Genomic DNA, 288,358 nt, shown 5'->3' with positions numbered 1-288,358 from the left:
TTCCTCCAGCATTCTCCGGGCCACCTAGGGACTTCCGGCCCTTGTGTGAGGGCCTGCTCTGTGAGGACATCTTCAGCAGGCAGGAGTCATGCAGACATGGCTCGTCTGAAGGGCAAGACTGGCTGGTTCTCAAAGGTTGAAGAGGATGACTATCAGGTTCACCAAGAGGGCCCATCTTCCCTCGGCAGCCAGAGGGCACAACCTCCCTGGTATAAAGTGGGGTATGGATGGGTTAGCCGACTGCTTCAGAGGTGAAGAAGACCATTGCCCAGCTACTCCAGCCAACAACCCAAGCAGGATTCACAAAGTGGGAGAAGATCCTAGAGAGTTCTTGCCTAAAGATCCAAACATAATCTCATATTATGTTCACAGTCTGAATAATTGCTCTGCATTTTGCTTCATTTTGCCTGAGCAGGCTCATGAGGTACCCACGATATGGGGTGAAACTCCCACAGGGGCATAGTATACCAGCCACAAACAATACCTTTGCCAGCTCCAAAGTTTCTCATTTTCTTCAAGCTGTTTACACACACACACACAAATGCTTTATTAATTATTCTAACCATATGCCAATTACCTGGGTTTTAAGGAGGATTTTCTGTATTTTACAACCACATTTGGGTTAAATACCAACATAAATGAAGCACAGAAGTGTTGTGTAGGATCGTAGTCCAGGGAGATGGTAGTTCTTCCCCCATTTTAGCTATTTCTCTCTGAGGACGGTAAACTATTATCACAATCATCTTCCCTTCCAGGCCTCTAGGACAGATTCAATTTTGCACAAATTGAATGGATGGCTAATAGCAATAATGCTGAACACGAACATCTGGACTCGCGACGGGAAAGCGGTTCCCTCACTGCGAGAGCTGGGTGCAGACCTGAGCGAGGGGCCAGAAGACCTTCTGCATCTCAGCCACAGAGGGAGACACGAAATGGAGGGAGATTGACAAGATATGAAAACTGAACATCAGAGAACATTCTCCTGCCATCAAAGTGGTGGTCTACTTGGAATTTTATATCAAGAAAATGGCAGGGCAAGAGATATATAGAATACAGGGTGTTTTTTTGAAAGCAATTTGCAAACAATTTAGCTAAAAAGCATACACCGTACCCCTCAAAAGTTGGCAGAGTAAAGTGAAGGGGGAGATTTTTAAATAATTGTGTTAGAAACCTTTGTCCTGGCCTCAAAAATAAGGTTGATCCAAATTCCCTTGCTAGAGGTTGCGGAAATCCAATGTATTTCTAACAAATTGGGAAGGAGAGAGAGGACTTACAGTCACAGAATTCGTTTTTTTTGTTTGTTTTGTTTTGTTTTGTTTTTCAGCCTTCCAGCCTCTGTTCAATTGTTGTTCTCTGAGGTTTTCTGTGATCACACCACTATGTCAGTGACCCAAACATAAGACCCAAGTCCTTTTTGGTAACTTCACTTGTCACCTGACCCCCTCACCTCCACCACCAAAGCATCAGCAAATACGTAGCAGAACTTTCACTGGAAAAGTAGAAGCCACTCCATGGATACAAGGGGGAAGATGTTATGTAGGAGTCACATCTCACACTGTAAGAAACACGCTTGAAAACCCTATCAGTCATTTCAGCTACCCCACCTCCAGCAACTTCTTATGGGTTGTAGCCACCCTAACCATTTAACCTCCCTGATCCCTCTCACCTCCTTCCATTCACACTCATTATGGGTTGAAGTATGCCCCCCTAACCTCTAGCATCTGTGGAGTGACCTTGTTTAGAAATAGGATCTTCGCAGATATAATCAAGTTAAGATAAAGTCATTAGAGGCGGACCTGATCCAATACGACTGGTGTCCTTATAAGAAGAGAAGAGGCACAGGCAGAAACACCCAGGGAAAGTGTCATGACCACAGGGACAGAGCCTGGACTGGGGCACCTATAAACAAAAGAATACCAAGGACTGCCATGAAACTAGGAAGAAGCAAGGAAAGGTTCTACCCAGAGCCTCACAGCGAGACACCTTTATTTCGGACTTCTGGTCTCCAGAACTGTGAGAGAACCAGTGTTCTGTTATTTTACGCCCCTACTTTGTGGTACTTGGTTGGCAGCCCTCAGAAACTAACAAACACCCTCCTCCCTTCCTTCTTTCTCCTTCCTCTTACTTTCTTAGTAGAGGTATTAGCATTTCTTTTATTATCTTGATACCTACCCTCAGATCCTCAGATCCTGGATCCTTGACTTTGACCCTCAAGTGGCTGAAAAATGGATTTTCCTAGTCAAGGACAGTTCCCTCCCTAAGAGAAATTCTGGTGCAAGAGGTTAAGAAAATATTTCTTTTCTCAACTACCTAGAGTGTATTCAACTTGTAAAAATAATCCAAGTGCCCAAAGTAGATTTGGGGGTCAAAACTCCACAAATTAGCTGTTGCTCTTGATCAAATAAGAAGACCCTTCTGCCCTGGCCGGTTTGGCTCAGCGGTTAGAGCGTCGGCCTGTGGTCCGGAGAGACCCGGGTTCGGTTCCCACTAAGGGCACGTACCTCAGTTGCAGTTTGTTCCCGGCCCTGGCTGGGTTGTGCGGGTGGCAGCCACTGGATGTGTCCCTTTCACGTCGATGTTTCCCTCTCTCTCTCTCCCTCCCACTCTATCTGAACAAAAAATGCGAGAAAAAAAAAAAGAAGACCCTTTCTTCATAATCATTGACAGCTTCCCGTTGTCATTAGGGACAAAGACCTTCAGGGTTATCAGAGCCTACAGAGTTGGCACATAAACTCCAGATTCCTGCCCCAGCCCCTCTCCGAACACATGCCTACTCAGCTTCTGATCTCGGCTCAGCTGTCAAGTCCTCTGAGAGGCCTTTCCTGATGCCCCGGGACTGAGTCACATCCCCCTATTACAGACCTTTATGCCATCCACTGCCTTTCCTTAGAGATGTTTATTAGTTTTTAATTACAATAGAAACTTTTTTAATTGAGCTCCTTGAGGAACTAGCCGATGTTTTCAAAACCATTTGTAAAATGTATTGACTGATAGGTCAGAGCATAATAAATGCTTGTGGCTTCTGCCACCTAACATACCTTCATCACCAACTAAGCTCTACCCTTACTAAGAGGAAGTTGTTTTTGTTTCCAAACCTGTTTATGTCGGTTGTACTTGATTACCATAATTATGTAGTTTAACTATGATGTAAACTGATTAAACTTAAGCATAAAAAGAGAGTTGCTTATTTCTATGAAAGCTAAGTTAAATGCTTTGGAGAGACTTGAAAAACCTAGGGGGGAGGAATTGCTCTTAAATTAGGCAGAACAAGTGTGAAAGACTAGAAAAAAAAGATAATAAAAACTAAATAAATTCAAAAATGTCTTCAAGTTCTCCCTCCACTTTAAAGTGTCTGAAACTGGAAATAGCCAACGATACACATTTTTAGTGAGCTTTATGCAGGAAAGATGATATAAAACTTCAGTTACTGAACTGATCCTCAAAGAAAGCACCTTGGCCCTATCACATTCGGCAAATACATGTTTTTATATGTGTTTCAAATAAAAAAGAAAATTATATATACACACACACACACATACACACATACAATACATATTTTAATTTCCCACTTTAACTGCATTTTACAACTACCTACTCAGCTACTAGTCTTGCTTTTTATTGAAGAAGGGGTCTTCTATAGTAAAGATTTATTGATGTGATCATTTGATTGAGCTTCATCTCCTTCACTTGATTGTAAGTTTTATTACAACAAGGAGCATGTCTGGTTTAACCCCAGAGTCTAGTGCCCAGCAGTGACACATGGTAGGTACTCAGTAAGCATTATTCTGAATAAATGAATGAAAGATAATTTCCCTTCATTTTGTGTTGTGCAGACATAGCAGATAATATAGCAAAATATTCAACAATATTTCTTAAAATGCTCACAGCACTAAAAGAAATGATTTCTCAAAATTCTTCTGAGCAGTAAGCCTTAACTTCAACCCTGTGGCACTCTGGTCAGTGTTGGGACACGTTGGAGGACAGCAGTGTCTTTTCTTTCCATCTGATAAGCCAGTGCCCTGTTTTGTCCAAACAGGACTCCCTGGATGGGTGTGAATTTGAACCCGGGAACCAAGGAGCTACTCCTTGCCCTTCTCTCCCCTCTTTACGCTTTGAGAAATCTATCTTCCTCCATGATCTAGGCTTCCTGAACATAACAGAAGGTTTTAATCCATAAAAATAAAAATGTTTCCCATTCAACTCCATCTCCTTCTTCTCTAGGTAAAACAAAACTTTCCCCGAGGAAATGATGTAAATGTGCTCAAATGTTCTTAAAAGATCCCTCACAGCACAAACGTATTTACGAACTAAACCATGTTTCTTTTCATTTACACTTAAAAAGAAATATGTATGTGGTAGTGGGGAAAAAAATACAGGCAGGAGTTAGGAAATGTTTTCCAATCCCATTGTGACCTCCCTCCTTATGCTTTAATGTCCTTGTCTGTGAAATAAGGTTGGTAAAAATATGTCTTACCTGTCTTATAGAATTATTGTGAAGGATCAATTAAATAATATACATAAAAATCCTTGAAATACCACGAAAGTTGATGCAAATGTGTACTGTGGTTACTACAAGATCCCCACATTTCCTCCACAGCTTCAGTGCCTGCCGCTCTCGCCTCTGGCTGGCTGCACACCATCCATTTCCTTTGGCATGGACACAGCAATCTTCCCTTAGGTCACGCGAGATGTTGGAGGCTACTGATTTTGCAGTAGACAGTCCTGCTCCCACAGACCTCTGGGCAAGTCCACATCTCCTCCCATAGTCTTTTCAAGACAGATAGATGAAGGGAGTATCACTCAAGGCCCCCGTACAAACCTTAATTTCATTGCCAGTATGGGTTTAAACTTTAACAGCTTTGGTATCCATTTATAAAATGTCGTTTCTCTTGGTTCCTTCCTCGTAGCTCAAACAGTAGAAAACTGCAAATTCACTTCCTTTAATAAAATGTAAAAGTCTATATTCCCTGTATAATATATGTGTACTCAAGCTATACTAATTTATTCTACAATTACTTTTATTTTTTAGCAGTTTTATTTGGCCCTTATACTACATAAATAATGGTGTTTACATGGAAAGATTCTTTAACTAATATAAATGGTATAAGTGGATTACTGAGCAAGCCTTATTACTAATAAACATTTTTCTCCTTTGAAAATTTTCTTCAGTCTCCTCTGAGTATCTGGCACAAGAGCAGTTTTTTAAATGTCAAGGGGGATATAGAAATCAGGCTTCTGAAGTCCATTCTCCCCTGGTTAGACAGCCTTATAATTCTGTTTCCTATAATGGCTGGCCTGGGGGAGTCAACAGTGACCCTGCCGACCCAACACATCCAGACTCCGAAGCCTGACTTTTCTTTGGAAGGTTGCCACTGTTTTTCTCTATGACCTTAAACATAACACAATATCTGGCCCTTACAGATCATTTCCTGCAGTTTGCAGCACTGGAGATGAGATACTCATGAGATAAACAAATAAGCTCACCATAAGGACCGAGAATAAAACCTACCAGGTTCTAAATACCTCCATTATCATGATCACATCACCCAGTTAAGGCAGTTACCAGGACTGTCCCTCCTAGTCAAAGTTCAGAATGCATATATTTTGGGTGGTGTATGGAGCCAGGTTACTGTAAAATACAGAGGGCATGACAACAGTCACTGCCTGTCAGGACATACATCATTGTTCTAAGGTATTTTCAAGGGAAAGCATTAACATTTTTTTTAAAGCCATTGCTTTACTTCTGTTCTCCCAGAAGCAAAGCCAGGGGATGGGAGTGAAGATGCTTCCCTCTACACCATACATCCCACCGCTAGGAGAGGGAAGCCTGGCTCCAGGTCATCTCTGGAAGAACATGCCATGTGTCCTCGAAAGCACCCTTGGAGTTATCTCAGGAGCTCCAGACTAGACTATATTCCAGCAGGCTCTCTGTAGAACAGTCTTCAGTCTCAGAACTGACTATAGAGCTGGCAGGGTCTCGAGATCTAAGAGAAAAATTCAACCCAGGCGAGTTCTGAACTGACATTCCAAAACACAGAGATCCTTGCACGAGTCCTGTCCGGATTCCCAGGGTTGGCTTGGGACTGGAGTCCAGACCTAGAGGACTGCTCAAGTGCCTATGACACGCGTGTTTCAAGTGAACACAGCTGTGCAAGGCCCATCACTCTACCAAGGCCTTTACATCACGTGAAACATGTTAAAATGCGTTCATATCCAACCTTGAGTAATTCTGCTAATAAAGAACTTTATACTTTTGCTTTTGAAATTATTTGACTAAAGTAACCAATTTAAGATATACTGTGATTTCTCAACCCTCATCATGTACATTTAGGAACTCTCATTCAATAAGAGCATCTTATCTAAAAACAGTTTTCAAATGTAATAAAATTGTTATGAACACTAAATCCAGCAATTAAGGAAACTGACTCAGTATTTTATTTTGTGACCAACTAAATGTTCATTAAGTTTGCTTTGGCAGGTTTTTTTTTTCTTTTAGACAATAGTTTTTCCTGGTCAGGCTCTAGACATTTTCCAAAGGCACAGATCATATGCCCAGCATTGTGAGTCCTGTGCCTACAGACTGAACTGGTCCTCTGGGCTCCTGACACTCAGCCAAGCACTCCCAAAGTGACGGAACATTGACTACAGTGAGTTCTCAGGAATTTCTAGCCATTTCATGGTATTTCTGCCCTCAACTAAAACAACCATGTAGACTTACTAAGTCTTGTTTCATCACCAAACAACCCAAGAAATTCTTACTAATTAAACGCAAATTTTAAAAATTTGCCAATGTTTGGCTCCTTAGAAAATTTACCCATGAGTAATGCTGAAAGCCTTCACTGTGGGCCTTTGATGAAGTCATTCTTCTCCTTCAGTAGATGAAATCCCTGGTTTCACAATCCAATTTATTTTCAACAAGAAATTAGATTTGGATGCTGATATGGAGTTGCATTTCTAGGACGTTTTTCTATCCACAAAATGTGAGTTATGCATGCTTCACCAAGGTGTTTCTAGACCCAAGATAACTTCTATAAAAATATTATATCAGGAAGGCGGTGGGCAGGACCGGAGGGAGGGTGAGTGTGTGAGAGAGTGAGTGAGTGTGGGAGAGAGTGTGAGTGGACATGAAGGTGGACAACCAGACCTGAGCAGTGCAGAGACGTGGAGCAGAAAGTTCCTATGCTGTGGACGGGAGCAGCTGGCTACCTTGGTAAGCGGCTCTTCAGGGCGCTTCTCCCTGTGCTGCAGGGTGGTCCCACCATTTTGGAAGATCCCGAGTCTTCCCTGAGAGAAGGCAGTGGGAGCGGCTAGGGCCCAGCAACCTGAGCCCACCAGCACACCTGGCACCATCAGACCAGTGGACACTCTGTGTCAACACAGACCGGTGCACAGCAGTGAAGCTCCCAAGGTGGAAGCCACAGACAGCCCAGAGCCCAGCACCATCCCCCACAGTAGCAGCCCCATCAGAGTCAAGATATATCCCCAGCAACAGAGACAGACATCCATCCCCAGGCAAGAGAAGCACAGACCAGCAGCTGAGACCCATCCCCCAAAACTACAACAAAAACTGAGCAGGAGTTGAGCCCCACAGGGCAGCAGCACTCCCCAGCCACCAGAGGCAGGACCAGGGGCTCCACAGAGGCCTGTGCAGTCCAGTAGCTCACAAAAGCAGTGGGAAACCTCAGCCCCAGAGAGACTGGTGCAATCCAGCTGCCCGCCTGTGAAACCTGCAGGGTGCGGGGGCACCAGAGAGGCCTGTGCGACCCAGCAGGGACTGTACAATCCAGTTACCCATGGGATCTGCATGGTGCTGAAGCACCAGAGAGGCCTGTGTGACCCAGCAGGGACAGTGCCATCCAGTTACCCACAAGACCTGCGGGGTGCTGATGCACCCAAGAGGCCTGTGCGACCCAGCAGCCCATAACATGGGCATAGAGCCGGGTCCCCAAAGGGACTGTGCGATCAAGTTACCTGTGAGACCTGCAGGGTGCTGGGGCACCAGAAAGGCCTGTGCAACCCAGCTGTGCACAAGATAGGCATAGAGGATATGAAAAACAGAGGTGGAGTGAATAGCAGCTACGCAGACAATCTCCCAGGACCAAATGGGAATTACAACTAAAATAAAGACAAATCCTCAGAAAAAGCAACAGAAAAGCAGCAGGACAGGACCATATAACTGACATTGGTAGAATCTGCAGAGGCACGAGAGGGTGGTGGGCTGGGAGCCCAGGGACAGCAGCAATCTTAGCTGTGAGCAGCACCCTTGGGGAATAAAGATCAAGCCCACTCCACAAGGCAGAGAGCCAGGACAGAGTGCTAAAATAGCCACAGCCACTCACCTGGGGGCTACGGCAGAGGGAGGGCCGACTGGGCTGAAACTCTGTGGGGACACCCGGGATTTGGAGGGCACTCAGGGTTTTTGCTGAGTTGCGGCCACAAAGAACAGTGACCAGTGTGCTCCTTCCCCAAGCTGTGGGAAAAAGCAGCAGCCCCACGACTCAGAGATTCAGCCTTTTCCAGGTGAGGCAAAGAAATGCAAACTGAGGCTCATTAATGACCAGCATCTATCCCACCCTTTGGAAATTCTTTTATGCAGAACACCAGGGCTACATTCCAAGGCACTGAGTAACTGAGACTACTAGACACCAGGAAAAAGCTAGAGGATAACTGAACCTTTCCTGGGCTTGCAAATATACCCAGGAAAGTAAGACTTGACAGTGGTGTTTAATGTTGTGCCCACCCAGGCTCATCCAAACCCAGTAGAGGGAGGCACAAACAGCAGAACACCAACACTCACAGTGAAAATTTGGCATGCTCCCAAACCCACTGCGATAGCCAAAATGGTAAAACAAAGAAACAAATCCCAAATAAAAGAACAAGAGAACTCTATCAAAGATGAGATAAATGAAATGCAGCTAAGCAAATTATCAGAGGTAGAGTTCAGAGCCATGATCTTGAGGAAACTCAACAGTATGAGTAAGGACAGCAGCACCATGATTAAAGATATAGAAACACTGAAAACCAACCAAGTGGAAATAAAGAATGACATAGCAGAAATTAAGAACACATTGGAAGGACTAACAAGCAGAGTAGAGGAAGCTGAGGACTGAATCAGTGAATTAGAAGACAGGGTAGAAAAAATCAACCAATCAGAAAACCAAAAGGAAAAACAATTAAAAAAAAACAGGAAGACAGCTTAAGAGAACTGTGGGACAACTGGAAACATAATAACATTCGAATCATAGGAGTTCCCGAAAGTGGACAAGGGTTAGAGAATATATTTGAAGAAATAGTGGCAGAAAACTTACCTAACTTGGTGAAGGAAGAAGGCATTCAAGTTCAAGAAACACAGAGAGCCCTAAGTAAGAAGAAGCCAAACAGGCCCACACCAAGACACATAGTAATTAAAATGCCACAAATAAAAGACAAAGAGAGAATCCTAAAGGCAGCAAGAGATAAGCAACAGGTTATCTACAAAGGAAACCTCATAAGGCTCTCAGCTGACTTCTCAAGAGAAACACTATAGGCCAGAATGAAGTGGCATAAAGTAATCAAGGTCATGAAAAACAAGGATCTGAATCCAAGACTACTCTATCCAGCAAGGCTTTCATTCAAAATGGAAGGTCAAATAAAGAGCTTTCCTCACCAAAAAAGGCTAAGGGAATATATTAACACCAAACCAGCACTGCAAGATATGCTAAAAGGACTGCTGTAATTAGTAGAAGAAATAGGAAGAAAAATAGAACCACACTAAACAAAAATGGCAATAAATAAGTACATATCAATTATCACCTTAAATGTGAATGGTTTGAATGCTCCAATAAAAAGACACAGAGTACCTGACTGGATAAGAAAGCATGACTCACATATATGTTGTTTACAAGAAACCCACCTCACAACAAAAGACTCACATAGGTTGAAAGTGAATTGATGGGAAAAAATCTTTAAAGCAAATGAAAAGCAAAAAAAAAAAAAAGGTTGGGGTAGCAATACTCATATCTGATATCTGATAAAATAGATTTCAAAATGAAGGCCATAACTAGAGACAAAGAAGGCCACTACATAATATTGAAAGGATCTATCCAACAGGGAGACATAACGTTGATAAACACATATGCACCCAAAATATGAGCACCAAAGTATATTAAAAATCTTCTGGAGGACTTCAAAGGAGAAATTGACAACAATTCAATCATAGCAGAAGACTTCAACACCCCGCTGACATCACTGGATAGATCCTCTAGACAACAAATTAGCAAGGAAACACAGACTCTAAATGAAGCACTCAACCAAATGGATTTAATAGATATCTACAGAGAATTACACCCCAAAATTACAGAATTCACATTCTTCTCAAGTGCACATGAGACATTCTCAAAGATAGGCCACATGTTAGGACACAAACTAAATCTCTACAAATTCAAGAAGATTGAAATCATATCAAGCATCTTCTCAGATCACAATGGCATGAAACTAGAAATCAATTGCAACAAGAATATGCAAAGACATTTGAACACATGGAGGCTAAAGAGCATGTTATTAACAATGAATGAGTTACCAAGGAGATCAAGGAAGAAATTAAAACCTTCCTAGAAACCAATGAAAATGAACACACAACACAAAATCTATGAGATGCAGCGAAAACAGTTCTGAGAGGGAAGTTCATAGCACTACAGGCCTACCTCAAGAAACAAGAAAAATTTCTAATAAACTATCTAACCTCACAACTTAAAGAACTACAAAGCAAACAAAAAGAAAACCCCAGAGCAAGTAGAAGAAAGGAAATAGTAAAGATCAGAGCAGAAATAAACAACATAGAGTCAAAATAAAAAAAATAAAAAAAACTCAAAGGATCAATGAAAAAATAAGAGTTGGTTTTTTAAAGAGATCAACAAGATTGATGGACCCTTAGCTAACTCATCAAGAAACAAAAAGAGAGAGAACCCAAATACACAAAATCAGAAATGAAAGAGGAAAAGTCACAACTGACACCACAGAAATAGGAAAGATCATTAAGAGCTACTATGTACAATTATATGGCAACGCATTCGACAATTTATGAAAAATGGCAAATTTCTAAAAACACGTAGTCCACCAAAACTGGACCGGGTAGAGATAGAAAACTTGAACAGACCAATAACAACTAAGGAAATTGAAGAGGTAATCAAGACTCTCTCAGCAAACAAAAGCCCAGTATGGATGGCTTCATGGGGGAGTTTAACCGAACATTCAAAAAAGAACTAACACCCATTCTCCTCAAACTATTTCAAAAAATTCAAGAAGAAGGAATACTTCCAAACTCGTTTTATGAGGCCAGGATAATTCTAATTCCAAAACCAGAAAAAGACACTACAAAGAAAGAAAACTACAGACCCATATCCCTGATGAACATAGATGCCAAAATCCTGAACAAAATACTAGCAAATCAGATCCAACAATACATCAAAAAAATTATTCACCATGACCAAGAGGGATTTATCCCAGGGATGCAAGGCTGGTACAATATTCACAAATCAATAAATGTCATACACCACATACATAAAACAAAGAATAAAAACCACATGATCATATCAATAGATGCTGAAAAAGCATTCAACAAAATCCAGCACCCATTTCTAATAAAAATGCTTAGCAATGTGGGTATAGAGGGATCATATCTCGACATAATAAAGGCCATATATGAAAGACCTACAGCCAACATCATACTCAATGGGCAAAAATTAAAAGCATTTCCCTTAAGAACAGGAACAAGACAAGGATGCCCACTTTCTCCACTCTGATTTAACATTGTACTGGAAGTCTTAGCCACAGCAATCAGACAGGAAGAAAAAATAAAAGGGATCCAAATGGGATAGGAGGAAGTGAAACTGTCATTATTTGCAGATGACATGATACTATACGAGAAAACCCCAAAGACTCCATCAAAAATTTACTAGACTTAAATGAATTTGGCAAAGTAGCAGAATACAAAATTAACGTCAAGAAATCAATGGCATTCTTATACAACAATGATGAACTCACAGAAAGAGAAACTAAAAAAACAATACCATTTACCATCGCAGCAAAAAATTAAGATACCTAGGAATAAACTTAACCAAAGAAGTAAAGGACCTATTTGCAGAAAACTATAGGTCATTGAAAAAAGAAATAGAGGAAGCACATACCTTGTTCATGGATTGGAAGAATTAACATCATTAAAATGTCCATATTACCCAAAGCAATCTATAGATTCAATGCAATCCCCATCAAAATACCAATGACATACTTACACAGAACTAGAACAAATACTTCAAAAGTTCATATGGAACCAAAAAAGACCTCGAATAGCCAGAGCAATCTTGAAAAAGAAGAATAAATTTGGAGGGATCACATTACCAGATTTCAGGTTATACTACAAAGCCACTGTAATCAAAACAGCCTGGTACTGGCACAAGAACAGGCATATAGACCAGTGGAATAGAACAGAGAACCCAGAAATGGACCCAAGGCAATATGCTCAATTAATATTTGACAAAGGTGGCAAGAGCATACAGTGGAGTAAAGAAGCCTCTTAAATGGTGCTGGGAAAATTGGACAGCTACATGCAAAAAATAATGAAACTAGACCATCAACTTACACCATACACAAGAATAAAATCAAAATGGATAAAAGAGTTAAATGTGACTCCTAAATCTATAAAAAATCCTAGAAGAAACTGTAGGCAACAAAATTTCAGACATACGCAGCAGAATTTTCACTGATACATCACCTAAGGCAACAGAAACAAAGAAGAAAATGAACACATGGTACTACATCAAACTCAAAAGCTTCTGCACAGCAAAAGATACAATCATCAAAATGAAAAGGCAACCCACTGTATGGGAGAGCATAATTGCCAATGATATATCAGATAAGGGATTAATTTCCAATATATATAGAGTGCTCATACAACTCAACAAAAGGAAAACAAAGAACCCAATTAAAAAATGGACAGAGGGCCCTGGCCGGTTTTGCTCAGTGATTAGAGCATCAGCCTGTGGTCTGGAGAGACCCGGGTTCGGTTCCCACTAAGGGCACGTACCTCACTTGCAGTTTGTCGCCGGCCCTGGTTGGGTCGTGTGGGTGGCGACCACTCGATGTGTCCCTTTCACATCGATGTTTTTTTTTTTCTCTCTCTCTCTCTCCCCTTCCCTGTCCTCGGGTGAGGATTAAAAAAATAAAAAAAGGCAGAGGAACTAAATAAACACCTCTCCAAACAGGACATACAAATGGCCAAGAGACATATGAAGACATTTTCAACATCACTAGTCATCAGAGCGATGCAAATTAAAACAACAATGAGATATCACCTCACATCTGTCCGAATGGCTGCCATCAACAAATCATCAAACAAGTGTTGGCGAGGGTGTGGAGAAAAGGGGTCTCTAGTACACTGCTGGTGGGAATGCAGACTGGTGCAGCCACTATGGAAAACAATATGGTGTTACCTCAAAAAATTAAAAATTGAACTTCCATTTGACCCAGTGATCCCACTTCTAGGAATATACCCTAAGAAGCCTGAAACACCAATCACAAAGAATATGTGCACCCCCATGTTTGTAGCAGCACTATTTATAGTAGCTAAATTTGGAAACAGCCCAAATGTCCATCAGTAGATAATGGATAAAAAAGCCGTGGTACATATACACAATGGAGTACTATGCAGCTGTTAGAAAGAAAGATCTCTTATCCTTTGAGACGACATGGAGGGACCTGGAAAGTATTATCCTAAGTGAAACAAGCCAAACAGAGAAAGTCAAGTACCATATGATCTCACTTATTTGTGGAATATAATGAACATAACAGTCCGAGGAATGGGGTAGTCCCAGAGATGTGGAAGCGGAGTACAGACTGACAATCCCCAGAAGAGGTGGTGGTGGGGGAAGATAAACCACAGAACTTATATGCATGTATGCATAACAATGGACATGGACAACAAAACTGGGGACAGGGCAGGGAGGGAGAGAGAGGGGGGAATCAGTGGGGGGAAAGGGAGAAACATCTGTAACAATAATAAATTAATTAATTAATTAAAAATAAATTAAAAAGATATTATATCAGCAACTGTTAGGAGTGTACTTAGCTGACTTCTCCCTCCCCCCACCCCAGAAAGATTAGGTCTTATCAGAGCATATCAACTCAAAAATAATCACAGGTAGTCTGTTCAGTTATGAAATCCCCTCTTGCTATCAGCAAATGCTGAAGTGATAAAGTAAGAATGTGAAAACTCTACTTTTTAGATGTGTCCTCTAACAATGTCACATAAACAATGTGGTTTGTTTAGGGGATTCATTTCTGACCTTGGTTTGTTTTGTGTCCCTTTTTTAAAATCACTGAAAACATATTGAGTGCATAGTGGTCAACTCATGGACACTGGCATCAGACAGCATTGGATGGAATCCCAACTCTGGTATTTTCTAACTATGAGAACCAGGGCATTTCTTCATTTGTAAAATGGTACTAGGAATACTTACTAGGATTGTTCTCTGGATTAAACAAGTTCATGAGTGTAAAGCTGTTGGTGAGCAACCAGTAAATGTTTACTTTGATTACTTTTAGTTTTCATCATTGTCTCACTATTTATAATACCACCATTCAAGCCACCACACCTGGACTACTGAGCCATCTCCTGCCTTCCCTGCTTGTACTCTGCTCTCACCTACCCCAACACCTCATCTCCCTCTCGAAGTTGAGTGATCCCTTCAGAGTGGAAAGGCAATTAGTTCAACTCCCTTCCCACATACAAACATAAGCAGAATAAAACAAAAATGTCTCCAGCTACCTTTAGCAAAAACTTGAAAGGCCCTGTAAACCTGATTCCTTCCTACCCTCTTTAGCCTGTTTCCACTTCTTTTCCACTCTCTTTGTGCTGCTGCCATACTAGTAAGTCTTCTGTGGATGGCAGACTCCCTCCAGTTATAGCCTTTCCTATGCCCGGAGAGCTCTGGCCCTACCCAACTGGGCACAGAGCATCCTAGCCCAGAAGCTACCTCTTTACATCACATTCATATTCGTTCATAGGTCCGTATTCCTCCCCTTTCAAAGCACTAAGCTCAGTGAACACATGGCCTACTTAAAGGATTATTTTCTAAGGTCTGACTTGCCTACACAATTTTGAGTTTGCTGAAGATACACCTGCCAGTTTCATTCAAAACCGTGTTCCTCATAACATAGCTCAGCGGAGACCCAGAGGACAGTAAACATTGAAAGAGTGAATGAGTGAATGAATGAATGAATGTATGCATGCAGGACAGAGGATAAAATGGAATGGACTGCCCATTCTCAAAAAGTTGGCTAGCACACCTGAGGCTTGTTATTAAATAGTCCCCAAACACTGCGGGTCACTTTTTCATGCCTCCACCCACCCTGCCTTTTTTTAAAAAAACAGTTTGGCCTTGTTTTTTCTGTCTCTTTTCACGCGTAATGGCCCAGCAGCGTCCAGCCTTCCGAGTGGCGATCTGCTAAGATCTGAGATCCACTGGCACCTGCCCGAGGGACTGCGGGCCAGGCGGAAGTGCGGGGCACGGGGTCGGCGCTGCGAGGCCTCGGGCGGAAGTGCGGAGCGCAGGGCGGAAGCGGCGGCACACCAGGCGGGAGGCTCAGGTGGGTGTCAGTGACCCGGCACCGGCAGGTGGGCTCTCTCGGACCCCTGCACAGAGCCGGAAGGCGGGCGGAAGAGGGACGCAAAAAAGTTCCTGCTGTGCCGCACGCAGCCAATTTCCATTGTCGTAAGACGGACTTTAAATCGGGAGCCATAAATCCATGAACCTGCGGAGGGGTGAGGGGAGAGAGTGAGTGTGTGTGTGTGTGTGTGTGTGCTTGTGTGTGTGTGTGTGTGTGTGTGTGTGTGTGTGTGCGTGTGTGTGTGTGTGTGTGTGTGTGTGTGTGTGTGCGCGCGCGCGTGCGCGAAGGCGCTCTGGGAAGTGAACAAAGTAATGGGCGGGAAAGGCAGCTTTTAGACAGAAGCGGAAACATTTCAGCTACATACTAGTGATTCACAGATGCCCCGTCCTCAGTTTAATTAACGTCTATGAAGTGGGAGTATAATCTTAATGGGCAGGCCGCTGAGATGACTTTTCTTTTTTAATAAATATTTTTGAGAGGCCATGTTGACCTTTAATTGGAGGTAGGAAGGTTGAAAGATGCTGTAGGGAACAATGTGAGAACAATACTCTGGACCTCCTCTCTGCTTTATTGGGCAAAAGCAGCCTTCTGGGAGCCAAACAATGTGAGAATAAATTGGAGACTATAAAATTCTCAACACTTAGCCTTGTCAGCTACCCCTGACAATTATCAGCTCATACAATTTTTTAATAAGCCCTGACGTAGAAAAGTCCCAGCTACATTATTACTAAAATGGAAGGCAAATGCCTGTTTCTAAGGCTGTTTTTAACAAGGAGATTTTGGCCCGGGTGATCTTTATTCTCATTTCTTAATAGATGGCTCTGTGTAGTGCTTTATATTTTAGAGCACTTAAAAAAAAAAAAAATCCACAGCATGGCTCAGCTTGACCCCAAGATTTTCAGCTCCTCAGGGACAGGGATAGTGTCTAAGATGTGTTCTATCCCAATCCTTTCGAGTGCGTTTCCTCACCACATAAGCAGGGCTCCTATAAGTACACAGCCACTAGAGCCATGTCTCAGTGTGCATGGCACTGCATATGAGGGGCCTCTTAGCGCCCACATTCTTCTTGTTCAGTAATCATCTGAGGAATAGCTTATGGAAAGGCATATGAAGCTCTCTACCAATATTTGAAGCTGTATACATTGAAAAAAAAAAGAGGTATACCCTGGAAATAGTGAATGATTATAGTAATATTGGAGTAAGGTAGAATCATGGTTCTGTGTGAAGTGCCATAGCTTAATATCCTGGGTCCTTTTCTGCTCAGGAATCTCCTGGAATCTGTCATGAAAATTAAAATTGGTTCTGTCATGAAAATAAAGATTGGTGGGGCTGGTACTTTAGATAGGTAGGCACCCCAGATTTTCTTTCTTCATACTTGCTGTGGTTGGTAGTAGCCTCCTGCCAAGGAAGGATCAATATTTTTTGTCTCCTTCACCAGAGGAAAATGTGGCTATTTGGTTTTATTTAGATGGATTGATTGCAGGTAAGTCAATAGAAATGAGGCTTTTCCAGCTTGGGAATTTATTGGACTGTATTTTTATTTTATTCCAGATGCCTGGCTCTATAGTACTCTTATGTACCCAGAGGCAATGTGGAGATATGCCTTCAAAATAAGACTTTTTATTATTAAAGTTCTTGCATTTCATAATGTGTGTTTACTCCAACTGGCTTAAGCATTCAGTTACTCTAATGCTAGGGCTCCAGGTTTCTCATGTTAGCAGGGCCTTGAGGTGAGTTGGTACAAGTAGTAAGGTTTTTTACGTTCCTTACTGTAAATCTAATCTAGCCACTGCTTTATTCAAGGAGTGTACATCAGAGGAAGCCAAGGGCCAGCTGGAATAGTTCCTGCACACAGTTTTAATCTTGTTTGAAATTATTTTGAAGGGGAGAAACCATCTGGATCCAGAGACATGTAGCTATACACAGACAGCAGGGACTAGGTGAGCTTCCTTCACCCTTCCACTAGTTAGCATGTTCAAGGGACAAAATCATTTGAGGAAGAATGTGCAAAAAAAAAAAAAAAAAAGTTTGGGTTAAGTTTCTCATATCTCTAACTCCCCATCCCAGTTATAGCCATGTGGAACTGGAGGCATAAAAACATCACTTACTCTTTTTTATTTCAATCTTTACCCAAAATAAAGTTTTCAGAGATAAAGGCAAAACTCAAAATACCTTTTATTTTAAGACAGTAATCCATTTCCAAGGATTTCAGAGCATTTCCCCAGTAATATCTAGTAACAGCCATTTTGCTAATACAGGCTTCATCACTGTGATATTGTATTATTTGTTTGTAAGCCCTTTTCCTGCCCAAGGTGTGCGTTCCTTAAGGGTATGGAAAGTATCCTAATCATGTTTATATTTCTGGTACCTGGCACATTGCAGACACTCAGTATATGCTACTGAAATAAAAAGACAGTGTGAAAACATCATTGGGAATGCAGCAAGGTAGAGAAAAGAATATAAAACAATAAACAATAAACTTTGAAGGGGTTGCTAGGTGCAGTTATTAATGCTTTAGTGAACAGCCTGGAATGGGAAAGGCATATTTGAGAATCCATAGTTATGGTCACCAAACTGCCTTCCAGGGAGATCTTTTAGAACCTTTGTTGTTTTGAATGGAATATGCAAACTGAAAGGCTTCACCAGCCCTGTCTACCCACCCTCCAGTCCCACTATGCTCAACGCCTCACCCAAACGCCTGCTGAGTGAGTATTTTAATAGTATCTATTTGAAGATATACTGAATTATTAGCTTACCTAGGGCACTCATATCTTGGTTTGGTCCTGCCTTAAGGATAGAGGATCTATGTATGGTCACTATTTTAAGGCTGCTAGGTGGCCCAAATAATATTGAAGAAAAGCCACAATCATCTTTTGTACTTTGGTAACATTCCAAAGGAGTTCAAAGTCCACAGTTTTTGTGTTGTAATTGGGCAGGTATGTGGTATTTGCTGCTGCTTTTTTTGCCAGTGAAATTGCAGTAGAAATCAGAATGTTACTATTGGAAATAAATGAATTTCCTCTCATTGTTCCTGTACTTTTCGTATTAGTCATGAAATAATGGGGAAGTGGCTTCTAGTTTAGTCAGGAGGAAGAACATGAGGTTGAATTATTTGATTTTTAACTTTACTTCTTAAAACATGTAGTTCTTCCAGTCAACGAAGAGAAAGAATACTGTCGTTTAATAGAAATTCAGTAGGCAGCTTAGAATATAAGACTGAAAAAATAAATCTAAATTCAGCTTTGTTTCTCCAGGTTCAAAAATGAAGTTAATCTGAATTTTTTAGATGTAGAGATCAGAACCTTATTCTTTTTTTTTTTTTTTTCTTTATTGACTTTAGAGAGGAAGGGAGAGGGAAAGAGAGATAGAAACATCGATAAGAGAGAACATTGATTGGGTGCCTCCTGCATGCCCCCCACTGGGGATTTTACCCACAACCTGGGCATGTGCCCTGACCAGGAATCAAACTGGTGACCTCTTGGTGCATGGGTCAACAGTCAACCACACTGGCTGAGCCACACTGGCTGGGCAGAACCTTATTCTTATAGTAAAAGAATTTCACCATCCAAAGCTGAGATTTTCCTCATTCTCTCCATCATTAAATTAGGCCTAAATAAATGTAGTATCTGTTATTGGTATATTCTAAGGATTAGTGTCTAAAGTTGTTTGTTTGTTTGTTTTTAAAGAAGGGTTTGAACTTGAAGATCCCTTTTAAAATCCTAAAATTCTATGTTGGTCTTGTTATGCATAAAAACAGGCGATTGTTCAAGGAGAAAATATAGAGAAATTAACAAACCAATGCAGTATGGAAGGCTTTGGTTAAACATTAATTTCTTTATCCATAAAGCAAAGGGATCTCCAAAGTCATTTCCTAGTTCCAAAATATTTCATCAGTGTTAGTTGTTAAGTAACAGAATAGGATTCAGAAGATTGTATAATTCATGTAACAGGGTTGCTAGGGCCTGGCCTCAAGAATGGATGGTTTCCAACATCCAGATAGAGCACTGTACTTCATGGGCCTATGTACAGTTGGTATCACAAGTCCAAGGAAATGGTAGAGTTAGTTATTCAAATGTTCCAAAGTCACTTGCTACAAAATGGCTAAAAATGAATGGAACATCTTTCAGGTCTTCTGTGGTCATGAGGATAACTTCATCTCTTGGGCAAGATGATTCCGAAATGGAGTGTTAGTGATGAATGGAAGACTTTGACTTAATGGACAGATTCTGAATTACAAATAGTTGTTTTTGGAAATGGAATTGTGTGCTTTGTAAGTAGCAAGGAAACTGACATTACTAGCTGGGTACAAATAAGACTAAGATGTTTAAAGGGAATTGCCTTCTTTCCCAGGCAGTGTTAAGTAGCAAAGATATCTTCAAAGGGAATGGGCCATTTTTGGTTCAGAAGGGTAATACAGGAAGGAGTCTGCATAATTCCTTATGCACTTTGTTCTCATTCCTTGAACTAGAATGATTTTGCCCTCGTCTTAATGCTATTTTTATGGAATGAAGAAATTTTCAAATTGGTTTTTAAACTCTATTAAGCCCTCATGTATGATATAACCCAACCACATTATTCAGGTTTTCTTGGCTTTCAGGAACAGCTTTGCAGCCATTATGTCATAATTGCACTGAACAGTGTTGCACACTCTGAATTCAGAATATGCCTCTCTGGCTCCAGGCCAGATGCTGAGTCAGTGTCTTTGGGGTTGAGGATAAGGGGAAGGGTGTAATATGTGTAAGCCCTGTGTGTTAACAGGAATCAGTCCAGAATCCCCTTTTGACCCCTGGGTACTAGAGGGAGTGTACAGTAACAGTTTATTACTGTTCTTAATTAGTCCCTTTATTTTATTTTTCTCCGCTGAATTTTATCTCTGGAAGCCCTTCCCTGACATTGTAATGTACACCAACCCCATTACCGAGCAGACTCATCTGAAGCAATGATCTGGCAAGTGTGACTGCTAAGGTCTGAGACTATAAAACAAGCTCTTGCTCACACTGAAGATTCCATTCCCGTTCCACTTCGTAGATGTCAGCGTGCTCTAGGCCTAGGCAAGCACAGCACTGCATCTGGACGAGGAGGACAAGATGATGAGGGTCTGTCATTAAAAAACACTTTTAGCCCTGGCCGGTTTGGCTCAGCGGTTAGAGCATTGGCCTGCGGTCCTGAGAGACCGGGGTTCGGTTCCCACTAAGGGCATGTACCTCGGTTGCAGTTTGTCCCCTGCCCTGGTTGGTCGTGCGGGTGGCAGCCACTCGATGTGTCCCTTTCACATCGATGTTTCTCTCTCTCTCTTCCTCTTTCTCCCTCCTACTCTACCTGAACAAAAAAATGGAAAAAATGTCCTCGGGTGAGGATAAAAAAACAAACAAACAAACAAACAAAAACCACTTTTAGAATAAGTATAATTAATGAAGGGATGATACTGACACCTCTGGCTTTAGGAAAAGTTAATGCTTAATTCAAAAGGAATTATAATAAATAAAATTAAAACATTTTTAAAATCATTTTTAAATGTGTCTAATAGTAAGAAAGAATAGTACATCATTCTTCCTTTTCAGAGGTGCTTTTCCACCTCAGATGCTCAGGAAGGTTCAAGTGAACACTTAGTCACTCTAATGTCAGCCCCCCATTTCCCTCCTGTGTCCTTTTGGGTGCCAGGGCTTCCTTTCCAGTTATGATTAAGGAGCTAGAAAATGAGTTTGTGATGAGCAAGCGCCTTTACACTTCCAGCTGGGTCTGTGCCTGAATATTCTGGTCCTCTTTAAAAGGCCTAGCTCTTTAAAACCACTTCAGAGTCCTTGTTGGGGCCTTTTGAAGTCATGGGCTCTTGCCTTGGCATTCCTCTGTTTGTGATCTCCCCTTCTCTGACCAGTAGGACAGTTGATGCCCAAAGCCTATAGGCACCAGTTACTCCTGGTCTCTGTGAAATAAAAGAACAGGACAAGGCCCGGCATTTTCATTTTACAGGAAAGAGGAAACGGGCTTAAAGAGATGAGGAACTGCTCACATCTCTGAACTACTTTGTGGCAGTTGCCTGTCGTTTGGGCTTTGCCTTTAGGAAATCCTCACCTAAAAATGCACCCAGGGAATTTCAAACATGCTGAATTCCAACTGAAAAGCTATATGAAGGTAACTTTAAAACTGTAGATGAAGAATTATTCCATTTGTTGCATTGATCCCCTAACTGATGATTTAGTGGGAACTGTGTTCCTTTAACTTTACTTTAACATCTCTACGCTATTTATTGAAAACTACTGTAGAACAAGTTGATTTTTTTTCTTTATTGATTTTAGAGAGAGAGGAAAGGAGAAGTAAGGAGAGATAGAAACATCAATGAGAGAGAACATCAATTGGCCACCTCCTGCATGCCCCCCGCTGGGGATCTGGCCCACAAACTGGGCATGTGTCCTGACTGGGAATTGAACTGGCAACCACTGAGTCAATGGGCACGAGTTTTGTCTTTAAAGATGATTAATAAAATCCTGGGAAGCCTCTATTTTTATATACATGGGTTGAAGATATCATTGTTAATATAGTAGCAGTACAGAATCCTTCCATCTTTGAAAATATAAAGGCAAGGAACAACTTGAGGAAACTGGTCTATGTTCAAAAACCTCAACTCTTCACAAACTAATGGTCAGTATCCTGTGTCCTGTAACTCTGTGACACGTGAGTAAGCTGAACCAATATCTGGTGTGGGGCTAGACAGTCAGTCTTACCTAGACTTAGTGGCATCCTTAGTTGAAGATAAATATATTAGTTCTTTAATCAGTGATAGCCTATCTTAGAAATCTCTGTTTCAGTAATGTCCACAATCTGAAATTTTTAACTATTTCTGTTTAAAATATTTTTCACTTTTGCAATTCCCTATTTCTGAGACTGCTATACTTGGTATTTAAATCTTCCATTCCAAGCCAGTTAAAAGCACATTTCAGTCAATAGAACCATCATCATCATCATTAATACTAATAACAATACCTTACTTGTAGTATTACTTAGTAATAAACAATTAAGCCTTATTTCTCTATTCTGCTTTATAATGTATACAAAGATGTTTACACACTAGCTCCCTGAGTCCCTGCTTCCACTCCTGCTCCCCGACAATTTATTCTTCACACACCTGCTGAAGTGATCTTTTAAAAACGTATCTGAGATCATGTCACTTCCCTCCTCGCAAATTGTACTTAAAATGAAAGCTTGACTCCCTGACAGAGCCCACAGGCCTTAGGTGATGCAACCACCACAGACCATTTTCGAACCCTGCCTCCTGCTATTCTTCCCCTTGTTTATGTGCTTCAGCCACTCAGTCATTTTTGTTTTTTCTAATAAGTCAAGGTTGCACTCACCTTAGAGCCTCTGTACTTACTGTTCCCGCTCCCATAAACGCTCCCCCTTCAGATGTTCCTCATCCTTTAGTCTCAGCAAAAATGACACCTGCTCCGAGTACCTTATTAAAGGACCTGCCTTAGTCAATATCACATGTTTTACTCTCTCCCTTCTCTCTACTTATCACTGCCTGATGCTGACATTAAAGAGACTCTTTGGTGTCACTAGAATGTGGACCCAATGAGGGCAGATACCTTGCTGTCTTGTTCACCACTGGACCCAGCATCTATAATAGTATCTAATAATGGGAAACATCAGATAACTTGAATGAATAAATGAATGACTCTCATCCCACACCTGAATTGCCACAGTTGGCCCCTAACTCTGTCCTACCTCCATTCTCCCTTTCTCTGCAGCTGCATGCTGCTGCCAGATCGGTCTTCCAGGACTGACTTATCCCATCACCCCTTTGTCGAAAACCTCCAGTGCCCTTGTGTCTGATCCCAACTTTGGGTGCTTGCCCTTTGTTTTACATATCCAGATACCGGAGATCAGGGCCCTCCCCTTGTGAAAGCACCGCCCATCTCAGCCCGTCCTCTTCTCTTCCTTTCTCATAACATTCAGAGCGGTCCATTCAATGCCCCTGTTGTAATTCTCCTGTATTTATGTTGTTTCAGTGAAGACTTTACCCGTCACCCCAATAAATTTAATTTAAAAAAATTTTTTTTAATTTTTAATTTTTTAAATAACTCTTTTCTCCTGAATCCAATGAAGTACGTCTCTCCATTATTCCTGTTGCATGTGGCGTTGATTTTTTCATGTGAGAGTTTTATTTGGAGGGAAAGAAATGGACTAAGCACCAAGCAGGATGAAGAAAAGAAGGCTTCATCTTACTGAGAACTTGAAGGGTGTGGGATATGGGGTGGAGTGCATGTAGTAAGTGGTGGATATGTAAATGCTATATACATCAGTTACTCTATAATCTTACCAGATATGCAAGGCCCACACCTCAAATGGTTAAAGAATTTTTCACAGAGCAGTGTATTGAATGTAAATTAATGTAGCACCCGATGAGTGTAAACAGAGGAATAGAGACAATAAGATACTTGAAAATCCCACAGTCGTGGTAATAGTTCAGAGGGAAACACAAAGGGGAAGTCTCTAGGCACTTCTGTGACCAGTCCTTCCTTTCAGGACTGTTTCTCTATTGGCTTCTTTCTCTGGCCTGCTGTGTGGTGAACCTGCCGACCTACAGGGAGTGTGGTGTGGAAGGCTGCTTCTCACTCCCCAGGGCTGAGTGTTCATCTTGCAAAGTCAAATCATTCTGTTGTACAGCTGAAACTAATATGTTACATGTCAAGCATACCTCAATTTAAAAGAAAAAAAAAAAGAATGAAGCTGAACATGAGGCCAGGGACAAGTGGGTGGTTAGCTCGGGGTCTTTGTCACAGCATCATGTCTCAGTTGGCTCCACCTCCTAGGCAGTTCCCCTGGCCAGGCACTCTGGCTCCTGAGGCTGAGGTGCTGGAAACTACCTGAGATCACACTCATGCCAGGTTAGGCCTCCCATCCCCTGCCCCCTGTTTCTGTTCTATAGCCTCATTCTAGCCCTGCTTAGCCCCTTAGAATTGACATCTCAAAGCATCTGCTCAATTTTCAGCTTTGGCTGTATTCCTACATGCTGTCTCTCCCTGTCACTCTTGACTCCATACTTGCACCCAAGGTTCCTGGCTAGGCACCCACTTATTTGAGGAGAGGGATGTTTGGACACAGCTGACTGACCAAAAAGCACATAAGAGCATTTGTCCCACCCAGCCGGTATGGCTCTGGTTGAGCATCAACCCATGCACCAAGAGGTCACTGGTTCAATTCCTGGTCAGGACACATGCCCAGGTTATGGGCCAAACCCCCAATGTGGCATGCAGGAGGTGGCCAATCAATGTTCTCGCTCATTGATGTTTCTATCTCTCTCTTCCTCTCCCTTCCTCTCTCTCTAAAAATAAAAAAAAAATAAAATAAAATAAAAGGGCATCTGTCCCTGTTTCCCTGAATTAGGTAGAGCCCAATGACCCAGTTGAATCCCTAAGAGCAACCTTACCTCATTACATAAACTTTCGGTAATCTAAAATAATGGGTTTCCAATAGGTGTGTGTGCACATGTGTGTGTGCATGTTCGTGCATGTGTGTACACGTGTGTGTGCGTGTGTGTGTGTGTGTGTGTGTTTCTAGTCATTTGGGTAAAAACAGGAATGTTATACTTAGATGGTAATGAATGTGAAATGAGCACTTAACATCTCACATGGCACAAATGGCTAAATGGAAGACCTGCGCCTCGTTATGGAACAGGTTCAGTGAGAGCTACGGTAATAGTGTTTGGTTAATGTCAGCTCAGCATTAAATTTACATTATACTCTTGAGAAGTTCCATTTAATAACCAAGGTGGTATTGGCCTCAGATAGACTTTTTGATTTTGCACTTGAACTAACACTACAGCCTGCTGATGAGGGATTATGTGAGCTTGGAGATTTGGTGTGCCAAAGGATTCTTTGTGTGAATAACAATTCTGGTCAGTGAAGGTCAGTTTCTCTACTCAAGTGAGAACAATATTATTTCCCTTCTAATCAGACACACACGGTGTGGAAAGAATCCAAGAGCCCCACACAAGTGTTGTGCAACTATAGTCTGGTCAGCATCCTGTACAAGAAATGAATAACCCTTAATAAAGGCTCGAATGACCCTGGCTTTTTTCTGTCCTCTAATCAGTTGCTTTAATGGTATGCCTTCGGTGCTTCGCAGGGAAAATGCTATAGAGTTCTCTTCATCTTGCTTCAGGGAGGGCTGGACTGGTCCAATCAGCCCTCCCCGCATGTCATACTTGATTCTGCCATAAAGACCACTGAAGTCAGCCTCAGTTTTGTTGAAAAGCCAGCATTCCCTTTCTCTCTCAGGGCAATGTGCTTCTGAGTGGCAGTGGACTTGAAACAGCAGGAGTCCCCATCTTTATTGTTCGGCTGTGCAATTTGTTTTAGGCACATTCTAAATCCAGTCTTACGCCTTCTGCTTTTTTTTTTTTTTGTCTGTGACAAAGGTGACCCAATTGTGCTTCTTTGATATTATGAACACAGCCACAGCTCTTTTTGCTCATATCACAGAGGCATGTAACAAAATACAAAGGATAAAATTGTGTCTCTGTGTAGTAAGGACACATATTTCATGACTAAATTCAATGACATAATCAAAAAGGTGTTGTCCTCTCACAGTCATGAGCTAGCTGGCAGAGACCGCCTTTCGGAATACTTTTTATAGTGCTGAGATACTGTTCAAAAATAATAGAACTAATGAAAATGTCACATTGACAGAGTAGCCCATATTAAGATTTTACTTCAAGAAGGCACGGTTAGGTGAATGTGACTTTGACAGCAATGGTGTTAGGGTTTGCAGAGTTAATAAAATATTCTAAGGAGAATATTATAGAGTTCCAACTGAAGTGTATAGTTTCCTTCATTTTGCTTTTTATTTCTAGAACTAAGTGGACTCCAATGATCAAAATTTTAGCCTTAATGCCTTATTTCTGCCTAGGAGAGGTATACAGAGCTTTTCCTTTGTATCAGACCCTAGCATAGTTTTATTATATAAAGGAATAAGTTAATTTACCAATGCATGTGTGTTCGGGCATTTGAAAAATATGAAGGTAGTAAAATTATATAATGCTAATACATTTCTCAGTAAACAAATATGCAACGTTTAAGTGATTAAATACATACAGAAAAGTAGAAATGGAGACAGTGGGAAAAATAACTTATTTTAAACAGAATAGTTGTAGCATCACTGAAGACTTTACTTAGCTCTCTGGGTTGGTTGAACACATATTCCAACAAATCTGGAACAAATAGCAACTCTGTTTACTATGACAGGCTTTATTTTCTTAGGCGCAACCAAGACCACATGCTGTGTTTTGTCATGTTGGAAATGCTGAAGCAGATTTCCATTGTGAATGTGAATGTTTCTTTAAAGCCTTAACACCTCAGTCTCAACTCAGCTAGGTAAAAGCAATACATTTTCTTTTCCTTACCTGCTAGACTTCAATAAATCTTAAATCCCTCCACTAAAACCATGTCGCTGCAGTTTAATGTCCTGGTTGTAGTTTCACGTCACTGTCATAGATGGCCTGATCCTTCATATTTCCAAGGGTGGTTTTTCGGCCTTTACTCTAACAAAACTAATTTTTAATTGTCTTTATCCTCCAGATGTACAGCTTCCTTCACTCCATGCCCTACAAGGGGGTGCTACTGTTGGCTTAGAGCCTTCCCAAAACCAATGATGCAGAAATGTCTACCTAGTGTAAACATCTCCAACATTCTATTTTCCTCCTTATTTATATCCTGTGTGGACAAAGCCATGTTTAGCAGCTGTTGTCTATAACCACATTCACCTTTTGGAGTTGTTGATTCTGCTGAATTTGTGGAAAATGTGTATATCAGGGCTTAACACTTAGTTGAGAGTGGCACAGCATAGCGTGAAACTATTTATTTGTTTATTTATTTATTTATTTATTTATTATTATTTTTTATCCTCACCCAAGGACATTTTTCCATTTTTTGTTCAGATAGAGTGGGAGGGAGAGAGAGAAAGAGAAACATCGACGTCAGAGAGACACATCGAGTGGCTGCCATTCACACAACCCAACCAGGGCTGGGGACAAACTGCAACCAAGGTACGTGCCCTTAGCGGGTCTCTCTGGGCCGCAGGCCGACGCTCTAACCGCTGAGCCAAACCAGCCAGGGCAGCATGAAACTATTAAGATCCACTTTCCACCTTGGAGTAATGCTGGGTAGCAGATCCTTGCAAAACTCTCATCACATTCCTTTTTTATGCGTTATCATGATCATTTAGTTAGCAGGGAGATTTAGGGAAACGTAGAAGACTAAGGGTTTAAGAGTGAAGGAAAGATTATTGTTTTCACGGATTAGGATAAAATCTTTTTGTCCTATGGTCTTTATTCTAGTTTGATATGGATTGGTCTCTTTCTCTAAAGTCATAACATTCTGTCTGAAATGAGTTTAAGGCTAATCTTACACTGAGAAGCCTGGTCACCAGTAGGGATTAGCATGTCATTAATACGGTCCTGCTGTGAAGCCGAGCAGGGGGAGATTCATCCCAGGTGGTGGTGAGGGGGTTAGAACCAGCTGCAGCATCCTCACCTACAATTTTGTGGATACCCTGAGGAGCACTAACCTTTAGTAATGATATGAGATCTGCCCAAATAGTGACTGCTGTGCACACTGAATGTCTGATCAGGGTTAGAGGTGAGACTAAGGAGGAGGAGAAAAGCTCACTTCAATACTGTTCACATTCAAACAAGTATGTGAACACCTACTATGTGCCAGGTTAATTGTAGCTGCTTGGGGTTACTGGATGAACAAGTACCTGCTCTTATGGAACTCACATTATAGTGGAAGGGTCATATAGATAAAGAAATAATTTGAAGTATTGAAGGATAAAAGAAAACTATAACAAGGTATGAAGAAAGTGGTCGGCTGACCAATAGTAATTGTAAGATAGTCACTTAGGCATCTCTAAGGAGGTGACATGAGCCCAGGTCAAACGAGGAAAAGCTACGTAAGGGCCTTTCATATAGAGGGACAGTGAGTGTAGAGATCCTGGTGAAGAAATGATCTTTGGTTGTTCAAGGAACAGAAAGAGAATCTTTGTGGCTGCAACTTGCAAAGATATGGGAGGAGAAGGTGATAGATGAAGTTGGAGAGATAAAGTAAAGCGAAGTTACGAAAATTCCAGGAATGAATTCATCTTGGGAATATTGATAAATGATAAAGTCAACAGTTGCGTATGTCTTTTAAAAGTGAAATAACCATAGCCCTGTCCAGTTTGGCTCAGCAGTTAGAATGTTGGCCCACAGACCAATGAGTCACAGGTTCAATTCCAGTCAAGGGCACATATACTTGGTTGCAGTTTGTCCCCAGCCCTGGTTGGGGTTGTGCGGGAGGCAACCAGTGGATATGTCTCTCTCACATCAGTGTTTCTCTCTCTCTCCCTCCCTCCCACTCTATCTGAAGATAAATAGAAAAATATCCTCAGGTGAGGATTAAAAAAAAAGTGAAATGACCATATTTGTAGTTTTACAGACAAAGCTGGAGGCTCAGTAGATTAACTAGGAATAAGTAAAGTATCTTATATCAAACTAGCAGGATGAGGGAGCTTCAAAGCCTAGTGTTTTGCTGCTATTATCAAACTGTTCTTATTGAAATATCTCCAACAGAAACACTAGCACATTTGTGTATGTTTTCAAAAATGATGGCAATCTCCTTTTAAAATATTTCTTACGGAGTTGAGTAAATTTTTGTTTCTGACAAGTTAACTTGGTCTAATTCTCCCCTATAGTTCCTCTAAGTACAGCTCTGTGTTTCCCATATCTTGCAAGAGCGGGGCATAGATCTCATGAGTGATAGCCTTGACCTTCTGCTGGGGACCTGTGCTGCTTACTTATTATTTCCTTTATGTGATGGTGGTTGGGTATTAGCAAATGCTTGCTAATAAGATAAGCTATCTCAGAGAATAAAAGCCATCTCAGGAAACATCCACATTTTGGGGGATCATCAGGATGCTGGTGAAATTTAATTTTTAATTCAAATGAACAAACCCATGCAGTTTGCTTACAGAAACCAAGTGATTAGTTGCACAGCTAATCCACAAATATGGATTTTCCCCCCATTCTAAATTCAGTTTGTTTAGAATACAGTGAAGATGGAGGCATGGTGGAGACCTACCAAACATCTGGGCCTCTCTGACACTCCTGGACTTCCAAGAAGCAATTCTACGTCTTCAAATTACATCACAGTCTTGCAACTTACTGTTCCTATTATAAAGAGCAAAGTCTAGGGCACGTAAGTTTACTGGTCTGCTTTTCTTTTGGCAGGATTAAGATGCTCTGGTTTCAAGGAAATAGCATGCAACTTGCCAAGTACTCCTTTCAACTCTTCCTGAGAAATCTCTCGGCCTCTAAGACTGTTCTGCCTGTGCTGACCTTATTCACAAAGGTACAGAGTGAAAAAGTATTACTACTTAAAAACATAAAGTGTTGAAATTGTTGGGTGAAGAAAATAAGGAAGAAAAACATTGGAAGGAAAGAAAAGATATAAACATCTTCAGACCTGTTCCACAGTTCTTTAGTTTTAGTAACAACAGTAGTAACTTTGTTTCCTCCCAATACCTCATTGTCCCACAATTAGAGGGTAAATTAATATATTCAATAGTCATCTGACATCCCTACATTGAAAGAGAGAACTATCAGTTTATAATATGATGTTTATAAATGTATCACTTAGATACTTAATCAGTTCTTGTTCTTTGTGATAGTTATGTTCTATAAAGCCACCACAAACACTGAATTAACAAATACTGAACCATTGCTCCTAGGGAAAATATAGGGTTAGATTCCTATGAGTTTCTTTCTGGTAACCGTTTTTTCAGTCCATCAGTGCATAACCTTGTTTTATATGTGTTTCTGTTTGAAGACACCTTATTTAATATATGTTTCTGGTTCATTAATATTGAACTCACATCCAATAGCAGTATAACTATGTCTGAACTAAGCTCATCTACTACAATATTTTCTCCGTAAAGTACATCACAGCCTTCTTGTGCTTAGAAACATTAGACAGCACTTCAGCATTATCAACAACAGAAAGCACAAAAAAGCAAAAACAAACAAACAAAACAAAAAAAAACCCCATGGCACTAAACAGATCATGAGAGGGACACTTGTTTACAAGTCTGAGCTGAAACAAGGAGGCAGAGCATCATCTTGTCCCACCTCAGCTGGGAAAGTGCACTTTGGGTGACTGAACATTTTCTCTGTTCTGTGTACATGCATGTCTGTGAATAACTGCAAAAGGTCCACGGGTATTGATCTTGGGGTTACAAATATGTTTTAGTGAACAGGTAAACTTGCAAATCTAGAATCCACAAATAATGAGGATTGACTGTGTTTTCTAACCCTAACACTAGTATTAAGGTATAAAGTAGTTTACGTTTTTTAAGAACGTTTCCTCCTGACATTTATAATACAAGCATTACTGATTTTCTTTTGCTAGGTAACATTGCTTTGTGTGATTTATAATCAAAAAAAGAAAGTGCAGGATAGTAGAATTAACTTTAGTGAATAATACTGCAGTTCAAACACAAAAAGTCTTGTGTTTAATAGATTTTTCATATTTCAGGTATTTTAACTATTTAAAAATATCTGATGGTTATCTAACAACAAAGCTTTAAAAGTTTTAAAAATTATTTTCTCATTGAAAATACTCAGAACTACTTTTAATATCTATAAGTATATATTGTACTGTTGGAAATGATGGAACAAAACTATTTCATCATCTGTGTCTACATATGAGAAATGCATGTGAGAATTAACCACAAAAATAAAATAATCCCTTAAGGCAAATGGTGCTCACTCAGCCTAACAATTCTGCACTATTTTTCAGTTTGAGCAACAGCCAAGTTAGCTGAAAACATTTGCAAAAAACACACACACTAATCTTCTATTCAGTTTAAATTTTGTATTGAACCCTTTATATGAGTCATTAGATATATGATATCACTCCCACCTTCAGGACTTCACAGTCCAGAGAAAGAAAAAGCACAGTATTAGGTCTCTTTCAGTTATAAATAATAGAAAGTACTTCCCAGACTGGCTTAAACAAAATAACAAAAACAGGATTTTATGGCTTGGTCTGGTTTCAGGAATAGCTTCATTCTAAAACCAAGCATGTTGCCAAACTCTTCAGCTCCTCATCATTTGGGTTAAATATGTCTGCCTCTGCCTCTCCCCATGAATGACTACAGTCCAGATCTCACAGCTTGGGTATCCACAGAAACTCCAGCAGAAGCCTCATAGCTACCTATTGGCTCTGATCAGCCTGATCCCTGAGCCATTCCATTTAGCCAAAAGGATAGGACGTGCTGATTGTCTCAGGCTAAGTCAAGTGTTCACCCTTGTTCAGGGACGGAGTCAATCACATGCTAAGAGCAGTTCCTATGAGGCAAAATCCCAGCATTCTTGCTACAAGAAAGGGGAGTGGGTGGTAGACAACCAACCCAACAGTTGTTCACTGCCATTCAGGGCTGGAGTAAATAAGTGCTCTACTGGTGCCATGGCAAATCCTAGACAAGGATGTTTGAATGGTCCAGACCACTGGGTCTTACCCTTTTTCAGTTCATAGACCTCTTTAAAATTTAATGAACTTGCCCTGCCGATGTGGGCCAGTGGTTGAGCATCGACCCATGTAGGAAGAGGTCGCTGGTTTAATTTCAGGGCACATGTCTAGGTTATGGCCCCGATCCTCAGTGGGGGTCATGCAGGAGGCAGCCAATCGATGTTCTCTCTCATCGATGTTTCTATCTCTCCTTACTTCTCCTTTCATCTCTCTCTAAAATCAATAAGAAAAAAAATGTGATACACTTTTCCTCATGAACATACACACACACACACACACACGATAATTTGCACAGATTTCCATGGACACCAGCTTTTAAAAACAAAACGAGCCCTGGCCAGTTTGGTTCAGTGGTTAGAGTGTCGGCCTGCGGTCCAGAGAGACCCCGGTTCGGTTCCCGCTGGGGGCGCGTACCTCGGTTGCAATTTGTCCCAGGCCCTGGTTGTGTTATGCGGGTGGCAGCCACTCGATGTGTACCTTTCACATCAATGTTTCTCTCTCTCTCTCTCTTCCTCTCTCCCCCTCCCACTCTATCTGAACAAAAAATGGGAAAATGTCCTTCAGTGAGGATTAAAAAAAAAACGAAACAAAAAACGGGTCTAGGTTCTATTAAAATTTTTTATAATAAAAACAAAATGTTGGTAATTTGGTAGTTCTGCAACTTAGCTTGTTCTTGTTTTGATTTTAAGAATTTCAGCCCTGGCCAGTTTTGCTCAGTGGTTAGAGCATTGGCCTGCGGACTGGAGAGTCCTGGGTTCAGTTCCCACTAAGGGCATGTACCTCGGTGGTAGTTTGTCCCCTGCCCCAGTTGGGGTCGTGTGGGTGGCAACCACTCGATGTGTCTCTCTCACATTGATGTTTCTGTCCCTCTCTTCCTCCCACTGTATCTGAAGATAAATGCAAAAATGTCTTCACTCTATCTGAAGATAAATGCAAAAATGTCCTCGGGTGAGGATAAAAAAAAAAAAAAAAAAAAGAACTTCTGTTGACTTTTTGAAACTTTCTCAGAAAATGTCAACATGATTATCTCAACACATCACATACCATCCATAATCTGTTTATTGTTGATGCTAATAAGTAACAACATGACGCTAATTCTCTGAACCAGGAAATTAGGGCAAAAAAAAACCCTTCTGAGGAAAACCGACTTCAGCTGATGTGGGTTCTTATTTCAAAATAAGCTGTAAGTCTCAGGACCCCACCCTATTTGAAAAGACAAAAGTCTGCCTACATAGAAGACTTTTTTTATTTCAAAGTTATTGTCACTTATAGTGAGTTTGGGGGAAAATAAAATAAAAATAGCTTTCCTAGTCCTTGCATCAACAGCAGACCACATTTCATAACTATTTTCAATGATTAAGCAAAAAATACCAAAACCAAAAAACCCTGAAGGACAAAAAAGGTGGCTGCTGAAGTGTGTATGGTTTATTGTTGTACATTCACAATCTTGCAGGAGCTGAGAAGTTAACAAGTATAAAGAGACCCTGTTCACTGCTGAGGCCTGTACAGTAGAGTATAAATTTTTATGTACTGTACTATACACTTGATACTGTACACACACTATAATAATAATGTCTCAGTGGAAACAAGAGAAAAACCCTGGGTCAGCAGCAAGCTTTTTAAAATGTGGTTTGCTGTTTGTTTGTTTGTTGTTGTGGTACGTGCCCCTAGCAGGAATCAAACCCGGGACTCTCTGGTCCACAGGCCGACGCTCCAACCGCTAAGCCAAACTGTCCAGGGCTAAAATGTTTTTAATTAAATTTTAAGGAGGAAAAAAAACAGGCTTTTCCCCCAGAGGATCATGTATGAACCTACAACACCCTGACCTCTCTCTTATTCCTCCTTGGTTATATGAATAAACAACCCTGAGATCCCCGCTTAGAACTGGTTTTAACCTTTAGCTGCCGCGCTGCGCTGCCACGTGTGTATATATGACACTGTACATTGCACGTACCCTTGGACCCCACAGTTTGGTCCCCCTCCCAGCTACCCCTTCATAGTATGACAAGTTAACAAGTGGTAACCTGCACAAAGAGAGACACAGCTATTTAATCTCTCGCCAGACATCTCCCCTCTTGGTGCCATGCTATACAGGTCTCTGTAAGAAGTCTTTGCTATCTCAGCAGCCAGTCAACTTAAAATTTGGTAGGGTGGGGGTGGGGGGTGGGCGGGTTGTTTTCTTTCTAATGGAGGTATGAAAAAGTTCTAGGTTCCATTGAATTTCATGATGAAGAAGCACAATTGAAATTTTTTCAGTGATAAAATCTGCATATTTGTATTTCAAACAGTGTAGCCAGAACTTGATGTAAGTTCCTCCTTTTCGGCTTAATGAATATTATTTATTCAGTGTGAAATCTTTATATTATATGTTCCTCATGTTAAGAATAAATGTACATTAAATCTTAGTTAAAAAAAAAAAAAAAGCTGTGAGTTAAGCTGGAGGAAGGGCCTTTCTTTTACATAACAGCTCATTTCTCCCTGTCATGTTTATAAGCATTAGTAATGTTGAGTCTATTCTGAGCTCATGCAAGAGAACCTGTAGCTAGTTCCTGTTCATAGAATGAAGGCCCGAGGAGCCTTTAAAATCTGCCAATGATCCATAGCATTCTCGACAGATACACTACGTGGTTAGAGTACAAACAACAACAGGCACTAAAACATGCTTGCCTCTCAGGTGGAGAATTCTCTGGGAAACCTATTGCTGGCACTTGTAATGAGAAAGACAAGTCATTAAAGAGTTGGTACATTCATCATGTGAAATATTGTTCCCTTTTTTAAGATGGGGCCCTCACTATCTAACTCCATCCCAGTGAGTTTATTCCTCTGGATTGATTAGGGGAAATAGGCTGGCAAAGCTCAGTACTCCTCATTCAAAACAGACTTTTAGCCATTCTGGTGATGACAACCAGGCCAAGAAGGTGCTCCTTGGAGTATAGATCTGTAAAAAGAAATCTTCCCATCTGGCTGGTGTGGCTCAGTGGTTGAGCGTCGATCCATGCACCAAGAAGTCACCAGTTCAATTCCCAGTGAGGACACATGCCCAGGTTGTGGGCCTGATCCCCAGTGGGTGGCATGCAGGAAATGGCCAATTGATGTTCTCTCTCATTGATGTTTCTAGCTCTCTCTCCTTTTCACTTCCTCTCTATCAAAAATCAATAAAGGAAAAATAAAAATCTTCCCAGATACCATTTATATGAAGCCAATAACAAAAATGTAAGCATCTAAATGTGTATGTGTGCATGTACAAGTATATATCTATCTATAATACTTATATAATAAATTTAGATACATTTGTTATGTACAAATATGTGTGTGTGTGTGTATACACACGAATGTATAACAAATGTAAGCATCTACATTTATTAGATAGATTGATCTATGGAGACAAATCAAAACAAAACTTGAAAAATGCTGAGAGTCCATTTACCATGAAATAGTAGCTATTTATAAGATTCTATGACTGTGTTTTACTTTGGAAATACAAGTATAATTAACCTGGTAGAAAAAAAGTCCTTTAAAATAGTATAATCTGCTTCTGTGGTTTTTGTCAAGCTGTTGCCATTCTTGGGTTTAATAGCTTTATTTTTTTTTTTTCTGTAGGATCCATGTCCCCTTTGTGATGAAGCTAAGGAAGCACTGGAACCTTATAAAAACAGGGTAATATAGTGCAGTGTGGCTTTGCGTATATGGAATGGATAGTGTTATGTGTATAAGGTATCTGGATCCTTTCTTTAGGAAAAGAGAGTAAATGATTTTTCACTTACATTTTCTTTCTCATTTTCAGAGAGAGAGATTTTAGTGCTAATTTCCATAAAAACTCTTTACCCCTAAGTGTTTTTCTCTGAGCAGTACTGTTTTCCTTGCTCTTAATGTGAGTCCAAGTTAAATATCAGGTGCAGTATTGAAGCTTTTTCAAAACTTTTGTCTCTGTGCTTTTTCTCTTATTTTGTCATTTCCATGGAAGTGTTCTTTTGTAATAAACCATGACCCCTTTCCCATTTTTAAAACCAAAACATGTCTTTCCTGATTTTCAGGAAGCTTCCCAGTTGGGACCTGTTTTATTTCATTGGGAACTGAGCAGTGCCTGGACGCTGAATGTAATAGGTATAACAGAAAAGTAGCAAAATCAGAGTCAGGGAATATAATGAAATCAATCAAGTTGTGGAAATCAGGGACATTAGATTACTTTGGACCTCACACAAACAACAATACCAACAACCTCTCAGCATGAGAACCAGTCTGGGGATCCGTTTGTCACTGCAGTTATTGCACCATTTCGTGTTCCTTAACTATAGAGCTTTAGTCTGTCTCTGCTTCAGTTTATTTTACAGGAGGTGGACATCACACTTCCAGAAAACTCTGCTTGGTACGAGAGGTATAAATTTGACATCCCTGTCTTTCATTTGAATGGCACGTTTCTGATGATGCATCGAGTAAACATCTCAAAACTTGAAAAACAGCTCCAGAAACTTGAGCAGCAAGGTACTGGAGGCTGATGAAAGCCCTCGTGATTTTCCACCCTCGCTGTCCAAAAGGCATCTTCCTGAGGAAGTGACCTCGGCCTCATACTCCTTTTGTCACTGTCACACAGCCCTAACGAGGTTCTGAACTCAGTGGTGCCAAATAAATGTTGACATTTCTCTTCTGCTTGATGGAAGTACCAATGTGGGAACTGTTTACCTTTTGGCATTTTATAAAATAAGGGGAGTATATTGGCAGGGAGGGGATGGTGGAGGGTGGGAGAAATCTTTTGTATTAATGTGGAAACCTTTTACATTCTTTGGACAATGCGATTTATAGGAAGAAGGCTCTACATCCCGGCTGCTGCCCTGAGGGCTTAACTTTTTAATGAAAGAATAAACACTCTTCCTCTCAGTAGATAAAGTGAAATGTGAATTGTTAATAACTATGCACAGTCAATAAAGGGATGTTTTAACAAATACATCTGCATGAAGCCTATTTCGGTGGAATTTAATAATACCTGTTTAAAATTAGAGCTCATTTTTTTGGGTAGAAGAGAATAATTATCTCAGCCAAAGAGGCTTCACTTGAGAAAAACAAAAGGAAGATTTAAGCCTCCTAAAATGTATATAAGAATCTCAACATGCTTTGCACGTAGTCAGTGAATTGATTCGTAATGTTTGAGTACTGCCTTTGATAGTTTTTCAGTTATCATCCATGAGTTAATTAAGCTTATTATAAAACTGATTTTATTAGGTTTTAATGTCTTAGATAAATTTACTTCTGACTATAACGGGACAGATATGTCATCTAAAGACAAAATATTCTTTACCATTTTACATAGAGTATTAAAAATGTAGTTGTGGCCCTGGCCGGTTTGGCTCAGCGGTTAGGCTCTGGGCCTGCGGTCCAGAGAAAAATGTAGTTGTGTACTCTTATTTATATTTAGTCAGGTTCGGCCAATATAGAAGTGGGTTCATTTAAAAACAAAAATGCCATCCTGGCCAGTGTGGCTCAGTTGGTTGAGGGTAGTCCTGTGCACCCAAAGGTCACTGGTACCTGACCGGGTACATACCTAGGTTGCAGGTTCGATCAGTGTGTAGGAGGAGTGCAGGAGGCAGTCAATCAGTGTTTCTCTCTCCCTCCCTCTCCTTTCCTCTCTCTCTAAAATCAATAAAAATATATTTTGAAAAATAAAAATAATAAGCACAAAACTGCCTTTTCCTCTTAAAAATCACATCATTATAATGTCATCTATAATGAAATTCTTTTGTGAACTATTTTAATGAATTTGCACATTGTGAGTCCCATGGCTAGATTTAAATTTTATCTGTATGATTTAGTGTTAGAAATTATAGAATATTATCTAGTTGGCCAACCTTAGTCCCACCCCCCTCATCTTATATATCAGGAGGAGTCCGACATTCAGAGAGTTTCAGGGTCTTGGCCTGAGGCCACACAGTCAGCTGTCAGGCCGGGTCTTGCCACCCACTCTAAATTCCCAGCACTACCTGGGCTTGATTAGAGCATCCCCAACCATTCTGGATCCAACACAAATTAGGAAGTAACTTTATTATTATTTTTAAATTATTTTGCTTTTGCTCCCTTACCCGAGGATATTTTCTATTTATCATTAGATAGAGTGGGAGGGAGGGAGAGAGAGAGAGAGACAGACAGAAACATCAATGTGATAGAGCCATATCGACTGGTTGCCTCCCTCACGACCCAACCAAGGCCAGGGATGAACCGCAACTGAGGTACGTGCCCTTGACTGGAATCAAACCTGCGGCTCATTCGTCTGTGGGCCAATGCTCTAACCACTTCTATATTGACTGGCCAGGGCAGGAAGTAACTTTAAAAGCCTTCCAAGACAAGAGAAAAAAAAATCTTACAATTGAGTAGCAGTGTTTATAATTTCCATATTTCTGGGACATAGCTTATTTGATTCTACAAGTATTCATTGAGCTCTGTGGTGGCCAAAATTCACCTCAGTGAACCTCATCCTGTATTCCCTCCCCTTTGAGTGTGGGTGGAAGTCATGAATATGATGAAATATCACTGCTGTGATTATATTACACTGTGTGGCAAAAGTACATTATCCTAATTGGGCCTAACCTAATCAGGTGAGCCCTTTATTTATTATTATTTTTTTAATCCTCACCTGAGGATATTTTTTCATTTCATTTTCAGATAGAGTGAGAGGGAGAGAGAGAGAGAGAGAGAGAAACACTGACGTGAGAGGGACACATCAACTGGTTGCCTCCCATGACCCCGACCAGGGCCAGGGACTGAACTGCAACTGAGGTACATGCCCTTGACCGGAATTGAACTCGAGACTCTTTGGTCCATGGGCCAACGCTCTAATCACTGAGCCAAACTGGCCAGGGGTCAGGTGAGCCCTTTAAAAGCAGAGAAATCTCTCTGGCTTATCATAGATGAGGAAATAAAAGCAACATGTTCCAGCCTGCATGGAAGAAAGTAAACAGGAGTGTTGTGAACTGCCTCGTGGGGTCACATGGCAAGAGACTGTGGGCAGCCTCTAGCAGCTGAGAGCAGTTCTTGGCCAAAAGCTAGCAAGAAACTGGGGATATCAGTCCTACAGCTTCAAGAAATTAATTCTGTCAACAGTCAGGGAGTCAGGAAGAGGATCCCGAGCTCCATATGAGAATCATGGCTCTGGCCAACACCTTGATTTCAGCTCAGTGAGACTCTGATCAGAGAATCTAGTCACACCCCGCCTAGACTTCTGACCTTCAGAAACTGTGAAATAGTAAATGTGTGTTTCAAGCTGCTAAGTTTACGGTAACTTGTTACACAGCAATAGAAATCCCTATAACACTGAAGCACAATCGTAGGTGGCAGAAGTACAGGAATAAATAAGGTAATGTCCTTGTCTTAGAGACACTCACTGTCTCTTGGGGAGCAGGGAGAGGCAAGTTAATAAAGCACTACAAGTGTGCCATGAGGGCGGAATGGGACATGTAACAAGTGGTACAGCAGCCAGATGGCGAAAGTGGCAGGAAGGCTTCACAGAAAACTAGATTTAAACTAGGTCTTGATGGCCGAGGAGAAGCGGTGGGAGGGGGTTGAGAGAGGAGGGCATCCCGTCCTGAATGAGTAGCACGTGAAGAAGGAAAGCGTGTGCAGGGCAGGGCGCAGTAAGAAAACGGCAGGGGATTTTGTGTGGCTGTAGTGGGGAGAGGGGAGTGAATGAGATGGGACTGACAGGGTTGATGAGGGTCCACCTTGGAAGCACCTCAGGACAGGTGTGATGTTTTCCCCGTCGTGGTGTCCTCCCTGGTTTCCCGGCCTCATCCAGAGTCAGCCCTCTGGTTCTTGATTCCTCGGCCATATCTGGCCTCTCGGCTCCAGGCTTTCCCGGTCCCTCCTGGTGATGTCTCAGTAGCACGCTTAACTCAGTAGTCCCCTTGAGTAGCCCTGCAGGACATTCCCATTTTCAACACAGCTGCGGAGAGGCGGCCACAGAGATCGCCTGCCTGTGTGTCTGGGCACCCTGTGTTCCTTCCTCCTTACTCCAGGCAGTGCGAGGGCTATGTGGCCTGTGGCCTAGGGTGGCTCATCCTCCTGCGCCATCAGTTGGAAAAGTTCCAAGATTTTCAAGATCTGCTGGGCTAAGAGAGGGGATCCACTGATTACCTCCAGAAAGCTGGCTGGCCAGAGACCCTGAAGTTTGTTCTTTTGTAGTACTTGCCCAATTATAACCATGGTGTACAGGAAGTGTGAGGACTTAATCCAAACAACAAATTTCTGACCTTAGAATTTTAAACAAGTGAAAAAAACCCATTATACTTACAGGTATTAAAACTAAAGTGTTGCCTGAAGCACCAAAACAAAATAGGAGCTACATCCCAAAGGAAATACTAGATTACATAGGATTGCTGGAGATGGGAGAGAGTATATCTGAAGAATTTATAAATGTATGTTTGTTTGTTTATTTATTTTTATTGGAGAATTTTTTTTTTTTTTTAAGGAAAGTTGTGTTCTTAGTTCCTACCAAAGTAAATAGTTGGGGTCGCCTAATGTCAAGAGAAAGAGACAAAAGTAGGACCCATCAGACAGCTTAATATATGTCCCTGAGTAGGGAGAACACAGTGGTCCAGCTCCCTTCTGGGAAGTCATGTGAAAGATGAGCTAGCAAGACACTTTGGGTGCAGATGGAAGGGGAGCTACTGTTGCTCTGAGTGTGTCCTAGGGAAGGATGTGTGTGTGGATTTCTTTACAGATCAGATCTAGTTCAACCATGAGCAAGGGCTGGCGGGGGGGAACATTAGGTGCAGCCAGGCCTTAGAAGGGGGACGCAGAGGGAAAACACTAGGTTCCTAGGGGCCGGGGAAGTAAGTGGCTGTTCACATGGAGAACACATTTGCCTGAATCCAGGGACCTGCTGCTGAGACATCACCAGCTATGAGTTCAATCTCCCAAGAACCCACAAAAGCCCCTATGAAATCTGGTCTGCTTTAAATGTTTTTCAGGCCCAGAAAGCTGGAGGACATCTTAGCACCTTTCACCAGACAACATGCCTGCCTCTCCCCCTTCCCCGCCCTTCCCCCATCCCAACCCTAGAAGAATCAGAAGCTGCCAGGAGCAAGGACATAAAGACCTTTCCCTTCTAGACCTTCCCACCTGCACATGGCTTATCACGGGGATAAGAGTAAGACCTCGTTTTAAACCAAGTTCTAAGTTTTGACTATGACATAGGAAAAGACACAAAAACGCAACTTAAAGTGACCATGGGAGTTTCTATTGCTTGAAAATGCTCAAAAGAGTCCTGACACTACCTGGTTTTAATTTTATCCTAAAAAGAGTGGGAAATTCCCCACTGAATACATTTTATAAAGAGACATAAATAAAGATGCTGTCTGATTATATTCCATATTCAGAGTATTAATTACAAGTGCCTAATGTTTCTTACCTATAAATCTTTAATAAATTTCCTTATTAATTCTTATTTGAGAGAGTACTATGGGCATGTGACTAAGAGTCCTAGAGACCTTCAGCTGTCCCTCTGGTCCCAAGAGCTGGCAGATCAAGAGCCAGCTGTCTAGAAACAGCATCTAGAAGGTGGTTTGATCACACCACCATTGATAAGCATCAGACAATGTTTTGTCACTTATTATAGCCATTTTCATATGATATTTTTAGCAGCAATTACTTTTTATTTCTGAACTTAAGTGTGCAGCGATTGATCTGATTTTACATAAAGACTGGTTTTGACACAAAAGACTCATCATAATATTCTTCCGCTTCCAAAGGAAATATTGATATAACATTTCCTTCCCTTTTTTGCCTAAGCTGATTCTGTAAAAGGACTGGACTAAGCATTGAACTTGGGAGTGCACATTGCTGCTCCTGGTTTCAGGGCTGCTTTCTCCCAGATGTCTGATCAGAAGTCTAAGGACTTGGTGCAGCATGTAACTCTTCGGCCAGTTTATCGCAGGAAGCAGAGGTTTGCTCAGACTAGGGTTGTTTTGTTTGTTTATAATAATGCAGCAACTCATGGAAGTCTGACAGTAGGAATCACAGTAGGGCCAGGCCTCCAGAAGTATTCTTTTTTTTTTTTTATCCTCACCTGGGGACATTTTTTTTTTTTTTTTTGCATTTATCTTCAGATAAAGTGAGAGGGAGAAAGGGAGGGAGATGAGGTGGAAGAGAGGGAGAGAGAAATATCGATGTGAGAGAGACACATCGAGTGGTTGCCACCCACACGACCCCAACCGGGGCCAAAGACAAACTGCAAAGGACGTACATGCCCTTAGTGGGAACCGAACCTGGGTCTCTCTGGTCCGCAGGCCAACGCTCCAGCCGCTGAGCCAAACTGGCCAGGGCCGGAAGTATTCTTAAGGAACCACAGAAACTGAATCAGAACCCTTCTCCCTTTGCCTCAGCTTCTTTCCTTCCCTCTTCTCTCCTGGCTCACCGGCTCCCCTGCTCACTCACAGGATCTGCCTCCGAACCGCAGCGTGCCCTTGCCCATCGTCCCTGCTGACCCTTCCGTACGTGGATGGTCTGAGACTCTCAGCTTCTCTATTCTGAAATCCCAAAAGAGGAGTTTCCCTCAGCTAGTTTTTACAACCAGTCACACAAGCCTATGGGAAGGACCACCACTGGGTCAGGTGCTCATCCCTGGCCCAATCAACTATAGGGACCAAGATCATTTGGTATGCAAATCACAGTCACCGCCCACTCAGCAGAGACTGAAAGCATGCCTGGCAATAATCAGTAGCTCTGGCAAACATTCAAGAAATTTAACAGCATGTCATTCTACCATATTCAAAAGTTCATTTATATCCTACTCATGGGAGTGATGAGGACTTGAGCCAAGGAAATGGGAGTTAGAAAAAAATATTGGGAGATTTTTGGGAATAAGGTTGACAAAACTTCATGACTGACTGGAAGGGTTGAGGGAAGAGTGGGTAGAAAGAAAGCATGGAGTCTGAGATGACTCCGTCTTCTTGCTCTGGCTATGGGGTAAATCCTGGTACTTACTAATATTGAAACAGAGAGCATGGGAGGAAGGGAAGGTTAGCTTTTGGTAGTGTTTGGTGGATGGGAAAGATGGGACATGGGGAATCTGCCATGCTCATGGGACATCCAAGTAAAGATTAAAGTTGGAAGTTCAAATCAGAGGTCTGGGCATGAGGTGCGAATTTGAGAGCCCTCAGAATATGGCTGGGACTGCATCCATCTGGCATATGAAGAGAAAAGCAGGCTGGGACTAAGCCCTGGAAAATACCAATCTTGACCACATGAGTAGAGTAAGGACCAATGGAGGAAATGGGAGTGAAAGGTGGTAGAACTAGAAGTGGGAAAAGTTCATCCAATTTCTATTATTTGATACCTATTGTTATTTTATAGCACTAGGACTATTCTAAGCCCTGAGAATAAAGCAGTAAACAAGATAGCCAAGGTTTCTACTCAGGGGCTTGCCTTCTAGAAAGAGATAGACAGACAATAAAAATATTAATAGAAAATAACCTATATCTTGAAGTCAGAGGAGTTTTTCTCCAAGTAACTGACAGTATCAAATGTCAAGAGTTGGATGAGGACTAAAAAGAAGACATTGGATTGATCGATTGATTAATTGATTGGTTTGAGAGGCCATTTGATTTAAAAATCAGGATATCAATGCAGTGTTAGACTGAATCACAGTTCCTAAAGCTATCTAGTTTCTAATCCCTGGAACATGTGAATGTCACTTTACATGCCAAAGGGACTTTGCAGATGTAGTTAAGAATCTAGAGATGAAGAAATTATCATGAATTATCCAGGTATGTCCTAAATGTAACCACAAGTGTCCTTATAAGAGGGAAATTTGACTCCAGAAGAGAAAGCAGGAGATGTGACAATGGAAGCAAGGTTGTCACATCTCGCTTGATTGGAGTGATATATGAAAGGGGTTGTGGGCCAAGAAATGCAAGTGGCCTCCAGAAACCAGAAAATATATTTTTTAAAAAAGAGAGAGAGAGAGAGAGAGATTCCCTAGAGCTTCCGAAGGAATAAGACCTGCTGACATCTTGACTTCAGCCCAGTGAAACTAATTTCAGACTTCTGGCCTACAGAATTGTAAGAAATTAAACCTGTGTTGTTTTAAGCCACAAAGTTTGTACTAATTTGTTACAGTTTCAACAGAAAACTGATACAAATGGTAACTTGACCTTATTGAGGACAATTTTGGTAGGGAGAGGGAAGAAGATGCAGACTAAAAAATTCCACACACTTGGATAGCCTGGCCAGAATGGCTTAGTTGGTTAAGCATCATCCTATGGACTGAAAGGTTGCTGGTTTAATTCCTGGTCAGGGCACATACCTGGGTTGCAGATTTGATCCCCAGTCAGGGAGCATACAGGAGGAATTGATGTTTTTCTCTCTCTGGACCTCCCTCCCTCTCTCCCTTCCTCTCTCTAAGCATGTCCCTCTCTCTAAGCTTGTCCTCAGGTGAAGTTTTTTGTTTTTCTGTTTTTAATGCATAATATAGCCCTGGCTAGTTTGGCTCAGCAGTTAGAGTGTCAGCCCACGGACCAAAGAGTCACGGGTTTGATTCTGGTCAAGGGCACATACCTCTGTTGCTATTTGGTCCCCAGTCCTGTCTAGGGTCATACGGGAAGCAACCAGTTGATGTGTCTCTCTCACATTGATGGTTCTCTCTCTCTCTCTGTTCTCTCTCCCTCCCTATCTCTCCCTCTCCCACTCTATCTGAAGATAAATGGAAAAGTATCCTCAGGTGAGGATTTTAATTTTAAAATGCGTAATATAAAATATATAGAAATGCATTTGGATAATGAGAAGTTCAGAAGAGAGCAGGCTATCCACCTTGTTTAACCATCTAAGAAAAAACATCAGAGAGAAGAGCTGAAGACCTGATTAATCGACAGCTCAATACCCCCAAATGCAAGCAGTGTGGGAAATACCACAACCTTCAGCCTATCTTAGAAGAACTAAGCAACGGGGCTGCAGAATTCAGAAGAGTCCAGAGCAAGTCTGACACTGGAGAGTAAACCATGCCAACCCATTCTAGTCTACAGACACACACACCAGACCCCAAGCTCTTTCTCACCAGAGACTAGAATACTTTAATACTGTGGCCCCAAATCCTGCACCTGAAATAGATCTGATATCTCTTCATTCATGCCAACCATTGAGGGGGAGCCAACAGAGAATGGCTTTATTTGGCCAGTCTTTAATTTAGGCACTGTTGTTTTAAATTTTACCACCCTTCTCAAGTTCAAAAAGGATAACTACTGAAGCCCTGGCTAGATAGCTCAGTTGGTTAAAGCATCGTCCCAATACACCAAGGTTGTGGGTTTGATCCCTGGTCAGGGCACATACAAAAAGCAACCAATGAATGCATAAATGGGTGAAACAATGGATCTCTCTCCTCCTTCCCCTCCCCCTCCTCCTTCTCCTCTTCTCTCTCTCATGCTCTCTCTCTCAAATAAATAAATAAACAAACATTTTTTTAAATAAAAAAAATTTTTTTTTCAATCCTCACCCTAGGACATTTTTGCATTTATCTTCAGATAGAGCAGGAGGGAGAGGGGGAGAAAGAGAGAGAGAGAGACATCGATGTGAGAGAGACACATCGAGTGGTTGCCACCCACACGACCCAACCAGGGCCAGGGACAAACTGCAACCAAGGTATGTGCCCTTAGCGGGAACCAAACCTGGGACTCTCCGGTCCACAGGCCAACGCTCTAACCACTGAGCCAAACCGGCCAGGGCTAAATAAAAATTTTAAAAAAGGATAACTACCAAAGTTAAACTTTTTTTTTTTTTTTTTTTTTTTTTTTTTATCCTCACCCAAGGACATTTTTCCATTTTTTGTTCAGATAGAGCGGGAGGGAGAGAGAGGAAGAGAGAGAGAGCGAAACATCGATGTGAAGGGACACATCGAGTCGCTGCCACCCGCATGACCAACCAGGGCCGGGGACAAACTGCAACCAAGGTACGTGCCCTTAGCGGGAACCGAACCCGGGTCTCTCAGTACCACAGGCCGATGATCCAACCGCTGCGCCAAACCGGCCAGGGCCCAAAGTTAAACTATTGCTGAGTTCTAAAATCTAGAAGGGCATAAAGCTTTGGGGAAAGGGGGAAGTATTAAAATAATACAACAGCTCATAGGAGCAGTACCAGCCAATAGATTATACACAATTAAGAAGAATCAAGTCATAGGTCCACACTGAGCATCAAAGATGTCCCTTCCTCATGCCAAATGTTATATTTAAACCATTCTTGATGGAAAGTTTTCTACCTTTAGAAAGAGGGTGGGCCTAATATTAATTGGAACTTTTCTTAATGATTCAGAAACACCAAGAAGTAGAAAGAACACAAGTTGAAGGCAAGTTCAGCCTATGGCCTCATTGTGCTACTCACAATGCACCAAAATGACCCGACTCCCTTGAGAAACCCTGATGGCCTTACTGTAACAATGCATTGCACAGAAGACCCCAGCAATGACCCTGAGTCCTCCCAATAATGTCAACACATGCCTGCCCAAACTGCATTAAACTGTAGAAAACACTGCCCTCAAAACTGAGTCAAAGCATACAATTGTATCAAGTGGACTAGTTTAACTGTCAGCTGGGAAACTCCTTTATTCAGGACAACTTATTCCTTGACCAGGTAAGGAAGGTGTTGCTATATGTTCTTTCTTAGGAATTTAATGCTAACAAGAGAAAACGGGCATTTATTCATAATCTGGGAAATAAAGTGAGCATTAGAAGTCAGGAAAGAAGTGCCAGTGGAACTAAGTTACAGGATTCAACGCCACCTGCCCTTACATTTCCTTTGTGAAGTTATCCTGCAAGTCAGGCCAGCATCACTCCTTTAAGGTTGGAGGAGATTAAGACATGCAGAAACCAGATTGTGGGATTTATTCCCATTGTGATTGCTGACTTCTAGCATCAGACTTTGGTTCTACATGACAGCTCTCGTCTTGCAAACTAATAAGATTCCTGAATTTGGCAAGGATCCTGCTCTATGAAGCATTTTCAAGTTAGAGGGTTGTTGTTGTTTTTTAGCAATGTCACATTCCTCTAAGCCAGCAATACGAGGCAAACAAAGGATGCCACTGAGTTCTCACCTAACAGCACAAAACAACCTCCCAGCTGGCAGGTGCAGGCCAACACATTCAGAGTGATCGTGGCCTTTGAGTTACAAAAGTATTTTTTAAATTTTCTTTACTTTACCAAAGAACTTTAATAAATAAAACATAATATAGATATTTCCATTTTGCCGTATTCATTTAAAGAGGTGCTTTCTGTCCAGCTGGTGTGGTTCAGTGGACTGAGCGTCGTCCCATGGACTGAGAAGTCCCTGTTCAATTCCCGGTCAGGGCACATGCCTGGGTTGCGGGCTTGATCCCCAATAGTGAGCGTGCAGGAGGCAGCCGACTGATTGATGTTTCTATCTCTTTTCCTTCCTCTTTCTCTAAAAAATCATTAAAAACATAAAAGAAAAAAATCATAACACTATGAGCAACTTTACAAAACAAAAAAATAAATAAATAGTTTTGTATAACTGTATATGTGTGACTACAAGGAGACTACAGTGTTGCATTTCTTGATATGTTTTATAGCCTCTACACAAAGTGGGACCAAAGGATGCCTTCCAGAGAAACAAAGGACACTGCTGTCATTCTAAGTAAATTTTTCAGGAGGAGGAAGAGGGGAACAAATGATTATAAATGGTTAGGAAGAAGCATCATTTGCCATTGGTGCGGAGACTACAATTATGTGCAATTCCCTACTTAGACATTTTAGTTATGCTGAGTATTGAAAAAATCTAAATGATAGAGAGGAGAGAAGAAAAAAGGAGAGATTTAGGCATTCAATGTAAGGCACTCATTTAAATGAAGCCGTCACCTCCCCATAGGGGACTGTTAAGAGTTTGATAGTCCCACTGGCATCTTATTGTCAAGTCAATTTTTTAAAAACCATGGATTTGTAATACATATAAATCTTCCTTATTATTTTGAAGTCAAGAATCGTTCCTCCTGCTCACAAAACATGATCACTTTTTGCTGATATTTCTTAATGCTCTGACTGGTTTTGCATATCTGGAAAAGATAAATATTCAACCCTTGGAAATGAATCTTCTTTTTCCTCTCTGCCAAATGCATAACATGATCCTTTTCTATCACTAAAAGCACCATCAGATACATAGACAAGCCTTGCTTGGTTAGAAGTGAGTTGTGAGTTTTAGCAAGAGCAAGAATGTAGTTAGGGACCCACACTAAGATGTTCAGCACACATTATGAATTCTTGATTCTGTCCTGGAGATGTCCCATGAAGTCACAATTTGACTGTGGGATGCACTCAAGGCTGATATTCTCCCAAATCAAGTGTCCCAGGGAGGGGAGAGAGGAGGCCTTCAAGACCTGGGATGTAGCAGGGGATATAAAGATGCAAGACTAGATGGGTACAGGGCCCTCTTCAGATTCCTAGGGTCTTCTCCACCCCACCCTGGAGTTGAGTTTACACCAGAATTGGTGATCTGGGGAGGGGAGGCACATCTGAACACGAGCGAACCATAGAATCACTCAGAGGCATCAGAAAATGAAGTTTGAGATTTTACAATAACACAGATTTTTTTTTCTTGTTTCTTTTCATCATTTATAAGTAAAATGTAGAACAACAGAAAGGGAATAACAGTTAAACTACATGGAGTAATATAAAATTTTAGATTTCCCCCCCAACTTTTGTTTTTAAGTATATTATAGATAGATGGGTGGGTGGTGGGTGGGTGGATGGATGGATGGATGGATAGATAGATAGATAGATAGATAGATAGACAGATAGATACATACATAGATGAGATAGACAGATAGAACTTTATTCTTTTAGCAATCCCATGATATAAATAGGGCCAGTATTACAAGAGTGGGCAAAAGTAGGTTTATAATTATAATACAAATAATAATATAATAACTAATAAATAATAATACAAGATTAAACTCTGTGTTTTGTGTACTCACTATAAACCTATTTTGCCAACCCCCGTATTATCCTTATTTTTGAGACCAGGACAATGAGTCTCAGAAAGGGGAAATGACCTCCACGAGGTCATGCAGTGAGTCAAAGACAGCCCAAGAAATAATAACCAGTCCTGCTCTCACTTAACCCAGAACATTCACCCTACTGGCTTTAAGCATTCTTTTCCTCCTTCTCCCTTTGGTGGTTCTCTTTTGAATATGATCCCTCACCAACTGTGGAGTTAAGATGGATTCATGTTCAAAGTTGTAGAACCGTTGTATAAAGGTCCCCCAAAGGGCCTGTTTCCATTGCTTACCTGCAAAGCCAATGTTTGAACCTGTGACAGAAATCCCTTAGAGGCTTGTACTGGGATTCCTCCCACCTGAGACTGCTGTAATTAGCTCTGCTAACAACTGTGACTGAACATGGTTTGTTGTAGTCATTGTTCACTGACAGGCACAGATAAGAGCCACATCTCAGCAAGTGGTGTTCTAAATAGTGTTCCCTGCTTGGTTAAACATGTAAGGCACTTCTCAAGGACATTGTTCCCAAACTGCTAGCAGCAGGCAGTGTCATCGCGACACCTTCCAAAGCCCACAAAGGAGGCCATAACAGATCCCCAGCAAGTCATGCACTGGAGAAATAGTTTCTAGTTTAACCTTGCCCAGCATCTGGCTGCCCCTTCTTAAGGAAAACATAGGTGTGGCCTTACATGATTTAGAGAAAAGGCAGTCTTGGTTCTTAATCCTTAAGACTTCCACGGTTTCAGATCTTCCTCACAAGAACACTGGTAAATGAAAGTTAATAACGTGTGGTGCATTCATCCTACGCTTTTCAGACATGGTGCTCTTATTATCAAATAACTTTAATATTTATTACCAAATAACTTTAGAAGCTGCTTATGAATACCTGTCTGTGAGCACTGAGCCAAGAGGCAGCGTGGGTGTGAGATGGGAGGTGTTGCCCTAGCAGTAAATCCAAGTTGCTTACACCAAAGGAAGTGTTTCTAGGGAAGCTATCTGAGCCATTCCAACAGGCCATAAATGACTGCTTCATCTCCTACAAGGGAAGGTCTGATTCCAAAAAGCTCACAAAATGGTGGGATAACATTTCTCTTTTCAATCAACACTTTATTCACAATATACATTACTCTGTTAAATGTTAAGAGTTTCTGTAATCAAACCCTGTGAACAAGGTGTTAAAGAGCTACAATTCAGCTGCTTGGTGGTATTTCAACAATAGTTTTTGCATTATGATTCTGAATAACAACAACAAAACTCACACCCTTCTGTGGTCTGAAATACTGTGCTGCATATATCACATGCCTTCTCACCTCTCTCACTGCTGTTTGACAAGTGTACTTCAACATTTTCTCAAATCTGTCTCCTTGTTTCAGTGCACATGTTGTTGTTTAGGGCTTCATCATCTTTTGCCTACACACTGCAAAAGCCTAGCTTCCTAAATGGTTTTTCCTGCTCATCTACTGCATCACCACCTCCAGTTAGCCTTCCAAATCATGGGCCTGATCACGTCACTCATCAACCATCATGGCTCTCCATTGCCTACAGAAATGAAAACCAAACTATAGAACTTACCTGGCAGTAAAAGCCGTACATCTAGCCCCCATCTACTGTACCCTTCGTGTACCCTAAACTCCATCTATTCCAGATAACTTCCCCTTGCATGAACGCACCGTGACTTTGACTCTGTCTTTGAGCATGCTTTCCCTCTCTGCAAAAATCACCCTTTTTGACTCGGCTCAAATGCTATTTCCTCCAGGAAATTAATTAATCCTTCTTTGCTCCAAGTTCATATAGCACAATATATATACTTTAAGATATAATTTATATACCATACAATTCATCCCTTTAAAATGTATATATTTTTATCTTTATTTTTGAAAGTACTACAGATGTCCCCTCTTTCTTCCCCCACTGCCCCCTCCTCCCCATTCCCACTCCTCTCCTGCTTTCCACAAACTATTATTGTCTCTGTCCATTGGTTATGCATTGGCTATGCATACCTGCATATAAGCTCTTTGGTTTATCTCTTCCCAATCCCCCAACCCTCTTTCTTCTGAGGTTTGTCAGTCTGTTTCCTACTTCCAAGTCTCTGGATCTATTTTGATCAACAGCTTATTTTGTTCATGATATTTCATAAACAAGTGAGATCATGTGGCACTTGTCTTTCTCTGACTGGCTTATTTTGCTCAGCATAATACTCTCCAGGTCCCTCCATGTCATCTCAAAGAGTAAGAGCTCTTTCTTACACCTGTATAAGATTCTATTGTATAAATGCACCTCAGCTTTTATATCCACTCATCTACTGATGGACACTTGGGTTGTTTCCAGATCTTAGCTATTGTAAAATAGTCAGAGTTGTGTAACCATTACCAGAATTTTAGAATACTTTAATCATCCCCCCAAAAAACCTTATGCTCATTAATAGTCCCTCCCCACCCCCACCCCCAGACTTAGGCAACCACTAATCTATTTTCTATCTCTATAGATTTTCCTATTCAGGACATTTCACATAAGTGGAATCATATAATATGTGGTTCTTTGTGACTGGCTTCTTCCACTTAGCATAACTTTTCCAAAGTTCATCTATGTTGTAGCATGTATCAGTACCTGATTCTATTTCATGGTTGAATAATACTCCATTGTATGATTATACCACATTTTATTTACCCATTTATTGATTAGTTGATGGATTTTTAGGTTGTTTCAACTTTTTAGCAATTATGAATAATGCCTCATGTAAACTTTGATTATTATTTAATATGTATGGCTTAGAATTATAGGGTTTTTATTTGTTTGGCTTGTGTTTTTTTAATCACTTGATTATAACCTCTTTGTGGATAGAAACCATCACTTTCACTCTGTAATCTCCCATAACAAGTATTCAACAAGTGTTTTACAGATGAATGAATGGGCAGATATTATAGGTTCTTACTATATCAATTATCATACAAGTACTCAGAATAAAAACATTATAGTGGGCCCAGTAAATTTATCCAATTAATTATAACATTCAAACACTGGTGGTCCTTAAATAAACTTTAATCTCTGCACCAGTTTCAGGAACTCTTCACATGGATATTACATTTGATTACTTCATGGAGGCAGTTCCTTTGCTAATAATAACTGTGAAGTGAATGGACAGAAGCCCAGAAGACACCAGACTTTTTCCTCTTAGATTGACTCCACAGTGTCTTGTTCATGGCTTGACTGAGGCTATTATTCTGATCTACAGTGGTGATTCTCAAGCCTGGCTGAGCATCAGAATCCCCCATGGAACTTTTTCAAGATACTAAATGTCTAAGTCCCGCCTCTCGGATTATGATTCTGTATCTTGGGTAAGCGGCCAGGTGTTCACATGTTCTAAAAGCTATAAAGATGCATCTGATGCATAGCTAGGTTCAAGAATTCCTATTTCAAAAGTTGGCCTAAGGTTAAAAATAATTAATCTTATAGAGCATGTATGAGCACTTTACTCCTGGAGAGTATTTTACTTATCCTAGGCTCATGCCCATTAATACTACCTAACATTTATAAGGCACTTTTTTGTTTGGAAAGAGTTTTGCAATCATCTTTTAATATCTAGGCTTGCATGCTGGGTGACCTTGTACAAATCACATAATCCCTTCATGTCTCAAATTTCCTCAAATATAAACCATAGGCATAATACTGACCTACCCTCAAGGGGTAGCGTGAAGATTAACAGAAGACTGTAAGGCACTCAGCAAACACAAAAAAATGTATATGCATGCTTATTAGACATGTATGAAGTCCTAGTCACAGCCTTTTAAAATGAAACAAATACCAAAATAAACTCTAAAACAAGCCTTCCCACAACCTTCATTGTCATCTGAAAGATCCTTTCCCAGCTCCAAAGTATAGCAATTCCCCCTTTACACCAAGCCTATAAACAGACATATTCTGTAGTCACAAAGAAAACAAAGGTAATGGATGGCAGCAAATAATGTATAAAGCAGCCCTGAGATGGGGGTAGAAATAGGAAGGAGGGGGTCAATTGGGGGTAAAGGGGGGGCATCTGTAATACTTTCAACAATAAAATAAATAAATAAATAAATAAATAAATAATAAGGCAGCCCTGAAATATAGTTTAACCTCATTTATCACTCATAGTGAAATTAGACATTATATCTATAAATACACTCTGCTGAAAAATATTCCTGTAAAACATTTCTGCATGTTCACACAAGTCTTTAAGGTGATGCTACATGCTCACTGTTGATATTAAGCCTGAATTTGTTTTCTAGTTTGCTGACAGTTTTTATATGGCTATCTTAACCTCTTCTCATCTCCCCTACATGACTGAAAGAATGTATGGTCAAAATGAGACCTTGAGACCTATCGCAAGTCAGGGGTGCATGTGAATGGAAAGGCAGAGGAAGAGTCTCCAACCTTGACACCAGAAAGAGACAAGTCTTGTATGGATGATGGCCCGCAACTAAGGGCTCACTTTTTGCGCTATGTTTTCAGCTTCTGGAAAAAAAGAGTCAAAAAAGACATGGCTTTTCCTTTTTTTCATTTTGCTTTGAAAGAACTACAACATTTCAAGGGCCAGGTCCAATGACATATTTCAGTTCATTTACGATTGAATAATTTCTGTGACTCTGAAAGAGAATTTGTATCCTCACACCCACTCTAGCTGATTGGAGTCATGAATCCTAAGCAAGCATGACCTTTCTGCAGCTACTTGACCTTGACCATGCTCTTTCCCCCTTTGTGCTCCAGAGGGTTTGGATCGTATTCCCAAGGACAGTTTGCTTTAGTTAAGCTCAGGGCCTGCTAACAATTAAATACTATTAAACAAATATTTATTGAGTACATACATCTGTAAATAATACTGTAGTGCTTACTGTAGAGGCTACCAAAAATCCCTTGAGATGCTTATAGGATTGCTATAACTCAATGATCTTGGGTACTTGAGTCAGGTTAAGAACAACAATCTTCTTACGGGACTCCCAAGGTTTGCTCAGTTGACATGCTGCTTCCCTGGGGACTCCTAGACTGCCTTTCAGCAGAAACCAAATTGAAATGTCATTTAACTTCTCACACAGTGTTTTTCTACCTGCAATATCCCATTAGCCCTCTATCAGAATTCAGGAGCTCCTCTGAAAGGAGCCTCCGTGCAGGGAGCCTCATTGGCTGAGAAAATGATCTATTATGCATAGTTATTGTTTTTGAAATAAGGTTAATTTCAGCATGTTTCAACCTCAATAATCTTTGAGAGTCTCAGCATTTTTAGTGAACATCTGAAAGGAAGAAAGAGCAGCATTGGCTTCACTTCAACAGTAAGGAGAAATTAATGCTAATACATACCTTCAATGGATTCACTTAAGTTTCCCAAACATTTTCTTCCATCTGTATGGAAAATCCCCAGAAGTATGCATTGCAGATTTTTCCTCTATAAAGAAATACAGCCTAGCCGGTGTAGTTCAGTGGATTAAGCGACATCCCATGGACTGAGAGGTCCCCATTCGATTCCTGGTCAGGACACATGCCTGGATTGCAGGCTCGATCCCCAGTAGAGGATGTGCAGGAGGTAACCGATTGATGTGTTTCTCTCACATCGATGTTTCCATCTCTCTCTAAAAAATCAATAAAAACATATTTTTAAAAAAGAAAGACAAATGGTTACTAGAAGTTGTATGATTTCCTCTGAGTCTTTCAAAGTCCTATTTTCTCCATATCTCAAGGTAAGCATCCCCACTTTGTAGATCTAGAAGCCAAGATATCATGAATTAGTTTCATTGCTTTCTTCCGTGAAACACAGGCCTCCACTTCCCAGCCCATTGCTCTCCTTGAAATCAGATGGCATTTTAAGGGAGAGAAGAAATCAGGTACAATTTTCTGGTCTAGTGCTTGTTTTACATATCTTTCACAGGGGAGCTTAAGAACATTAGATGAAATGTAATCATCCTTAAATGTTAACTGTACTTTCTCTCTTTCAAATTATAAAACAAAACAAAACAAAACCCACCACATGAAGAAACACCCAACCACTTACTCTTGGATCTTTTTGACTTGGGATATAAAATACAGTCTGGGAAAAATCAAATATGGCACTTGAGGGTTGAGAGACAAGGAGAATGTTGCGTATTGGATTTAGGATAGTGAAATGCCCCACTTTGGTAGTTTTCTATTTGTCTTCATGCAGAAGGTCAATAGTGGTCTGTTCTTTGTGGTAGATATTTATTTGCTCTAGAGGAAGATTTCTCTGACTGATCATGGTTAGGCATTAAAACACACACACACACACACACACACACACACACACCTATTCTATAAAACCAGATCAATGAGAAGTACCCTATTTAACAGATGTTAAAATTTTTACTATTTCAATTTTTATGTCACCTAAGTATCCACCTACCTCCTTAGAGCATCTCCTTATTTGTTACAGGAAATTTTAAATAAAACTATTTGTTTCCTTCGTAAATATTTTTTGGGTTAACAATAATACTTCTCTTACTTGTATTTTAGTCCTGATGATTAAACAGTAAAAATGCTCTTTAGTAGTGTGTACTTGGGGATAAAAAGTTATTTCTTGAAGGGCAAAATTCAAACTGAGCTGGAGACCTTATAGGTCACTTAGATAAATGGGTTCGGTTTTATAATAAGGGGAATGGATTAGGAACTGAGTTGACCAACTCCAGAGAGATATTCTGGTTTAGTGAAAAAAAACAATCTGAGATCAGACCATATTAAAAATGCTTATATTGTTAAAATGTCCATACCACCCAAAACAATGTACCAATTTAGTGGAATCCCTATCAATACAGAAGTGGCTTTTTCTTTTCTTTTCTTTTTTTTTTACAGAACTAGAATAAATAATCCTAACATTTATATGGAACCACAAAAATCCTGAATAGCCACATCAATCTTAAGAAAAAAGAACAAAGTTGAGGTATCATACTACCTGATATCTACCTATACTACAAGGCTACAGTAATCAAAACAACATGGTACTGGCATAAAAACAGACACATAGATCAATGGAACAGAATAGAGAGCCCAGAAATAAATCCATATATGGTCAATTAATCTATGACAAAGGGGGTAAGAATATATAATGGGGTAAAGACAGTCTCTTCAATAAAGCATGTTAGGAAAGCTGGACAGACATGCAAAATAAGGAAACTAGATCATTTTCTTACATCATATACAAGAATAAACTCAAAATGGATTTAAAATTTTAATCTAAGACCCAAAGCCATAAAACTCCTAGAAGAAAACATAGGCAGTAAACTATTTGACATCACTCTTTTTTTTTTTTCTTTACTGATTTTAGAGAGATAGAAAGTGAGAGGAAGAGAGAGATAGAAACATCGATTGGCTACCTCCTGAATGCTCCCCACTGGGGACTGGGCCCACAACCCGGGTATGTGTCCTGACCGGGAATTGAACCAGCGACCTCTTGGTTCATGGGTCGACTCTCAGCCACTGGGCCACACCGGCTAGACTGACATCACTCTTTCTTTTTTTTCCAGTGCAATCAAATGCATTTATTTTTTAGCTTAAGCAAGACAGGTGGTGAACAGATCCATAATGAAAATGCCACCCAGAGATTACCAGCTGGCCATGCAGACAGCCTAGGTGTGCAAAACCAAGTCATTTCTGATACCAGTGAGCAGTTTGGCTGTGATGTACCAGGCCAACCTGACTCTCTGGTGGTGGGGTATTTACAACCCATTCACCATCTCAGCTCAAAGCCACATATTAGTCAGAGGACCATCACCCTCACATCTGTCAAGTAAGTAGACAGCATGGCAAATAGCACTTTCATGGTTTAGTGGCCAATGGCACAACAGTGTGACCAGACACACAGACCAACACAGACATACACAAACGTCATCTCCATCATGCAGCTGATGACCTCCCTTACATTTCCTGGGGACAGGAATACCATGAGATATACCATTGACTGATACTCATTCTAGGAGAGGAGAGGCAGGGCTGTTCCCAGGTTTGAGCATGAGTGGCTACAGGTCCTCAGAAGAGCTATTTCAGCACAACCAACAAAAACGGTGTCCACAGTGACATGCAAGACAAGCGTCCTGACATCCTGGTAGACATTCAGGCCCCTGATGAAAGCTGAGCTCAGTTAAGGGTTGGGTGGATGGTACAAATATTTGGGGGTGGGAGGACAGGGTCCTACAATACGAAATAGGATCCAGTGCCTTAACTTATATAGCTTTACATATACACCAGACTTGTCTGGATACAAGGTCAGAAAGTCACAAAATATTAGAGCCGGGATAGAGCATTCACTCCAGAGTCCTCACCTTACAGGGAAAAAAACATGGCAGCCCAGAGAGCTAAAGCATATTGCTAAAGGCAGAGCCTGGCTTTGGCAGGCCCATATAGGAACTCAGAATGATAGTCCATTCAAGAATACTGACACCGAGTATGTGGCCAAGTTTCCCAACAACAAAGAAGGTGAGACAGGGTAAATACTTTATTCCCCAAAAAGCTCCAAATGTGTTTAAAGGCATAAAAACAGTTTAATCAGCTCTCTTCTGACAGGGCTGTCTTCTGTCTCTTTTTCTTTCTGTGTTTCTCTCTCTCTCTCTCTCTCTCTCTCTCTCTCTCTCTCACACACACACACACACACACACACACACACACACACACACACAGTTCTGGTGAATGGAGATTTCTTGCTACACAAACACAGCCCAACATGTTCAGGAAGACATATTACAGAGCATGTTTCTCAGTCCAGGTCTTTGTGTGAGGTCTGGGAAACTGGCTTTGTTTCTGGAAAGACATTATCTAGAACAACAGGTGGTCCTGAAATCAAAAGATCGTCATCCCTGAAGGAGGTGTTCTGGTCTGTGTTCACAAAGTTGGGGATGTGAAATTTCATGAGCCTGTTCAGCTCTTCCTCTGGCTGCCCGCTGCTTCTGATGACTTCCTGGAGTTGAACATACTGTCAAGGGCTGCAGTCTGGTGACAACCTTGGCCTTTTCCAAGTGTCCCACTTCGTTGATGTAGCAGTGGAAGAGGGACCTGGACTCCTCATTGCCCTGCTGAGAAAACACCTTATCTGGCTCCAGCGGTTTTCCAAAGTCTGACATGAAGCTGTTCATTCTGTATCTCTTCTCTGAAGACTCTGCATTGTCTTGGTGTAGGGCTTCTGTCTTGGTCAGCAAAGTCAGCACAAAAAACATGAAAATCACAAAGACTGCAAGACCAACCCAAAATCCAATCACAATAGAATCTGGATTCCCTTCCCCAACGATGTGCTCTCTCTCTCCTCTGAACACCATGGCATTTCTGTCTGTGCTTCTCCACGTGGGCTCTTCCTTGATCCGGTCTTGAGTAATAGTCATAACTGTACTGATATCACTCTTAATACTATTTTATTATATGCCTCCTTGCGCAAGGGAAACAAACAAAAAAATAAACAAATGGGACCACGTCAAATTTTTTGCATAGTGAAGAAAACCATCAACAAAATAAAAGATAACATGCTGAGTGGGAGAAGATATTCACTAATGATACATCTGATAGTGGGTTAATATCCAAAATATATAAGAAATTCATACAACTTAATACCAAAAAACAAACAATCCAATTTAAAAATGTGCAGAGTACCTGAATAAACATTGCTCCAAAGAGGACAACAGAAAACTTGCTCAATATTACTAATAATCAGGAAAATGCAAATTAAACCACAATGAGATTACCACCTCACACCTGTCAGAATGGCTATCATCAATAAATCAACAAACAACAAGTATTGGTGAAGAGGCGGAGAAAAGGAACCCTCCTGCACTGTTAGTGGGAATGCAGAACGGTGAAGCCACTGTGAAAAATAGTATGGATCTTACTCAAAAAATTAAACAGAACTACCATTTGACCCATTAATCCCACTTTTGGGCATTTACCCAAAGAAATCCAAAACACTAATTCAAAAAGACATATGCACCCCTATGTTAATTAAAACATTATTTACAGTAGCCAAGATATGGATGCAATCTAAGTGTCCAATGACAAATGCATAAAGATGATGGTACATGTATACAATGAAATATTAGCCATAAAAAGGAAGATATCTTGCCCTTTTCAACATCATGGATGGACCCAGAGGGTGTTATGTTAAGTGAAATAAGTCAAACAAAGAGAGAAAAATACCATATAATTTCATTTATATGTGAAAGCTAAAATCAAAATAAACAAAACAGAAACAAACTCATAGATACAGAGAACAAAATGATGGTTCCAGATGGGAGGGGAAGGGTGAAAAAAGAGAAGGGATTAGGATGTACAAATTGCTAGTTATAAAAACAGTAATGGGGATACAAAGTACAACATAGGGAATATAGTCAATAACATTGCAATAACTTGTATGGTGTCAGATGGGTACTAGACTTATCAGGGTGATCACTTCATAACTTATATAAATGTGTAATCACTATGTTGTACACCTAAAACTAATATAATATTGTGTGCCAATTATAATTGAAAAGTGAAAAAAATTTAATACTCACAAAATTAAAGTTACCAAAATGCTCACATTTATTGTTAACTGTATAGAGGAAATGAAAAGATACCCTTTGTCTTTCTTTTTGACTTGGAGCTGACAACTTTAGACATAAAATAATTTCTATATTAATAAATTAATTTTATTTCTCTTTGATTTACTTTTTGTTTCTGGAAAGACATTAAGCTAGGGTGAGGAGCATTTATTAGATGGGCATCCTGAACACACTGTACAGAATCTGCATTCATTCTTCCCTTAACTTTCCATGAGCAAGTGAAGATTGCTCCTTCAAATTCCACACCTACCAGTTATTAGCTACATGATCATGGGCAAGTCTGAATCTCTAAATCCTTTAGTTTTTTCACTCATTTAAGGAGGGGTAATAATATGTATCTCTGGAATGATATGAAGTTTAGAAAACCGAATGTATGGGAAAACACCTAGAGACTAAGCATAGTCCTTGGTGCACGTTAGACTAATGAGTGAATGGGAGAAGTCAGAGATGAGTCCAGTCCCCATTGCCCACAGGTTAAAATCTGTATATTCAGCTGGGTATTCAGTGTTCTGGAAAATCTGCTCCTCTCCACGGTCTAGTCCTTTTTCCACAACTGCCCTGCTATAGTCATTGTCCAATACATCTTGAATTTGCCCAAGTTCATGTCTCTGTCTGTGCTATGCCCACCACCTTTCAGCTTCCATTTGCCAAAATTCTACCTGTCTCTCAAGGGCCTCAAATCCCACTGTCTCCACGAATCTTAGGAAACTCACCTTCTCCTCCTCTAATCTCTCGTCCTTGCTGTCTAGAGCACTCCTGGAAATGTAACCCATGAACCACTCATTGCCTCAACAGACTGCAAGCTCCTGCAAAGCAGAGGCCATGCATACAGTAGCCACCTCTGTGCACCACAGAACATGGTGCCTTGCCAAGAGTAGGTGCTGAATAGACTCCGGATTGACTGAATGCACAATTTCTCACCCTGACCCTGTTGTGCTCTTGGAAAAAAACACTTTGCCTCTTTCCGTCTCAGTTGACTCAACTGTGAACAGAGGATAACAGCACGGATGTACTCCACAGGTGTGCTGTGAAGAATAAACCAATGACTGAAAAACAATTTGAAAATGTAAAATGAAATGCTATATATAAATGATACATAATCAAAATCATTTCCCTGTGTTATGTTTTATATGCCTCTATATCTCATAATCCTTTGTAGTTGTCAGAATTTCACAGATGTAATAACAACCACATTAGCACCTAAATTCTCTTAGGTAATAAATGATTGTGTGTATTATAGCTTGTAGCTACTTTTCCCTGGCATGCTTACATGTGAATCTGTCATAATTTGGGCTATTCATAATAACTAGTGATACAATTCATTTCTAAGGGATAATCCTCTTTTCCCTCTTTTTTTAGCTAGCCAGTTATAATTCCCATATTGTTGCCTCAATGAAACTAACTTCCATTAAACCCCAAATCCAGATGTTATTTAGAAGGCCACATCAGAGTTTACAGTCTGAGACCTGGAAAGAGGTTTGAGGTATTGAAGCACTACCTGTTTTCTATGGCCCAAATTCTGAATCCCTCATTTACTTTGTTGTAATGTATGTGCTACCAAGTGCTGATTTCCTTGGTACCAGAAAAGATTAGATCTCCCCACATGAAAGCAAGGCAATCCTAGTTTAAAATGCTATTTTCTTGTCCTGGCCAGTGTGCTCAAAGTTTAGAGCTTTGGCCAATGTACCACACCCCAAAGGGTCACTGGTGTGATTCCTGGTCAAGGACATGTATCTGGGTTGCAGGTTCAATCCCTGGCTATGGTTGGGTCACTTATGGGAGGCAACCAATTGATGTATCTCTCTCACATTGATGTTTCTGTCTCTCTCTCTTTCTTTTTCCACTCAACTTCCTCCCTCCCACTATCTCTAAAACTCAATGAAAATATATCCGCGGGTGAGGGTTAGCAAAAAAAAAAAAAGCTATTTTCTTTCTTAATGTGTTCAAGAAAGTAGTTGACTATAAAAAAATTAAATTTCTTGAAATATCTCCAATACCAATAGAATAGTTCTTATACATAGACAGAAACTCTGAAGAGATAGCAGCAATATCATAGGATGGTCATGAGGATCAAGTGAGTCATTAGATGAACAGTGCACAGCACACAGTAAGTGTTCAATAACTGTTAGGGTTATTATTTTCAGCAGAAGGCCCACTATGAGCCAGATCCTGTACTAGGAGTTACATACAGCTTCTTGCTTGAGATTTATAACAAGCCAAGGAGGAAAACCTGATCACCTTCCACTTCCCACCCCATTTGGCTTGAAAAAGCTAAGCAACTTATCCAACTTAACTCACAGTTAGGGAGCATTGGAAGCAAAGTCTAATCCTCAGTCTATATTGTTTCTAGAGCCCATATTCTTTGTCCTGTTGCTTAGAACACCCTACTCTTTTTTAATTTATCTTTATTGTTGAATGTATTACAGATGTCCCTCTTTTTTCCCCCTTGACTCCCTTCCTCCACAATCACAGCCCCCTCTTGCTTTCCTCACACTATTGTCTGTGTCCATTGGTTATGCATATATGCATGTAAGCTCTTTGGTTTCTCTCTTCTCGCCCCACTTCCCCCCTTCCATCTGAAGTTCATCAGTCTAATAACCAATTTGTACTTCCTAATCATTTCATCTTTTTCAATCAACAAAAAGTTTGTTGTATCTATGAGTCTGTTTCTGTTCTGCTTGTTCATTTGTAGATTCAATTGTTGATAGATATGTACATATTGCCATTTTATTGTTCATGTTTTTTTATCTTCTTCTTCAAGAAGACCCATCAACATTTCATATAACAATGGTTTAGTGGTGATGAACTCCTTTAGCTTTTTCTAGTCTGGGAAACTCTTGATATGTCCATTGATTCTAAATGATAGCTTTGCAGGATAGAGTAATCTTGGTTGTAGGTCACTGCTTGTCATCGCTTTGAATATCTCTTGCCACTCCTTCCTGGCCTGCAAAGTTTCTTTTGAGAAATAGGCTGACAGCCTTATGGGAGCTCCATTGTAGGTAACTAACTGCTTTGCTCTTGCTGCTTTTAAGATTCTCTCTTTCTCTTTAATCTTTGACATTTTGATGATTACATGTCTTGGTGTGGACCTCTTTAGGTTCATCTTATTTGGGACTCTCTGCTTCCTGGACTTGTATGTCTGTTTCCTTCACAAAGTTAGGGAAATTTTCTTTCAATTATTTTTCTTTTTTCTTTTTTTCCTATTTATTTATTTATTTATTTATTTATTTATTTATTTATTTATTTTAAATCATTATTGTTGGATGTAAAATGTATTATAGATGTTCCACATTTTTCCCCCATTGACCCCCTCCTCCCCACTCCCGCCCCCTTCCCACCTTTTCCCACACTATTGTCTATGTCCATTGGTTATGCATATAAGTTCTTTGGTTTATTTCTTCCCCCCCCCTTTCCCTTTGAGGTTTGTCAGTCTAGCAATGAATTTCTACTTCTTAATCCCTTCACCTTTTTCACCCATTCTCCCAACCCCCCTCCCATCTGGCAACCAACAAAATGTTCTCTGTATCTATGAGAATGTTTCTGTTCTACCTGTTTGTTTGTAGATTCCATTGTTGATAGATATGTATTCATTGCCATTTTGTTTGTTCATATATTATCTTTTTCTTCAAAAAGACCCTTCATCATTTCATACAATAACGGTTTGGTGGTGATGAACTCTTTTAACTTTTTCTTGTCTGGGAAACTCTTTATATGGCCATCAATTCTGAATGACAGCTTTGTAGAATAGAGTAATCTTGGTTGTAGGTTCTTGCTTTTCATCACTCTGAATATTTCTTGCCACTCCCTTCTGGCCTGCAAAGTTTCTCTTGAGAAATCAGCTGACAGCCTAATGGGAACTCCCTTGTAGGTAACTAGCTGCCTTTCTCTTGCTGCTTTTAAGATTCTCTCTTTGTCTTGAACCTTTTGCATTTTGATGATGATGTGTCTTGGTGTGGGCCTCTTGGGGTTCATCTTGTTTGGGACTCTCTGTGCTTCCTGGACTTGTATGTCTGTTTCCTTCACCAAGTTAGGAAAGTTTTCTGCCATTATTGTTTCAAACAGGTTTTCGATTTCTTGTTCTCGCTCTTCTCCTTCTGGCACCCCCAAGATGCGAATGTTGGCACGTTGAAGTTGTCCCAGAGGCTCCTTACACTATCCTCATTTTTTTGGATTCTTTTTTCTTTTTGCTGTTCTGATTGGGCATTTTTTGCTTCCTTATATTCCAAATCGATGGTTTGCTCCTTGGATTTACGTACTCTACTATTGAATCTTTGTAAATTCTTCTTTATTTCAGTTAATGCCTCCTTCAATTCTAACTGTGTATCCATGATTTCTGACTGGTCCTTTTTTATGCTCTTGAGGCCCTCCCTAAGTTCACTGAGGTTCTCACTAAGTTCATTGAGCATCCTTATAAGCAGTATTTTGAACTCAGTATCTGTTAGGTTGCTTATCTCCATTTCACTTAGTTCTTTTATTGGGGTTTTGTTCTGTTCTTTCATTTGGGACCTGTTTCTTTGTCTTCTCATTTTGGCTGCCTCCCTCTGTTTGTTTCAGTGTATTACTTAATGAGAGGTATGGGGCTCACTGAAACCAGATGCTGCTCGTTTGAAAGAATTTAGGAAAAACCTGAAGCAGGATCCAAGACAGGCCAATCCTATGGTTAAGCAAGTGGCAACAGCTTGGGTGGGTTTGAAAGTTGGGTGGGTTTGAAAGTTGGGTGGGGTGGGGTGGGGCGGGGCCTCAGGGAGTCACCAGTGCCGGGCTACCAGTGTGAGCCAGGTTGCTGGAGTCCCAGATATGGCGACTGTCTGCCGCCCCCAGGAAGGGCTCACCAAAGGAACAAAGGCCTCTGAGAGCACGTTGGTCCCGGAGAAAGCCCCCTCTCCAGCCCTCGCTCTAGTGCCAAACAGCTCAGTTCTTCCCTGTATGACTCTGGTGCCTTTCAAGCTTAGAGGGAGAGAGTCCAGTAAGTTCGTGCGTGGGCCCTTTAGGGAGCTGCCTGGGGCTCCAGCCGTGTCAGCTTCCCTGAGCCTCAGTTCCCACTGGTTTTTCCAGCCAGAAGTGATGGGGACTTCTATTCCTGGCACTGGAACCCTGAGTGGGGCACCTCAGTCCTCAGGAAGGACCTTCCCAGCCGAGGTATCCTCCTGATTTTTATCCACCACACTTGGGTGTAGGACCAGCCTGTCACGCCGCCGCCCCTCCTACCAGTCTGGATGTGGCTGCTGCTTTAATTTCGTAGTTGTAGGACTTCCATTCAGCTTGATTTCGGGCGGTTTTGAATGATGGTTGTTCTGTAGTTTAGTTGTAACTTTGATGTGGTTGTGGGAGGACGCGATACTGCGTTTACCTATGCTGCCATCTTGACCAGAATTCCTCTCAATAATTTTTTCAGATAGGTTTTCAATTTCTTGCCTTCTCTCTTCTCCTTCTGGCACTCCTATGATGAGAATATTGGTACGCTTGAAGTTGTCCCACAGACTCCTTATACCACCCTCATTTTTTTATTCTTTTTTTGCTGTTCTGATTGGGTGTTTTTTGCTTCCTTATATTCCAAATTGATTGGTTGCTTCTTGGCTTCACCTACTCTACTATTGATTCCCTGTAAATTATTCTTTATTTCAATTAGTGTATTCTTTATTTCTGACTTGTTCTTTATGATGTTCTTGAGGCCCTCACTAAGTTCATCGAGCATCCTTATAAGCAGTATTTTGAACTCTGCATCTGTTAGATTGCTTATCTCCATTTCATTTAGTTCTTTTCCTGGAGTTTTGTTCTATTCTGTCATTTGGGACATGTTTCTTTGTCTCCTCATTTTGGCTGCCTCCCTGTGTTGGTTTCTATGTATTAGGTAGAGTTTCTATGTCTCCTAGGCTTCCTAGGGTGGCCTGTTGTAGTAAGTGCCCTGTCTAGTGGCATAGCCTCCCTGATCACCCAGCTAGACTCTTGAAGTGCATTCCTCATGCTTTACACCTTTCTGTTGTAATTGAGTCTTTATTGCCATTGGCACATCAGTGGGAGGGTTTTACTCAGGCTGATCAGCTGCAAGGACGGGCTGTGCCCACTAACCCAACCTCTGACTACCTTGGATGATCAGCTGTGCAGGAGCTCACCACACAGAGCAAGGCTTACTTCAGCAAGGCTCTGGTACCCCATGAGTCCAGTCCTTGAGTGTGTCACTTGTGGAGGTGGTTGGGTGGTAGTGCTTCAACGTGGTCTGAAGCTGTCCACTGGATGTGCTGGCTCTGGGGCAAGGTCAGCCACTGCCTGTGTTCTATCTGGGGCCACTAGGCATGAGCTACAAAGTGATCTGCAGATGGCTGCTTCTTGTGCTGGGCTTGGAGGTACCCAGGTGAAGCTAAGCTGTGAACCAAGGCAGGCTGATTCTATTGCCAGGGCTGGGGCCACTTAGCGAGAGGTATGAGGCTTTCTGTGGCCAGATGCTGCTTGTTTGAAAGAATTTAGGAAAATCTGAAGCAGGAGCCCAAACAGGCCAATCCTATGGTAAAGCTACTGGGAACAGCTTGGGTGGGCCTGAAAGTTGGGTGGGGCAGGGCCTCAGAGAATCATCAGGGCAGGGCAAACAGTGTGAGCCAGGTTGCTGGAGTGCCAGATACAGTGCATGTCTGCCTGCCCTTTGGGGGAAGAGCTCACCAAAGGAACAATGGCCTCCACCAGCATGTCTGTCCAGGAGTAAGCTGCCTCTCCAGTCCTCACCCCTATGCCAAACAACTCAGTTCTTCCCCGTATGTCTCTGGTGCCTTTCAAGCTGTCTCCCCAATGCTGGATCCCAGAAGGAGTGAGTCCGAGTAAGTTCATGCGCGGGTCCTTTAAGAGGAGCTTCCTGGGGCTCCAGAAGCCTCAGCCTCCCTCAGCCTCAGTTTCCACTAGTTTTTCTAGCCAGAAGTGATGGGGACTTCTCTTCCTGGCACTGGAACCCTGAGCTAGGTGCCTGCTGTGGGACGGGGACCCCTCACTCCTCAGGGAGGACCTTCCCAGCCAAGGTGTCCTCCTGATTTTTATCCGCCACACGTGGGTGTGGAACCAGGCTGTCCATGCCTCCACCCCTCCTACTAGTCTTGGTATGGCTGCTTCTTTAATTTCATAGTTGTAGGACTTCCATTCAGCTCAATGTCAGGTGGTTCTAAAGGATGTTTGTTCTATAGTTTAGTTGTAATTTTGATGTGGTTGTGGGAGGAGGCGATACCGCGTTTGCCTATGCCACCATCTCTACTGGAAGTCCCCTACTCTTATTTTTAACTTAAGTTGGAAGTCCATTTTCCACCCTGAGCACTTGATTGTCCTTTTTGTTATGAATTAAGAGTATTTTTTTTATCTCTTCTGGTGGACTTCTGACTAATTTGTCTAGTTTTATATCAGGCCATTTTCCCAAGATCATTCTAGACTTTCATCAGACTTGTTTTCACATAGTGGCATCCATTTTTAAGTTCAATGTACAGTAGTTTTTCTTCTGGGGCGTGTAGAAGAAAAATCCAACATTTTTGTGACATAGAAGCTTTCCTTCCCCATCCATTTTTTTTTTTTTTTTATCCTCACCCGAGGACATTTTTGCATTTATCTTCAGATAGAGCAGGAGGGAGAGAAGGGGGAAGAGAGAAAGAGAGAAACACCCATGTGAGAGAGACACATCGAGTGGTTGCCAACCACACGACCCCAACTGAGGCCTGGGACAAACTGCAACTGAGGTATGTGCCCTTAGCGAGAACCGAACCCAGGACTTTCTTGTCCACGGGCCGACACTCTAACAACTGAGCCAAACCGGCCAGGACCCCATCCATTTTTGTTATCATATTTTTATTTAGTTGAACTTGGGACAATATGACTCTCATATGGGGCAGTTGCATTGTCATCCGAATGCAATGAGATATCTGTTTTGTGAGTGGTATCACCCTGGTTGCAGATATTGTGCCAGAGTAATCTCTCCATTACAAAAATATTTTCTAGTTGTGGTGTAAACACCATATTTTAATTTGGCAAAAACACCTACCTGGTATTTTGTAACTTGAACAGCAATTAGTATTTCCAAGTACCTTATCATGAGTTATCTCTCCTACCTCTGTGAAGTTAATCAGAAATATCACTACAGTTTCACAGATGGAAAACTAAGGTAAGGGAAGGTTAATGGCTTGCTCAAGGTCTTAGAATGAACTCATAGCATAGCTGGTATTAGAATCTGCTGCTTCTGATTGCATTTCTTTCCTAAGATCTTTAGCTCAACCTGTTCAAATTCTGAATAATTTTCAAAGTGAATATATGTTGAGAAAGGTGGTAGAAATAGGAAAAGAAAAGCACTATTCAGTTAAGTAAAGCTTCCAAAACATTTGGAATCAAAGAATAAAAATTGTGAGGGCCCTTTTCTCCCATTTCCTTTATAGAATGAAAGGACAATAATCCAATGAGATTAAAATAAATAGAAATTGCAAGCATAAAGAGGGATTGTTCAGATCACACTATTTTCCAATTTCAACATAATTTTGTTCTCCTTTTCAGCAGTCAGTACAGCTATAAATGCCATGCCTTTGAAGTGCTTTGTAGCTATTATACTGTGTCCCCCTTAAACAGATAAACTCAGTGGACTTATTCTGCCATTGCTGTTTTATGGGTCAAAGACGCAAGGATATACAGAGGTTAAGTGACTGCTAGAAGCACTCACCATGGCTGCTACTCACATTAGAACCCAGGGCTCCTATCAGTCATGCCCTACTGAACTTTAGGTTTCAAAATTTTGTTTTCCTGTCAGAGATAGGTAAGAGTGCCTGAAGGCCAATTTGCTCACTATGTACAAAGGGACCAGCCCTGCTTTCATGGTCCCTCCTCGATGTTATTCCTAAGCCATTCCACAAAAATTGCTAATCCTTTAAGGGTAAAAAAATTCCTTTGGGATAACAGGTAAAACAAAACATGACTTTCACATCCAGATTCCCATAGTTTTTCCCTTTGTTTCACACAGATAGGACTATATTGAGCTCTTGGAGAAGCAACAGATCTCATTTTCCCTTGTAGAATATGGGGATGGCCCAAACTCAAGAGATTGTCAGGGGGACTGGCAACCAAAGGAATAAGTCTGTGTCCCAGTGATAAGCTCTTGTAAAACACCAATTACAACAGAAGATAGTGTGGAAATACGAACTCAATCTAGTCGTGCTCTGTCTTTTCCATGTCATCCACTTTATAAGAGACAATGAGACCAGTTACTTATCCAAGAGCCCATACACATTCATGTCTACAGTCGTCCCTTGCCGCTTTGTGCTTCGACTTTCCTCGGCTTCACTCTACCGCGGTTTTATCAAATATAGTATAGCATTTGAAAAACCGCCATAGAGTGAAGCCGTGAAAGTCGAAGCGCAAAGTGGCAAGGGACGACTGTATATAAATACGGAATCCTACTTGGCGGAATTTCATTTATTGCGGTAGAGTCTGGAACTGATTAACCATGATAAATGAGGGCTGACTGTATGTGAAACAAACAGAAAACTTTGGAAATTGAGGCATGAAAGTTACTTGTTTAGTTATAGCTTCTTTCATAAAAAGAAACTTCAGCCCTGGTTGGTTAGAGTGTTGTCCCAATACGCCAAAGTTGTCGGTTTGATTCCCAGTCAGGGCACATACAAGAATCAATGAATGCATAAATAAGTAGAACAACAAATTGCTGTTTTTCTCTCTCTCTCTCTCAATACATTTTTTTAAAGGTCCTATTTTTTTTTTCATAATCTCATAGAAATACTGTACTATAGCAAGTACATTGAACAGCCAGTGTTTGGGTCCTATTACCAAGGTGATTTTTAAAATAATCATTGGTATCTGTAAAAAACCTTCATAGAATATTAATATGATAAAAACGGATGGCAAACTTATTCTCTAGTTATATCCAGGAGTGGAAGAAAAAAGCCAAGAAATGTATTTTTCCCTTCACCCCCAAACCTGACCTGGGCAGAGACCTGGTATATATTTAATTCATGTGGTCTACATCTAATTTCTTGTTGACAAAGGCCATTCTCCCAGGCCACTCAGCACTAAGCAACTGTTGGAACTGAATGATCTACCTTGCCTGTACCAGTCATTTGATTCACTGGATGAGGGTTTAAATTTGCACAATTTCTGCATCACTAATCAAACTTCCAGGGCCTACTAAAAACTGTCCAGACTCTGATTTTTTTTTTCTTTCTTTATTGATGTTAGAGAGAGAGAGGAAGGGAGAGAGAGATAGAAACATAGATGAGAGAGAACATTGATTGGCCACCTCCTGCATGCTCCTCACTGATGATCAGACCCACAATCTGGGCATGTGCACTGACCAGGAATTGAACTGGTAACCTCTTGGTGCATGGGTCAATGCTCAACCACTGAGCCACACCAGCCGGGTGACTCTGATTTTCTTGACCTTTTGACAGCCTGCCCTATTTATGGACCTTTCCCCTATTGAGACAGGGAGCTGAGGAGACACAATTTGAAATACAATCCAAACCAGAGCTCACCTTCAGAGCTGCAGCCTTCCCTGTTGGAAGGGACCATTTCACTCCATTTTAGCCAGGTGCTGTTTGTCTTTTTTCTTGCCAATGACCCTCATCAGAACCTGCACATGAGAGGTGAGTTATAATGCAGGCAGGTCCTTATAGGGGCCAGGCAGCCACTGAAATAAATACCTGTGGAGATCCATATTCCCTCACACATATTTCCTGAATAGTTACCCACACTGAAGGTGTGTGTCAGGACACCAGGAAGCTGGCTTGACCCTTTTCCTGCCATGTATACCTTCATTTCACTAACATTGGTTGGGTGTCTACCTATGGAAGATGCGGTTCCAGGCACACCGAGGCCACTACCCATCCACAGCTTACAGTTCAGGGCTTACTAACAGCCTATGCTTCAGATTGGAAAGCAACAGCCAACCCTTTGCTTTTTTACTATACCCACAGCCCCGTTGGGTGCTGCAGCCACAAACTTTAAAACCAGCTCAAGGGCTGAACTCACAAGGCTTCTTCGGGGTTGCTCAGCGGCAACTGACCCGCGGAGCTCAGACGCCCCGCACACCCGCCACCACGGAGGTCTCTGAGTTAGGTGCGGGGACTCTCGAAGGGAAAGGGAGGCGAACGTGTAGAGTGGAACAGATGTGACGCTCGGAGGCGTTCCTGCCTTCGAAGATGGGCAGTTCTGGCCCCTCGGGTGGACCGAAGCAGTAGGAGCCACCCTGCGGATGCCAGTCCCGCAGGACCTCTGGACCCGAAGCAAGGTCTTGCGGGTGGAAGGAGGGTCTTGCGGGTGGCATCGAGTGCCCGAGCCTCCCTTTAGCCCCGAGGGACGAGAGTGCCGGGCGCCTTGTGTCGAGAAGGGAACCTGGGTGCCTGGTGAGGTCCCCGCTGCCGGCGGTGTGGCGGGCAGGCGTGTGGAGGGACGTGTAATGAACTTGAGGTGTCGGAGTTTTGTTTCGGGGATAACCACCAGACCTCAATGGGAATGTTTTCCGGGGAGCCCGCAGCTCCCAGTTCCGAGCCCAGGCCTTCACGGGTGGCTGGGTGACCCGGCCCGGGACTCACCCTCTTTGGGTGTTGGTTTCCCCGGACTGCTGGGGCTGCTTTGAAGCCGCCAAGTTCCGCGCCTCCTGCAGGCGCCAGGTGTGGGTGTTGTCTAGTCGGTCTGGGCCGCGCTGCGGTTGGGTTTCTCGCAACACAGCGAAAAGATTCACGGAGGCTCCGGGCCTTTCTCAACCTTCCGAGCCGCCACTGGCCTCCGGAGGGACCGGGGTCCAGCCACTTCCCTCAGAGGGACCTGGGTCCAGCCACAGCCGCACCCACCCCCACTACCCAGGCCCTTTACCACAACCAACTTGCCAGCCGCCCGGGGTCTGCCCTCCAGTCCTCGGCTGCGGCGATTGGGCCGTGGCGGCGGGGCGGAGTCCCGGGCTCAGCACCGCCCTCTGCCTCCCCTGGCCCTGGCGCCACTGCGATTGGCTGCGGGATCCACCAGTCTCGGGTTGGGGCGTCCCGCCCTGCGGGCCGACCCTAGGCTGGCCCCGCCCCCCGGCCGGTCCCGCCTCCCTCTGGAGCCGGGTCTCCTCAGCCCCCGCGGTCCGTCCGCCTCATTCGCTGAGCAGGTCCATGAATTGTCAGAGCGCTCTGGGGGCTGCTGAGCCGGGCGGCCGCCGGGCTTGTCTTCGTTCTGAGGTGCCTGCCTGAGCCGATCTGCCCCGGTCCGCTAGGGCGACAGCAGTCACTGTTTCGGGGCAACTTGGGAATCAAGACCCGCAGCAGAGGCGTTGGTTTTCGATCGGGACTCGGCGACCAGGGTGAGTGCTCGGCGCGCAGGCGAGCGGCTCCTCTCGGAGCTGTTCGCGAGCTGGGGACTGGACGCGTCCTGCGCGTTGGTCCGTCCGTCCGGGGGTGGCCGCTGTGGGCCGGTCGGGGCTGGGAGGGATTTACTGGGTGCCAGAATCCCGACTCCCGAACTTCTTGTTTTGGAGCGTCGCAACTCGCCCGGGACGCGACTCCGCGTTTCCGCGAACTTGGCGCGTTGTAATTGTCGCCGTGAGGTGGGCCCAGGGGCGCGTCCCTTGGCTCCCTGCGGCGGCGCGACACGCCGGCCTGGGTGGCCTCTGTGCCCAGGTGCCTAGGTGGCTTGCCGACGGGGTGGTGCGGCGTGACAAGCCCGCATCCGCTTCTGATCTGTAGCCCCAGCTGATCGTCGGGTTGCGGTGGGTCTCCAGCGGTCGGAGAACTTCAGCGACCGGCCCGGTTCTGTAGCTGGGGCTTCAGGGCTTTGCAGTGTTTGAAAGGAAAGGACAGTGCGGATATTAAACTTTGGGGAGTAATTACTTGCTACTGGCACTTGAATCCGCATCCCTCGCGAGGTGCTCAGACTCGACAGCACCTGCAAGGTGTGTCGGAAGACGTCGTTAGGACCAGGGGGCAGCTACTGTCTGCCCCGGTGCCCAGAGCCCCGAGAATACCAGACCAGATCGCGAAAAGAGCCACCAGGCTGGTCGGTGTTGGCTTGAGCACCTTGTGTTTAAGTGATGAAGTTGTGACAGGAACTGACAACAGGATTTAAGGTTAAACCTGACACTTGTGACTCAGTCGGGGACAGACTTTTTTTTTTTTTCTTTTTAAACCCTAATAAGGAGTAAAAGCAGCTAGTTTTTCTGAGGGCAGTTACATACATGTGTTTTATATTATGTGTGGACTAAACAGAATTGAATACAATATTTCCTTGCAATTCTTATGTGATGTGAAAAAGAGCTAATTGAGAGTACTTGGGTTGGAGACTCGGGTCTGGAATTTGGGGATATTTTGATCTTTGAAAATACATAAAAATGTTCAGATATATAGCTATCCATGTGTGTACATGCATATGTAGATGTGCATATGTGTGTATGTACATGCGTGTGTGTATAAAATAGATAGGTGAATGGAGTAGAAATATATGGAGAAGGAAGCAACCTTGAACTTCCCTTGGGTGGTGAGATGGACCCTCTGATCTGTGGGGTGTATAATGAGTGTGTGTAAGCATGTCTGGATCTGCCTGGTCTGTCTGGGTCAGTGTATGTCCATGAACTTTACAAGCATTCAGTTCAATATCACTTGGTGCAGATTCCACGTTCCTATTTTACAGCCCAGCAGCCGCCAGCTGGCCCATCTGTTAAAACATAACATGTACACTTCAGTGGGAGCCCTAGGATGGAGCGTGGGTAGGGGACAACCCTTAGTAGAGACAACGTGCTACAAATAAAGCCTGCCTCTCAAGTTCTATTTCCATTCAGTGTTCAGCCTCAACGAATATGTGATTTGGGCGAGGAAGAAAAAGAGTGTTTGACTCTTCAGAAACGGCAAACCACATTTTGCAAAATAATTATAGACGTGATTTGGGAAAGGGAAGTTTATGAGAGAAAAAATAAAATCCTTCTAGAAAAGAAATGTGACGCTTGTCACATCACCATGCAACATTGGTTTACGGCTTTGCAGTAGCATGTATTTCAGAAACTGTGTTTTTGTTTTGTGGTTTTTGCTTCTTAAGAGAATGCATTACAACTGAATTGTTTTGCACCCCCCCAAAAAAAATCCTTAATAGAAGTAAACAAAGCTTTATTGCAGAGGCTATTTAATCTATTAGAGTTAAAACTGCCTTACTAATTCTAATGAAACATGTTTTTAGGAATTTATAACTTTGATATAAATTCATAATCAGCCTAATCACTAGTTGCAATGGTTTACAATTTATAGTTTAAAAAATAATAAAAAATAAACCTTTATCACAGAAATTCTGATGAGTAAAAGGATAAGGGAGGGGTTTAACAGTTTAATAAGTTCCTGTAGCCAAATGACTGATATTTAAAAAAATTATAAATTCCTCTAATAGCATACTTATTTTTGGTGACAAAATAAAGGCAATATTTCTTTGTGAACCATAGTTGATATTTTCCCAATAGTGTTATACTCATAATTATATTTTAATAATGGTATCCATTATATGTTGCAGAATAAACTGAAATGTTTCTTAAGAACTCATCACAAGAAGTATTGTTTTCATTTTTATAGTACTTAAACATTTTAGCGAAAATATGCAAATCCCTAATCTGTGAGTGTCTTTAAATTTCTAATGGACTACATAGACATAATAATTCTCCTGCCTTAATATGGATCATCCAAGTCAACTGGGTTGCTCCTTAGAAATTCATTTCATGCGTTGGATTCCAGTCGTTGGGATTTGAGTTTGAGGTGGGGCTTAGGAATCTGCTTTTTAACAAGCACCCCCAAGTGATTCTTGATATAAAAGAACAATATAGTCTGTCAGTTGATTTAACAAAATTTTTTTCAGAATTTCCAGGTGGCATTTACTGGCCTTGTGAAATTTATAAGTAATGCTTTAATTCTCTGTCCTCAACAATGGCACCTTTTGTCCTGTGTTCAGAAGTGTTTTTGGAAGCCTCAGCTATTTCTATTCCAGGTTAACCCCAATCCTACAGAAATCTGCCGGGAAAGCAAGGTAATTTAAGACGCTTTTCCCCAGTCTTAGTCCCTCCATTCTCTACTCCAAGTCCAGTGGGTCCCTGGGATGCTCCAGGATGACTTTGCCAGTCCTAACTTACGTTGCTGAGAATTTTTCCTTGGAAGGTAGAAGAATCCTAGCCCTTGAGAGCCACCTTTGACATTTTAAAGCTGTTCCAGGCTAGGGGTAATACTGACTTATCTGAGATTGAGGATCTTCTTGGCAAGCTGTAGCTGGTTTGCCTCTTCATCAGGAGTGTCCCAAGCCAACAGCCCAGAGGCTCAGGGAGTCTTATTTTCTGAACGTCACCTTTAAAGTATTTTGAGCTGTCCAGTTAATTTTCTCAGCATCAGAGAGTGATGGATTGTAAATTGATTGCCATCTCTCCTTACAAATCAGTATAAATTTAGATTTATTAATTATTGCCAATTTGTTTTTTTATGTATAGTTCGATACTGATGTTTGCATTCAGTTCTCCCATTTCATACTGGCATAATTCTCAGTTTAAGACTCCTAGGTAAGGTTTAAAAGAGAAAGGCTCTATGAGAAGTTGTTGCCATTCCCTCTTTCTACCATCCAAGCACCTTAAAAACAAAATGACTTCTCAGAGGTCAGCAGTGTCCCGAATATTTACTTCCCTGATGACAAAAGGATGTGGGTAGGCTGGGAAACTGAACTTGGATTGTTCCAGGCCACTGAATCATTACAGGAACTTTTACAGAGCAATTTCTGTCTTAAGGAGCACTTGACAGGCATGTTTATAGGTTGCTTATCTTAACAATCCTTTGAGTCTGACGATTTTCTCCCCCACTTTGTTACAGATGAGCAAACAGCAACCACAAAAGGATAATAATATTTAGATCCTATCTTTCATACCAATAACTGAAAAGTTAGCCTTGTGTTTTGAATTATTGTTATTTAGCATCCTGGTGAGATGATAAAGTTCTGCTTAGTCATTTATATCATCTACAGGTTTTTCTCTTTGAAGTTTTTTTTTTTTATTTTTTTTTATTGACTATGACCTTGGTGGTTAGTATAAAGCTAACCACCATATATGATCATTGGCTCAATGACCCTGACCTTAACCAGCCAGCCTTGACCCACAATGGCAAATAATTGCTAAAGGTCACAGAGTACAATGGCAGTAAAGCCTATATGTAGAATGTTTTTGACTAATATTTTAGACCTGTATTATTTGCCTGTTGAGTCATGCTCCTAATCATGTTTTTAGGCTGGCAGAATAGAGTTGCTTATATTTCACTTGACCAGCTTCTGAGTGATTGGATGGACCTAGAAAATTTTAAAAACCTAAGATATCATTTCAGCCCCTGATTATACAGTGGGGCCGATTTGTACCTAGTTAAAAACAGTAGAATGCTACTTTTCTTGAAACTGGGTCATAGGTCATTGCTGCTTCTAAGCAACAATTCTACAATTCTAGTTTTGTTTTGTCTTTTTGTTTCTGTTTTGGGTGGGTTTTGTTTGTTTTGACCATAGCATACTTGTGGCAAAAAGAATTTGACAAATTCTTTTCAAGTTTTGACCCTTCTTTACATATCCTTATTCCCATGGGAAAAAAAAGCTATTCATGAAAAATTCACTTTTCAAGTCCATCTGCCTTTGTTTGTTGGTTTAAATATTTTTATTGATTTTTAGAGAGAGAGGAAGGGAGAAGGGCAGAAAGAGAGAGAGAAGCATCAATGCTAGAGCACTGGCTCCTGCACGCCCCCTACCAGGGATCGCACGCACAACCAGGGAAAGTGCCCTTCCGGGAATGGAACTGGTAACCTTTTGGTGCACAGGACAACACCCAACCAACTGAGCCACACAGGGCAGGGCAGACTGCCCTTGTAACAGCTCCTAATGCTAAAGTTTAGCCCTAATTCTTCTCTAAAATTCTTCTTAAACTCCTACCTTCACTTTGTGGGGTTTTTTTTCTTTTGCGTCCAATAACATCTAATATAGAACAGGTATTGAAATGTAGAAGTTTTACATTAGCTTTAACTTTGTGGATTTAACTATAACAACAGTAAGAAAAAGTAGAAAGAAGGATAATATTAAAGTCATGTTGATAAGTGTATCACATTAGAGAATCCCAGCTTATAGTTTCCATGGGAAATTTAAGATCCAGATGAATGAAGTGATGGATGCACTCATCTGTGGCCCTACAGACACCCTTCTGCTACAGCCTGCGAAATATAACTAAAGACAGCATCCTGAGTTACAGAAGAAAAACAAATGTTAAGCACTGAGAAAAGACTTGGCAAAAAGTGAAGGTCAGGGGTGGAATGGGATGGGGAGAGTGATGGGAAAAAAAAAATACCTCCAGTAAAATGCCAGACAGGGTGGTAAGAAATTTATAGAGGTGCTGATGGTTTGGGCTTTCTTGGGGGCATTGATTCTGTTTTATATTGTCTTCACAACCCGCTTACCCTGCTTGCTTTAAATAATTTATTATAGCAGCAGGCCTTCCTCTGGTTAGTTTCTTCTTTATAACTTTTCCTTCTCATCTCTGGGTCTAATCAGGGGCATATATAATAGTGTGGCTGTTCTAGAGTACTTAGAAAAACCCATGATCAATATTACTATGATACATTATAAACCCATGGCTGTTCCTTTCTATTTTGCAGTGTTTTCCTCCCTGTTGTATCAACACAGTATCTATGTTTTAAACAATATTTTATTAATCTTTGCACAATGAGACTTCTGGGCTTATTCTTCTTGGCTGGAACTATCTTTTGAGCAATCCATCATCAGACTACCATTAATCTAATGATGTATTTATTGCTCACTATTGCAGCACTGGCAAGAAACCCAGTATAGTTCTAAAAATTTGATTAAAAAGAAATCAAGTTTTTGCAAGGCATAGCCATCCAATTATGGTAGCAGCTGCCAAGTATAGTTTATACTAAAACACACACACATAGTTTAAGTGAACAAACTGTGATCTTTTCAAAAACTTAAAACTTTTTACTATGAAATTAGAAGAACAACAAGATGCCTCATAATTGCGCTCCCCAACTCATCCAAAGGTGAGGTTTTTTGTTTTGGTTTGGTTTTTGGTTTTCCCAGATTATACCCCTAGATACTAAAATGGATAGTCATCTTTTTAATTGATAAGGTAATTTTAGTGATAAGAACTAGCTCCTAGTCCTTGAACGATCTTCTAGGTAACCATTAAAAATCAGAATTAACTTAAATTAAATAATAAAAAGTAATAGAGTATCTATCATGAGTAGCACCTCTTCTCCGCTTAGTGAACTCAAAATACAGTTCAAGTATTAGCACCTATGGGAAGCTTTTCCATGTCCCTCTTTGGCCTGCAGAGCCCTTACCCCCTGTAATCATCCCCTCTGGATAGGGATCCCCTCGAGGGCAGGGACCACACCTTTTATTTTATAGCTTCTCAAGAAAGGGTAGTCAAGAAATAGTTGCTAGGTGCACTAGAGGCTACAAAGAATTTCAAATGAACACTTGCAAGGCCTTAAAAGGATGTGGCAAAGATATTCAACAAAAGTATGAATGTTAGCAATAAAAATCCTAGTGCCAGACTTTCGACTTTACCACCAGTCTCAGGACACTTCATATAAGTATCATCTATTCCTGCCCCCTCTACTTCATTCCTGTCTTGCCTCCTCCTCTCACCACCTGCCTGTTGTGTCTTCTTTAAGAATATTTCCGCCCTGGCCAGTTTGGCTCAGCGGTTAGAGCGTTGGCCTGCGGTCCGGAGAGACCCGGGTTCGGTTCCCGCTAAGGGCACGTACTTCGGTTGCAGTTTGTCCCCGGCCCTGGTTGGTCGTGCGGGTGGCAGCCACTCGATGTGTCCCTTCACGTCGATGTTTCTCTCTCTCTCTCCCTTCCTCTCTCTCCCTCCCACTCTATCTGTACAAAAAATGGAAAAATATCCTCGGGTGAGGATGATAAAAAAAAAAAAAGAATATTTCCAACTCTTCCCCCAGTCTAGGCCATCTTCCCTGGTTCCCTTTTGTTCCTATACCCCTTGTCATATCTTGAAAAAGCAGCTGAACTATAGGCCCTCCTTTGGGACTTGGGATATCCTCTTCACTCTCATATCTTGTTTGTTTATTTGTTTGTTTGTTTTTCTCACTCTTATATCTTTTAATGTCTCAGATGACTTGGTTCCCTTCACCACCTAGTGGAGTTGACTAGCTTTGGCCATGGGAGGTTCCGGGGGCCTTGGAGGAACAAGATGATGCTGGGCCTAGAGGCTGCTGATATCCAAAGCTCAGCATGACGGGGAAACTACACATTTGTTACATGAAGCTTTTTAAAAATAATGATAATAATTCCAGCAGATTTTTGTTTCAGAGACTAACCTTCATGATATTTTTCATTTATAAATCTTCTTTTGTTCAAAAAGTGCCCCCTACATAGTCATTTTTATGACATGGTCTGATGACTTAAGTAAGCACCAGTTTTTACCTCAGAGGTGGGTTACTGAGGTCCAGGTAGAGTTTATGGATCAGCTGAATCAAGCATAACTGCCTGAGGTCGGGGCCATTAGGATAGCCCTTTGTTGTTAGATCTTCACAAACTCTAAATGACTGTCTCATCTGAGAGATTAAACCGCACTTAATATAGGTGCTTTCTTCTCATACCTGCCAAGAAAATATCATTAGAAAATTGAGTGATTACATCTAAAGTTATGTAGATGTTCAAAGTAATAGAGAAGATGGGCAACTCTAGATTAGGTCATGGTCTCGTACACCGGTTTCTTTTGGATCTTGTAAGTCAGAAGCAGCTGTCCCTGCAAATCCCAGGGCTTCTGCCTCTATGTAGGGGCTGGGACCTGGGAGGACTTGAGGAAGGCTCAGGTGAGGCAAACGTCTGTGGAACACACTGCTCCTCCCCTTCCCCGCAACCAACCAATGGAGGTTCTCTCTGTGGTGCCTTGCTTTACAATTTCTCATGTCTGCTTTTAGGTGTCTCACATACCAAATCTTCCTATTCGACTTTGTGAATATGTTACACAAACAGGAATTCTCACAGAATGTTCTCATCCTTAACCTTCTAAGTTTCCCTAATTTCTACTTGTCTCCTTCATTTAGCCCTACCCTCCAATAATGCTTTCCTTTCTTTGAGATTTTCTTTCCCTTCTGTTCAGGGAAGAACTCTACTTTATAAAAGCTCTGTTATAATCAGTATTACCCATTAATCTTATCCCTGTGGGAGTAACTGTACTTTTTAACAGGCTCAAAGGACTTTTCTACAGCATTCCAGTGTATTTTTTCTGATGCTAAGAAAAATATCACAATAATGCAGCTTCTTCTCTCCGTGATGTCACATGTTCTGACAGCCTTACACAGTGCAAAAATAATTAGCCTCACAAAACCTCAGTTTTTACCAGCCTTACCCATGCTTGCCAGTGACGCTTGCCAGTGACACTCGCCCTTACTTTCCTAATCACTCTTACCACCTCCTGTGTACTTTTTAATCATTAAGAAACAAGATCGCAAGTCTCTACTGGCAAAACATATTCATTACAACCAAGGAGAGGAAGCTTTCTACAAAAACCAAAGCAAGTACTCACAGAATAGGGAAAAGAAGGCCGCTGGGGCTACCTTGATTTCTTTAGAAACAGAACATGTGGATTGGTGCACCTTTTCTTGAGAAGTTCTTACCTTGTTGTTGTAACTAATCATAAATTACCTATGTTTCTTGTGAGGCTAGGTTATTGCCTTGTAGCTATTGTTAATAGCTGTCAACTTTTTCTTTCCCTTAAGAATTATTTCCAGTGAGTGAGTTTTAGTTTTTTTATCTTTTTTTTTTTTCAGAGAGGTTTGCCTATTTTATTTATTTGTTTTTAAATCCTCACCTGAGGATATTTTTTTTGTTGATTTTTAGATAGAGTGGAAGGGAGGGAAGGAGGAAGAAAGAGAGAAAAACATCAATGTGAGAGAAGCACATAGATTGGCTGCCTCCTGCACAACTTCAACCCAGGGCTGGGGATCGAACCTGCAACCGAGGTACATGCCCTTGACTGGAAATCAAATCCATGAGCCTTGAGTCCATGGGCCAATGCTCTAACCACTGAGAAAACCAGCCATGGCTCCTTTCGTTATTTTATTTAATTTTCATTTGTGGTGGTTCAGGTTTCTTTTCCAGATCTATCTCCTTAAGTTGGGTTGTTTCTAACCTCCAGATATTCTCCTACCACTTTCCTGCCCCTGACAACATCTCACAGTTAGATACCATCCTCATATTGAATGAATTTCCATTTTTGCTACAGATTAGTAATTAAGACACTAAGTGGAATTCTGATAGTGACCCTTTCAAGAGCTAAGGCACCATTTATATCCTGTTTTAATTATAGTCTCTTAGAAAATTTTCCCCTGTTATAATGTTCACCCCATTTTCTAAGTAATGTTTTTCAAATACTGTACTAAATTATGAAATCTGTGTGCATTACATTTTCTGCTCTCAATTATGTGCTAAATTTATAATTCTATAATTTTCTTGTAGGAAAATGCTTATAAGACTGGAATGGTTAATTTGGTTACCAGCCATACTGCTTTTTTGCTTATTGTGAGCCATTAGACATTTAGGTAATCTTTTCTTTTACTTCATTTCCAGCCCCCACAGCAGCTCCCCAAGCAGTAATTCCACTCCATCCCTTCCTTCCATGTTGTTATTATCTATGCTTTTAAAAAATAAGATGGATTTTTTTTTTTTTTTTTACTGATCCCTAATATTTTCAAGTTAAAATAATCCTACATAGCTGAAAAAAGAAAAAACTGCCATTGTCCTTTGATGATCATGGTATTTCCCCCTTCCTTTTCAGACATGTCTGTCTCCTGACTACAAATCACAATACTGCACCTCTTCTCTGGAGTGCTTCTGCCCCTTAATCCTCTTGTCCCAGTGGAATGTGAAGCTGCTTCTGCTTCCTTAACATCTACCCTGTGCCTGGAATCTGTGCTAGTCCTACGTGGTCTCTATTGAAATTCTTGTAATTGAATAAGGGCTCACAATGGTAGCCTTATGTGCTTCATTTAGGTCTTAGGGGGAAAGCAGGTGTCCTAGGCAAGGGGGAGGTGAAAGTCAAAGTTTTTAAACAGATAGGGAAAGCCAAAGACAGACCATTCGGTACCAGCTACCCATGCCAAAGTACCATCTTCTTGTTGTGATTTCTAGGGTGCTTTTCCCTTAGGCTTTTCTGGGTGACTATTCCAGTGTTGTCAATTAAAATATGTGTCAGCCCATATTCTAGGTTTGTTGGAGTTCTCTGAGCTAGAATCAGAAGTCCTAGTTTTATTCCTAGACTATCCCAGAGACAAAGAAATGAGTGATGTTGCTGAATGGAAATGTCCTGCTAGGAGACCTTCTGCACAAAATGCAAGACCCCAACTCAAATTAACCTTAACAGTAAGGGAAGTATACTATCCATGTGAGAAGTTGGGACAGGTGGCAGGATGGGTCAGTACCAAGTGGCACAATGTTATCATCAAGAATACAAGTTCCTTTTTTATATCTTTGCCTTTGTTGTCCTCAGGGACAAGTTCACCCTAAGAATGGCTATAATCATTCATATGTCACTTGCAATCATGTCAATATCTAGAGCACAGAAAATGAATACCTTCTTCCAGGGTCTCTTTTTGAACAATATGAAAACATTACTAAGAAGAATCCTTGAAGACCTCTCTTCCCATCTCATTGATCAGAACAGGATCACATGCCCATCTCTAAATTGGTCACTAGTGAGAAGATCAATCATCATTGCCTAAGGGGGAAAGAAGATGAATTTGAACAAAATGTGGGACTAAGGGGGCAAACTTAGTGACTATAAAATTCCCCTTATGACTGCTGTATAGTTTGTTGGTAGGTACCACGAACTACACGAGCTGCACATTACTGGACACAAAATGGTAAGGCTTGGTTGACAGGGAGAAAAAGCCACAATGAAGACTAATTAAGGGCAGAGAAATGAGCCAAGATCAATAATTATTCTGATTAGAACCACAATAAGTCCTAATGAATTTGAATGTACTAATTTATGTGTATTTTTACTCTATAAGTAGATGATCTTTATTGAATATAAAAGATTAAAATAATTTGCTTATTTTTCAATAATTCTGTATTTGTGATATGTTATTTTGCAGTATAGATCTATTTGAATAAATTTTTATTAACTTTATTTACATATCATAGCATTAACAATAATGATAATTACTAATGATTGTAACTGGCCATTATTTACTGAGTACCCTTTTATAAAGTAAGAATTTAGCATCCAAGAGGAGCTAGTAATTTGCTTAGGTCACATAACTACTGAGTGCATAAGCTAGGATTTAGAATCAGGTTCATCTATTCATGTCCTTTTCTTCTCTCTGTGGTTTCCCTTTGCCTTGGAAGATAGTCCCATGACTACTGCAAGACCTCAGTGATTGAACCCTGCCCATCTCTGTGGCCTCATTACTTACCCTTTGCCTCATTTAGTTTTCCATTCACACTAGCTTCCTGCTGTTTGTCTGATAAGCCAGTCCCATTCCCGCTCTGACTCTGTTCCCTCTGCTTGAATCACACATCCTAGGTTTGTCTGGCTACATCCTTTCCATTAAAGGCTCCTCTTCACAGGCACCTTTCAGGACTGTCCCATCTAATCTATTTAGGAAGCCCCCACCCAACCCCCAATTCTCTGTTTCTTTCCTGTTTCTGTTTCTTTTATGGTACTTGCCACAATCTTGTTTTATCTGTCTCCACTAGAATATAAGTCCCATGAGGGCAGAGAGCCTGTAAAATGAATGAACAAGCAAGTGAGTAAGTTAATGAGGAAATGAATATTTAGACGTTTTGACATCTAATAATTCATGGCCAGTCTTTATCTTTTATAGTAGGAATAAAGTAGGATGCTGATTGTCATTTGAGCTGAGTATATGCACCTTAGCTTTTTTTCCTATAAAAATTGAAAACTAACAAAACCTGTTTGTCCTCTCCCTCTGAGGGTAAAATAAGATATAAATATCCAAGTTATTTAGAGAAAGCATAGACTTACTACAGTAGAATTATATGAGTTCAAGAAAGCTTGGTACAAGAGGGAAATTTGAGTAACAGTTTTAACTTTAGTTTTTATGTTGATTATAGTTTTAAGGATGCCAACTCCTTTAATTGGGTGTAAACCATTAAATATGAAGGTATACATATAAGGATAAATATAAATTGAGAGAATTACAATTGCATGATAATTTGAATGGCAAATTCACTTAAACAAAATAAAATTGTTTTCTCTGCTTCCACATGATTTTTCATTCGAATTCATGTATCTACTAAAATGATTTATTCTTAGAACTTGATTAGTCTAAAGAAATTATAAAGGTGCAAATTGAAAAATAGCTTTACCGCAAATATTTCTTTAGAAGGGATTGATGGAAACAAGGCTGAGTGCCCTCCTCTGAAGTCCCTTTGCTCTGGCATTCCGGTCAGGGCCTTCCCCGCTAAAGTACGTGCTTTCGTGTTATTTCTTTCCTTGTCATTCTGAGGTTTGCTTGGTCATTTGGTAAATATGTTGTAAGCCATTATTTTCTGAGGCTTGCTCTGTGACTTTACCATTCAATTAAATAAGTCGTCATTTCAACTTTGACAAGAACTTCATATTCTCCTCCTACCTGTTCATCTGTCCTGGATCTTTTCCCAGGTGACCTTGCAAGCTACAGGGTCTTTCTCTGTGCAGATTATCAATCTAAACTCAGTTGACACTGTTTTCTGCCTTCTTGGATTCCCACTATCACAAAAACCTGTTAGAGTCACTTACTATGAAATATACTTCTCAGCTAAATTCCCTGTTTCAGATTCCCAAAAGCAGATCAAAATTTTAAGTGAGTAGAATACATCCATATTTGACAGCAATTTTTAATCTGGTTCCTTCCAGATTGTTTTTATGTTTTGCATCAGCAACAAGTCAGAAAAGAACTGAAGGGGGAAGAAAGGGAAGAGGATGTTTTGATGTGGTTCACATTGTACTTTCTTCCTGAGTATCCCAGTGAGGATATCTTTCTTTCTCACTTTATGACCTGGGTAGAAATGGGTGCATGACTGGGTGAGAACCAAGATCCAGGTAACAATGAGATCAGTAATTAAAGAGCTGGGTCAGCATATCATTACTGTTTAAGTTAGGCAGTTGCATGGTCTATGTAAGCTCTTGAGAGCCTGTTTTTGACAGGGTAGTTTTCATATCCAGTGGATTGGCCCTTTTATGACTCAGAAAGTTTTTTTCCCTTTCTTGCTGTGTGGGTGGAAAACCATGAGGTTATAGAAAATGTATAGTAAATGCAGTAGCAATGAGAAAGAATCCATAATGGGTATACGCACGGCTGGAATATTTCCCAGGTTCTCGGGGTGAGGGGGTGGCAGTGAGGTTTCTTTGGCAGAGGCAAAGTAGAACATGTGCTTTTCCATGTGTGAACACGGTGCTTTGAAAGGTTTTTTATGATTCACAAAAGCAGCTGCTTTTGAGCTGGTGTAGCCACAGAATTTTGGAAATTCACTTATATAGGGGTATTACAGCTCCTAACATCTGTTTTGGAGACTTGGTTGAGTGATGGGAATTTGCTTATTCACAAATGACACGGAACAAGTATTCTTCATTAGAGTGTTAGATCCTTTAGGGTTTGTGGATCAAAGCTAACAAGAAAAGACAACATTTTGAATAGTCATTTGCTATGTTATATACATACATAAATTTGCAATAATGACTTTCTTCTTAATTTTAAAAACTATATATGACAGTTTTACTTTGCCTGGTAAATCAACTTTTCTGAGTTACTCTCAGATTTTTTTGTTGTATTGTAAGGTTTTCTTGCTAGGTATTCATAATCTTATTATGTGTTGTTCTTTGGTGAGTTTTAATTTTGCCCATAGTTTTACCTAATAAATCCTGTTGTTTTCTCTTTTTGTATACTTTTATTCCATTTCTGAGGGTTAGTTTTTGCCTACTCTTCTATCCTCATTAAGTTATTTTCACTTTTCTAAGGATTTCAAACCTAAGTAACACCAGCAGTGTTGTTTCTTATCACTTTCAACAAAAGTCATTTTTGTCCAGTTCTTCAAACAAGAAGTAACTAGGACATGATTATTTTGCTTTTTTCCAGTTAGTTTTCAATTTTTTAGATACTGACATAATGTAGCATTTTTCACAGATTGCTTTTTTTAATGAAAGCTTTGTTTTTAATGGGTCATAACTATTATGTTTCGAAACGACAAAGCAGAAAAAATACTACCACAAAATAAGACTAATGTGGATATCTTGAACTGGAAATCACTTGAAATGTTTCATGGCTACACTTTGTGCTAAATATAAAAATAATTGTGTTTCCCATGTGTGAGCATCAAAAGCCCCAGTTGGAAAGTCACATGGTATAGCAAGTAGGTCACTACTGATGGCAGAACAGGAGACAGGAAATGTTACAGCTAAGATCAGAGGCCTAAGCAATATGTTTTGCCATGTTTTCTGCATTGTTCATCCTAAGAAGTGGAAGGACTCAACAGGGTATAACTAACTGTTGCCCAATTTGAAAGTATTCGCAAAAATTGCCTTTTAATCTGTCATTCCCTTTTGTTTCTAGATAACTTACTTTCCCAGAGGGTAAATTAACTGAATTGCTTGGGTTTGCACATTGTAGACTTCTGAATACCAATAAAAATGGCAGCCTTTACATTTTAAACATATAAATGGGAAGCAGTCATCAGCTATATACAGTTATAACTATAGATTTATCTGGTGTTTGAAATCACTAATAAGGAATGAGGAACCAGTCAGAAATGAATTCTCTTAAAATCTCATTTATCTCAGAGAATAAACTGACAGCTATCAGAGAGAAGGAGGGTTGGCAGGCTGGGTGAAAAAAGTGAAGGAATTAAGAAAAGAAAAAAAAAAACTCATAGACACAGACAACAGTATGATGTTACCAGAGAGAAAGAGGGGTGGTAGGAAGTAGAAGAGGGTAAAGAGGGGATAAACAGTGATGGAAGGAGACCTGACTTTGGGTAGTGAACACACAATATAATATACAGATGATATATGGCAAAACTGTAACACTTTTTTAATCTCATTTATCTTCATAGTTGAAGGTGAGGTAATGTAAGGATATGGGAGGAAAGAATACTTATAAGGAATCCAGTTACCCTTTTCTTTTTGGGCAATATGAGGAAGATTTATTATTTACAAGTAGGACTTTTCTCCACAGAAGGTAACTAATTTTTACATACACTTGCATATTCTAATTTTTAAATAAAAGGCTGGAGGAAAAAGCAGCGCTCTCCTGTGTCTGCCCCAATGAGAGATAACAACTTATTAGGGGGACCAGACCAAGGTGGAGTCTTGGATTCTGAGAGAAGCCATCCCCTGCACACTAGAATAAGCAGTTGAACACAAGCCCAAAGAGCCAGCAGTTATTTGGATGAGTAGATGGAGGCATGCCGAGATGACCGAATTTGAATCTGTCATTAGGCTATCGAATATTCGTTCAGTTCCAGCACAGCGTCCTTCAGAAAAGTACCCTGGCTTATGGAACCCACATACTCTCATGGATGGATGGTTTTATTGCTTGAACCTCAGAGGCCTTTCTAGGCTCATATTTTCAGAGGTCATTAATGTAGATTAAAACACTCTACTTTGAACTCGGATTATTTCATACCGGTTATAACTTTCAAGAGAGTTGGTGATGTGGATGCTCAATGGAAAGAGTATTTTGACAGCGCTTTTAGTCTTTATTCCTTCTCCAGTTTAAACGGAACTTAGATCTTATGCCTGATCTAGGGATAGGGTGTTAGAAAGGGGGTTGGAAGCACAGCTCTCACAGATAATCCTCGGGAATGAAAATTCTGAGACTGGTTTCTTTTTTTTTTTTCCTCACCCAAGGACATTTTCCCATTTTTTTGTTCAGGTAGAGTGGGAGGGAGAGAGAGGAACAGAGGGAGAAAGAGAGAAACATCGACGTGAAAGGAACACATTGAGTGGCTGCCACCCGCACGACCAACCAGGGCCGGGGACAAACTGCAACCAAGGTATGAGCCCTTAGCGGGAACCGAACCCGGGTCTCTCAGGACCGCAGGTCGACGCTCTAACCACTGAGCCAAACCAGCCAGGGCAAGAGACTGGTTTCTAATAGGCAGTTAGAGGTCTGTTGGCCTCTGACTGGAGAAAATATAAGTGCTGTGGCAATTGGACCCCGTTGTACCATTGATTGTGCCTGGTTCTTGCCCATGATGAAGCAAGTTGGTTGACCTAGCTCATTTTTTAGGTCCCTGTCAAAAAATGCCAGTGGCAGAGGTTGGGGGGAACATCCTGGAAAATATTTAGGGGTGTCTGAAATAGATTTTTGCTTTGAAAATCTTTGAAAGATCCCTTTTCTAGTTAGTATGTATAACTAATAAATATTCAAAACTTTTTATGCCTTGTGGAATTCTTTACCACCTTATGAAATTGTTTATCTAATTTCAGTTACTGCTATGAATTTTCTCTCTGATGTCAATGTAAATGACCAGATGGCCAGGTCTCCCTTTCTGCTTCAACCCCAGTCAAACCCTGGGCTTGGGCCTGGCTCTGCCTCAGACTACAGGTGGAAGTGGAGTGAGTCACGAGGCTCTCTCTGGGTCTATGTTCCTCTTCTGGGAAAGGAACAGAAAACCGGATCCTTTTTATGGACTCATTCCAGTGTTAACACTATATGATTCTATTCATCTTTCAAGCCTGTTTGTTTATCTTTCCTTTTTGTAGAGAAAAAGATGTAAAATTTTCTAGTTGGTAATTTTTAATGGTTAGAGCAATACTCACCAGCTTACTAGTTGTCTGCTTAAGTTGCGATTTTGGCTGTTTCTTTTACCTGTGTGGTATGGAAGAGCTCAAATACAATTTGTCTAATCACAGATTCCAAGCAAGAGTAACCAGTAGGTTTTATGGAAGAAGAAGCAAGACTTTTGAAGGGCAAGGGGTGGGGTGGTTGGGATTGGTGGGGCATGAAGGATCTAGTTTTTATGGGAAAATAAAGAGAGGGGATGCAGTACACAAACATGTAACAGGAATCCAGTCAGGATTCACAGTTAATAACCTCTGTCCCTTCATATAGGAAATACAATACCAGTGCTTACAAGCCTGTGTACAAGGAAGTAGCACAAATAAAAACTTCATTTGTAAGGACAACCTTGTCACTTTCTAAAAGGCTTAATGAAAATGGTACTATAATTTTGACTGAGATACAAATAACCTCTTATTATCTTTAGTCTCTCTAATGACAGGTAATGTTGGTAGAATCTCTAAAATACAGAAGACAACCTAGATTGGATCATTTTTTGTTGTTGTTGTCTTTCTTTTTGTTGACAAAACTTTTTTTCCAGAGAAAGAAATATTGAATGGCATCTATATTCTGTATACCTCCCTTTCCTGAAACACAGTCATAACCAATCAGGTTGATTTCCTAAGAGTGAGTTATCCTTAGCTTTTGTGAAAGACTCTGGTTGTGACAATGGTTGACCTGTGAAAGGAAACAGAGGCTTCGAAATATCCTTTTTAGGAGTTCTCGAAGAACAGGAGAGAAGCTAGTTTTTTCATGGAAGCAATTTGACTGGACAGTTTCTGGAGACCATCTTTTTGCCCTCTTTCTTTTAAAAACTTACCTATTCGTTGTTATGAGTAACCAGATCTTGCTACAAATAACTTCCTAGAAGAAATTATTGCTTAGATGTTTATGACTGTCCTTTCAGACTCTTGAAATAGGCTTTGGTCACTGGACTGGGTTGTCTGGCCTACTGCCTGGCATGTGACTTTGTCACACTACACTTCCTGAGCCCCTGCCCCACAGCGTGGCAATTGTAGAGAACCATGTTCAAAGAAAATAATCCAGGTGATAAAAGACTCTAAATTTAGACAACTTTTCCCTTCCACATTGTTTCTTCTTCCCACACAAAATAGACCCGTCCAGAAGAACAGCCATGAAAACACATGACCCTGTCACTTCCCTCCCACTTCCAGCTGTCAAGACTTCCAAGTGAAATGAGTGTGTGCTGAATAATTTTGTAGCACCTTCCAGTCACGAATTTTGATGTCTGTTGAAGCTGAAAACTGCCAGTCCATTTGAGGGGTATGTGAACATAGCCTAACGTGGAGACAGAGACTTGCGAACCACACCCAACTCTTCAGGATGAAGTCCACCAAACTGCCTTCTAGCTGATGGCAGGAGAAAACTCGCCCAGGTGATCTGCCTTCAGTCCTCATTCAGTGAGCTTTTGGATGGAGGGTTTTCCCGGAGCTACCAGGAAACAGAAGTTTAGTGATTATCCAGGAGTTCTTTGAGCAGTCAAACAATGAGCGCCAATCCCCTTCTAGCAGAACATCCACTGGTTTATAATCTTTGAGTTGGAAAATGGCACTAGAGGTTATCCAGATTAGGGTTTCCAAAGTGGTGTTTGCAAGATAAACCACTGGAGTGTGGGGAGAAAATGCTAGAACTTCTAGTTATTTTTAATACCTCTAAAATAAGAAAAATGTAGTTTTATTAGTATATATGAGTTGACATTTGCACCCTTTCCTGTTCTTTAGGTCAGAAGGCCCTGTGTTCTGGGGGAGCAGTAGGTTTACCTCCAAAAGCAGAGGTTGACACTGGCCCCATCACTAGTCTATAGCATGTTGCATTGTATTTGTATGTGTCTAGTGAAGTTAATTTGCAGAAAATTTGTTTCTGTTAAACTAGCCCTCAACAACAACAAAATAAACAAGAGAAGTAGTTTTAAAAGATTCTGGCCCCAAAAAATGTGGATTGAAGATATCACTAATTGTGCAAGCAAGCCCACGGGAAGAGTATGAAATGGACAAGTTAGCACTTCAGGCTTTTTGTTAGTCAGTTTATGAGTCAAAAAGCAGTACTAATACAATCAGTTCTGACCAGAAGGTAGCCCCTGAATCTCAGAACTATCAAGAAGACTAACTGAAATAAGGTTTCACATCTACTGTCAGTAAGAATGCACACTGCCTGGCAGGTGTGGCTCAGTGGACCCCACATGGACTGAGAGGTCCCAGTTCAATTCCTGATTAGGGCACAGCTCTGGGTTTCGGGCTTGACCGCCAGTGGGGGGCATGCAGGAGGCAGGTGATCGATGTATCTCTCTCACATCAATGTTTCTATCTCTCTCTCTAAAAAAATCAATAAAAAAGAATGTACAATGAACAAAAGAGTATACTTTGCCTTGAAAAATTTCCTAATGAAGATATCATGATTGAAAAAACATGGAGAATAACCTCTGCAATTTTTTAAATCCAGTGTTTAAATTTACCTACTAATCCTTATAAAATTTCACTAAACTAGTGTTTTGAAGCTTCTTGAGAAGTTTTTTTTATTTGTATGCAAAAGTTAAAAAGCCACATATCTTTAGGAAACACTTGTTATATCACCTAATGCAAGACCAGATAAGATAAATATGTTGAAAACTATCTAAAATGAGTTTCTTTGTCAGAAAATACTGTTGAAAGTATTACTGAAGATATTACTGAAATCTTGAAGAGACAAATACTGTATTAAAACAGTAGTTTTTATGGAGGGCAAAAGACATGTTTTACATTTGTAAGTTGTCAGATCTAACCTATTATATTTGTTCATTTCTGTTTCACTAGTGAAATACACTAAGTGCTTCTTTTTGTTGAGCCATCACTGGATGAGATTTATTCACAATCTTTATGAAATGTTTTATGGAAAAAAAGAAAAGAGTAGTGTTTTCTCTTAAGAAGCAGCTGTTGGATTCTAGGGTAAGGTTAGAAGAAATAAATCCATTCACTAAATCATTCATAAACAAGCTAGTGCAGCCAAGATGTTGAAGACAGAGGTACACAAAATACTGGAAGATGTTACTTTATAGTTAATTTTATAAAAACAGGCATTTTATATACAGTGTAGTAGAAAACTCACTTAATACAACAGTTTGTATTAAATTGAGAAGGAACCATGACACCCTTTTGTAGCTCATGGAGGTTTGCTGTTTATCTGGTTGGAAATGATGTAATTGAGAGTTCTTAAACTTACAGATGTTATATTTATTTTTTTAATAAAGAGGAAAGGTTTCTATATTTTATTAACTTTCTGTGATAATAAGCAACTTCAGTAGTGTGCTACCTACAAGTTATTTAAAGGAAAGAAGGAAACATAATTTGTTCTTCCAAGAATAAGTAAGAAAACAACTGGATTTTAAAGAAACTTCTATTATAGAGACAACATTGTGAAAAAGTGTTTGGAAATTTTTAGACTGTATGTGATTTTATTGCTTAAAACTGTGACAGCCATTAAAACCCATCTATGTAAAATAAATTGAACTTGGAACCACACCTTAAAATTAACATATCACAAATAATATTAAAGACTACTGCCAGAGATTCTTAAACTTTTGGGGGCAGGGAATAGTTACAGATTCTTTGAGACAATAAAAAATATTATCCTCTTCTCAGAAAAATTATGAACACATTCCAGCAAATAAAATTTTGCCCAGAATTTCAGTGTGATCACATGCCTACTGATGGCTGTTGCCTGGACTCTATTAAACCACGAATGCCCTATGGAGTTATGCGACATACCCTGGGTCACACAGTGACATAATCTGATCTTTCAATCAAGACTTCCTAATCATCTGTTATTGCAAGCTTTGGTCTGGTTGCTGAGGATGCAAACATGAAGAAGGAACTCTATCTGGGCCCCCGAGGAATTCACAAGTTCATTGGGGACTCCAGTGTGCAACAAAATAATCACAGTACAATTTATGTTTAGGAGAAACTTGTTTATTTGACTGGCATTAAATTACACCAACTGTGAGAGCATTATGCTGAACTCCATAGGAAGCGCAGAGATGGGTAAAATAATCCTTGTAGAGAATCACATCCCAATTGCTTCAGCTTCCAGTGCTTTTTCTAATGCACCTTTTATGTTGCTGAAGATTGTGATGATCCTTGTTGGGGTTTGTAGCTTCGTTTCCTTCATGAGTTAAATGGTGATATACTACAAGTAAAGGGAGGTGAGGCAGGGGGTCATACTTTTTCCTATTTCTAAGCAACCCAAAGCTCTTTGTGTTTATGTGCACTAATATATACTTCTTTGCCTGTGGGATAGAGAACTGAACTCTTAGATAAATTGGCAAATGGAAGAAAACAGGGAGTAATAAAGAAGACATGGAATTTTATAAGCTCCATGATCTCCTTCCCCAAAGGCCTGAATCTATGTAATGAGGTAGTACAACAAATTTTTGCTGAGTCTGAATTTATTCCTATTAAAAAAAGAACTGATAAGAATAAAGTAAATGTAAATTTCTTTTCTACCTTGGTCATTAGTTGATAATATTCTTGAAGGCAATACAGGGTTTTTCTTACAGATATTGCGCTCTGTGTAGGGACTAAAAATAAACAGAACAGCACAGGGAGACGGGCAAGCATTATTGATCTGTGTCAGGGCCATTTCCACTTTAATGTTTGCAAAAGGCACAGCCCAGTTTTGAAAACCTATTTATAGAGTGCAGCTTGTTCATTGCTTTATATAGATGATGAAAACAAGGTGAATTGTCAGGTAAATGTTGGTTTATTAGGAAGTAGAACCAAACGAGATCTCCTTCAGAACTAGTAAAGAGGGCTCATCCCTTGTGTTCCATGGAGTCCAGTGTCTGTGGCTGCATTGCCCATGGGCATTCTTCCAGCTTGAGTGCCTCCTCCAGTTGGTGTTCATCCCCCCAGCCACCCCCAGCCTCCCTCAGCTGTCCCCTGTCCTGGGAGCAGGGGTTAAAACAAACAGGATGCATTCTCAGACCACTTCTGCCCTTCAGTTCCTCTAGTGAGTTCTAGCTCCCCACTGGTATTGACCATGCTCACGTGCCTGTGTGTTTGTGTGCACGTGTGCACATCTGTGTATGAATGGAATGTTTTGGTGGAATCCTCTTTTGACGTTTGGTTCTCCATTTATTTTTTTGTAAATTTTTGTCAATTTTTTTTCTCTCCATTCATTTCCTACCAGATACACCTCTGATACCCCCAAACTCTTATTTATTTATTTATTTATTTATTTGCTTCCTTTCCATCCCACTCACCAGGCTTCCACCCTAGGCTCTTTTTTTTTTTTTTTTTTTTTTTACAACTGTCAGTTCAATTCAACAAGCATTTATTGAGTTCTGGGCACCTGCGAGGTTCTGAAGCTAAAGAGAAATAAGAATCTCTGTCCTGAAGTTACTCAGTCCAATGGGACTTGCGGTCTATACTCTGCCCTCTTCTCTCTAGTCATCGATCGCTCCCTCCAGGCAGAGTTTCCTGCCAGCATACTCCACTGTAGTAATAGCTACGCATTGGTTCATTAGAAATTAACTTCATCTTAAACCCCCAGTAATGTCTGATTTATGAAAGGAACTGGGCTTATAGCAAGGGAATCACCCATCCTGAAATATGATATGAGAAGGATTGGATTCTGTTTGTGTTAAAAATACCAGAGGGATGCTAATGGGCCTAACCACCGCCCAAACATACTATAGTAATGTTGTTCCACCTGAGGGCTTAGTAGTCTAGTTTCTGGGAAATGGCCTGTTGACAGTTTCCACTCTGATGCGGTGGTCTTAGTGCCAATGCAGCATTGGAATGAAAATAACTTTTAAAATCAGTACAGAAATTAGACCAAAAAAAAAAAAACAACCCTGACTACACATAGTAACAGTTGCCTCCAGTTTGTGGTTAGTGAAACTGCTTTCCATCATCTCTGCACCCATCTCTTCCCTTTAGAGCTTTTATACCTATAAATCTCTCTGCCTATCCAAGTACATCATCAGTTTATTTTCAATGAAAGAGACACTAAGAATAGTGACAAGCAGTACATCTTTCACAGTCACACAACTATGTCAGTTTATAAGCCACACTTAAAACAAGAGATGGGGAAGGAACTTGAAAACTAATATACATTTTAAATATAACCCTTGTCTATTGCTCAGTCTTCTGATAATCACCAGACAGATGGTATCAGGGCTGAGCTAGCTTGTGGATGGAATTCTTAACTGGTTTCATCACTTGTGATAGGGTTAACGTCTTTCTGGTGGCTGGGTATCATCGGTTTTCCAGCTTCATTCTTTAAATCCTTTTGTGCCATGTCATTCTTCACTAAGTCTACTCAGTTCATCCTTCGTCTTCCTCTGTTTCTCATTCTATACCCTCTGGAATGTGTCACTATGTATAGTGTCCATTTTGTAGTGTGTCTCTAGGTGGCATGTATCCAAATGATTACAGCTGTCTTCCTTGAGCCTTATATAAAGTATTTCATTCTTGCCTCTTCAAAGAGGAGGGATGCTGTGAGGTCACTGGCATTGCCAAACACAAATTATTCCTCATCCTCCTGCAGGTATATCACTGCAAAGTGTTCTCGTTCTAATAAAAGTTGCTGGGACCTAATTCACCTTGACTTACTTCCATGCTATGGGCACCCTGATCACTGGCTATTGCGTGGAGAATAGATTGTACATGGACAAAAGTGGAGGCAAGGCAACCAATTAGGAGGTTACTGCAGTAATTCAGGTGAGTGCTGATGATGGCTTGGGTAAGGTGATGGCAGTGAGGATGGAGAGAAGTGTCAGACAAACAGAAGTTGATAATGAATTGAATGTGGGAAAAGGAATGGAATGGAAGCATGACACCTCCTAAGCTTTGGGGAGAGGGAGATTAATGAGGGGGTATGCTAAACAGGAGGGCACTAACACAAATAAAGTTGGCTAAATGATGTTAAGGATCACTTTCAGTTCACTAGTGAGAAATTAACTTAAGATCATTAACATTGAAATATATGTAATAGCTATTGGAAAACTATAAAGTTTAGAACTTTAAGCATTGTTTTTATTTTGCTTTGGTTTCATAATATGGCTTTGATGGAGGGGGCTGATTTCTATGCATTGTGGTCCATTACTAATGAGTTAGTTCTTTGAGGGTGAGGGCAATGCCTTATTTGTTGTACCTTCAACACTAACAGTCTTACGATAATAGGTATTTAGTATGTTTGTTGAACAAATAAATTAGATCATATATTTGATGTATAGATAAGTCAACATTTGGAAACAAATAGCATGTTTTGAAAATAAACCTCTCTTTAAAGGGGATGTTGTCTCCCTGAAGAGGCCAAGTGCTAGAGTACCAGGGGCTGAATCAGCCGGGAGACTTTACTGCAATGTGGTTGGATGGGCAGAAGCTGTAATGGCAGTGAGGTAAATTTATTACTGGGAATAGAACTGTGAGAATCAAATTGGAAAGTCAGTGATAGAGTAGCCTCTAAGAAATTTGGAGCCCTGGTCAGTTTGGCTCAGCGGTTAGAGCATTGGCCTGAAGAACAAAGAGTCATGGGTTTGATTCTGATCAAGGTTGTGGTTCCGTCTCCAGCCTTGGTCAGGGTTGTGTGGGAGGCAACCAGTCAGTGTGTCTCTCTAGCATTGATGTTTCTGTCAGTCTGTCTCTCTCTCTCTCCCACCACTCTAAAAATGGATGGAAAAATATCATCAGGTGAGGATTTAAAAAAAAAAATAGACGTTTGGAGCTTAGAGACCCAGGATTCAGGTCAACTCATCCAAGATTTTGCCCTGTAAATAGATTCCATGTCCCCAAGGTGCAGGATGACCAGGAGGTTAGGCCGGACTGTCTAATTCTGATGGGCTCATTGAATGTTGGTCTGGACATTAGTGCCCTAAAAATGGTCATTGTGTAAGTCTGCCATCTGAAAAAAAGGAAGAAAATGGACCCATTTTCTGCATCACCTACATTAGGTAAAAACTTCTTATCCTTACTGGCAATATTTTATATGTTTGCTCCAGCTGAGACCTTTATAGCTCACAGACCTGTCAGCATTATAGGATCAATATAAAAATTCCTCTTGTTTTGCTGACTTAGATATTCACCGAGGGATTATTTGGGAGACAGACCTGAAAAGCAATTATGTGGAAAGTTCGATATGCTAGTTCTCCTTGAGAAGTGTTGCTGAGAGGGAATTTCTGGGAGCCTCTTGTTTTTGCCATGTACACTTTCTTCCTGATGTCTATGGCATGTGGTAATATTTCTTCCAGTCCTTAGTTTTACTTCAGTCCATCACTTTGAGGCCCCTTTTAGGTAATATCCACAAATATTTTGGAGCTTGTTCTTTTAATCACAAATTTTTATAGCTTTTCAGTTTGTTTTGGCATAGCCTGGGGATTGGCAAGGAGAGAGTGGTACAGGGGAACAAATGAGACTTTTGTTTAAAAGATGGCTTTTCTCTGGTTGATATCCACAGCAATATCTATCTGTTAGTTGTAGTCCTGGCATGGATTTTAAAGCATTCATGAGGCTCCTTTATCCCCAGCCTGTTCTTAACCTTTCCTCTACCTCATCTTCCCACCTGTTTTCCCCAGTGTGAGAAAGTACATTTGTGGCCATCTCCAGCTGATAGCTTCTGTATGTGGCCTCAGCCATGGAACACTGAGTGTTTGCCCTGGGGTTGCTGAGAGCCAAGTCAAGAGACAAGCATATTGGTGAGAGGCCAAGTGCCTATCAAGTGTAGCTGCTCCAGTTTCACCCCGATCCAAGCTGGAGTACGTTCTCTAAGTTAAGGAAAGCCAAGGAGAGGCTTGAAAAAGGAGCAGGAACTTTGTGCTTTATTCTTAGCCACTAGAGCAGAATTCTGGTTCACCATAGTCAGCACCTTCTGTTTCTGATCAGCAGCCAGGCCTGGCTGACTTCTGGTTATACAGCTCACTGGCTGCCATGTGGGCCACTTGGAAGCTGCTGCTTTTGTATTTCCATGATCCTCCTTTCCCCTTGTACATGAAGTTTCCCAATTTGTTTTGTGACCTACACAAAATAAAAGAAAAAAAAATCTACCTAGACCTCAGATTTCTCATGTAATGAGATACTTCCTGCCAATGAAGAAATTGTTTTATGATTCTAGTCAGGAGAGTTTTAAGGAATAGGATAATATTCTTTTTTATTCTCTTAGTATTTCCTTAGTTGTTCTGAGATTACTAATAGTCTCCAGTGGGTTTCTGTAATAACAATACTTCAATATTTTTCCCTAGTAATAAACAATCAACAGATTATTGGTTATGATTATTTTCTAAAATAACAGGCTGTGTTCCTTTCTTATACTGATATTACAACACAAATGGTCAATTCCCTAAGAATGGTAGCAGGCAAGCCTAGGTTGACCAGATGTACTAAATGGACACAGAGAACTATTGCTGATCAAACATGTTTTCTCAAGAGAGAGGGGGAACAGGTATGAAAAAAGGATAATCTTACCAAAAAATAAGGTATCCAGTCATCTTGAGTAAACTGGTATTTAGAAAAATAAATTGAATGGCTTATTCTACTGTTGGTATTAGAAACAGGATCTGAATGAACAGGCAAGATTGCCCTGAGGCCCTTGGTGCTTTCATATTAGGTACCAGTGATGGCAAGAGATAGCAAGCGTATTGATTCAGGAGGAGAGTCTCCTCCTGTTACTCCCAACACTGTACTTGCAAAAAGAGGACAGTGTTTCTCCAGTAGGTTCGTAGGATAGAACACTAAGCAAATACATTAATAAACAACAATCCTTTAAAAGAGAGGCTGGTTGCTTTAATCAAATATTATTCAAATATGTGGCAACATTTTTTACCTCTGACAATGAAAAATATATCAGAATCTGTTTTAAAGTGCTTGTGTATACACTCAGGCATGCATGTGGGTTGGGGTGGAGGGATTCCTAGTGTTTTCTCATTATTCTTCAAGCATTGTAGACCTAGGTCCAGTTCATAGGTCTTGGTCTATGTGTCTTTAGTCTTAAAGTCTTCGATGGAAAGTCTTTGTGACTAAAAGGGGTTAGGATTTTCAGATTTGCAAATTCTTTCTTGCTTTCAGTACTAATTTGTTCTGAAACAGAATTGAGAGTGGCAAGTGTCTATCTGTCAAGTGAAGGGCCCACCATATTCTTTTCTCATTTTGTTGCCCTTTCTATGCTTCTCTCACTTCACCAATCCAAGCCCTAAGGCTTGACTCCACCAGGAAGTCTTCTCTGCCTAGCTTCCCGCTCCCTACCCCCACCCCTGCCCTCCACCCCACATTCACATCATGTCTGTTGTCTTTCCTTTTGTCTTAACTTGCTACTGTACTCCATTGTTAGCTGTTCAAGGATTGCAACAATAACATATCCAGTAACCACTTACTAAATTAAAATGTTTTATAGTTGTTAAATTAAATTTCTAGTATCTATTGGCCCTTTTACAGCATTAGCCATTGGTCCTCATAGTAAATTGCAGGTTAGCCCCACAAAGTATTCTAAGTATTCTTTAATACTTTATGTGATGATGATCATCATTATATGCACAAGTGGTTAAAAATAATCTGTTACAGGAGGGTATAAATTGAAAATAAAAATTTCCCTTTCTCCTCATTTTTCGCTCCTCTGATGTAACCCGTGCTAACAATTTTTATGTCCTAGAAATTTGTATGCATATGCAAACTTAAATGGGAACCTAGTATACATACTCTTCTGCACCTTGATTTTTAATTAACTTAAGCAAATTGTCCTAGAGACCTTTCTATTTCTTCACCCTTTTTTTTTCCTATTGGCTCTACAGTATCCCATTGTGTAAATAATCAATTACTGATTTAAGCAGTTCCCAGTTGAAGAATATTTAGATAATTTTCTGTTTTCTTTTTAGTAATGATAATGCTGCAATAAAGGTTCTCCTGCATTCATTATTCGTGTTGTTTGCTAATGCTACTTGCCAAGGGGACTAAAGATCCTGGATCCATACCCCACCAGAGAAGCGCAAAAGCCTGCAACCAGTGCACCCTCTTCTCCCTTTCCTGTTGTTATTTTTTTCAAACTTGACTCTTCATAACCTGATTCTCGACCACAGCAATGCACTTAAACCAGGGTCACCAGTGAAATGCCTTTATGGACAAGGTGGGTAACCTAAATATGTTAGAGCAGTGGTTCTCAACCTGTGGGTCATGACCCCTTTGGGGGTCGAACAATCCTTTTACAGGGGTCCCCTAAGACATAACAGTAGCAAAATTACAGTCATGAAGTAGCAACAAAAATAATTTTATGGTTGGGGGTCACCACAACATGAGGAACTGTATTAAAGGGTTGCAGCATTAGAAAGTTGAGAACCACTGTGTTAGAGTCTTGAAGACATTGAAATTTTTTTTTTTAAAGTTAAATACCCATGGTTTTTAGGCTCGAGGATGCCAGCCTATGATAACTGGTTTAAACAAATCTGCACTCACAAGATCCTTTATGTAAACTAGTTCCTCAGCCTGGAATAGCTGCAGTTTACCTCTTCATCCTTCAAAGGCCTCACTTCAATTCCACCTTCCCAGGTTGTTTCAATTTCCCTCCTCCTTGCTGCCTTAGCACTGTATTTATGCCTCTGTTTATCATGCAGCATGCTCTGCCTTCCACTGGAGGTATTTGAGTGGCTGTAGAAAGCTGCTGAAAGTCTGGGCCTCGGGTTTCTCATTCTGTTTGCCCTTAGCATTTATTTCCATATAGTGGAGTCTCAGTAAATGTTTTTATTGGGAGAAGGATATGGGGACATAAAGCCTAGCATCAAATCACAGCCAATCAAAATGGAGATGGTATATTATGGTCATGGCATCCAGTGGAAAATTAAACAACCATGGAATGTCCAGGACATGAATATTGCCAAAAATAATTCTGTACACATAATCTATAAAAAATATCACTGAATTAGGGAAGTTTCTTTTCTCCGTGTTATGTCCAGTTGGAGTAATAAAGATTAATTTGCTTCATTATAGAAAACATAAGCACAGGGTAGTCTTGAATTCTCAGTCTGAAATAATTTCTTAACTCCAATGATTGTGAAAGCAATGACATACAGACAGTTAGAACTCTATGCAAAGCAAGGTAAGAACACATACAGCCCCCTGCGGAATAAAGAGTGCCTTAATGCCAGAATGTCAGAAGCTCTCTCATGCAGTATAGGCTTGATGTTTTCAAGCCTATACTTGGTGCATTGGCTCTATTGATTTACATATTAGTTGCTTTATTTAACTATATGTCCAAGAGAAACTGAGTGCCTGGCCTCTGAGTGCTACCACACCCAGCTTGGGAGAAGGCCCGCAGATCTTGGTGTGAGTGGGAAGTTCATCAGCTGTTTTGAAGTCTGAAGTCTGCCTTTTTTTTTTTTTTACATTTATTGTTATTGTTGAGAATATTACAGATGCCCCCCCCCCTCTTTTTTCCACCACTGGCCACCCTCCACACAGTTCCCACCCCACCCCAGACCTTCACTGCCCTATTGTCTGTGTCCATGAGCAATGCATGTATGCATATAAGTTCTGTGATTAATCTCTTCCTCCCCTCCCCCTTCCCTCTGAGATTTATTAGTCTGTTCCATCTTTCTATGCCTCTGGTTCTATTTTATTCATTGTTTTTTATTATTATTATTATTAAATTCCACATATAAGTGAGATCATGTGATATTTGTCTTTCTCTGACAGGTTTATTTTGCTTAGCATAATAATCTCCAGGTCCCTCCATGCTGTCTCAAAGGGTAAGAGATCCTTCTTTTGTATAACTGCATAGTATTCCATTGTGTAAATGTACCACAGCTTTTTTTATCCACTCATCCATTGATGGGCACTTGGGCTGTTTCCAGATCTTAGCTATTGTAAACAATGCTGCTATTAACACTAGGGTGCATATATTCTTCCTGAATGGTGTTCTAGGATTCTTAGGATACATTCCTAGAAGTGGGATCACTGGATCAAATGGAAGTCTGCCTTTCTTAATACTGAGCATTTTACACTGAGATTTCATTCTCAAGTTGGGTTTATTGTTATAAAATTCACTTTTTTTTTTAGTATACAGTACCATGTGGTTTACCCAATGCATAGAGTTGTGTAACTACTACCACAATCAAGATACAGAATGGTGCTATCCCCCCAAAATTCTCTCATGCCCTTTTGAAGTCAACTTTTTCTTTCACCCCCACCCTCTGGCCACTACTGATCTTTTTCTTGGTCCTATTGTTTTGCCTTTTCCAGGATGTTATATATATAAATGGAATCATATGCTATGTACTTTTTTGAGTCTGGTTTCTTTCACATAGCATAATGCAGCTGAGATCCATCTGTGTTGTTGCATGTATCAGTAGTTAGTTCCTTTAATTGCTAAGTAGTATTCCATTATATAGATGCACCACAGTTTATGTCTTTACCAGTTAAAGCACATTTGTTTCTAGATTTGGGTCATCATGAATAAAGTCACTACTAACACTCACATACCATTTTTGTGAACGTGTTTTTATTTTTCTTATGTAAGTACCTAAGCGTAGGATTGCTGGGTTGAATGACAGTTTTGTGTTTAGTTCTTATAAGAAACTGCCAAATTATTTTCTAAAGTGGTTGTTTTGTTTTGCATTCCTATAATATTAACTGAGAAAGGTCTAAGATTAAAGTTACATCTACACCATTTCAATCATTTCAGTAGGCTGTGGGTGCATTAAGAGGAAGGGAAGGGTATGGAATAGGATGTAGACCCCATCTCAATGGGTTAAGCTCTTTGTTTATGTACAGAACTTTTCTTTTCCTGCCTGAAAATGATTCAAGTGAGTATTTAGCTGCTTGGAAAGACTCTGCCCTGATATTCAGGGAAGATTAGAGCAGTTTTGCAGATAAACTCAGAAAATCTACTGGGCCACGAAGTCATTTCCATGACCATTCAGGCAGTCACCAGTGTCACGGTGCTGATGGCATCTAATAATTGGGAACCTGAAGATGGCACATCTTTTAAGGGTGATAGTTCTAAGTTTTATTCATATTCTCAATTGCCCAATAACTGATTTCTTTTAGCTACTCACCTAAATGCTTTCAAATTCTGACCACTGGAGATACTTTGCTCATAAGGCCTCTTATCATCTAGATTCACTGTGGTTGAACTAGGGGATTATGGACTGGTCCTCTACACCTGGCTTTGGAACCTCAGCCCTAATTCGGGAGAGATGTGTCTGTGCCCTCTGATTACTGCTGTGGTCAGCACCTTTATACTCAACAGGAAGATGGGTTCAAAGGCTGTTTGGGTTGGAGGCTTCATCCTCCTATGGCTTGTGGGTCATGGCTGTCTGCTCTAGAATCACCTGGATAGCAAAAACAGGAAAGTAACCATCAGTAACATGTGGACCTCCGGTGCCCTTTTGTAACCTTCAGAGTTCTGTGGTAACCGTAGCTGCACCCTGACCTGGCAATTCGGCCAGTAACCTACAGGAACCGGTTACTCACAGTCTTCAAGTGGGAATTAACTGAATGATCCTGACTAAGGAAATCTTTAAGCCAAGGGCACTAAACTCAATGGGGTTTTTGTATTTTACTCACAATTCCACTTTAACAAAATAAAAAGGAAATGGGAAAGCAAATAGAAAATGATTATTTTCTGTCTGATTTTGCTTCAGGAAAATGTCCATTCAGTGCCTGCCTATCAGCCACAGAGCTACAAGCTCCCCTTCCTTCCTTCCTTCCTTCCTTCCTTCCTTCCTTCCTTCCTTCCTTCCTTCCTTCCTTCCTTCCTTCCTTCCTTCCCTGAGCTTGCGTCCTCAGAGGTGCTGTGGAAGACTGCGAAATATCATTAGGGAGGTCTTGTGTTTCAGGCTGATTTGACATTCTTCTTATGGATGCCACAGAGTAGTAAAGACCAATAAATATGATACCTGTGGTATCAAGAGGTTTGTTTTGTTTCCAGCTACAGACTTGACTGCAGGTGAACTTTTTAGAGTTTAGCTACCAGAATGTAAGAACATAAAAGAAGGTGTGGGGAGGAGTGGGGGGGCACAATCACAGGTTTTGATTGTACCATATACCCTGGGGCACCCAGCAATTTTGTGACTGTTCGCTCGGCATTCACTAAACCCACAGGATGGCTTTCCCTTTTATTGTCTGGTAAATTGTTTCCCCAAAGCTGCCAGCGCTTATAGCTCCAGTGAATTGCTCAACTTCATATATTTCATGTGGCCTGAGGAAGACCAGTTGGCAGACCTTGTACATCAATTCCTAGAAGCAGTGAGTGCGTGGAAATTTCTTTGGGACTCTTGCTTGCTGGGCGTATGGCAAATTCACAAAGCTAGACATTTGATCAGGCCAAGGAAAAGAATACAGTGAAAATGAACGTAGGAAGAAGAAAACGCAGTAATAGAAGTCGTCATGCTGCTAAATTTCATTCTTAAAAAGGCAAGTTGCTATTATTGCAGAAGACACTAAGGATCAGACCATAATATAATAGGAAGCTGCTCATAATGATCATTGTTGTGCTCTAAGTATTGTAATTAATGTATTCATATGGGTGCTATCAGTAAAACATTCCTTTCCTCTACATGTGTTACAATTTACAGTTTTCTAGCTCCCAGTAGTACTGAACACTCCACAAATCTCACTCCCCAGCCAAGAAAAGGCCCCAACTCATGAAGCATGTGGTCTATTTTTACACTTAGATTTACAGTGGACTGGCACTCAGATACTGACAAGATCCACAGTGTCTGAGGGAGAGGGAGGGGTTACTAAAGTGTTTTTTTAAAACTTTTTTTGCTTTCTGACAAAGAAAACAGTTCAGAAATGTTCAGATTGTCTTGCTGCTTGAGCCTCTAAATATGCATCTGAAATTGTTTCCCTTTACTCCTGGTATGACAGGCTTTTTTCTTCTTCAGCAAAGTGTTGGTGATGTCAGTGGGAGTTGCCCACTTTTTTTTTGTTTTGTTTTAATCTCATTTCTGGAAGAATATTTTTGACACTTTTTTTCAGCTTTTGAGAAAATGATACATGTATAAGTAAAAAAATAAAAATAAAAGAGCACACAAATGCCATGCTTCCCTCCCACCTCTCCATCGCCCTCCCAGGACAACACTTCTCAGGTGGTTCCTTGCTTGGTGTTTAAGAGTAATTTTACACTATTTTTTTATTCATTGTGTCAGTTAATCTGTTGACTCTGCTATTTGTGCACTTCAATTACCTTTTTCCCTTCCTAAATTGATGGTTATTTTTAATTATTCTATTGATAATCTTTATACCTTAAAATAATAGTTTTGAGCCTATATTTTTTGTTCCTTCTATTTATATAGTATATCTTGACTCTCCATTCTGTTAGTTGAAATATCAATAACTCCAGTGGAAACAGCTTGAGTTCTCCTTAAAATTTTCTTATGTTTTCTGAATGATTTGTTTCTTCCAGAGTCAGGCATCAATCGTGTTTAAATTACTTGGTTTTGTATTTGGGGCTTCTGATTTGTTTTTAAAAGGGAGTGGTGAGCTTTGGTTATCCACCAGTACTTAAGAACAAAGGGCTGAGCTGATTTTTCTTAATACTTGGTGTGGGTTTTCCATGTTGTTATACATGTAGGTCTGATGTCCTTTTCGGTGTTGTGCCTGAATTGGAAGTCCGCATGGGCCATTGATGCTGTGGGGGGCTTGTCTTCTGGTGCTTTTGCATTAGGATCAACACTGAGAAGGGGTTAGATTTTCATCAGCAGTTTCTGTGACTGTGGGGTGGGAGGAGGGGTACTCCAAATACCTAAGGGGAGGGATTTACTCTAGAGCATGGGCACATATTCTAGCCTTCCTGGTTCTTTCCAGACAATTGTTTGCTTTGGGGGTTTAGAGGGGTGGGTTAGGCTTTTTATTTTTAACTAATTTTAGACTTAGAGAGAAGTTACAAAAATAATAGAGAGTTTCCATATAACCCTTACCCAGTTTTCCCCAATGTTAATGTCTTACATATAGTACAATTTCCAGACAATTTAAAGTTTTCTTTATAGATAAAACGTCCTGAATTGTTTGCCCACAAATAAAATTTTGGCACAGTGCATGGATGTAAGGCAGGGGATGGGGAAAAGAATGAAGGGCATTCGCAGGCCCAGTATGCCCTAAGTAGACTTCAATGAACCTCTTTGTTTTTACCCCCCTTCAAAATCTGTCTCTGCTGAAGCTGCCCAGTTAGCCTGGGGTCTTTCTGGTTTACTGGGACATTGCTAGGCAGCTCATGTCCACCCTCCCTCTTTCCCAAAGTTTCTCCTACATTTTCTTCTCTGGGAAACCTCAGTTTTTGCTCTTAAAGCCTTCTACTAAGTAGATGAGCCTTCATACCCCCACCTACCTGAATTAAGGAGAGTAATCTTTTTTACTTAAAGTCAAAGATCTTAAATGTCAATCACATCTCCACAGCAACATCTAAACTAGTGTTTGCCCAAACAGCTGAGCACCATAGTCTACTCAAGTTGACATAAATTAATCATCTACTCTTTCTCTTTGCCATCCTGTCCTTGACCTCCAGAAATTTGTTGAAATTTGTCTTCTTCCCTCGATGTTCCTTTCCCATCATGTGGCTTCACTGTTAGGCCCCTCCCCATTTCAGTGTTATTTTATTAGGTTCTAGGGAGATAATTTCCTGTACTCACTCCATCATATTCTAATAGAGGAAACCACAGTTTATGTGTTAAAAAGAACCTGATTGCTCAAGCAAGTACCTCTCCTAAACACTGATGTGTCAGCAGTCATACTGAATTTTTTTTTTTTTTTTAAAGCATCATGTGCCCTGGCCGGTATGGCTCAGCAGTAAGAGTGTAGCTCTTGGACCAAAGAATCTTGGGTTCGATTCCAGCCAAGGGCACCTACCTCGGTTGCAGTTCGTCCTCGGCCCTGGTGGGATCGTGCAGGAGGCAATCAGTTGTGTCTCTCTCACATCGATGTTTCTCTTTCTCTCTCTCTTCCTCCCTCTCTCCCTCCAGCTCTATCTGAAGATAAATGTAAAAATACCCTTGAGTGAGGATTTTTAAAAAAAGCATTATGTGATTCAGCTCAAATTTATTTGCTTTATACATTATTCTAGACAGATTTATCAATGTTGATGCCTAGGTATCTATGGCATGATACTTATTTAGAATTTTTTAAATATTTGTTTTATTTAATCTGGCCTATCTAAATGAAGTTATTTTTTTATTTGTTTGGATGTAAATCCACTCAACTTTGGATTATTTGAAAAATCTTCAAAATATGAATTTTCAGCTTTGTCATCTGAACCTTAACTTTCTTATTTTAATTTTTTTAAAGATTTTTTAATGATTTTTAGAGAGAAAGGAAGGAAAAGGGGGAGAGAGAGAGAAACATCAATCTGAAAGCAAAACATCGATCAGCTGCCTCCTCTACACCCCCTACTGGAGATCAAGCCTACAACCCTGGCATGTACCCTGACCCGGAATTGAACCAGCAACCTTCTGGTGCATGGGACGATGCTCAACCAACTGAGCAACACTGGCCAGGGCCTTATTTTTATTTTTAAATCATAAACAAAGCTTTTTTAAGGGCTTATTCACCTTCGTAATTCACAATACCTAGCACAGTGTTTTGTCCAAAGTAGGCACTTGAAAAAGTTTTTAAAATATGCTTAAATTTTCCAAAAATTTTTTAGCTTTGTATAATAATGGTACTTTAGAGATTTCAAATGCTTTCATCTCTGATATTTCATTCACGGCTCACATTTGTTACTACTTGTGGGGTAGGTAGGTAGCAGGTATTTTTAGTTTTAGTTCACAGGTAGGACACTTGGGCTCTGTCTGTAATAGTAAATGATTTGCCAGTGTCATATACCTTAGGAGCTTCTGAATTTGCTTGATTCCAGGTCTTCTGACTCCTATTTCTGTGTTCTTCATTATGCTTATGTTTCCATATGCTGTACATAATCTTGGGGAACATTAGACAATGAGCACATTTCTAAAATCCCAGTACTGTTAGGCATGCTTGCGATGGACTCACACTCGGCATGTTGTGCTAATGATCTAAACTATCTCTTTCTTTTATGAGAAGGTAAGTTTCCGTGGACCATCAGTCCATCCTACTGTGCCCTTGCTTGTTCTGTACCCATGGAACAAACAGAGTCGTGCATGAACAATGCTCCCAAGGTAAGGCTTTCTCCTGGCAAAAGTGTGTGTACGAATCAGAAACCACTGTGTATTTTCAAAACCAGAGCCTCTTACCACCACCAAAAGCTCATCCATACAAAAACATCCAATTAAAACTATCACATATTTACTGATAGCAAACAGAGCTGCAATCCTTTCCCTCCCATATCTCCCAAGGCACATCTTGTCAAAAAATTAAGTTGTGGTTTAATTAAAGGAGTAAATGAAAAGTAATGATATCTTGTTTTTTTAAAAAAATAAGCATCATTTCAATTTAAGTACTGGCTCACTGTTTATATATATATAAATACCATGTGCCTTAATTTAGTATGAAACGCACATGTCAAAAAGCCAACAATAGTCCCCCAGAACAAGACCCTATGATTGTTGTGAATTAACTTTCTCTCACCACCTGGAAGTGAATAGGGGGACAGTTTCCTTGCCAAATACTTTTTACTTTTGCTTTCCCAATTTTTCATTATTCCTCTTTTTATTTCAGGCTGCCTCTAAGTCCTGCCCCCTGCCCTCCCAGTCCCTGCCTTTCCACTGGACTCATGCACACACTGTCAGCTTAAGTGCCTGACTAATCTTTGTTGCAAATTATGTATTATTCAGAACAGTTTCAGGCCAGGTCTCATATTGTTCCACTTTGGTTGCCAGAGGTTTAAAGGATTAAACAGTCCTTCAAGTACATATCTCCTGTTATCACTTCTCTTCTTTCAGAGTGGAGGAGCATCTTTGGGTCTGGGGTTCCTAACCTCGGGTCTGTGGCTTAGTTTTGGGACCTGTGAATGCCCAGAAGGGAAAGGTGGAATAATGTGAACACAAATGCATGTTCTCTGGAGCGGCTCTGTAGTTGTCCTCGGGTCCTAAAAGAGACCTGTGACCCAAGAATGTTCAAGAAGCACAGCTGGCTCTCAGAGGCTCTTCACTTCCACCACCTTCCTCTGTTTTCACTTGAGTGGCTGGGCTCTGGCAACTTGATCTGCAAACCCTGAGCAGCACCTGTTTCCTGTCTGGTTCCTCCATCTACCTCCCCTGATCTGTCCTGCATGCTCTCTCCACTGTGCTGCCCCTTGGCTGGACCTCACCTCTGCTTGGCTTTCCTCACTGCTTTCCACATCCCTGTCCTGCCATAGAAGGTGTTCCTGTCCCATTTACTTCCCAAGTACCTTTACTCCTGTTTGGATTATCTTTGCTGAATATAGAAAATCACCAGAAGTTTTCCTCAACCCTCTGCCCCTCTCATCAGTGCACCTGGCCCATCCCAGACACATTTCCTTCCCAGGGAATCGTATCATTCAAAGGACCAGCAGCATCCCTGAGGAATCATAGCATGGTCTTCCCTCCCAACCCCCTAAAACTGCCAGGCCCCACACTAACATTATAGAATATCCTCCCACCCCAGTCCTACCTATTACAGTCAGCTTCAGTTCATGAGCAAGTTTTACTTTGCTTCAACCTCACATTAATAACCTCTCTCTCTCGCTCTCTTAGTCTTATTATAGCAGTTTCTACATTTCTGGTTAATTTTTCAATTTTAGAATTGAATAAAAGTAGCCAGCCCTGGTTTAATATGAAAAACACAACGAAAACTGGACAAAGATGAAAGATAAAAGAACATGGACTTCAAGTGCTTTCTTTTGGTTTGGGTCTTTGCTTTGGTTTCAGTCTCATCTAAGAGAACCGGGTGCGTCCTGTGCTCCTTCTCACTTTCTGCCCATAAAGTTTCCACGGTGCAGAGGAGAAGTCAGCTGAGGCATCTGGCTTGTTGGCCATATGAGTCTCAGTAGACTGACTCCAGCATCATAAATCAAGTTGGAGTGAGGGTAAATTTGGGGCCCCGAGTCAACTGCTATTCCAATCCAAAGTTAGTTCCCCACGAGGTCTGCATTCTGAGCCTGCTGACACTTCTGATAGCCTTTGCTGGTACATAAATGAGAGAATTTAAGCCCTGCCATATTTAGATCCCTGCTCTGTATCAGTTCTGAACTGCTGCATTGCTGTTTCCGATATACAATCCAGAGCTGAAGAAGTGATCAACCTGTGGCCTCAGACTCACAGGAAAGCCTGGTCATGGGCAGCGGGCTAGTTCCTGTCCTCAGAGAGGATCTGGGATACCACAGCCCTGCTAGATTGCTTGTGCTCCCCTTTCTTCCTGTCCTGAGGCCAACTTGCAGAAGGGATCATCCGTCCCTTCGTTACTGAAAAATAAGCAGCTCTCTTGGGAAGCCAAAACCAACTCCCCTCTGGGAGGCCGCAGGGCAGTATATGCACCATCCAGCTACGTGATGCTTCCACGTGTTTGTTAATCTAGCGCTCCTCCTGCAGAGGGGAGATAATGAAGGTGTGCACTGCTGTCTCTACAAGCAGCCTTTTTCACAGTTAAGAATCATCACTGAGACTTTGCAAAGTATTTTAGGGCTCACTGCTTCCAGGTATCTCAGTTTAATCTATCTAAAGGGCCTGTGGAAGGAGAAAAAATTATGATTAGTTGGCTGTGTGAACAGAGTGTCAAGAACAACCGAAACCCATATGTAGATGATGAAAGTTTCCTACTGTCACATAGCACAGTGAGTTTCCTGACTTCTAAGCCAATGTCCCTCTGCACGCCACACTGCCTTCACACACAACCGTTCCTTCCCATATTTTAAGAGACTAAAACAGCACAAAATGTTGGGACCCGGCTGTGCACCTGTCAGGATTAGTTGTAAGGTTTATGGTACCCTCAGCCAGCTGAGCCATTTTGCCTTTCATCAAGAGTCACCCTAATGTGGGGCCTTGTGGGAAACAAACAAAATGGCTCTTAGTTGTCACTCAGTTGTATTAGCAGTGTGACAAAGACAATTCAGAACAAGGCTTATGTATCCCACTCCACCCCCCACTTTCTGAGGGCTTTCTCTGTGCCAGGCACTCTACTTTGCACTTCATGTCTGATTTAATCAATACTCAGAGCATTTCCATGCGGAAGGTATATTTAGTCCATGTGACAGAGGACAAAATCAGGGATAGAGAATTAAAATGTCCCAGGTATCACAGCTACCCTTTGGTAGCACAAGGTTGGCACCCAGGTTTTCTGACATGAGAGTTCTTGCTTATCCCACTAACACCAGTGGCATGCGGTGGTGGCAGCCTGTTAGACACCAGCACATTAGAGTCATCTGGGGACTTTGAAAATGAGTAACTCAGAACCTCTTCCAGTGGGGCGCAGGGTACCTAGGGAAGAGCTAACAAGCACTCAGTGTCCTCTCCAGCACTGAGAGGACAGCCTGCTTCACCGTCATCCCAAGGCCCAGCATGGGTCCGAACAAAATCGCCAGCTCCCCTGCTCTTCTCCTCATCCTTGCCCTCAAGATGGAGTTGTTCCCCGCTGTTCACTCAGCTTAGGGCTCAGCCTTGGTGCAGGAAAGATTGGAGCAGGAGGTGATCGCAGGCAGAGCTGAGCAGCAGGCTGTGATGTGGGTCTGGGCCAGGGAATGTCACTTGAGGGGCAGAGCAGGCAGGCAGGAGAAGCTGCAGGGCAGAATAAGGAGAACCTGTGTCTAGCACAGTGATGGATGAATGAGACTTTAATGAAGTGAAACTGACTAGGTTTTAAAGTTAGTGCGGGCAGAGATTTCATCGTTAACAAAAAGGAGTCAATGAAAAGGAACATCATGTTTGGAGAGGGAAGATGTACGCTCTGAGTTTGAGGTGTTATAAGAACTTGCCATGGAGATGTGTACTGGCAAGTGAAAATTTGTGATGAAAGACAACAGGACTTGCTCAGTTTCCCAGATGCATGGAGATGGGATGCAAACTCTCTGAAGAAGGTGAGAAAGTCAGTAGAAGGAACTGTGAACCCGTTCTTTTGGAGCATCCAGACAACACTCTTGTGTGTGTGTGTGTGTGTCTTGGAAACATATGCTAAGTGAAAAAAAACAGACCAAAGGCCACCTATTGTATGATACTGTTTATATGAACTGTCTACAATAGGCAAATCCATAGAGACAGAAAATAGATTGGTGGTTTCCAGGAGATGAAGAAGAGAGGAGTGGAGAGTGACTGCTGATAGGTATGGCATTTCTTTTAGGGACAATGAAAATGTTCTAAAATTGATTATGATGATGATTGCACAACTCTGTGAGTATACAAAAACTCACTTTAAATGGGTGAATTGTATGGCATGTGAATTATATCTCAATAAAAAGTAAGGCTATATATATATATATATTGTGTGTATATATATATATATATATATATATATATATACTGCCTTATTATATATATCCCATTCAAACTGTCATTATTTACTTGACTGAAAATAAAATCCAAACCAAAAACAAATTCCAAGTTATATCCAACCTTTAGCTCAACTATATGTAGGCACCTTGGCTCCTATGCAGAGAAAACACACCTCTTTATTCAGCTCCCTTTCGTAGTTTACCTCAATTGTCGGTGCAAGAAACAAAACCTATGAGTTAGGAGATGGACGAGCATTTTAACAAATAATTAAATTCTCGACTTAAAGAACCACATTTATTTGCAGGAGAGAAAAAGTCCTTGATCCTTTTCTGCCTGGTACATTCCCTGTGAGAACATTCTTTCTTGGCCTCTATTTAACATATAGGTAGGTTCTTATAATTTAGGAATTAAAAAAGTGGGTCGGGGGAGATGACATGCAGGTCATCTTTGGGATTTGCACTGAAATATAAACTTCATCTTGGGCCACAATTTTTGAACCTGAGAAGTACAAATATTTGGACAGTGATCATCGGGTCGCCTTAAAACACGCTGGAATTGGGTACTGAAAAATCCAAGATAACCTGAAACTTAGAAAAGCACAGTCTATCAAGTTGACTTAAAAGAAAAGGAAGGGATGAGCAAAAGTAGAAAGTGTTGTTTGGAAACAGACTTAAATACTTCATGAAAAACTTTGGGAATACTTCAGTATAGGGATTCTAAATACTCTAGTAGTCAAATAATGTGTTCTCCTTATAGAATTAAAACAAGCATGTCTGGCAGTTTATGAATAATTTAGCTTCACTCCAAACATATTTGGTATTGACCACACTTTAGTACTCTTTTACTGTTGGCTTTGGGATCTGATGTGATATTTTCTGTTGTTGAAAGAAAAAAGGTTGGAAAATTCTCAGTTTGCTAGTGTGGGAGGGAAATTCTGTGCATGCACAAATAGATCTCTCTTCAATCTAAACATGTATACAACACCTTCAGTTTAAAGAGAACACTCTAGCATTATTTCCCAAAGCCTTGCAAAGTACATTAATATTCTGTATCTGTTTCACTAATGTAGTTAAAGAAAAGAAGGCTTGAGGAAGTTTTCTCTAAATACTGTCCTTAGCTGAACCAGGAACTAACTCTTCAAGGTTCTCAGTCTTGATTCTAAGTTATGATTCCACATGGCTTCCTCCATCAAAGCCTCGGAAGGCAGTGCTGTCTAGAAAGCAGGCTGAGGGCCCAGGTGCTCGAGTGCCGGAATAGCTGATCCCTGAATGAAACCGGATTTATTTGGTGTTTTACATAGTCTTGACAGATAGCGTAAAAGGCAAACTAGGGTCCCCCTACTAGGAGTGGTTTTGTTCTGAGGAGCTTTTCTTCCTCACTGGACAGCGACTATCCAAAGACGTCCTAGAAACAGTCATTTGTTCACTGCTGGAGCTGATTTGCTGCCCTGCAGAAGCACGTGCATTGCAAGGAGACATGCGGGTTGTGGATTTTTTTCTGCCGATTCAGCAGAGCACTACCCGCTAACAACCAGCTTGAAGAATGCTGAAGTCATGTGTCAGTGCACACCAGAACAATTCTCTGTGCCACAGAAGGCTCGACTGGTAGCTTAAGGGAGAAAGTCATACACCACTGTTACCACCCACTCTTGATTTTCAGTTTCCAGTCGTGGATAGCTTATTTCAAATCCAGTGATAGTCTAAAAACAATTTTAGCCTCTCTTTCAACCCCTTCCCTCACCAAACCTTTCAGTAAAGATGCTAACAAGCAGCAAAACTGAAAATATTACTTTCCCCTCTCCTCCGTATGCTTTATCTGTCACACTAGGCCAGAAGATGATTCTGGGTGTTCTCCAGACAAAAACTGATGGCTCACAGGCCCACCCAGCCATATTGATGTGTTTTATTTGGCCTGTACTGTGTTTTATAAAAATATTTGAACGGGTGGTCAACATGTAAACCTCAGGAAATTCCACATAAAATCTAGGTTTCTGGTTTCTCTTAAAATTCTGAAAATCTGGTCATCCTGGGCCAACATTTTCAAGTGATCATGATGTGTTGAGGCCAAGGGGCAGATCTGCCCTCACACTGGACGTGGCTCCCTTCCTGGCTCCCCCTGTTCCCACCAGCCCACTTGTATCACTTTCACTACCTCCTAGCCCCCATGGGCATTTGGGCTTGGGATCCCCAACAAGAGAAGGAGCCCAAAGAGGAAAGATTTTGCTTTTTTCACAGACATCCACAGACTTATGGTGACATAGTCTCTGTTGGTATGAAATTTGATCTACCAAGGAATAATATTATATACCTGCCAGAGTCTTGAATGCAGAAGCAGGTGAAATGAGTTCAATTTAGGATACAGGATTTCACTTTCATGTCTAATACGGAATAAAGACTATTTCAAACAAAGTTGGAGAAGTATAAGGAAAAGTACACTTAAGTGGAAGATGGATAACCTGATTTTTTATGCAATTCCCCTCCTCCCATGATGACACTTTATTAAGTACCAAATGTTTGCCATGTTTTATGCTAGGCCTTGGAAATATGAGATTTTTTTCTTAGAATATTTTCTTACCAAGCTTCTGAATCAGAGGTCCTGGACATTAAAGGATCATCCCATTGATATCTGACTTAGAGCCATGACCTCCTTCCCAGAAAAATGTACCCACAGAAGTTTGCATAATATTCTAAGGATTTGGGAGCCCCTGACACGCATGCATGGGGCCTGCTCTGTTAGTTCCTCACTGGGTTGGTCACACGTGATGTGGAAACAGTGAATGTAGAGGAGGTGGTTCCGGAAGACACAGAGCCGCCCATGGGAACAGTCGGACAGGGCCGTTCTGTGTGAGAGCAAGGGGCTAAGTTGCACAGAGGTGAAGTGGGTGGTGAGGAGAATTTAATGAAGACAACACCTCTTTATTTTTCAGATAAAGGTGATATTCCTATAACCACTAATTTACTCAGAGCTAGCATTTTCTACATGTCATGTATATAATAATGGCTACTCTGACACATGTTAAGTTCTGGAATTACCTCTGTTCTGTGATCTTTTCCCCTTTTTTTCTCTAAATTTCTATTTGTCTTCCTGGATATGGAAATGAATCTTGGTGTTTATTAAGCCAGACCATTGCTTTTGCATAGGGTTGCTTTGGCTTATTGTGTTTTTCCCTGGATTCTAGTTTTTTCCTAGTCTCTTCCACCTGAAGTTCGCAATATACACAGAACTGAGTGCACGTGGGACCTGATTATCTGTCGGTGACTCAGCTAGGGCCCATCTCTGGGCCACCTCTGCCCTTGACCCTCCCAGACCTTTAGGTTGGATGCAACACTTTATTATGGTCCCTCCAAAACAAATCCAACTGCAAAGTATTGGGAAACAGGTAGGTTTTACTGAGGGTTTGGGAGGCAGAGTAAAAAGAAGATTCACTGCACTTCACATCAAAATTCCCATTGGAACACCCTCAACTGTCAAAGCTTTTCTCTTTCAAAGCCTAGCCCCCTCATCTTTCCTCTACTTTATCCCCCACCCCTTCTCACTCTCTAGCTTGTGCTAATTCAGAGAATGTAGCTCCCTAAGCTTCTGCAATTTTGCTTCCTCATTTCTGTTACTTAATACTGCCTTGAATTACAGAAAGCTTCTATCCTGAGGAGGAGGATTTTGTTTATATCAAGCAATAAGCAACAAGTTCGCCTTAGTATTCATACTATTTGTAGTGGGGTTGAAATTTAAGTAACAAATATATCTTTCTCTCCACCCCCGCACCAACCACAAATTTCTTTCTTCTTTACTTAATACATTGGAGGCATCCTTGATGTTAGAACATGTAAACTCATCCCTCATTTTGAATAGCTGTAACATGTGCCATTGTATACATGTGACATGATGTATTTAGCCATCCTTAGACATTTACTTTCTTTTCTTCTTATTACAATGCTACAGTCAAACAACTATTGCACACTTGTGTGACTGTGTCTGTAGGATAAATTCCTGAAACTGGTATTTCTGTGTCGTGAATATGTGCATTACAGTATTTAGTAGATATTGCTGGGAACTATAAATTAGAGGTATATAGGGAAGAAAAGCAGAAAACAGAGATGAAGACATAAAATGGACTGGTGAATAAGGTTTTAAAAACCAATGAAGATTCATTCTAGGCCCCAGGCAAACCTCAGGTTTGGCACTAAGCTTTCCAGCAGCCAGTGCAAAGAGGGGAAACTGATCCATTATGTGAGCCATGACTGAAAACAAAGCCATGGCTTGTTCTCATATACAGAACGTTGTACAGTGAGACAGTGTCCTCAGCAGTGTGACCTCAGGTGAGCCCCATAGCACCCCTGTATGTGCTTCCTTTGTATTCTTGGACCCAAAACATGTTGCCCAAGAGCAGGGCCCTATCTTTAGGTGCACACATGCTTATTGCGTCGGGTGGGGAGCAGCCTGGCCAAGACTGATAAATCAACACCCTGTCTCCGAATGTGGCCAATAGATAGCAGGGCATTCAGAGCAGGCACTGTCACTTGAACACACAGACCTTCCTTGCTCCTAAAAGCTTCTGGGAATTACCTTGGGGGATGAGATGAGGAGCAAGTCCAGGCCCATGTCTGTAAGCCAGGTCAGAAACACACTCCTGAAGGGGTGTTCCCAGGTAGGACACGTGGGCTGCCTACTGGCTGAGCAGGCAGAGGGCCAAATGGATATACTCTCTAGGCTGCCCAGAGCTGGGGACAAGGATCCCCAAAGGGAGCCAGGGACCAGGGGCCACCTGTGCAAACTACAGTTGCCAAAGAATGGTCTGGGGCTTGGAGAGAAAGAGAGGAGTGAGCTGAGCAAGCTGAGCTGGGTCAGGAGACTGGGCAAATCAGCCACCCCAGGTGTGAAGCTGGCAGAGAGCAGGTGGAGGATGTGGTGAGGTCTAGACAGAGAGAAAGGAGACTCAGCTTTGCATAAATTACCAAGGGGCTGAGTCCCACAGCAGAGGGTCAGATGATTCTGCAAAGAAGCCCTGACCCAAAGCAAACAGAGTAGAACTGGATGCCAAGCAGTGGAGGAGCTATAATAGAGAGCTGGACTTGGGCCTGCATTTGATAGCAGGGCAAAGGAGCAAGAAAGGGAAGGGACTGCAAGGGGCGGGGCAGGCAGAATATAAAACAAAAGTGATTGAGTCATATGAGATTTTGTCCCCAAGCCCCACTGAGTTGTGGGTAATTTTACCCACGAGGTACCCACACTGTGGTATGCACATCTAGACATGCCCTGTAGAGGACTTACTGAGAATGTATCATGAGCAGGGGAAGCAAAGTAAACAACCCCGTGAATATAGAAGAGGGAATATCTTCCTTTGTCATTCCCTGGATGGCAAAGTTGAAGACAGTAGGAGAAAGTTATCCAAGAGGAAGGGAAAAAAAAAAAAAAGACAGTGGAAACCTGATTGAAGGAGCTTTTTTAAAAAAAATATCAGCCTTGGGAGTCACAAAAGAGAGGGATGTAAGAACATCAGGTAGTTCCAAAGGGAATAAAAGAAACCAGAAGAGGCATTGGGACAGGCCTATTGGGATATCATATGGCACAGGGAGAAAAGGAGGTACATTTTCCAGTTAGAGAAACCTGGCCTATTCGAGGGGCATTAAATTCCCTTGATTCTTTGGTGCGTCCACGTGGAGGTTTGAGTTTTGAGTCATCATGAGTTTTAGCCATTACAGATATTCTGGGTTTTAACTTTACTCACCTAGACCCTGATCCACTATTTAAAAGCCTACTTGCCCTCCATATCAGTCTACTAACGGACTCTACTTTTTTTTTTTTTTATCCTCACCCGAGGACATTTTTCCATTTTTTGTTCAGGTAGAGTGGGAGGGAGAGAGAGGAACAGAGAGAGAGAGAGAAACATCGATGTGAAAGGAACACATCGAGTGGCTGCCACCCGCACAACCGACCAGGGCCGGGGACAGACTGCAACCGAGATACATGCCCTTAGCGGGAACCGAACCCGGGTCTCTCAGGACCGCAGGCCGACGCTCTAACCGCTAAGCCAAACCAGCCAGGGCATGGACTCTACTTTTGATACCTGGGAGAACAACTTCCTCAGCCCCACGTTCTGCATCCCTCCAGGCTGGTAATAAGAGCTTCCTAGGGGGGCTGGCTCATTGCATCGGGGAATGCACCTGATGAGGAAATAGACCCCAGCTTAGGTTCTGGTATAATTCTGATGCAAATTTACCTGAATATTATACAAGTGAAGACATAACTTACATATGGGGAAACACGAATATGTAATAGTAAACTTTCAGTATTAGATTCTAGAATAGATTTAAGAATGAATGTTAGCCAGATGACTTCGGCTGTCATGTATAACTTAAATAGCTTTTCATTAAGACTTTTAAGTCATAGACAAAAATTAATTTATTAGAATAAAGTAATGCTCAGATGTGATTGAATATGTGAAAGTTAATAAATGGAGCATAGGTTACACCAAGAGACCCATTTTCTTATTTTCTCAATAGCCATAGTTTCCATAAATTTAATGTGGTGATCTGAAATCTTGGTTTGATTAGAAAGGCACCACCTTTGATCAATGTAATGATTTTAATTTGAAAACCCCCATTTAAGTTTCTTAATCATTTCCTTGGTAACAGAGGTTTGAACAAAATACAAGGGCAAAAGTATTATAAAAAAGGTTACTTATTTTTCCCTCTGCTTCTGCTAATCCAAAGAATAACGATGCCAAAATATGGAGGGAAACAGGCACTCTTTGGGCCAAAAGAATAGTTCTGAAGTAGGACATGGTGGTGGGTGTTAGTCTCTGGGATTTTTCCCTCTGGATTGGGTGTAGCCTTGCAGAGGAAGGTGGGAGCCAGGGGCCTGGACCATTACTCCCAGCAGTCAGCCCTGCTAGGAGGAGGAGGGTTCTCATTCATCTTCTCTGCATTCTGGGCTCCCACTTTGAAAAATAGCTTTTGCTTAACATTATAGATACGAAATACATATTCCTCTAGACATCCTTCAGACTCCAAATTAAGGAATATTTTTAAATAATGCCCTTTTCTGCCATCACCTTAGGCAATTTTTGTATAGTGATGAACTACAAAGATGTATATGATGTGTTCTGACTAGTAGAGATAATTTACTGCTTTATAATTGCAACAGAAGCAATAATCCACACTCAAACTTTTTTCTTCTAGCACTACTGAACTGAGTGGAGTTATTACAATGTATTTTAAGCAAAGAGGATGTGAGAATTGAGAATCATTCCCCAGACTTTCTCTGCCACCTTCTGTACTCCTGAGATGTCTGCTTTAGCCTCTAACTAGATGAGGGTCTCAGGCACCACACGAATCAGGACAGCCAGGTGACCTCGGGCAGCATCCCCTGCAAGTACATCCCCTGCAGGTGGAAGCCTTGCTTCCTCTGGTTTCCTACACCTGGCAGGAGCGCCAGAGAGATGGTATCTCACTGGGTTGCATCCACTCAGGTCTCCACAAAGGACAAACGAATGCATAATTTGTTTACTCAGTTAATGCCACCTAGCACACAAACATGTGGACACAGGGTAATCACAACTCCCACGGCAACCCGAAGGAAATATGCAGGTCAGGTTGTGAAACAGCACCCAACGTTAGAAAGATGTTTAGAATTCATGGGGAGGTTAGTTTTGTTTTAAACTCAACTCATTGCACTAGGAGAAAACAATGAGTTTGATTGCTCTATTCTACCTAACGTCAGTACTTCCCAAGGGAGATATTTGCCATGTGATTCTCCAGGGAGATGTGGTGACATGGAATTAGATCTTGTAACCAGGTATATGGCAAAAATATCTAAGTAAAGAGCCTGTTCGTTTAGTATAAAAAATACTGAAATTATAAACAAAAGTAAAATATGCAAATAAGAGATTGCAAAATAGGTATCGTTTATATTCCATGTAAAAGGAGAGAAAATATTTTAAAACTGACATGATATCATGTGATGTAAAGAAATAGGTATATAGCCGGGCCGGTACGGTTCAGTGGACTGAGCATTGCCCCATGGGCTGCAAGGTCCCAGTCGATTCCAGTCAGGGCACATGCCGGGTTTCGGGCTCAATCCCCAGTAGGGCGCGTGCAGGAGGCAGCCGATTGCTGTTACTATCTCTCCCTTTTCCTTCCTCTCTAAAATCAATAAAAAGATATTTTTTAAAAAACAAAGGAATAGGTATATAATGTGTGCTGGATATGAGGGGAAATGCGGTATATAAATTATGCAGAAAACAAATTTTCTCCATTGCTGGAAGGTATTTGGAATTGGTATGTAAATCCTCTCGAATTTGCAGGGCTTTTTTCAGTGCTGTTTGTTATATCCTTTCCCCAAGATCTTTCTCTTTCAACAAGAGACCAGTGACAATAAATTTGAGAATACAGTTGTAAAAGCCGCTCTCCTCCTCCTCTTACATTTTGACAGCAGCCGCAGAAGATGAAACCTGCTGGGCATGTGTGTGGATGGTGGCAAGGTTGTACCAGGTGGGAGGAATATGCTGATGGAGGAATCTGGCCCTCAATTATTGAATGACGTCAACCCCTGTCATGCTGAATGGCAGGGCTCGGTGAGACAAGCTAAAAAGAAGAGAAAGATCATATCTTGTTAATTGACCTAATCTCACCTCCCCCAGAACTACTGATGATTTATAACACAGAACTTCCTTTAATTTCATTAGCTGCCTCGCCCAGAAACGATGCACAGCAGTGATTATGGAAGTGATTATGCGTGAGGACATACTTTGCCCCTATCTCTTGCCATTATTTCCTCTATGACCTTGTTTAGGAAAAGCTGCCATGAAACTTACTTCTTGGTTTGGAAGGGAGGGAGAGGTGCTTTTTTTTTTTTTTTTTTCGGTCCTTTAATGTTAAGCCATCACACCCCTGTCACAAACAGAGTGCAAATTGTTTTTCTAACTTTGTATTATAAACGCTGGACTCTGCTAAAGCAGCAACAGTAATAGTGGAACTGGTGTGGATAATGAAAGCATTTGGTCTTGGAAAGGGAAAAATGAAAAGAGCTGTTCAGAATGGCAGGGCCAGGGAGTCTGGCGTTTTCCCTCGTATTTCTAGGTGATAGACAAATTGTTAGTTACCACATGTATAATTTGTTAGTAATTGCTCTAAATTGCCTCCTAAGTTTCTAAGTTGCCAGTTCACTGAGATCAACTATTTTGTACCCATAAAATAGGAACCATGTGATAATTTAATGAAGTAGCTAGCCAGTTAGGGTGATTTCTGTGCATTTAATGTAATTAGAGAAGGGGGAGAGGAATTGCAGTCAAATTTCTTAGAAGCTTAATGACTAATATCACTCCCAGGAATTAAAATGCTACACGCACCTTTTCCTCTTGTGGACATATGGGTACTAAGATAATTGGCTTTCTTTTGGGTTGGATTGCCATCTACTTTTGATAAAAATACTTCCTTCCTCCTCGGAGCAGGGTAACGGCTGTCTAGGGACAGGATGAATCCCTCCTGTGGGTGGCCTGGGAGACTGAGGGCTGCAAGTGAAGGTGGAGCAGAGCTGGGCCTGTTGCAGGGATGTTCCGGACGGGGTCAGCATAGAACTTCTGTTTCTTCTTGTCAAAGCAAATGTGCTACTTCTCTCAAAAAATAATTAGCTGACTTCAGGTATTGCTGTAAGAACCTAAATGCAAAATGTCTTCTTGTGGCCAGCCTGTCACATTTCTCTGTGTTCCTGAATCTCCTCAATTTATCAACAGAAACATTTTCTATTTTTCTTCGCTACTGAATGGCCAAACAAGCTGAGGTCTCATTCTGTCCCTGTGCCATCAGCAAAACTGTAAACTGCCTTCTGCTCTTGGGCTCTGTTCTTGCTTATTTGTAAGAGGCAAGAACATAGCTGAACATTAGGTTCTCAGGTTTAAGCTTGTGGTCCTGGAAATGACAGGAAGTAGGAAAATCAAGTTTTGAGTTAACATTTGAGAAAATGAAGTAGAGGTGACAGAATAAATGTGGATTGCTCAGAACATTTTGGAATGTCACTCTTTTGCCCAACTCAGTTGGCAAACATCCTGGGAGTGATAAAATTCCTTTGCAGTTCATCAGAATTTAACTTTGGCTCAATCTGTCAAAGTCATAACCACTTCTCTAAAGAGTACCATTTTGGTACAGGTCAGATTTATTATCCCAAACACAGTAGATGTCCTGAATAGCATTCCTAACCACAGTGGATATCCACATGCATCAAATACCAAAAAATACCAGAAAAACAAGGCAATTTAGATAATCCCTGCTAATTTTATTAAAATCGAGATACTTCTTAAGTGATCAAATGGTGTTTGGACAAATGACCATACTCCTGGAATCTAATGTGAGACTGCACAGTGACTAAGAATTTTAACCAAATTTGAAAACTATACTTATGGCCTTGTGACTTCTTTAGTATACTCTGAGCACGTTCATGACCAAGGAGAAATACCAGATGAGTCTCCTGGCTTCAAGCTTGCTCAACCAATGTTCAGTAAGCAATAAGGCAGGATGGGCAGCCCCTTTATCCTCAAAGTGTGGTTTTAGGGCCAACATCATCAGCATAATCTGGTAGTATGTAAGAGAGGCAAATTCATGACCCCACCCCAGCCTACTGTAGCAACATTTCTGGGGATGGGGTCCAGGAATCTGGTTTTTACAAGCTCTTCTGGTGATTCTGATGTTCACTCAAGTTTGAGAACCACTAGCCTCAGGGTTTGTGGTGGTGCCTGGGTCTTTCTCTCTGCAAATGAAAGAAGTGTGGTCATCATGCTATGGTCTTTTGGTTGGAAGTCTCAGCTAACTGATTTTTTATTTTTTTCTCTACAATATTTCCCTATACCTGGATCAAAATTATGGGTTACACACAATGAAATTAATTTAAGATGACAGTTTCGTTTTTAAACTTGTAACTGTAAGGATCCTCCCAAACATGATTGAAGTGTGTTTGTTTATTGGTACCAAGAGCTGGCCACACACCAAAACAGTAACACATACTTTTCCTGAATCAGCTCTCTGAACATCTCAGCCATTTGCAATATAGGAAAAAAGCAGAAACTAGACAAAAAAGACCTGTCAACATTCAACATATACATTACAAAAACTGCACCAAAGCTTTTTTTTTTTTAAATTCTTGGAGACTACCAAAATCTACTCACTTTTTCTTTCCAAAACTAGTTGTGTCTCAGAATCACATGAGAAGCTTTTTGAAAATTCAGTTGTACAAGGCCTAAACATAAGAGCTAAAACTATAAAACTTTTAGGAAGAAACATAAGTATAAATCTTTGTGATCTCACATTAGGCAATGGTTTCTCAGCTATGACACCTAAAGCGCAGGTAACCAAAGCAAAAAATAGACAATTAAAATATAAATTTTTTGTGCTTCAAAGAACACTGGCAAGATACTAAAAAGGCAGCTTACAGAATGGTAGAAACTATTTGTAAATCATATATCTGAAAAATTTAGTATTTAGAATATATAATTTTTAGAACTTCTTACAACTCAACAGTAAAAATAACAAATAACCCAATTTAAAAGTAGGCAAAAGTTTTCGATAGATATTTCTTCAGATAAGATATACAATTGGCTGATAAACACAAAAATATACTTAACATCATTATGGAAATACAAATCAAAACCACAATGAGATACAACTTCATACTAGGATGGCTAGAATCAAATATATGGACAATAATGTATTCACAAGGATTTGGAAAAATTGGAACCCTTATACACTGCATGTGGGGATATAAAATGCTACAGCCACTTTGGAAAACAATCTGGTATTTCCTCAAAAAGTTAAAGGTAGAATTATTATATGACCTAGCAATTCCACTACTAGGTTTATACCCAATAGAATTGAAGACATAAAAACTTGTACATGAATGCTGATAACAGCCTGTTCATAATAACCAAAAAGTGGAAACCCAAATGCCCATCAACTGATGAATGGATAAATAAAATGTAGTATATTTATACATTAGGATAATATTCACTCAAAGAGAGGGATAAACTGTTGAATGCTACAATATGGATGAACCTTGAAAACATTAAGCTAAGTGAAAGAAGTCAAACACAAAAAAAGTACATATTGTAAGATTCCATTTATATAAATGTCCAGAATAGGCAACACCATCAAGATAGAAAGTAGATTAGTGATTGCAAAGAGCTGGAAGAATTGGAGAATGAGTTACCATTAATGGTTGTTGGGTTTCTATTGGGGTGATGATAATACTCTGGAATTAGACTGTGGTGATTGTTGCACAAGTTCATGAAATACAAAACTACTGAATTGTACACTTAAGAGGGTTATTTTATGGTATATGAATTATATCTGAATTTTTTAAAAACAGGCAACAAGTTGGATTTGGCCTGCAGAACTTCTAGTGTAAAAAGTGGGGAGGGGCAGCGACATGATAAAGATAGATTAAATGATGATAATTGTTGAAATGAATTATGGGTATTTGGTGGTCCATTACGATATTTTTTCCTGTATGTTCAAACATACACAAACCTACTTCCATAATAAAAAAAAATCATGTATGATATATACTGGATTTAGATATTAGAATCACCAAAGATGGAGCCTAGGCATCTGCAGTGACAAGTTTTCAGGTCATTCTTTTGAAACCAGTCCATTGCTGGTTTGCAAATCTATAGTTGGAGACCACTGCTCTGTGTAAGTTCTCTTCATTTAACTCAGTTAAAAGGTTGGGGGGGGGGGATTCCAAGGCCACTTAGCATAGAAGCAAACAGTCCTATGTGCTATTAGAAACTGAAATTGTCATTATGTTACAGAATAGCACAATTCTGATATTAATAATGAGGACGTGGAGGCAGTCAGAGAGGACTAACTTATGTTCAATACATGTTATTTAAGGCATGTAGAGGTAAATAGTCATTTTAGAAAACAGCATTTAAAGAATGGTCTGAGTAGTAAAACTGCAAATATTGAGGAAATCTGATTATCCAAGTAAGATAATTTAATAGCTTTATTTTAAAGTCTTCTAATTTTTTTTCCACTTGGGTTTTATAAACAAAAATCTATTTTGCAACTAAGGAAAAATAACAGGATATAAACTTTCTGAAACAAGCATCAGATAGAAAAAAACATTTTGGGGGATTGGGAAATAGAGATGGAGGAATTTTGCTTTTTAATGCATAATCTCTTCTAAGCCAATTGTATTTTTTAAGTCAACTTTTTTGAAGTAATATTTACATATAATAAATTAAGCCTATCAATTGAATTCTATTGACAAATGCATGCACCCACCTATATAACCATCATCCCAATCAATATAAATATGTTTTCACCTTCCCAGAATTCTGTACCCCTTTGCAGTCAGTCCCCACACCCCAACACCTACCTTGCTCCAGGAAACCATTGATGTGATTTCCATCACTATTGATTAGTTTTGCCTCTAGAATTTCATATAAACAGACTTACTGTGTGTATATTCTTGTGTCCAGTTTCTTTCTCTCAGCATGGTAACTGTAAGATACTTCTATGTTGCTGCATGTTATTAGTAGTTTATTTCATTTTGTTGCTGATGAGTATTCATTATATGACTACACCAAAAATTATTTATCTATTCACCTGTTGCTTTCTGTTTGAGGCTATTATGAATTAAACTGCACAAGTCTTTCTTTTTATTCTTTAAAATTGTTTTTTAGAGAGAAAGGAAGGGAGAGGGAGAAAGAGAGAAACATCAATGTGAGAGAGAAACATTGATTGGGTTACCTCCCATACATACACCCCGTACTGGGGATGCAGCCAGCAACCCAGGCATGTGCCCCCACCAGAAATGGAACCAGCAACCTTTTGGTGCATGAGACAATGCTCAACCAACTGAGCCACCCTGGTCAGGGCTGCCCCAGTCTATTTATGAACAAGTGTTTTCATTTCTCTTGGGTAAATACTCAGTGCTGGGCCATATGTTAAATATATGTTTAACTTTATAAGGAACTGCCAAACCCTTTTCCCAAGTAGTTTCACCATTTTATACCCCCACTAGCAATGCATGAGAATGCCAGTTAAAGCCCAAACCTTGACTTATTAATTAGTAAAGAGGAAATGCTCTCTCTTTCTCTGACTGGTTTCATCGTCTTGTCTACTACTTAAGGAGCTTCGCCTTGTATTTATGCAAACCTTTCCTAATATGGTTTCAAACCATTTTAGGCTTCAACTAGCATTAATATAAATGAATGTTAATATATTGTTAATTAATTCTATTTATATAAGTAACTATATAATTAATGTACTATGATTAAAACTAAAATTTTAAGCACAAAATATTTTCCCTTTCACCCCTAGCTATAAACTGTTTCTAGAACAGCATTTATTTATTTATGTTCCTTTCTAACAGGTAGGCAGTGACTGTTATTGAATCCTTGACTATTCAATGTTTTAGCAATGTTTGTGGTTTACCCTCTGGAAAGTAGCCTTTGTGTAGAAGCCGGTGCTTTTGTTCATGAAAGAGAAGAAGTACAGTCTAGTGATAAGAGGTGGTCAGACCATCAAGAGAATCTTGGCTTCTTTCCATGGGTCCATTTTTTAACAAATAAAGCCTTGGTTTCCTCATGTATACTCTTGCATGGTAGGAGTCATAATTATACATATCTTATATGATTGTTCTGAAAACAATGATCTCATGTATGTAAAGCCTTTGGCAATGTTCCTGGTTCATATTTATTACTCAATAAATGGAAGCTTTAAAAAGATGTGTCCCAATGTGATTGAAGAAAGAAGTCATCGTAAGAAAAATAGGGATGTGTTCTAGAATGTAAATTCCCTCTCCTACTCTCTTTGAGCAAGAGAGATACGTTAAGCCAGAAGTATCTCTCTCTGGCTTAAAGTCAGGGAGACTTCCATTTCATTAGCTTCCAATAAATCCCATCCTCCTCAAGGTCATTCCCTTCCCTCCCTTTGCTCCTACTGGGGCTGGCTAGAAGGTACTACCCTTCTCTCAACAGGTTCCAGTCCAGCTCACCTGCTCAGAATCCTCAGCTGTTTCAACTAATCTCATGCTGAAACATTCTGCTTCTGTCCAGAACTCAACCTGAACCTCCCACATGCTCAAGGAACTGACAAACCCAGGGGCTGAGGGATTAAGGTGCATTTGTAATGTGGATCCCAGCCTCAACCATAATAGGACAATAAGAAAAACTCACTAGACTCATTTCTGGAAAATTCCAGAAAAATCATTCTTTAAGTTTAATTTGGACATGAACAATAAGGAAGGTAAATTCCCCAGTCTCAGACTCTATTTAAAGACCATTTGGTAAATGTTTACTTTGCACCTACACTCAGAGCCTGTAGGGAGTAGCAGTATTCCATCTTCCCTAGCTCCTGAATCTGGAGAGAATGATGTCTGTCAGGAGGTGAATGAATCATACCAATAAATAAGTTAATTAAGAAATGTAATGTGATTATGTATAACTAGGAAATAGAGCAACCAGGGAAACTTAGGTTGAACTAGCATAATGACAGCAAGTGACTACTCATTGGAATACCACATAAAGGCAAATCTTGTTACCCTTGCCTTTATGTGTGTTGTGCCCTTTGCCCTGTGGCATTAGTTCCAACTTCAGGTCAAGGATGGATGAGGCATAACAGAGTGAATGAGGGGAGGAAGGTAGAGGTTATGTTTTGTTTTTAGATCCTCACTGGAGGACATGCTTATTGATTTTAGAGAGAGGGGAAGGGAGAGAGATAGAGAGAGAAATATTGATGTAAGAGAAACATCAATGGGTTGCCTTCCCATACACATCTGACCGGGAATCAAACCTGCAATCTCGGTATGTGCCCTGACTGGAATCGAACCCAAGACCTTTCAGTGCACAGAATAAGGCTCCAACCAACTGAGCTACACTGGCCAGGGCAGGAAGGTAGAGGTTATGACATGGCAGGATTGGGGTGAAATCATGCTAACCTTAGTTCAAGATCTTTCTGTCAAATACCCTACAAGGTATCAACTGAAGGATAGGCTGTCATCTCTGTCAGCTCACTCACTTCCCTGAGCGAGAACTGGTGAAGGTGGGAGACAGCAAGTTTTGCATTAAATATTGAAAATAGGACCCAAAGCAGGAGTGCTCTTTTAGGGAGACTCTTTAGGCCGCTGATGCTCTGCCCCTTAGGTCAGTTCTGTTACGTGGAGAAGAAAGAATAACCAAAATTTTTGGTAAATTATTTTGATGAGCTTTGAGAGTTTAAAATCAATACCTTTGACATTTTGATATCCTAGTCTATTTTTCTTTGGTTTTCCTGACAGAAATTATACAAGCAAATGAGGAAGAATCAAGATTCTTCTTCAACTGCTCTAAAACTCACTGGATTTTTTTCTTGAAATATTTACCAATTTAAAAACTAAATTTACATTTTTGTCAGCTCTGTTTCTAAAAATGTGTAGTGTCTTAGATCAAATTTCTCTTGTGCTCAAAATAATAAGTATATGTCTGCAGAAAACATATTTTATGCCATTTACTCAAGCAGAAAATGTGGGTGCTTGATTTTTCATTTTCTTTTTATATGTAGCATTTCCTCTTTTTTTCCAATAGTTAGCAATAGCATTCTAAGCATTTTCTTTCTTGGTAATTTTGACAAGTTACCTAAGGTTGGTCAAATTTTCTATCTTGGTTTACATGGATATTACAATTAATACTGTCTACATTTTTTCTTCCAAAATAGCCAATAGAGTATATAATTACTGTAGTTTAACTTTTAAAAGAGAATTGCATTATTTTAGAATTTTTCTTTCTGTTAAAAAATTTATTTCCAAGAAAAGCAGATGTTTCTTTTCTAAACAATTCTAATCATAAAAAAAAAAAATATTTTGTAACAATTCATAAAAATAGTTTCCAAATGGACAATCAAGAATTTTTATTCTTTGCTCACTTGTTTCATAAACGAAATAAAGAGGGTTAGAAGACAATAGAAATAATGTAAAAAATACCAACTATATGCCACACACATGACCAAACATTACATATATTAACTAGATAATGCTCACAACATGTTATAAACAATGATAAGTGCCATTATCTTAATTTAGTTTTAAGGAAACTAAAGCTTAGAAAATACAAATGTTCACAGTCACATGGACAAAAAGAAAATTTCTTATTAAAAAATAATAATAGCCTGGCCAGTTCGACTCATTGGTTGAGCGTCGACCCATGCACCAAGAGGTCGCCAGTTCAGGGCACATGCCCAGATTGTGGGCCAAATCCCCAGTAGGGGGCATGCAGGAGGCAGCCAATCAATGTTCTCTCTCATCAATGTTTCTATCTCTCCCTCTCCCTTCCTCTCTCTCTAAAATCAATAAAGAAAAAATATTTTTAAAAATAATAAAAAAATGGATTCAGTCACAACTTATAGAATCACACATTCATATTAAGTTTTATTATTTTTGCTATTATTGAAAGCATGTAGTTATATATATGACATAAATTATTATTGTTACACAACCTTAGACTGGAAGGAAATTACTGTGGAACATCTAATACCCTCATTTTCCAAATGAAGAAGTTAAGGTCTATGCAAGTGAAATGACTAGCCCACAGGGATTTAGCCAGTTAATTGAATTTGAGAATCAATCAGCAGTTGTACACTGTGTGCCTCCTGTGAACACAGGTTCCCCAAACATTGGCAAGTTAGCCCTGAATTCCTTCCCTGGGTTCAAATTGTAAAACTACCATGTTCATGGCATAGAACCATCCTTGTTTCTTCACGTGATGCTGCCTCCCTAGCTCTATAGGACCAAGAAATGGGATATTTCTCTTAAGTTTTGGAGATGCTTGTTTGTTTACATTGTGAAAGAGTAACCATGGCAGCTGTAATGCTGTCAGTATCGAGTCCATCAATGTTATTGTTTAGTGGTATCACTGAAGTTGTTAAACAATCATTAATATCCTTCCTTGTGTTTATATTTAGCAGTGACTGTTCAGGGTGTGATTATAGGATGTAAACAAGCTCCACCCAGAGTGACCATCAGTGACTGAATGATTGCCTGGGGACCTAGGTTACCCCATGCATATTGCACTCTGAAATGAAAATACCCAGCATAGACAACTTTATTATAACCATAAAATTGGCTTCCTACTATTACCACTTCAAGCCAAATTATATATGTTTGATGAGGCATAATTTCTTATTAGATCCAGAGAATACTAGGGTAGAATACATCATGATGAAATTATATTTGAATTTTAATTAAGTTTTATTCATTCCCCAATACTAGTTAATGAAATAAATTCAACTGTATTTATGTAAATGTATAGGGAACAATGTAGAACAAAAAAGAAACAAATTATACTGCTTACCAAAAATAATTTTTATAATAGAAAATATAACTTTTGGTATTATTTATTTTTACCTTTCTGTGAACCTTCTTTTACCAGCCTTATGGTGGTCACTTTTAAAAGACAGATGTCTGACTCTGAATCTTGGTATCTCTGACTAGACATTTAACATACTGAATTCAGCCCTTTCATAATCCTCTAAAATTTTATTTTGATAACCTCTATGCAAGCCCTGCATGTAGATCAGTATTCCTCATTTCTGGTAAATAAATAAATAAATGTATTGAAACCTTTCCAACAAAATATTTTGGTGAAGAGGAGAGGGAATTTAGTGTGAAGGACTTTGATTTGCTTCGTTCTGCTTACTGTATTTCTCCCTTTTCTTCATTCAGCACACCCAGAATTCAGGCATTTGGAATAAATGGTTATAACAAGAGATGTCATAGAATGTATGAAATCATAGCTAGAATTGCCTCTGACACATCATATTGTCTGTACTAACTATGCCATCAGCTACATGAGAATAATATAAATAGTAGAAAATTGAATTACCTGAATAATGAGCCATTTCTCCTGAATCCCAGCCACTTTTAATTCATTGTGGTGAGTACTTAACTTCTAACAGGAGTATTTATTGTCTGGTCATTTTTCTAAATCACAATTATGTTTTTGAGTACATAAACAATTAGGATTTCATGAAGAGTCAGGTAGAATAAACCAGTGGAAACAAGGTGATATAATTTTAAATATTAAAACCGGTATTTGCTACACTGACAGACAGTTCTCTCTTTTTTTAATGTACAAAAAAAAAGAAAAAAAAGCAGAATATCATTGCTGTAAATGGCTTGGGGGCCTGGTAATATATTGTTTTTCTAAGTATTTAAGTCATGAAAGCAGTAGCAGGAGGTCAGTGTCTAGTGTTGCTTTAATAGCTGGAGGCAGGTCAGGATGATCTTAGATTTGCTTTTCAAAACATTTTCACAGGGGAAAATATGAATAAAAAATTAAAAAGAAAAGTTTTAGAGTATGCATAAAATAAGCAGAAATAAGATTTATACTCTGACTCTGTAAGGATATTGAATATCATTTCAATTTTCAAATATTGATACAACTGTCATATTATTTTCACATTGTGACAATTTTGAGTTTTCTTCACTTGAAACATTGTCCCATGGGGCACTGTGACTGTTAAACTAATCTTTATTCATGATTTATGCTGCCTGAACTCAAATCTTTGGAACAAAATTAATAAATCATGTGTTGATGGAAAGAATGGCAGAGACTATAGACAATTTGATGAGCAAGTTCTGTGATTGTTACCATTTATTCCTACTTTTAGTTTATGGAAATTTTCTACTTAAGATACAAAAACTCTTAGGATCTTCTGGAAATTGTAGAAATTCATTTTCTTGCCTGAATTACTTCAAGATGGGCTGAAGCCAGGCTGGACCAAACTGATATATGGTCAGCAATATGATTAACAAGGAATATCACATAGCTTGACTTCACAGCACACCAAAACTCTAACTCAACACCCTCCCACTGCAGTTTATATTCATTTGTTCTTGCTATTTTCTCAGAGGAGCTTTAGAGTATAACTGAGTACCCTCTGTGGAGATCTATAAGTAAGCAATAACCTAGAAGACAAAGGTTCATTGGTAATTAGTTCAAGAAGTGGTGCTGATTAGAATACCAAGCAGGACTAGCTATCTGTTAATTACTGAGTTGTTTTCCGTGGTGGTTAGTAACTGCAGCTTTAAGAACACCTAGGAATTATTGTCTGTGTTTACATAAGGTGTGATTTTTTTTTTATCCTAATCCAAGGACATTTTTGCATTTATCTTCAGATAGAGAGGGATGAAGAGAGAGAGAAAGAAACATTAATGTGAGAGAGACATATCGAGTGGTTGCAACCGAGGTACGTGCCCTTAGTGGGATCCGAACCCAGGACTCTCTGATCTGTGGGCCAACATTCTAACCACTGAGCCAAAATGGCCAGGGCTGATTATTATTTTTAATAAACTTTATTTTTAAAATAGTTTATAATTACAGAAAATTTTCAAAGATAATACAGAAAGTTTCTATATACCTCCCACTTAGCTTCCCTTGTTAACATCTTAGCAAACTGGACAACCTAAAAGAAATGAATAAATTCCTAGGAATATACAACCTTCTAAGACTAAATCATGAAGAAATATAAAATCTCAATAAACTGATTGCTAGTAAGGAGATTGGACCAGTAATCAGAAACCTCCCAATAAACAAAAGTCCAGGGCCAGATGGCTTCACTGGTAAAGCCTACCAAACATTCAAAGAGGACTTAATAAGAAGCCTTCTTAAGTTCTTTCCAAAAATTGAAGAGGAGAGAATGCTTCCAAACTCATTTTACAAGGCCAGTATTACTCATGAAAACCAACCAAGGACACCACAAGGAAAGAAAATTACTGTCCAGTATCTCTGATGAACATACATGCAAAAATCTTTAATAACATATTAGCATCCCAAATTTAACAATACATTAAAAGGTTCATATACCATGATCAAGTGTCATTTAGTCCAGGGATGCAAGGATGATTCAACATTAACAAATTAATCAAAGTAATATACCACATTAACAAAATGAAGGATAAAAATTATATGATTGCCCAGCCAGTGTGGCTCAATGGATTAAACATCATCCCATGGACTGAGAGGTCCCAGTTCGATTCCTGTTCAGGGCACATGTGCAGGTGGCAGGCTCCATCCCCAGTAGGGGGCATACAGAAGGCAGCTGGTTGATGTTTCTCTCTCACATCAATGTTTCTATCTCTCTCTTCCTTCCTCTCTCTCTAAAAAATCAATAAAAACATTTTTAAGTCATATGATCATCTCAATAGATGCAGAAAAAGCATCTGACAAAATTCAGTATCCATTTATAATAAAAACTATCAACAAAGTGGGCACAGAGGGACCATACCTCAACATAATAAAGGCTACATATGACAAGCCCATGGCTTATTCAACAGTAAAAAACTGAAAGCTTTTCCATCATACTCAACAGTGAAAAGCTGAAAGCTTTTCCTCTAAGATCAAGAACAAGACAAAGATACCCTTCTCACTACAAGTATTCACCATATGATCCCATGTACATGTGGAATCTAATGAACAAAATAATTTAACAAACAAAATGGAAACATAAGCATAGATACATAGAACAGACCAACAGCTGTCATGATACCTCCAGCTGTCATGGGGGAGGGGGTTGGGGACTGGGTGAAAAAAAGATGAAGGGATTCGGAAATATATATATATATACATCAGGTAAAGACAGCAGTATGGTGATACCAGAAGGAAAGGGGAGTGGGGGGTAGAAGAGGGCAAATGGGGAATAAATGGGGATAGAAAGAGTCTTTACTTTGGGTAATGGGAGCACAATGCAGTATGCAGATGATGTTTTGTTGTTATACACTTGAAACCCATATGGTTTTGTTAACTAATGTTACCCCAATGAACTCAATTTAAAAAGAGAGAAATTAAGAAAACAATACCATTTACAATTACATCAAAAGGCATAAAATATCTAGAAATAAATTTAACCAAAGAGGTGAAAGATACAGAACAACAGATATAGAACAACCAATCCTAAAATTTATGTGAAACCACACAAGACCCTGAATAACCAAAGCAGTCTTAAAAAAAAAAAAAGAACAAAGCTGGAGGTATCACACTCTGATTTGAAACTACATTACAAAGCTATAGTAATCAAAACAGTGTGGTATTGACATAAAAACAGACAAATAGATCAATGGAACAGAATAGAGAGCCCATAAATAAACCCACACATAGATGGTCAATTTATGACAAAAAAGGCAAGACTTCACAATAGTGAAAGGACTGCCTTTTCAATAAATGGTATTGGGAAAACTAGACAGCCACAGGCAAAAGAATGAAACTAGACTACTATCTTATACCATACACAAAAAAGTAACTCAAAATGATTTAAAGACTTAAAGGGACTAAGAAGTGCAAATTGGTAATTACAACATAGTCATGGGGTGTACAGTACAGCATAGGGAATATGGTCAATAGTAATGTAATAACTATGTATGGTGCCCAAAGAGGACATCTCGATGGTCAACAGGTACATGAAAAGATGCTCAATATCACTTAATCATCAGGGAAATGCAAACCCAAACCACAATGAGATATCACCTGGTCCAAGATTGCTGTCTTCTTTGTGAACTTGAACGGGAAGTATAAAATAGCTGCATCTTGTTTCTTCCTCTATAAACAAAGAGACGAGTTTAAAAATATGGTCAGTGTAAGTGAAGTCTGAAGAAGTTGTGAGATTGGAAGAAAGATAGGACATTTAGGGACTAGAAGAGAGATTTTTAAAAAGACTCTGACTAAAATCTCAGATCTACTCATTGTAACAGTGTAGAAACCCCAGAATCAATATTCAGATATATGCGGGAACTTGGCAGAGGGGAGAGAAGAAATTAAAAATAAGTGAGAATAGGAAGGGTTATTTAATAAGTGATTTAGCTCTTATGAGAAAAGAAAAATAGATTAATGCCTCACCTTATACAGATAATTTTAGATAGATTAAGGGCCTGAATGTGTAAAATAACCCTTTAAAATTATTAGAAGGAAGTACAGGAGAATATTTTATGTCTTCAAGGGAGAGATTATTTCTCTGTCAGTACACAAAATGAACAGTTCATAAAGGGAAAGATTCTATTAAGAGGTAAAACTCTTTTATGCAAAAGCCACTATAAAGTTAAGGCACAAACCCTAGATTGGAAAAAAAATATTTTTAACACATAAAAGAGCAAAATATGTTGGTTTCCAAACTATATAGTTGGAGAATCCTTACATATCAGTATGAAAAAGACAAACAACTGACTACAAAAATGAGCAGCAAAGGGCACCTTTAGGCAGAAGGCAAAGGAGATTTAAAGGGCCAATAAATATAAGAAGAGATTCTGAGCCTTCCTAACAATTAGGAGAAATGCTTAGTAAACCAGAGGTACCGATCCTTGCCCATCAGAATGGCAAAAATAAAGTACGACTGTTCAAATGTTGGGCAAGATGAATAAAATGGAGAATTTTCCCAGCTTGCTGGGCATTCAGTCTATATATACAACACAATGGAAAGCAAGTTGGCAATACCTGGTAAAGTTGAAAATGTGATCTAGGGAGAAACAGTTTTACCCCTAGAAATATTCCCTAGAGAAGCATTTGCAGTAGACACCCTGCACAAGGACATTCACCAAATCATTCTTTGTCATGGCAAAACCTAGTGTCTGTTAATGGAGGAAGGATAAAATGTTCATATTTTGTTTTCTTTATTGCTGTGTTTTCCAGCCACTAACCAGTACAGTTCTGAAACATTGCTGGTGCATATAAATATTTATTAAATGAATGAATATGGAGGAACACTCACAGCAGTTAAAAAGGGTGGGGCAAAAGTAGATTTACAGTTGTTTGTGTGGAAAATAGTACAATAATTAATAAATAATAATACAAGAATAAACTGTGTTTTGTGTATTCACAACTGTAAGCCTACTTTTGCCCCACCCTGTAAACTAGATCCACATCTGTCAACATGGATAGATTTCAGAGATAGTGTTGGGTGAACAAAATGATCTTGGAATATGTATCTTATGGTAGAAATTGAACATACATAAAACAATAGTGTATATTGTTTATAAATACCTATAAAGTAAGGGGGAAAGAGTAGAAATTTAAAATACAGTGGATGAAATTTTTTGAATGTATTTACTGGTTTTAAAAGTCAAGTCACCGGCCAGTGTGGCTCAGTGCATTGAGCATTGTCCCATGGACAGAGATCTGAGTTCAATTCCCAGTCAGGGCACATGCCTAGGTTATAGGCTCAATTCCCAGTAAGGGGCATGCAAGAGGCAGCCAATCAATGTTTCTCTCTCACGTCGATGTTTCTATCTCTCCCTTCCTCTCTCTCTAAAAAATCAATAGAAACATTAAAAAAAGTCAAGTCAATCTCAGAACAAAAAGACAAGAAGATAGAATATACAAGAGAAAACTTAATAAGCAAGGACACTCAATCTTAGTAGTCCAACTTCTGATTAATAAGTGCTCCAGAAAGAGAATAAAGACTAGAGAGAGGTACAGTATTTAAAGAGATAAGTAATAACAGCTAACATTTTACCTAGTGCCTATTATATGACAAGCACTGTGCTGAGTGTTTTACATGTATTATTTCATTTAATCTTCAAAGTAGTCCAATGAGGTTAGTACTGTTATTATCTTCATTTAAAGGTGAGAAAACAAAGTCACTGAGGTTGAATTACATAACCAGTAACAAATGAAGCATAGATTAGATCTCAAATCTTACTGATCCCAAATCCTGTGAGTTTAGAAAATATAAGCTCATTTTTAAAGAAATCAATTAATAACTATCTATAATATCGACACTCAGAGATGTATTTTAATGTCTTTCTTTCTCCTAATGCACCTTCTATATGTGATGCATTTTTTTTGTTGTTTCTTACTAATTTGGGGATCATACATATAAGCTATGTATTGTTTGATAATCGTTTTTTTTTTTCCATTTAAGAACAAATGAATACTATCCATATAATTCAAGATTCTTCTGCATTATCAATTTTAATATCTGCTTGGTATTAATGTATTTATTTATTAATCAATATTTATTTATGTGCAAGGTACTTTTCTAGACATTTATACTACATAAGTGAACAAGCAGACAAATTCCCTGAATTTGTGGAGCTTACATTTCAGTGGGGAGAAATAACAATAAACATAATAAGTGAAGTATATATTATGTTGGAAGCTGATATATACTGTATGGATTAAAAGATACAGCAGGATATGCCTAGCAGTGTGGCTCAGTGGATTGAGTATCATCCCGTGCACCAAGAGGCTGCTGGTTCGATTTCTGGTCAGGGCACATGCTTGGGTTTCAGGCTCAATCGCCAGTAGAGGGCATGCACGAGTCAGCCAATCAATGTTTCTATCTCAATTTCTCTCTTCCTTTCCCTTCCCCTCTATCTAAAATAATCAATAAAAACATATCTAAAAAGAAAGATACAGCAGGGATCAGAAAAAGGGATCAGAAAAGCTAGAAGGGTGGTAGGGTGATTGAAGTTTTCACTGAAAAAATCACATTTGAGCAAAGCCTTGATGGGTCAAGGAGTAATCCAAACAGGTATCTGGGGGAAAGCTCTTATAAAATTGAGATATAATTCATACACCAAAAATTGATTTAAAGCACAAGGAACAGCCAGTGCAAAGGCACGTCTACCGCACAGCAGGGAGGCTACGGTAGCTGGAGTAAAAGAGTGAACTCAGGAAGGGGTCAGAGAGATGCTGGCAGCAGGGCTAGAATGCTAGGGCCCTTTGCGGCCATTGTAAAGACCTTGGCTTTTATTCTGAGAGAAATGGGGAGCCATTGGAGGATTTTGAACCGAGGGATGATGTGACCTGGCTTCATTTTTTAAAAAATCAACATGGCTGCCACACAGAGGAAAGAAGATTAGGAGACCATTGTAGTGATTCAAACAAGAACTAGCAGTGACTCAGACCAGGGTGGAAGCTTTGGAGGCAGTGAAAGTGGTTAGATTCTGGATGTGTTTTGAAAATAGAACCAACCTGATGGACTTGCTGCTAGTGGTAAGAGAAAGAAAAGAATCGAGAATAACGATAAGTTTTTAGCAGCCTGAGCCTCTGGAAGGATGAAAATGCCATTGACTGAGATGAAGATGATTGCAGGTGGAGCAGTTCTTGGGGGAGGAGGGTTCAGGAGTTCAGCTTTGAAATGTTAAATCTGAGAAAACTCTACTCAGCCACATGGAAGTGTTAAATGATCAATTGGATATGCAAGTATGGATTAGAAGTCTGGGATGGAGATATAAATTTGGGGTTAACCATGTTGAAGATTATGAAAGGATTGAGTGTAGACAAAGAGAAAAAGAGGACCTGGACTAAACCCAGGACTTGCTAGCATAAGATGATAGTGAGCAGGGGGAGAACTAATAAAGGGTACTTGTGAGGTAGAAGGAAAACCAATCAAGCATCATGTCCTGGAAGCTAAGTGAAGAAAGTGCATCAAGATGGAAGAAAAATTAGGTCAAATGCTGCAGAGAGGTCAAATAAGATGAGGTCTAAGGATTGACTATTGGATTTAGCAACATGGAGATAACTGGTGACCTTGATGAGCAGTTTCTTTGGACTGGTGGGGGCAAAAGCCGTATTGCATTGGCTGTAAGAGAGAAGGAAAGATACAGAAGGAAACTCTTGAGGATGTGGATAAGTCATTATCTTGATTGTGGTAATGGTCTCATGATGCATACATATATCAAAACTGATCAAATTGTACACTTTAAATTTGTGTACTCTAGGGTTCTTCAATTATACCTTAATAAAGCTGAAAAGAGATAATGGGTGGAAAGAAATAAAGAAACTCCCTTTTGAGGAAATTTGCTGTAAGAGGATCAGAAAAATGAGGTGATAGCTACATAAGTGGAGCAAAAGAGGGACTTTTTTTTAAGGTGGAAATAACCACATCTGTGGATGCTGCTGGTAATGGTTCAGTAAGAGAGAGAAATTGATTATGTTAATGAGGAGAAAGTTGCTAGAGTGAATCCTATAGAGTAGGTAAGCCTGTAGGAAGATGGGATCTAGTACACAAATGGAGAATGGGGAGCATTTGTGGTTACAGGTGGAGAGGCAGAGTCTATGTGTACAGATTCCAGTAGGGGAAGAGGTGGGGTGGTAGGAGTCTGTGGTTGTTCTCTTTGGATTGCTTTGTTTGTTTCCATGAAGTGGGAAGCAAGGTTATCAATTGAGAATGAGGACGGGGGAGAAGGTGTTGGAGGTTTGAGGGGAGAAGAAGTCAACGTGAAACCATTGCCAAGGAGAGTGACAATGTGTAAAGGGATGGAGTGAGTGATGATTATTGGGCAGCAGTTAGGGCTAATTGAGTCTTGTGGTCATGAATTTTTATTCAATGCAGTTGTCCATTTTTCTCCAGCCATGTTCAGCAGCAAGGATCCAGGAACAGAGTTGGCAAAGAACTGGATCATAGTTTTGCCAAAAGACAGGCAAGCGAGAGAGGTAAAAGAGTTGTGGGTACGTGCAAGAGATTAATTATAGTGATGGGCCATTTGTATAAACTGGGTTAGGAGGGAAGAGGGGACATCAAGGAGGTGAAGAAGAAGGAAATGTTGTAGAATAATGGATTGGAGGTCCAGAGGAAATCAAAAGATTATTGGAATTGGGGTACTGAAGGGAGTGGGCTGGAAAGGTAGGAGGTGGTGGATCACAGTGGATACATAACAGAATTCCATTACATGGATGTACAAAGTTTCTTTAACTAGTTGATCCCTTTGTAGGATGAGCGGGCAGGGTCATAGAAGCTATCTCCTTTACTTCTGCCACGTCTTGTATCTTGGTCATTGCTGCTTCTCCCCAAGATCCCAAGGATTTCTGCAAGGTTCAGTACCTTTTTCCTGAGATCACTTAACCCCAACCTAATGATTCTCTGTAAATACCTTTGCCTCTCTGCTCCCAACTCTCTGTAACACCTGCCTTTGAATTATATTGGGAATGCTGTAATTTCTTTGAGAGTCAGAAGGGAAATGAGGGGAAATCAGTTCACTTGCCATGTGTCCCTTAGGATCTCCTTGGGAACAAACTTGTCAAGGGCTGGGTCATCAATGAAGGGTTGTTAGAATGCAGACGGGGTGTTTTCCTCTTACACCTGGGGTTCTAGCTCTTGGTCCAGAATGCAGAGATAAAAGGGTATAGGTTTTTCAGGGTATAGCTCAACCTTTCTAGGGCTCTCATTGTATGGAAGGTGATCTGCCACTTTGTCCGAGGAGGCATTTCTCTATTTCCTGTTCCATCAGGACCACTATAAATGTTATTTGGAGATAAACCAACCATTGTGGTGTCCCCATATTTTTCTTGGTTTAAATGATTGCTGTGTGCTATGATCTTTAATGGGAAACCAATAGAACAGAATAATCAAATTATTCAGAGAGGATTAATTTGAGATTTTATATCATTTATTAACTGTCTAGTGCCTTGTTTTCTTTAATATATGTACATGAAGGAGTTGACATTTAGATTTGAATGTATTTATGATTGTGTTTGCCTCCTAAACATTGTCTTCTAAGGTATTTCCTCCACTGAGGTTTCCTTTTAATAAAGCTAAAATTTTATTCAAAAGAAAGAACTCTTTGATGCTGGTATTATAAGCTTTTCTGATTACCAAGGAAAGTTTTCTTCATGGTGAGGAAAATTCTCCCTCCTCTCCATGTTCCCTTGCCCTTGTTTACCTTCTCAACTCCATGTCTGCAAACCAGCAAAGTCACACACCCACAAAAACACTTCCACAAATGCTGCCTAGCCAAGAAGCCGCCTTACCATGACACCTTCCTCAGCCTGCTCTTGCCAGACACAGATATTTAACACCACATCAGCACTGACACACAAAGGCTCCATCCACATTTCTTAGTTTCCTGGAGTCTCTGTATCCTTTTGTGTGCTGGAGTCTTTTCATAATTGTCTTCAAGGTTCACGTTGCTGGCATATGTCACAGATGACACAGACAGGATAAAATCTATGAACACTTAGAAAATAACCCCCACGGAGCCTAGCCTAAAACTCATTTGGCAGAATTCCATGTAACAGAAAAGCTCCAGAGGCACAACTTTAGGCTGCTTTCAATTCTTCATTCTCTCGTGCGTACTTTTATTCAATGTATTGTTTCTTCAAGGAGCATGGAGGTTACCAGAGACAAAATTTTCTCTATTCCTTGGTGTGTTTCTGTGCAAGCACTAGTCCGTGTGCATGGTGGATGCTCAATTATTAACAGGTTGGGTGAGAAATTGGCAGTCCTATTGAAGGCAGCAGCAGAGCCTGCCAGGGGCCGGGCCAGCGTCAGGTAAGAGGAGCTCTCAGCTGTGTTTGGGGAATGAAAGTGGGCAGTTCCTGACTCCGCGCTGTCTTATTATGTAGGAAGTGTATATTGCTTTCTCCCTCCACTAAAACTGATTTTGATGAGTGGGAATGAAAGGGTGCAGTTAAGCCAAGAAGTGGGTAACTGCAGGTCATTGATAGGGACTTCTTCTCTTAACCAAATACACAGTTGTCATGTTTAGGGTGTCTGTTCTCACATTGGCTGCCCCCCTCATCCCCCCCCACACACACGTACATATCCTCCTAAATCCCCGTGATAGGTGGTCTCCCCGTGGCTGTGATTTCTGTGATTGCCTGAACTGGGCCTATTTTATTCGTGTGCTCTCTCACCTGCCTCAGTGGAATCAAGGGCTTAAGAGGTTCCTTTTAGCCACTTTTGTCAGGAGGGAAAGGGAAAGGGAATGAGCTCTGATGTTCTGCTGCAACTTCCTGTAAAGAATGGGCTTTAAAAAAACATCATTGGAAAAGATTAATTTCTTTGTCAATAAATGTCGGCAGATAATCTAGTGCCAATTGCATATGCCTGGGGAATGAGCCTGTGGAGACTCAGGAAACTAAATCATCACGTGATGCGGTGCTTGTTTTTTTTCCTCTGAAACACTGACCAGGCATCTGCCATTACTTTTCATTTTTTAAATTGCAAGGGAAAAAGAAATGCCAAAAGGCTTTTGCAACTCCAAAGGGGAACTTGGATGTGTTTTGACATGTGGTGAAAATAAATTATTCTAAAATATATTCACATATACAGTCATCTTTCTGGGACACACCAAACTAAATGTCAATTACTACTTGGTTCCCTCGTGCACCAAGCCACTGCCTGGGCAGTGCTTGCCTTGGACAGTTTTAGTTACCGAGTTTGAAGTCAGAACTGAGCTTAGTAACCGAAAGGCAGTGGGACGTCCTTGGCACCCCTTCCCCCCATTCACACACCCACCCTACTCTCCCTTCCTGGCCTTCGGTCACTTCCATGGACTGTCAATTACTCTGGCTGCTAGACAACAGATAAAGGTTAGGGTCCTATCTGGCCCAAGGAGCATTCGTTTTTATTAAAAGCTAAAACACCTTGGAAACCCAGGGGAATAAATCCCTAACTGAGACATTTTCATTTCCTGAAGCAGGAGAAAGCGATGCTAGCCAGGTTTGTCTCATCCCCCCTCATCGGTCCCCAAAGCTTCCATTAAAGCTGGAGCAGGGGCTTTTACACTTTTTCACTGCAGCCTTCGGGAATAAACTTTACACAGCAGCCTCGTGCACACAAACACAAAACAAAACTTACCTTGCAACGTAATGTACTACGGTGCTGGGTATTTTTAAATCCAATTTCATTGACTCCTACATCTTTGTATTTTTATTACCATTATCCTTATTATTATTGTTGTTGTTGTTATTTTAGTGCTGCTCAAGGCTTACTAAATTGATTTCACAATCTACTAATGGTCACCACCCAGAGTATAAAAACCAGCAGAATGATGGTGTTCTAGGTGGGAAGGGGTTGCAGAAACAGCTCCCCTCCTACAGAATGTGTGCATCTGTTTCGCACTTAGCTGACCAGTGCGTGGATGCCTACCAAGCAACTCGGAGGAGCCAGGCATGGTGCTGAGCACTCTACCTGTGGCTTCACAACCACCCCAGGAGGAATGAGTGCTATTCAACCCTCTTTTTTACAGATGAGACTCAGAGGAGGTAAGAAGCTTGTCTGAGGTCCCCAGCGGGCAGAGCTGGAATTCAAATGCCTCCTCTCTGCTCTGAATCCCACACTCATAACCCTGACCCTGCCTGCTCAAAGCCCACTGGTGGCCACCCATTGCTCTCAGGGTCAAGTTAAACCTCTTACCTCTCCAGCTTCATTCTTCTCTCCTCCTCCCTTCCTTCAGCTGCTCTAATACCCTGGGGCTGCACGTGTTGTTACTTCTCCCTGAAACTCTCTTCTCCCTCCCCTTGGCCTGGCTAGCTCCTCTCATTATTTAGGTCTCAGCTTAAACCTCATCTCTCCAGGACACCTCTGAATGCCTCTGCCCAACCCCCACAACCAGGACGCGTGCCTCCCTATCTGCTCCCAGTCTGGTGTTGTCTATCTCCATTCTAGCACCTGCACCATTTTATTATTTTGCTTCGCTAGCCAAAGATGTGCTGGTAAATGTTCAACAACCAGTTCTCTGGAGAAAAGGGGATGTGGGGAGGAGTGACTTGTAGCATTTGCTGGTTTCCATAGTGTAAAATACTTCCAACTGTTCCAATTGTTGCCAAGTTCAAGCCATCAGTACGACTTCTCTGAACATGAGGTTGGAAAGAAATCGATAAGATGGTACCAGCTGGCTCGAGCACACCAGTGGGTTTGTCTTGTCTTCTCTGACCTGGGGAAGGGGAAGGATCATCTTTGTCTTGCTGACCATTGTATTTCTCCTCAGTGAATAAAAAGAAGGAAGGAAGTGGCAGGCGAGAAAAGGGGCTGGGATTCTGAGAAATACCAAGGTTATCAAATGTGTTGTTTCTTCGCAATGATTAAGGAAGGAGTTGGAGAGGAAAGGTTAAAAAGGCAGTGTGTAATAAAAAATAATAACCCTCTATCACCCCTTCCTTTTATATAAAATGCTTCCACATACATTGTGTCATTTGATCATTTTTGCAAAAATGTTACAGAGATAAGTGTTATTTAGTAGATGAAGAAACTGTGTCTCCCAGAGGTGAAGTGATCTTTACAGGGTCACAGAGTTACAAAACCTGAACTAGAACCAAGGACTCTTGAAATCTAGCCCCACATTCCTTTACTGTTCAAGTGACTTCCCATATCAACATACCTACTCACAGTGTGAAAGCAGATATTTGGATATATGCAGGAATTGGAGCAGGGCAATGATGCAGGGAAGGGTAAAGACTATCCAGACCTGATGAGTGTTGTATGTACCTATGTGCACACGTAACACACTATCTTGAGGAAAGAATACCAAGTGAGTGACAGAGCCATTAATGACAAGAACCTTTAGTGCAGTTGTCCCATAGTATCCTCTGAGTATTGGTTTCAGGACCCACAAGGATCAAGAATACCAAAATCTACAGTGCTCAAGTCTGTTATAAAAATGGCATGGTATTTGCATATAACCTTCACACTTCCCCCCGTATACTTTAAACCATCCCTAGATTACTTATAATACCCAAGACAATGTGAATGCTATATTAGTAGTTGTTACACTGTATTTTTTAGAGAATAATAACGAGGAAAAATTCCTGTACATATTCAGTACAGATGCAACCATCATAGGCCTAACTACATAGTAATTGTCAGTAACAACGTAACTTTATATATATCTGTGACTGTTTGAATCTGCAGATGTGAAACCTGCAGATGTGGAGGGCCGGGAATGCATTGGGAGGTGGGATGTGAGTGGTTAAGAGCAGAGGATCAAGAATCTGATATCTTCACCCTGGCCTGTTCGGCTCAGCGGTTAAAGCATCGGCCCGCGGACCAGAGAGTCCCAGGTTCGGTCCCACTAAGGGCATGTACCTCGGTTTGTTTGTCACCGGCCTTGGTTAGGGTCGTTCTGGAGGCAACCAGTCTATGTGTCACTCTCACATCGATGTTTCTCTCTCTCTCTCTCTCTCTCTCTCTCTCCCCCTCTCTCCTTCCTGTTCTATCAAAAAAAATAAAAAAGAATCTGATACCTGGGTTCAAATCCTATTCCACAACTTTGCTGTGTGACCTTGGCCCTGTAGCCTTTTTGGGCCATCATTCCCTACTACTACTACTAAATTTTTTTTAAAAAATAGTCCCTACCTCAATGTATTGTTGTAAAGATTAAATGAGATAATACATGTTAATTGCTTAAAGCAGTGCTTATTATATAGTGAACACTCAGTATTATTTTTTATATCTTTAATTAGCCTCCTTTATTGATATAAATCATAGGAAATGAAAACCTTGCCAATAGTGCAGTGCTGTAACTGTGAGTGGGGACACAATGCCACTCGGCATTTGAGCTGAGGAATGTTTTAGTAAGTATTTCGGAGGAAGTTTCCAATATGTCAAAAAGAACTGCTCTAATGAAAGCTGATGACCACTTGGGCTTTTCTTAGCAAAAGCTCTGATCACTTCTTTTCTCCACATAAATTCACCGGGCTTTACATGTCCTGTCACATGCTTTGCAAAGTACAATCATGATTAAAATGTACAGATATGAAACTCCTAACATAAATGATATACCCTCCACCGTTTTGTTTTGTTTTTTCTTTCACCATGTCCGGTATATAGTCATTTCTCTGGGTTTCATTTGTATGTCTGTGCCCACAGTCTTCACTAAAGAAGGTAAGCTCCTTTAGGACAGAGACTTGGCTTTTTCAAACCAAGAGAATGGTTTTTATATTTTTAAATGTTTTTTTATAAAATTATAGAAGGACTATTATTTTGTGACTTGAAGATTCTATGAAATTCAAATTTCAGTGTGCATAACTAAAATTGTATTTAGAGGTTTGTCTTTTAGTCCTTTAATATCATCTATAGCTGTTTTCATGCTACAATGGCAGTCGGGTAGTTGTGACAGAGATTGCTCGCCTGCAAAGCCTAAAATACTTATTATCCAGCCCTATACAGAAAAGGTTTGCTGAATTCTGACCTGGAATAACTAGTAAATCCCTAAAAAGCTAAGGTTTCATCAGCAAATACTACAATGACTATATTGAGGCTTTGAAGGTTCTTATTACTTCTTAAACCATGTGGGGTAAGGGGGGAAATGGGCTGTGATGCCATTTTTTGAAAGCCACAATGTGATTAAATAGATAAAAACGCTCAAGAAGGCTTCCTTTTAGTCTCTAAGATGACCGTGATGGGGTTATGCAGGTTAAGCAAGAAGCGTGAGGCAGAAGACTGCAACCTTGAGAGTCAGACAGCCCCGTGATGCTGTAAAGCAGCCATGATAACTGGCGTTGCACGGGGCTGTTTAGAAGATTGACTGAGATCTGTTTGTTGATGTTACCAGACACCTTCATCGGGTGCTTACACCTCACGTGACCTAACTCTCGTTTCCTTCTCAAACCTCTTTCACAGATTGAGTGCTGGGAGTCTGTCTTGGAAAGAATTAGTAATGGTGATGGGGTCAGGGTGATTGCCAATAGCTCTACCAGCAGAAGGGCCCTTAGGCACCTCTATGGACTTCTCACCAGTGGACCAACAAATGAACAAATTAATGTTCTTTCCTAGGCTCAGGGCCCAAATGCAAACCATGACTCTACCAGTCTTACTTCAGTGTTGCCCTAGACCTGGATGCAAGTCGTCCTGTCTTATTCAGATTCCACTCCATGGGACACTGTTATCACATGTAACACATACTTGGCTTGCGTTTGGAGAGCATAAGCACAATTTGGAAAACTGTTTCTAACAAGTGTGAATTTTCCCACCTAGTTTTGTTTTTTTTTTCCCCTACTTATTACACCTCCTCGTTGGAGAGATGGTGTCGAGATTTTTCTCTACATTTTAGAGATGACAACAACTTTTAAAAAATAGGTCTGAACTTCTAATCTTACCTGTAGTTGTTAGAAAGCTCCTGAAATGCAATTCAGCACAAAAGGGCTTAAGAGGACAGAGGCCTCCTCTTTCCACGTGCTCAGTTCAGCATCTCTCCCTTTCCAGAGTACTTAGTAATTGTTCCTCATTCTTCGACCAAATTCCGAACACGCCTGTTTTGAACCGGAGTGAGTTATAGTGCACTAATGGAAGCTTTACCTGAAGGATAAAAATGAACTTCTGTATCTATTCACATTTTCTCTGTTTCCTTTCTAAAACAAAGAATTGGAGGAGATTTTTCTAGCTTGTAGTTTTGTATTTTTCACCACCCACGGTAACATTCATTTATTTTTTTAAATCAAAGGTTTTAACACCATTTTACTTCAAACAAACAAACAAAAAAGACGAGCAAAATAAATAATATACAGCTGCACTACAATTACAATGGCCACCTAGCATAAAATTATTTCCCACTGTTTAGCATGGGAGATTACTTTATTGAGGCTGTATCAGTGTTTAGGAGAAAAGGAGATAAAGCTTGATGTGCTATTGAATAAGAGGTGGAATTTCTACGCTCAACCCTTATTATTTGTGGATTTCATATTTTAGAATTCAACTACTTCCTGAAATTTATTTGTAACCCAAAAATCAATACCCGTAGTGCTTCCATGGTAGCATGCAGACACATACACAGTGGTGAAAAATTTGGATTGCTCCACACATATTTCCAGCCGAGGTCGGAGGCGATGTTCTGCCCCCTTGATTCCACTCTCATAATGTAAACCAGTGTCTTCTTCACAATCTATTTTTGAGGCTTTTGTTGGTAATTTTGCTCTTGAAAATGGCCCCCAAGCATAAGTGCTGAAGTGCTGTTTAGTGTTCCTAAGCACAGGAAGGCTGGGATGTGCCTCATGGAGAAAATATGTGTCATTATCTATCCTCTATAAGAAAATGCTAGGTAAGTTCCATTCAAGCAGAAGTTATAGTATTCTTGGCCCTGAGTTTAATGTTAATGAATCAACTATATATTAAATAGTATCTCTAAACAGAAACACATAAAACAAGGTTATGCATTGGTCATTTGATAAAAATGTAACTAGAGGCATGCAGGAATCTAACCCTACATTTCCCATAGGAGCAAAGGTTCAGCGTTCACAGACTCAGTGTTCATGACAATTTATAGAACATAAACACCTCAAATAACAAGAATTAGTTATATTTGGATTTCCTTTCTATTAAAATCTTAGATTTGTGGCTTAAATACACTTAGTCCAGAAGCATCTCTGACTGTTAAAATTACAACTATTTTTCATAGTTACAATTATTTTCAAAGTACTAGCAGGCATATCTTCTAGTTTTTCCAATATAATTACAGTTCTCTATTTTATTTATTAACACTGTACCATGTTCCAAAAAGAATCATACTGAAGGTTGCTCGCCCAGCATAGATGATATAGGAAGGGGTAGAGCATGGGTAGGAAATGAAGAATGGGTGAGAGCCAGAGAAGTGTTAATAAGTGTTCTCCCATCCCAGCCATTCCTGAGATCTTCCATCCACCCTGACCAAACAGTTTTTACCACTTAGCAAAGCCTTCCTTTCAAATGAGGAGGGAAGGGCATGAAGTAGGAGATTACAGAGTGAGATGTTGATCCTAACCTTTTCCTACAGTGAAGGCGTTACCCAAGGGTATGGAGTGTCAGTGAAAAAATAATAAAAATAGTTTTTAAGTTGAGGGTCATCTGCTATAATTAACTGTAGCATAAGGTTATGTTTGTTGTAGAATTGGATACTAACAGGGATTTGTGCATGTGCTGTCATTACACACTATCTAAAAAAGGGGGACCTCTGGCAACCTTTCTAAGGTTTTCTAAGAAAAAGAGATATTTGCAACTTTGGTGACTAGTATATCCACAAAATTTATTTTCATTTAATCAAAGAACAGTCAACTCCCCTACTCCCAAAATGCCTGACTTTAATAGCAAAGGCAGTCACTGTATGGTTTTTCTTGTTGTTTATAAGAAATAAAGAAAATTATTTATTTTAGCCTCTGCAAAAGTGAGGAAATAATGCGTTTTCTTCATTGTAATGCACATGTGATATTATTTCCCTCAAACCAGATTCTAATTTTCTGTAATTCACTAAGACGGCTCACAGTTCTTAAGTGCCATGGGGAAATTAAATCATTGCACAAGATGGGAAGTAGACGAGTTGTGATGCTTAAAAAAATGTGTGATGACTCACACATATGAAGAGAAGTTTCATCCACAGCAAGAGACTAAAGGAGGTGATTAAGTGCTATAGAATCAGATCAATAAAGCTGAGAATCATGCTCTCCTCCCCTCTAAATTAGTAAAATGTGGACTGAAAAAATCGGAGGTACTCATCAGTGTCAATAAGAGCCACTGAAACTATATATTGTGGAGTTCAATTATGAAATCTTGCAGCCATTACACAGTGTCCTGCCAAATCATTCAATACCAAAAATTCTTCCTGTTTCAAAACTTGACTCTTATCAAAAGAACGTGTACTTTTTCTTTAAGCATTTAATTCTACTTGGTGTTATTAGGAAACTCGGGAGTTTTCGGGAATGTGCTTGTCATAACTGGAGAAATCACCTACTTTGTTAACTCTGACTTTGGGGGAGAAAGGCTTGCACTTTTTTATTCCCTTTGTCCTACTCTGTCTCACCTCACTCTCACCCCAACCAGAACGACTAACTGTACCTTGCATTATATATGCACTTAAGAATAAAAGTGGTAGTAAGGCACAGAAATTTGAGTCAAAAATGCAGTTATCAGGTTCTTCCACTAACTTTAGGGTGCTAAAAAAAATCATAAAATTTCTTTTCTTTGACATCCTCATTTGTGAAACAGAGGAGAAAATATTCGCTAATTCTTGTGGGTCACATGGTTTAGCTGTACCAGTTGATGGCCAGGCAATTTGAATATATAAATTCAAGCGGGCCAATTATTACGGCTACTGATTTTAGATTTGTATTCTCCAGCAAGGATATGACTCATGTTAAGTATATGGATTTTTAATGTAAATTGGCATGTTTCTGGTTAAAAAGAAAAAACCAATCAAATGTTAATTTAGGTACATTGTATTTATATGGGAGGACAAGAGAGAGAGAGAGTATGTAGTATTCTGTCTGTGTCATTTTGTCTCTCCACTGTTGACATCTGTGGCTGCCACCAACGTGGGGTGGAAAAACTACCAGAGGATTCATTCACTAACCTAGGTCTTCCCACTAAACCAGCTATTTCCGGGAGCGGGCTGCCTTGGAGAGGGTTTGCTGACTTCCTTCCTTAGGTATCTGTAATGTCATGTCTGCACCTATGAGTAAAGGAAATCCTCTTGGCTGCTTTTTGGATTATTTATGATGATAGCATGTGCTTTTTAAAAAAAATAGTGTTTTATTGATTTTAGAGAGAGAGGAAGGGAGAGGAAGATAGAGATAAAAACATCAAACAGCTGTCTCCTGCACACCCCCTATCGGGGGTTCAGCCGGCAGCCTGGGCATGTGCCCTGACTGGGAATCAAACTTGGTACATGCAATGATGCTCCATCCACTGAGCAACACTGTCTGGGCAGCATGTGCATTTTAAAATTTTGCTAGGCTTGCTCTGGTTTGATTTTGTTGTCTCAGTAGTTGATTTAATATGCTTCCCCTCTTGATGGTTATACAATGGTTTTTGTTCATTTCTTTTTCTAGATATGATAAAAATATATTTTATTTTAGAAAATTTTGAAAATACAAAAAAACATAAACAATAAAAGTAAAATAAGAATCACTTATTACCCAGAGAGAACCTCTATTTACATAGGGCTACACCATCTTTCTCTTTGGTAGTTGAAATTATAGATATAAATATTTGTATATCCCACTTTTTTTTCCATGACCTTATATTTTATTTTTCAGTATCATTAAACATTTATTGTAAAAGTAATGTTATGATCTATTATATGGATATGCTCTATTTAACCTTTCCCCAACTGTTGGACAATTGTCTTGTGCTACTAGAAAGGAACATTGTTTGTATTTCTGATTATGACCCTAAAATATATTCCTTAAAGAAAAGACTCAAACATTTTATCCTAAAAATAGATTCCTATAAGGAAAGGCACAACCATTTTAAAGCTTTAAATACATACCACCAGATTGCTTTTCAGTATGTGTGAGGGCTCATCACCCGTGCTGAAAACAGCCTGTCATCTCTGCCCAGCACACCCCAGTCATCCATATTCTGAATGTGTGATCGGGGATCATGGATTCCTTTTTAAATAGCCGGAGCATCACCAAGAAAGTAATTGAGAATTTGCTTAAATTTTACTTTATGGATTTCAAAGATATATACATATATAATTTTTAGATTATCAGCTCTTTGGTTGTTTCTGCTGTACTAGTCCACATTCTTCAGAGAAACATAACCAATAGGATAGGGGGAGAGAGAGAGAGAGAGAGAGAGAGAGAGAGAGAGAGAGAGAGAGAGAGAGAAGAAGAAGAAGAAGAAGAAGAAGAAGAAGAAGAAGAAGAAGAAGAAGAAAAAGAAGGAGAGAAGAGAAGAGAAGAGAAGAGAAGAGAAGAGAAGAGAAGAGAAGAGAAGAGAAGAGAAGAGAAGAGAAGAGAAGAGGAGGAGGAGGAGGAGAGGAAGGGAGGAAGGAAGGAAGGAAGGAAGGAAGGAAGGAAGGAAGGAAGGAAGGAAGGAAGGAAGGAAGGAAGGAAGGAGTATTGTAAGGAACTGACTTTTGTGATAATGGAGGCTGACAAGTCCCCACGGTCTGCAGGGTGAGTTGGCAAGCTGGAGACTGAGGCGAGCCAATGGTGTGAGTTCCAGGACATGGGCCAGCAGGTTTGAGACCCAAAGAGAGCCCGTGTTTCAGTTTGAATGTGAAATACTGATGTCCCAGCTCAGTGGCAGTCAGGCAGGAGGAATTCCCTCTTCTTCAGGGGAGAGTCAGCCTTTTGTTTTATTCAGGCCTTCAAGATTGGATGAGACCCACCCCCATTAGGGAGAACAAACTATTTTACTCAGTCTCTCAATTTAAATGTTAAACTTTTCCAAAAATACTCTCACAGAAACATCCAGAATAATATTTGACCAAATATCTGGGTTCCCTGTGGCCCAGTCAAGTTGACTCATAAAATTAACTACCACACCCTATACTCTTATGCCACCTTTGCCTGCCTGTCTATCCCTATCATCCACTATAGCAAAAAAGAAAATTTTTCTTTACAATAGTAGATGTTTCCAGTGGTTTTGCTAGTTGATATCATTCAGAAACAGGATGACTGGACTTCCTCAGCTTGCAAATATGATATGTTGTGACAACTAAAAACCTGACTGTGTGATTGTTAGATTCTGACAGTAGCTCATGAGAGCCCAATCACCTAATAGTGTTTCTGAATATGGAAGTAGTGGTGCCATTTCAACTAGAACTAGCCATTTTATCTTGAATGGGAAAAATCTATTCATGATTTCCAAATCTGGGTACCAGAAACATGCACCTTCCACCCTGCTCCTGCCTCACACAGAAAATGAGGAACCTGGGCCTGAGTACACAGGATGAGAAGATCTTTGAGCCTGAGATCCTTCTTTCCCGCACTGTCAAAGTGGCGTAGGTTGAGGAGAGAATGGAAATTGCTTTACCTCTGGACTATTTTGAGTCTTTATCCACTCACAGTCATTTATTCATACATTTATTCTTCCTTTCATTTTTTTAAACAATACTCTCCATGTCAATTTAAGGATACCATATGCATATGGGTGGGAGAGGAATTAGAAATTCTTGGTTTCAGAGATAATTGCAAGCCATTTCTAGCTTAAGAGTTCAAATTCATGGTCTGCCTGTTCATTTTCCTAAATGATCTATAGCTAGGATTGCCTGCTTTCAAGTTTGGTAATAAATATAAGCATTATTCAAATTCAAGAAAAAATTGCCCTGGCCAGTTTGGCCCACAGACCAAAGAGACCCAGGTTCGATTCCAGCCAAGGGCATGTACCTTGGTTTCAGTTCATCCCTGGCCCCGGATGGGGTTGTGCGGGTGCAACCAGTCGATGCGTCTCTCTCACATGGATGTTTATCTCTCTCTCTCTTTCTCTCTCTCTCCCCCTCCCTCCCTCCAACTCTGTCTGAAGATAAATGTAAAAATATCCTCAGGTGAGAGTTAAAAAAGAAAGAAAAGAAAAAATATATATAGACAACTATCAAACATCAGAGGGGATACTAGACTGCTTAGAAGTTAAGTCATATAGAAGGTATTGTGTTTCTAATGGGAGGTCTGCATTAGCCCTACGATTGTGTGACTTTAAACCTGGGTCCAGAATTTGATGTCCAGATAGTGAGTTTATATATTCATTCAATGAGTCAACAAATATTTTTAAGTGCTTATTATATGCTAGGCACTTGTGCAAAGCAAAGTCTTAATAGTATGGTAAGGTTTTTTTGTTTTGTGTTTTTTCAAGTAGAGAGGGGCTAGAAGATAGAGGGAAGGTCTATAAAGTACACCTTTTAATGCAGTCTTCCCAATGACTGCATTGCCATTGAAGAAGATTGCTCCTGTAAAGAAACTGTGTATGGGTCTGTAGTTAAAAAATAATACAGTTTATTCAAGCAGATTGGAGCTTTATTCCTTGAAACTAATAAAAGAGTCTTATGGGAGTTGGAAAGAGATAAAGAGAATGAGTATACAATCATCTGTAGATACACAAGCATCTAAAAAGATGGCCTTTTTAGTCTTTTTAATGAAAATATCCCAAGACCTGCACAGTAATGGGTAATTTGCCTAGGAACTTATCTTCATTATTTGTATAACTTTTAATCTGCCTGCTTTTAGTTTCATGCACATCACAACCACTTAAGGGCTCTAAAAAGATACTGAAGAGAAGCCATGTTTAGAACAAAAAATTCTGTTACTGATTTTACCATGGTGATCCTCATTTGTAAATCTAAGAAGTGAGTCCAGCTCTGGCTAGTCTGGCTCAGAGGTTGGATAATCAGCCCATAGACTGAAGAGTCATGGGTTTGATTACCTGTCAAGGACTCATACCTCGCTTTTGGGTTCGATCCCTGGCCCCACCCCAGTCGAAAGGTAACCATATGTCTCTCTCACGTTGATGTTTCTCTCTTTCTCTCTCTCTCTCTCTCTCTCTCTCTCTCTCTCTCTCTCTCTCCCTCCCCCCACTCTATCTAAAAAAAAAAAAAATCAATGGGAAACTATCCTCAGGTGAGGATTTAAAAAAAAAAAAAGTGACTCCAATTTATGAGCAGACCAAGCTAGAGAAGTCAGCATGCCTTGTTTGCATACAGATACGCTGTCATCATGGATGAGCTGTAGTTGCATTTTCTCTCCTAACAGACAGGACACATTTTATCTCCCCTTGAAACCGAACTTAATAAAAATCATGATGCAGTGTATTTCTACCTCTTTCAAGTGTTCAGATCCTTATGACCCAGATAGACAAAACCTTGTAAATTTCCCCTTCCACACTTCCCTGTTTTATTAAATGGACATGGATTTCTCCCTAAGCTACCTAGTAAGCATCTAAGTAGGCCCTGTGCTGAGTGCTGTGTAAATAAGATAAAGAGAGTGCCCGGTTCTAGGAATGTTGACATCAACAGATGGAAGTGGAATTACAAACTCAGTTTCAGTTTCCCCCTTATTGTTAGGAAAGTGCAAAGAAACATCCTCCCCAGAAAAGAACACCACCATTCATTCGTCTGTATTCATCCTGCTGAGTGCTTCAGGGTTGCTACCTCATTCTGGGGCCAAAATGGTACCTGGCCCAGAGGCAAACCCAGGGAGGATAAAGGGAAAGTTACAAAGAGGTATAGTAGCCTACTCGGATCTTCATAGCCTCACATTCGCCCTCTAGCAAAAACAAAGGGAGACAATATTCTATTCTGTATTGTATTGATGTAGTGTTTTAAGATAATATTCTCTGCACCCTTCACCTTACAGTAACACTTAATTTCTTTAGGTGTGCCTGGTTATTTGTGTTCAATTTCACCCGAGTGTTTTTTCGGTACGTTCTGGTCCATTCACCCCAGTTCAGGATCACAGCTTCTAGTGGCAGGATTCATCAGGCTCACCTCTGTCCCTCTCTGGAGCCTTAATATTCTAATAATAATGAGAGATACCACTGAGTGGGCACCCACTGGGCAAGATATTTTACATACGCTGTGGGCTAATTGCGCAGTGATTCTGTAGGAAGGTCACTTTTCTTTTTTACAGATGGGCACATTGACAGGAGAGACATTAGTTATCCAAGATTGAGCCTGAGTAACTGGTGGCAAAAGACAGTTTCCAAAGCTATGTACCTTATTCTTAGGCTCCTGTTTTTTTTCACTCTGCCACCCTGCTTCACAAAGTACTGTGTTTTCTCCTATATTAGTGTCAGTATTGTGATAAATGTCTTTTGGCTTGAGCAGCAATATCAAAAGCAATGGTGTACCCTTGTGGTATTTGAAGTTGCTGTGGCCCTCTCACAATCATTGCAGCTAGCAATATCTGCCATGCACCAAGGTCTGTGCTAGGTACTTTATATGCATTATTTTCATTTAATCCTAAAATATGAGGTTGGGCATCATTTTATCCCCAATTTGAGGAGACATAACTGATAGATGGAAAAGCTGGGATTCAAACCAAATGTGTCCATTTCCACAGCCCGCATGCTGAATCACTGCAACAAATAGCATTCCCCCATTTTGTTTTTTAAAAAAAGAAAATTGTTTTCACTGGAGAGGCTAGTGATTTCTGGCTTCTATCATTGTCAAGTTGACTATTGCCACTGGATATGGTGGCACATATTTTCTCCCCTGTTGCACTCATAGTAAAAGTTTGTCATCCGGATCATACTTCAGTAGCCCCTAGGCTCATGGCTGAGTCCACGATGGTAAGATTTATGGTGAATTGTTAGCATACAGATGGCATTATATTACAGTCATTTGTTGAATAAGTTGAAGTTTTATTGGATTGAAAATAAAAGATGGCATTATATAGGGCACATGTGAGTGCGTGTGCGTATGTGTGTGTGTGTGTGTGCGCGCGCGCATGTTGGAAGATATGCTTTTATTTGCATTCGCCAAAAATATGACTGGAGATCCAGCTATCTAAGTAACAGTATCTGGCAGAGAACTATGTACTAGAAGGATTCTCAGTGGAAGTTGAATTGCTTTTATTCATTTATTTAAAGTGTGTCCTTCCCTTTTCACCTGTTTCAAACGAGAGTGTTTGTGCTCTTTCAGAATGTGTGAAAATCCTCCATTTATAGAGTCATAGATGTTTCCTGCCAGTTCCTTGGTTCAGCAGCTCTCAGTGGTTCCAGTGAAACCAGAAAAGAAATGCTTCCGTCCTGCTTTGAGCTTTGGAGTACACTCCCCAACCCTCCCCAACCCAGTCCCCTCCTGCTCTCGGCAGCGGCCCACGCTGGGTCTGCAGAGCCTTTTAGGATCCCTGATTCCATTCCTGTTATTTTTCTTCTCACTGCTTTGTGATCCTACACTGAATTTCAAACTAAACAGCAATGCAGATGGGCAGCATCTAGGTTTCCCAAAATACACATTTTTTATGAGTACTTCCCTCTTGAAGTGTGTGGACAGAGGCTGCATATTATCTTCCCATTATCGCTCTGTTTTAATGTCTAACTGGCAGATGCCTGTCAGTAAAACAAGGCAATACAGGCAGAAAATGTCTCTGCTCTTAGAGAGCAAAAAAAGATTCCTGGATTCCTATCAGTCTCAGAAACACATGTCAGCCATCGTGAAAGAAGACATAAATTCCTCTGTGGGGCATACGTAGGAATGACCCAAATGTCCTCACCCTTCTTGGTGAGAAGAAGAAAAGGGAGCTGTTTCTCATGCACATGCAGATTTCCCCCCCCAGCGGAAGCTTGCCCAGCATGTTAATGTGTCACCATTGCAATCCTGGAGCAGGGTGTGGCCATCCAGATGGCACCTGCAACTTCACTGGGTGGGAACCGCTTCCTGATAGGTCACAGACAAAGCTCAAACTGGTACCGCTTAGATGACCGCAGCTAGTCTTTCTGAAGAGAGCAGTTCTGCCCAACTGCTTCCACGTGCTCGAGGTGCCGTCAGATGTATCTAATAAATGATATGAAAGTGGAAGTCTATAGGGCCAAGTGACTCCAAGTGATCTGTGCCACAGTAAGCAAAAGAAAGGATATTTTACAATTGTTCTCATTTTCCTAAGGGATCACTAAATGCAGAAGGAGTGCTCAGCCTAACGAAAGACTAGATCAACCGTAAAGACAAGTCAGCTAACAAAACAGGTGAGAGAAACAGCGCCTGGCTTTTCTCCTGAGAGTGCTGCAAGATGGCAGGGACCATGCCCTCGACCTATTGTGTACCCCTTTAAATCAGAAATCCACTTCTCTGTACTCAAGAAGGATTATTAATGGGGAGATGTTTTTTTATTTACGTAAAGACACATGGACCTTTAAGAATAATATAAACAACAGAAACAACTCAGTTACTCTAGGATGTAACTAAGGTAACCAGTTCCTTATGCTGAAACTTGGCAAAGGAAAGAATTAAGCAGTGATCCTGCCTTTTCTGTGCATATTGTATTTGAGGATAACCAGATTGTACTGGTTGACGAAGGAAAGTTCTTCACATGAGAATTCCAGCCACTAAATGTGAAAGGGAAGTTAGAATTGGAAAAGCATAATTTTGTAGCCCCCAGATCAAATAATCAACTTGAACAACTGTCACCAATGGAGTCAATCATTAGGCCATTAGAAATGTTAATGGGGAACTTCACAGTGGACGAATCAGGCTGCTGAACCCAACCCACTAAAGGTGGGCTGGCCAGATACCAGGTGCCTCCTGATGTGAGGCAATGGAAAATACACAGTGCCACCTATGAACCTGAACGTAATCAAACCAGTAAGTGTCCAGAAAATACATGGGATAGAGGAACAAGTCAAATGACACACACACACACACACACACACACACAAAACACACACAAAAAAATTAAGAAAGCAGCTATTGAGATGGAGCCCACAAGGAGCCCTGTAAAATTTTCCTCAGCAAGACAATGGCATGGCGGGGAAAAGGAGGTGGCCGTGTGCCGGTGAGAGGGACGTCAGAGACAGGACACCCAACTCTTATCCCCTGCTTGGATCATCCAAGCACACCGACTACAAACAATTTTTCAAGACGGAGAAATCTGAATGCAGTTCAGGTATTAAATGATACCAAAGAAATATTGTTTGTTAGGTATGACAATGGCCCCGTGGTTATATAAGAAAGGTCCGAGGTTTTTGGAAATTCATACTGAAGTACATAGGGGTAAAATGACATCATTTCTGGGAGTTGCTTAATAACCTTAATAGGATGAAAGGGAGGAAGGGAGGATGAAACAAGCGTGGCAAAATTTTTATTATTAGATGGGAATGACAGAGTATATCTGGGTTTATGCCGTATTTTCTCTATTTGTTTGAAATTTTTCATGATAAAAATATTAAGGAAAAGAATAAGAGCTCTCTCTCAGAGGAGACAGTGGGGATTCATTGGAGCTGTGACTAGAAAACAGTCATTATCGGATCATTAAAAATGTTATGGTTTTTATTCTTAATTTATTTGACAATATCCTTTTTATATATAAAAAAACAACTTGTTTTGTTGGCTCTTCCGGGTAGTCACTAGAAACCAGTTTCATTGCCATGCATCAAGCAATTGGGGGAGAATTTGTGAAAGCGCATGCTGATCTTAGCTGAAATAACTTGCTTTCTTCAGCATCTGCAGTGGCTGGTCTCCAGGGGCTTATCTGGCTACATGTGTTTTTCACATTTATTAGTGAAATTGGAGATTCAAGAATAAAACACAGTCCCCAGGAACATCGTGTTAATTTGTGACATGCTAGAGAATTTTTAGCCCATAAAGCAAATGAATGAGTTCCGTGGGAGCATAACTGTTATTTTCACCCCGGAAGGAAGTGAAGACCCACAGTATTTGTTAAGCACTTAGAGAACAGAAAATGAATAGTGCTGTAAAAATAAAAATACACTCACACCATTGCTATTCATCGTGTAATTTTTTGTTCTAAAGGAAAACTACCATCAGACAAAAATGTAAAACTAAAGGGAGACCTCCGTATGCTGTCTAGTTGTTTTGTGTCTGGTAATAATTTCATTCAGTGTCCATAAACAGTTGTTACGGTTCTATCAAACAGCTGGATCAGGTGAAGGGACTTCGCCCATTATTTCTGGCAAGGCTGAGTGTACCAAGAAATGAACAGACCAGATGTTCGAGTCAGGACCTTTCTTCTAAGTGGTTGAGGAGCTTACTGGGAAGTTCTGGTGGGAGACCGCCGTCTGTGTAAGCCGATGCACTGGGGCGTCTCTAACAGGCGTTGAACACTCAGCTCCGCTGGAGACGGGTTCTCACACTGAAAAGGTCCAGACAAAGCCAACGCACTGACAGGTGGGGACTGTGTAAGATGCAGGGACTGATGCAGTCGCCAGAGTCAAGATGTGAGCTGGGACAGGCAGCCAAGGAGCAAGTGCAGGAGGGGGACCTGTGCTCTGATTAGAAAAAATAATACCTCAGTGGCACCCTCAAAGGGGTTAGTAGGTACTCTGCATTGAGTAGGTGCTTTGTAGGGATGTAAGCAGGGAGTAAGTGAGAAAGAGGCCTCTTCCCAACCAATTTCATGGTCCTCAAGAATCCAGGATATACAACTGTGAAGAGATTAGTGATAAAGTGACCTCAGGTAACTCGGTCCTTGGCTAAGTGTTACTTTTTTCTTGTGCTTGTTTGTATCTTGATGACTTAAAAGGACTGCACACATTTTAGGGAACCAATAAAAAAGAATCTATGGCCCTGGCCAGTTTGGCTCAGCGGTTAGAGCATCGGCCTGCGGTCCGGAGAGACCGGGTTCGGTTCCCACTAAGGGCTCATACCTCAGTTGCAGTTTGTCCCCGGCCCTGGTTGGTTGTGCGGGTGGCAGCCACTCGATGTGTCCCTTTCACATCAATGTTTTTCTTTCTCTCTCTCTCCCTCCCACTCTACCTGAACAACAACAACAAAAAAGGAAAAATGTCCTCAGGTGAGGATAAAAAAAAAAAAAAGAATCTATGGGGGTGTGTGTGTGTGTGTGTGTGTGTAGGGGACGAAGTCAAGTAATTCCAGGATGGGGTGTGTCCGTTCTTTTTACCTACATTTATACAAGACTGTGACAGCAGATGTCGGCAGTTCTGCGCCCACAAGATGTTGACCTGGGGAGATGAGAGGGGAGTAAGGAGAATTGCAAGGGGTGGGCTAGGTGAGGGCACCTAGAGGTGGGACCTAAAGGAAGGACCTAGAAGGGGCCTCTTTTTTCCGACCTGGTCCCGGCTGCTGTGAGATGACTCTGCTGCACTACAGTCTTAAGCTCTGCGGGTTACCAAGCGCCCTCCGTGTGCCCGGCGCATCCTTACCACAGGTCCTCAGTGTCGGAGGAAACCCCAGCTTAGCGCCAAGTAACTGTTGCATTGATAAGCTCCAGGTGGCCGTTCAAAGCCAAGACTCCGTGATCTAAAGCCGGAGCTGTATCTCTCTTTCCCGAAGGCTCCCAGGGGACCCCTGAATCCCAAACCAAACATGCAAAAAGGCAATGCAGAAGCACCCAGAGACCCTGACAGGTCTCTAGACCATGTGTGAAAGAACGTGAGGTTTGGGAGATTTTAGTAATTGAAACATATGATAGGGAGCCTGTCTATAATGCCAAAGACAGGGCTGAAAAGCAAAATCCAAAGAGGTGTGTTTGTTTTTTGTTTTTTTGTTTTTTGTTTTTTGTTTATTTGTCTTTGCTCTGCCTTAATATTCCTGGGCAAGCTGAGTAACTTTGGGCATCCTTGCAAGTATATGAAGGGTAACACAGCCAACACCTCTTGGGACCTCACAGGCCTGAAAGCACTGCAGAGGGGCTCCCAACCCCAGCCGGGTAGAAGACGAGGCGTGGACACTGCCCTGTGAGACAGCGCGACGGCCAGCTCCTAATGAACGGTCTTGGCGAGAGGCAGGTGGGGAGAGCCCCAAGGAACCCTGGTTTAAGATAAGCCAGCAGCTCACTTTATTCCAGGGTACGGTGCAAGGCTGGGGTTAAGAATTAGCACATCTATATTGCTGGTACTGGGTTGTTTGTGCAGAGGAGGATGAGATCCAACTCAGTCTGAACCCCAAATCAACTTCTTACTGGAGGACATTCACTTAAATGCTAGTAGAAAATGAGAATGAACCCAACAACAAATTGGGAACTTCTGGTTTGTAGAACACATTCAGCTCTCATTTGCAGCTGAAATGATTTTTCCTGTATTACTAGATAATCCCGGTCAGCACGCCGTAACCTCCATGCCTTTCCTTATGCTGGACAGGTAGCTGCTGGCACTGGACTCGCTGAATGTCATTTGAAGAATACACATTATTTCTCATCCCCGAGTAATGTCCCATAAACGTTTCATTCTACTGTGCCTGCTGTCCTCTATTTTTTTCAACTTGACATTTAAACTTTTCTAATGTGCCCTGATTGTTCCCAAGCTCCTAGAACTCATCCGTGCAGCTCTGCTCCCCCAGCCACTCCCGGGCCTCGCAGGGCTGTGTACAGGAGCCAGTTGTTATTTACAAGTGTGATTCAGCTGTCTCCATGTCTTTGAACATACGGGGTTGTTGTGGGATTTTTAATTGCCATTTTCATCTATATAATTAAAATTAAATTTAAAAAAATGGATAGCTTCCAAAATCTGAATTAATTTTATGAGTACTGCTTGAGAGGGGAAAATATATGTAAATACGATAATTGTTACTTGATTTGCCTTCAGAACTAGAAGATTTTACCTGGCTGAAAAGAAAATATAGTAATTTTAAATTTAAAAAAGAATTAGTCCGATACTTCTGTGACTGAGAATCAGAATTAATGACCTGGATGGCAAATGATAAATAACTCTAGATATGTTTCAAATAGTACACTGGCAATGTGTTATTTTAACTCTCTCCAGATCCTACTTCCCTTATGCTGGTCTGGATTTTTTTCTCCTCACGGTTCATCATTGGTGTTTACACATTCCTCGAGAAAATGCCATTGTCCCAGATCAAAACCTTTTTCATGCTTGGACACAGGCATTTCACCTGCTTCTTCTGCTCTGTAAGTGTGACAGTGAACACACAGCAAAGACGAATGAGACAGTAAAAAGAAAAGTTTGCGTGTGTGTGTTTAATTCATTGGGCCAGCCAGTGTTTCACTTGCAGACTCATCAAGCGCCTGATGGTCATGTTTATAAAGACTTGGATGGTCACTTTATTTGGAATGACAAATTCTCCGCTCTACATAATGAGGTCAGTGAAGCATCCAGAAAAGAAATGTATAATTTGGTAGCGTGGGTCTGTAAGCACAGCCCTGCCGTGGCTATTTAAGTTTAATGAAGCAGCTACTTTGCTGCTACACATTCTTAGTGAATAGCCTCCTTGGTGTGTTTTTGAAAACTTAAATGTTGCTGGCAATCATGTCCCAGCAATCTCCTTGGAGAGCCTTTGTGCCCTGTTCTCAGAAGAAATATGCCGCTTTTACATGTTAATGGTTTTGGAATTAGTCATTTGCTCCATTTTCATTGGAAAGCAAGGTCAGTGTGTGATTTCCTGCCTGCCTTCATTTTCTCTGAGCATTCAGAATACTCTAAGTCAGTTCATCAGCCATGCAGCGCACTGTCTGGTTACAACATGCCTGAAAAGCCAAAGAAATGTTCTCTCCAAGAGTATTCCTGTTCTCAGAGACGCTTCTTAGACTTCAAAGTCTAAAAATTTGACTCAGAGGGGAAATTTCTCGGACAGACTATTATTGCTATTTTTTTCCCGGTTTCAATCACGAACCAACTTGTATCACCCATTCATTGGTCTCATTAGAGGAGGCTTTGCTCCCTGATCCTCGGGAAGGCTAAGGGATATTGTAGAGATCCTTTCTGAAGCAGATTTGCTCCTGTAAAACTAAGATCAGGCTTCTGAATCCTGGACCACTGTTGATAAAGCGCAGCTTTGTGGGAACAGAAAAACCTCTAGCCCTCCCATAGTTCTGCAGTTTCATTCTCCAAAATTTAAGGCATCTGCTGGTTTCCCCTGAATTAGCAAGGGCATGATTGCTAGTGCTGTGTCCTCATCTCTGCAGCCCCAAAAGAATCTGGGAGACACTCTAGACTATTTGGTGGCCTTTACTTGAGAAATGTAAAGCAGGACTTGAAATGGCTGGACTCTATACCACCAGGAACTTCCCAGGACAACCTAGTAGGTTCTCAAAAAAATTTTTTTTGAATGGACAAAAGAATGAAAAAATCGCCCTGGCTGGTTTGGCTCAGCAGTTAGAGCATTGGCCCATGGACCAAAGAGTTGCAGGTTCCATTCCAGTCAAGGGCACGTACCTCTGTTGTGGTTTGGTCTCCAGCCCTGGTCGGGGTCATGCAAGAGGCAACCAGTTAATGTTTCCCTCTCACATCGATGTTTCTCTCCCTCTCCCCCCCTCCCACTCTTATCTGAAGATAAATAGGAAAAGTATCCTTAAGTGAGGATTTAAAAAAAAAAAAAATGAATGAATGAATGAATGAATAAATAAATCAATTTGCTGCTTTGATTTGCTGATCAACTCTGGATGTGGAGGTGACACAAGACCCTTCCAGGACATACTGCAACCTGAGGAGCCCGCTTCTTAAAAATCTCTGAAATTAGCATTTGAAATCTTTAGAGTTGAATTTGGAAGTGCAGTCTTGCTCCAGACTGCCTCTCTAGGCAGCCATTGCCCAAGCAGCCGCATGACCAGGTTAATGCCAGCCGGCACACATACCGTTATGCTCACCTTTAAACCTCATGGGTAATTTTTGTTGTTGTTGTTGTTGTTGTTTTTGTTAATCGTCACACAAGGATATTTTTCCATTGATTTTTTTTTTAGAGAGACTGGAAGGGAGGGAGTTAGGGAGGGACAGAGAGGAAGGACAAACATTGATGTGAGAGAGACAGATGGACTAGTTGCCTTCCACATGTGTCCTGACCGGGTCCAGGGATTGAACCTGCAACCTAGGTACATGCCCTTGACTGGGAATCAAACCTAAGACCCTGCCCTGACCAGTTTGGCTCAGCAGTTAGCGTGTCAGCCTGCGGTCCCAAGAGACCCGGGTTCGGTTCCAGCTAAGGGCATGTACCTTGGTTGCAGTTTGTCCCCGGCTCTGGTTGGGTCATGTGAGTGGCAACCACTCGATGTGTCCCTTTCACGTTGATGTTTCTCTCTCTATCTCTCTATCTCTCACTCTTTCTCTCCCTCTCCCACTCTATCTGAACAAAAAAATAGATAAATGTCCTCGGGTGAGGATAAAACAAAAAACAAAAAACAGACACTTCAGTTCGAGGGCCGACACTCTAACCACTGAGGCACACCGGCAGCGCCTCATGGGTAATTTTTATACTCAGAGATGCCAGCGTCACAGATTCGTCCCCCAAACAACATTTTCATACTGTATCTAAGAGATTAAAGTTGACTTGGCACTAAAAATACAGTTCTGATAGAAGCAGGCCTGAAAATACAGTTGGGAGAGGCTCATTTTCTAGTGTATTTATCATATGCCCAACTGGCTAAGATAATGGTAGCTGCTGTAACAACTAGACCCAAGTATCTCAAACCTAATACTAGTTGTTTTTCATCATAGATTTTCACTAAACATTTTCATGGAAGAATGAAACGTGTGCTCAGAGATATGAAGGAGACAGGGCTAAGGAGAATGAGATAAGGAGAATGGGTATGCAAGGAAGAGACTCACTTTGTGCTCCCACTCTGAGAGATCTGGAGTGGCACATTGGCAGGGCTCTAGTGGGATCCAAAAGGTGCAATGTGTTAGGAATCAACCAGCCAAGGGGATCAGAAACAAGATGCAGCCCAGACTAGAAGAAGAGCAGGAATTAAGTTGAACACAGTAAAAAAAAAAAAAAAAAAAAATGCAGCCTTCTCTGTGCGTGGCTTGTTCCAATTTACAAAGCACATTCGTGTGGATTATACTATTTTAGGCCTCACAACCAACCAGAAGAGGTGGCCCAGGAAGTATTAGTACCCTAATTTCAAATGTGCAAGAAATCTCAGCAAAGTCTGAGAGACAGAGTGGTTTTCCCTCATGAATAGTGAACCAGGGTACAGGCTTGGGTGTCCTGGCTTTAAAAACAGACCTTTTTCCGCTGGGTGGTGTGGCTCAGTGGTGGAGCGCCGACCCATGCACCAGAAGGTCGCCAGTTCAATTCCCGGTCGGGGCACATGCCCAGATTGTGGGCCAAAACTCCAGTGGGGGCATGCAGGAGGCGGCCAATCAATGTTCTCGCTCATCGATGTTTCTCTCTCTCTCTCTCTCTCTCTCTCTCTCTCTTTTCCTCTCTCTCTAAAATCAATAAAGAAAAATACATATATATATTTTTTAAAAACAGATCTTTTTCCCATAACTCCATGATTCTTATGGAGGTTCCAGGGTCTGCTGAGGCAAAAAGGCTGCAGGGGTGAGCAGAGCTCACTTCCCTTCCCTTCCCCCTTGTCCTCTGGACACGTCCTCATGATGCCAGACATGTTCCCATGGAAATCGCTTACAGTGGCAGCCTGTTCAGAAATGCAGCAATGATCATCTGCAGCCTAGTTGGGTCCTTGCTTTTGTAAAACCTGCACTCTGTCCTTTAAAGGGGTCACAGTTTAACAGACAGTCCTTTTGTCATTACATTTGTCTAACCAGGCTTTCCTTTATTGAGCCCTTCCTCCTTTTTTATTGTCTCCCTCTCATCTACCTATTTCCACTGTGTGCTGCTGAATTTGGCCAGTGCCAAATTATGTTTCATTCTCCGCCTGAGTAAGAAATTATCAAGGTGTAAAGTCTGGCCAACAAAGGACCCATCCTACCGGTGCGATTTGAAGTTTCAAGTTTATGCAGGCACCACTCCCTCCCAGCATGTTTTTGTCCTCCCAAATCCCAGAGAGCCGAATTCTTGGGCGGACTAGAAAGAAATGTTCTCACAAGAGCAGCAGTATGGATAAGAAAGTGGTCAAATGGTGCTTGAAATTGTATAGAAAGATCAGTGAGAGACCAGCGCTAGGCTACAAACCCACAGCTCAGCTCTTTTAGCATCCACGGCAACAGCCTGCTGTTTTCCCAGGTGGCTCTGAATGAGACAGGGAAATGCAGTGGGCCATTTGTCACTGTCCCAGGTGCAGTATTCATGCCAATTGGTACATGCAGCCCACTCTTGCTCATGTCTGGATGGAGGCCTCTGGGCTCCCTTGTGACTGAGAGTGGGGAGGACGCGCTGCCTCCTGAGCTCGTCCACCCGAGTAGGTGGTCAGTCACCCTTCTGGAGTTGAAACCAGCTCACCTTTCCCACCATGGTCACAGGTGCCCATGTGCTGTGTGATTCCTCCCACTCCATTTTCAACTCTAGACACAGGTGGGTTCTTTTGGGGGGGTGTAGAGCAAAAAAGGGGGGGGGAGGCAGTTTTTTAGAAATGTGGGGACTCACTATGCCTGTCTTAATGTCTCAGGGTTATTCTGGTGCATGGTAGTCAACGGATATGCTGGTTGTTCTTCAGTGAGTGCTGGACTGGAGGCTCATTTCCGTCGGGTCCTAAGCTGGGTTCAGGGTTCTGCAGGGCTTGCTTACAGAAGGCAAGTGGGGGAGCCTTGAGGTCCTTTATGCCCAACTCAGTGCCTGGACCCACCGTGAATGGAATGAACTGAGAAGTGAACTGAAGTACAGCATCCAGAAGTCAAATTACAGATACAAAATAAGATTAAAGGAAGCTCTACTTGTAGGATTGTCTTAAGGGCGTTTTGTTGCAAATTTACGTTATACATTTGGAACTACTTCCTTTGATGAGGACTTAGTCTCGGTTCTAAGTGAATGAACTTGAGCGACCTAACTACTGCCAACCCTGGTCTCATTTTGTCACTCTGTGCATCCCTTCTCTGCCTTCTTCCAATTCCATCAAGTGTAGGGAGGGAGCGTTTGGCCCTCTGAGTTGGAATTATGCAAAACCCGAAAATAGACTCTCAGAGTGCACCCAGACATAATGATTCCATGCAGCAAGAAGGTCACTGTGTCTGCTTTTCCTGCCAAGACACCCCTGGCTCTTAATCTATGGCTGCCTTGTGAAGCAAGAGAGCTGTGCCAGGAAGTCGCACTCTGTGACTGAGGCACCACGAGAATGTAAAATCATGTCGGTGGGGTTTCATAAGGGCAAGCCAGGGGGGTGGGATAGACACAGTTTTAGGAGACAGGCTTTGAATCTCTTTTTTTCTGTGGCCTGAGAGCTACCATAACTCTGTTTTTAAAAAAAGTTATCTGTCCCCAGCTGCAAATCAACTCCACCCTGCCAATTCTGCCGAAAATTAAAAAGACAGTCACCCAAAAAATTTTACTGTGATTATCTGAGTGGTGGGATGATGAGTTAGTTTTATTGTTTTCTCTGAGCTTTTCTGTACTTTTCATAACATGTACTTCTTGGTTTTGTAATGTTAATAAAAACACTTTAAAAAAAGGCAACAACTGCTATTTAAAAAGTAAAACTATGCCAGCTGAATATCTGATTATGTTCCTTAAAACTCAGGAAGTACCTGGTGGTGAAGAAGCCCACCAGAGTCATGACAATGGCATGGAAGGGGCAGCCCTGCCTCTGCCCGCATGCCAAGCCTTGGAACAGGGCTGGTGCTCACAGCCCTCTTCCCACTGTGAGGTTCCAAAAGGCTCCTGGGAGAGACCAGACCGCAGACCCTGAGAGGACTCATGGCAGCCAAGGAACACAGGAAAGGGAGCATGCTGAGCCAGACACCTCTGCAACAAGGAAGGATCCCATTCCCATCCAGTTGTCTCTGGCAGTCAGGTCTACTTGACATGTGCTTGTTGGGAGGGACAGTGTCAGCTCAGTTCATCTGGAAACATTGTGTTCTCATCCTACAAATGTCCAGTCAATGCACATTTTTTGGAAATTGGGAAGATCCTATTTTCCAGAACTGTAGGAGTCAAGTAAAGTATAATAAGTAGAGACAAATATCTGGGAGCAAACAACCTTTTGAGGAATTCTAAAAATCCCCTTTGGGCTGGGGGGAAGATTCATTTAGACATGGGGCCTTGACCAACCAGACTAGTTATTGACCATGAACTCAGTCTGTCACCCAACACTGCCTCAGTCCAGGTCGTGTTGGGCTCAGGAGCTTGAGGTGAGCAGGCTGAGCAGAAATAGTCTGTATGGACAGTGAAACTGTCATCTCACCTTTAGACATAAATAATTCCTCCTGCCAGTTTCTATAAAGCCCTCTATTTCTTACACTTCACATGCAGACTTAATATTGAATGTAGTGGTGTTCCTCACCCCAGTAGGCCTCACTACTTTGAGCTTGAGGTCAAGTTCAAGCCCATACCACACAGACCAGAAACAAAATTCCTGGCAGGTAAGGGAGGTAAGGCTGTCATTACTAATGGATTCTTTTTTAATAGGCAATAGAGATCTTATTCATCAGTTTCTTCCCATCTCCTATGTGTTCCCTGATGACGAAGCAGTGTCCATGGATTTTAGGTAGCACATAAATAAACAAAACTCAATACCAGTGTATTTATTGTAATGTCCTTTAGGGAAAAAAATGTAACAAGATCATCCAACTCATCATTTGAATAACTTAAAACTAAAATAAGTTAAGTTAATCTTCAAAACATAAGTAGATAACTGTATTATGAACACTGATATGGCAAAAACTATAATGATGGCACGTTAATTGGAGGACTCATGTTCGGCAAATATTGTCCTGCAAGGTGCTACTTGGCCAGATTTGTTTTTATTTTTTTCTTTCTCTCTCTCTTTTTTTTTTTTTTAATCTTAGCGTCTCAGAATGAAGCTGTGTAGAGGATAAATTGCTTACAAGAAAAAATAGTTGCGATCAGTGATCATGATTCTAGTAACTTTTATAGAGTGTCAACAAAGACTTATTGCTTCTTTGGTGCAGAGCGGGAGAACTGCTTATCTCCTCTTCAGATCTGGCTTTGGGGCCATCGTCCCTCCCTCTCCCAGAGCAAGGATCCTAGATGTTTATGTACACTGACATGCTCGCTGTCTTGTTCGCAACCATGTCCGCTGTTTCTTGCAGACCATGTGTGTGCGCGTGTGCATATTAAATGGCAACAAGATAACGAGCCACGTCTAGGCTACCCCTGTTATTTATATTAAATAATGACATGATGATGTTGGTAGGCTGTAATTCTCTATTTCCTATTAACCACCCTGCCCAAGTAAACTGTTTTCTCATCTCTCTTAGATGGAAATCCTGTATGAATGTGGAAGCCATTAGCAGAGTAATTGCTGTCTGTTACCATGACAACCAGCCGCTGCAGTCACCTGCCCGAAGTGCTGCCAGACTGCACCAGCTCGGCTGTGCCCGTGGTGAAGACTGTGGAGGACTGTGGCAGCCTAGTGAATGGGCAGCCACAGTATGTCATGCAAGTTTCGGCCAAGGACGGGCAGCTGCTCTCAACAGTAGTGCGGACTCTTGCCACCCAGAGGTAGTACCACAGTTAAAATTAAAATAAATGAAGGTGTAATTGATCCTAATGAATGTGTCAGATGGAAAATGCTCAAGGGAATGTAGTTAGTGCTCGGGTCTTTGTGTCAGGTGAGAGGAGGTATTGGGGCGGCGGTGGGGAAGACTACACAGTTCTATTTCTATAGCAATAGGGTACAAAGCTAAAATTCACATTGTCCAGTTTTCCACTTAAAGTCACCCTTGCAGAGGGCCAGGCAGGGAAGGATTCCACAAGACACAAGGTTTCTTGCTTTACATTTATTTTGATATTGCAACAGTAATTACACTCATTGTCCCCAGGCACTGACAAAGGTAACCCTTTGTTAGCATAGAATGAAGGAGGCACCTGATTTCAGGTGACTGAGCCAAAGTAATTGGATTTGTGGGCAAAACTTTGAAAGTGATATTCCTGGTGTGCATGCCAATCAGCACTGCCTGATAGGATCGCCGACCAGGGCATCTTCCTGGGCGAGTCTCTTCTCTGAGGGCCTCTTCTATTGCTCCCTCCTTTGCTCCTCATGGGCCCCCACCCATGATCCTTCATACACACCTGCCCTGTGTACTATACTGTTGTTAAACCCCCACAGCTTGTCTCCCCTGAGTGATGAACCAAAGCAAAGCTAAAGGCTTTCGCAGCCCAGGGATGGCTAATGCAGGCCAGCACTTTGTCCCCGGAGGTCTCTTCTTGTGCTGTTGCTGCCCAGTGGTAGATTGAGAGCCACAGGCTGCCTGGCCAGTAAGTACACCTTGGCTTCTCCAGCTTTCTTTCAGAATAGGTAAGTGGGACTTTGACTGATGAATAGAACATGTAGATCAGCACTGGATTTGCCTCCTGATATCTGTGCTGACATTTCTGACCCTGAAGTTTGGGTCAGTGACTCACACCTTGACCGCTTACCTTGGTCTGAGCAATTTAGTCAGCCTATCCAGTGCAGATACAGGTCCACAGATCTGAACATGTCCCTGCAGCCAGACTCCTGGGACACCACCACATTTCTTCCTGCTGCCCCCCGCCTGGACATGGTGTCCACCAGATGTGGACTCACACACCCAAATATGTTGCAAGCATCGTCCATGTACTTTCAATTTGTGCTGCTATTGCAAAGGGAAGACATAGGGAAAAAAGCCAACATATATTTTTGTACCTCTTGAAAAGCTTCTAACAATTGATCAGGACTCGGAATAGGATGAGGCAGTGAGCATCATTGCTTATCTGCAAACTGAGACAGATAGCTGATGTGCACCTGTCACCCTTGCTGCCATCAAACACCTTGGCTGATCGGGAAGTGAAGGCTGCAAAGGTAAAATGACAGACTCGTGAGCCACTGTGCACATGCACACACATGCGTGTGTGTGTGTGTGTGGTTTTTACATGTTCTCCTACCACAAAGCAATGTAAACTAAAAAGTTTCAGAATTTTCAAGCAAGTGGCTCAATGTGAATGAAGAAGGCCAAGAGTAATGAGTGAGAAAAGTCAAATCTTTTGGGCAAGTGAGGAAGTCTTTTTCTCTCTCTCTTTTTTTTTTTTCATCCTCACCCGAGGACATATTTTGCATTTATCTTCAGATAAAGTGGGGGGAGGGGGGTACATCGATGTGAGAGACACATCGACTGGCTGCCACCCACATGACCCCAACTGGGGCAGGGACAAACTGCAACCAAGGTACGCACCCTTAGCGGGAATCAAACCCGGGACTCTCTGGTCCACCAGCTGATGCTCTAACCACTGAGCAAAACCAGCAAAGGCCCTTTTCTCTTTTAATCCCCTCTCAGCCTTCACTCATTCCCAGGGTCATCCCCAGAAAGGCCTATGGGAAACAGCAGTGTTTTCCTGGCTGTTTGCATTTGGACCAAAGATGGTGTCAGAGAGTGGTGGACGATGAGCCCATTTTAGAGATGAGGAAGCTAAGTAAGGATCAGAGAGATGATATTACTTGTCCAAAGCCAGCCAGCTGGTAAGCAGCAGAGCTGGTGTCGGAGCCTAGGCATCTGGACTCCAGAGCCTACACGTGAACCACTGTCCTGGGCACCGCCATGAGATGTGCAGGGGGATTTTCCCAAATTAAAGGCATAACTCTAGCCGGAGGGCACCTCAGTAAAACACACTCGTTACTTGCTTTCAGCGAAGTGTCCTTAGCATACCAGAAAGCATCCTAGGAAAGTTCAAAGGACGGATTTACTACTCAGCTTTGTGCTGTGGCTCGGATGGCACTTCTGTGTGTCAGCTTGAGGGTTGGCAGCCAGTTAACTTCCGTCATCTCAGCCCCCCACCCTATGGAAAGGAGAAGTGAAAGGAACCTCTGGGTGTTCAAAGTGCCCTGGCCGGGTTCAAAAACCGCAATTTGCCTAGGAACTACAATCAGCGTCATTTCAAAACAATTTCTGTTCTTAATGGTGAGATACGGTTTTCATTTTTTGATCGGCAGTTTGCCTGAATTACACTTGTACCAAAGGCAAAAACATCGTGTTGCTTGTTTTCACTCACTTTTGGCCCAGGCCACTCCCTATTTCTTTGTATTGGAAAAGTAGATGATCAAGGACCATGGCACTGACCCCCACTGCCAAGTACAAATGTAGACCTAGGGTTTTAAAGCAGGTGTCTTTCTGAGCAGCGGCCACTGGGGAGGCCCTGAAGGACACGGAGCCAGAGGACTATCCACGTGCAAGTGGTTCCCAGCCCAGTGACCAGCCGGTGTCCCTTCTTCTCTTGCAGCCCCTTCAATGACCGGCCGATGTGCAGGATCTGCCACGAGGGCAGCAGCCAAGAGGACTTGCTCTCTCCGTGTGAATGTACGGGGACGTTGGGGACAATCCACCGGAGCTGCCTGGAGCACTGGCTGTCGTCCTCAAACACCAGCTACTGTGAACTCTGCCACTTCAGGTTTGCAGTCGAGCGCAAACCCAGGCCATTAGTGGAGGTCAGTAATTGGGGCACGTCCTGAAAACTTAGCTCTAATGAGCAAATGATGTCTGCTTTTATGCCCAGATCACAAACCCTGTACAGCTTCATGAGGCTCGGTAACAGCTCTGTGTGCGAGTGGGTGTGAGAGTGTGTATGTGCCCAGCACACACAGAGACAGCTCACTCGCTTGTTCAGGAGCAACAGGAGAAAGTTGGCCTCTGCGAGGTGGAGACAGGAGAAGACATCAGTGTGAGGAGAAGGGGAAGTTTAGAGACCTGATCTCATTTTTCTATCTCTATGAAGTGGAACCAGCAGATCCCTTTCCTCTTTGTACCCGCTCCGCCCACCTTGAAGCAACAGACCAGTGGGCACATTCTGAGAGGCCCTTATGAAAACTCTAGCTGCACAGGGGTTTGAATCGTTCCGAGACCTTAGGGAAGTTATTTCACCTCTTGGCAGTTCTATGGGGATTAAACGAATTAATGTTTATAAAGCACTTAGAAGAATATTGGGTACAAATACAAGTGTTTAAAATTTTTTTTAATCTCTCCTAGGAAATTTTACCCAAGTTCTTTCAACTAATAACCTAATATTAGCATTTCTTTTCTTAAAAGGTGGTGTTGTCAACTCAGCCGTTAAAATGGCAGGGCATTCTCTTTCATGTTTTAGGAACCACATGATTCTTCTTTAGACCAGGGATCTGGTCTTGTATGGGGAATTGGGAAATATCATTGGACTATTTCTGTCCTCTCTCCTACCCTCAATTTCTACTAGCCAGTTAAAAATTGGATCTTGGCAACTATAAATATTCTAATACATTATGAAAGAGACCCAAGACACTGTGCCTATAATCCAGACTTACTGGTAACCTCCTCCTTATGTCAACAGCTGACCCAGCAAACTTTGGGCATTAAACTAAAGCTGGAAATCAAGAAGCCCTTCTGGGAGACTATGTAAAACAGTGTGTTAGCGCCTCGGCACTCAAGGCTCCGGAGAGCTCTATATATAGATTCTCTAGGGTTTGACCTTGAAATTTTAATCAGGACCTGTAACTGAGGCCTGTTTGAGCTATGATCTGTTTGCCAAATGGCGCAAATTTATTTGACTTGCCCCAATAAACTCTGTGCTTTTTTTTTAAGACTCTAGATCAAGTGACCTCTTAATGTAGCCGTCTTGCTGCTTGACAGCCACTTTCAGGAATTCATATTTAGAGAGTGCCCATCAGGGATTTGGCCCTCTGCCACATCCACTGGGATTGACACGTCAGAACTGCTCTGCAGAGCGAAATGTAATTACATAATAGAAGCCCAATGGCAAAAGTTAAAAAGAAGCCTATTTCTCCTTTCTAGAAACTTTTTGGATCTTCCCCAAGTTGATAAGGCATTTTCCCCGGGGAAGCCAGCTTCTCAGAGTCAGAAAGCCCTGCTCTCATGGGCTGCATCCAGCGGCCCTCTTTACCAGTGTCTCCCCAGTAAAGAAGACTTTTGCTTTTGCTCAGTAAAAATCCCAAGGTAGCCCTGGCCAGTTTGGCTCAGCGGTTGGAGCGTCAGCCTGTGGTCCAGAGAGACCCGGATTCAGTTTCCGCTAAGGGCACGTACCTCAGTTGCAGTTTGTCCCCAACCCTGGTTGGTCGTGCAGGTGGCAGCCACTCGATGTGTCCCTTTCACGTCGATGTTTCTCTCTCTCTCTCTTTCTCTCTCTCCCTCCCACTCTATCTGAACAAAAGATGGGAAAATGTCCTCGAGTGAGGATAAAAAAAAAATCCCAGGGTATATGTGGGTAGTATGTAACAAAGGAGTGTGTGTGTGTGTGTGTGTGTGTGTGTGTGTACACATGTGCACACATCTTAATTTTCCTCCGAGTACACCCAATGCACCCACTGATTCTCAGAGAGGAAAACGTATCCGCCCACAGATGTCTCTCCAAAGCTGCCTATGTCAGGCCACAGACAGACTCCAGGGTCTTAGGCAACTGCCATTAAACGAGAAACAAGACAAACGACCTTGAGAATGTGTGAGGTGCTCTGCAAGATTTAGGGCTTTGCCTACAAAAACTTCACCCAAACAGTCGCGGGTGGTGAAATTTTCATTGCACAAATGGAATGTGACATTTTTCAGAGTTAATGATGATTGAACAAGTTGAAAGTGAAAGGCAAACCTTCCCAAGCTGGGGAGGCTGGCCGTTTGATCATCCCATGGCGAAAACGAACTTGCTGTTTGACCACAAGCAATAAAAAGAAGTTGTCTTTGGTTTCCCAGCTAGAGGACAAATGACAACCAGGTGCAGGGAGATTTTTAAACAGATGACGTTACTAATTGACTTTTCCCCTTACCAATGGGAGGGTTTATTCACAGTGAGCATTGCTTCACAATATGTTTACGTCCAGATAAACATGAATCTTTTTAGTAAATCATCAAAATCTGCCAGTTTGAGTTAAGCATTAAAGGTGTTGTTACTTTGTTTCTCATTTTCACTCTTTTAATTGCTTCAATCATTACTTTATTTACCAGTTGGATCTGCCTTCTCATTAAAGCAAGAAAATTGCATAACATTTAATTTTAAAATCAATGTGGTAATAACAGCTCCTGTTGCTGGAGGAAGTGGTTGAAAAAGTAATTTATAAATTTTATTTGTCAGAACCCAGATGTTAACATTGGTCAGAATTACTTAAACACCTCAGATTCTCACTCTTCAGTAAACTCAGTCTTCATCCAACATAGCCTTTTATTCTCCTTTCTTCTTTTGTTCCTTTTATTTATTAAATTTATTGGGGTGACATTGGTTAATAAAATTATATAGGTTTCAATTGTACAATTCTATAATACATCATCAATATATATTGTATTGTGTGTTCACCACCCCAAGTCTCCTTCCACCACCACTCATCCCCCCTTTGCCCCCTCTACCACCCCCCACCTCCCCTTTCCCTTTATCCTCCTTAACACCACTGTTCCAAAGACATCTCCCCTTCACTTCCTTTCCTGCACTCTCTGCAGCCAGCAGTTGGATGTTCATTTTCAACAGGTCAGGAACCCAGGGCTGGTGTCTATACACGGGCTGCTACCCAAAGTGTTTCCTCCCCCTCCTCACAAAAGGGTGAGCTTCTATTCATAATGGGCAATCAATGGGCTGGTTTTTATTAGCACCTCCAAACTGAGCATCACCTCCCCACTTTACCACTGACATCTAGGTGGGATAGCTCAGTTTCTCTGTATGAAGGAAGGTGAGCAAGGAGCTCTCCCTGATATCTTTGGTCTCTGTGAGGCTCATGTGGCTAAAGGTCCAAGGCTAAAGTTATTGGGGGGAAAAAAGCACTTAAAAAGATACATTGGGTGGTATATAATGTATACCTCAATGAGATGATTGTGTGTGTGTGTGTGTGTACTTACCTGCCTGCCTACATGGCCAGACTACATCTTTTAGTCTCTTTTGGTTAGTTTATTGCCAACTATATACCCTAAATATTCTCTCGTTTCTAAGTAAGCCAGTATAACAAGAGCTAGTTTTAACCCAAGAGCTGCATCGTGATCATCTGCTTTATTCAGACATGGGTAAATTTCCTCTACAGTCCAGCTAATATAAATCTCATAAAGTCTGTGTTCAATCAGGAAAGCTTGAAAGGAAAACATACAAACTGTACATAGCAAGAAGGAAGAACAGCTATAACACACGTTTCCTACCCAGCACTTCTCTTGTGAAGGCTGCATACTTTCTGTTGATGATGTGTCAATTTGTGAGATGAATTATCCCCAAGAATAATGACCTAGTAGAATGCAGTCAACAGACAGCCACTAACCATAAAAGGATTCCCTGAATGACCAGCCTGGGTGGTTTTATGGTCTCCTTCCTGCTCATTTTTAGTTTTCCTCATTTCTCTCTGAGTTGAACTCTGATACTGTTCTTTTATAAGGGTAAAATAGAGCAAACCAATAAAACAAACAAACAAACAAAACACATTACTTGCTTCCCCAAACTGTGCTACTTGACTCCAGCAAGGAAGTCCATCTTACTGTGTGCAAATAGCGTGCTTGCAACACCAGTTTCTGGTGATGGGAGTATCTGCCCCTGGCTTTCCTAAGACATGAATCAGTAACGCCCAGCCTTGCCCGGGAAACTCATGAAGTAATAGATCAGCTCAACTGTGTGATTAAAATGAAACAGCCAGGAAATGGTGGAAATCTGCAGGAAAGGCTTCCCGAGGTCTGCTCTTCCTCCAATCAGGGAGACGTGGTGATTTTTCACAGACGGAGAGATTAGGTTTTCGTGCTTCTATTTCCTTTATGCAAACCCAGCTGACTGATAAGAATTGTGTGAACCATTTAAAAACTGTTCCCTGTGAATCAGAGGTTTAACTGCATTGAAACAGAGTGTTTTCACACATGTCAGTTACTCAGAATAATGGGACGTACAGCTAAGGAGATGAGGATTAGGGATTTTTGTCCAGACTTTATTTACGATTATTTTTTTAAGTCACTGAAGGAAAAGGATCCTGACATGTGCCCTGGGTTCAGTGCAATCTCCAGCAACACAGCAGGGAGCGGGTGACCTGCTGAGGAGAACCACTTTGTGCCTTGGCACTTGCTATGTAATAGAGTTAAGACATCACTTAAACCTTCCTAATATGCACCTATCAGACTTAGGTGGGGACATTGCTCGACTCTTATTGTAGTGAGTTTTGTTCTGCTTTGATTTAATATATTAATCTAAGTAAAAATGAGAGCTATTGGTTTCAGAGTATTTATTTTCATCAGCAAGCCCTTGTATCATTTGGTTAATTAGGGAATGACATCATAGGGGATATAAACTGATTTGAGGAGCTTCCCAGGCGTGAGGACCACCTACTCCATTTTTTGAAGGTAGGCGGACAAGCTCCCCTCCTCATTCCAGCACGAGTGCAGCCCAGTGAGTAAGGTGGCTAGACCATAATCATCGCATGTGAGCGACAATCGAGAAGCACCTGTTTATTAAGTAGATGAATGGAGAACCTTCCCTCCCCCAATCGTAAGCCATATATCATGTTCTTAGCCTATGGTTGTGAATCAAAGAAACTGACCCTTGCCCTTACAGTTTAGGACAAGGGCTTTTATGTAATGCAAACTAACAACACTGCTTTGAGCAACACAGTGATTCTGACAGATTCTTTCTCCCACCCAGTCATCAGTCTTCAACCCGGTTTTAAGGAATGGCAGGTGGCAGGAGCCCTGTACCCACTTTAGCCCGTGCAGGGCTTGGCGGGGAAACGCTGGCCTGCGTCAGAGAAGTGAGGCTGGAGGTGGGGTAATGGGGCCAAATCCGAAAGATTCAAGCCCAGCTAGTGTTTGTCAAGCTTTTAGGAATCCAAGCACTGTGTAAACAAACACTTCCCCGCGGTCTTGAGGGTATCCTGTTACCCATTTGGTAGATGAAGAAACAAGTTTACGGTGGTGATGTTAGGTCAAGAGCCTTCAGGAGAAAAAGGGTCTCCTGGCCCTGCTCTCCGCTCCATGTTGTGTTCTGGAGGGACAAGATGGAAGAGAAGGCCCCGCCCCAGCATCTGTGCAATAGAGTGTGGGCGGAATTTAGTTTCGTCCACCAGGAGCTCCCACTTCCCACTCAGGTCCACCACAGACAGCCTCCAATTGAGTTCAGGGGCAGGCGGGCACAGTTCTCCCTGCTCTGCCACCCCAGGCTTGCTAGGCTCCTCCTCTCCAGCTCCAGCTCCCTGAGGCCACGCTCCTATGCGATCCAGGCAAGGCTAAGGCCTCGCAGAGCAGAGTGAGGCTCTGTAGCATGAAGGACACAGGAAATGTCAAGTACCAGAAGGGGAGGGTGTGAGGGACTTTGTGTCTATTTTATGGGCAACAGATCAAAGGCCCTCCCACTCAGTGAAACCTTCGGCAGTGACCTTCTCTAACAGGCCTTAGCATCATGACTGGGGCTGCTGTTCTAGAACTGTGGTGCAGACAGTGCTGGGCTGGCCGCAGGAAGCCTTGGATTCCTGTCCTGGCCCCCATGACCTGCACTGAGAACTTAAACAGGTCATTTCTCTTCTTTATGCATCTGCTTCCTCACCAGTAAAACAAAGCAGACCTCACAAACTGGTGACCTTAGTCACTCACTCAGGTGTGCTTTAGTGAATTAACCCTTTTCTTGTTTAAGAATCTGAATGGCTTTCAGCCGGTGTAACTCAATGGATTGAATGTTGTCTCATGGACTGAGAGGTTCAATTCCCCATCAGGGCACATGCCCGCGTTGTGGGCTCGATCCCCAGGAGGGAGCATGCAAGAGGCAGCCAATCGATGTTTCTCTCTCACATCGATGTTCCTCTCTCTCTCTCTCTCTCCCTTCCTCTCTTTCTAAAAAAAAAAAAAAAAAACAATAAAAAACATATTTTTTTTTTTTAAAAATTGAATACCTTTAAGTGGGACATGCATTTCCCCAGGCCTTGCCCTTTGCTTACATCCACCCAGCCCTCTTCACCCTCTTGTGTTACCTTTCTGCTATTTACAGTTGAGATTCCAGAACTGGGTGATTTCTCCCACCTTTAAAAGAGTTCTCTGATATTATGGGCATTGCCTTCTATCAACATATCTTTCTTTCAGGATAGCATAGACCGAACCTAATGATCTCCCTCTATTGTCCCCCTGTTATATGTGAGCTGGAATGACTGGGTCCCAGTTATAAGGTAAGGAAGCACTAAGAGACGGCATCCTAGCATGGACAGTGGTAAGGAGAACAGTTCAAATATTTGCACTTGCAGTATGCCTTAGTGTTGGCAAGCACTTCCTTGACCCCTGGTAAGCTTTGGACTGTGTCACCATGCTCTGTGCCAGCTGTTGAGATGACATGCCTGGTGACCGAAGCCCAGCACTCCTCGATCCTGCAGTTCAGGTGTGACTGTTCCCCTTGGTTTTGGTAGCTAATTTGGCCGTTGCTTTGTTACTTAAAGCTTAGTTACAAAGAAGCTGCTTTAAGGTATCTATTAAATTCACAGCTTGCTTCATTAAAAATCACTTCATTAGAAAAGCAAGCCAACCGAAGTGTTCACGTGGCCGTGCCAGATGGAAGTGAGCGAGCAGTTTGACGCCCGTGTTTTTAGCCCATCCACTGCTGGTAAAGGATTAATTTGGAGGGAAAATCCAGTTCCATGCATTAAAAAAATATTGCATGACCAGATTCTATTATTTTATTGATACTTACGGTGAACTTGAAATACAAATTAGAATCCATGTTCTCAAGAGGAACTATTTTAATTCTAGTAGCTGCCCCTACCTCATATCTGAGGAGCAGAGATGCAAAACACCAAGAACTGTTTCACACAATTGTTTTTTAATTGCTTTTTAGAGAAAGAGAAACATCCCAAAACCGGACGTGTGCCCTGACTAGAAATTGAACTGACAACCTTTCAGTGCATGGGACGATACCCAGCCAACTGAGACACACGGGCCAGGGCCACACAACATTTTTATTTTAATTATTCTGTTTTTTAAAATACAGGGGAAGATAAAGAACAATATAGCAAACAGGTGTATAGCCACCACCTAGAATGAACAAAATGTTAGCACTTTCGTGAGTGACATAACCTTTCAAAGGACCAGCATCTTGGAGGAGCAGAGAGAAAATGTCTGTAATCCTTACTAATTTATCTTCAGGTAGTCTCAAATATAGGAGAAAATTCAGCCAGGTTTCCTTATGCACATCTGGGGCAAGAATAAGAGGAAGTAAACAAAATGAGACAGATAATCCTGAAAGATTCCAGACCCTCTGAGCTAATTCCCAGTGTAAGAACAAATAGTACAGCTGGTGTTGGCCACCAAGCGTTCCACTGCTTTGAAAGGCAGATAATTCGAAATTATTATGTGGGAGTTCAGGGGTGAAGAGTGGAGGCGAGGGTGTCCCTGAGCAGCACCAGGAGAGCTTGCAGAGGGGAGTCTGATAGGGGAGCAGTGAAATGTCACTGAATGGCTGCAACTGCAAATCATCTTTCTCCTAAGTCTTGCTGAAAACACAAGGCACAGTTAGCTCCCAGGAATGGCCCTGTGGAGGTCCAAGGCACCAGGACGACAAACGGAAGAGAGACAAACTGGAGACCCCCGGGCCAGCTTTCAAATGCAGACTTATAAAATATGCATAAAATTCCCTGCTGAGGGCTCCTACCAGCCCGCCCTCCTCTCACCTCTTCCGTTTTGTGTCAACAACTGACACTTCACTCCAAAGAAAGAATACACGTTTTTAAACAAATAATGGTGTGAACTCTTGTGAGCAGTACATGATTATGGTTAAATGTTGCCTGATGGACAATTGTATTGGAACAAGCAAAGTGGAGAAGCTGCTTCAGGTAGGCGGTGGGAGATCCAAGGTCCTTTAGTCACTGGGTAGCACCCTGCTGTGCCCGTCCATGCTAACAGCTTTGTTTTCTAGAGAAGGCACAGATCTGGACAGGACACTTCAGTCCAGTGGCATTCATTTCACTTTTTTATTCCTAAGATGCTCGCACCTTAAAGTTTTCCCTTCTTAAGTTATTTACCATCTTCTAGGCAAAGGGAAAATATTACATGCCATACACCTAGTACAACCATCTTATTTCAGTGTCTTGGGTATCCCTGTAATGGATATTATTTCATTTTGTAGATAAGGAAGCTGAGCCTCCGAGATGTTGGTCACTCTGGAAGTTCTTAAATACGCCCAGCCACAGGGCTGGTCAGTGGGGAAGGAGTCCAGGTCTCTGGCTCCATAGTCCATGCTCTTTCCTCTACGCCTGGCTTCTTCCTTCCCGGCTCAAAAGTACTTTCTTTTGCTTGCTCATTGACACACACATGTGTAAGCACACGTGGATCTGAAGACTTCTTTACCAGCCTGTTTAAGGGACTAGATTAAATTCAGAAAGGGGAGAATTTTTAAAAATTTGGATTAAAGCCCTGATTTTCTCTTGATGCTGAATTTCTCTATTAAATCCAGAGCTGTTAGCAGGGAGGGAGGGATGAGTAAGTGGAGCACAGAGGATTTGTAGGGCAGTGAACCTATTCTGTACAATACTATAATACATATGTCCAAACCCACAGAATTTACAATACCATGCATGAACTCCAATGTAAATTGTGGACTGTGGGGGATCATGCTGTGTTAATGTAGGTTCATCCGTTGTGGGAAATGTGCCACCGCGGTGAGGGACGTTGACAATGGAAGGGGCATGTGGGGAGGCAGGGGTGTATGGGAACTCTGCACTTTCCATCGCAGTTTGCTAGTCTAGCTGGGAAACAAAGCTCTGAGATATATCAGCCTGTTAGAAGCCAGGGAAGTCCTTCTCAGTTTCCAAGGGACTTTACAAACCCTTTCTTTTTTTTTTTTTTTCTTTCCCTCCAGTTACTCTTTCTCTGCATTTGAGTCTTCAACTTTCTAAGTTATTGTGCCACCAATTTCTTCTGAGATTACTCCTAAGGGAGAGATGTTATTTGAAAACCTGATCAACTCAGTATTAAGAGCCCTTTCCCTCCTTTTATGAATAGTCATGACGGTTAATCATTCATAATACTTTACACACTCTCATGAGGTCAATTTCTTTCAAGACTGTCATCTAAGTAATTCAGTATGATACAACTGTTTCTACAACTCATGATGGAAAACACTGGTTTTCCTCTTGAAGTATTTGTGTAAGTGCCTCAATTACTTGCTGCACGTTTGTGACAGGTGCAGCGGGCTTGGGAAAAGATAAGAAAGACCCCTGTCGGGGTGTTGGCTTGGCTTTCCTCCTCCATTTCTACTGAACGTGTGTTTCCATACCGGGCCTCGTCACTGCCCACCTTCGTTCTGGAGGAGATAGGGCCCCTGCGAGGTTTTCTGGGTAAAACTGTTTCTTCACAATCCACTGTTACAGAGTTAGAGGGGCAGGTTTACACTGTGATGGACAGATGAGAGGAAAGCTGTGTTTGCACGTGTACAACATGAAAGAGGAAACACCACTTTGAAGCTGTTAGTTTAGAACACTGCAAACCAGGTTGAAGTCTAAGGTGTGCCCCTTATGAAAATGTGTAGATTCGTTTGTGAAGACTGCAGTCAGATTAAAAGAAAACGAAATCTCTTTCTACACATTGTTTTATCACTGCTCCCCCTGCGGCGATGCTCTTAGAAGCAGAAAGTTGGACTACGTTGTGAGGGTCAGAACCGTGCAGGCTGAGCGGGCAGTGGCCGCGGTGGCCCGCGGGAGAGGCTGGCAGGTGGAGCAGCTGGGAGCGGGGAAGTAGGGTCCGCGGGCAGTTAAGGGCTTATGTCTGGGAAGAATCTGTAAAAGCAAAAATTGGGAGATGAAGGGAACACCATCACTATCCTAGAAAATAATGCAACCCCTCCTACTTCCAAAGGTCTGATCTGTGCATTAAAGCTGGTAGACGAAGGGAGAAAAGGCCTGAGAGAAGGGAGTAATAAAACGCTTTGATATTTTTCTAAACACTGTCTCATCTGCTTAAAATCTATGACTTTAATGTCTAAACCCAAAAGTCATTCACTCTTCAAAGTATACATGTTTTCAACTGTTTATACGATGTACCTGACAGATATGTATCTGAAAAGTTACCCTATTAGGGTGAAAGGAAATATCTAAAAAACAGAATTTATGCAAGATGGAGGGAATTTTTCAGGGAAATCTACAGGACAGTTCAATTTATTTGTACCAAGGGGGTTTTCCTGTCTCAGATTTTTTAAACAGCTCTATTGAGATAATTTATATACCATATAGTTTACCCATTTGAAGTGTACAATTAAGTGACAGCTTACCATATTCACAGTGTTGTGTGACCATCACCACAGTCCATTTTAGAACATTTTCATCACCCTAAAATGAAACTCACACACTTCCACCTTCACTCTACAATCCTCCCATCCCCCACACCCACCCTTTGCCCCATCCCTAGGCAACCACTAATCTGTTATGTACCTTCATGGATTTGCCTATTCTGAACATTTCCTACAAATGGAATCCTACAGTATGTGGTCCTTTGTGACTGGCTTCCTTCACTTACCATAATGTTGGCAAGGCCTGGTCTCAGATTTTATAGAAATGTGTCTTAAACTTCCTTGCTATAATTCGATTCATTTTTTATTTCTTCTCAACATCCTATTTACCTTAATATACTGCAACTACTAGTTGTTGTTTGCTGAGTTCTTATGCTGTGCCGAGGTTCTAGGCACTTGCTGTTCTGCTATTCATACATGTAACCATCTGCATTTTAGATATAGGAAGCTGGCACAGAGATGCCAACGGTCCCCCCCCCCCTTTTTTTTTTTTTTTGGTTTTTAGAGAGACAGAGGGAGAGAGAGAGAGAAACATCGATGAGAGAGAACATGGATTGGCCACCTCCTGCATGCCCCTCACTGGGGATTGGGCCCACAACTTGGCATGTGCCCTGACCAGAAAATGAACCAGCGACCTCTTGGTGCATGGGTCAATGCTCAAACACTGAGCCACGCCAGGTGGGCTGGGTTTCCCCCTATTAAAGTTCTGCCTTTCCCCTGTAACTATTCTTATTTTTACTCTTTTATTGTATGGAAATCATTTGTACATTGATTTTTTTTTATATATTGTCTGAATTCTTTCCATCTTTGCTCAATGAGAGCCCTTTTCTTTCTTTAATCCAATTAATTTGGTTGCTTTCTTGATTCTGCTGCCCTACAACTATGCAATTATTTTTTAAATAAAAAAATTTGTGCCCTAGGTCAATTTTTGTTTTTAACCAGGGTCTACTGAGAACTAATGGATTCTCAAAAGGCAATCAAATCCTACATCATAGTTTTAAATATTACATAAGGTTTTCTTTATTTAAAAGATCACTCACAAAATACCATATTCATAGATTTACTTTCTGTCAGTGTTTAGATTCCATTCTTACATTTCAAAGTCAACTGGATTGCCCAGAAGTTTAGATGAATTTGTTTTGTTCTTAATCCTTTCCACATTGAAGATATAAGTAGGTCATCTGAAAGCATCAGGTTTGATTACAACCACATAATGCATGCCTTTCTTAAGTTCAGTATTGTTGTTACACAAATGGTTCTTATTTCAGAAGCAAAGATGACAGGTGGAAGGAAAGAAGGGAGCATTCTGTAAACTGCTGAGACCGAGACCTTGTAACAAAGACAGTAGGCGAAGTCGAGGACGCCAGCTAGTGATGGGCCATCTAAGCTGCACTGCGTGGGCCAGGATTGGCTTAAGACATTTTATAGAAATGCTCGAGAACAACACTTCTTCTCCTCAGCTGTGCTTGAGAATCTGAGAAAAGCTTGAACTCATTATAATGAATGTAAACCACTATATTGTACTATAATCATCAAACCTAAGAGACTAGGACTTAATTGCTCCCGCCACTAAAAAGAAAGCATAATTATGTAATGTGATAGAGATGCTAGATATCTCTACAATGGCAATCGCACCATATTAAATGTGTCAAATTAACATATTGTACACCTTAAATTTACACAATGTTACATGCCAAACATATCCATTTAAAAAAAAACATTGTTGAAGGAAAAAAAGATGGCTTGAACTCCCTCCCCTGAAATGCACAGACATCCAGTGTTCAAATACAGTTACAAAGGGGTCGCAGGTTTTCTGAAGCCCTGCAGCCTAGGTCAAGGACGCCTGATCTAGAAAAACAGTTATGTAACTTGCAGAGCACATAGATTTTCCAAAAATGTCCCCTGTGCCCTTAGAATGTTTTAAGCATGAAAAGAGAAACTTTTCAACACATCACTACAAATCCCCTCCTCTGTAAGAAGGCCACATTATAATTCTGTGGGTGCCACAACAGTGGGTGTAATTGGCTGGTCTTGAAGGGAGAGCTAGTGATTCAGTTTGCACATATGCAGGACTGGGCTAGTTATTAACTTAGGCTCCTCCATGGTTGGCTTGGTTCTGCCTTGGAGACACATAGGGGGCACATGTCTCAGGATCATTCAAGCTAAAATATGTATGTGTCTCCCAACTGGAGCAGAGCTTTCCCACAGGCAGGGACTGTGCTCATCCAGCCATCCTCCTGCTTGCCCTTCTGGAAATGCTGGTCCTTGATACATGGCCCATGTCATTTGATCTGGTGCCCCCACCCCTTAAGAATGTCTTCCCTGAAGACAGTTTCGTGAGATTTGTAGCAAAACGGTCTACAAATATTGAACACAATCAAGAGACGTAATGCCAGCAAAATAGAAAATGTTGCCCTCCCCTCATATTACACTGTGGCATATTTTTACCCAGGATTCTGATCGTCGGAGCCCCGCACCTAATGAAGGAGATCCAAACAGTCCTGGGGAGCACTACACACAGATGGCTGGGTTGGCCTGGACAGAGAGAGGGAGACCCTTTAGATGTGAGGAGGTTAGGGAAGGGTATGTTTGAAATCTGTTTTTTAAATCTGTTTTGTTAAATATGCTTTTATTGATTTTAGAAAGAGAGACAGAGGAAGGAAGAGGGAGAGAGAAACATCGATGTGAGAAAGAAACATCGATCTACTGCTTCACGTACACACACAGTCTGGGGACCAAACCCACAACTTGGGCATGTGTCCTGACTGGGAATCGAACCAATGACCTTCCGGTGCATGGGATGATTCTCAACCAACTGAGCCACACTGGCCAGCTCTGTTTGAAATCTTGAGAAGTATGACCAGCTTAGATAATGTGAGCATGAAGTACATTACACAATCCAAATTTCTTGAATGCTGTTGGGCTCCCATTGAAATTTGAGGATTAGAAGTTTCAAACAAAAATAAAGAGGTTCCACCTAATACTACTGCAACTCATAAGCTTTTTTTTTTTTTTTAATCCTCACCTGAGGACATTTTTACATTTTTTGTTCAGATAGAGTGGGAGGGAGAGAGAGAGAGAGAGACGTGAAAGGGACAAATCGAGTGGCTGCCACCCACACAACCCAACCAGGGCCAGGGACAAACTGCAACCAAGATACATGCCCCCAGCAGGAACCCAACCCGGGACTCTCTGGACCACAGGCTGACACTCTAACCACTGAGCCAAACCAGCCAGAGTGCAACTCATGAACTTAAGCCATTGCCTCAAGGGGAGCCTAGAGAGATTCCCAATCCATTCGTAGCTAGGATGTGCCTGATGTCAGCGAGGTCAGCCTGACCCTCCTAAATATTTAGGGTCCTTTATTGGCAGCAAAACATTGAACTATAAGACTGTGAACATAAACTTTCCTCTGTTCTTACAATACTTCCATCTAGCAGAAATATTTCCCTTTCTCACAGTGTTCCCATCCTTGCTTACTTTGGGAGTATGTGGCCCTAGGGAGAATGTCTCTTCTTTCCTCCATTTTACATTTCATTGAAATCCTTCCACCACACTCTGCTTGGATAGTTTTTATACTTCACATTCTCACTACATCTGAGGGATACAGATTTTTAAATGTGGTTCCATTTTCATGACCTAGTTTTGAATTTGATTTCTCCCTCTCTATTTCTTTAAACATCCCCAGTTTTCAAAACAGGGATTTAGTATCCTTATTCCTGTTAAACATCATAGTCTCATTCTTTTTTTTTTTTTTTCTTTTTAATGATTTGAGATAGAGAGGAAGGGAGAGGGAGAGAAAATAGAAACATTGATGAGAGAGAAGATTGACTGGCTGCCTCCTGCATGCCCCCCCACTGGGGATCGGGCCCACAACCTGGGCATGTGCCCTGACCGGGAATCGAACTGGCGACCTCTTGGTGCATGGACGGACACTCAACCACTGAGCCACACCAGCCGAGCCATAGTCTCATTCTCTGTCTAGTGTTCCAGTTAGGGCTTTTTCTTGGTACACTGTCCTGGCACCCTGTACCTCATGATCCTGCCCTTCTGCTGGAAGTAATTATTCGAAGTTTCAGAAACCTGGACTGCAACAGCAGGCCAGCAGAGAGGGTGTTAGACACCAGCAACTTTACCAGCTGGAGGGCCAGGGGCCCCATAAGAGCCTAAATGAAGCAAGGCTCTGGGGACTGGGAGCTGCTCTTTGTGTCCTGTTTATAAAGGACTGCACAGTATGACTCCATTGTCTCCCCAATGAATTGTTTCTATTTTTGGCTCTGTGCATCTTATGTATCAATTTCTTCTGGGCATTTCTGTTTCCTTGCTCTCCATCCTCTCTTGGTTGTTTATCTCTTCTCGTGTTTTTGGCTTTACATTGATCACGTATGCCATCTAATTCTGCAGTATCTTCTCCATCTCCACTTGGCTGCGATCACTTCTGCACGGTGACGATCTTCAGTAATTAGAGAGAAATGATTCCCATTTTGCTTATGTCTGGAGTTGCAAGTGAATATGTATAATTATTTTGCCATTTAAACTTGCTGTGCTGCTAATCTTATCTTTGGAAAAATTCAAACCAGTGGTGCGAGTGTGTGTAACATTTGTTTAAATAATGCCAGGGCTAAATTATAATATTCCAGGCATAAATATAGTATTTATGGAGCATTATAGCCCATTAATTGGCTTATTGGCCTAAGTCCTCCAGGGAGCATCACAAATCTCCAGGGTGTCCTTGAATATGCTTATGCTTCGGCCAAATCACTGCTGTGAAGGCCAGAGCCACTGCTAAGTGTGTGTCTGTGGCAAAAATGACTTGACTGCGTTTGATCAGAAGAGTCAGGGTGAGTGGTCTTACATATATATATATATATATATATATATATATATATATTTCAGTTAAACTCATCTTCAGTTCTACCCAAATCCTCTCATTTAGAAGAATGTATATATATATATATATATATATATATATATATATATATATATATAGCTTCAGCTAATATTTATTAAGCACAAATTAAATACTATAGGAAGTGGGGATTTAACTGTGAACAAGCCAGAAGAATATTGTGTACTAATAACAGAGTTTACCTGCTAGGGAGACAGACGCAGAATAAACAAGTACATAAATAACAAGATTAGATGGAAGGAGACTTGACATGGGGCAGTGAACAAACAATACAACGTATAGATATGTATTATAGAATTGTACGCCTGGAACCTATGTAATTTTATTAACCAATGTCACCCCACTAAATTTAATTGAAAATAAATAAATAGATTATTTATGACAGGGGTAGAAGTTATAAAGAAAGAAAGAAGTTGTTGCAGTAAAGAATGACTAGACTGAGAGAGTGTGTGGTGGTTTGTGAAGGCCTCTCGGAAGAGGTGACATTCAAGTGGAGAAGGCACCTGCCTGGTGAAGAAAAGCTCCAGGCAAAAGGAACAGCCACTGCGAAGGCTCTGAGGCAGGCAGTTCAGTATTTCTGAAACAGGAAAAAGTACCACTAACAAGCATTGTTCGAAAGGTCAAAGGCAGTAGATCCCAGATGCTGCAACTTTCCTGTGACGGACCCCTTGGCAGTCTGTTGAAGCCTCTGGACCCCTTCTCAGATACATGTTTTCTATTATAGAAGATAAAGTATGTAGGAATGCAAAGAAAAACAACTACATTATAATTTGTCTATCAAAATATTTAAGAGACAAAGTTGTGATGTAAAACGGAAGTGCTTCTCTAACACATTTTGTGGCAGATATGATCACTAACTCTGAAGTAGTGATATGCCAAGATATTTGCAATAGTTGTAATGGGGTATGAAATATCTGCGATTTCTCTTGGTGACAATGTCACAGGTACTGCTCACACTACTGAGCTTTTCGGCATCACTCAGTGAAATGCTACGTTTTGATTAGAGACTGTAAAAATAAATATGTCATTTTCCCCCATTCCAAAATCACAGATGTCATGAATGCTATCCCCGGCCCCTTTGGGGTCTGTGGAGCCAGGGTACAAACACCTGGGCCCCATCATGCAGGGCTGTGTGGGTCATGGCAAGGCACTAGATCAGAGATTTTCAACCAGTGTGCCGCAGGATTTTTGCAGTTAGTTTACATGTGCCACGAGATGAAAAAGGTTGAAAATCTCTGCGTTAGACTAAGGAGATACTGAAACATTTAAGCAAGAGAAGTGATGTGACCTTGCTGCTTATAGAAACTGGGTTCTGGGATAGCAGAAATAGAGGAGTGAGAGGCGATACCTGGTTCGGGTGGACGGTGAGAGTGGCTTGGACAAGAGTGGTGGCACTGGACAGAGATACGCGAACACGTTCAAGGTGTGTTCCAGGAGAAGTAACGGGACCTGCTGGGGGCCTGGACATAGACCAGGGGAAGAGAAGAGAGAATAAGGATGGCACTGAGGTGGTTTACGAGAGCCTCTCGGTCTTGGTGTTGCCACATACTGGTGTGGGACAACCCGGAAGGAAGATGGATTTGTGGGAGCACCGGGGTGGCGGAGGTGAATCCCGTCTCCATCATGGACCTTGTGAAGTCTGAGGTGATCATTACACAAACAGTAAGCAGTGAGATACACAAGCCTGCAGCTGAGAAGAGAGTGGGGATGACGACTGATAATACACTCTCCAGTTGAACCTGATGTTTTGAACAAAACTGGAAACTTAAGACAACCAGAAAGGGTCCTTAATTCCCCTCAAAACTGCACCTTCCTTGCTTTTTTAGAGAGACTTCCATATTTTACTCACCCAGAGAGGTGAAAGAGATTGATAAAGGTCACACAGCATTTGGGGGAACCAAGAGCAGTGGCTAACTGGAAGCAGTATTTCATCTCCTGCTTCCAAGCCCTGTTTGATCTTGCACAGTGCTGCTTCTCCAACCTTCCCCATGGTGGGAGCAAACAAAACTCAGAGTCAAGGTTCTATGTAGTGCCAAAGCAGGCAGGAGGGAAGATCTGAAAGAACAAAGAACAGTAGGCTGGCAGTTTCAAATACTGGCCCCTCCACCTTGTAACTTTGAACAGATAACAACCTCACTGAGGTTTAATATCTTTATTCAAGATGATAATAATAACACCACCACATGTTATTAAATTCACTAAAAATATCTGGCACTTATGGGCATTCAATACATATTTTTGGTTGAACTAGAGTTGTATATTGTTTTTTTATTCTCACCTAAGAGCATGCTTTTTTAAAATTAATTTTAGAGAGAGAGGAAGAGAGAGTGAGAGAGAAACATCCATGTGAGAGTGAAACGTCGATTGGTTCCTCCCACACACACCCCGACTGGGGATTGAACTCACAGCCTGGGTACGCGCCCTGACTGGGAATCTTAACTGCGACCCTTCAGTGTACAGGACAGTGCTCCAACCCACTGAGCCACAGCAGCCAGGGCATAGGGTTGTATAATTTTAAATAGATTTTGGGCATTGCCTTTTTCTCATATATTTCCAGGTAGTTTTTCTCCCGTGGCGGGGGGAGGGAGGGGAGTAATTGTGAGTAAAACAGTACAAAGGCTCAAATAATTTACTCAATTTCTCATGCTATTTCATGACCTATGGAAAAATAGATAGTATTCCACGGTTATTTACATGGGGGAGGGGGGTTTGAACAAAAACAAGTTTTTCATCTTGTAGGGACAAAACAATGTAGATATTTCTGTTGGAAACCCAAAAAGAGCAATACATAAGGAAAGCCATCTCTAGTCTGGAAAGCTAAAAGCAATTAACTTGACAATGTGATGTTTACACGCCAATAAATTTTCTCCTTCCCAATCGATTTAATTTGTCTAACTAATATTGTGAGATCATTTCTGGTCAGGGCCACCACCTCAGATGTTTATTCATTTTCATTAAGCATCCTCTGTGTGCCAGGTCCGTCCTGGGATTGAGGCATACAGGAACGACCTGCCGTCACGGAGCTCTCATTGACGTGGGAGCAAAAAAATGAACAAGTAAACAGACAAATAAATAAATAGCATCATTTCAGACAGTGCCATGGGCTCCGTAGAAAATATAGCCAGGTAATGTTCACAGTTGCAAAGAGTGTTTTCAATGAGAAGGCACCGTCTGAGCTGAGACCTAAATCATGAGGAGTCAGCCGTGCAGTAATACGGGCGAAGCCAGTTCCGTGGGAACATGGGAACAGCCGCTGGTAAGGGTTGGAAATGAAGGGGAAGAGGTAGTAGGGAAGTGGTCAGAGAGAGAGACAGGGACGAGGGCAGGTCTTCTTGCAGGCTCAGGTCAAAGGTGTGGCCTCTATTCTAATCAATGGAGAATTTTAAGCAAAGGAGTAAATGATCTGGTTTATGTTTCTGCCAGGTCACTGACTGTTGTTTTGGAACTGGACTGTGGGGTGGCCAGAGTGGAAGCAGGAGGCTGTTGCCTCCCAAGCAGGAGACGAGGCTCGGGGAGAGCGGCAGGAAAAGCGGAGAAGGGCACAGATTCCAGATACGTGGGGGGAGCGCCAGCAGGACTCGCCGAAGGGCTAGACGTGTGGGGCAGACACAGAAAGGAAACGGGATGACTGAGCGACTGGGTGGACTGTGTCACTTACTGATACGGAGAAGACTTGGAGGGGAAAAAAGGGTTGTGGGGTAAGTGCTAAATCAAGAGTTCTGTTTTGGACAGATTAAGTTTGAGTTGTCTGTTAGTCATCTCCAGGGAGATGTTAAGTGGGCTGTTGAATATGCACATCTGGAGCTTTGGCTAGAGGCCAGAGATGGAGACTGACATTTTAAGGTCATGAGCAAACCCTCTGTGAAGTTTTCATCCGAGGTGCGTGCGTGGCTCCAAGCCTGGTCTGATGGCTATCTGAAGCTCGCACCTTCTTGGCTTCCCTGGGGTCAGAATCTTCTCCTGTGAGACTTCAGCGGTCCTAGAAATTCATTGATAGTCTGTGGAGTTCAAGGATCTAAAACTCTGGAAGGAGTTGGTTTTTGTTCTGGGCTGTGTTTCAAGTTATCTGAAATGCATGGTTTTCAGGTTTCATCTTCACTTTTAATCATGCAAAGGACCTGTCGCATATCTTCCGATCACCACACTGCCCCTTTCACACTGCAGCTCCCGAGGCAAGCAAGACAGTTTAGTGCTGGTTGTGTTGGGCTTTGAAAATAAGACCCATCCCAAGAAAGGCAAGCACTTGGTTAATAACTCTGCCAAGTGTCAGGCTAACAGGAGGTACTCGGGCAGATAAACCCAAGTGAGAAAACACTGTGAGACCATGCCCTCCTCTTTTTAAGCCCACTCCATAAATTTGCTGTAGTTCTATCCATTGTTATCCCATCTTATCAGTTTCTTTCATTCTCATGATGGTTTCTCATTAAGGAGATTCATGGGGAAGGTTATAATCGATCAGAGCTATTAGCCACCAGAGTGTAATCTGGTTCTGGTACAAACTGACCTGCATAATGTCCTGTCTACCTTGGGGATTTAAGCCGATTAACCCACAGCCTGGGAGGCAGAATCTAATGTCCTTGAGCAGCCCCCCACCCCGGTAACCCCTCCCCACCAGTAAGGGATGTAACAAACTGACACCGTAACTAGACCCAAACCCACAGTTAACCCTCCTTGGAACACCCACCAGTGCCTGGCTCGCTGCGGATGCACAGGTACAACCAGGGAACAAGGCCGTGTCACTGGTGGCAGAATGCGCTCCAGCCCCTGCTCTCTCAGCCCTGCAGTGCTGATTACCGTGGGGGGTTTCTGTTGGGTTTAGTTGGTTGGTTGGTTTTTCCATTTCCAAGAGTAGCTCAATCTCATGGTTCGGGAGCAAGTTAGTGATTGGAATGAGATTGCCACAGAAAACTGGGCGGCTCATTGCCAGGGCTTTCGGTCACACCTCTACCAACTTTTTTCTTTATTGCTTTCTTTTAAAATTTCTAAAAATTGTATTGAATTTATTGAGGTGACATTGGTTAATAAAATTATATAGGATTCATGTGTACAATCCCATAACACATCATTTGTATATTGCGTTGTGTGTTCACCACCCAAAGCCAAGTCTCCTTCCATCACCGTATACCTGACCCCCTACCTTCTTCGGCCTCCCTCTAAATCCCCTTTTCCTCTGGTAACCACCACAGCACCATATTGTTATGAGTGTTTGTTGGTTTGGCTTATTTGCTTATTTTTTGCTTTCAGTTGTATGTCCCATATGGTTCTTGACTTTTTCTGTCTGACTTATTTTGCTAGCATGATAGTCTCAAGATCCATCCATGTTGTTGGAAATGGCAGTATTTCATCTTTTCTTATGGCTGAGGAGTATTCCATCGAATACATGTACCACATCTTCTTTATCCAGTCTTCTCTCAGAGGACACTTTGGTTGTTTTTATGTCTTGGCTACTGTGAATAATGCTACAATGAGCATAGGGATACATATATCTTTATGAATAAATGTTTTCAAATTTTTCTGGTAGATACCCAGAAGAGGGATAGCTGGGTCATATGGTATGCTTTATAGGAAGGGTGACCTGGGCTGGCCACAGATCCCCTGGCAGCAATGTGGGTGGACTCACGAGGTGAATGATGCCATACAAATCAGTATTTCCAGTCATTGATCTCAGCTTTTAAAATACAGCTAACCAAATATAAGCTGAAGAGTAAGGTGAAACTAAGATTTTTCAAGAATGATGTTTTAGCTGCAGAAGCTCTCCATAAATGGCAGGACAAATTAATTGGAATTTAGCTCCAGAGGAACCATGATAAGTTAATATTCCTTCTTGTTCTGATAAAAACAGTTAAGGCACAATCCAGCTGCTATCCCCTTCATCTACCCAGTCCCCACCCCCAACCCCCTTTTTTTCCTTAATAATAATGGTATAATAGAGTGGTTAGGAGCACCGTCTTTGGAGCTAGACTACATGGACCAAAGCCAAGGCTAATCTTCTACAAGTTATTTAACTTCTCTAGACCTCATTTTCTTTATCTATAACATGATGGTGATAATAATGGTACCTCTTTAAAGATTATTGAAGAGTAAATCAATTACTATATGTAGCTTATAAAACAGTGTTTGGCATATCGTAAGGCATGAGTAAACATAAGCGATCGTCATTCATTCAACACTGAGAGTTTTGAATGTGCTAGATGCTGGTGATATAAAGATGAGGTTTCTCCTCGGGTCAGGTGGGAAGATGGACACACGAACCTGCCATTTTGCCTTGGCCTGTTCTTTGTTAAATGTTTGGGAAAGGACGATACCACTACATAATGTATATAATACTCTGTGTATAATGAATATAACTGATAAGAGGCTGAAGACACACATGAGCAAGAAATGTAATTGAACAATACTTGAGATAACCTTTGTCTATTATGAATTATACAAAAATGCATGATAATATAGTTGAGATTAAATATCCAGACACTGGATCTCTCCTCTCTCTCTCTCTCTCTCTCTCTCTCTCTCTCTCCCTCCCTCTCCCTCTCCCTCTCCCTCTCTCTCTCTCTCAATGTTTCATACACAGCTAATATGCAATTTATATTTATATGGGTAATCCATTCATTGTAGAAAAACAAGAAAATGCATACAAAAAGAAAAAAATTAAAGATCTTTCATAATTCCACCACCAAGAATAGCCACAGTGGTTTTTTTGTTTATTTGTTCGTTTGTTTTTCAATTACCATTAGTACACAAAATTATATTGGTTTCAGATGTACAACACAGTGATTACACATTTAGATAATTTATGAAGTGATCACCCAAATAAATCTAGTATCTACTTGACACCATACATAGTTATTACAATATTATTGATTATATTCCCTTTACCTTCCTGTGACTGTTTTTATAACTGGCAATTTGTACATCTTAGTCCCTTCCCTTTTCAAACTTCCTCCCAAACCCTCTTCCATCTGGCAACCATCAATTTGCTCTATCTATGAGTTTCTGTTTTCTTTGTTTGTTTATTTTTTTTAGATTCCACATATAAGGGAAATCATATGATAGTTATCTTTCTTTTCTGACTTATTTCATTTGGCATTATACCCTGTAGGTCCAGCCATTTTGCAAATGGCAAAATTTCTCTCTTTTTTAAATAAAATTTAGGTGTTTTGATTTTAATCCAGTGCTCGCTTCTTTCTACACATTGAAACTTCACATACTTGTATATTAGCAAAAAGACTGTAAATAAATAACTTTTATAATGTGTAGATTAAATAAATATATAATGAATGTACAAGTAAATATTCATTATAAATTTATTTTATATTTATATATACTTATAAACATATAAGTATATTCAGTGTATGTTTTCATATTAATATAAAATGTATAAAATTTCATTCTCTTTTATGGCCAAGTAATAGTTCATTATATATATCTTTTTTATCCATGTATCTGTTGATGGGTATTTAGGTTGCTTCCATATCTTGGCTATTGTAAATAATGCTGCAATGAACATAGGGGTGCATATGTCTTTTTTAATTAGTGTTTTGGATTTCTTTGGATGAATATCCAGAAGTGGAATTGCTGGGTCATAAGGCAGTTCTATTTTTAATTTTTTGAGGAATCTCCATACTGTTTTCCATAGTGGCTGCAAGAAAGAGCCACAGTTTTGCTGGGTGTCCTGGTCTGTATCTATGTGAATCCACTACATCTATATAAACGTAAATGTTAATGTGTATATAAATATATAATTACACATACAGGATCATACTATACATTCTGTTCAATAGAATTCTTTTTCTGCTCAGCAGCATATTATGTCAGTAAAACAAAATGTTCATTATCATTTGAAATTACTCTATGGTATTCTATTGTAGATAAATTCCATAATTTATTTAGACCATCCCCTATTGCTGGAAATTTGAGGTATAATCACATTTTTTTTCTCTCATAAACTCTGCTCGTGTAAATATCTTTTATCAGCCTAGTTGGATACGTTAGCAGAGGTTCTTATCATGGCATAGGGCGATTTTTATTTTCCTTCCTCAACAGCAAATATTACCACTGGTCTTGTTCTAGGGAGCTGCCTTTGTGTAACAGATAAATAGCACTTGAGGTTCTGAAGAAGTCTGAGATGTTCACATAATAGTACCTGTTTATAGAACTTCCTACCTAAATCTGACTCAGCAGCAAACAACACAAGAGAAAGCTAAGCCGAAAATATATGTATAGCGTTAATAAGCTGTGGATCTTGGTATTGGGTCATCATGTACATATAAAATGGCCCAGACATTTTTTAAGAATATAGATAAAAAAAATAATTAGAAAATAAGAAACTGGGAACAAGAAATAGTAATTTCTCATTTTCCTTTCCAATTCATTTTACATCATACATAGATAACTAGTGATTCCCAATTACCTCCTTCCATACCTGAGTTATTTCATTGGGCGATGTCAAGGGCCACATAGATAAGTAAAGTGCTAAATTAGTTTTAATAAAATGTATTCAGAATTCCCAAGCAAAATTGGAGGAAGTCTTAGCCAGTGAGTTCAGCTTGTCTGTGAACATATCACGTTTGTTGAGAACCTACTATGTTTCAGTAGGAAGAATAGTCCAGGCTTCCTGATCTGCTTCTAGACACAGTCTGAACCGCGAGGGGCATCAGGTCGCTGCTTGGGCACCATTGTTTAAGAATCTGGATTTCTACAACTTTAATTTTCAAATGTTTACTGATAGGACATCTGAACAATCTATGTTCATTTTAGAAAAACAAGAAAAATAAGGAAGATCATGATCCTCTTTTCAGTTTGACCTCTGAGTTACCTGGAGCAATGGTTAATCTCTCTGAGCCTCCATAAAATTGGGATTAAAATTCCCACTTTCGCCCTGGCCGGTTTGACTCAGCGGTGAGAGCGTCGGCCTGCGGAACAGAGAGTCCCGGGTTCGGTTCCCGCTAAGGACACGTACATCAGTTGCAGTTTGTCCCCGCCCTGGTTGGGGTCATGTGGGTGGCAACCAGTCGATGTGTCTCTCTCACATGGATGTTTCTCTTTCTCCCTTCCCGTCTCTCTCCCTTCCGCTTTATCTAAAAATAAATGCAAAAAAAAAAAAAAATTTTTTTTAACTTTAAAAAAATGCCCACTTCCAGCCTGGCTGGTGTGGCTCAGTGGTTGAGCATCGACCCATGCACCAAGAGGTTGCTGGTTCAATTCCCGGTGAGGGCACATGCCCAGGTTATGGGCCAAATCCCCAGTGGGGGGCATGCAGGAGGCGACCAATGATGTTCTCTCTCATCGATGTTTCCATCTCTCTCTCCCTCTCCCTTCCTCTCTCTCTAAAAATCAATAAAGGAAAAAAAGTTTTTTTTAAATGCCCACTTTCTACTCTCCACTTCACAGCAAAATTCCTCGTATTTAAGCAAGAAAATGTTAATTAGTAAGAGTTTTTTTTCATTTCTTTGAAGCTGCTGGGATGTCCAAGGTAGCCTCACAACACATTTGCACTTGATCATTTTGGTATTTATATTAAGTTTTTATAATGCTGTATTTATATTCACGGGCAAGTCAACTCCCCGTTATCTATTTTTAAATATTTCTTTGGGTTCGTACTTGAGCTGAGGTTGACTTCCTCCCGCATCTCAGCCCATTTTTAAGGTGGGTTGTTACTGGAAAGTGCTATGTTGGGCATTCGAGGAAGGCACCTCCCAGAAAACTTCCTCTGGGCCTCTACCTCCCGTCTCTTCTGCTCGCTCCTTGGCTCTTTTGCTGGCCCTGGCACTGCCCTTCCCTCAACTTGCTCGCCCTCTTTGCAGCTCTTCAGTCTCTTCCTTCTGCCCTTGAGCATGGCATTCCATTCTCTCTGCAGTCAGCCCCCCTTCTCTTTTCTTCCCTGTCAGGGTCCTTTCTCTCCCACCAGTGGTTTCATGGGAATCGTTACCCTGGCCACTTGGGGTGTCTGCCCAGTGGCCCACAGTGCTCCCATTTCGGGGCTAGCCGAGATCTCTGCTAGGCCTCCCCATTTGTGGATAGGCTGAGACAAAAGACAGGGTTGTCCCCGCCTCCTCCCCGGCCCTATTACCTGTGTTTGACCCCCTCCTCCTCTAGACGCCATGACCTCTTTCATTATTACATGGGATACTGATATGAGGATGTCAAATTGTTTGGGGACGTTTCAATACTAGTCTGAAGCCACCAGGCCTCATTACCAGTACACAATGACACCAACATGTAAGCGTGACTTTTCCTAGAAACATCTCAGCAGATATTCAGCAGTTCCCCAAGAGGGAGGACAACAACCCTGTCCTGTAGGAATTCTCGGCTCTGGTCTTTAAAAAAGCATAGAATTTTCCCCATCGTTTTTGGGGTTGGGTCAGTCAAAATGGTAGCACAATGAAGATACCTGGAATGGTCCTAAGTAGGAAGCTCAGGGTCCCAAAACATGAGTTCATGGAGTCGTTGAGTCTCTGTGTATGGGTGGTCCCCAAGATCATCCTCCGGCTTGATGATTCACTAGGAGTCACAGTACTCACAAAAGCTCTTATATTCGTAATTACAATTTATTACAGAAAAAGGATGCCAATTAAAATCAGCAGAGGGGCCCAGCCAGTGTGGCTCAGTGGATTGAGCATCATGCCATGGACTGAGAAGTCCCAGTTCGATTCCCAGTCAGGGCACATGCCTGGGTTGTGGGCTCAATCCCCAGTAGGGGGCGTGCAGGAAGCAGCCAATGGATGTTTCTCTCTCACATTGATGTTTCTATCTCTCTCTCCCTTTTTCTCTCTCTAAAATAAACTAAAAAAACAAAAACAAAAAACATATTTTGAGAAAGAAAAAAAACCAGCAGAAGGAAAGGGTGCATGGGGCAAAGTCTAGGAGAAACCAGGCACCAGCTCCCGGGTGTCCACCCCCAGTCACATCCCACGTTACTGCGTGCTTAACTTTTCCAGCAACAAATTGCAACAACACATGCAAAGCATTATAGACCAGGACGCTCACCCAGCCTGGTGTCCATGGTGCTCACTGGGGTCAGTCACACAGGCATGCACCCACCGCCTGTATGACTAACCTCAGCTACTCAGACTCCAGCCTCCCGGGGCAAAAATAGGTGTTCAGCATAAATCACATCGGTAGCACAGCTATCTGATTACACTGGCACCCTGTGGCCCAACGCCTCAGGCATACAAAACATTCATCAGGCAGGCTATTACGAGGACTCAGAGCTCATCCCTTAGGAGCCAGGTTTGAAATCAGGTCCTTCTTGGGAATGGGCAGAAATTGAGCCATCCAATGCTGCGTTAACCCTCTCCTGCTCGCGTTCTCTGGATCCAGACACGGGGAGGCTTTGGCCACAGACAGCACTTCTGGCATCTCAGCTATTACCTTCCAAAAATAACATCCTGTCTACCTTCCACATAGATACACTGTGATTTATAACAATAACCACTGAACTATTTTCAAAAACAGCAGGCCATCTGCAGCAAGGACACATTATCATCATCGTCGTCATCATCACCATCATAATTACTATTGTCATATTGTATTATTATCATAATCACTGTTATTCAGGGGGTGGAGGCATGGAAATGAGCCCTAATGCTCCCTTGTGATCTCAGAACAAGTCAGAAGTGCTTTCTTTCAGATTCCGAAGATCAAGACAACTTCGGAATCGTGTGCCTCCTCTCCAGCCGGGGTTTAACCTTGTCCTGTCTTCCTCTCTCTCCCTGTCCCCGGCAGTGGCTCCGAAACCCAGGCCCTCAGCATGAGAAGCGGACTCTGTTCGGAGACATGGTGTGCTTCTTGTTCATCACACCACTGGCCACCATCTCGGGCTGGCTGTGCCTGCGGGGCGCCGTGGACCACCTGCACTTTAGCAGTCGGCTCGAAGCCTTCGGACTGATTGCACTCACTGTGGCACTCTTCACGATTTACCTCTTTTGGACACTAGTAAGTATGGCCACGGCCCCGGGATTCGGGCCAGCGGGAGCTGGCAGCCCCGCGGCTGGCACAGCCTTCCCTCTCGTCGGGATCACGTCTCACCTGCCCGATTCGGGCTGGCGAGAGTGTGTGATTGGGTTTGCACCACTTATGAGACAGAGTGAGTGTGAGTGTGTGTGTGTGTGTGTGTGTGTGTGTGTGTGTGTGACACATGAGCAGGCACGTGCTGCTGGGAAGAGCAGATCAAGTAAAGAAAAAACACCCGCTTCTGAGAGCCCGTCAAAGACTCACACCCCGTACGTTTCTCTCCCCGCCTCGTCCAGGCTCCATCTGTTATGAGGCGTTTTCCTTTTCTTGCTTATGTTCCTCATTTGTGCTGGGATCACAGTGTATGGTGAATGATGCACTTGGCCCCTGCTGCTGCGGCTGCCTGAGCAGGTCATGACCCTCCTGCTGGTTAGTTCCTTATGTCCTGACCCAACTGAAAGCCTTCGCTGGGCCTGGAGCAGCCGTGTGCCCTGGGGTGATCCTATGCTGGGATACCGGCTCTGCTGAGAAGCCCCCATGAAGGAAACCCATTTCCCAGTGTGTCCCACTGGACATGAGGAAGACTTTAAAGCTCTCCGGGTCGTTCATTCCTTTAACTTGTGAATGAGTTGACTGCTCAGGCAGCAGTTGGCAGCACCCACAAAGTGCAGCATTTGATCTCTCTATGCTTCCCCCCCCCCCCCGGGGCCTGCGTAGTAAAACGTCACTATCTAGAATATTTTCAGAAATTGGACCCCCTGCTTCCTGGCATTCCTCTCTGTGCCTGCTGGTTTCTAATCTGAGCACGTTCCATTGTTATTCAACAAGTATTTCCTGTCTGCGTGTCTGTTCCCTTGCCGTGGCCCAGCGTCAGACTATGGAAGCTTCCACTTCCTCCCCAGCCCTGCCCACCACAGCCATTCCTGCCAGTGACCACAGCCCCCTGCTCATTTCCCGCTGCTACCTCCCCTCGGGTGAGAGTGCACGCACAGTAAGTGGGGGGCACATTCCAGCCTCAGCAAGAGGGACCTGGCTTGAGCCTTGGTAAATAGGGAGCGTTCTGATGTTTCGGACCTTGTCTGAGCCCTCCGGTTAATTTGGGCATCTGTTCCAGCCTAATGGAGCCCCCAAACAAAGCTAGTATTGCTTCTTTTAAAAGTGTATGCTTCCACCCTGGCCGGTTTGGCTCAGCGGTTGGCCGTCGGCCGGCGGACCAGAGAGTCCCGGGTTCAGTTCCCGCTAGGGGCACGTACCAAAACAAAAACAAAAAAATAGTGTATGCTTCCAAAGTATATCCTAATTCATTACAAAGCAAGTGATGAAGCTGACCCAGAATTCACAAGGACGTTGCAATGGGAAGAGTTAGAAATAGGTTAAACGGTCACTAGCACCGGCTAAAGTCAGTGCTGCTCTGGGCCTCGGTGCTCCCTCTGGGAAGTGGAGATGGTGGCGGCAGCCGTCCCGCCAACTTCCCTTGTGCTGTGAGATGGAAGTGAAGCATGCAGGGGGGAAATACTCTGGATAATAATGTTTTACCACGATTAGAGGTTTACTTGTCAACAGTTTTTCTTAGAAGAGTTCCTAAAATGAAGGTATAGATTTGAATACTGGCTTTCAAACCAACTGAAGCCCTTTTTGAAGACTAGCTTCGTAAAGCATCCCTTTGCCTACCAAGGAAGAAAGGGAGGAAGGACGGGGACATAGAAGGAAGAAAAGAGTTACCCAAAGAGAAATAGATGTGGCCCTGTCTGAGCTCCCCTGCAGGTGAAAGGAAGGGAGGGTGAGAAAGGTACCTGGAGTCGGCCCTTTCAGGAGAGAGAATGTACTTTGTTCCAGAAATACTTCCAAGAGACAGTGCACATACTAAAAAGCACATGTGTTTAGGAGCCAAAGGCCCTGTGTTTAATCCCCAAATTTAGCATCCTAATAGCTGTGCAACTTTAAACAAGGTACTTAACCTCTCTGATCATCTTTCCCCTTTTGCCAAAAAACAAAAACAAAAAAGGAGGAAATGACTGCTAACCCCTGGGTCAGTGGGCCATTGTGAGGATTAGATGGGATAACAGGGGAATAGGTATCAGAACACCTCACACAGACACCCTGGTTTTCTTCCTGTGACTTCCCTTCTCCCCCAACTCCCACCACCCCAGCCCTCTATAAAATGCAGAGTAGCCGGAGGGAAAGAAAGAAAGGCATTTATTTTTGCCCGTTGACTGGTGTGAAAACCGTGCTGCGGCGTCCGCTCCGCAATAGGCTCCAGAACGGAGGCTCACTCCTCCCAGGGAAATGCTGCGCTGAGCTGCCCTGGCAAGAGCCGTAATTCAGAAGCTGACAGCACTTGGAAACTGCCCTCCAGCAGAAACCCATTGTAAACAAGCTGTCAGGCTTAAGGAGAGTACGCTGTGAAAATGTCTTAGATAAACAAACACGGTGTCAGTCCAGCCCCGCTCCTCAGAGGAGCCTTCCCGGAAAGGCCCGCGGGCTCTGGGAAGAGGGACCCACATCCGCATTCGTGCTGTGCACCTAACTGCCTGTGGAGTTCCTCGCCCACTCACAAGGCCAGGAGGGCCCGGCCCTCACACCAACCGGGAGTTCTGCTTTCTGGAACCTGCTTTGCGGAAACACAAGCATCGGGGGCCCAGGAGGCCAGGGCCTCAGCTATCTCCACGCTGAGAGCTCAGGAGAGCGGTGCCCCAGAAACAGCACTGTTATGTCACACGCTGTTTGAAGCCCGTGGACAGACACCAAGAGCGCCAGAAGAGGGCTGAGTCCACAGTAAGCATTAGAAATTGTCCATAGTGGAATTCACAGGAGCCCTGGTTTAGAGGTGTAAGAATTGGGGGGGGGGGGCGGGGCACCACAGCTTAGTGATCACTGGCATTCCTTCTAGTCACTGGGTCATTGATGCAACCAGTGTCCAACACAGAAACTGTGTTCCATCCCAAAAGGAGATGAAGGAACCATCTGAGTCCCAGTCCCATGGGAAAAGCATATAAATTCTCGTTATAAAGGGGGGAAACCTCTAATAGAAAACTGTCCCCACAAAGCTCACTGTGGGGCTGATTTAGATACCCCCACGACAGTGTGCGGCAGTGCGAGGATGCTCAGTGTGATCCTGTGCTGGGTATTTCTCCCTGGCTCCGGCTGATGTACGCCCACCCAGTCCTCTCCTCTTGCATGATGCAGAGATCAGAGAGCTGGGCCCATCAGTAACCTCACGGTCACACCATAACCTGGAGAGGAAGGGCAGGATAAAACACGCAATGAGAAGATTTCCCAAAGCCTACTGTGACTTCACAACAAACACTGAGTGACTGCCTGTCACCAACCTGACCGGGAGAGGTGAGTGCCTCTCCTGCACCATCCACAGGACCATAGACCTTGGTGCAGACCTCGCCCAGGATAGGAGGTGAATAAATATCCTTTGGATGAAGAAATGAATGCTTGTCAAGAATCCCATCCCATGAGGGGTAGTTTGATTAGAATAGTGGCCCTGTGCTCTCCTGAAAACCTCAGAAATTCCAGAAATATATAAACAAAGTTCCCAATGCTCCTACTGCTACAGCTTCTTTCGGTGTATGTCTATTTTCCCCTCACTGCCCCTTTATTTCTCTAAATCTCCCTCCTTTTTCCCTGTTCCATTTCATTGCGGAGGGGGTGTCTCGGAGCTTCTAGAGAGGGAGCCGGCATTAACCCAGGGCAGCTGCGCACCGTGGTCCCCTCTGCACGGTGCCTGGCTTCCTTTGTCTTCCCTCGGACAGTCATCTGCATATGATGCTTTCTTCTTAGTGACTGGATTTGCCTGAAAATTGTCATAGTTAACAGCAATTAAGATAGATTAATGCATAATGAGATCTCATTTGTTTGTCTGAACAAGTGGGCTGATTTCTATACTTCCTGGCCAAGGAACCAGGAGACCTACCAAGTCGTGGACCCCTGTGTTCCTTGAAGCAGTGCTTCCCGGGCTGGAGGGGGTGGGCCAGGCACCGGGACATCGTGTGAGAAGGCAGGCTCCGATTCCTTCGTTCAGGGCAGAGCCCCGCATTCTGATAGTCTAACACGCTCTCAGGTGATGCCGGCTGACCCGCCACCACCCAGAGCGTCACCAAAGGAGATAGCCCAACCTACATCTAGGAAGTAGTGTCACAAAGTCATCCCGTCCACACTTAGCTCATCAAAAATAACAGGCCCAAAACTTTAACCTGTATGTGAGGCACTGTGCTAAGTGCCTTTTAAAATGATTTTGTTTTGTTTTTCAGTTACAGCTGACACACAATATCACTAGTTTCAAGTGTACGCCTAGGGATCAGACACTTTTATAACTTATGAAGGGATCACCCTGATGAGTCTGGTACCCACCTGGTGCCATACATGGTTATTACAATATTATTGACTATATATCCCCTGTGCTGTCTGTGCTAAGTGCTTTTTATGCATTATCTCAGATATCATTATTCACACTTACAAATGAGGGAACTGAAACTTGGAGACAGCAAGCAACCCTCCCAAAGGCATGGAGCCGCTAAGCGGAGGGAGGGATTCAAGCCCCATGTGCCTGGCCCCAGAGCCGAAGGCCTGTTCCCTACTCTGTGGAAGAAGCTGCTGCCCACCTGCTTCCTAATGCCAGGCATGCGTGGCTCTTTAACATTACAGATGGAAGGACTCTTGATTTGAAATTCGGCTTTCCTGCAATATGTCCAGATCCCAGACTCCTGGTACCGCCAGAGCTCTTCATTAGTGCTTGTCTGTGGTCTCCCTCTTGCCTGCGCTCGGCCCTGAGCAGCAGGCTTCCCACCTGCCTCTCGTACATTCATGATAGCACCAAGCAGCAGCAGGACAGAATAGATAAAAGAGAATCGAGCTTAAAAAATAAAAAGAAAAAAACCCTGATCGGCTTTGGCACATTAGGGCCTTTTGGAGAAAAGCACATCTGTGTGAGTTTAAAAGCTTATATTTTCATACCCAAATCTCTCTGGTGCTCAGTCTGTAGCATTTGCTTTCTAGCGTCGGAAATGTGAGTGAGTGGCCTTGAATTTCATGATCCTGCCATGAAGATTAACAAGCCCTTTCTGATCAAGGGCCTACATACACTCTCCATCACTTCTGCCAGCGCTGACCTCAAACCATTGGGTCGACCCACTCTCTGACCTTTACTGGGGCCAACACAATCCACCCACCCCAAAGGGTTGAACAGCTCTTACCTTCATTATCTCTCAGCCTGTGGCACCTTCCTTCCCAGTACTGAGTCATCTGGATGCACTCAAGCTGGATCCTGTCCCTATTTTTATTTATTTATTTTTTTCTTTATTGAGTTTAGAGAGAGAGGAAGGGAGAGGGAGAGAGAGATAGACACATCAATAAGAGAGAACATGGATTGACCGCCTCCTGCATGCTCCCCACTGGGCATCGGACCCACAACCTGGGCATGTGCCCTGACTGGGAACTGAACTGGCAACCTCTTAGTGCATGAGTCAACACTCAATCACTGAGCCACACCGGCCGGGCCCTGTCCCTAATTTTAAAGGGATTTTGTACATCTTCAAAAGTATAGGTGAGACTCTGCATTTCCTGGGTGGTGCATTAGTGCTTCATGCCAGCCTTCTCCAGAACAAACCATATGTAATCGTCTCGTTCCAGTATATTTAATATGAGAAGCACTTTGGGGGCACAGTCGTGTCACAGTTAACTGAGTTTACCATTCATAGCTTTGTGCATATGGAAGAGAAGCTTAAATCTTAAGCAGCGTGGCAATTAGAAAACATAGGATACTTCTTCACTCGTCCATTCACTCAGCAAACTTGACAGCGACTTCTCAGCGCCAGGCACTGTGATTTGGTGTAGGGCACACAAAGCTGTAAGCAGCACATGCTCTCCAGATGTTTTTCATGCCGGGGAGAAAGAAACAGGTACACTGGTGTACAGGCCACTTGATGCCACATTGAGGTAAGCCCAAGGCACTGTGGCTCAGGAAGAACGGACTAGGGGAGCTTGGTGCCCATGCCAGAGCCCCTTCTGGGAGCCATAGAATGTGGGAGCTGGAGGCAGTCAGGGCTCACCCATCAGGGCCACCCGGGACAGCACAGTACGAAAGATGCCCTTTCTGTCACAGTCAGCGTGAGTGGGGTCCTTTGAGTTGTGCAATGTCCAACCTGCAGAAGGGCACATGAAGTCCCAGCACCCCACCCGTCTAACAGAAACCTGAGGACCAGAAAGGCACACCGGGCACTGTCTGTGGCCTTCTGGTCCCGCAGCTGGGCAAGGGCTGGCACTAGACCCACCCTGCCTGCTGCTTCCAGCCAACCCTCTTCATCGCCGATGTTTTGGGACCTAAACACCACTGTCCACAAAATAAATCCAAACTCAGAAGAAACCTCATTTCCTAGCGATACCCTGCTTTTACCCAATTTGAACAGGAACGAAGGAAGCCACTCCACGAGCTGTGCCCACGTGTTCACACGCGGGTGCTCTTGGTTTGTCCCAGTATCCCACACTCAGCAGCATGCCGGCGGGCCCCCCCCCCCCCAGGGTCCTAGCTTCTGCTGCCGCTGTCAGGGCTCTTTTCAATGACATGCTTGTTTCTGGGATTGATTGTCAGCATCTGCTCACCTGAAACCTTCCCTTATTTCTCCTCTCCCAACCCCAGGTGTCATTTAGGTACCACTGTCGATTGTACAACGAATGGCGTCGGACCAATCAAAGGGTGATTCTTCTCATTCCAAAGTCTGTAAATGTACCTTCCAACCAGCAGTCTTTGCTGGGCCTCCATTCTGTCAAGAGGAACTCAAAAGAGACCATTGTCTGACATTTGAGTGGTCGGCTGGATGATTCATTGTTTGGGTTTAGAAGTTTCTGCGCTGGGGCCATGCACAGAGCCACCCTGAACCCTTCCTGAAGCCTGTGGGTCTGAGAACATCCAGAGCCATGTTAGCACATCGCCCCGAGCAACGACTCCGCGGGAGAAAGCGGATGCTGTTTCACTTCAAATCATGGATGCTGCACTCATGATACTTGCTAAGCTGCCAAACACGTTTATTTAGCAGATACTGTATGGAATCTTCCCAACACCTCTTTAACACATGAGGAAGGTCGTCCTGCCAAGGATGCAATTCAGTTTTTCCTTTTTTTTTATTACTTAGATGATAATCAAAATCGAAAAGCCAATGTTACCACTGGTTTCTTGGTTTCGTTGGATGAGTTTATTTGTTGCCGGCTTCTACTGTAGATTCTTTGGGGTCGTTGGCTAGCTTACGTGGTCTTTCTCATCTCTTCCATGTCCCACGCTCAAGGGGACGGCGTAACAATGCAGAACAAGTCATATTTGAAGGATGTTTTGTACTAAATCTCATTTAATTATTCAGACTTTAAAGGAAAAAGAGGTGTGGCAACTCTCCCCACAGTGAGCTGTTTATTTAAATTTCATTAAGGAGAATATATATATATATATATATGGTGAGAAGCAGGCTCCTGTCAACTTGTTTGGTACTGACAACTGATAGAAGCTATTTTCTAATAATAAACATCCGGTGTGTGAAAGACAAACCCCGCTGATTGCAATACTTTCTTTTTTAATCATAAAACCTGTGAAGTTTCCCAAAGTAGATTTGAAAAAGGCAAAGGAGAGAGGTCGATGTCCTCACTCCCAAATCGTTCAGTGCATGTCTTAATTCCGCATTCGCAGTGACTTGGAGGCTCATTAGACATTTCTAGGAACCCTGAACCTGTTTTGCATAGCAATTAGCGTTCCCATTGCTCTATTGAATTTCCAGCCTGACAGGTAGACATGGCAAAAAAAAAAAAGCCTGCCCTGGCCCTCCCAGACCCCTTTGTCTCAGTTTCAAAACACAGAGCCCCACAGAGTACCTTCCCCCAGCCTTGAGCCAATTCTGTCGGCCGAGATGGACCTTTTCGAAGGGCTCCATGTCCCTCTCTTCTGTGTGGCAGGGTACGGGCAGTGAAGCCCGGGCAGATGTAGGGCGAGGAAGCGCCTGCCCCCAGCAGTCCTCAGCCGCCTGCTGCCCGCCCACCCACAGCCCGCGGAGAGGGCGGAGCCCGGCGTGGGGGAACGCTTAAATATGGATTTCTAGAACATGACCCACATTCCTAATATCACTGCCGCGTCTGCCTTCTGCTCCCCGCGTGGGAGAACAGAGAGTGCAGAGGAGCGGGCAGTGAGGAGGGGAGCGATTTCGTCTGCAGATTGATGAGCTGATGCAGGTGCTGCCTTTGTCTGCAGAGCCCGGCACTCAGACTGCTCCCCGCACTGCCTGGGGAGGGAAACAGCTGTGCTGCTCTCCGCTGCAAAACTCAGATGTGCTTTATGGCTTGTGACAATAGATTTCCTCCCACCCCGCCTCACTTCGACACTTCAATTCCAGTAATATACGTCTCAGGCCTTCTGTTTACTCGGCCCTGCTCACCCCTCTGGGCTGTCATTAGCTGCACCACCATCAACCGTTTCTTAATTGACCTTTTTAAAATGCTGGACACCACTGGCTGCATGCAGCTGTCGCACATTAAATTTCCAGAGCCAAGAGTCCAACTTGGTAGCTGGTGAATAGCAGCCCTGTAATATAGTTGATAAATGAGGTCCAGCCGGCCTCGGTCCCTGAGCTGTCAGATGGGCCAGTGACACCTCTCCGCTGAATGGCGCGCTCGTGAGAGGACTGTACCCTGTCTCCTCCCTGCTTCTTCCTTGAATTAAAGACGTGGCAGATTCCCAGGATCATTTCCTGTTGCGGTTGTTTGCAGGAAATCCCTGCTGTCTTGGTTCATGAGATGAGACACGACGAAGCAAAATATCGAAGGCAGGCAGATCCTGGCAGCGTGCCAGGGCTCCTGGGCTGGGAAGGTTGGCACACTCGTACGGGGCCCCGCCTCTCTTTCCCCATAGTTGCTCCTCACCCTGAGAAAATAAGGCAGAGTCCAAATTGCAGGAGTAGGTTGCATGTGGGGTGGGCCAGCCCTGCAAGCCAAGAGTAGTACCTCCCTTCCCAGGCCACCAGCCTAGAACCTCCTTCTAGGAGGCTGACCTCCACCAGCACCGGGCTCACCTGGGATTGTGAAAGCTCTTGGAAGACACTTCGTCTCCTCTTGGCCTTTTAACCCTGCGGCCGTTCAAGGAGGGAGAGTCTAGGGAACTACAGCATGTGGGCAAGGCACCAGCCAGGAGGCAGGAGCAGGTGCGGACTCCACGCGAGGCTCTGCGTCTGTCCCCGAGATAGGAAGAAGGGGGCCTGTTGCTAACTGGCACAAGGTGCTCCATGGGTTGCCAGCAGCCCTGCTGGGCCCGTACTCGCTTCTTTCCTGTGGAAGGATCCAGAATGAAGAGGGGTAGGGAAAGGATCTTGGTGGTTCACTGCTTCCCTCTAGAGCTTCTTACAACCCTCTCATCTGCGCCCCCTGCCGTATCCTGCCCTGACCGTTTCTCTTGAGAACCTTAGGTAGAGACAGACATGTGTTACACGGAAGCCAGAAGGGGAAACTAACAACTGAAATGAGCCCAGTGTGCTCTCGCCTGCCTGTGTGTGCACGTGTGTTCCTGTGTGTTCTCATCCGGGGACGGAGGACACGCGCGTACACACGACGTCTGCAGCTCCTCAGAGAGCAGAAGCTCAGATGAGCTGGGAAGCCCATTAAGGGAAAATACATAGCCTGACTTGGAAGTACTTGCATTTGCCTTGTGTGTCCTGGTCCCCCTTCCCCGTGCCCTCAGTGCCCTGGGTTGTCACTTTCCTCTGGCCACAGCCACATTCACTTCACGTTCAGTGAAAGTAGCTCATCTGGGGGCTGGGAGGAGCCAAAGGAGACAGTGGACGTGAGACAGCAGCCCGGCTGCCCACGCTTCAGCCAGCGGCCTGCTGAGGGTCCATTCTCTCCCCGGGCCTCTTTGTTCCGCTCTGGGCGCCGGCCTCGGTCGGACCCGGGTCTGTCGCGGCCTTTCCTGACACTCCACACGGGGCACCACGACACGCACAAAGACTTTGTCTTCAGCCTACCCTCACCAGGGACTGTCCCAGGGCCAAAAGAAACTGAGGAGGAAAGATACCTAGGCAGGGAAATTGGCACGTGCTCCCTTTCCACTTTCATCCAGCATGTTCCCAGAAGCTGCCTGAGGATCGGCCACGCAGCTTGCAGCCCCAGTGCTGGATGAGAAATGTCGGCTGTGATCCTGAAGCCTCATGGGCTGGGAGGTGGGCCAGCACGTGCAGACAAGGTTCAGGATTACTTTAGGGCAAGAGGTTGGGACCAGGACGGAGCTGGCCGTGCCTCCCGGCAGACGGCCGGCAGGAGGCAGGTGCTACAGGGCTGGAGTCCGAGATCCGCACTCGTAGTGAGACCCTCTCCAAAGTGTGTCGGTTCTGCAGAAGTGCAGGGGCTAGCATGTTCTCCAGCACACCTCTTTGGGCTTTGCAAAAGTCCGTGTGTCTAGGAGTTGCCTTTGGGACATACTGCCTTTCCCTTGAGTTGAGCTGTTCTGAGTGATCCTGGCTCTTGGCTTCCCAGGGCAACAGAGTGGGAGAGAACCAGCCATGAGTCAGACTACCAGGGTCTAAGCCCGACTCCGCAGTGTCCCAGCTGTGGATTGTGGACAAGCGACCCCCACCCCCATCTAAGCCTCAGTTTTTGCTTCTGTAAAATAAGGTTAACAACTACCTCAGTTAGTCCTTGTGAGATCTGTAAGGCTTAGCTTCCAGTAGCTCATGAATAAATGACAGACTTTCCCTCCCCTTCCTTCCACTTGCTATTGTTAATGTCTGGGTTATTTTGCCTTCACTTGGGTTTTGACAAACAACTTTGATCAATGACTTGAAGGACCATACCCAGTAGTTTTAAATCCTTTCAAAAAGAGGAGGGATTGATTTAAAATAATCAACAGATATTTAGTGAACACACTGTGCTTCAGAGTAAAAAGAACTGCAAGAGACCCTTCTGGAGGTTGAAATTACTGACTTGATTGAGATCTTTTAATTATGGGTAGATTTCAGTTATCTTTGCATTTCCTGATACTGGATGGAGCTTCTGGCTAATTGAGAATTCATCACAGATTTTTTTTATTTTTTTTAATTGCTAGTTCTGGATCTAGTGCTACAGAGGAAAACAAATAGAGTCCATCAGTTTTCTGTGTTCCCAGAAAGGAGCCTCACGAGTCACGGCTCGTGCACCAGAGCCCCCCTGGAGGCTCCATTCTGAGCACAAAGACAACGGGGGGGTCGGTTCTGGAGGCCCCGCTGCCTTCTGAGAAACTCTCCTTTTCGAACACACATCTCCCCAACTGGGGCCATAGTCACTCCCACACGGAAATGAATATACGGACTCCGTCAGAGCTTCTATTTTTATCTTATTCCTGGACACCAGATGCAAAGAATTGGGTTAATCATACATTTAAGTCCATTCCACAGTTTCTATCGCCATCAGCCTATATAGATCCCTGTTCTATTTTATCCCACAGGTTTGTACAAAGTGCCAGACACTTCCCATGAGCCCTGCACTATTCAGCACTTTGAAAATTATCTCCTTTAATCATCGCAACGACCTCATCTGTTGCTGCCTAACAAACCACCCGAACGGAGTGGTGTAAAACGACCACTTTATTCCAGCCGGGCAGTCCACAGGCAGCCTCCTCTGGTCGCACTTGGGTGTCTCAGACATTCAGGTGGCCCAGGAGCCCCTCCTGTGGCCTGTCTCTTTTTTTTTTTTTAATTTTTTTTTTTTATCCTCACCCGAGGACATTTTTTCGTTTTTTTGTTCAGATAGAGTGGGAGGGAGAGAGGAAGAGAGAGAGAGAAAGAGAAGAGAAACATCGACATAAAAGGGACACATCGAGTGGTTGCCACCCGTACAACCCAACCAGGGCTGGGGACAAACTGCAACCGAGGTATGTGACCTTAGCAGGAACTGAACCCTGGTCTCTCTGGACTGTCGGGCGACGCTCTAACCGCTGAGCCAAACCGGCCAGGGCTGTGGCCTGTCTCTTCACATGGCATCTTAGTGACAAGGTTCCCTCTCTTCACATGGTTGCTCAAGGCTCCAAGAGGGAAGAAGCATTTGTCCTAATTAATGCAGAAGCTTGGAAATCCCAGAGGGTCACATCCCTGAATCCTATGGGTCAAAGCAGTCACAGGACCCGCCTACTGATGGGAGGAGCTACTGACACAAACAGGGAGAAGCAGAATTGTTTGGGGCCATTTGTGGAGATTTTTTATGGATGAGGAAGCTTAAAAAGAGAGATTAAGTTACTTGCCCAAGGTACCAGAGCTAGTAAAACGCAGAGCTGGGATTCACACCCAGGCTCTGGAGTCCCTGCTAACTATGGTTATAAGATCTGATAACTCTCAGCTTCTAGTTTTACAATATTTTCCCCTTCATGCCCAATCTCCACTCTCATCTCCTTCCTTCATGAGGCACCCACTCGAATACGTTTGATATATAAATGGAATATGTGTATATTTTTGCAAAACATTGTTTTGTAAGTATGTCTTAATTACATAAAAGTGATTATGCGCCCTGGCCAGTTTGATGCTCAGTGGTTAGACCATCAGCCCATGGACCAAAGCGTCCCAGCCAAGGGCACCTACCTCAGTTACAGTTCATCGCAGGGTCGTGTGGGAGGCAACCAGTCAATGTGTCTCTCTCACATCGATGTTTCTTTCTCTCTCTCTCCCTCTCTCTCACCTCTCCCACTCTATCTGAAGATATTTGAGAAAATATCCTCGGAAGAGGATTTTTTAAAAAGTGATTATGCTATAAATCTCATTCTTCCTCTTCTTCCCCCAACTTAACACTATGTTTTTAAGATCCATGTTGCTATGCATCTAGTTCATTGCTTCTCATGGCTGCTTGGGGTTCCATCTGACTTCTCTGTTCCTTTAATGTTGCCTCCATCCCCCTGACGCCACCAGTAGTGCTATGATGGACATCCTGGTGCCCGTGTCCTTACTGTTCTGTTGCAGAGGCCCTCTGGATCAGTCCCCGGTGGGAATGCTGGGTTATAGGCTGTTGACATATTTTTTGTTGTTAATCCTTACCCAAGGATATTTTTCCATTGATTTTTAGGTAGAGTGGAAGGGGTTCAAGGGAGAGAGAGAAAAACATCAATGTGAGAGAGACACATCGATTGGTTGCCTCCCACACGACCTTGACCAGGGCAGGGACCAAACTGCAACCGAGGTACATGCCCTTGAAAGGAATTGAACCTGCGACTCTTTGGTCTGAGGGCTAACACTCTAACCACTGAGCAAACCACCCAGGGCAAGACTAGAGCCCTTTAGACACACACACACACACACACACACACAGAGCTAACTGTTCCCATTTCCCCGCATCCTTTTCTGTACTAGCCATTTGTTTACTTTTAGCCAATCTAACTGTATAAAACCCACGTCTTACTACTGCATCTGTTCAGTTTCACACTTCTTTATTATTCCTCTGGGGAGGGCTACCTTCTCCTTTTCACTCCCCTAGACAGTTTGATGTGCTGCGAGTCCCATTTGTCCAACTCTCTCAACGGAGTCTGCGGTGTACTTTGTTGAACAGAAATCCTTTCTCATGTAGTATGGGGTGGTCTTATTTAAATTTTCTAAGTCCTGCCCTGGCCGGTTTGGCTCAGCAGTTAGAGCGTCAGCCTGCTGTCCAGAGAGACCCGGGTTCGGTTCCCACTAAGGGCACGTACCTTGGGTGCAGTTTTTCCCTGGCCCTGGTTGGGTCATGCAGGAGGTGGCCACCCGATGTGTCCCTTTCACATCAATGTTTCTCTCTCTCTCTCCCCCTCCCACTCTATCTGAACAAAAAAATGGAAAAATGTTTTCAGGTGAGGATAAAAATTTAAATTAAATTCAAATTTTAGAAGTCCTTTCTCATTGCCAAGTCACAGAGGTAGTCTCCCACAATTCCTTCCTTTAGCTTTATGGGTTTATGCGTCACCCTTAGGCCTTTCATAGAATCTAACTACCTCCCTACGGTAGGCGGTTTTCCATCACCACCTGCTTCAGTCTCCCCTTCCTTCACTCGCGCGTGGTGTCCCCTGTATCACAGTCCAGCGTGTAAACATGGTGTGTTTTGCACACCCCGCCTGTGGCTTCGGTCTGCCCCCTGCTCCGGCTTTGCCTCACGGTTTCCCTTGCCATGGCTCAGAGTATATCTGAGTGGTGAAATGAGCAGCTTCTCCCCAAACGCCTGCCAACTTCACTCTGCTGTTTTTTCAAAATTGATTGATTTGTGACAAGCTTTTTATTCTTGGGGATACATTTTAGAGTAGTTTTGTGAAGTCGTTTGAAAGGTCTTGATGGGACTTGGGTTGGAATTAGAGTGAATTTATACATTCATTTCATGACAGCTGACATTTCTGCAGTTTTTAGCCGTCCTCTGTGATGCCCATGGTGTAACACCGTTTATCCAGGTGTTCTCTGTGCCCTCAGACAGTTTTCATCACTGCCAGTGAATGTCTGTGCCTCCTTTGTTAGTTCAACTCGCAGGTCGTTGACTCTCGCGTTGCTGTTGGAATGATAGCTGATTGTCCAGTCGGTGAGCGCCGCAGGGAGGAATTGTCCTGCTCCGGCAGCTTGGCTAAACTCTGCATTAGGCTCAGAGTCTGCCCCCTTCCAGCCTGCTCCCTCCGTCTCGGCGCTGCCGAGCCTCGTGGCCTCTTCCGCGGCAGCCGCGCGCGTGGGTACGCACTGGCCTCACCGTCGATACTTGCTGTACATTTTTCTTAGATCACTTCATTGAGTTATTCTGTTTTCTTCCTATTTCTACTACTCTGTGAGTTTTTACAGTATTTTTTTTCCAGTCCTCACCCAAGGACATTTTTATTCTCTATTTATCTTCAGATAGATTGGGAGGGAGGGATAGAGAGGGAGGGAGAGAGAGAAACATTGACGTGAGAGGGACACATAGACTGGTTGCCTCCCGCACGACCCCAACCAGGACTGGGGACAAACCACAACCGAGGTACGTGCCCTTGACCAGAATCTAACCTGCGAACTAATGGTCCGAGGGCCAATGTTCTAACCACTGAGCAACTGGCCAGGACAGTTTTTACAGTATTTTAAATAAGGTTGGTTTTTTTTTTTTTTTCCTTTATTGATTTTAGAGAGAGAGGAAGGGAGAGGGAGAGAGAGATAGAAACATCAATGAGAGAAAACATCAATTGGCTGCCTCCTGCATGCCCCTCATTGGGGATTGGGCCCACAACCTGGTAATTAGTAATAATCAAATATAATTAACAATAACAACATTGAGAATTTTGTGTAACTTTCTGCCTTAATCCACTGAGTAAGATACACCATCCTTCATTCCTAGGTAAATCTCACTTAAGATTTTCTGTATCTTCTCTACATTTGTAATGAAAACGAAGAGTTCGCATTACCACCCCCAGTTCCAGCCCAGTACCACAGTTTCATTTTCTTTTTCCCATGTTCATATTTACGGCTCCCTTTTCTACCATGAGCAACCTGGCTTTTCTGGTCCTGAAGTTACCAATCTACTTAATCAGCCTCTCTGCATGTCACCAATCTCTGGTCACCACAGACATCGCCTTCCCAGGTAATGCCCCTCCCCAGCCTCTGGCTCCCAAGCCCGTGCCCGTGCAGGGCCCTCTGCGGGGACGCCCACCTCCTCCCAGCGGTCCTGGTGCCGCCGGTGAGGTTCCTCACCTTCACTCAGTCGGTACTTGTCTCCGCCTTCGTCGTGGTCGAGTCCCACCTTCTGCTTTTAGTCTTCCCTCCAGCCAGCCTGAGTCAACGCTGTGTCCCACGGATCTTTTTAAAGACTATGTTTAGAACTTTCTCAATCTTGTTTTTCTCTCACCCTCTTTTGTCCTCTATTTCATTGCTTTTCAGTCTTTCATTATTGTCTTCCTTCTTGGTTCATTCACTGGGGTGGCGGAGGGGGGAGGGGGTTCTGGGTAAATAATTTGGAAAATAAAAAATCCGTTTTTCTCTAGGTCCTACTTTATCTTCCACATTTTTGAAAACTTTCGATGTTAAATTTTGTTCTAAGTATTTTTAAATATCTCTTATGTTCTTTCTTTAATTCAAGTCACTTATAGTGAGATTTTTAGCTTGCAGTAAATGAGCGTGGGATAGAGTGTTATTCTTTTGCTTTATATTTCAATCATTATTATATTATAGTAAAAAAAAAACAAAAACCTATGGTCTCAATGATGTTGAGTCTTTGAAACTATGGCATTTTTGTGGCTTAATACATGGTTGAGTTTTGCAAATATATATACATGTGTGTATATATAAATAAGCTACCATGTACTAACTGTGTAGGTCACACCTTCCTATCTTTGCTTTTCTTCATGCTTGATCTGCAGATTTTAAGGGCATATAAAATTTGATTACATTGTTGATTGCTTGATTGATTCCTTTAGTCCTTTTGGTAGCTACTTAATGTCTTTGAAGCAATATTTATAAATTTATCTTTATCATTAGACTTCTTGATATATTGTTCTTCTTACCAAAATATAATATTCTAGTATTCTTCTTGTCCATTTTGATGTTTTGAAATTTCTCTTTTGTCTGAATTAATATTAAACATTTCTGTATCTTGTTATGTCTCCTGTAGATAGCATACTGCTATCTTTTTAACATTTAATCTGAGAATCTCTGTCTTTGGATTGGTGAGTTTAATCCATTTATGTTTAATTTACTGTGATGTTGGGTCTTAACTACATTCTTATTTCATGTTGCATTATTTTTTCCTGTGATCTCATAGTCTCCCAGGATCTTGCCTACCTTGGTTAGTGATGTCTGCCCACAAGGGGGGCATTAAATCCCGGGTGGGCCCATGGAGAGTGTGGGCGGGCCTCTGGTGCTGCCGTTTAGACTTAACCACTGACCACGTTAGCAGGTGTCTCTGCCCTTCAGGGCACATCCCCACCTCTGTCCTGATGACCACTAAGTCCCATCTGCCTAGATCACAGCCAGCTTGCCTTTGGAGCACAGAGGGCTCAGGAGAGGGATCGGCCTGCACCTGTGTTCCATGCACCTACCCGTGTGGACGGAAGGCAGCCCAGTGGTACCCCGCTGACCTGGTGGCACTGCACTGGCTGTGCTCTTCTCTGTGGCCTGAGACGTGATGAAGCAGACAATGATTCATTCGAAAGTATTATACAGCAGAGAAAAGGACAGGATACCCCCATGCCGGCCCCCTCTCCCACCACACCTTCTGTAGCCCGAGTGTTCCTTGGTTCGTATATTATTTTCTCAGATTCCCCACCCTTCTCTCACTTCTTCAGCACTTGTGGGGTTTTGGGGTGGGAGTGGGGGCCGGGGTGCCAAGTCAGGATGAGTTTGTGACCCCACCTGCCAGCAGCACTTCTCAAAAAGTCCTCCTTGGAGTCCTGGAGTTGCTGCGGGGGGCAGGGCTGGAAGCAGCCCCGCACCTTGGTTCGTGCCAGCCCCTTTCAGTCGCTTGACCTCTCTCTGTACGATGGGGACCCGGTGGAAGTCTGTTAGGTCTTTCTTACTCTAAAATTCTGGGTGGCCTCACCTGGCTCCCTGGCCCTTAGGAACCCTGGGTTTGCAAAGGGCAATGAGGAGCTTGGCAGGACAGGATCTGCACCTGGCACATCTGTCCTATGCAAACCCACTGGCCACACCGTCCCCCACCCAACACGCCCTCCCCTCCCGGTGCACAGACAGGAGGCGCCTGTGACCTGCAGCTACAGATAAGTAACAATCAGTAGACACTTTATTCTCAGAAAGGCTGCTGACATTAGACTTTTTTAAGTCAACCTTGAGAGACAGTATGTCTGGGAGCTGCTATGAGGGCAACTCTGTGGACCGTGAGTCCCAGCCTGCCAGCTGCAGAGCCCAGAGCTGGGGGCGCAGGGTGGCCAGGATGAGGTGCTCCCAACAATGGGCGAGTGGCTTTATTGTTACAGGACAGCAACAACAGTTATCCTGCCCTTTAAACAGGAAGCTCAGACTGGCTTTGGGGAAATGTGCAAATAACTTTGCCAACACATGTATGTCCTCCTAGAGAGCTCAAAAATGTCACTGGCTCTTCTCTTTGATTTACCTCCTGTTCACTGCCCCTGCCTAGTAAAAGCAGGGCCGACGGCGTTTCGTGCCTCCCGTTGAGCAGCGGAGGGTGCTGGGCTGCTCCGTGAGGTCCCAGGACACGCTCAGCGCTTGCCCTCTGCACCTCTCCGCAGCTAGGGGCTGGCCGCACACCTGACCCCGAGCGTGGAGACACATCAGGGCGTCAGGGGAGCGAGCTAAGACTCTGTCATATGGGTCTGGTCTGTGGTCTGTGTGAGGGAGCAGGACTCAGTCCTGTGGGCAGCTCAGCAACGAGCTCAGCAATCCTGAGTGAGGAGAGACTCCCCGGTGGCACATGCCATTCTGGAAGGGGTGGGGCCCCGCCGAGCTCACCGGACAGCAGGGGCGGTTCTGGCTGGAGCAACCTCTGTGGAGTCCTGGCCTGAGCCTCCCGCCTTAGAAACCTGTGCTAGCGGGAAGAGCGAGAGGAGAGACCCTAACAGTGGTTAGTGAATCTGCTTCATTCCCACTGAGGACTAGGAACCAGGCTCAGGCAAGGTCTGCAAAGATGGAGGGACTTTCAAACATGCACCCTCTCGGAGGGGGTTCGGGTGGGATTTGTTTTGTTTCATGCACTTGGTGTGGGTGCCGTGGCTGTTGGTCACACCCAGGTGCCAGACCTGGGTCCCCTCTGTACATCTGTCACAGCTCATCACTATTAGGCAAAGTCTTCAGAAACTGGGCACGCCAGGCTGTGGTCTTCAAATACTGTTTTCCTGCTAAAAAGAATCAGGTTCCTTGGAGAAATGTCTGACACAAGGTCAGGCACAGGAAATGTACAAGATGAATCTGGAGCACCTTGTCACCTCAGAAAGCAAGGAAGACCACTGTGGGGTGTCCGGAGGACAAGGGGGACAACTTAAACAGGCCCCTACTCGCCTAGGTTGGAACTATATGAGCCTCAAAAGGAATAACGACCGTACTGGATTGTTACACATCATCTATGTTAGAACTCATGAGTTTCAAATGATCCTTAAAAAATAAAAATAAAAACAACTCACCAGTCACCTTTGGAGCATGCTACAGAACCAAATCATTATTCTGGTAACTGCTTTAAAAAGAGTATCTTGTGCGCCCTGTGCCTTGGGGTATATCTGATGAAGAGAAGGAAGTACACATGTAAAAATAATGGAGACGCTAAGTGAAAGAATCCACCTGCCAAGTGATCATTTAAAGACGCTAAAACCATTAGTTGATGGGGGAACCTTGTAATGAAGGAATCAGACCCTCAACCCCTAACCCTGCAAATCAATTCTAACTCAACAAAGTAAGAGAAAGCTGACATCACATCCCTCTTTGTGTGATGCAGTAGGAAGTACACAGAGACACCCATGCGATAGTCTTGCCCCAAAACAGAACCTGAACCTGACCAAGCACTGCTGTTAAACTATCTGTTTAAAAGCGCCAGTGGCGCCCGACCAGTGTGGCTCAGTGGATTGAGGGTCATCCCAGGGGCTCAGAGGTCCCCGTTCTATTGCCAGTCAGGACACATACCTGGGTTGTGGACTCGATCACCAATAGGGGGCGTGCAGGAGGCAGCTGATCGACGTTTCTCTCTCACATTGATGTTTCTATCTCTCTCTCTCCCTTCCTCTCTCTCTAAAAAATCAATTTAAAAAATGTTAAAAGCACCAGTGGGATAAAGAAACTGTTCAGTGACACCAACAGCAGCACTGTTGATCCTTTGGATGGACATTTAATTTAATAGACTTAGACATGTGTGAACACGTGTAACAGGTGGGCCTTGTTTGGATCCTGATTTAGAAAAAACAAATATAAAAAAATAATAATAATCATGAGACTCTCAGAGAAGTTTGAACACTGGCCAACTAGAATTCAAGCATCCAATTAAAAAACCCCAGGACCTACTGAGACTGGAGGGTGCCAGGGAGGCTGTCACCAGTCCTGCTACAGAGCTGAGGCAACCAGCCCAGCACACGCGGGAAACAGGACGGATGGCCACACCCTCCCCTGGAGCCCGGCTCCTACTTTTAGGAGGCCTGCAGCGCACCTGTACTCGCCCGGCTTGGATCTGGAGGTGGTGGGTTGCGGTTCAATGGCAACAGGAATGATTTTCATCAACTTGTTCTCAGTGTGCTCTACACGTGTGACAAGGTCAAATCCAGGAGGCGCTCCGAGTGCCCGGATAGCTGCACCGGGCGGGCGGGCTTGCCCTCAGCAGGACCTCCCCAGCCTCGGACCGTCAATGTCTTCCCGATTGTTCAGCAGCGATCCAGACCCCTGGCAGGCAGCAGAGGGGCCACTGCGAGGGCACGTCCTGTGTGATTCAACCCAACGTGGGGCAAGGAGGGGGGCCCCAGAGCGTAACAGATTTGCCACCCAAAGGACGAAAACAGGGTAAAGCTTTGTGAATCAAACCCTATTATGGTCCAAAATGAATTAAAAACATCTAGACAGAGGACCAAATATAGGGTTGTTCTCCTCGAGGAAAGCTTACCAATTTAAGAAGTTGTTCTGAACCAGAAAATACACCCCCACATCCACATCCACACACACTTATGTGCAGGCGTGCACATTAACAAACTACACACACACACACACACACACACACACACACACACACGGCCTTAGACTCCTGCCACAGGTCACCACTTCTTTTAGTCACTATCAGCATATCCTAAGGTGAAGTCGCCTGAAACCCTCCGTCCCCTTCTTCCCTGTCCCATGCTCCTAATGACAGCTCCCTGTACCCCAGTCCGGCGCCCCAGGGGAGAGGTGCCCGGAACAGAGCTGCTGAGGAGGGAAAGGCTGAGGCAGCAGATGTGAGAAGCAACAGCTGACCAGGGCGCGTTCGGGGAGAAGTGGCCAAATGCCCTGCTGGGCCAGGGGATTAGAGACGAGGAGAGGACACATCTGTCTCCACGACTTCCCAGGAGCTCTTCTGAACGTCCCAGAGGTCACGGGCCCCCAGATGGGGACAATTTGCCATATGATGCAAATCAATTAACGAGTGGCACATATGTTCGCTTTCCTGCTTCTCCTGTCTCTCCTTGGAACTGAACGAGCGCCTTCAAACAACACCCTCTGGAACCCTGTCTGTTCCCCGGTTTTCCCCAGAGACAGTATCAGTGAGCATTAACTTGCTTCCCAGTTAGAACCATCCAGAGTCACTCACATCAGCTCGCCAGTTGCCTACTGAGTCTGCTGAAGAGAACACACTGAAAACAAACTGCTTGAGGATAGCAGGGTGCCCCGGGATACCCGCTAAAGGCGACCTCATTACTACGACTTAGGAGTCATGTGCCAAGGAGGACAAAAGCACTCCAATTGTCTCCCTTTACTTCATAATTCGGCGTTTGCCAACTTTCTGTCACTCACTTTGGAAAGAGCTGCCAAAGACCAGTTACTTCTAGCAACCTGGTGGGGAGGAGGGGATCCCCCCGGTTGGGCTGCATGTCGCTTTGGTCTGCCCGACGACACTTCAATCCCCTTTCCCAGCCGAAAGCTTGAATTGTATTTATTTCGATGGAAACCTGAAATCAGCCTCTAGACATCATGGAGGACCAGGGAGACCTGTCATCGCAGTTCCAGATCGGCATCTGTGCGGCGCCCGACGGCAGGGGAACAGCTCCGACCCGCGGTGCGCGGGCCCCTGTGTGAGCTGAGAAACTGGGCAGGGAAGGGCAGCGACTGGCACACGCCAAGAGCTTTGCTCAGTGTCTGGGTCTCGGTGGGAAACTCAAGCGATTGCCAAGCACGTCCCAGAAACCCTGTTTCCCGTCTGCGCCCTGAGCGCACCGGGCCCTTCGACAGTCCCTGTCGTCTTTGGTTTTCAACAACAGGGCAAAGGAAGCCATGTGGCCAGCCTGTCACAAGGAGTGACAGAGTTCAGCTCCTTCCTGCCAGAGAGATCCAGCAGGGACACTGCACCCCCACACCGTGGAGACAAGCCACGTGGCTGAACTGTTCAGATGATTGGGAACAAATCAGTACAGTAGAGACTGCTTAGGGGAGAGCTGACATGTGTCTAAAACAGAAACATCCGGGCGCCTGCCAGAGCATCTGACTGGGAAATAGTCAACCTCCCTCCTAGAGTCTCAATTGTCAAAGGAAAAAAAAGCACATCTTGCTGTTCATCACACTGAGTGTGGCTTCGACATGTCTGCAGCCAGGTGCAGGGCGACAGCGCAGGTGCGTTGCAAGCCCCTCTCAGGTATGGGTTGCTCTTTGGGCAGCCTCAGACCCAGAAACTCCAAATTTCCAGGTGCTTCCAGGTTCCAGCCGAGTCCCGTCAGTTAGAGCAGGCGGAGGCAGGTCTCAGAGAACTTCAGGACCCTGAACCCCCGTCAGAGGCTGGCTGGAGGACCTGAGAGGCCTCGGCACGCGTGCTCCTGTCCACGGAAGCACTCGGGCTGACCCGAAGCCTTGAGCAGAGTGCCTTTGCATCTCAGGCCCCGGACCCCTGGGGAGACCAGGAAAATAGCCTGGGCTGCAGGCCCGTGCCCTGCCTCCTCCCACGTAGATTCCTCCTGGACTCGGATTGCTCCGGCCCCTCCCCACCACCCCGCTCCACTTGCCCAGGGAACCCCGGCTGGAGTTTGGATGATGGATCCAGAGCCAGTGCAAAATGGCCAAGGACCACCTGCCGTGTCCTTGACTAACCCTGCACCAGGTGTGGTCGTGGTTTTCCATGAACCCAAATAATCCTGATAGGAAGTCAGAGAATGTGAACCCAGTGTGATCACACTTGTCCTGATGGTGGGAGTTTGTGTGGCCAAGTTCTTCCACGGCAAGACGCGTCATCTTCTCCAACGAGACAAACCTTTCCTGATGCGTTTCCCGAAAGAGACAGTCGCAGGACAGGGCGCCCTCCTTCCAGAAGCACCGAGCGCAGGGCAGCGCCCCGATGCGCGGGGTCACGTGATCGATGCCGCCGCAGCTGTGAGCTCCATCAGCCAGGACACGGTTTCCTTCTGCTCTTCCACATTTTACCCCAGTGTCCAGTGCACAGCGTGGCACCTCGTAAGTGCTGAATAAATGTTTGTTGAATGGACATTTACTCATGCCATGAGGAAAAGTGGCGCTTGCAATATTCTCAGTGGTTTTCCTTGTTTAACCACTCGGCCAGGAGAGATCAGCTCTGACCAACACAGTTTTCACTTGTAGACGTACATTTCTAACGGCCACGCACCACCCTGCCACGTCATAATGTAAGCCTCCCTTTGCCTCCCAGTTTCTTAATCAAAAACTTAGAAGTCATCACCAGTTTTATTTTATTTTATTTTTCCTGTATTGATTTTAGAGAGAGAGGAAGGGAGAGGGAGAGATAGAAACATCGATGAGAGAGAACATCAACTGGCCACCCTTTGCATGCCCCCCACTGGGGATCGGGCCCATCACCTGACCATGTGCCCTGACTGGGAATTGAACTGGCGACCTCTTGCTGCGAGGGTCGACTCTCAACCACTGAGCCACATCGGCCGGACAGTCATCACCAGTTTTAAATTCCCGTGGATTCAGACCTCCTGTAGTGGTCTAATCTTTCCACATGACCTCATTTAATTCTCCCATTATTCCCCTCAGGATCCAGATAAGGAAACTGACAAGCAGAAAGTGAGCTTCTTCAGGATCCCACCAAGTGACAGCCACTCAGTGTCTAACTGCCGCTCTTACCAGGGCTTCCTATTCAGAGCAAGTTCAAGGGCAGACACGGGGCTGCTCTTCATGCCCTTGGCAGCCTGTCTGTGGAGAAGGCCCATCGGGGTGGGAAGTACAGTCTGGGACACGACCCCTGGCTACAGTTGGCTTGCTTTAAAGAATGGTTAATTCTCCGTCATTAAAAGAAAAAAATTATTTTTACCTCCTTTCTAATCAGAGCTGAATCACCAGTTCCTATGACTCCTGTTATTCACAGCGTCTCCACTGCCCAGGAAGGGGAGCGGCTGGACTTAGCAGCCGGGAAAGCGCATGCTGAACGCAGGCAGCTCGGAGGGGCCCCGGCCGGGCTGCTGCCTGAGCTGGCAGAACGCAGCGCACGGGCGGAGCCGGCGGAATCCCTCGTGTCCTCCCGAGTCACCGCTTCAAGGGCTGAGGCGCAAAGGGGCTAATCTGCCTGGAAGCATGTTCTAAACTGCACCGTGCAAATAACACATCTTCCATTTGCCATTAATTTGAAGGACGTTGGAAAGAACGGAGATTTGAAGTAGGGATTTGGGGATTATCTGACAGTGGGAATTGTTCCCGCTCATCTTGACAATGAAGAACACCGTTTTCATTTGTCAACGATGTAAATTATTGTCGGACCGCTGCCTGGGATGATAGGACGGGCATAGCTGTCTAGGATATAGACACGAGTTCCCATGAAAACAACTGGGTCTCCGATTTTGGCTCTCCTGGCGCCTGGCTGGGCAGTGCCTGGTAAAACCAACCTCCCGGGACACGCTGAAGGAATGACCGAGCGAATGTACACTGGGGTACACCACGGCCCCGTGTGGTGCTGAAAGCTGTAAGGCAGCGGTTCTCAACCTGTGGGTCGCGACCCCTTTGGGGGCATCGAACGACCCTTTCACAGGGGTCGCCTAAGACATAGCAGTAGCAAAATCACAGTTATGAAGTAGCAACAAAAATAATTTTACAGTTGGGGGTCACCACAACACAAGGAACTGTATTAAAGGGTCGCGGCACTAGGGAGGCTGAGAACCACTGCTGTGCGGTGACGTGCCCACCCCAAGCAGAGCGCTGGATTTGTGAACATTCAATATATGATCCTTTTCCCCTTTCTCCCTCCTTCCTTTTTGGGTACTATGTTGCTTTTCTCTCCTCCTCCGTGAGAATGAGGCTATGCCAGGTGTGAGGAAGAGACCTGTGACGCTCTATGCTCCCCAGAGTGTCAGCGGTGCTGCCCTGCAGGGCCTGCCCCAGCACGGTGCTTAGCTGGGTTCCCAAAGGCCCCCAGGTGCATGACACAACTGCAGCCTCCTGTCGAATCTCTGGTGTGAGGTCACCCCGAGTCACCCAAAGCACCCCCTCAGGTGCCCAAACTCTTCCTTCTCCACAAGAGAATTGTAAGCATTAGTCCTGCTTTCCCTGGTGACTCCTTGTCCGCCCCTCTCGGAGTTCAGTCTGGGATCTCGATTTCACGTATGACACAGAATGGCGAGAACTATGCAACAGGCGCTCAGTGAATGTTTTCAGCTCTTGTTTTTTCCAAGGTTCCGATTTCCTAACAATTGTTCTCTTGGCAGGGCAAAAACGTAAGAGAAATGACCTAACCAGGCAGCCGGGAAAATGGATTGTAGAAAAATTTGGCCCCAGAGAGTTTGGGCTCAGTCCCTGTTGACACCCATTGGAAGGAGCATAACCAAGGGGTGGGGGGCAGCAGAGAGGAAGCCAGGGTCCGGATCCCAGGCTTCGGGAGGGTGCACCGGCTGCCAGGCTCTCAAAGAGTAGTGCTTACCCAAGGGCGGTGTGCCGGCAGAAGTGGCTCTGTGGGCTGAGTGTTGGCCCCTGGACAGAGGGGTCCGGGTTCGATTCCTGGTCAGGGCACATGCCCAGGTTGCAGGCTGGATCCCCAGCAGGGGGCGTGCAGGAGGCGGCCGATTGATGTTTCTCTCTCACATTGATGTTTCTATCTCTCTCTCCCTTTCTCTATCTCTAAAAAAAATCAATGAAAACATTTTTTAAAAACCTATTCTTTTAAAAGGCGGGGCTGGGGGCAGTGTGAGCTGAGAGGCTCCCTGCTCAGAGACCAAGAATGGAGGGGAAAGAACGAGTCCTCTGAAGATCCCTCTCGGCCACTACGCTGGAAGCCAGCTTCTGCCAGAGGTGAGACCCACTCAGTGCAATGAGACGCTTCTCTGGTGTGGCCACACAGTGGACACTTTAGCACCTGCGGCTAAACTTAAGTCATGGACACAGGGCTCTGTGGAAGGGCTTGTGGAAATACTCGAGTGTATTCAACAGACCAAACCAGACGGTTTGAAAAGAAGTATCCAGACTGAGTCAGCAAACACTGAGAACTAAACACTAGTGAAGGCGCCTCGTGTGATTACAGTTGTATGGGAGGTCCATCCCCACAGCTGGAGCCACGGAGAACTAAGAGGCTGGCCGATGCCACGGTGGCCAAGTGGATGAGGGTGCACGGCCACGGGCCAGTGGGTCATGAAATCAACACCAACATCTAAGAAAATAGCGTACGAAATACAGAGAAATCTTCAGAATCCACAGTCCGGGACCCATTGGAAGTGACACACAGCCCAAGGTCTAAAAACCGCTGAAATGGAACAAGAGCTACATTTCTCTGAGCGCAAACAGGCTGCACCTAACCCAAGAATTCCGACTCAGATCGGTGTGGGGAGCACTCATTTCATACACCTGGGCAAATATGTTTTATTGTTATATAGTAATTAAGGTACTGAACAGGCTGTTTCCTTAAATTGAAAGGTGCATTTTATCTCTGGAGAAATGTCAGCAGAACAGGAGTGGCTGGGCTATTAGACATGAGGGAAAACACTGGAAGTGAGGGCAGAGGTAGGAAGTAATGGAACTTCGCACACGGGGCCTGATGCCTGTCCCCAGGGCACACTGGGGACAGCCCACCTCCTGTCACTCTCTGCCCTCACTCTGACCCTCCAAAACCACAAAGGGGCATCCACTCCAAGTATTGTCCCCCGTTAATTATTCTTCCCATTCCACACTGTTAACATGAAGCTTCCTCTCCAACAATTTGAAATATGACTTCTGGGGGTTTTGCATGTATTTTGCCCAAACATTTTTCCTCACCCCCATCAATTGGGCTCTGAATGTCCCTTTAGCAAGGCAGGTAAATAGAAACACAGAATCGTAAATACTGCCTCCTTCGTGGTCTATTTTGGGGGGTGGAGGTAGGAAGGGAAAGGGAGAGAAAAAGAGAGTCAATCCCTTCTTCAGAATTCTGGGTTTTGCCAAGTCAATGTCACAGAAATAGCAGAACCTTGCTTTAGGAGCTCAAGTTTGAACCCTAACATTCTCCTCCGGTGGTACCTCCCAAAATCCATATCCATGCTGCTGATACGGGTGCGGGAGAACTATGGAGAAAACATCTGCGTTTTGTTTAGAAGCCAATGTTCCAGAAGCGTGGATTACTTAGATTCCTTTCCATTTCTCATTTTGTTTTTAACGTGTGTTTTGGCCAGGAAAAGAGGCATTCAAATAAATCCCTTTGTCGGTTTAAGATTTGATGAAAAGGATGGTGGGTAAGAGAGTGAAACCAAGAGGAACATGACAGGATAATCACATCTCTTGCAAATATACACATATGCAAATAGCTGTGCATGTATGTATTGTGTATGATGGTGGACTAAACTGACAAGGATAACCCTTCCCTCCTTCCACTGAACAACCCGTCAAGTAAAACTAAATGTGTTTTAATATAGAGCCAAGCCTAAGAAAACGAGAAATGTCCATAAAGGAACGAGGGACCGAACTCGAAGTCTGCGATGTAAGCGTCAGGGCTGGGAGCAGAGGACAGGGACCCCCGTGTTGAGAGCAGGTGGGGAGGACCTAGGGCGGGGGCTGCAGGACAGCGCTCGGGCCCAGCACACTGCCCGCCAGCCCAGAGCGAAGGTGAACTTCAGTGGAACTCAGGGGCACGTGGACCGTCCCTGTGAAGACCAGGGAACACCCATGCACAGTGTCGGAGTGGGTCTTCACTATCACAAGGTGGGAAAACAAGAGAAAAGGTCCACACCACTACCATCACTGGGGAGCTGGCCTGGAAACCCCCAAATTACTCCGTGGCAACACCATCAAAACCCCGGGGATGGAGCGCTCACAAAACAAAGCCCAGCTGAAGATGAGCTCACAATCTAAACACCCTGCGAGGAAGCGAGCCACCCTGGGGAGGGGCGGGGTGGGGCGGGCGGGCCCTGCAGCTAGCAGAGAAAGTAGCATCTTCGGACAGCAAGACAAACAGAACCGACCAGAGACTATACATACAACCATTTTAACAGATAGAAACTCTAATGAAAAAAATAAGTTGAAAAAAAGAGCAGGAAAGTTTGAAAAAGAATCAAAAGCTACTTCAGAAATGAAAAATGTCGTCAATGAAGCAAGGTCACAGAGCTCAGAAGGGAGACAAACCCAGAGCGAAAACACACGAGGACGGATCCCACGGCCATCTGAGCGCCCAGAAGGGACGGACAGGGAATGGGGACGAGAGAATAGTCAACAAAATAAAAACACCCCGAATTATTTTTAGTGAAGAAAACTGAGAGCTGAACAAGAATAAAAATAAATCTGAGTAAAAATAGTGGTGAAACAATAATTGAAGACAAAATGCAAACTTGGGGGCGGGGCCTCACGTGTGTCATAAACTGTCAAAAATCCAGAAATGCAGTTGTATCGCTGTGTCCCCAACCTGCCCTGGTGGGGAGACACGCGAACATGGGGAGGCAGCGCGCCCCGCCCTCGCCAGGCTTCTGCGGGGACAGCCAGGGTGCAGCTGGCTGCCAGACGTCCCTTTAGTCTGAAGTCTGTCCCTCCAAACCGACCCCACAATCTGCTGCCCACACCCAGGGGCACAGAACTGAGTCCTGACTTTTACTCAAAATGTCACCAGAGTATTTACTACTCTGCGGTATCACAGCTGCTGATTTTTCTTAATTCTTAACTAAAGTGTTGGTTTCTATAACCTAATTCATCCAGCAATCAAGTACCTAGAGTGAATTCTGGTGACAAGTACCCCATCTTGTGGTAATTTTCACAATCAAGTTCAGCCACACACTGCACTCCAGTCTCACTGTGCAGCTGACCCTGGGCTGCCGACCCAGCCTTCGATCTGCTTCACCAGACCGAGCTTGCGGCCCAGCGCTGACCTCGAGGCTCCAGGGCTCCGGAGCAGTCCCTCCGGACGCCGGGTTATTCTCCAGGAAAGCCAGCAGCCTGCACAGCTTACCGCGGGGATTTCGTAAGAGAAAAGCAAACAGAGTCGGGTTAGGTCCTGAAATGTGACCATCTGTTAGATAGGGTTCAGATAGTCCACTTTCCACAAGATGAAATCATTTAGCTACAGCAATCACAGGACAGAAGTTCTCCTAACCCATAACCAGTGACACCCCGATTATCACCATACCTAACAAAAGTACCCCCGCACAGCACACACCCATCTGTTTTTGTATCATTCATACCGCACCCCTCTAAAAGGTGGCTTTTTTTTTTAATCCTCACCTGAGGACATTTTTGCATTTATCTTCTGATAGAGGGAGAAAGAGAGAGAGAGAAACATCGATGTAAAAGGGACAAATTAAGTGGCTGCCACCCACACAACCCAACCATGCAACAGAGGAACATACCCCCTTAGCGGGAACTGAACCCGGGCCTCTCTGGTCCTCAGGCTGACACTCTAACCACTGAGCTAAACCAACCAGGGCTAAAAGGTGGTTTTTAATCAATACCTTTTCCTTATTTTAAGAGAGTAAAGCTAGATTCTAGAAATATAATCTCCATTTTTTTCTTTTAAAAGGAATGTCTTCCTCAATGACTTCTCTCACTATCTGACCTATGTTCCCATTCTGAAAGGTCTTATTGCTAAATAAGCTAAAAAGCATAAAGCACTGAGCACAAGTTTAAAAAGACAGTAGATTAATATTAAAACAGCTTTTTATTTGTTAATGTCACATAAGAAATTTAAGCAAGTTACACTATCTTAAAAAAACACAACTAACGCATTTTAGGAGAAACCCTTCCCTCCCCGCCCCCCGCCCGCACGCCCCCTGTGAATTAAGAGTCTAAGAGAAGAAGTAACCATAAAACAAAGTTTTGTGGAATCCTTCATCCAGAGTGCTTACATGATTAGGTTAATATTGCCATCTTACAAAATTTTCTCTTTTCTATTAAAAAAAATTGTAGCCATGATTGTTTATTACAAAAAAATTCAGTACAAAATTTCGATATATTGAAAAATGCTCTCCCTCCCTCACAGCACCGTTATATGTAGCAGAGAATTATCAAGAGCAGATTGCTAATCTATCTAGATGGAGCAATCTTCAAATTATGCCCAGACACACAGTGGTTTATTGACCCTCCCCTCCTCTTCTCATAAGAACTTAAAAAAAAAAAATACACATACAAAAAAATGTCAAAAAATTTGAGGCGCCCTTTCCAAACAGTACACAGTTCAGTGTCAATAATTCACATCTTACAACAAAGTGTATGGATATGGTTTCTTTTACAAAACTTTCAGTGTCAAAAAAGGAAATTAAGGCCATCATTTCGCAGCTTAAAAATTCACATAAAGGAAATATAAAAATATTCTGTGCTTCTGAGAGGCTCCGCACTGTATGTAGGTCAGGATCACCATCCTTCTGTATTCGGGGGAAGACAGCTGACTTGAGAAGTTCACATGATTGCACAGCTTCTATTGGATGCTCTCTGGGCCCCCTGAGGAGGAAAGCAGAAAGGAAAATGAGCACTAAGAGAGTGGATCACAGTATTTTAAAATAAGAGATGCTGCAAACCCGTGTTACCTCTCTTCAAATGGACCCTCACCATCTCTCACGTGTCCTTTTTATCCGTCTTTTAAAGACTTCTTCCCCAAAAAACGCCATCAAATTCCAGGACAGTGATTCTCAACTCCAGCTACACTAAGGAACTTAAAAAAATTCTGACCTAGGTCCCTAGATCAATTAAATGAGAACCTATTGATATAAAAATGTATCTCTGGTCGGTTTGGCTCAGCGGTTAGAGCATCGGCCGGTGGACTGGAGAGTCTCGGGTTTGGTTCCCGCTAAGGGCACGTACCTCGGTTGCAGTTCGTCCCCGGCCCCAGTTGGGGTCCTGTGGGTGGCAACCACTCGATGTCTCTCTCACATCGATGTTTCTCTCTCTCTATTCCTCCCTCCCTCCCTCCCGCTCTGACGATAAAAGCAAAAAAAAAAAAAAAAGGAAAGCGCCTAAGTAATTCTAATCTGCGACCAGAGTTGAAAGCCCCTGTCCACGAACTCCCTTTATGACTTAGGAAAGAGATCAGTGGATTCCATTCCGAGCAACCGCATCAGAGACTACGCTGGCTGGACCCCCAAGAACCCCGTGCCAAACCACCTGCGTGGGGCTCATCCTCAAATGTGAACGAAGGTCACCAGAAAAACCAGAAAAACTTCTCATCAACTCACAAGGCCCCTGGATTCATTCTCTACGGTGGAGTCAAACGAGCTGACCTGCCCTTCCTTCCTTCTTCCCTCTTCTGAACCTCGACATCATTCTTCTCTGATCACAAAAGCTAAAAACCTCACACATTTTTTACTTCTGTGTGTCTTTTGCTCACCCTCAAGTTCAGCCGCTACGCCTCAAGGAACCTGCACTTAAATAGTCCCTCAGCGCCCTCGCTGGGTAGCTCAGCTGGTTAGAGCATCATCCCGATACGCCAAGGCGGGGGTTCGATCCCTGGTCAGAGCACATGCAGGAGTCAAGCAATGAATGCATAAATACGTGGAACAACAAATCGATGTTTCTCTCTCTCTTTACCCCTGCCTTCCCTCCTCACACTAAAAAAACCATAATCTCTCAGGGTCTCTGCAGCCTCCCATCTAGAGTCAGTCCCTCTGATACTTCCCAGTCTTATCTGCTCCCAGGTGCGCAGCAGCTCCTTGCCTGGGCTCCCCAGACTGTGCCGATCTAACGCCACCTTCAACTCCGTCTACCTCCCACACGCCCTGCAACAGAGCAGGACGCAGACACCGCTGTGCTTCAGGCGGTGAGGAAGTGCAGGCATCAAACCTCCCTTCAGTGAAGAGTGGAGACCATTCGCCCTCACCCTACAGCTACTCTGACCAGGACCTGCCAGTTGGGGCTTCGCCTTCAAGAGGTCTAGTGCTCCTTGTCACCCTCTTGGAAGCCTGCTGCCATGTTGTAGAGCTGGGGCTGAGCTACTGAACAATGAGAAGCCACGTGGAAAAAAACACGGGGGACATGGCACCCCAGCCAAGCTCTCAGTTGAATGCAACTGCATGGTTTTCGGTCTCCATCGTGCAGAGCAAAAAATATGCCCAGCTGAGCCCAGTCAAACCACGGAATCACGAGGAGAAATCATTGTTTTAAGGCACTAAGTTTTGGGGTGGGTAATTAATGTAACAACACATCATCCCAACACCCTCAGAACACCATGGTCTGCTTCTCATACCCAAATAACGGCCCATCCTTCTAAATACTGGACAAGCTATTTCCCGGAGATCTTCTCAACTACTCCGGTGGCCCAGAGAGCTTCCTCCAGAGCCGGACCTACTACCACTCACGCTCGGAGCCACCAGGCGGGCACCTTGAGACATCTGACATTGTCATTTTACTTCCAGTTATTATAATGCTGCTCATTAAGGGCAGGAAATGGATCTCACGCTTGTTTCTTAGTAAAGCCAAGTCTAAAGTTATCTGTTCTTAACAGTATGCCCCGAAATGAAGTAACCAAAAATGAATTCTACCTCATATAACCCACCCAACAATGGGACAAAACAGAAGATAATGTTCATTTGGAATAGGACTGGGACTAATAAAGCAAACGAAGAGATTTATGAATCTGGACATGAAATCTTATAAGGATAGCAATTTTTTTTTTTTTTAAATCCTCACCCGAGGACATTTTTCCATTTTTTGTTTAGATAGAGTGGGAGGGAGAGTGAGGGAGAGAGAAATATCGACGTGAAAGGGACACATCTAGTGGTTGCCACCCACATGACCCAACCAGGTCTGGGGACAAACTGCAACCGAGGTACACGCCCTTAGCGGGAACCGAACCCGGGTCTCTCTGGACTGCAGGCCAACACTCTAATCACTGAGCCAAACCGGCCAGCGCAAGGATAGCAATTCTGATTAATGATAAGATTCAAACAGCCTGAGAATATAAACCGAAGGCTCATTAGTTATTAATAATTCCAGTTTAAGTAATTAAAATCAAATTTGGAGCTTCTTTATTTTAAGAGCTCTCAAAAGCCCAAGCGTCAGCTAAAAATCTATCTTGCAATTAAATAATTAGGAACTTAATATAGCAACAATTTTGCTTCCTACTGAAATTAAATATTGCTCATTGTTATTTTTTTAAGTTTACGTGTAGATGCTTACTCTAATTTAGTAATTAAATTCTCAATCACAGAACCCTTAGGTAAATAATTTTGAGCAAGCATCCTAATTATATAAATTTATTTATAAGTGTTATATAAGCCCTACCTTATTATGTACATTAAAAAACAAAAGACAGCCCAGATGGTGTGGCTCAGTGGATTGGGCATCGTCCCATGGACTGAGAGGTCCTGGTTCAATTCCTGGTCAGGGCACATGCCCAAGTTTTGGGCTCCGTCCCCAGTAGGGGACGTGCAGGAGGCAGCCGACCAATGTTTCTATCTCACATCAATGTTTCTACCTCTCTCTCCCTTCCTCTCTCTCTAAAAAAAAAATCAAGAACATACCAAAAAAAAAAAGACAGTGAAATTGGATATAATGAGAAAAACTGTTTGAAGAAGGCATGCCAACACTTTGTGCAGTACCCTAATGTACCACCTTCAGTATCTCCTCAGGAAAAATACACCCCCTTGTAGATCACTGTTTTGGTTCCTCAGGCGAGAGCAAAAGCCAAACTCCACTATTGGTTCTGGTGTGCTCATAATTCTGTTAATAAAATTTAAAACATATATACTGAAGCAATACCTGCTGGTGGAAAAATTCTTCCTCCACAGCCACTTCGGCTGCTTCTTCCTCCTCCTCTTCCTCCTCGGGTATGGTTGTTTTAAAGACTGTGCTTCTTTGAGCAACCTCCTAAAAACAAAAGTAGTTTGATTTCAAGTTAAAGCCACAATTAAAATTACAATGGTCACAGGGAGGGCAACCTTTTCCTTGCTTAAGTTTAAGAAACAGTATTCTTAAATCAGGGACATTTTTTAAAGTGGTTCACCAGTAGCTTTAGCTAGTGAACAGGAATTTTTGCATAATTAGTAGTGGTTCTTAGATCTTCAGTATTCCCTGCAGGGGAGCTACTGGTACCCAATTTGAAATGCCTGCTGAGAAGTTTCCACTGCTTTCTATCTGTTCTATTACCAAGAATTCTGTCAATGATTTGGCACTAAATTCTTAAAACTCAGTGTGAACGCATAGTACAGCTCTTGCTTGACTCCTAAAAAGAGAAGGTGCTAAATAAATGCTGAATAAAATGGAGCTGGAGCCCTGGGCAGTGTGGCTCAGTTGGCTGGAGCCTCATCCCATGAACCAAAAGATTGCCGATTAGATTCCTAGTCAGGGCACATGGCTGGGTTTCAGGCTCAACCCCCACTAGGGGGCGTGCAGGAGGCAGCTGATCACTGTTCTGCTCTTACATCGATGTTTCTCTCTGTCTCCCTCTCTCTCTAAAAAACCAATTCAAAAAAAAAGGAGAAGTTGGAGGCCAGCTGCTGTGACCTCAGACACCATGATAGCAACAGGACAACCTGATGAGTGAGCTGGAAGGATGAGCTCCTTTCATTCCTTCAGCAACTGGCTCCTCTTGAATGAAATGGAATCAAGACCAATGAGCACCACTGATAAAAATAACACACGAGTGAAGTCCAATGTATTCCACACATAAAACAGACCCCCGTCACCCACTGAAAGCCCAAGCACAGCCGGCTTCCGCTGAAGCACGAGGCTGGCCCGCCGAGCTGGCCGCAGGTGAGGGAGTGTCCCAGTGAGTTCAGCGGAGCATCTCATTCTACTCTGTACCGAGACTTAAGGTCCCTCGGGAGAGAGAACTCCTTCAGAGGAACAGGAAGATGCTAACAGGTCAGTGAAAGCTTATCTGAAATTTAACACAGACCAGTTAGTTTAAAACAGCAGAGGAAGAAAACCAAAAATGTCCTAGAAATGAGACTTCAGTTTCAAATATGTCCAAGGATGCAATCGGTGGATGAAGGAAGGTCGGACAGCAGTGCTTTGTGGGAATTCTGGTAACGGTTGCAGGGCCAGGGAAGATAACCCATTTTGAGTCTCTCAATTAGCTGGAAACTTCAGTTCTGTGAGACCAGTCTATGTCCACACACAGAGTCATTTCACAAGTATCTGTTTGCTTTATCCAAGCACTAATAAAAAAGCATGTGAATCTTTAGATCAACTACAATTCTCTAAACTAAGATATCGATTGGAAGATGGTGGCACTAACATGGAAAAGATTCTCAGAAAGCTTTCAAAGTACATAGCTTTCCTCAACTCATCTTAAAATAAGGAAAAATACTTCAAAATCCATTACAGATCCCTCACAGTCCAGTTCCAAGCAGCCTGAGCCAGTGTACATGTCCCTCACGGAAACACTGGCTCTTAAAGCTCATGATATAACGAGACCATTGGCCTCGAATGAGAAGCTTAGAAAACGGCAACTGGCCCAACTTCATTAGGTGTGAATTACTTCAACAGAACTACTTTTAATGTAAGCCTGCAGTTAAGCACTTTTCATTAGGCAACATTTAAAAACCAATTACTCTAATGCAAAAAGCCTGTATGGAAAACGAATGAGCTAAATACTATCTAAAAATCTAGACCTAGAGACATAGAAGTAGGGTACAGACTGACAAACCTTAGAAGAGGGGCTTGGGGGAGGGAAGAGATAAACCACAGAACTTATATGCATGTATGTGTAACCATGGACATAGACAACAATGCTGGGGCGGGGGAGGGAGGAAGGTGTCAATGGGGGGAAAAGGAGAAACATCTGTAACAAAATAAAATTAAAATAAAAATCTAGACAGAAAAATAATAGAACAAATTTAGAACCAAAAGCTGTTAGGCTTAGACCCAGGAAATTGTTATTGCCCAAGGTGCTAATAGATAAAAGTCTTTACCAAAACAGTTCCTCTCAACAAGACACCCAGCCCCAGGAGTGCCCTGACGGCACACACCCATGGTCTCTACGTCATGCTGTGGGCCTGCCCGGTAAGGCCTCGGGCATGCGAAGGCAAGCCACCCAATCAGCAGGGCCCGCGGCCAGTGCCAGCTGGGACGCGCTGATGTGCTCATCTCTTCACACCTCTGCTCCGCCAGGGCCTGTTGGCGGCCCGAAATCACCACGGTGGGAGTAGGTACACCACTGAAATCAGTAAATGCTACAACTCAGGGCACTTTTGTTAATGAAGGGGCTGGTTGTTAAACTCTGATATCTCTATATACATAAGTAACCATTTGCATATACAAGTTTCCGTTATGCCTATATTCTGCAAGGTACAGAGAGACTGCTTTATTTTTTATTTCCCTCATACAAAGATATCATTTTTAACCATCCAGCACCCCCCCTCATTTCCCAGTAAGAGCCCCAATTTCTCCTCTCTCCCGTGGAGATGATGCGTGTGTCCCAAGGAGCCCAGTGCGACCCAGACACGGGGAGGGAGGCTCAAGCTCTAACTGTCCTCTGGCCAGGAAGCTGGTTTAGAGGTGGGCACGGGACCCCAGCTGGCACAGAAGACAGAAGCCCAGGACGCGGGCCTCGCGGGAAGATGTCTTCCCCATACAAGCCTGAATGACGCGCTCTGGGGGGCCAGCAGCTGTCCTGAGCCCCGAGGGAGAGGCCCTGGGAAGCAGACAACAGACGGATCCTGGGCACACGGGATCCAGTCTACCAGCCCTTGCTTTGTGGTTTTGTGACCCCACCTAGCCCCATTATTTTAAAGCCAGGTTAACTGGGTTTTCTGACATTTTCAATGACTCAGTAAGAAGTAAATATACATAGAAAATTAAAGTGACTTGAGCCAATGATCTCCAACCTTACAGAAAAGTGGTCTTTATGGTGATAATTATAGATCGCTGTAAATATGATCTGGGACCTACTAATAAACATAGTCTTACAGAATTAAACAGATGCCCACAATTCTCATCTGGCCATCACAGAAGTCAATAACTAGGTGTGAGACTGCCCTTGCTTCTGCAGAAGTCATCTAAGAGAGCCGAGCAGGCAGGAGGAAATAGTCTGTTACAAGAACAGACCAGCCAACAGGAATCTGCCAGTCAGCGGTCTGAGTTCTGAAGGGAAGCCTGGGCCGCGGTGGGCTTCGCGGAAACGTCATCGATACCACCACCTCGAGACACACCCATGTCATGGTGCCTACTACGTGGGCTTTTAAAATACGCTCCTATCAGGAGTACTTCTAACTTGGAACACATTTTCACACAGCAAAAAACAAACACGCTAGGGTGGTACTCGATTCCACAGCTCACAGAAGCCTGTCTCCGCTGCCTTATAACGTGCTCCTCAACCTGAGCGAATCACCGCTCACTCAGTGTTTGAAACAGACGTGTCCTCTACCAATTTCCGTTTTCGGAAACTACCAGCGGGGGAGCTCCGGCCACCCCAGCACTGAGGCGGCAGCAGAGCCGGCAGGGAGGGCTCCAAGGGCCGGAGGCAGGAAGCAAGGGCCGGAGGCAGAGAAGACCCAGCACTTTGACGCCGGATTATCGCGGGCGTTGCAAACACTTCCTACCCTGAGAACCAGCAGCGAGGGATGGGCGGGAGAGGGGCAGGCCCAGGACTTCTTATGCAAACACCTCAGGCTGCATAACGAGTGCTGTTAATTACTTTATTTCTCTGAACTTAAGTGAAGGCCCATGTTCGATTTTTATGCAAATGCATCCAGTAAATTCTTGCTGCGAGCCTAGTGTGTGCAGGCGAGCCTAGTGTGTGCAGGCGCTGCCAGCCAGGAAAGCCAGGCCGGGTGCCCTTACTACTCCAGTGAGAGGCCCCGACCAGCTCTGCGGCCGAGCCCGCGCGGGGCCCTCGGAGAGAAGGACCCTCGGGGACACTGCTGTGACCGACACCACTCCTTCTGTCCGACACGCTCACCTCCTGCTCATGTGTGTGGCGGGGACCCAAGTGACTACCTGACAGGTGGGGACGGGAGGTTCTCTGACAAGAATTCTAGGACTGATACGTGAAAACATACACGTGAAGCAGCTCTTCACACCACAATCTCCAAATTCACAGCTTCGCAGGCACTCGAGAGCCGGTGGCGAGGTTAGTGGCACACACTTCCACTGGGGGCCACGTGCTGTTCCAAGCACCTCCCAAGGATGTTCTCGTGTGCATTACTCCCCTTTTATTAATGTTATCTCATTTATAGCGTCTCATCTCTGTTTTGAGGAAAACTAAGAGACGTGAAGGACGCTCCCGGAGGCACAGAGCCCCGTGCGGTCACCAGCGCTGTGACACGCTCCCGGAGAAAGCACACGTGCGGTGAACTGCCCGGTGGCACTGACGTCGCAGTGTCCTGACACAACGGCCATACCTCTCCCTGAGAATTCTTCAAGATGACCTTCACGTCTTCGCCAGTGCCCCAGGAGTTCTGGTTCTTCCAGATGAGGTCGGTGGGAGGACTGGCCGTGACGCCGGCATTTGCGGCCCAGATCTGGAAACACAGAAGGACAGCGGTCTGCTCAGAACCCAGCGACCACGTGCCGGTGCGGCAACATGACAGTGGGAGCCGCCACCTCGTCAGGCGCAGTCTAAGCCTCAGAACTGCACCCAGCTGCACACATGCTCTACTGACTCGCTGTGTCCAGGGGACCCACAGGGCTCATCGGGGCTCAGCTTCCTCATCTGATAAGTGACGATGATGACAGAGGGCTCGCTCGTTGCCTGTGTCCACACCCTCGCTCCTCTACATGTCAGCTAACCTTGAGCAAGTCGCCTCACTTTTGTCATCCATAAAGTGAGACAGAAATGAGACCTACAATAGTGAGATTTTCACTGAGAACAAGGGATGACCAGAGGGGCTGGCTGGCTCACTGAGTACGTGCTCTCATTGTTAGCATGCTATGAATTCTGTGAGCGATATGGGCCAGCCTTCACGTTAAGGGGGCCTCCTGACCCCTCCCGTGATATCTGTCCTCCAGGTGCCTACAGCAGGACTTGAGATGACTAACTGCTCTCAAACCTCTGGCAGCAGATGGCCTACAGAGGAAACTCATGGAAATTGGTATGTCTCCAACCAGGAACAGTGTCATAATATCACCAAAAAGAATACAGGAAATTGACAAGTCACCTGTTATTCAGTGGGTAAGATGACTACTATTGAACTAGGCAAAACAAAGAAAATAATTATACTTTCCTTCCCATCAGCATGGAAATTCTGCCGTATTTTTAATGTAATTATTGGCAGAAGAGTATGGGTAAAGTGGAGAAAACTCTAAAGTAGAAATGTGGGTTTGAATGCTGGATAAATCAGTACACTTCTATGAACCTCAGTGTCCTCACTGGTAGGGATACATCTACCAGTCCTCATCTTTCCAGAAGACCAGATGAAAACAGGGAAGTTCTCCACCCCGTACATTCACAAGGCACAGGGCCACCTGGTGGCAAAGACGACGAGCTAGTACAGGCAGGTGAACACTTAGAGGGGAGAAACCTATGAACTGGTCAGGCGAGCCCTTCCTCTTCAGATGCACACCTGGCACTTCCGGGTCCTCCCTCAGCATCTCAGACAGACAGGCCCAGGGAGCATGTACTAGAAGAAAACTGAAGAGAAGGGCCTGGGTCTGGGCAGACTTTCAGACTATGTGGAATGATGGTGTTTTCCTAATTGCGAGCAGTGCTGTCCACGAGTCCACATTGAATCACACAGTTGGTTTCGTGTTAATAAGAGTCATAAATACCAGCAATCTTACTGGGTAATTTAACCTAAAATTAATGTCCTGGAGCCGAACTGCTCGACATGGCAGCCAGATGTGGCTGCGAGCACTTGACGTGCGGCTGGTCCAAATCAGATGTGCTGAAGGACGTCGGGAACTTGGAAGACTTGGTTCAAAATAAAATAAAATATCTGACATAACTTTTTATATTCATCACATGTTGAAATGATAATATTCTGGATATAGTGGATTAAGTAAAATGTAGTGCTTAAGTTAATTTCACATCTTTCTGTTTTATAAAACAGAAAGAAAATTTAAAATTACATATAGTTGTTCTCTTATTTCTGTTCTAGAGTTTTAAACTCATCTTTGCTATTGCCTTGTACAATTTTATAGAATACTCACTTATCACTACCATGTTCCAAAGAGCCTCTTCTTACATTTAATGCTACCAACTAGAGAAAAAAGTACACTATAGTATTTTATATAATAACTGGCTTCTCCACTAGCCCTGTAGAATATATACCTATTTAGTCCCTACGGAACTGCATGAGTGGAAAACGCAGATGATTGGCATAATGGTTTCACATTACTTTAAAGAGATAGAGCACACTCAAATCTGAATCATCTGAATGAAAATATTCTACTACATTATGCAGCTTCCTTAAGACATATAATAAGACTGAGTAATTTTCTCTCACTACAGTAATTACTAGGGAGAAAAAAGGATAATGTAGTTAGGATATTTGTTCCCATTTTTATTCATTTTTATAAAATTGGCATCTGATATTTCCACAATGTGACATCAAACTCTATGAATACACTTTTTGAAAAGAAGTTCAAACTTCTTGAGCCTTTGACCTTAGACACTAAGTAAGGTTTATATCAATCAAAAACATGTTTAAGCCCTGGCTGGTTTGGCTCAGCGGTTAGAGCATCGGCCTGCGGTCCAGAGAGACCCGGGTTTGGTTCCTGCTAAGGGCATGTACCTCGGTTGCAGTTTGTCCCCAGACCTGGTTGGGTCGTGTGGGTGGCAACCACTTGATGTGTCCCTTTCACGTTGATATTTCTCTCTCTCTCTCTCTCTCTCTCCCTCCCACTCTATCTGAACAAAAAATGGAAAAATGTCCTTGGGTGGTGAGGATAAAAACAAAAAACATGTTTAAGCCTTGGCCAGTTTGGCTCAGCGGTTGAAGCGTTAGCCTGCGGACCGGAGAGACCCACAGAGGGCATGTGCGGATGGCAACCGGTCAATGTGTCTCACTCACATGGATGTTTCTCTCTCTCGTCCCTCCTCTCTTACTCCTGCTCTATCTGAAGATAAATGCAAACAAAATGTCCCCAGGTGAGGATTAAAAAAAAAAAAACATGTTTAATATTTTTTAAAAAGAACTGATAGCCCTGGCCGGTTTGGCTCAATGATTAGAGCATCAGCCTATAGACCAAAGAGTCTTGGGATTGATTCCTGGTCCAGGGCATGTACCTCAGTTGCAGGTTCCATCCCCAGCCTGTCAGGGTCGTGCAGGAGGCAACCAACCAACTAATGTGTCTCTCTCACATCGATGTTTCTCCCTCTCTCTCTCTGACTCTATCTAAAAGATTAATGAAAAAGTGTCCTCGATGAGGATGGAAAAAAAAAAAAACCCAGAGGCGGACTCTAGTATTAACTTCCTAACTGTTCTTTATGCCAAGCAGTATCTTCTGAATTACCTTGGGCTACAAGTATCAGTCAAGAGACAGCTGTTTTTTATCTACTAGTATAGACAAAATAAAAAGAATTCAATGGTCAATTCTTTCACTTTTAATCGATAATTGCCACTCTCAATAACACAGATCTTTTAAAATTTAATAGTATGTGTGATTCCCTAATAATGTCAAAGACATTTTAATGGCTATTTCTAAAATGCTTCATTTTTTTAAGTCAAAATTTTCTTGAATTGCTTTACCTGTTAGTTAAGACACTGAAATTAAATGATTACTAAATTCACTTACTGTAACAGTCTGACCTGCCTTCAGCACATATCTTGAGGTATATTTGTAACTGACTGATGTGTCTCCAATTTTTCTGATCATCTCCCAGCCTCCCATTGGTTGATCCTATTCACAAAACAAAATAAAACAAGGTCACTTTAAATATACAGAGTTGTGGCATAATCGAATAAATGAATCTATATAGGCACTTAATCTAGCTTTATGGCTGATTTCCATGATTTGTATTTTCCTATTATAAAAAAAAACGTCACCCTGGCATGTGGTTCAGATGGTTGGAGCATCATCTCCTACACCAAAAGGTGGCAGGTTCAGTTCCTGGTCAGGGCACAAACCCAGGTTTCAGGTTAGATCCCCAGTTGGGGCACATTCAAGAGGCAACCGATGTTTCTCTCTCACACTAATGTTCCTCTCTCTCTCTCTCTCTTTCCCTACCCCCCCTTCCACTCTCTAAAACAAAAAAGAAAGAGAAAATATGGCTTTGTCTTTCAGCAAAATCATAACTTCGACAATGCTGCAGTTCTAATCACTAACGTACTTAATTTTAAAGAGGACAAAACTGGAAGAAAGGGGGTGTGAGCCAGATCAGGTGAGCCTTTTAAATTTACAACACATCTGCCTTAATCATAATTAGAAACATCTAATACTCGGTTAATTTAAGCTTTTAAAATAGCTTAGAAACAGAAGGAAGAAAGTCCCTTTTCTTCTGCATCTTTACCACTTCTGCCCACTTAACTCTCCTACCTTGAAGCATAAGTGTCAGTGGTGCAACGAGCCCGTCCCAAGCGCTAGCTACCAGCACGAGGCCCCAAGCGGCCCAGACCTGCCTGACACCTGAGGAAAGGTACAGGGTGTTAAAGCGACTAGCTGCACCGACTTACAGCCACCTCCGCTCACAGACAAGAATAGCCAGGCTGACACCCGGCCTCAGAACAGCTCCAAATGAGGCTGCTACACCTTTTAAAACGTAGCCAAACTACATAAACGATGGAGCAGCAGAGGCTGTTCGTTAGCATTTAGAGACTAGTCTCTAGTATCGCGACTGCTACTGCTCCTCTGCCCACGCAAACAACTTCTTCATACACATGCAAGATCGTCTGAATAGCGCCGGAGAGAAGGAGCGATTGTCACAAACTCCATTTGCAAACCCTGAACCTATAATTCAAAAAGCGGGAGTCATCCCCTTGCACCCCAGACCTACCTTCCTCCAGCATCCCACACCCCTCACAGCCCCCAGCTCCATGACGCCTGGTCAGGGCGGACTCACTCCTCAAAACCCCAGCTGAAAACTTTAGAATTCCCTATGGCTATTTTATGTTTACTTTTAAACAAATAATTTCAAGACAGGGCTTCATACTGTTCTTGATATAAATGAGATCACTGGCACTCACTCCCTCACTCACTCGCTCGGGCAGAAAAGCACCGTCTGCACACACCTGAGTCTGGCTCCTCGTCCCTCCCTTCCGTGAAGTGACGGCTGCAGAATTCCCACCATCTACACCCACACTCCAGACGTTTCAGAAGCCTCACTAAGGCAGGGAGTAACAAGAATTCATCCTGAGGAAGGCCACTGTGACAAAGTGAACAGGAGTGGAAAAAAGTCCTGGCTCTTTCGTAAAGAAGGGCTAATGAGGAAAAGGTCGGATCCACGAAGAGCACCAACTCCTCTTCCCCTCCTATTTGAACTTATACTTTCTTATTGAATTTACGTGAAGTCCACTGAATCCAGTACAGGCTGCAGAGTTACTACAAGTGCAAGACAGCCTACCAATCAGCAAAGCCTTGCTGGGGGGAAAACAAGTCTATTTCTTACTTGCTCGGAAGTGTTCTTCAAGCGAATGAATTTCCCATCCACATCTATCTCTTCAATACAGACGTTCCCGGTGGCGGAGGCGGAGTGAGAGATGCTAACGCTGCTGCTCGCCTCTGACTCTTCCACGTCCACTCGCTTCCGTTTCCCTCTGGTCGTGCGCACGCTGCGACTGGAGGATGCTCGCGAGACGGTCACGCGGGAGGAAGGGCTTGGAGAGAGCTTCAGTCTACACAGGAAAGAGGGAACGTTCCAGCGATGAAACACGCATGCCCTTCCTACCTTAAACACTTGGGCATTAAGTGCAGCCTGCGGACCGAAGGGTCCTGGGTTCGGTTCCCAGTCAAGGGCACATACCTGAATTACAGGTTCCATCCCAGGCCCAGACAGGGTCATGCAGGAGGCAGCCAATCAATGTGTCTCTCACATCAATGTTTCTCTCTCCCTCCCTCCCTCCCTCCTACTCTGTCTAAAAAATCAATGGAAAAGTATCCTGGGGTGAGGATTGGCCAAAGCAGGGGAGGGGGCATTAATATCTTACACGTGCATTTCTTAGACAAAGCTATTATGAATCTTCACTAAGATAAACTTCTTTTTTGTGCTAGGATCCCCACCATCAGTTTTCTTTAAAAAGAAAAAAAAAAGTAATCTGAATGTTTTTCCCAGGAATAGACTTTAACCATCATGCATAAGGTTTGCAAAACGGGAGGAAATCATCCCATCTACCGCCACCCTACCACAAACACTGTTATATTTAGTATACTTCTAAAAATCTTGTCATGCCTGCATTTTCTTCCTTACAAAATTTCAATCACAATGTGCGTAATATTGAAATTGAACGGCTTTTTACTCTAAATCATATGTTTCCTTTGGAACTGTTTTCTGAGAATAGGTGCTACAAGGATATTTTACAACTTATCTCAAAGGAAAGACTCCATCCATCCTCACTCAGTTCAGCATTTATAATAATAACAGTAGTAATAATAAAAGACTTGAGCAACAGTTTTCGTTGCTAAGGTAGAAATACAATCGATTCCTACCTACACCTCAATACCCGTATTAGAAGAAACAACAGAGAAAATATTTAAAGCGGTCATGATTGTTTTAAGATATAACCCAATCCTCTTTACTTTTCTTTAAATAAAAAGCACGGGGCAGAAAGCAGACTCTGAGGTAAGGACGCCTACGTCGCTCACCTCTCCTCCTCGCCTTCCAGGAGCTTCCTGTACGCGCTGATTTCCATGTCCAGGGCTAACTTGACATCGAGAAGTTGTTCGTAATCGCTCAGCTGTTGCTGCATCTGGTCCCTTATTTCAGCCATCTCTCTCTCTTTGTCAGTCAGCATGCGCCGAGAGTTGTCTCTTTCTTTAGCAAGCAAGTCCTCCAACTCTTGAATCCTCTCCAAACATGCTCTGGACTTCAGATTCAAAGAAACGATACATTTACTTTCTAGGAACGTTCCCACATTAGCACAAGGCAGCTATTTTAAACCATGAACCACTTCCTAGACTAGAAAGCAAATAGAACCCTAAGGAATGCCTAATTTAGAACTCGAAAGATTCTGATTTTAAAAAATTATAAAACAAAATTCCTCCAATATAAAATACAGCCCGCAGGAAAGTTTTGGCTTATAAAATACTTTAAAATAAGATACATCCATCAAACGTGTCATAAATGTACATATAATTTTTCCATATTTGGCCAAATAATACAAAATTTTAAACTCTGGTTTTAATAAAAGTCTGGCTCTCCTATATGCCTTTTGTAGCTCAGATGCAAAGTAAAGAACTAAAAAGATAAGAAACTCATCGACAAAAGAAGAAAGGGGTGGGTGTGGCCTGGAGAAGGCTGGAATATGCAGGAGCAAAGAAGGGGACTATGGCTGGGCCCTTAGGGACGGTGTCTCTTTAGGGCTGCTGTGCTCTCCCCGCTCAGTCAGCTCAGAGACTGCACGGTACAGTGTGGTCTGTAAAATATCACTGTAAACATAAAGACCTCACATTTGATATTTTAAAAATGAGAAATCACACATCCTATACCTAAAGTTCATCTAAGAAACATTGCGGCTCACTGGATAATTATTCCTCTATATTTCTCCAAGACAGAGTTCATCTCAGTAGCCTCAGAAAGAGACAGAGGTAATCAACTCAAAAAGATGGACGGATGGCTGAGGCCCTGGAAACCACAGATAGCTGCATCCGAGAAGAAGAAAAGGCACCTACTGCACACGTGAAGGCTGAAGGCGAGATGAGGACCCCACACCGTGCAGACATGCTGCACTCTGCAAGGTCGGCTTGTTTCTCACAGGGGTGCGGGGCATCAATTTTGACACTATTTTACATGTATACCGGGAGTGAACAAAAAAATAAACGTGATAGTGGAAACCAGGTTTCTCACTCTCAGCGAGAAAAATTACAGGTAAGCGAGAAAGGAACCCTGAGGTACATGGTGTGAGTCAGAGACATCAGTGTGAACTTGTGTTTGACTTAATGTAAATAACGTAGACAAATACGTGTGCAAACACAGGTTAGCATACACACATGTATTACCTAGTTCTATCCTCAAGAGGGCTGAGAAGCAATACCCCACCCCCTCCCCAGTACCAACGAGCCCACTCAGAGCCCAGATCTCAATTTCTATGTATCATTCTCCAGCAACAAGAACCAGGGCTCCTGGGAGAAATGGCTGACTCTAGCGTGGGGGCAGGGAAAATACTAAATGAGGCCGGAGCACCTGAGAGGACCAGAAAGTAAAGAAGTCCTCCAAAGTAGGGGGCGCGGTAGCCCCCTGAAGAACTCCTACTGGCCAAAGTGGGAACATCTGAGCAATACAATAATGTGGTGGATTATAACCCAAAGTACCAAATAAGTACCATGAGCCCATACTGATGTGAAAAAACAAATGAATAAATAAATGTATAAAAAGAAGAAATACACCTTTACTTAAGCACTCCAATTAATAAATGTGGACAGTCTGCTTTAGGATAGGGATTGAGCCCGCAACCTGGGCATGTGCCCTGACTAGAAATCGAACCTGTGACCTCTCGGAACATGGGACAATGCTCAACCAACTAAGCCCCACCAGCCAGGGCTAAATTATATTTTAAATAGCTGCACTGCATCTGTTGTGTAGTGAAATACACAGAACACAACATAAGAAACAGACCTTGATTTTCTCCTCCCCAATTCTGCGATTAGCTACTTATGAGACCCCTGGCATGCACTAAACCAGGACCCACTTTTGGAAAATGAAGAGGTCTAACCACATCACTGTAAGATCCCACCTCTCATCTAAAATTGTATGACTGACCTCTAATGACCTGGGTTTTTATTTTATAGTATGTAACAATTTATTGTACTAGTGTATTATGCTCTAGTAGCAATAGCAGTTTCCAGAGTCTGGGTGTTAGAAAAGCAAAATCAGATGTGCTTTCAAAGTGCCGCTGGAGACCCTGCACACAGACTGACCAGCCAATTGATTCGGCCAAAGTAAAAAGTCTAGATAGAAATGATAAAGATGTGTAAGAGATATATGAAATCCGTCATTCCAAAACATAACACTGCTACCATCTAGTATTTAAAAATATTTACCAAAGTTAGAATTTTAAAGGCTATGTCAGCTTTAAATAAAATTTAAGAAGTGCTTCAGTAAGATGAGTCACATAACCGAGAGGAAACTCTGTGGCCTCGGAGGCACATGATGAAATCGATGACTCAACAACACTGCTACGAAGATACACCATAGGACAAAATATGAAGAAAGATGGCTGTTTTCTCTTTAATGATCTTTCTAAGGCCAAGATTCATCGACTATTAGAGACACCCCTCAAGATATATTACGTATCATAAAATCTGATCCCTGCAACGAACGGAGGAGAGGATCCCTTCTCCCCGCAACAGAGAAATGTAGGTGCTCCCCTCCTATTTCCTAAGGACTTAGCTCCCAAAACCCCGAACATTGTTTAAAATCTACTAAACTGAAGTTAACAAAAACCTGTGAGGCTGGAAACACAACTAACGGGCACACGGGAGCAGTGGGGAGACGTGGCTCCCAAGGTTCGTGACCCACCACTATCTAACTGAGGGTCTGTCCACTCCTCTGTCAAACACCCATGCCGGGCACACTCGAGTGGATTAAACAGCAGCCAAAAATATGAAAAGAGAGGGAAATGTAAAATTGAAAGAGAGGGGATAACTGGAATATAATTTATTAAATGGAGACACAAGTAGCAAATGTCAACTCAGAACAGAGGCCTATTTTTTTTTTTTTTCCTCACCCGAGGATATTTTTTTTTTCCATTTTTTGTACAGATAGAGTAGGAGGGAGAGAAAGGAAGGGAGAGAGAGAGAGAAACATCGGCGTGAAGGGACATATCAAGTGGCTGCCACCCGCACGACCAACCAGGGCCGGGGACAAACTGCAACCGAAGTACGTGCCCTTAGCGGGAACCGAACCCGGGTCTCTCCGGACCGCAGGCCGACACTCTAACCGCTGAGCCAAACTGGCCAGGGCGAGAGGCCTATTTTTGAAAGGTACCTGTTAAGATACTGTAATGGAAAACATGTTTTCTGTTAAATTCCTAAACAAAAATTTGAAAGGTGAATTCCTCACTCTGGAAGCGAGTGGGTGAGTCAAGTGCAGAGCCGGGAGCTAGGAGAGACCCACTGACTGGCTGCAGTCCTGGGCGAGTCAGCAACTCACCGGGTCTGGGGTTGGGCTGGGAGAACGCAAGGTCCTTCCAGCATCACTGTTACATGAAAACTTCAAAATACTGTCAGTGGGCCTAAAATAACGTGTACGTTTCTGCTATGAGTAGTAAAGTATACATATAAGCACTGTAAAAGCTTCAGTTTTAGTTTTTTTTTTTACATTACCTTATTTTATGACAGTCACTGTTTTGTTTTCTAAATTTCTGCAATAAGTGTTTTCAGTTTTATAAATCAGAAAGAGATTTTACTAAAATTAATAAAAAGAAAAGTTTAATCAAGAATAAGATAAAGTTTAGTCTTACATGGAAAGTTTAAACAATAAATGTCCTCCCTTAGGGAAAACAGAAGCTGAGGTTACTTTCCAAGTAAGTAAAGTGAGCAGTAGATTGTTAAAGCATCTAAGTACTACATGGTTGTACATGTATTCTGTGTCCACAACATCGCCCCTAGACGAACAGATTCCCAGCAGTGTCCACGCCGGCTTCAGCTGCACTAGAGTACAACTAGACCCCCCCTCCACACAGCCAGACAGGCCCCCCCTCCACTCAGCCAGACAGGCCCCCCTCCACACAGCCAGACAGGGCCCCCCCTCCACACAGCCACAGACAGGCCCCCCCCTCCACACAGCCACAGACAGGCCCCCCCCACTCCACACAGCCACAGACAGGCACCCCCCTCCACACAGCCAGACAGCCCACCCCCCCACACAGCCACAGACAGGCCCCCCTCCACACAGCCACAGACAGGCCCCCACTCCACACAACGGCCAACACAGTCACTTGCCACTAGGTGCACCAATGAATGAATGTCACTAAATTCTTCACATGCAAACTTATGCTATTTCCCAAGATCCTAGTGAAGTAGTTCATGAACTGAGAACTTTTCTAGAAACACAGAGCATTAGCGCCCAGATAACGTCTGCATGTTTTCTTCACTGAAGTCCACGTGTGATGACAAGGGAGTGCGTGGCAGACACCGCCTGCGATGAATGAGGCTGGGGGGCGGGGGCGCCAGGAAACCTGGTCCTGGGGTAGGACCAGGGAATAAACCAGCAGCTGGCTTCCTCACAGGCAGCTCCCTCAGCTCTGGGTAATCTTTAATTCAGGGCCAACAGTCTCCTGCTTGGAGGATGTGCAGCAATGCAAAATGAAAAATTCTGGGGAGCACTGTGCAACCAGAGTGCAGAAAAACTCCGCCCGCTCAGAAAAACGGCATCAGGCAGAGCGAAGCCAGGCAGACTACCGTGGTGGAAGTGGCTTCCAAGTTCAACTTTTATTCTTCTTAGGGGAAGAGGCTCACTTACTTCTTTCTGCAGATTAGAAAGCTGGGATGAAAGGCTCTCGATTCTCATGCGACTTTCCATCAGCTCTTCCCTGGCACTGTTGACAGTGGAAGTGTTCATCTCTGACGACAGCCTGGCATTTTCGAGCTAGAAGAAGAGCAAACCGTAGTCAGTCCTATCTACTAAGAGAACAAACAGATGAGGAAGCACGATTCGTCGCCAGGCATTTCATTTCAAACCCAAGCCCTGCTGGTAACCGGCTGATGAAACAGGAAAGGCATCATGAAGTCGGCTGACACGGGAAAGATGACCCGAGTGTTTCAATGCCTGAGCTCTAACAGTGCTCGCACAGCTGGGTCTTCCCCAGAGCTGTTACTTCAGTATGTCCTCCACACACCTCTAGTGTCTCAGGTAATGCTGCTGATAAGGAGACTGGGCAGGAGCAATTGGACCATGGTGATGTCTGCAGGACAACAAACATCACATATTCCTAACCCACCAAATAATACAGAATATAAAGAAAATAGGCAGAAAGCACTAATTGAGAAAGTACTTGAAACTAGACAGAAACACTTCCTTTCTGAAGCTAAAACCTCAGGCAGAGTCACTATCCCAGGCCCCTTCAGGCCTGTTCACAGTCGCTCTGCATGTGCTCGGGCACACGTCTGGGACGCCGTCTCCCTGGCTCCCTTGGCGGCCAGTCTATGCGACCGACCCATCCTCCCCCCGGCCCCTCACTGCCGAGCACTGAGCAGGTGCTGGACAACCGAGTGTGGGGTGCAAATGACCTCTCCCTTCCACCAAACAATCACTGCTCCCTAAACCGGATTAAAAACATGAATAGTTTAAGGCCATGCAATAGACATTATTTTCAACACCTCTATGACCCTAATCTTCTAAATCTTCCACTAATAATTTTTTTCATCAAATCATGTGATATCTAACACATTGGGGTAAAATCATTTACTAGGAAAGCTTGTACTCGTTAGTGATTTTATGGATTTTTTGCACGGTCTGCTAATACGAGTAGGCAGTGTCCATATTTTTTAAGTGAATACCGGCAGAGGAAGAAATATCAGACTTCCCACTTGGCCTTGTTCCAAAAAGCCCCAAGTGCGGCGGTCACAGCCTATGGTCAACGATGACCTGAGGTCAGAACTAGGCGCAGCCCACATTGATCGACAAGTGCGCGGATGGGCAGGACGGCATGATCAGCTCTTGTTATCGGAAGAAAACCATTTCAGATGGCTTGGGTTGTACTGCTATGACATGACATGAATGAGCAACGGAACAAAAAGATAAACCCTCCTCTCAGATAAAACTAGGATAACCCTCCCTTCTTTGAGTAATTTCTAGTAACATTTACTTATAGACAACTGCTGTTATTTAAAAATCCGTTTTCTGTATTCATGGAGACCAGGGAAAGTCAGTTAAGAAAATGAGAACAGCCCTGGCCGGTTTGGCTCAGCAGTAGAGCGTCGGCCTGCGGTCCAGAGAGACCCGGGTTCGGTTCCCGCTAAGGCCATGTACCTCGGTTGCAGTTTGTCCCCGGCCCTGGTTGGGTCGTGCGGGTGGCAGCCACTCGATGTGTCCCTTTCATGTCGATGTTTCTCTCTCTCTCTCCCTCCCACTCTATCTATCTGAACAAAAACAAATGGAAAAATGTCCTCGGGTGAGGATTAAAAAAACAAGAAAGCGAGAACAAAGCGGACATCGGTCGGGGGTGCCCGTGAGGCCGCGGCTCCGGGGGCGCACCTTGGCGTGGTAGGTCTGCTCCAGCTCCTCCTTGTACAGCTTCACCTGGGCGTCGTGCTGCTCTCTCATCTCGTGAAGGGCCTGGGCCAGCTTGTACTCGTACTCGATCTGACGCCCAGAATCCACCTCCACCAAGCGCGTCTCATGCTTCCTTCTGGTCTCATTAATCTCCTGGGGGGGGGGGGGTACAAAACCAAGTTACTTGCCATGGCTGCACTCGTACAGTCTGAGACATCAGAGCCGACTGAAGTTTCACATACCAACCTCCTCACGCCCGTCCTGGAGGGGCAAGTGAATCTACTTTTTTGCCTTCGTTTTCAAATGAGAAGATTTTTGAGATGGAACTAATGACAGAAATGGTAGCATGTCAGGGCCTGGGAATTTTATGTGTCTTTTCAGCGGCACGGCTATTTATTTCTCTGAAGGCAATGAATGGCCTGGAGGACTTCCGGAAGTACCATGCAATCATGCACAATTACATACCCTGCCTAATAACTGCTTTCCTAAGCTGTCACACCGATGACCCTAAGGACGCCTCTGAAAAAAGTCCACATGAAAAGCTAAACTTGTCAGGACAACTTCAACTAGAAGATTTGTGTACAATAAAACTCTTTTCTTAGACATACTAAGATGCCACAGTAGGCAGAGCAAAGCTAATTTACATGACTTACCATACTGATACAGAATCTTACTAACAATTATTACTTCACTATCTTAAGTACATGACAATTTACTATTAAAAATAGAAATGTAGGTGTACTACTTTGCTCTGTTTTAAGGAACTATGCAATACTAGAATGGCTAGGAACACAAACCCAAAAATAAAACTTCATTCCAGCTTCCAGGTCTGAAAATATGTCATTAATGACAATAATTAAAGAGGCCACAAGAGGGGGATATAACCCACTGAAGTTCTTGTTTCTGTATCATCTTACTGCAAGTGTTTTTCTATACCTTTCCTCATCTTTCTTTTAACAGTTCTTTGCACCCTTGCAGAGGAAAATGCACTGGACAGAATCAGAAAACCAGGTTCAAATTCCAGTTCTGCTATTACCCTTCCAGGGCTCACATCTATTTAATGAAGTGAAACACATGCAAATGAAAGTTTTAGTTCAGCAAAGTTGAGCATATACAAATTTTACCCTTCGTCTACGTCCCTTCTTCTTCCTCCTGGTTTTCTCCTTCCTCTCTTGCCCCTTTAACTGTTCCTAATAAGGAACTTAGGTATATTTATTGAATAGAATCATATCTTCCATGTAAAAGAATTAAAGGAATATTTTAAGTTCATTCTCAAATAAGGCAAAAACTACAAAGATGCTACCCAACCGTGTAAAGATCCAGGAGTCCACACAGCATGAGTCCACACAGTGTTAAATCATAAACAATTTGAACAAAACAAAAATGTTGTCAACTTAATATAAAAATGTCTCCATTTATAAAGCAAAACTATAGTTAACAGTTATATAGTAGCATTCACTATAATTTAGAAGAAGCTTTCACACACAAAATTCCATTCTGACCCTCACCATTCCTTGAAGAAAAAAGAGCAGGCACTGGTATTTCATTTTTAAATAAAAAACCAACTCAGGAGTTGTCCAAAGTCTGACTGCTTGAGAATGCACTTTGCCTCAACAATACCTACTTTGTTTTAATACTATATCATCACAAAAATGGTCATATTTCTAATATTTTTCTCCAAATAAAAAAATTTAACTTATACAATAAATTCCTGTTTTCAAATCATTGTTAGTCATTGTTTGCAAAATTATATTACTTCTAAAAACATTTAAGTATATAACTGAATGTTCACCTGGGTTAATTCCAACCCTCTTCAATTTTGAAGAAATATACATTCCCCTTTCTCCAATTTTATCACTTCTTTTTTGGCAACACTTGCTGCCTTCAACCCCCACGTTCTGACCACACAGGATAAGCCCAGCTGGTGTGGCTCGGTGGTTGAGTATTGACCCATGCACCATACACCAGGAGGTTGCTGGTTCAATTCCTGGTCAAAACATATGCCCAGGTTGCGGGCTCCATCCCCAGTAGAGGGCGTGCAGGAGGCAGCTGATTGATGTTTCTCTCTCACACCAATGTTTCTACCTCTTTCTCCCTCTCCCTTCCTCTCTGAAAACCAATTAAAACATATTTTTCTAAAAGACACACATATAACTCTAAATGCTATGGGTAGCCAGCCTTCAAGAAGGCCCCAGTGGTTGCTGCCTCCTGGTCTTCACAGCCTTGTGTCATGGTCAGTGTGTGTGATGGAGAGGTGTATCACTTCTGGGATCAGCTTACAGAAGATAATGAGGCCTCCGTCTTGCTGTTACTCTCTCCCTCATCACCCACTCCTGGGAGAAGACAACCGTGAGCAGTGTTCTGGAGAAGGCCACGCTGAACTGAGCTCCTGCCAAGAGCCTGTGCACGAGCCTGGAAGCAGTTCCTCCAACCCAGGTGCAAAGCCTGACTGTGACCTCATGAGAGACCCTGAAACACAGCCATCCAGTTAAGCAGCTCTCGGAATCCTGTCCTTCAGAAACTGAGATGATAAAGGTCTGTGGCTTTAAGCTGCTAAGTTTTGGAGTAATTTGTTAGGCAGAAATGCGCAACTAATACAAATGCTTAAACAGGTCAACAGGAATTAACTGCTGTGACTAAGCCATTATAAATCAGATGAAGTAAAATCATACCTGAATTCTTATGTGCAGCCTTTAAGCAGCAGTACCTTGAAATTTTTAACTACAAAATTTCTCCCATGTTTTACACACACAGTTATAACAAAGCCTTTTGGGATCCCTCCATTCCTTGAAAAGGTACAAATATATATAGTTACCTCCTCGTACATGCTTTTACGAAACTCCAAGTCCTCAGTAAGGCTCTGACAGCGGTTCTCCAAATCCACTTTCAGTAAAGTTTCATCAGCTAACTGCTTTTTGGCAGCAGATAAGGAGGCTTCCAGCTAACACAAGGAAAGGGAATTGAGGCACATTACACAGCGATCATTTAGGGATGAATTTAACTGGTGCCTATGGACTGACCCCACTCAAGTACTGCAACTTCTATAACTTTACAAATGCGTGCGCGTCCCTCAGCACAGCCTTGGCCCCTACCCGTGCGTTCACGCTGGCCCCGCTCAGAGCGCCACCCACGCCAAAACACCTCTCAAATTTGCGACCTGGACACAGGAATCAACAGAGCCTCTGGCTTCCATCTCAACACTCAAGCCAAAGATTTTAGCTGCCTCTTTCGAGTTTTCCTGTGTGCAGAGCACTGTTATACCACCTCTTTTCCCACCTCACATTTTGTTATAAGAATGAAATGGGCTTTGAGAGCAAGAAATTAAATGAGCGTAAGCACAACAGAGGCAGAGAGCATAATCAAGACACAACAACTGAAGAGTAGGGGTGCTTTGCCGGGGAGCTACCTCGAGACTATCAGATAAACCATAAAAGAATCAAATTGATAAATGTGTTCAACTTCAAAACCAACCGGTTAAGACACAACTGCCCTGCCAACTGCGGCTCAGGAGCAGCGGTCAGCTCACCTGGGCAATCTGATCCCTCAGGTCCTCCAGTTCGCCCTCCAGGCTTTTCTTGTCGCCGAGCGCAGTGGCCAGAGCTGCGTCTTTAGAATTCAATGCTGCTTCGTACTCGCGAAGCTTGATCTGGGCTCCGTTAAGATCGGATTCTTTCTTAGCATAACTGCAAGACATTTGAAGAAGCACGAGACATCAAATTAGCCCGCCGACTCAGGGCCTTCGCCCTCCCTGCTCAGGGGAAAGGAAGAGACGGTCTATCTGAAAGCTGCCGGAACCACGAAAGCCAGAGGAGCAGCTCAGGAGCATTCTCTCTGGAGTTCAGGGTGGATGAGAGCGTTCTTCTCCTTCAGTGATTTCCCTTCCATGACTACCAAGGACTCCAGGTCATGGAAGTCCATGGGACCGGTGTACCAGAACCCTGGCTGTCTCTGAGTGAGAGCACATGTCCTCCATGTTCTATAAAGAGGAATTGCATGCTTCAGTCAGAAGACATTTTTTTACATATATTTCTTAATCTATTAGTCAAATCATAATTCAGTTCTTCTTGTATGAAGACACAGTGGGGAGGGTCAAAATAAAACAGAAGCAGCATTTCCTCCACCTTCCCATTGGCTACAGCACCCACCGTGTGTCACCACGTCAGACACTCAGCGGGCCCGCACGGGCTTGTTCAGAGCCGGCTCCCCGGGTCCAGGTGAAGTCCAGCAGGCTGGGTTCTACCCCTACAGTCTGACCACTAAGTTCCCCAACTGTCCCTTAGCAGCTTTTCATTGTTAAAATACTATGTGGGTTCTAGTTAATGATATGCTGGTAAGTATTTCCTAACCAACTCTCTGGGATACGGCGTGGACATGTATGAGACATATATGCAGGCACCCACGTTTATTACAATTGATTCTCAGACGTTTTTTAAGAAGAGTATTTATTATTTTTAATACAATGAATATTATAATCCAAGACGAACAAGAGACATAAATCAAAATATAAAATGAGAGTAAACAAATAAAAACAAAAAGTTTTAAGAAGCAATTTTGTAGCTTGATGATATCACATAGAAATTCCCTTAACAGACTTCCAGTCAAGATGGCGGCGTAGGTAAACGCGGTATCGCGTCCTCCCACAACCACATCAAAGTTACAACTAAACTACAGAACAACCATCATTCAAAACCGCCTGAAATTCCCTTAACATGAGAACTAACAGAACTGACCCCAAGCTTCCAGCACTTTCCATTCCTTACATACCAGGTGATTTTTAAGACTTCCATGAGTATAAAGTAAGGCCACTCTGATATTCTAAAGAAAAAGTAATTATTTCTACCCAAAAATGAGTTCCAAATTGACATTTATTTTTCTTTTAAATATCACTTTTTATTAACTGAAGTTCTAAAATTAAGGTTCCTTCGGATATATTTTGTCAAATAATTACATCTTAAAGAACAGTATTCTTTTTTCATCCAAGTAACTCTATTATCATTAATTAATGACACCAGAAAAGCCTTAATATCAAAACTCTCAATATCTGTTCTTAATTAAAACTGCAATTGTAGCCCTGGCCAGTTTGGCTCAGCGGTTAGAGCGTCGGCCTGCGGTCCGGAGAGACCCGGGTTCGGTTCCCGCTAAGGGCACGTACTTCGGTTGCAGTTTGTCCCCGGCCCTGGTTGGTCGTGCGGGTGGCAGCCACTCGATGTGTCCCTTCACGTCGATGTTTCTCTCTCTCCCTTCCTCTCTCTCCCTCCCACTCTATCTGTACAAAAAAAAAAAAATGGAAAAATACCCTCGGGTGAGGATTAAAAAAAAAACAAAAAAAACTGCAATTGTAGAAGAGTATTTCTACCACTGATGTTTGAGAGTGGGCTAAGAGAGAAAATGTTAATAGAAATTTTTAAAAATCTATAATAATAAAATAAAATGAATAAATCTGTTGAAAAAAATAAGCAAATATAACTTACAAAGATTTAATAGTATTTAGTTCTTACTCGTTTGGGTATCATCAAACAACTAGATACATAAAATCCCAGTAGTCATATCACATATTTCTTAAATCCTGTATTTTCAAAAACCACAAGATGGCAGCCTTTCACTGAAGACTTATTTCGAGGGGATGGAGAAAACAACTGTTTAGGGTACTGAATTACATACACACACACACACACACACACACACACAATCACACCAACTTCACAGGCTACTGTATGTTCTGCGTGTTTGATTTCATTGATATAATGGATATAATTTCAAAATGCTAAACAACAAGTAAAAGATACTGCACAACATCTTGTGGAGTACAGAAAATGCGAGAGCCAAACATTAAGGCAGGGCACATAAATGACTAGAATATGGTGATTTCTTCAACAGAAATAATGACCAGATAAGACAAGGACAGGTGGACAAAAGGGGATGAGTAGGCTATGCCATTAATTTGTGATGCATTGAGCCACCCAATGGTACCAGTTGAAATTTGATATCAAGTTCTTAGTTACTTATACTATCTATTGCTTTGTAAAAATATACATTGTTCCCTTACAAATTCTTTTGTGAAGCTGTAACTCTGATATTACTGAAAAAATTAGGAAGATACAAATCAGAATTAGAAATGTGCTTATATGCCCTGGCCAGTTTGGCTCAGCGGTTAGAGCGTCGGCCTGCGGTCAGGAGAGACCCAGGTTCGGTTCCCGCTAAGGGCACGTACTTCGGTTGCAGTTTGTCCCCGGCCCTGGTTGGTCGTGCGGGTGGCAGCTACTCGATGTGTCCCTTCACGTCGATGTTTCTCTCTCTCTCTCCTTCCTCTCTCTTCCTCCCACTCTATCTGTACAAAAAGTGGAAAAATATCCTCGGGTGAGGATAAAAAAAAAAAAAAAAAAGAAATGTGCTTTTAATTGCAAAGAAAGCCAATCTTACATGCTCTGGCGCAGGGGGACGAGGAGAAGAGTTGGACACTATGGCTGTATCTTGCATGTACTTATGCTACACTCACCGTACAAATCTGTACTTGAGAATGCAATCTGGGGGAGATATGTGTGCTTATGGAAAAAATCCACCCAAGATATAATTTTGATATAATACACTTAATTCTATAGCCTTTTTAAAAGCTTCACATTCAAAATAAACTAGATTTCACCATCAGACATAGCAGAAACCATTCTACATAAAATTATTTCTTATCATATTCACAAACAAGGATTTTTAAAAAATCGATTTTAGAAAGAGGAAAAGATGGGGCGAGAGAGAAACATCAATGGGACTGGTTGCCTTCCATATGCACCCTAACTGGGGATAGAACCTGCAACCTGGGTATGTGCCCTGACCAGAAATGGAAACCGCCACCTTTCATTGCAAGGGACAACGTCCCAACTGAGCCACATGGGCCAGGGTGCAAACAAGAATTTTTAAATCCCTCAAAGCAGACCACTCCACATGAAGAGCCAGGCCAATGAGGTCCAACCATTCTCATGCGCTCTGTGTTTTAATTTGCCTTAAGGTTCTTATGAACAGCTGTCTGATGGCAGCTGAACACCACTTAACACTGGTGCAGTTATTCAAGTGACTGTCAGATAACCAGCTTCTGAGGCTCTCTTCATACTCAATATGCCCTTTATCTAGCCATGGTTCAGACTTTTAGAGGGAAAATAAACTTTACCTGGAACTTTGTTTTTGAAACTTTATTAAGATAAAGGTCTAGCACTGGCCGGCTTTGCTCAGTGGTTAGAGCATCAGCCTGAGGACCAAAGAGTCACGGGTTTGATTTTGGCCAAGGGCACGTACCTCAGTTGCAGTTCATCCCCAGCCCTGGTCAGGGTCATGTGGGAGGTAACCAGTCGATGTGTTTCTTGTGATGATGTATCTCTCTCTGTATCTCTCTCTCTCTCTCTCTCTCTCTCTCTCTCTCCCCCCCCCTCCCTCCACTCTATCTAAAGATGAATGGAAAAAATATTCTCGGGTGAGGATTAAAAAAATAAAATAAAGGTTACTAATATGCCCAACAAATGCTTTCTGTCCTAAAATAATCTTTTTCATAGTAATAGACTCAAACTGCATATTAAATGTGTTCAGTCTAATATTCATTCACCAACTTCAATACTGTCCTCAAATTATCTTCCCTTCCAAAGGGAGAAGGAATGTAATCCACATACTTTTACTGAGGAAAATGAACTTCTTGGCAATTAAAATAATGCATTTTAATACACAAAATCTCCAGAAAGTCATTTTACCACAATTCTTGTTAAAAAATAAACAAACCCAGCCCTGGCCAGTTTTGCTCAGTGGTTAGAGCATCGGCCTGCAGACCAGGGAGGCCCGGGTTCGGTTCCCAATAAGGGCACGTGCCTCGATTTCAGTTTGTCCCTGCCCGGATGGGGCTGTGTGAGTGGCAGCCAGTTGATGTGTCTCTCTCACATCGATGTTACTCTCTTTCCCCCCACCCCCTCCCGCTCTATCTGAAGATAAATGCAAAAATGTCCTCCAGTGAGGCTTAAAAAAAAACAAAAAAACCCAAATTAAAAAAAAAAAAAAAAGTGTCTCTGGAGATTATTACAAGTGAAATATGCCAGTCAGAGAAAGACAAATATCACATGATCTCACTTATATGTGGAATCTAATGAACAAAATAATTGACCGCCCTGGCCAGTTTGGCTCAGCGGTAGAGCGTCAGCCTGCGGTCCAGAGAGACCCGGGTTCGGTTCCTGCTAAGGGCATGTACCTCGGTTGCAGTTTGTCCCCGGCCCTGGCTGGGTCATGCGGGTGGCAACCACTCGATGTGTCCCTTTCACATCGATGTTTCTCTCTCTCCTCTCTCTCTCTCTCTCTCTCTCTCTCTCTCCCCCTCCCCACTCTATCTGAAAAATATAATTTAAAAAAAAAAAAAAAAAATCAAAATAACTGACCAACAAAATAGGTTGGAGGCATGGAAAAGACTGACAAGTCTCAGAGGGGAGGCAGGGGAGGGGGGCTGGAAGGGAGCAACCAAAAAACATCCGTACTTATAATACATATTCCATTAACACAGACAATAGTGTTGTAAAGGGCTGGGGCAGGGTAGGGGCTGGGTTGAGGGGGGAAAGGGAGGGGAGGAAAGGGGGAACATCTGTAATAATGTCAACAATAAAATTATATATATTAAAAAAATAAAATTCTTCTACACATTCAATAAACTGAGCCTGATATACATTCAATAAACTGAGCCATCAGCAAAATAGCAGCAACACAATTAGAAATCAGCAAACCCTGATTAAAATTAGGAAAAATACTAAATAAGGCTAAAATAGGCCCTGACCAAAGTGGCTCAGTTGGCTGGAACATCATCCCATGCACTGAAGAGTCCCACATTCTGTTCCTGCTCAGGGCAAAAACTTGGGTTTTGGGTTTGATCCCCTATTGAGGCCATATTGGAAGTAACTGATCAATGCTCCCCCCACCCTGCCCTGCTCCCTCTGTCTTTGTCTCTCATCAATAAAACAATATCCTCTCAGGTGAGGATTTTTAAAAAAGACTGAGCCTGGCTCAGTGGATTGAGCATCGTCCCATGGACTGAGAGGTCCCAGTTCAATTTCCAGTCAGGGCACATGCCTGGGTTGCAGGCTCAACCCCAGTAGGGGGCTTGCAGGAGGCAGCCAATCGATGTAGGTCTCCCATGTCAATATTTCTATCTCTCTCTCCCTAAAAAAAAATCAATGAAAACATTTAAAAAAATAAAAAAGACCGAAACTGGACCACAGAAACATTTCTTTGACCAAAAAGATTCACTTATCCAAATTGGCACGTGAGTAGGAAATGAACAGCTTAAATCCTAATAAAAATGACTTCTTCTCTCCACCAAAAAGTTGTTAGAATAAATGAATTCAGTAAGGTCACAGGACACAAAATCAATACACAAAAATCTGTGGCACTTCTATACACTAATAATGAACTTTCAAAAATAAATTAATACAAAAATCCCATTTACAATTGTATCAAATAATAAAACACCTCTGAATAAATTTAACCAAGGAGGTAAAAGACCTGTGCACTGAAAACTGAGACACTGGTGAAAAAAAACTGAACACACAAAGAAATAAAGATATTCCATGCTCATAAGTTGAAAGAATATTATTAAAATGTCCATACTACCCAAAGAAATTTATAAATTCAGTCCAATCCTTATCAAAATTCCAATGGTGTATTTCACAGAACTAGAACAAATAATTCTGGAATGTGTATGAAACCAGAAAAAAAATTCCAAATACCCAAAGCAATCTTGAAAAAGAACAACAAAACTAGAGGTATCAGACTCTGATTTCAAACTATACTACAAAGCTATAGTAATCAGAACAGTATGGTATTTGAAAAAACATACACAAACCAATTAAACAGAATTGAGAGCCCAGAAATAACCCAAACAAATATGGATGCAAATTAGGTCTAACTAATGCATCTTTAAATATATCAAAGAAGAAAATATTTGGGGCTACCTTCTTCATCTTTGTGCAATTTTTAGATTTTCTGTCCTTATGTTTATTTCACACACATTACTCAATCAGGAATTGAGTCCTCCCTCCAATTTTGTTCTTTCTCAAGATTGTGTTGGCTATGCTGAGTATCAAGCATTTTTAAAAAAGCATTTCCATATGTATTTTAAATCAGCCCATCAATTTCTGCAGAACAAGGTAGATGTGATTTTGATCGAGATAACATTGAATCTGTAGGTCATTTGGGGAAAAATTACTGTCTTAATATTAAGTCTTTCGATCTATAAATATGGAATGTCTTTCCACTTACTTAGTTTTTGTTTTTTTTCATTTCTTCTAACAATGTTCTATAGTTTTCAGTGTACAGTCTTGCACTACCTCTGTTCAATTTATGTCTAATCATTTGGTTCTCCTTGAGTCTATTGAAAATGGAGTTTTCTTAATTTCATTTTTGGACTGTTCATTGCTAGTGTACAGAAATACAATTGAGTTTTGTACATTGCTCTTGTATCTTGTAACTTTGCTAAACTTGTTTATTAGCTCTCCAGATCTTTTTGTTTTTTAGGATTCTTTAAGATTTCCTATTTATAAGACTGTTATCTGCACAAAGAGATAGTTTTACTTCTTCCTTTCCAGTCCAAATGCCTTTTATTTATTTTTCATGCCTAAGTGCCCTGGCTCAAACCTCCAGTACAATGGTAAATAAAAGTGGTGAGCGGGCATTCTTGTCCCTTTATCAAGTTAAGCTCTCTTTTATTGATGGTTTGAGTGTTTTATTATGAAAGAGTGGCGTACTTTTTTCAAATGCTTTTTCTGCACCTATTGAGATGACTATAGGTTTTTTTATTTTTTATTTTTGGAGTGGCAAGAAATATTTATTTATTTATGTATTTATTTATTTTCTTTATTGATTTTAGAGAGAGAGAAAGGGCGAGAGAGAGAGAGAGACAGAAACACCGATGAAAGAGAACACCAACTGGCCGCCTCCCGCATGCCCACCGCTGGGGATCTGGCCCACACCTGGGCATGTGCCCTGACCAGGATTGAACCAGCAACCTCCTGGTGCGTGGGTCGATGCTCAGCCACTGAGCCACACCAGCTGGGCAAGGGAGTGGCCAGAAATATTTGAAGTGATGAAAAGCAAGGACCTACATATAGTTTTTTTTTAAACTTCATTCTATAAATATGGTGTATAACATCACTGACTTTCCTAGACTGAACCAATCTTGCATTCCCTGGACAAACCCCACTTGGCGATGACACTAATCCTTTTACACATTGGTGGGTTTGGTTTGCTAGCATTGTATTGGGAATTTTTGCACCTATATTCATAGGGGATATTGGTCTGTGAAGTTTTTCTGAAACAGTCCATTCTCCAGTTTGCAGGTGTCGTGAGACAGTTGTCCGTACAACAGCAGTGGCAGCTCTGGTCCTGGACTGCAGCTATGCAGTTTCCTCCAACTCAGTCCGGTTACGGCTCAGACACTGAAGCTTCCAAAGGAGGTCAGTTCTAGTGTTCTAGGCATTGTTCCTGCCCTTCCAGCTCTTCTCATAATCTTTTCCAATCACTTACATCCCATATTGTTTTCCTTTCTGCTTAAAGTATCTAGTGTTTTTATCTATTTCCCGCACTGACTGATACAATGACCTATCAAGTAGAAAAAGAAATTAACTTAGAGCAAACATAGACTATGATAAAAAATGAAGACTTCTGAAAAAATAAAAGAAACTACTGCATCTATAGAATGTAATCAAGATCTGAATTCTATAAAGAAACAGAAAGACAATAAAAGAAGCTATTACAAATTTAAATAAAATAGCAAAAATAGAAGGTATCTAGAAAAGATATCTAGGATATCTTTTGATGAGGATATCTAGAAAAGAAAAAAAAATGTTTTAATAAAAAAACAGAGGATCAAATTAAGAGAAGTCTCAGAATGTAATAAAAGAGGAGAAAATGTCAATAAAATAATTTAAGCAAGTTTCCAACAAAGGTAGGACATGAATTTCCAGACTGAAAAATTCCTATCAAATGATCAGCACAATAGAAGAGAGATTCTCACCAAGGAACATTCTTGTCATATTTCAGAAATGAATCAAAAAGGTCCTACAAGCTCTTTAATTTTTCACTCATGAGTACTTCTTAGCTAGAGAACTGGCGGGCATGCCTTCAACATCCTCAGTGTTATTTACAACTTTGAATTCTGTATCCAAATTGCCAATGCTTGTAACAGTGCAAATGGACTAGGGAGCACAGGGCTCTAATAAGATAAAACTGATAGAAAACCTCACAATTCTAAACAACTTGATGTTTTAACAATGCTATATAAAGACTTTCTACACAATTATACAAAATCGGGTAGGGACAAAATACTATTTTCACAATCAAAAAGTGGTATGCGGTTCTCCATCGCCACTTCGAGCTTCGACTTTCGTGATTTTTCTATACTATATTCAAAAAACGGCAGAGTGAAGCCACGAAAGTCACAGCACGATTGAATAAAGAATCCTACTTGGTGGAACTCATTTATCCCAGTAGAGTCTGGAACTGAGTAACCGCGATAAACGAGGGTCGCCTGTCATTTTGATTTCGTCACACCAGATGGCTACCGTTGTGTTGGCCGGTGTTATGTTCATTTGACAGTTTAAGGGAAAAGAGGTCAAACATTCCGGCAGCGCGCTGGTGAGAGCGGCTGCATTAGAGCATCAGGGCAAAGCCTCGGTGAAGTTTGATATGAATGTGATAACACACTGACCAAAATGTACACACATTTTATTGAAATGATCTCTAGGTCTTACAGTGACAAGGATCTTGGGTTTAGTATATTTACACTTAAGGAGAAAGGTAGCATCCATCAGACAGGAAAATCACGCTGCCCCAGGTCCCAGGATATACATGGACACAGTAATCAAGGGTTTACGGATGTGCTTAAGAAGGCCTCTCTATCAAGAAGTAGCAACTTCAAACTAACTTCCCTTTTGGAAACACATGCCCCAGGTCACTAACAGAACTGCTTTTCATGACAGCTCATTGTCTTTCATTGAAGACGCAGCGGCATGTGGCATTATGAGGGGTGGTTGTTTTGGGGCACGAGCCTGAAAATCTTCAATTCCAAGATCTCTCTCACACGATGATCCATCTAATGACGACATAGAGATGAGAATGACTTCTCAATTTTTCTTCTTCACTGATGAGTCTTCTTAATAGATATTTACCATAAAGTTCTATCTGGTTATTTTGTTTGTTTTGAAACTATTATCCTAAATGATTAAAAGTGTTCTAGGAAGAAAAATTCACTACAGTGCTCTCAGTATGTTGACAGACACTCATTTTAAAGAAAAAAATTCAAAAGAAAGAAATGCTACACGCACACCATGGTGCTGAGCGAAGGGGACAGGGCTGGGCTGCAACATAGCCTGAACCTGCTTCCAGTCAGCGCCCTGCACAGAGCCCAGGGGGCTCTTTCCTGATCCCCACAATGTCCCTAGATAGCTTAGTCTTGGCTCTGAACTGTCCTCAAACCTGTGTTCACACTGACTGCTTGTACTGCCGAGTGATCCACCGAAGGAAGCATTTCTTCTAATCACCCCAAGGACTGTCCTGCCCACCTCTCCAGGGCAGAGAGACTGAGCCGGACCACGAGTTCTAACTTTCTGCCCACTGGGGAGACACGGCCATTTTATACGCCCTCAAATTCCACTCCAGGAAGATGGGAAACTCGGGGTGTTTTCTCCACAGCTCTTTGCCTGAGAGCACCTCGCCTCTGTTAGATAACTTTCTGTCTTAGTTTTAGCTAAAGTCCCCAAAGGTCCAAAACAAAACAATATTTAGCAACTATGTCCACACTTCAGAACAGAATGTGCACTCCTTATTTCAGCTTCGTAGAAGTGAACAAACCCCCACTCTGGTAATGATATCCGGAGTGAACACATCCAAGACCTAAGTGTGAAGAAACTGACGACGTTTAGGCAGAGGTGCTACGGAATGTCCGCTCCCTGGCCCGGTCAGAAAGGGGAGCACACACTCCCCCGACCTCAGACCCAGTGGTAGCGGCTTCAGGGAGCCCCTTCAGAGAATAACCCTCTGAAACCTGAGGAGTGTGTGCATCTTTTCAGACTCTGACCTCATCTGTTGACCATCAGTTTGTTTTCTGTATCTGTGTGTTTGTTTCTGTCTTGTGTGTTCATTTATTTTGTTTTTCAGATTCCACACATACCTGAAATCATATGGTATTTGTCTTTCTTTGTCTGACTTATTTCACTTAGCATGATGCCCTCTAGGTCCATCTATGTTGTCACAAATGGCAAGATTTCGTATTTTTTATGGGTAATATTCCATTGTACATATGTACCACCTCTTCTTTATCCATTTGTCTATTGATGGACACTTGGGATGCTTCCATATTTGGATATTGTAAATAATGCTGCAATGAACACAGATAGGGGTGCATATATCTTTTCAAATCAGTGTTTTAGATTTCTTTGGATAAATACCCAGAGGTGGACTTGCTGGGTCTTAAAGGTAGTTCTATTTTTAGTTTTTTGAGGTAACTCCGTACTGTTTTCTGTAGTGGCTGCACCAATTTGCAATCCCACCAACAGTGCTCAAAGGTTCCTTTTCCTCCACGTCTTTGCCAGCCCTTGTTTGTTGATTTACTGACAGCCATTCTGGCAGGAGTGAGGTGACATCTCACTGCAGTTTTGATTTGCATTTCCCTGATGATGAGTGACCTTGCGCATCTTTTCATGTGTTTGTTGGCTATCTGTATGTCCTCTTTGGAGAAGTTTCTGTTTATGTCCTCTGCCCACATTTTAAGGGGCCAAGTTTGAACAAAGTTGAAGGAAGAGAGAGGAGTGATTAGTCCTACTTAAAGGAGTCTATGAAAACTGATAAGAAGAATGAAGATTTGGTGGGATGATACAAGGTGGATTGGAGTTATGCAGCGAATGAGAAACTCTGCACAGAAGCAATAGGTGTGCTGTTTCTGACGAAAGGGAGACCACAATGCTTTGGATAATAACAGGAGGTTGGATGCTGCTAAAGTGTGGGGAGTGTGATCACAGGGGGACTGAAGAAGCCGACGAGACAATTTGGTAGCTTCTTCAGTCATCCAAGTGTCCCAGAATATTCCCAACTGACTGTGTGAGAGGAGACTCTTCTCTGTATGATTTAAAGATGAAATGATCACTAAATCCGATGATGAGAATGTTTGACAGTTAATAGTAAAATGCACATCGTGGTTTAAACACTATGTGATTCTCACAACAAGCTCTTACACAAGTAAATGCAAAATCCACTCTGCACCTGATAACACACCTGAGAGAAACACTAAGGTCTGTTGTTTACTTTTTTGTTGCCACCATAAATTTCCACAGAAAGTACTACTGGGTCTCCTGCATGTATAGGCTTCAGTGATACCTTCTGTATTTTTACTCCAAGGTATTTTCACTGAATATCTTTGGGGAAATGTATTGGAAAAATAAAGGAATATATGATTTCTTGAGCTGATTGTCTTTATTAAAATGCTATGAAATGTCCTAGCCGGTTCGGCTCAGCGGTTACAGCATTCGCCTGTGGTCCAGAGAGATCCGGGTTTGGTTCCCGCTAAGGGCATGTACCTCGTGAGGGTGGCAGCCACTCGATGTGTCCCTTTCACGACGATGATTCTCTCTCTCTCTCTCTCTCTCTCTCTCTCTCTCTCTCTGTCCCAACTGCTCTATCTGAACAAAAAAAATGGGAAAATGTCCTCGGGTGAGGATAAATAAATAAATAAAAAATAATAATAAATGTCTCCAACTTCTATTAAGAAAAAATAAATAAATAAATAAATAAATAAATAAATAAATAAATAAATAAAATGCTATGAAATGTAGGGGTTTTTTCCTCCTGACAATTTAATTCACTACATGCTAGGTCACAGCTTTTATGTGTAAGATTCCTTTTTTAAAATTTATTTTTGTTACAGATGTTTCTCCCTTTCCTCCCATTGACACCCTCCTTCCAATATCCCCCCACCTACCCCGTCCCCAGGCTTTGTTGTCTATGTTCGTCAATTATGCGTACATGCATAAAACTTCTGTGGTTTATCCCTTTCCTTCCCCCCGCCCCCTCTTCTGATGACTGTCAGTCTGTACCCTACTTCTATGACTCTGGGTCTATTCCGTTCATCAGTTTGTTTAGTTCATTATATTCCAGAAATAAGTGAGATAATGTGATATTTGTCATTCTCTGCTTGGCTTGTTTTGCTTAGGATAATGGTATCCAGGTCCCTCCATGTTGTCTCAAAGGATAAGAGATCTTTCTTTCTTACAGCTGTGTAGTACTCCACTGTGTATATGTACCAGCGCTTTGTCATCCACTCGTCTACTGATGGACACTTGGGCTGTTTCCAGATCTTAGCTATTGTAAATAGAGCTGCTATGAACATAGGGGTACATATATTCTTTCTGATTGGTGTTTCAGACTTCTTGGGGTATATTCCTAGAAGTGGGATCACGGGTCAAATGGCAGGTCAATTTTTAATTTTTTGAGGTAACACCACAGTGATTCCCACAGTGGCTGCACCAGTCTGCATCCCCACCAGCGGTGTACCAGGGAGCCCAAAGTGAGTGTCTGCAGCTAATTCAGGGCTCTGTCCCAGTACTCTGTGCTGTGGAGCTGGCTTGGGATGTTAACCCTGAGGGAACTGCTCACAGCTAAAACAGCCCTTAGCTGCTGTCTGTGTGCTCCCAGCCTGCCTTCTCCCGCCTCCGCAGTTCCTACTGGGCTCGATTTTGTGTCCTCTTTCTGTCCCTGGTTATACGGGTCCTCTTCCGCTGCTTTTCTGTTGATTTTTCCCAAAGACTTATCTTTATTTTAGTTGTAATTACAGTTTGGTTCTGGGACATGGTCTGTGTAGCTTCCATTCACTCCGCCGCCATTTTTCGACCTCTTCAATTAAAATTTTTTATCTTGTTTTATCCTCAGTTACAAAAATAAGTAGGACCTTGGTGCTTAAGTGCTCTCCATTAGTGATAGACCACTGAGAAGGTGATTATGTATAAGAAGTAAGATTCACATGGCTAACCAAATATATGGATTCCCTATTGCATGCAATTCCCTGCAGAAGGCTTCTTAGGGGACTGCTCAATGACCCTTATGTTCTTGTTGAGGAAACAGCTCGTGACATAATCAAGTACAAAATGGGTATAAGCTAAATGTCTGGATCCTACATGAGCCTAGGACCCTACTATTTCTGAGGTCTTACTTTTATCCCTACCACCCCACCAGCACAGCAACATTCAACAAAGATATGAGCCATTCACTGTGCTAGACCCTGCAAAGCTCAGTTGTGAATAATGCATCCATCTTCCCTGGGCAGACTTCTCAGGGATATCAAATAGGTCATGACAATACAGGACACACTGTGGTTATAGAGTAGGAGGTACATTGAGATGTATGGTCACAGAGAGGTGCAACTAGCCCAGAAGTGAGCGTGGGAAGAGTGACTGGTAGAAGTGACATCAAGTTCTGAATGATAAACAGGAATTCAGTAAATCCTACGTGAGCTTGGCAAGGGCTGGAAGGGTACATAGAGAGTCTGTTCTAGGTTCTAGAAGAGAAAAGCCAAGTTGGAGTACAATAATGACAAATAGTTCAGTATGGCTGGAACAGAGGGGCAAATGGCATCTAAGCCTGTGGAGGTGGAAATCTGGCTGTTACCATGAAGGTAAAGGGTGCTACCAGGTGTTAAGGGGAGTTGTGAGCAGATGTGCATTTTAGAAAGCACAAGTCTGTGAGCAGTGTGGACTGTGACTGAAGGAGGGTGAGGGAGGCTCAGTGGATTGAGATTTGTCCTATGGACTGAGAGGACGGGGTTCAATTCCTGGTCAGGGCCTGTGCCTGAGTTGTGGGCTCAATCCCCAGCAGGGGGCATGCAGGAGGCAGCTGATTAATGGTTCTCACATGGATGTCTCCCTCTCTCTCCCCCTTCCTCTGTAAAAAAAATAATTTAAAAAACAAAGGAGAAAAATTTAACATTTCATTAATTATAAAGATGATGCTAAGAAAAGATTTTTCATGACTTTAAAAGTTGTTGGCTACTGCCCGGCCAGTGTGGCTCAGTGGTTGAGCATCGACCCATGCACCGAGAAGTCACCGGTTTGATTCCTGGTCAGGGCACATGCCCAGGTTGTGGGCCAAATCGTTTGAAGTGATAACCACCGAGGACGAACTGTATCTTGTCCAGGAGCATGTCAACGGAGGAGACTTATTTCATCACCTGAGGGACACAGGCCAGGTGACAAGGAGGATGCCCGACACCTTCCGGCAGGTAATCCCCGCACTCCAGGGCTGCCACCAGTGGGCATGGCACACAGGGACCTTAAGCCCGAAGACATACTGGTAGACAGGAGAACCACATACAAGTAGCAGGCTCTGGGTTTAGTGCCCAGAACACACGGCAGAGACCTTTACCGTGCAGCTTCAGCGGGACCTTTCCCGACATGGCTCCAGAGATCGCGCAGTGCGAACCCCGCGATGAGAAAGTCCACGTCTGGAGCCTGCGTACTTCTCTGCCGGATGTTCCCTAGAAAAATCCCATTTGAGGGCCGGAACCGTGACGAACGCAAGTACAATATATTGAGAGGATGGTTCCCTGTACCTGTCTTTATCCCTTGAATGTCAAGCACTTTTAAAAAAATTATTGACCCTTGACCCCAATGAGTGGCCAACCTTAGAAGATACCGTGAAGGACCGTGGGCTCAACATGGACCAGGCAGAGGAACTGAGCCAGTACTGTGAGCCTCCCTGGGGGGCCTGAACCCCCAGGTCATAGAAATAATGGGCAATATGGGATTTGAGGAGCACAAGATACAGAAATCTGTAACTGCAAAAAAATATAATATTATGGGAACCTATTTAATTTTAGCTACAACGCCACCCAAGATGAAGGGCTGCACCATTAGGGTTAGGTCCTGCCCCTTCGCTGAGCCCAACATCAACCTTTTGCCAACGCAAGGGGTTCAGGCACCAGGGCAGAATGACAGAGACTCAGCCATTTCCCGAGCTGGCCTGAGGCCAAGGGTGCCCCCTCCTTCACCCTACCAGCTTGTGAGGAAGAAGCATATCCCACCAGTCATCCAGGAAGCAAGTGTGAGCACTGCCTCATCCAGCCAAGAATCTGGGAATAAAACTACCCGACCCAGCCAGGAAGCAGAGACCACCACTCCCCCACCCAGCTGGGAAGCGGAGACCACTTCTCCCTACCCAGCCGGGAAGCCGAGACCACCACTCCCTACCCAGCCGGGAAGCAGAGACCACCTCTCCCTACCCAGCCCGGAAGCCGAGACCACCACTACCCTGGCCAGCTAGGAGGCAAGGATGACTACTCCCCAACCAGGGTGGAAGCAAGGACCACCACCTCAGTACTTGGCCCAAAGTCCTGGACCACCACCACCAGTCCAGCCCACCCTTGTGACCCTCGGGGTTCCCCCGCACCCACAGCACCAGCACCAGCAGGGTTGGGGAGCCCCTGAGGAACTACCAATGAAAAGTGCCTTCAAGCTGCTCATCCTGATGGTGGGTCCCGAGCCTCTTCCCGGGCCGACAGGGTGTGACTGGAAGGGTCGTCAGGACTGATGGGTTGTGTGCCAACCAGTCACAGGCCATGTCTCAAAAGAGCAAGAGTGACACTGATATAATTTTTAACAAGAATGGACGGCCGTGGTGGGGCCACAATTAAAGATGCGGGGAAGACAAAGCAGCACCTTCCGAGCTCCAGGGAGCCCCCTGTGGTGCGGGGCTGAGCCAGAGGCTGGGCACACACAGCAGGGGTGGGAGAGGTGCCGGGAATACAGGCCGAGCTCGGTGAGAGGACTTGGTGCGGGGACGACAGGGTGTGCACACTGCCGAGGCGTCCTCTGCACGGGGTGCACATCAGGGGGGCGCCCCGCGTCTCCATGGCCGCAGAAGCACCTCATTCAAAATACCTGCTGTGCTTGGAGAATGGCCTGGGGCCCGGGGGTCGGGAGGAGAGGCTGCCTGGCTGTGGGGACACCCTCGTCTGAAAGCTCAGAAACTGGGCTCTTTCCTGGACCCCTTCCTCCCCTGCTCTCCTTTGCTCCCATGTTTGTGGGTGATTTTTATTACAGCATTTGGTTCTCTCAAATTCGGTAATAAACTTGATGCTCCAGAAAGATGAGTTGGCTACTCCGGTTTTCGTCCTGCACAGAATTGGGGCTGTGCATCCTGTAGTTTGAGAGCGTATCGTGGGCAGTGTTGGGACCTGATGGCGGGGACTCCGACAGTAACAGGTGAGGTTCCGCAGGGCAAGGCCAGCGCCCGGCCCGGTGGCTGAGGCAGGCAGAGCTCATCCTCACGCAGCTGCAGGCCTGGGTGCTGTGACCTCGGCAGGGATCACCTCTCCTGACCCCTCGGCTTTGCTCCTGCCCTGGGTGCTGGTGTCCTCTCGGGGGGGCCCTCCCTCCACAGAGTCAGACTTTTGAAGCACTGGAGGGAGAGTGTCCAGCACAGGGGACAGCCAAGTTCAGCGAGGAGCCCGGGGGGATGGAACTTGGCATTTTCCAAGGCGGCCAAAGCGCAGTGAGCTGGAGTGAGACCAGCAGGAGGGCGGGGCAGACGGAGGGCGGGGCTGTGGGCCACCGGGAGGGTGTGGGTTCTACTCCGAGGACAGTGACCCCCCATGAAGGGTTGTAAGCAAGGAAGTGATGTAATTCAATTTATGTTTTAAAACTAGTAAACTGTGGAGAATATTCTTCCTCTGCAGACATTTTTATCTCTACCTATTACAAGATTCACCAGGCAGGGCAGGTTTTCTCATAACTACTGAAGAAGTAGACTCAGAAAGTGTACGCATTTTCCCCAAATTAATTTTTACCACACCAGTTCTCTGAACATGTAGAAACACAAATTAAAACGTTGTTTTAAAGGGGAAAAACCACCCTGCCTCTGTGGAGCTGATTGGTTGTTCTTGTTTTTATCCTCACCCGAGGACACTTTTTTTTTTCTTTTGCATTTATCTTTAGATATGGGGGTGGGGGGTAAGATCAATGTGAGAGAGACACATCGACTGGTTGCCACCCACACGACCCCAACTGGGGCCGGAGACAAACTGCAACCAGGGTAAGTGCCTTAGCAGGAACCGAACCCGGGTCTCTCAGGTCCGCAGGCCAATGCTCTAACCACTGACCAAGCCGGCCAGGGCTGATTGGTTGTTCTTACATCACTGATCAGCTGCTCTTCTTGCCCTTTTTCCCGAGAAAACTGGGGGGCACCTTTGATTCATCTGTCCTCCTTCCCAGTGATCCCAACAGCATAGGGCAGAGACCTCTGTGTGACCCTCATCACTTTGTATTGCCAGTGGTTCCCTCCCCCCTTGCCCTGACCTTCCATTCCTCAGTTCTTGGGGGCTGGGAACTAGCTCACTCCCCTTGTGTTTCCTTCATTCTCACAGAGCCAGGTCCAGAGCAGGTGCTCAGATAGTGACAGACAGGTGAGCGATCCACCTGCTGCCTGTGTAGCGGACTGTCCCAAATCAGGACACACTGGTGTGAAAGGGAACGTGATTGATATCTATGCGGGGACAACAGTGGAAAGTTGGACTTTACTGGGATGTATGGTCACCGCGGTAATCACTGCACAGAATTAGGAACAAAACTGTGAAGTCTGCGGTGGTGGAGTCTTTTAGAGGCTCTAGTACTCACTCCAGTGCCTGTGCTGGTTTAGAGCAGTAGCTCCCGAAGCTTGGGAGACATACATAGTAAAGAAAATCTAATAGCACACGATTGAATTCTGCTAGGGGTTTATGTTCACTGAGTATAAACATTTCTGCATAACACAATATATGTGTTCCTGAAAACTCTTGTCTTCTGTGCACAATAAAAGTAACAGAGCAGCCCTGGCCAGTTTGTCTCAGAGGTTAGAGCGGGAGTCCGAGGACCAAAGGGTCACAGGTTCGACTCCCGGTCAAGGGCACGTACATGGATTGTAGGTTCCATCCCCAGCCCTGGTCGGGGTTGTGAGGGAGGCTACCAATGGATGTGTGTCTCTCACATCAATGTTTCTCTCTCTCTCTCTCCCCACTCCCTCCCTTCCACTCTATCTAAGAATTAATGGAAAAATATCTTTGGGTAAGGATTAACAAACGGAAAGAAAAGTAACAGAGCACATGGAAAAAGTAAGGTTGAAACAAACCACTCAAACCTGTGCAGTTTTGTGACCAGAGCAGCAGCAGTAACAGAAATAACAGTCAATACTCAGGAAATGACTGGGACAACCCATGCAGTCAGTTTGGGGCGCTACAGCTGCCCCGGGAGATGCTTAGAAATGCCCCAAAGGCAGGCGTGCTGGCTGGTAGGCCTGAGACAGAAGGGACAGAAGTTGAGCTCTGAACACAAGTTGGGCTGTGAGACAAAGTGAGGGTACCCCTAGAGGGAGGACGCTCTGGGTGACAGCACTCACCTTTAATTTTCTTAAAACAGTTGAAAGCGAAGCTGAGAGCTTACTTTCCCTGAACACCCTATCTTGCTATTCCGGCTCGCCTTGACTTTTCACAGGTAAATCAATACAGCCTCCAGTTATAGTATCACTTCTGTATTTGCCAGTCACACATGAGCTGGTGTTATAGAAGCATTTGTAGCAGAACGAACCGAATTAATAAGTAGCAAAAACTGATCTAAACTACAATGTAATGTGTGACTGTTGGATAAGGGGAAGAAAAATGTGGTACAGAGAACAGAATGAAAGACTCAGTTCCTCATCTTCCACATCACAAAGTCAGTAACGTCCCGTGTCATTCAGACACCAACACCAAGGGTCAGCGCAAGCTTTGACGGGAGCCCTGTCCCTGAGAAGCCTTGGAGAGCGGAGTCCTTACACTGGGGACATACACACGTTGCTGAACAGTCACAGGTTGATTTCTCAAGGCTCATATTAGAAGAATCTGATAGTTGGGAAAACTTTTCTAAAACAATGAAGATCTGAGGGATGAGGAAGGAGCTAGCCCAACGATGAGAGGACAAAGGAAACTCCGGGTGCAAAGGCCCTATGCTGAGGCAGAGAGAGGGGTGGGTGGAGGTGGGAGAGCGTATAGAGGGATACATGGTGATAAAAACAAATAAAATATTTTTATTTTAATAAGGCCCCGTGTTACGAGGGAACACGGCAAACAGAAGGGAATAAGGACTTCATGGTTAGGGAGGAAAGAGCAAGACCAAGAGCGGTGTGAGGTGAAGCTGGAGTCGGCCAGAGCCCGCTCATGCCGGGAAGAGCTCGTCGGCACGTGACCATTACCTCCCCGTCTGCCCAGCACAATTCCCATTTATGCCAGTTGTTCCAGCATAATTAATAGCTCCCTCCTTTACACACAATAGTATCTCTGGATGCTAAATTACATGGTCATCCTAGTATTAAGTAATGCTGAGGATTTTAGTCTTTATCCTAGAAACTGCTATAGTGTTTTAAGCAAATATGATCATTTTCTTAAAACTATATTTTTAGAGATAGGAAGAGAGAGAGCAATAGAAACATCAATGTGAGAAACATCGATCAGCTGCCTCCTGCACACCCCCACTGGGGATGGAGCCTGAAACCTGGGCATGTGCCCTGACCGGGAATCGAACCGGGACCTCTCAGTCCATGGGACGACACCCAACTAACTGAGCCACACAAGCCTCGGAAAGAAATCAACTGAAATGGATGTTAAGAATGTCTTCCATGCCCTGGCAAAATGGCTCAGTTGGTTGGAGCCTCATCCCATACACCAAAATGTGGGTTCAATTCCCAGTCTGGTCACATACCAATGTTGTGGGTTCGATCCCTGGTTGGGGCGTGTACCGAAGGCAACTGAGCGATGCTTCACTCTCACATTAATGTTTCTCTCTCTCTACCTTCCTCCATCTCTCCTCTCTCTAAAAAAAATAAATAAACATAAAAAAGTCAATAAAAACATATCCTTGGCTGAGGATTACAAAAAAGAAATGTCTCCCCTCACAGCCAACATTCTTGTCAAGTGACCCAAGCTCACAATGTCTCCCCATTCCTTCCTCAGTCACGGCCAGTCTCTTCACTAGCATTAGGCCTCCTCACTGTCAGTGATAATCTCCAGGCGCCCAAGTCAACTGGATCCATCTTAGGCCTCATCAAACTAAAACCATACGAGCATTCCTTAGTAAATCCCCTTATTCCATGACTCGACTCTCTCCCCACCTCTCTGGCTGTTGCTCACCATCTCCACCATGGGCTTTCTTTCCTCTGCCTAATTTTCATCTGTCTCTGACTTTGCCCCTCTTCTCTTTTCTCTCTCTACTGCCCAGTATCGCCCATGCTTCTAGAAGTGTCTGTCGATCCAAGTCTCTTCAGGGCTCTAGAGAAGTACTCCACATTGCCGGCTGACATCTCCACCTGGAAGCCCAGTAAACACCACCAAGTCCCTAACACCACTGAGCCTGAGTAGGGTCTCCGAACCTATTCCTTCCCCACCAATCTCTGTTAAGAGCAACACTCTCTGCCCAGGCACCCAGGCGCGGAAACAGCCACCCTAGGCTCCATTCTCCCTAGTCTTCCAAGTCTGCCTGTCCTTTCCCACTGCCCACTTCAGTCACCGCATCACTCCCCAAGTGTCCTCGCTAGTGTTTTACCTCTGCTCCTTCTTCCCTCCACAGGATACCCAGACTCATGTCACTCTTATGTTTAAAATTCTTGAGGCTCCTCCTTACATAAAAGCCTACCCTCAGCTCAGATATCAGTATCTCCCCAATTTCCCTGGGTGTCTTTGAAACCTTTGCAAGGCTCCAAATCAGCCTTAGGTGGTAGTCTCTGTCTCCCATGTGGTTACTGCTAAGCACTTACTATGTTGTATTAGTGTATCACATTGAAAGTATCACAATACTGTAGCATTTGTTTTCTATCTTCTACACTGGACGGTAAGCAACTTGACAACAGGGACTGAGCGTCCCCTCTGTCTATCCCCAGCATCTGGTTCAAGGCCTGGCATGTAGTACCTGTTCCACAAATAGGTGTTTAATAAAAATGAAAATGAAAAATAAAAATGCTATCATTAAAGCATAAAGTGGGAAAGTAGCTTTCTAAGAAGGAAGGAGAAAAGAGATCTCTTTCATTAATTCATCTTCACCCTTTCCTAATTAGCAAAATCCTCAGTTAATATTTCAAACAGTGGCTTCATATACTACATTTTCCTGACATCCAAAATTACAACTTTAGGGACTATAAACTATCAACTGAAAAAAACACACATCTAGTGCCATTTCCAAAAGCAGCTCCCAAGTGGACCTGAAAACTAATTGTCCTATGTAACACAAATCCCAAGAACAGATGACAGTCCTCTGCAGGCCTGCTCCCTGACGGTTGATAATCTGAAATGATACCTGCAAAACAGCCTGATGTAAGGATTAAATAGGGCAATATATGTAAAAACCTTATCACAATGCTGGAAGACAGAGCTAGATAGAATCTATTCTTACTTCACCATTTACCTCTCTGCTTAGTCTTATACAAAAGACTTAACTCCGCTAAGCCTAAATTCCCTCACTCGTCAACAGGGTTATAATAAGGCTTAGAAGAGAATGTCTATAAAGCATCTTATCATTGTGCCTGTCGAGCACAATAAGCACAAAATAAATGTTGACTCTTGTCCTGCATCTTACATGAGTATTTTAATCTCTCTAGGTTTCAGTTTCTATATTTACAAAATGAATTGGTTAGATCAGATGATATAAGACCCTTTCTAGCAGTAAAAGTGATGTAATTCTATCCATGATCAATAAATCCAAATGCAATGAAGGCCCAAAATTAAATTTAAAAAGGCCCACATAAATACATTAGCTAAGGAAAACCTTAGTTATTACATAGGCCTACACCAAAAATATTGGCATAAATCTAAGATTATAACCTGAATTGTGATCTTTTTACTCCTTTATGCTAGCAACATGAGCATAATAAAAACGATCAAGAACCCAAAAGAACCTTCAGAAATTAAAATTAAATTCCTCCAAATAGGAAATAGATACTCATCTTCTACTGGTGGCATCAAATATTGGCAAAATTGTAATCACTTTATCCAGTGGTTAATATTTAACCAGTAAATTAGTTAACATTTAACCATTAAGTTAACCAGAGGAATAATCCTAGTACTATCAGCAAGAGAGAAGAGGATAATCATGGCTCTTTATGGCCTCTGAGAAATTGGGTATATACAGTTCCTGCAAAGCCTTGGTCACAACAAACTTAAGTGACCAATAAAGGTTATCAATTAAATCTTTAAAATGTGGTCAATAATGATACAGCACATGTACTGATATGTAAAATGTTCACAAAATAGTGTTGCATGAATACAGGTTACAAATCAACGCTTACCATCAACCCACTTTTTGTTAATATGGATATGGAGAGAACTTCTGAGCTTGTATTTCTGGGAGATAGAACTAAGGGTGATTTTTCTTCTTCTTTTTGTTTACCTGTGTTTTCTAGTTTTCCACAATGAACATATAATTTCTGTGCAATAAAAAAGTTAATTTTCACCCTGGCCTATGTGGCTCAGTGGTTAGAGCATCAGCCCACACACTGAAGAGTTGGGGTTCGATTCTGGTCAAGGGCAAGTACCTTGGTTGCAGGTTCAATCCCCAGTTCGGTCAGGATGTGTGGAGGAGGCGGCCAAAAGATGTATGTCTCTCTCACATAGACATTTCTCTCTCTCCCCTCCCTCCCTTCAACACTCTCAAAAAAAAAAAAAAAGTCAATGGGTAAGGATTAACAAAACAAAACAAACAAAAAAAGCTAATTTCCAAAATTTCCCCAAATGTAACAGCCAAAACCTAATCCCCTTATCACAGTTACTGTGGGGGAATTAAGGAATCAAAACTCTGATGAGCAAACTTGCTAACTCTGAACTGGGAACTTCAGCCAGACTGGATCCCAATAGACACCTAGTGCTCATTCTCACTATCTGTGCATGAGACAGCCCTATCCAAGTCTGAGGGTCTCCAAGACTTATCAGAGGTGATGTCATCTGGACACATGAAGAACAAACATAACAGACTGAGACTCAGCAGCATATGTTTATAGAGCTTTATCTTTCCCTCTCCATCTTTCCTTCCTGGAATCTGGGTACACCAAAAGATCATCCAGTCTAATCCCCAAGGTCAATGACTTTCAACTGGTGCGCTGCAAGAATTCTAAAACATGCAATACCTGACTATTTAGTCAGGGGCACTGACCTCTTTTCCCTTAGATTTTCAAATAAAAAAAAAAAGACCACAGCCAACACAATAGCCACCCAGTGTTAATGAATCAAAATTATACCTTTTTTTGGGTCAGATTGGCAAAAGATATATTTTTGGTATACCACAGAATTTTAGTAATTAGTTTATATGAGTAATGAGAGGAAAAAGGTTGAAAATTGCTGCCCTGGGTTAAATAAACTCCAAAAGATATCTTGCTCAACCAAACATCCTTTGAAAGCATGGGAAGGAAGTATCATGACCATTTAAGTACTTCGGACCTGCTTCCTAGACTTTAACACCAGGTCTAGGTGTTTCATCTTTCCAGTTCTTTCCTTGAAGATTGAAGTATATTTAACATGAAGTTTGATAGCTTTTAAATAAAGGCCAGGGTATCATTGTCACCTTGCTTCTACCACAGCAAAAATCAGGACATAAAAAAATGAAAGACCAAGTAATACAAGGGATAAAGTTGTGTTTTTCAATTAATCATCTTACGGGAAAAGAAAACTCCCTACAGCAGATTAATATTTATTATTTTATGTTTGAAAACTGAAAAATATGAATGTTAAAACAACCCTGCAGCCCTGGCCAGTGTGGCTGTTAGTTGGGTGTCAGCCTGTGCACCACAAGGTTGTCGGTTCAACTCCTTGTCAGGGCACATGCCCAGGTTTCCGGCTTGATCACCAGTGGGGGACATGCAGGAGGTAGCCAGTCAATGTTTGGCTCTCACGTAGATGCTTCTCTTCTCTCTCTCCCTCTCCATTCCCCTTGCTAAAGAGTCAACTTTTAAAAATACCCCATAAATGTTGTTCAGCTTACAGCTTTTCACAAATTTCATTCTATCAATGACCAAAATATATAGAAAGGCAACAGAATATATAGTATGTCCCAATTTATATCAAGTCCCAATATATAGTAAATCCCCACATGCTTCTCCACTGAGAAAGAAATAAAAATGAAAATTACTTTAGCCCTGAACGATTTGCTCAGTGGTTAGAGCATTAGCAAGAAGACCAGAGTTTTGGGTTCAATTACCAGTCAAGGGCATGTACCTCTCGATTGCAAATTAGATCCCGGCCCTGGTCAGTGTTATTTGGGAGGCAACCAATCCATTTGTCTCTCTCACAGAGATGTTTCTCTCTCCCTCACCCCCTTCCTCCCACTCTATCTAAAAATCAATGGAAAAATATCCTCAGATGAGGATTAAAAGAAAAAAGAAAATTAGTTTATCATAACTACATTTCAGTATGCTTCCTAATTTGTTCAAATTGCTAATTTAGAGAAAATTCATTCATTCTTATGAGGCAAGCAAGTGAATGGATAGAAAAGGGTGTAAGTTTTGTCATTCTCCTGAGATTCAGAAAGCTACTACAGATGAGGAAATGAAGGCTCAGAGTGAAGTGCCTCTCCCAATCACCAAAAATAGGACGTTGCAACTTCAGGTAATGTTTTTGCTTGATATTTCCCTGTCTCCAGCTATTTTAATGGATATTGCTCCAATCATATTTGCTAGTAGCAAGTCAGCATTTGTATGCATTTTATTTTATGAAAACACACAAATCCAAATTTCCCATTAGAAGCTTCCATACCAATGTATTAACAAAGTAAAATCAAAAGAATGCTGTTTCCCCCAAAGGAATACACTATGTACCTTTGATCCTTCAGTTTCAAACCCACCCTTCTCAAATCAATGATGCCTGTGGATGGAGGTAGAATTCTACGAATCTTCAAAGTCCACATGTACCATGAAAAACAACCTGCCAGGCCAGTGTGGCTCAGTGGATTGAGCATCATCCCATGGACTGAGAGGTGCTGGTTTGATTCCTGGTCAGGGCACATGCCGGGTTTCGGGCTCAATCCCCAGTAGGGGGCATGCGGGAGGCAGCCAATCAATGTTTCTCTCTCACACCAATGTTTCTCTCTCCCCCTCTCTCTTAAAAAATAAATAAAACACACACACAACCAACATTATACTTTATTCTATTTGAAGAACAAAAAAATTTTATTTTCATAAGATAAATTATATTTTAAAAACAATCAATTGTTCTTAGAAGTTATTATACTTTATTAACAAAATTTGTGTACAATATCCCAAAGATTGTTTTGAAAACACTGACTTTAAAGCCTAACACCTATAAGACATTAAACTGTATTTTGGGGGACAACTTTTTTTAACTTGTTTTTAAATGAAGGAACAGTAAGTTGCTCAGCATCTCAAATGATCCTACAGTATTCATTATATTAGATATACACCAGTGAGCCCCCATCACCATTTTCCTCATTCATTCACAATTTTCACAACTTATAGTCAATTTTGCAGCTTTTCAAGCTTTAACATAAAATAAAACTTCTGGAATCTGATGACTCAAGTGAATTTAATAAGAAGCAGTCAATCAAAAACACAAATTGAGGGGGAGGGGGAAAAACAACAAGAAAAGATGAGTAAACAAAGAAAAATAAAGCATAAATTGACAATCTCTTATATGCACTTTTAGAGTTCTAAAATTGAAAATTTTTCATTAATTCATTTGGTGACAAAACCAGACATAAATGGAAGTGAGTCTATTTTTAGATGGCTTTCTCCACTTACTATGGCTATTAATATCCTTCCCTGCTGAAATATCAGTTTCATGGTGACGTGCTACCCTAGACCCCACTGGGGCTGTCATATACAGTATGTGCATCACATTACCTTATTAAAATTGAAATCACTTTTACTTCAAAAACACTTCTATCAGTAAGGGTTTCACATAAAAGATTATGGACCCTTATCATTGAAGGGAAAAGAAATGTATGCATCCACAAAATTAGTTACTGAAAGACTGATCAATACAATTTTCTTGTATCTACTTTTCCTGTACATTTAGTTAATATTGAAATTATAACATTGAAATTTCAATAATATTGAAAATTTGAAATGTCAATCTTTCTTTACTTTTTTTTTTTTTTTTCCCCACCAGAGGATATTTTTCCATTGATCTTCAGATAGAGTGGGAGGGAAGAAGGGAGGAAGGTGGAGAGAGAGAGAGAAACATCGATGTGAGAGAGACACATCAACTGGTGGCCTCCTGCAGAACCCCAACCAAGAGATCGAACCACAACTGAGGTACATGCCCTTGACCAGAATCGAACCCTTGACTCATTGGTCCCAGGGCCCACGTTCCAACCACTGAGCCAAACTGGCCAGGGCTACTTTTTTGTGTCAAGTGTTGACTGATGGCATTCATCATCATTCTTGGAAACTGTTTCCCCAAAAAGCTTCCAATGAAAAAGCTTGAACTGAATTGGAGTAGCTGTATCTTAGATCAGAGATCTGTTTTTGTATGGATCTAAAGAGCACCTTCAGTGGAAGCTGTTGTCAAATTCTCTCCAGCAAGACCAAGTGTCTCCAAAAATTCTTCTGTCTTTGTGTACTGAGGAACCAAAAAGGGACTAAGTAATGTTGGAATCTATAATTCTCAAAACTTAAACTACATCTAAATTCACCTAAATGATAGACTACAAAACCTATCATTCCAAATAAAAAAACATTAAGTATAGAAAATTATTTTTAAGCAAATAAAAGACCTAAATGGACCCAAACAGAAATAAGACATTTCTTTTCATCATACAAATTATACTTCAATTGCTGCTCAAAATTAATTGATTTCCAAGATGATGTCTTACTGCAGGCTCTCCAACAAGTTGACCAACAACACATCCTATTCATGTATAGAGGTCCTAATTTGTTCTATTCAGAAAAAGCAGGAGTTACCTGAACAGTAACAGCAGTAATAGTCAACAATTACCTAGTGCTTCATTTGCAAATATAGGCAACCAAGAATCAAAATCAGTAGCAAGAAAAAAAAACATATAAAATAAAAATAAGTAACCAGGAAGGAAAAAGATAATCAATTTCACAGAAGAGAAATCTAAAATTCCAACTAGAGAGAACAAAGAAAATGGAGCACAGAAAAGGTATGGAATATAGTACATTTCTTAGAGCTAAATAAAAATCGCTCTTCAAACTGAAAGGACCCACTAGGATGCATGACAGAATAGCCATACCTAGACTTATCACCATGCAATTTCAGAAAACCAAGATAAAAGAGAATTCCAAAAGCTTCCAGAGAGGAAAAACAAAAGCAATTACGAAAAGAAAATAACTATGACTGGCATTAGACAGACAGTAACAATACTGGATGCTAAAAGAAAAGGGAACAATGTGATATTTTTCAAATTCTGAGGAAAAATTGTTAAACCTATATTCTCTATCTATCATCCAAGCATAAGACAAAGTTATTTTCAAACACATAAGAGTCACATAGTTTATCTCCTGTCATCTTTTCTGAATAAATTACTTAAAGATGTTCTCCCAAAAAATAAAGGAAGAAACCAAGGAAAGAAACTGTGACCTAAGAAGAAACTGTATCTACATCTGGTAAATTCCTAAGATGTTACCTTCATGTCTCAAGAGCAGAGTTTCAGGGAAGAAAAGTAGACCTATGCAATGGATATTATGACATATACTTTTAAAGGGTTTGAAGATACACTGAAGGCAAGTATTTCTTTAGTCAACAACAAAAAATAAAAGACTATTTATAGACAAAATTATACAAGGAAAGTCAAGAGTTAAAATAGAAAACAAAGTAAAATGGGTCATATTTTGAGTAATGATAGCATGTTAGGAAAAAAATAAAAGAATACAGTAGCCCAGCCTTATCCAGTTTCACTTTCTAAGTTACCCACAGTCAACTGTAGTACAAAAAAATTAAAAGAAAAATTCCAGAAATAAATCAGATTTTAAAATAATATATTTTTATTGATTTTTAGAGAGAGGGAAAGGAGAAAGAGAAACATCAGTGTGAGAGTGGAACATTGATTTGGCTGCCTCCTACATGCCCCCTACTGGGGATCAAGCCCAAAAACCCAAGGTTATACCCTGACCAGGAATCAAACTAACAACCATTTGGTGCAGAGGAGGAGGCCCAACCAACTGAGCCACACTGGTCAGGGCCAGAAATAAACACATTTTAAACTGCAAACCGTTCTGAGTAAATGTGATGAAATCTCATGCTGTCCTGCTCCATACTACCTGGGATATAAATCATCCCTTTGTCCAGGATATCCATGCTATATGCAGTACCTACCCATTAGTCACTTAGCTTCTCGGTTATCAGATCAACCGCAGTACATGTTTTCATGTAACCCTTATGTACGTAATAATGGTCCCAAAACTCAAGAGTAGTGATGCTGGCAATTCAATTTGGGTACCTCAAAGAGAAGCAATTTAGTACTTCCCCTACATGAAAGGTGAAAAGTTCTCAACTTAATAAAGAAAAAAAAATCTTATTTTGAGGTTGCTAACCTCTACAATAAGAACAAACCTTTCATCTGTGGAATTGCAAAGGAAAAAGAAACCTGTGCTGTTTTTGTTTTGTTTGGTTTTTTAATATATGTTTTTATGTTGTTTTTTTTTTAGAGAGAGGAAGGGAAAGAGACAGAAATATGGATGTGAGAGATACATGGACCAGCTGCCTCCTGCACACCCCCTACTGGGGATCGAGCCCCAGATCCTGGCATGTGCCCTGACCAGGAATCAAACAGGGACCCCTCAGTCCAAGAGATGGCACTCAATGCACTGAGCTACACTGGCTGGGCAACCTGTGCTAGTTTTGATATTGAACTTCAAACGGCAAAAGTTACAGCCACAGTGTGTAATAAATTAAGATGGAAAAGCATTAAAATGTATGTGTGGAACACAGAAACCATTCTGATTGATGGCAACATGTTGTACCAGAATGCACTGAGCCTATCTGAAGACTTCAGCAAGGAATCCCTTGAAAAGAGTGACCAAATTCACATAGCTTTTATTACATTATATTGTTAGAACTGTTCTAGTGTATTAGCTATTGTTGTTAATCTTTATTGTGCTTAATTTATTAAACTTTACCATAGGTATGTATTTATAGGAAAAAACTATTTTATATATATTCACATATATATAAATTAAGCACTATCCAGTTTCAGTCATCCACTGGGATGTATCCCCATTTTATAAGGGTGGATTACTGTACATCTAATCCTAACAACAGGAATATATGTAGATTTAAGAAAACTGCCGGGCTCGTGTGGCTCAGTGGTTGAGCACTAACCCATGCACAAGGAGGCAGCCAGTTCATTTCCCAGGCACAGCACATGCCAGGGTTGTGGGCTCAAGCGTGCGGGAGGCAGCACATCGATATTTCTCTCTCATCGACGTTTCTCCCCACCCCCACCACCTTCCTCTCTCCCTAAAAGTCAATAAAAACAGATTTTAAAAAAGAAAACTATAACCCCAGGACACTACTCAACATCTCATATTTTCAGTTGTCAACCCCTCAGACAGGCCTTTCTTAACCACACTATTACTTCATCACCCTGCTTTTTATTCTCCTAGCATCTGTTATTATCCAACATTAATCACAAACATTATTTCACTGATTCTAATATATACATTCTTCCCACTTTAATCCCACTGAAACCTGAATGCATGGCACAATCCATACACAGCATTTTACAAATAGTCAGCAAGGTGGCAATCTTGTTACTGGTTGAAACACCTTCTATGGATATCTTCTAGAAAGATTTTTAAAAGTACCAGCATCAAAATGCCAGATTAGCCTGGTAGGTGTGACTCAATTGGTTGAGTATCGCCCAGGCACCAAGAGGTCAAAGGTTCTTTCCATTCCCCATCAGGGCACATGCCGGGTGTTTCAGCTCTACCCCCAGTAGGGGGCGTACAGGAGGAAGCCGATCAACGTTTGATTAATGTTTCTCTTATCTGTATTTCTCTCTCTCTCCTCTCCCTTCCTGACTCTGAAATCAATAAAAACACTTTTTAAGCCCCATATTAAATGAAATGCAATATTTATTTGCTTGCTGGGTATCTTCTCCCCTACTGCACGCTCAGAAACATAAGGGTAGTAACTTTTTTTTTTGATAATCTGTATCCTCCACTAACTTTTTTTTAAATCTTTGTATCCTACACACTGAACAGTGTCTGGCATGTAGCAAATACTTAATCAGTGCTACATTTTAACATCTCTGAAACTAGAATGGTTCCTACATAATTGGCCCTGATATTTTTTTCTTCTTAGTAGTACACTTAACAGTGGTGAGTTATACAAACAATGGCATCTAAGATTTGAAGAAATTTAGTAACAAAAACGATGGGGAAGATAGAGTAGTTTGAGTGAATGGACTCACTTCAAAACATGACCACAAATGTTGGTAAATCCATGAAACAGAAATATTAGCTTATGATTTTTTAAAAAAGATTTTATTGATTTTTAGAGAAAGAGGAAGGGAGAGAGAGAGAGGAACACCGGTGTGAGTGAAGCATCTATGGGCTGCCTCCTGCACACCCCCTACTGGGGACCAAGTGGGAAACGTGGGCATGTGCCCTGATTGGGGAATGGAACCGGTAACCCCCTTCAGTGCAAGGAAGACGCCCAACCAACTGAGCCACACAGGCCAGGGTAGCTTACGATTATTTTTTGAGTTATGGAATTAAATACTTGAAGAAATAAAAACAAAAAGAGCTAAATGTGATTGCCTCCCAGAAAAGAGGCAAGAGACTATTTTAGTTTTTCACTATAAACCAGTCTATATTTTAAGATATACTTTATTTTTATCAAATGCACATACACTTTTATGAACCGTTTTTACAAGTATTTGATAACGGGAAGTACAGAGTCACACATACAAAATCAGAGACTGAGACAGGGTCATTCACACGGATAGAGATAGAAAGACATTCAGGAGCAGAGTCAAAGTTAAAATCGATTTTCAGTTGGCAAAAGGGATGAATAGTGAATTCTAGGCTAAAATTTAGTAAATCTCTAAAGTCTGACATCAACACTAAATTGCCTGATGGTGACAATTACGCCATTTTGCTCATCGGAAAGTCAAGGTAGGATCTGCAAAGACTTGTAAGTTTACCCTTGTGCACAGGAATGAAAGTCAGAGCCCTTCAGATGGAATAATAAGCTCTCCTCGCCACAACACTGCACATTTATACAACACCCTTTCACCTGCCCTGGCCTGTCAGCACAATAACAGACGCGGGGAATGAACATGGTCTTCCCATTACCAGAAAGACCGATCATTATTATGGGGGTACAAAAGCTGGGAAAGGGAATGAGATTCACAGATGAGAGAACGGTGGCCGCGACATGCAAAAACCCAGCTTGCGAGTCCCTTGTACCGAAGCACCCAAGGGCTCAGCTTGTCTACGCAGAAAGGACATCTTTCCCGAAATCTAACGAGCTTGAAAACCCAACTGGCACTGGGCCCGCAGTAGCGCGCAGTTCAGACCCCGCCCCTCCCTCCTCACTCGAGGCAGGCGCAGAAAGATCACAAAATGTCACACGGCCAAGACTAAGCGCGCCAAGGCGGGACCCACCCCCCGGGAGACCGGGACATTTAAGGCAGGTCCCTCCCCTTCCTCCCTCCGCCGGACGCAAAACTCATTCATTCTTGAGGCCGGCGGCAAGACCTCGTTGGCGGGCCATCTCCGCACCGTACCGCACACCCACTAGACGCTTTGTCTCGCGCCGGGCCGGAACCTGGGGCGCGCATTCGAGCGCGCGCCCGGGCGCCACCTCCCAGCACCTGGGGCCCACCGGGCCTCCGCGCCGGACAACCTTTCTCTATCCCGGGGTCCTGCAGCCCTAGGCAGGCACATCGCACGGCCCTGCTGGGTATCCAAGATCAGGATATGAGCACCCAGTCCCACCACCGCTACAACTCAAGCCCCCTCCGCAACCCGTGCGCCCGCTAAGAAATACTAGATTCTTTCTCCTTCCGAGAGACGGAGACCCTACCCCTTCCGAAGGGCGTGGGCACGCAGGCCCCAGCTCTCCCTCTCCCGGGTTCTCCAGGCCGCCACGGCTGCGCCCCCAGCCCCAGGCGCGCGATAACGCGGCGGCCAAGCAAGCACTCACTTGAGGAGCAGCTGGTCGTGCTCGGCCTTGAACTTGCCCAGCTCTATCTGCAGCTTGGCGCGCTCGCGGGCAGTGTCGTCCAGCGCGCGGCGCGCATCTGCCAGCTCGGTCTCGTAGAGCGCCTTCAGGCCGGTGAGCTCTCGGCCGCGCACCTCCTCGCGCTCCGTCACCTGCAGCTGCAGCGCGCTGTTCTCGGTTTCCAGGCTGCGCACCTTGTCGATGTACACCGCCAGCCGATCGTTGAGCTCGCGCAGCTCCTCCTTTTCCTGCAGCCGCGACAGCCGCGTGGGGCTCAGCGGCGTGGCGGGACCGCCAAGGCGGCTGCCGGTCCGCGGCGGCACGGGGGTCGCTGTCGCCATGGCGGGCGGCGGGGCGATCGGCGGGGAGAGTGGAGCGGGGAGGCCGCGGGCAGCACGGGGACGCGGAGCAGGCTGAAGGGAGCGAAGCCGGGACCGAAGGCACAAACCGGCAGTCCGCGACAGTGGGAGCGGGGTTGCAGCACAAAGGGCCAAGGGGGAGGACTACGAATCAATCAGTCGTAAAATGCCCTTTGTAAGAAAACACGCGCGCGCGCACGCACACACACATACACGCACTAAGGTAAGGAAGGTACGGGGCGAGGGTGATCGGGAGGGCCGAGCAGGGTCCGCGCGCCGCCGCCGCCGCCGAGTCTCCCGCCCGCAGCACTTTGTTTCCGTTCAGGCGGGGCGGAGGGGCGGGCAGGAGGCGGGGGGCGGAGGGGGCGGGGGGCGGAGGTGGCGCGGGCCCGAGCGCAGCAGTCCCCAACATGGCGGGCGCGCGCGGGACGCCCACGTGACCGTGGCCGGCCAATGGGAAGCCGGCGGGGCGCTCCTGCGGCTCTAGGGCCGGGCTTGTAAATTCAAAATCGGGCCCCCCGGCAACCGTTCGCTCGGCGCGCAGAGCTGGGCGTGGTGCAGGGAGGGCTGTGGGCGGCGGGGAGTGGCGCCTGGGACTGCGCGACGGCTGCCCGGGGCCCAGCGCCGGCGGGTTCCTCCCCACAGCCCCTGAGCACCCCTGGAGGGGCCGGGCCGGCGGGTGGCGGGAAGGAGCCGGCTGCCCGGAGGTTTCCGGGGCGGGCCGCGCCGCCGCCCACACCCAGCGGTTCAGGGAAATTCAAATGTAAACGTCCTCACCAGCTACACGCGAAACTCGGAGACGCCTGGGTCACGGCGGGCGTCGAAACCTCCTCCCCGCCCGGCGGAGGGGCTCGGAACCCGGCCAGAGGCCCGGCTGCTGCGGGGTCCCGGTGTGGGCGCGGTGTCCCAGACGCAGACC

The 288,358-nt window shown here is 42.7% G+C and overlaps 3 protein-coding genes, 1 long non-coding RNA gene and 1 pseudogene across 14 annotated transcripts; 3 read left to right on the top strand and 2 right to left on the bottom strand.

Annotated features, from left to right (window-relative positions):
- Positions 1–15,589: 15,589 nt before the first annotated feature.
- CUNH5orf63 (chromosome unknown C5orf63 homolog) lies at positions 15,590–41,309 on the top strand. Of its 2 annotated transcripts, XM_036280142.1 has the most exons (6): positions 17,534–17,582; positions 29,906–30,026; positions 35,805–35,861; positions 36,524–36,686; positions 40,482–40,603; positions 41,159–41,309. In XM_036280142.1, exons 2-6 carry the CDS (start codon positions 29,913–29,915, stop codon positions 41,297–41,299), a joined length of 597 nt encoding a protein of 198 aa, XP_036136035.1. In that variant the 5' UTR covers positions 17,534–17,582; positions 29,906–29,912; the 3' UTR covers positions 41,300–41,309. The 2 variants fall into 2 exon arrangements, with proteins under 2 accessions (XP_036136036.1, XP_036136035.1); XM_036280143.1 differs by lacking the exons at positions 17,534–17,582; positions 40,482–40,603; positions 41,159–41,309 and adding an exon at positions 15,590–15,621 and having other exon boundaries at positions 36,524–36,906.
- A 16,595-nt stretch (positions 41,310–57,904) lies between these two features.
- LOC118642080 lies at positions 57,905–58,523 on the bottom strand (annotated as a pseudogene).
- A 13,320-nt stretch (positions 58,524–71,843) lies between these two features.
- Positions 71,844–206,805, top strand: MARCHF3 (membrane associated ring-CH-type finger 3). Of its 9 annotated transcripts, none has more exons than XM_036280657.1 (8): positions 130,557–130,767; positions 139,178–139,260; positions 140,927–141,094; positions 156,838–156,916; positions 168,935–169,178; positions 171,912–172,116; positions 199,501–199,710; positions 206,372–206,805. In XM_036280657.1, the coding sequence occupies exons 5-8, from the start codon at positions 168,991–168,993 to the stop codon at positions 206,528–206,530; spliced, it is 762 nt and encodes a 253-aa protein (XP_036136550.1). In that variant the 5' UTR covers positions 130,557–130,767; positions 139,178–139,260; positions 140,927–141,094; positions 156,838–156,916; positions 168,935–168,990; the 3' UTR covers positions 206,531–206,805. The 9 variants fall into 9 exon arrangements, with proteins under 9 accessions (XP_036136556.1, XP_036136550.1, XP_036136549.1 ...); XM_036280656.1 differs by having other exon boundaries at positions 139,178–139,275; XM_036280660.1 differs by lacking the exon at positions 140,927–141,094 and having other exon boundaries at positions 139,178–139,275.
- Positions 206,806–229,556: 22,751 nt separating this feature from the next.
- Positions 229,557–287,527, bottom strand: LMNB1 (lamin B1). The gene is made up of 11 exons (XM_036279490.1): positions 287,063–287,527; positions 254,423–254,579; positions 253,712–253,837; positions 250,879–251,049; positions 249,145–249,270; positions 244,329–244,549; positions 243,136–243,361; positions 241,326–241,430; positions 237,992–238,111; positions 233,406–233,513; positions 229,557–230,153 (listed from the first exon to the last, which is right to left on the bottom strand). The coding sequence occupies exons 1-11, from the start codon at positions 287,419–287,421 to the stop codon at positions 230,112–230,114; spliced, it is 1,761 nt and encodes a 586-aa protein (XP_036135383.1). The 5' UTR covers positions 287,422–287,527; the 3' UTR covers positions 229,557–230,111.
- On the top strand, positions 238,603–262,333 carry LOC118641873. 2 transcript variants are annotated; one of them, XR_004961664.1, is made up of 3 exons: positions 238,603–238,761; positions 245,238–245,420; positions 262,238–262,333. It is a non-coding gene; the product is annotated as an uncharacterized LOC118641873 (long non-coding RNA). The 2 variants fall into 2 exon arrangements; XR_004961663.1 differs by lacking the exon at positions 238,603–238,761 and adding an exon at positions 241,819–241,911.
- Positions 287,528–288,358: the final 831 nt, after the last annotated feature.

Source organism: Molossus molossus, unplaced genomic scaffold (assembly GCF_014108415.1).
Source record: "Molossus molossus isolate mMolMol1 unplaced genomic scaffold, mMolMol1.p scaffold_m16_p_3, whole genome shotgun sequence".
NCBI lineage: Eukaryota > Metazoa > Chordata > Mammalia > Chiroptera > Molossidae > Molossus > Molossus molossus.
The sequence above is the reverse complement of the archived record's forward strand: the minus strand, read 5'-3'. Positions and strand labels throughout refer to the sequence as shown.

Excerpts from the sequence above, each read along its gene's own strand:
- CUNH5orf63 (XM_036280142.1), top strand. The coding sequence starts at position 29,913 with ATGCTCTGGTTTCAAGGAAATAGCATGCAACTTGCCAAGTACTCCTTT. Across the intron at positions 30,027-35,804 it reads TGCTGACCTTATTCACAAAG|GATCCATGTCCCCTTTGTGA; the intron begins GTACAGAGTGAA and ends TTTTTTCTGTAG. Across the intron at positions 40,604-41,158 it reads TATCTGAAGAATTTATAAAT|GCCCAGAAAGCTGGAGGACA; the intron begins GTATGTTTGTTT and ends AATGTTTTTCAG.
- MARCHF3 (XM_036280663.1), top strand. The coding sequence starts at position 168,991 with ATGACAACCAGCCGCTGCAGTCACCTGCCCGAAGTGCTGCCAGACTGC. Across the intron at positions 169,179-171,911 it reads CGGACTCTTGCCACCCAGAG|CCCCTTCAATGACCGGCCGA; the intron begins GTAGTACCACAG and ends CTTCTCTTGCAG. Across the intron at positions 172,117-199,500 it reads AACCCAGGCCATTAGTGGAG|TGGCTCCGAAACCCAGGCCC; the intron begins GTCAGTAATTGG and ends TGTCCCCGGCAG.
- LMNB1 (XM_036279490.1), bottom strand. The coding sequence starts at position 287,421 with ATGGCGACAGCGACCCCCGTGCCGCCGCGGACCGGCAGCCGCCTTGGC. Across the intron at positions 241,431-243,135 it reads TGAAGAACACTTCCGAGCAA|GATCAACCAATGGGAGGCTG; the intron begins GTAAGAAATAGA and ends TTTTGTGAATAG. Across the intron at positions 238,112-241,325 it reads AGGCAGGTCAGACTGTTACA|ATCTGGGCCGCAAATGCCGG; the intron begins GTAAGTGAATTT and ends CTGTGTTTCCAG.